This window comes from Bactrocera tryoni, chromosome 5, assembly GCF_016617805.1.
Source record: "Bactrocera tryoni isolate S06 chromosome 5, CSIRO_BtryS06_freeze2, whole genome shotgun sequence".
NCBI lineage: Eukaryota > Metazoa > Arthropoda > Insecta > Diptera > Tephritidae > Bactrocera > Bactrocera tryoni.
The window spans coordinates 27,008,060-27,296,417 of NC_052503.1; the positions used below are offsets into that span (position 1 = coordinate 27,008,060).

Sequence of the window (288,358 nt, forward strand, 5' to 3'; positions counted from 1 at the left end):
AAGGATGATGAGTGACTTGTAGAGTTTGGTTTTTATTCGCCCACTCAGTCGAAAGTAGAGGGATTCATCGCCTTTAAACAGATGTTTTTTTTGGCTACCCAGAGGATATTTGGTCTAAGACCGGAAGTCGTGAGCTGCTTGGGCCATATGTCAAAGAATTGAATTTGGCCACTCCCAAGTGATGCGCGCAGAGAACTTTCCTTACGATCGGTTCCACAGAAAGTTACTTCAAAATGTTAAGTGAAAGATATCTTTCCAGCGTTTTACCGAAATCATACTAGAAACTCACATTTTATAATCTACGAGATTAAGTCACGGCTACTGGAGTTTAGGAACAGCCTTGGAGTTTGGATTGTCTAAAGTGATACGTTCTCAGAAATCATTATGAACTTAGCAACTGTCAGCTTATCCGATTTCTGCGCTCAGTGGTTTACAAAATAAAAGCTGATCTAAAAGAAAATATTCCTGCCGATTCTCTTTTAACGCAACTGTAATAGACTCAGCCCTAAACCTGTTCAAATTTCAATTTTGAAAGTCATATCAGCTTCATACATAAAATGTAGAAAAGTCAATTTGTCCTACAAAAACACTTAAATTTTAGAGAATTTCCCAACATACATATGTAGCTCGATACATTTGATCGGTGTGTTCCAACTCCTATGGATTAGGGTAAACGGTTGATTCCCCAAAATGTCGGAGGATCACACTTAGATAGCTGAAAACAGGTCTTTTTGAAGCCAACTAAAAACTCTTGTAGTTTTTGCTTTTTAATTCTCCCTGATTTACAATAGTAAGACGAGAGATTTGGGAAGGCAGTGATACATTGATACGTTTAAATCCCATCCTTATGCAACTGGCATCGTACAATTTGCAATCTTAACGCATGTGTCCTGAACGGACTGTGTTCAGTTAGCATGGCTATAACTATTTAAAGATGAACTTTGATGAGAGCGAAGTGCTCACTAAATCTCTGTTGATTTACTCTGGATTAAAAGATACAATTGCATAAATAGTTACTAGTATCAGACCAAAGCTTGTTGAGGTCACCTCAGGAACGATTATATAGCAAGAAACCGGTGTAGTTTCTACCCTTTCCCATTCTGCAGCCAGTAAGACACAAGTGCCTGACTTAGCTAGCTCAATAACCTTGCAGTTTCCTGCATTTCCCCTGTGAGAGACATTTCTTCCCTAGTCTCGAGCATAGGGTCAGCCCGTTCAAGCCTAGTATCGCATTTTGTAACCGTCTAAAATATACGTTTTCCTGTTTGGAAATAAAACGAGGTCTTACGGAGTAAAATCTAGAGAATATGATGGATAGGGCAGCACTTAAAAGCTTAGTTGGAATAGTTCGTTTTTTGTGGGATGTCTATTGCATCAATTATTTCGCGGACATTTTCTCCTGTGATAAGACATCGAGACGTTCTTCATTGGTCTCGAGCACACGGTCAGCACGTTCAAGTATAGTATCGCATTCTGTAACCGTATGAAAATCTGGAGAATATGTTAGATGGCACAGCAGTTAGAATAGTCCGCTTTTTTTCGGAAGAACCGACATTTGAGCACGTTGAAACTCATTAAACCTATTTTGGATAGTTATCATCAAAAAATAAATTGTTAATAAGATAGTAATTTTATTACTAACAAGGCAAGGCCCCCAAATACAAATACTGAATTACTACGATATTGTTATTATACAATTAATTCTAACAATTCTAACACAAAAGTTGTCTAAAAATTGTAATGTTTTTAGCGACATATTCGAAGTTAAAAATAAACTGAAAACTACACTTTTCCTTTCAACAAAAAAATTAAAAGTATTTTAGGCGTAGGTGAAGGAAATCTTCTGTCAACTCCTTCACACATCCTTGAACTAATTTCACCTCATTTTCTCAAACAATTGAAAATCGATACAAAATGCGCATACGTAAATGTGTCACAAAATATGTAGACATTTCACTTTTGTACTAGATTCATAAGTTAAAAGGAATTGCTGAATGGTCAAAGGGTTAAACACTTTCTTTGAGGTCAACCTGGCATTCGACAAAAGTAAAAGTGAAACGAAAAATAAGAGCACTGTGACACTTTCCTAACTATCGTTTATTTCTTTAACTGTTTTTTCCGAAGTCTGCAGACATGCCTTTATGGACTGTTTTGAACAAAAGATCGGCTAGTCCAGTTTGCTTTGGAGAATTTACAAAAATAGAGCAGAAAATATTTTCGCGGAAAAAATTAAAAAGAAACGCAGCCGTTTTGCGTTTTTAACGGTGCCAAACACGTAAAACGGTAACTACGAAGAGTGTATACAATAAAAAAGGGTTAGCATTGTTTTTTCGACTTTTTCCTTGTGTTATTCTAATTTTGCTACATATTTAACAAACTACAAATTGAGCGCAAGATAGATACTCCGCATTGTAGTTGTCGGCCTTAAGGCCATTAAAAATGAGAGTAAATTGACGGCAATGTGCGCGTCAGCCATTTGATCTAGTTGCCACATACTCGCGCATGAAAGAGTATCTAAGAATTGTAACACTTTTGGGAAGGAGTAAATGCCGTTCAATGATGCCCCAGTGACATGACATTGATCACGCCTTCGTGGAAGTGTTTAGGCTACGGGTGACCTTCAAACACACACCTAGATACATACATATAAACGAGTATCGCTCCACACGAAACTAGAGCAATTGAATTTGAATATGCGAGAGAGGGCGAAAGTGTTCGCTGCTTCACGTGTATTTGACTTGTGGCATGACTGCTCTAACCGTGTCACCCCCGACATGCAATTGACATCGTTTAACGACGCCGGTTAGTCAAGTCGTCGTCGTGCAACCATCAGCATGCTGGCTGCTAGCTGACCACTTCGACCGCTTAATGGCTTCGCAACTTGTTGTGCCTAATTATGGTCAGCGCTGGTCTTAATCCTTTGCACAGCGCAACGCCCCAAATTAACCGACATCGGCCGAACAATGGTGCCGATGTGATTGGCCATTACGAATTCGTTACACTTTCGGCACCGTACAAAGGACGATCTGTCAAAGTAGAACAATCTTGCAGTCGGTTGAACGCACGTCGCATTGTGATACGCATCAGTTTGGCTAATCCTTTTTACGTGCGGGTCAGAATGTACATATGTATATGTAAGGAAATGTATGTGTCATGGTAGGTATGTTGTTTGACAAAGTAGGTTGTACGTTTATATCACCAATTAACTGGAAGTACTATTTGACCTATGCTGATGTAGTATGTATATACATATGTATATATTTAAATATCTTTATTCATCCACATAACTTTGTAGGTGCGTATATAATGTAAGTAATGTCCTAGACTTCTACAAAGACAATTTGTTTGTTTTCGAGGCGTACTGTTTGCATTGACCATCCTTATATTCGCGCACTAATCCGCGTATCCACGCGAGTTGGCCATTTGACGGGTTACGCCTGCTTATGTAGGAAAACCGTTCATAATTTCCCTGCTTGCCACATAACCTTCTGATATTTTGTTGTTTGTCATGCTGCCGAGTTCAGCGACTTTTTTACGACCATATGCGATACAAACGAACGTTGTTGTTGTTTCAGCGTGTGTTTTTTACCAACTGTAGTTGGTTGTTGCCTTTGTGACAGGCATTAGTGCGTAAGTTGACTCTCCACGACTCCTTCTAGTTTCCCACAAAAGTGCTGTTGTTGTTGTCTACGCATTTTTTAGCAAAAAACCAATTTATATTTTTGTATTCTTACAGTTTTTTCGCCTTTTCTTCAGCAAACCCATTGCGATTTGTGCGCACAGTGTGTCCTTTATGTATATATTGCGGTTATGCTTTAGGGTTCCACGCTTCATTTTTTCGCCTTTATTTTGATATAATCACTTTGGTTGTCAAATCAGTACCTACACAAAAAAAAAATATTTTTTTTTGTACCATTTTTTATAATATTCGGCATCTTTGCCCTGGTACCCGTTGTTCAGTGCAAAGAGTTCATTGCATTCTTTTTATGCTTTGTTATTACACATTTTTTTGGTATTTAGTTTTTTAGCCATTATTCAGCGTTGTGACCTTGCGAGTTTTTTAAGCCTTTCAACTGGCATTCGCGTCTAGTTAACTCTTTGAATAACCTCAAATTTTAACTCGTTTTGAGGCAAGATCACACTGTGACATTATAGCTCATCTACTTCTGCGAAATTTCGTGTGTTTTTTAACACTTCTTGTAATTTGCGGATTTTTGTAGGAGTTTTCGTTTTTTAACTTTCGAGTTAAAGCATTTAGGCAGGTTTTTGCAAACTAAGTTTTTTAGAAACTCGGCTATTTCTTGGTACCATTTTTTACACTTTTCCTTTTTCAATTGATTTATCCAGAATATTGCTCTTCAAATACAGCCTTGCACAGGAAAAGGTGGAAAATTGTCTTATTCGGTTTTTTTTTTATCTGCAATGAGTTGGGAAGGTATCATTCGTCTCTTGTCTGAAGGACGAATTTCATTCCTACATATATACATACATAGCAATACAGGAAAACCGACGCCGTCCTTGCTCTTTCTATAAATACGTTACAACCACTTCACAGTCAAAATGTGTAGGAACCATTGAAATGGGAGTTAACATTGGATAAAGCGGCGGCCGCTTATCTTTAGGTGAAACACTACATATCAGGATCAAATCGACTAATTTTTCTGGATCTCATCAGTTAAAAAAGGGCATCGCACCACCCATTTTTAGGTGAAATCCTCTATTTTAGGAACTCGACCAATTTTTGTGCAATAAATTATACTGATTTCCTTAAGTAAATTACAATTACAATAAATTATGCAATTACAACCGCGGCTTCTAGGCCTCTATAACACAATTTTAAATTTCACCTGGTCTTTTCACATTACATTATATGAATCAAACACCAATGAAGATATCTGAGCGTTTGCTTCCTTCCTGAACTTCTCATTTGAGTGGAATCTTTTTCCAGCGTGCCATTGTTTGAGTCTGGAGCAATTAAATATTCATTGAGGTGCCAAATCTGGCGAAGATAGTGGTAGAAGGATGTGTTTATTGCATTATTCTTTCACTTTATAAACCGTATTATAAGCTGAATTGATAAAAAAAATGAAGGACTCATTACGCATAAATTTGATTTTAAAAAATCGTAGACGATATAGCTGATGCATTCCTCTCAGATGCCAATAATATCAACTAACTTTCTCAATTTCTTTTTAGGGTCATTTAACATAGTTTTTTCCTCTGCTTTCCCAGTTAGGTACTGCTTCTAATACTCTCAAAGTAGTCTCCTGATTCGCTGAACTTTGTCAATGTCGTCGTATATCTCGTATAGTTCATCATTCCATTAACTGCGGTACTGCAAAGAACCATAAATCTTCCGCAGAACCTTTCTCTCGAAAACTCGTAATACCAACCCATCAGATGTTGTCATCGTCCATGCCTCTGCACCATATAGCAAATGGGAATGATTAGTGACTTGTAGAATTTGGTCTTCGAAGTTAGGACTGTCAATAGCGCCGTGGGAGCCAAGTCTCGAGTGCGACGACTGTTTGTTTGATGGCAGGAGATATTTCCTCTTGCCCTCGTTCACGACCAGACTCATTTGCTTCGCTTCTTCGTCCAACCGGGAGAAAGCAGAACTAACGGCGCGATTGTTATGGCCAATTATATCGATGTCATCGGAGTACGACAGCAGATGTACACTCTTGGAGAAGATTGTACCTTCTCTATTCAGCTCTTAAGCTCGAATTATTTTCTCCAGCAGTAGATTGAAGAAGTCGTACGATAGGGAATCGCCTTGTCTGAAACCTCGTTTGGTATTGAACGACCCTAAGAGGTACTTCGCGATCCTGACAGAGCTTTTGGTACTGCTTATCACCAGTTTACACAGCCGTATTAATTTTACTGAGATAAATAAACTAACCGATCGAAATCAAGTTCTTGTATGAAAACTGCAACACTTATTGTATAAAGTTCAATTAGATACTTTTTCTTGGTTTTTGGCAGGCAAATATTTTGAAAGCTAACCTCAAACATAGCGAGGCAAATGCAGCTGATATCTTTTCTACCATATACACATATGTAATAGTAAAAGTAGATTGGAGGGCCAAGTGTATTATTGTATTTATAGTAAGTACTATAATTTACTTACTCATAAAATATTTCATAAAATGACTTGAAGACAATCTCAAGAAAAACGTATAAATTCCAAAAAAACTGATATGAAAAAAACTTAACCTAAAAGCTCTTTCGTAACCACTTTTATTCAATAAAAACTCGACAGTGTTAGCTATATCAGCAATCACAATATAATTTAGATCGATTAAACACAAAATATAATGCCTTTGTTGCGAATAATGGGTGCCATTATGTTCAAAAAACCATCAAGCGGTCGTTTTATGAGTGTTATTCTAAAGAAAACCGAAAGGCGCGTGGCTGCAAACAAAAACATTTGTATTTAAATCTTAAAAATTCTTAAGCGTGGCATGAAAAAACCAAAAATTTGCCTAAAAAATAATTAGAATAAAGAATCAGAGCAATAAGTTCGGCACACCGCCACTGCGGCTGCGTCACGTTTGCCTGCTGGCTGCCATTTCTTACAAGTACATAGACATAAACATACACATACATATTTATTTATTTTAGGAATGCAAAAATTTCATTTTTATTTTTTGTTTTTGGACACCGTAAAATATGACATTCAGAAATTGTCTGTCACCTCGACTTTTATGGTCGCTAACAAACGATTTTATGAGCAGCGTGACGCAATATTTGTGCATAAAACGCCAAACAAGCATACATACATACATATACTATTATATTATGCTCTGGCTCATTTACTAAAGGTAAATGTTCGTTTTTTGTTATCTGACGGCCTAAGTGGTGCTGCAACGAAATTAGGTTTCCAGTGCAACATAGCATAATGACTTGGTCTTCTTGTTTGTATCAATGCAAATATTTCATAACTGTCTTTATATACATACATATGTATATATGTACTATATATGTCGGTATATCCATATGTATGTTTTTAATGTTTGTGGGTGCACGAGCGTGCTGCCAACAGGGCGTAGCAAACGTAAAAATTTCTGCTGCATTAAAATATAAATGCTTTTTTCCACTTCGACTGCTGTTTTGTGTAAATTTTTGCGGCTACCTTGCGTCCTTCATAATTTTGCAATACATGCCTGAGTTGAAAAGATGATATTATATGTTTATATATACATATTATATATGTATGAATGTTGGTTTGTATGCCACTGAACTAGCTATGTAACTATTAAGAACGGTTTTTAGAAATTTGAGTATGTTAAGATATTTTAATACACTTCGTTGAGATACAATTCCTTAGGATCAGAATCTAATAAGCTTCACTATATACGCCAGGCATGTGATATTTTCATATTTGGCTAAAAAAGTGGAAAAATTAGTAAAATTATCAATTTTATTACTCTTGAAGCCAGAAAATTTGTTCAGTACCAAAATCAAGATCATCAACTTATTTCGTTTCCCAACAATTTTATTGAGTTTGGGTCAAAACCTGTACATTTAAGTTTTTTAAGGTTAAAATAATTGTAAATGGTAATTAAAAAAAAGTTCTGATGGTCAGATCTTTGATTTTTGTTGAACTAAATGGTTATGATTCTTTCAAAATTAAGCGGTTACATGGATTTCCTCGGTTAAAAACAGTCTTTTTTCAACCATTTTTTTTTCTCATAAAAAAAAATGAAATATTTTATTAGATATTTTTTTGTTACAAACATACACTATTAACAAAGAAATTCTGAAATTTTTGGAAAGCAAGAAAAAACGTTAACTTCGGTTGCACCGAAGCTAAATACCCTTCACAGGTACTCCAGGTGCTTCTGTTATTAACTATGTGTTCAGTTTGTATGGCAGCTATATGCTATAGTTAACCGATCTGAACAATTTCTTCGGAGATTACATTGTTGCCTTAGAAAATAATATATCTATATTTAAAACTCGATCATTGCGAAGTCTGGTGACCCCTCGGAAAAAAGATGCGACCGCGTTGTCAGGATAACTCTTTACAAGATAACTTAAAATTAAAAAAATACGTGTTTTAGTTAAAATTTGATTTTTGGCAGACATTTAAAAAAAAATGAAAATTTCGCAATATCATTTGTTTCAAATAGTTGTTATAAAAAAAAAAAATCGTTCGTCCAAGTCTTTAAGAGTATTTCTCGAAAAATCTTTCAAAACCACGGTTTCGAGAAAAGCGAGTTTAAAGACTTAGTCTAGCTGACCTCGAGCGCACAAGTTGTCAAGGCTGTATTTCCGAAACTATTACTCGGATCAACTTGAAATTTTTGGACAATATTCTGAAGGTGTTGTAGAATTTTATATGTAAGTTAAAAAAAATCTATTTTTTAAAACTCATAAACCCATCTAACCTTTTTAGGTTAAAATAATTTTAATTGCTAATTATAACAAGTAAAGCAGGGCTAAGTTCGGGTGCAACCGTACATTTTATACTCTTGCAACTTGCAAGAATCAAAGCCAGGGAAATACTTTAACGTATAAAACGTTAACCAGAGGTTCGAAAGCTGTTTTATATATACATATATTCCATACATATAACGCTTATGCTGACAGACACATACGGTTTGTTAAAAAAACAGAAATCATTGTATATGGAATTTGGGGTAGTATTGATCCGATTTTATCTATATTTCCACTGCCACATACTATTAACCAGTCACATACCAAAAAGCCGTCATATAGGGCAAAGTCAGCCGGATATTCGAAAATCCTGTTATTTGTTATATAGGGGATAGGTCAAGTTTTCACTAAAATTTATCTATTTTTGGCACAAAGATACATTGTTATGAGAAAAACTCCCTGATTTTATTAAGGTGCCTGACATATTGGCCGATATATGCGGTAAAAAGTAACCCGGAAATTCGGAAAACTTTATATTAGGTGTATGGGGAATAAGGGAAATATTACCCCGATTCAACCCATTTTTGACATACAGACAAACCATTGTCAGTGAACACATTGACCAATATTTTCGATCAAAAGTCAACTATAGGTACTGGGGTCGAAATAATCGGTATCTCGGGGCTTGAATCTTTTTAGTTGGATTTGAACAATTTTTAATCATAAGACAGCATACACTAATGTTATTATTTGTGAAAAGTTTCATAGCGTTATATTATTTGCTTCTTGATTTTTGTACAGAAAAGTGAAAGAATCAATTGGAATTTGAAATTGTGTTATATGGGAAGTATACTCTAATTTCGCCCGTTTTCGCTCTGTGACATAGAAATATGAATACCACGTACAAAATTTTGTCGAAATCGGTCGGTCAAGTACCGAGATATGAGATTTCTCCAATATGTGGGCGGTTTATATGTTTTCGGTTAATGGCGATTTGTGGGCGTGGCAGTGGTCCGATTACGCCCATCTACGAACTCGAATTTTTTTTAATTACTAAGGAATACGCGTACCAAGTTTCATCAAGATATCTTAGTTTTTACTCAAGTTACAGCTTGCACGGATGGACGGACAGACAGTCAACCGATTTTCAACTTTTCTCGTCACCCTGATCATTTATATATATGTATATAACCCCATTTCTTTCTCGTTTAGTTTTAGGTGATACATACAACCGTTAGGTGAACAAAACTATAATACTCTGTAGCAACTGGTTGCAAGAGTATAAAAAGAGAAAAGTTCTGGTTGCCAGATGGTTATGATTTTATGAATATTTACATCATTTACAGTTCACAGTTGGCCAAGTCTTTCCAAGTTTAATATATAATTCAATCTTTGTTTGACAGACTACACCATCAGTCCCTTCTCCGGCATTCTATTAATTATTCGTTTTCGTTTCGCCAATTCTCCTGGAAAGAAAATTTTTGGAAATTTAATTAGTAACTAATAATGGGATATATGGTACACAAGTATGTTACAACATTTTACATTTTACACAATTTAAAAAGCTTTCTTCAATAAAAAAAAAACATTTTTTTGACGAAGTCTCGTGTCGACTTGGTGCGAAAAATCTGTAATATTTTAAGCTGCTCAAACTTTTGTAATTATAGAATACTCAGCTGTTGTCGTTGTCCGTCCAAGTCATAAATTTTACTTACGCAAAACCCCATATGGCAACAAAATTTACCAATTCTCTTCTCACTCATGAAGTAGTACAATACGTCGAGGAATTATCTCTCTCATAAATTAATTACATACATGTATACGTATTCTCCAATAAAATTTTTCCTGTCATCTCCACTTATTTTGTACTTCAAATTGGTAAAAAAATGCACTCTTTCAAAATTTGGCGAAAGAAGTCAGGCGCAAACAACATTTGCAGCCGAGCATGGGAAAGAAGACAAAAAGCTCTACTTAGAGTGTAATCAGCGACGTTTAACACTTTAAAATTGTATGCGGCGATTTAATGAGGCACAAAATGCTAAGGAAATATATATATTGGGGCCCACTTAGACTTTACGAGCATCAAAACGGAAATGCCTTAAGACATACATATCTAAAGATGTACGTACCTACTTACAGACACATTAATTTTTACACTACTCATTGCTTATTTGGCCCATCGAAAAGGTATAATCAGAGACAGGACATGTCTTTGGAGGCTCCACTTGCGCTTTGGGCGTTACACGTACACATGAACACTTACTAAGCTGTACCATATACGCGCAGTCGCAAAAAAAGGCTAAATAAAGAAACGAATAAGGGACGTCCGGGCCAATTACAGGAGAAGACGGTGTTAATTTGTTTGGCGTATGCAAACAGTGCCAATTACGGATTCGGTTGAAAAAAGAGCCCCGCGAATATCAATTAGATGCTTGTGTACGACAGGAGTATTAAAAGAAGTCTTCGATTCATATATTCTTTGCTCATTTTAGCCCTACTTCTTTAGCCCTTACCAAAGAATTATATTTGGAAGCAACAAGATAGTTAACCAGTTGAATTCAATAAGAGTGAGAGAGAGAAGACATTGCATTAAACTGGTTAATGAGTCTATGTAATTTATACCACCTTGTTATTCGATTCGACCTTTACTATTATATTTTCGTGGCACAAGGATTAAGAACGTCAATCAGAGTTTTGCGGCTCACGAATCTATTATGATCCACTTTCACATTTTAATAGACTTTTTTATAATATATACATATATCGGTTGAAAATAATTTTCGAAAAAATATATAGAACTTATAAACCGCTTAGAAACCAAGTACGTTTCTAAGCTGCCAAGTCCAGATGTTTGAAAAAAAAATTGTGAATAGCATGAGCCTATTCTAACACTGAGCAAATTTACGTGAAAACTAGGGTTTTTTTCAATTTAAGTCAAAGTAAGATGGAGAAAGATATTGTAAAGAATAAAAATACGAAACCAAGCACAGCTCAGTCGTACAAATTTTGAGATTAATCATTTAAAATATAGAAAAAGAACCAGCTAGACCTTACTTATTATTTTAATTGTGCCAACAACTCTTTTCCATACTGAAGAACCAAGAAAAGCTAATATATTAAATGCGGTGCGAAAAAGTGTAATATTACAAATAAATTTATTGAAAAAACCGCAAAGGTGGAAATATGCTGAGAAAAAAAAAACAAATACTTGTATGTAAGCAAAAACAATAGTGAAAACACAAACTATAAATAAAGTCAACTGTCGTTCCGATGCACGCGCTGCTAATTTGCATACAAATGTCATTCTCGTACTAATCACCTCAACGTGACTTTATGCAAATTCTGGCGTGCCGGTAATCGATCATTGATCGGCGTCAACACCGGTGCCGACACTCACGCCGATACGAGTACAAACGATTGCGGTGCATGAGAATGCGCAAGCGCATAAAATATGAGCGAAAATTTGCGTACGAATGAGACAAACAAATTTACAAGGGTGGGCACTAAAGTATTCGAATATTGAAAGAAAAGAAAAATGAATTTTATAGAAAACCCTTCTTCTTATGTTTAATTAGTAGTTTATAACAAACCAATTCTACTTTTTGTATAACTCGATCTCTTCTCTTCACTCCAGATCACTCTATTGCCAAATCCGGTCCTATATACTTGAGGAAGCCTGAAAAGAGCTCAAGTAAATAGTTTCCGATAACTCGAGTTAGTTGTGTTTTTATTACCAATACTTCAATTAAGTTTTGGTGGAGTCTTAAAATTCTAGTTTGAGTACACTACCAATATTATTGATGGAGAGTTATAGCCATTTTTAGTAGTTTCGTAACGAAATAAAATACAAAGAGTTTGTTCAGTAAGTTTATTACTTTCAGTAAAAATTAGCTTTCAAAAAATAAAAATTTCCAAACCTTTTGTTGAAGCTCAATCGCTGTTAGGAAAACACTCCCCAAACAGTATTACTGAATTCGGAACAGTCGATAGACCCTTGCTGGATAAAAATCTGGGTTGAGTAAAAATTTGGATTGGATAAAAATCCGTTTGCGTTCCAGTTACATTAACACAACTGCTGTTGGAGTTGGACATAAATTCTGCTTTTCAACCTGGAAAGAGCTGAGTCTACATTTATCTCTAGCTGGTAAACTGAAGTAAGGCACTTGAAAAATATTAAAGCCGACTTTCTTTAAGCTGGATCCTATATAGGAGGTTTCGAAGCAGTCTCATAATACAAGTTGCTTCAGTAAAGAGTTTCAGTACTTCACCGAACTTTTATGCAGTCTTAAGATAGTCTTAAATATTCTAGAAGAAATTATCAACGATGCCACCCACGCTTGTTAATATAATTATGTATATGTATGTATGTTTGTATATAAATATGAACACAGCTAAATGACAGTTAGATGCGCACGTCATTTTATAATTTTAAAATTACCCGTTACTCTATGCACTTCCCAAAGATGATTACTGAAAATTAATAAATTTGTTGAGGTGTTGACGTCTATCACCAAATTGATGGCATATGAGCAGCAGCAATTGTGCTGTAATGGCTGTGACGTTCATGGCTATAAGCGTGTCGTGAGATTGAATTCTTACCTAGAAAAGTGTAGTAGCATCGCGCTAAAACGATATACTTACATATACAAAAAATATTTTTTAATTAATACTTTTTAATCTTCAAAATGAAACCGTGCTATCTTTCAGTACAGTCTTATTAATCCTGGACGTCAATCCGACTAACAATCATCATGTTTTGCAAAGAGGGACAGGATTAAATATAGTTACCACCCATTTTCGAAGAGCGTTCTGAAGGAATTTCACTAAAATTTTAATATTATCAATGTTATGTAAGTATATCTTGAAAAACAAAAAACAAGAAGAAACGTTAACTTCGGTTACAGCGAACTTTGATCGGTCAATTTGTATGGCAGCTATGTCCTAGAGTGATTCGATCAGAACAATTTCTTCAGAGATGGTACCATAGCCATATGTATGCTGCTGTCCGTGCCGAGGACGAGTGCAAAATTTCAAATCGACATCTCAAAAACTTAGGTACTAGTTCCTAAATATACATACACGCGGAATCGGCTTGGCTCATCCACACACCTTATAGGGTCTCTGATGTTTCATTTTGGATGTTACAAACTTCGTGGCAAACTTAATATATCCTGTTTAGGGCATACAAACTATTACACACACGATAGCATATAGTATTCATGCTACCATAAGTGATGACCAAGAATCAATGATACTATGGGATCTGAAAGAAGCAACTGCTTGCCGGGTAGCTTGAGTATTGTGAGGACTTAGTTGGTCACAGAAGCCTAAAGGCACAGCGGCTTAATGCTCTTTATTTTGTGTGGGGAATATGGTGGATGAGACAACAGCATTTAGTCTAACCGATATGGCCGTAGCTGATGAGTTTTCATGTTGGAAAATCACTTTTTATTTTTCCAAAAGGGAACGTTTTCACTGCAAACCGTTGTCAGTAAATTCTTCTTCTTCTTAATTGGCGTAGACACCGCTTACGCGATTATAGCCGAGTTAACAACAGCGCGCCAGTCGTTTCTTCTTTTCGCTACGTGGCGCCAATTGGATATTCCAAGCGAAGCCAGGTCCTTCTCCACTTGATCCTTCCAACGGAGTGGAGGTCTTCCTCTTCCTCTGCTTCCCGGCGGGTACTGCGTCGAATACTTTCAGAGCTGGAGTGTTTTCATCCATCCGGACAATATGACCTAGCCAGCGTAGCCGCTGTCTTTTAATTCGCTGAACTATGTCGATGTCGTCGTATATCTCGTACAGCTCATCGTTCCATCGAATGCGGTATTCACCGTGGCCAACGCGCAAAGGACCATAAATCTTTCGCAGAACTTTTCTCTCGAAAACACGCAACGTCGACTCATCCGTTGTTGACATCGTCCAAGACTCTGCACCATATAGCAGGACGGGAATTATGAGTGACTTATAGAGTTTGGTTTTTGTTTTGTTTGTAAATTAGTTTGACATAATATAATACTGTCGCCATTTCACCTTTCTGTAAAAGATCGATGCAGATCACACATTGTTAAAGCTCAAAAGGCTTTCCGGCCTTTAGGACAGTACGATCTTCTTTGAAAAAGTTTCAGCCGAAATTCAAAAACTCTTCCTCATACCCCATATTTCAGGCAGAGTCTCCACATCGTGTGTGTTCCTTCGGTAGTGTTTTAATACGAGATCATAACTTTTATCACGTTATCCTTTGTGGTAGCAGTTTCAAGAATCAAACACTCCGAACTATATTGTCTTTTTTTAGTTTTTTCAAAATCCGCGAACACAATCTCCAAAGACATAACTAGAAACCCGATTCGGCTGAAATTTTCAAGTGTGGTACAAGGTAATCAATTTTTACTGGGATGGCGGCAGCATAGTACGGTGGGACTCTTATTGGACCCTCGTAAATTTTGGACAGATAGTTGAATGAGATGTTTTTAATATTTGAAAAGAATCACAGAGATCCCTACTAAGTCCATGTATGGTGAATATATGTATATCATACACAGTTAGCAAATGACTTTCCTGCTAGAGCTAAAGTCTTAAACACACAATTATTTTCTTCGCTTCTTTTAATACCCTTTGCAATTAGGCGGATCGATTGTTTTCACTGAAGTGAGTGCACATGCTGACACGCACACTCACAAGACTCAACTTCCTTAAGTTTCTGTTAAAAACTAATTTCAAAGCAGCTACTATGATTTCTTAGATAAATATTTACGCAGCGCATCCAGTCTCACTCCAGACGGTCAGACAAAATTGGCTTTAGTTCGGTCACTTGCTCGCTTGCCATTGCCACTTCGTCGTGCGAGCCAGCACACGTATTTCAGTGTTTACACAACTTTCAAGTCAAACCGCTTAAAAGACTCATGCAAATAGCCACTGCTGGAGGTGTTCTGAGGGCTCTGACACTTGTTCAAATATTTGACAGCGTCGCCTCTGTTGAAGTGTACGCGTGACAGACAAAGGAACGCACTGTGTGGATCGTGCAGATCGAACGAATGCCGTTGACACGGTAGCCATCACACTGCTTTTGTTTTCCTTACTTATTGTTATTATATTTTTATTATTTTTTATGGAATGTATTGCCGTCGATCCGCATTACTTATGTTTACCCAACTCAATAGCTGGGTGGGCTCTCACCGACTGTTTGCACTTGTTTCCTTTATTTACATTAATTTTTAAAGGATTTGCTCTTCGTAAGTATGGCAAGGATTTGGCGTTCGTTAATTGTTGTAGGTGATTCATCAGTTTATAAAGATGGTAGCTGATAAGTTAAGTATTCTATGTTGGAATCATTAGGACATTGGCGACAGTGACAACGAAATTTAGCAGCAGAATTAATCATGCTGAAAATTCGTCTGACACCAAATTAATGAGTATTTACTCGTATTTTATTTCTTCGAATGAAGTATCCTATTATGTGTTCAATTGAAGCGAAGAAATTGATTTATCATTTGTGAATGAGAACATGAATTGGAAAATTGAGATTTTTGGATTTAATTTTAAAAATAATTTAATTTTAGAAACATTCCAAAACGCGTTGAAAACAACAACAATACTTTGAAACTGATTTGGGTAACTGGGATCCTTTTGACCTAAATTGTATCGCAAGAGGTCTGGGGTGCTCTTCGCTTTCAGTAAGGTTTCCCTTTCCATAGTTGTAAGGTGCCTGTCTAGTCAGAGAAGTGAGGTTTAGAGTCTTAGCGGATACCAACTGTAGAAGCTGTTTGGAAGAAGTCGAGGTATCATACATATCACATATCAACACTTTCTTCTTGATTGTTCAGGCTTTGCGAGATCGAGGTTTAAACACCTGCGAACTCACTTTTTCAGACATCCCGGTGAGCTGGTGTGAATAGAAAAATGACGCCAAAGAGGGTTTGAATTGCCTTCAAAATGCTTTGTTGTCTTATAAGGTCTGATTGCAGGAGTTCTATTTTCTGGTTTTACAATTGTATGATCTTGAGGATCAGATATTAAAAGTAACCTAATGTGGTCTAAACTAGTTCGTTTCCGTATTCTTGAAGTCTTTAAACAAAAATTTATGAACAAGTCCTTTATTAATCTCAACTCTACGCTCGAAAGTCCTAATTGCTTAACGCGACTTATTTAGAAAAATAAAATAATTACACTACTTCTCGACCAGTAAAGTTTGGAGCAGAGAAGAAACTTATATTCAACTTGGTACAGAGTATTTCCCTCGATATCGGACAAGGTTAGTTTCTTTTCTGGTACTAACACTCCAACTGAGAGTATTCGACGCAGTACTCGCGGGGGGCATCAGAGGAAGAACTTCACTCGGTTGGAAAGACCATGTAGAGAATTGGCATCAAACAGCGAAAAAGAAGAACTACTAGCGCGCTGATGGAAACTCGTCTATAAGCCTTGTCTACGCTGATAAAGAAGGAGCAGACTAATACTTATCCTGCAATTCTTTCGATTTATTCCAATCTTGGTTTCTTTAAGAGTTGAAGACATGACCACACATATTCCGAATTCGCTCCAAATGCACTTAGGGGAACGGATTTATGTATATGTATATTTATTTTTTGTGTCTATGCCATAGTTTTGACTCAGCTTTGTTTGTGGAACTCTTTATTCCGAGATCTCTTAGAAAACTGATGAAAAAATTATTACACCGACTAAAGATTTTGGGTTTTCAATTGTAAAAATTAAGTGTTTTCGATACTGGGAACAAAAAATAAACATTGGCATTATGACCTTCCTATTACATGCGGACAACATATGGTTAAATGAAAAGGGTGATCCAGAAACGGAATTCGGGGATCCGGTGATGATAATAAAATGAAATGCCGTCCAGCTTTTACTAACGCAGATCGATCAAATCATAATAGTTTTGAAGGTTTTCCGTGGAACCGCTGATTGATGCATGGGAAGTGAGAGAACTTAGAAAATCGAAGAGAATAATTTTTGAGAGTAAATACCCCACAACTTCATTAAACAAAACAAAAGTTAACGCTTACACCCTATATTCTTACATTTAATATATATTCAACTGTACACATCCTTTTCCAGAAAAAAAACAACAACATGCCATCAAATTGTATACATCGCTTGAGCTACTATTCCAGAAGAACAAGCAACCGTCATTCCACATTAAATAAAAAAAAGGCACAGCAAAGTCAACACTGAGAAACTCAAAGTGGTGTGGACTCTTAACGGCTATGGGTTATGAAATCTTTGCACTGATTGAAGCGATACTCCTACTGACCGACCAACCAAACACAAATATACACACACACATAGGTATAGCTATGTTGACGTCCGAGCATCTTGTGACCACCAGAGAAGCTACTCAATACGGCTAGCTGTTGTTGTTGTTGCGACAGCAGTCAGTTTGTCAAACAAACAACAAGAACGTACAAACAAAGGCGAAAACGACAAAATCAACAAAATCAACATCACGAACACCGATTCCTGGAAATCTGAAGTCAAACGCAACCGCACGTGTTTGTATCAGTGTATGTGTGCGTGCGTTTGACTTGCAGGAGCCTGCACAAAGAGACGAGAAGCGAATGAAATTGACTGCGATTGGAGCCCTGGCACGCAAATAAGCCGTCAACCATTCAGAACGCAAATAAAACATTTACCAGTAGTCCAGCGGCTAACGTGGTAGGCTTCTAAGTAGTTATTAGAGTTGCCAACAAATGTGTTTTGGGCCGAATTCATTACAAAGATAAGCGGCGTCTCTTAGCAAGATCAAAATAGAAGAAATGGAATAGATCAGAATTTCTCAGGACTTAGGACCTTTTCTGTAAGGTTTCCCGAAGTCCAAAGTTGCCTTTAATGTAGTCGAAACCTGGACTGGATTCGGTAGAGGGCGTTCCTAACTAACGAACGGGCGGCTGGTCAGTTGTCTCCGAGCACCTGGAGAGTCAGGACAAACATTTTCGCGCGACTTGTTTCTGTGAGTGGTGCAAGCCAAAAATGCAACGTTCATTAGACCAAAGGTACACGATTAAATTTTGTGTGAAACTCGGTAAATCTGGGACAGATAAAATATAACAGACAGAGACGTTTGATATGACCAAGCAGGCTTAACCAGACTGGAAGAATGAGCAAATCCAAAGTGAAACCGATGCACCTTGTCTTTTTTGACATCAAATGCATCGTGCAGTTCCTTCTGGACAAACCGTCAACGCCAAGTTTTACGTGGGAGTCCTCAAGAGACTCAAACGAAGGGTCAATCGTGTCCGACAAGACATCGCAGCCGATTGGAAGGAAGAACTATCTAACCAACACCGGCATCCCAACGCTTCCGCAGCCGCCCTATAGCCCAGGTGTGGCCTTCCGGATTTTTTTTGTTTCCTTGCCCGAAAAGGCCGATGAAAGGCGATTCAAGCAGCATGCACCTCGGCTCTTAAGAATATTCCAGAGAAAGACTTCCGTGACGCCTTCAATGCTTGAAAATCGCGCTGGTAGCTCTGCATCGACGCAGAGGAGCTTATTTTGAAAGTTCTTAAAGAATTGTAACGATTGGTTCAATAAATTTTTTTAAATCGACTCAGTCCTATTACTTTCCGGACAATCCCTGTAAAAGGTTTCGTTATGAAGGAAGAGACGGCCAAAAACCTGTTCATAAAAAATAAAGAATCAGAGAATAACATTAGATTGGGAGGCCGAACTCCGCTACCTCCTTTGAGCTCTAGTTTGGACCTAGGAACATTCCGTGAGCTTAGCAAGTATTGGTTCTCTGAACTACTTGCTCTTAGGTTCAAATAGTCGTAATGACCTACCATTACATTACTACCTACCATTCTGACTGTACACAGTCCAATAGTCTCACATGTGGGGAGGCTGCATTTATAGTGTCTGAAGCGAATTACCAAAACTGTATGAAAAAAGACACGGTGGAATCATGTAAGCACTGAGTGAGATTGGAACATCTCGGCGGAGGCAGATTCGGCGAATGTTGCCAAGTTGCTGGCACTGATATTGGCCGCCATAACATATTTCGGTAACTTCTAAATTCTTCTTCGATCTATAACATATAGTGATACATATCTAGAAGTTCTATGAAGCTCAAAATATCAGAGTTCTCAGCTGTCCAAGTGGAATCCTATGTTAACTTTGGTGCTAAGATCATCCCTATAATCAAACCTAACCTACTACAGGTTAATACCTCAGTGAAATTATTTTATCACGAAATATCGATTTTGGTCTATGTTGGCAACTCATATTAAGTCCATACATACAAACAGGTCTAAATTAGTACAGCACGAGACGACTGTGTGATCGCGGTACTACACATGGCTTCATATCGGCTACAGGCACTGTTACTAAACACAAAAAAGGCATTCAACGAAAGTACGAGTGGTTTGAAAAGTAGACTAGGTTTGAAAAACGTATGCGGGACGCAACTGCAAATTGTTGGTCGCATGTTTGTTTGATGAATAACAACAGTCACGCATGACATGTGCCGGCTCTGCGCGTAACCCAACGATAACGAATAGAAGTTGGCGCAATACGAGTTGAAACACCAAACCACATAAAAGCCTAGAATGCACCAAAAGCGGGAGCAAGCGGTTGGGGCACGCGCAGACATTTCCGTCGATCGACATCTCCAGCCGCCAGACGAACCAACAGCCAAAGCACGCAAGCGCAGTGGTGCGCCATCAGTAACATCAGTAAAAGTGTTCATCTCTCTGGTCCACCGTTGGTCGTTATGTTGTACATTTTACACACAACTGCGTACTTATTTATGTGCATGCATCAGATCTCATTCATTGGCCCGCGCTAACTCCATTATTCGCACCTAAACGCGAACGCAGGCATTATTTGCCATTGGAAACACGAAACCGACTCGTTCTATTGGAATGAAGCTGCCTTTATTTCTTTTGAGAATAAATTCAGTATATTGACGATGAAGTCCTCCATTATGAAAAACTGCAATAGCAAAAAGTGATGCTGTATAAGCTTAAACCCATTGGATTGGAAATGAAATCCCCTGCACAGACACCCGCCTTTGTCTGCTTGACCAACCCCTTGTGGTCACGTAATTGCTCGATTAACATTATACCGGTGATTTGCATAGCAAAACAGCTGTACGCATAGGTACATATGCAAATCAATGGTGGTCAATTGTTATTGTAGCTGCCTAAAATCATAGCTTACCCGTTTGAAGGATGCTGGCGCTCTTTATCTGTACCGACAATGAATTTGTTGAATTTTTTGTGCAAAATTTGCGAGTTTTTGTCGCGAATTTTTTATGTTTTCATCATGATTAACTAACTGTCATTTAACCACCTGTGGTGCCTTTGTTGCATAACAAATCCATTAAACCGGTTAAGACTTGTGGAGTTGTGGCAGACACGGTTTCATGCCTCATTTATTTACCAACCGGATTTGTTGCAAATAACTGTGTCGCTTAATCGGATTCGGTGACCAGGTAACCTTTCAATTGTTTAATAAAATTAATTGTAATTAAAGAGTTAGCAATCTTGTATGACAAGAAGTTAATTGATAATATGGCATATGTTAGGCAATCCTTAGATTTTCAAATGGAAAAACGAATTATTTTTGCCTCAATCTCATATATTTATATATTATATATGTTTGTTTAAAATTGTTCTAATTTTTCAAGTTGATTCGAGCAATAGTTTCGGAGATACAGCCTTGAGAACGTGTGCGCTAAAGGCTAGTTAGGCTAAGTGCGCGGTCTTTAATTTCGTTTTTCTCAAAACTGTGTTTTTGAAGTCGGCTGGCAAGATTTCTCGAAACTACTCAACCGATCTACATGAAATTTTACACAGGTCTTTGAGATACAATTCTTAAAGACTTGGAAGAAAGATTTTTTTCGATTACAACTGTTTGAAAACAAAATGTCGCAAAATTTTCACTGAAATTTTAATTTTTTTGTAAAAATGTCTGCCAAAATCCAATTTTCAGTAATTTTTTGCTTCGTCCAAGTTGTAATTTTAAGTTTTGACTAAAACACTTTTTGTTTTACTTTAGATAATCCTGTAAGTAGTTATCCTGCCAACGCGAGTGCATCTTTTTCCGAGGGGTCACCGCAAAGGGCGTCGCAACGGCCGAGTTTAAAATATTTTTTTTCCAAAAATTTCAGAATTTCTTTTTTAATAATGTGTGTTTGTAATAATAAAAATTTACAATAAGATATTTAATTTTTTATATGAGAAAAAGAAAATTGTTGAGAAAATGCTGTTTTTTACCCAAGGAAATCCATGTGACCCCTTTAGAAGTAGATATATTCGTTCACTGGTTCCTTAGGTTGGGTTAGGTTAGTAGCCAGTAAATAGCGATACCTAAATATTAATATTGATCGAAGAGACTCTCAAAAGTCTATACGACGCTTCCACAAATTTGTTGAAGCGGTTGATATCTACTCTGCCTTATTTCCCAGATACGTCGAATGTATACTTGCGAGATGTTTCAATCTCAGCCATTCAAAAGCTTGTATCTATTCACCTCACCTTTTTCCATCCAATTTTTACGGTTAACGTCCGACGAAATTTTCAGCCTTACCGAATGCACTGCCTATTGGACAATGGCCTGTAAAAACTCCTAGATGAACCTTATACGCACTGAGAGATAGTAGTTCAGTGAATCTCCTGCTTTCTGCACTAGGGTGTTGCTAAGTTCACGCGAAATTCATCGCTATGCCCGAAAAAGTCAACGGATATTCAACTCGTTCCTTATGTGATGCAGTCGAGACAAGAACCTGATTTCGTCGGAATTGAAGTTTCCAATTATTCCACTATGACTAGCCATAAGGACGAGTCGGTGAATAAAGTAATTTTATGCTATTGATAGTGAGGACAGACACTTCTTAACTAGTATGTTTCCTTACTTTCAGTATATATTGTCAATGATAGGTATTGTTTGAGGGCCCTAGACGGGCCTAACCTTCATAGTATTTGCTTTGGTTTCACGTCCATTACAATGAATTCTTACTTTACCTTAAGGAAGTTGCAAATGCCTTCCAATTGCTGATAGATATTTCAAATAGTAATTTCTTTAGTTTCAAATTATTATATACTATTATCTATAAACTGTTCTCGACTGTTAAGAGCAACGATAACAAGTCTCCTAGTTTTGCGGAAGAAAATTATATCTAATATTTTGTCCGTTAACTTCAGTTGCACCGAAGCTAAATACCCTTCACAGGTTCATTTCTGTTAGTAACTATGTGTTCAGTTTGTATGGAAGCTATATGCTATAGTAATCCGTTCTGAACAATTTTTGTGCAGATTATATTGCTTCCTTAAGCAGTAATCCATGCCAAATTTCGTGAAGATACCACGTCAAATGCGAAAGTTTTCCATACATGCCCTTGATTCCGATCGTTCAGGTTGTATTACAGCTATATTTTATAGTGGTCCGACATCGGCAGTTCCGACAAATGAGCAGCTTCTTAAAGAGAAAATGACGTTTGAAAAATTTCAGAACGATATCTTAAAAACTGAGGGACTAGTTCGTATATATACAGACAGACGGACAGTCAGACGGACATGGCTAAATCGACTCAGCTCGACATACTGATCATTTATATATATACTTTATAGGGTCTCCGACGCTTCTTTCTGGGTGTTACAAACTTCGTGACAAACTTAATATACCCTGTTCAGGGTATAAAAATTTGTGGTCATACTAAAGTATCAAGAACCAAATTTAACACCAACAAAATAACGAAAAGCGCTTTTTTGCCAAATCTGGGATGTATCAGAAACTGACTATAAACCTGTCCGAGTCATTTGCGCCACACTTTTGTTTTTTAATTGTATTTCTTTATTTTCCGTTTTTTTTTAATTTTCTTTTAACCACATTCGATGACGTCTAACTTTCAATTTGCTAGTTTTGCAAACAATATTTGGCAATTGGCCATTGCCGAGCGTCTGCCCATAATTGGCGCGTTGGGTGTTTGTTTATTCGTTCGTTCACTCATCTGCATCACTTTTTGTTGGCCATTTTCTACTTTTTTGCCGCTTTTAGTTTTGTATTTTTTCGTTTTTTAATTTATTTTTGTACTTTTGTGTCTGCATTTTTTTAGTTTTAATTTTTTTGTTGTTCATATTTGTTTTTTTCTGCCGATTTACTTCAGTCACATGAGCATGACGAATCCATTTACGCGCATTGCCACAACGCCAACAACAGCAACAATCAGCGTATGCCGTCATAGCAGCCATAAAACAGTGGCCCCCAACAGCAGTGGCGGCGCGGCTAATTCCGCCGAGTGAGTCTGTTCCGCTAAATTGTTCGCGTGGCCTATAAATAAGTACGAATTAATGTATGTATGTATGTTTGGGAGGGTGTGTGAGAGGATGTGCTGAAATAAGTATGCATTTAACTAAAAATGAAAAAAAAATATAAAAAAATTGTATAAAAATTCGAAAAGTGGAATTAAAACAGCAGTTAAAGGCAACAACATTACAAGTATTGACAATTTCATGCGACTAATGAACATGGCAGACACGTGAAGCGATACAATGAAATGCCATCTTCACTCTTCGATTTCTTTATACACTAATACCCTTCACGATATTAAGAAAAAAAGGCGTTTCTCCGACACAGTGTCGATTGTTCGTGGAATCAGTTTAAACATCTTGAAAGTTAGAAATTTCGAAACTTTCAAAATTTATTGAAATAAAAAGACAACGATCTACATTTAAAAAACTTAGTTCAGTTCATGATGAAAAGCGTTGAACGCAATCATCAGCTCCGTCAAAATTGGGAGAATCTTCTGCGAACCTTTCGATACCAGACGAGGCTTTCGTGAGTGTGATTCTTTCTCATGCATCTTCTTCTATATACATTTTGCTGGAAAAAGTGATACGCGCTGCTAATCCAGACACTGATTCTGCACGCAGATGAGATTGACATCGTAGGCCCTTAAAACAGAGTCGTTAACGTAGCTTTTTGCAGGATAGAAAATGAAGCGAAAAAGGTTGGTATTATAGTGAGCAAGAGCAAGACAAAGTTACCTGGAGGTCACGCACAAAATTTCCTTGCAGCTACAAATTTGAAAAAGTGAAGCATTTTGTATATCTCGGCCTTAGCATCAATTCCACTTGGTGATCGAGCGCTGAATAACTCTTGAAAAGAGGTGCTACTTTGGGATCGCTATGAAAATGAGAAGAGGTTACCTCTCTCGATGAACAAAAATAGCGCAGAAACATGGACGATGACGAAGATAAGAAATCACTTGACGAACCTTTCTACAGAACTGTTCTGCGCAAGGTCTTTGAAGCCGCCTGCGTAAGCGTTGGATGTCGAAGAAGATGGTACCAGGAACTAAATGAGCTCTATGGCGAGACGGAGGGCATAAATAAACAAATCCAACGAACACGCGGGTTAGGCCATATCATTCGCATGGAAGAGGATGATCCAGCGAAAAGTTTTCTTCATTTAAAGCACATGGCTGAAGCATAGAAGCAAGACCGCTCACACTCACAATTAAAGGACCAAGTGCATAGCGACCTATCAGCACTGGGGATATATGTATGTAGAACTAGCGCGAAATCGCAAAGGATATAGGTAACTAGGGAAGTTTTGGGTTCTCGGTCCATATCAGCCCAAGGTTATGGTGCTAAAGAAGAAAAAGAAATATGTAATTAAGACAGATTTAAAAATTATATGAAATTATTACATATTTCTTCCGTTCTTCTCATTCTGGTTAATGGATTTTTTCTTTGTGATTAAAATCAGACAAAGTCTAAGCCCAGAACGGCTGCGAAGTGATAAATGAATGGACAAAAACTCAAAATCCGTTTCTTTACAAAAGACAACTTTTCATCACATAAAGTTTGGTTTCTAAATTGTCTTTACAAACTTTGTAACTTGCATTATCGTGTAGGGTATAAGCATAGACGGCGGCTGCAAATTATTATGTGAAGCGATTTGCTCGCATGTTTTTTGTGTCAACGAAATGACGCGACTCAATTTGATGTGATATAATTCGATTCGAGTCGTTTCGCGGAAACATGTTGTTTGTTTCGCACTGACGACATTAAATAATTGTCGAGGCGAACTCGAAAAGCGGCGGCTTTTGTTGAAAACGAAGAAATTAACGAAAGTATTTGTGCATGATGCATATAGGCGCGACGGCGCGCTAAAGTGGTTAAAGCGGCTTAAGGACGCGCATGAATACAACGCGTTCGCTTTTTTATTGTTTTTGTTTTTCTTTTTTCAATTTCACTTAAGCATTGTGCTCAACAAAAACGCAGACAGACAGAGAGCCCCAAGTGCAATTATTTATTTTATTTTTGTGGAAGCCACTACAATGCCAGGCCCTGCCGGCAGCCGCACACAGCACATAAGTCACCTGGATGCGCGTGCGCACAACACTTCGACACAACCTGCTGCCGTCACTGGAGCGACACAGATACAGGTTCTTCTCCCCCATTACCCCACTTTTGGCTCACGCGCTGCCGTCCGTTGACGACACAGAGAAGCTTATCGTGCGTGCAGTATGTCAGGCGGGCAATTGATGCGGCAATTCGTGGAAAAACAGAAAATATTGTGAATCGCCAGCAGCTGTTACAGCAACAAAAGCAAGAGCGTGAACGAATCAGCTTCGGATTAAGATTAAAATCGGCAGCCTCATGGCTGTTTTCGCTTTCTTATTACTTGGCCATTTACACGCAACGTGAGTACGCATTTCCGAACGACGTGAGTACGCATGCGCGTCGGCTGGTGGCTGTTGGCTGTTGGCTGGTGAGTGCAGCCGACTAGCACCCGTGGCTCCTGCAACGTGCGCGCAAACAAGTTTGCCAATTTTGTTTTGTGATGCGAGTGTGTGATTCGTGCGCCGACAGTAGGAGCGGTTTGGGGAGTTAAGGCGCGGCGTTTACAACTGTCTTGGCAGCCCTGATGTTGGTTTACTTGTATAATTGCAACTAAGTTTGAGTTTTTCTTGCTAGACGCTTGATTTCGCTTGCTGCACACACACATGTACATATTTCGTTAAGTGGCGGAACACCTGCTCGACTGGTAGTTGTAGTTATTGTTGTGACACGAAATCGTGACTTATCGTCAGCGCATTCAAAGGATTTTACTTAATTTTTAATTCCGGTGCGCGCGATTTGGAGGTCATCTGATGTTAGCCCCCCGGACAATCGGCCAGAATGTGCCCTTCAACTGTGCATCCAAACGTTTCTCCATAAATTCTTACTGCCACTTTGGCATCCGTTGGCGATTTGCCATCGCATCAGCCGACGGTTGCAAGCTTCAACGGCTTAGTTCGCAGTGTTGCAAGTGGTCTCGTTTGTTTTATTTTATTTGTTAATTTTCAAGTCCTCTTTACTTTGTTGTATGCGTAACACACACACGCACATAATCGGTAGAGTTATTTATAATCGCTGCATCTTAAAAAAGTTATCTCCGCTCGTTGTTGATGGCAGCCGATTCGCGCCCTAATGATGCTTAATTTGTGACGAGCCCCACTTTGTTGCTCCTTTTCCGCTCCACACATCGACAGGCGATTATCGTCATAAATTCGCTGTCATTTTTAACACCTTCCTCCCCGCATACAGCTTTGTAATCGTCACTACAATTCAATCTTATTAACAGCTCAGTCGAATTGGAGCCTCACGCTTGCTGCTTAGCGGCGGTGTCTTCTTCTTTTTCTACGGCCGCACGTGTGTCTGTCACGTAACATTGTTCGTAAAAAAGCCAATTACTCACTTTCGTATTTTCATTCAATTTTATTTACATACAACTCTCCTTTGGCAATAATATGAATTATTTCACGTATTTTTATCCACGGTGTAAGGTACGTAAGTTATACTAAGTGTGTTCGATTCACATTTTCTCTGATCGGTTTGTTTGAGTCTTACTCTCTGAAAGGGTTTACATTTGAGAGCATTAACAAAGGTTTGTTAGTTTAGTTTAATAAAAAGTAGTTGAAGAGACTTAGCCCGTTCTATTATATCTCTCTTTTATTATACCAGTCTAAGCGACTTATTCCAAAACTGCGTTCGATTCACCAATCTCCTTGCCAGGTGTATGTTCGGTTCACCACTCTCTTTTCTATAGATTTGACTTGCGAAAACCTGTGTACTGTTTCAAACGTTTTTATGTGAAGATTTATCCGAAAAATATAGGGTTTGTCCGGAAAGTAATAGAACTGACAAAGTTTTGAACTCAGACCGTCGACTAAGTATTTGTTTAATTGCTTAGAGGTTAAATTTATCAAAATGATGGAGCACATTCTTGAACATCCGCAAGGTGTGCTCGAAGATGGTCCCAAAAGTGCTCTCTGACGACCAGAAATTGCGGCGAGTGGAAGTGTGCCAAGAAAATTTGAACATGTGTGAAAGTCAACCCCAATTTTTGAATAATCACAAGTGATGAGTCATGTATCTTTGAGTATGATCCCGAGATTAAGAGGCAATCTTCCGAGCTTTTTGAGACGACAGAGGGGATCCAAGTAGTATGCACCTCGGCGCTCAAGGCTATTCCGGAGAATGTCTTCCGTGACGCCTTCAATGCTTGAAAATCGCGCTGGCAGCTCTGCATGGACGCAGAAGGAGCCTATTTTGAAAGTTTTTAAAGATTTGTGATGATTGGTTCTATATATATACTTTTAAATCGATTCAGTCCTATTACTTTCCGGACAAACCTTGTACACCGATAAGATCATCTTAAAACAGATCCCCACAGCTACCACAATCTCTATTTTATAAAATTATTAATAACTCTTCTGACTGAAATAATAAAAGTGGTAAATGGTGGTCTCTTCGTCGATACCCCCAACACGTATTCAGTTTGTCACCGAGTTTGTAACACGCGAGAACGTCGCAGACCCTGTCTGTCTGTATATATGCGAACTAGTCCCTTGGTTTTCAGATATCGATCTCAGAAAGGAAAGTGAAGTTACTTTCATTGAGCTGGTTTTCAGGACGCTGACTCTTAAATATAACCGAAAAGCTCTCAGAAAAGAACGTGAATAACGATATAGTGTTCATTCAATTGACCATATAGTGTATTTTGTCACTCTACCAACTTCCCACACATCTACTCCTCCAAGCTTCTACTTCTTTGACTTTTTAGTGGTAACTAAGGTGGCCAGTATCTGCACCACTTTTCGCCAAAGACTGAAATAAGCACGTGTGCTGTGAACTTCACAGCTAACCCTCAGAGTTTTGCCATCGTGTTCCCTGATCTTTAAACACAATACGCGTACCACTAACCCACACCGATACGAGAAAGCGCACGCATTCTCTTCCCAAATCCATTGACGTCATTGTGGAGCATTTTATTTGTCTTATTTTGCCTATCGCACATTAAATTTTGCACGAACATGGATATTTTTAGTTGGCTATTTTCGTATCAATTGTTAGCTGTTGTTATTGTACGCATACTGAGCTTTCCATATTTGTTTGGGCGATGCGCCAATGCCCAATTGAAGAATTCCACAGCTGTGATATCACATACACATAAATACACACCTCGCAACCATCCGACTGTGTAGTAACGTATATAAGTATGTACATATGGTAGAAAGCCTGCCCAATCGTGGTGCCGGCATGAATGAAGAGGATGGCTACGGCTCCCAGGAAGCGGTGTATTTTTACTTGCTCACATGTGTGAACTTGTTATTTTCAAATACACTTGTTTGTTAGGTCACAACAGCAAAAGCATTCCGCATCACCAACACCAACACCTGATCGCACGTCATCGGCGAGCAATTGAAGCCAAGTGGGGATTTGGTCATGATCCGCAAATATTGCATACAACGCCTCCGCACATAAACATTAAATGCTCGTCTTCTTTTTTGTTGAATTTATTTCATTTTTCATTCGCTTGCTGATGTCCGAATTCCTTCTGGTGGTGTTGGTGGTGATGTTGGTGGATAAATGATTTTGTTTACTTCATCGCTCAACGGATAGCATTAAGGAATTTGAATTACAAATAGAAATACGCACTGCTCAACTATTGTTAGGGAGGGACATTGATATAAGTAGATATTTAAGGGACTTGATTGGAATATCTTCGGAAGAGCAGGCTGAAGAAAGTTAAGCACGCAGTGAAGAAAATATAACAGCCGTAGCTCAAAGTGTACACGAATATCGTGGAGAATCGATTCGGCGCCATCCGTAGCAACTCGGACTAAGGTATGGAACGACTTGACGCATTCTACGTCGAGATCTTAAATTGAAACCGTACAAAATACAGCTTATGCAAGAACTGAAACTGTTTGACCTTCCCAAGCGACATCGCTTCGCCATATGCGCTTTTGAAATGTTCCAAGAATATCCGACGTTTTCGAGAAAAAATTTGTTCAGCTTGAGGTTCATTTCTCGCTCAATGGGTATGTAAATAAGCAAAATTTCCGAATTTGAGACAAAGAGCAAACTGAAGAGATTCAAGAGTTGCCATTTCATTTAGAAAAAGCAACGGTTTTGCCGATCTATATTCGGTCTATATTTCTTCAAAAATGATTCCGGTGAGTGGCGACCATTATCACGTCATGCCAATCGACTATTTGATACCTGAAATTGAAGCTCATGATCCCGGCGACATTTGATTTCAACAAGACGGCGTCACTTCCCACACATTGCATCAATCAATTGATTTATGGAGAGAACACTTCGCTGAGCAGATAATTTCACGTTTTGGGCCAGTCGATTGCCCTCCAAGATCGTGTGATATCACACCGTTAGACTAGGGATATGTAAAGTCTAAAGCTTATGTGGACAATTCCCCTTCAATTCAGGTTTTGCAGCAAATCATCAAGCGTGTCATTCGCCAGTTACCTGTGGAAGTGCTCGAAAGAGGCATCAAAAATTGAATTCAACGTTTGGATCATCTGAGACATAGTCACGCCAACATTTGAAGGAGATGGTTTACAAAAATAATGAACAAAAAAAGTTCTTTCGAATGATAATAACCATTTCCCATTAAATGTGAAGTTTCTATGTTTTTTCTTAAAAAAAAGTAGGGAACCTCGATTTAGTTTTATAGTAATAGACTTAAGTATCTCAAAGATTGTACATATATGTATAAATATAATATAATATATACCAGTATAATTAAGATGCGCCACTGCGAATTTGGCGATGACGCCTTCGCTTTTAATTTTATGGATTTTCAATATATCGTTTGTTTAGCTTTTCTTATTTTGCATAAACTTTTGTGTGGAACTATGTGTTGTTGTTCCGCCTCCCACTGTCTGGATCATCAAAATTGTGGTTGCGTGCCATTGATATGAGGTAACGCGTGCGATTATTACGTATTTCGCACATTTCGCATAAATGAATTTATTTTCGAAAGATGTTGTGTGTTTTTGCCAAATGTAGTGTTTCGTGTGAAGAAGTCCATTAGGGTGAGCTTTTGTTCTTTTGAAACCTCGGCTTCTATCAATGAGAGGAAGTTAACAATAAAGGCTTTATGAGAATTAAAAAAACAAGTGTTTCACTAATTCTTAATGAAAAGTTTGGCCCGGTGAGTACTTAATCACATCAACAGATGGCGCCACTGGCGTAAGAAAAATTTACTATTGTGTAGCACATTCTTGTGTGGGGTTACAATTAAAGTTTGGTCGGTAGATGATTCGATTATTATTTTGAAAGAAAATCGCGGATTGGAATCTAAAGGCGCTTGAAAAATTTTAGTTTACCGAGTTTAATCATAGTCGCATGTCGATTTTTTCTGTGTCTCCGTGCTGGTGGAATATCGTGACAAAAGTAATCAATATCGTATTGGCCGACCAGTTCACGAAAGTATGTGATCTAGTAGGAACCTTGAAAAACCATGTTGTTTGTATCATACATGAAATATTGGACAAGGGAAAATTTAACAATGAGACAATACAATGCAATGTTTATCACTGTTTAAGCGTTACTAAAAGTTTCCAAAGCCTAAGAAACAGTCGAAAGATGATACTTCATACTTATTCTTAATCTGGCACTCACATCTTCTTCTTCTTTATTGGCGTAAACACTGGCCGAGTTTACAACAACTGGCCAGTCGTTCTTTCCTTTTCGCTGTTTGGCGCCAATTGGAGATTTTGCAGAGGTTCACGCAAGTGAGGAAAGTTCTCTGAGCACCATTCACTTGGGTGTGGCCAGAAATGATTGTTTTCCCCAGCTCAAGCAGCTCACGACTTCCGATCTTAGACCAAGTATCCTCTAGAAAGCCAAAACACAACCGTTTGAAGTCGTGCTAAAGTGAGAAGGCGAAACATCCCTCCCCACGCTGGTGCGCTGGGTTTGTTTGGTTCCACCTTGATTTATTTATGAGGAATGCACCGTGACCTTTGGTCTATTGTGCCCTGCCTAAAAAACACATCCAATGAAACACCTACAATGCCAATTTTGATGCCGAATTGCAGTGAAATCTGCACAATTTGGCGAATGAATGAATGAAGAGCCGCTCTTTAATGGCAACGCACTGGACACATCTCCTCCAAAGCCACTTCCAAATTGTATAATTCGGAAACGAGCTGCTGCTTCCTAAAGGATGACTACTCCTCATAGAACTGAACTTCATCCAGTTTCGCAAAAACTGGTCTATGCGTAGCTCATTGACCTACTAGATTAAACTAACCTTACCTAACCAAAGCTTGAAAAAAGTCAATCGCTCTAAAGAAAGTTGAGTTAATTGAGGTTATCGCCCCTAAGGAGCTTCACATTACAAACACTCACAGAGAAATGAATTTTTGATTAAGAAAAAATCGTAAATTATTAAAACTTTTTTAATGATGCGTACATATGTATGTTCGTACTTAACGGGCCTCCTTCGTGTATAAAGATATAACTTTATAGTGATAAATTTTAGTAGGTGTATTGAAATTTTTACTTCAGGCCAAATTTTCGGAATAAGTGATCTAAGAGTCTTTACTGGATGAAAAGGATTCTGTGAAGATTTTAGTCCCAAAAATGTGAATATAAGCTTAGGCACATTTTGCTCCCGTATCGAATTCAGCAACTGCTATCTTGTGAAGAAATTAGTATAAAACAATTAGATATGCCCTGAAAATTATATTAACCGGTCTCCTAAAAGCAACATATTTTCTGAAAGGGTTGTTATTACTTTTATACATTTTCATACCCTGAACAGGGTATATTAAGTTTGTCACGAAGTTTGTAACACCCAGAAGGAAGCGTCGGAGACCCTATACAGTATATATATAAATGATCAGTATGTTGAGCTGAGTCGATTTAGCCATGTTCGTCTGTCTCTCCGTCTGTCTCTCCGTCTGTCTCTCCGTCTGTCTGTATATATACGAACTAGTCATTCAGTTTTTAATATATCGTTTTGAAATTTTGCCAACGTCATTTCTCTTCACGAAACTGCTAATTTGTCGGAACTGCCGATATCGGACCACTATAACATATAGCTGCCATACAAACTGAACGATCGGAATCAAGTTCTTGTATGGAAAACTTTTGCATTTGGCAATGTATCTTCACAAAAGTTGGCACAGGTTATTTTCTAGGGCAACAATGTAATCTCCGAAGAAATTGTTCAGATCGGCTTACTATAGTATATAGCTGGCATACAAACAGAACGATCGGAAAAAAGTTTTTGTATGGAAAACTTTTGCATTTGACAAGATATATTCACAAAATTTGGTATGGATTATTTTCTAAGGCAGCAATGTAATCTCCGAAAAAATTGTTCAGATCAGATTACTATAGCATATAGCTTCCATATAAACTGAACACATAGTTACTAAAAGAAATGCACCTGTGAAGGGTATATTAGCTTCGATGCAGCCGAAGTTAACGTTTTTTCTTGTTTTTTTTGACACGCGTATACATATGTATATATTATTTCCGAGAATTGCAATAAAGTCAACTGAGTTATCTTCGAACATGTGTTCTTTTATTTTGTTGTAATCAAAAAAACTCGCTAATATGAAACGCGTGCGAACCTCCGCACTGGAATAATTAACGTCAAGCAATAAACAAAAAACAACACACAGTTTTGCACACGCCATAAACAAAAACACCACAAACAAATAAAGCAAAAACCAAAACAAAAGCATGTATGGAGAAATGGGCGCAGATATTTACAGGTCGTGTGCTCTAAATAAAAAATAAATGAGTGCAAAAAATTAGTGCAACTATGCCGGGCAACCGCAAAAGCTGACCTTCGACCCGGCTAAAATAACCAAAATATCATCGCACGCCAGCGGGAGCAGAATCTGCGCGATCTCGGCAATGCAAAGAGCTAAGGAGACGCAAAAAAAAAAATCGAAACAAAAAAATCGCACGCGCTTACAAAAAATCACAAAAAGCAAACAAAATTGTAATGAAATTGGCATGCGAGCGGCAGCATTAGCATAAGCGCATGCAAAATATGCGAGGCGGTGCAAAAAAACTAATATATGCCTACAAAGCACCCGCATGAGGCTGCGCGACGCATTGCCGAGACCTTCCGAAAGGTAAGTGCTACAGCTCTGCGGGGTGGTCAGCGTTAATTTGGTAATTGCGTCTGACCTCATTGCTAGCGAGATATTCCAGGGAAAAAAAGTGATAATGAAAAAATTCTTGCACATACACACATACACATGTATTGTATTGCTATGCATGGCCTTGTTCTTTTTTTCCTGCTCTCATTCTTTTGGTCACTTCCTTGGAACGCCTCAAAACAACGCAATCTTTGTCTAAACGCTTCTTAGAGGCGTTACGTTGTATTGCGACGCGCCCGAAATCCATTTGACGGCATAAAGAGCGCAACAATTGCGTAGCGCTGAGAATGCCGGCGAATTCGAGCGTGACCTGAATGTCCTGAATTTTTTAACTATATGTCGGTCGGTGGTCAATAAAAACGAAGTCAAACCAAACAGGTCAGCGACAGGCTCTACGGAAAACTGTGACTTAATGTATTGTTTTTATATTACTGTTTGGTTGTTATTGTTGTTGTCTTCCTGCTGTTGCGTGGTGCATTGTGACCGCACACGCATTACATAATATGTGTAGCATTGAGCCGTTGTGTTGTTGTGCCTTCAGGAGTGACCTTTTTTTGTGCACTTATTGGTCGCAGGAATTTATCACGTGCAACATAGAGACACACACATACATAATTGTTGCCCAACCGCGCGGACAACAGCGTAAAAACAATGGCGCGCGTTCGTTCAGCGCGGCAATAATCCAATAATGGCTGGAACAGAGCAAACCAACAGAAAATGCTACAGTTCCAACTACAGTTACATACATACATACACACATATGCAGCTATGTATATGTATATTGTAAGTATGTTTAGTGTGCTGAAAAGTTACGTAATATTACGTGCAACATTGAAGTGGAAAATGCGGTGAAACGTGTCCTTGTCAACGCCTTGCAGGTAGCTCCAGTCGAACAAATGATTTGTGTGGATTTTTTCCACGTAACTTGTGACGTGCTGTTCGCTTGTGGCACAATATCGAATATGCCTATGATTGCACGCACTTACAATGATACATACATACTCAAACATACGTACATTCCTAGGCTTTAGCGAACGTCGCGATAGAAATCTTGAAATCTAAGGAAGCCCAAATGCGTTTTTAAGATAGTCATCGCCTCTTTAATTAGAAGGAACAGTTAAGGAGATTTCTTTTCTTCAAGTGTTTTTGTACAATTTATGTGAGTGTGATTATTTCCATACATGTATGTATGTATAAGAAGTATATCTGTTTGTGTGTACTATATGCTGAATATTTTATTCACTACCTGAATAAATCAGTTTAAGAGACACACGCATCCGCCAAGAGTTTTTTTTCATAAAAAATGCTATTAGTATTAAATAACCTCAAATACAAACACAGAAGTATACGTACATACATATAAATATATCTTCTTCTTCCGCGAGGTTATAGCCAATTGGAGATTTCAAGTGTAGCCATACCTTTCTCCACCTGGTCTTTCCAACAGAGTTGAAGTCTTCGTTTTCTTCAGCTTCCCCCGTCGGGTACTGCTTCGAATACTCACAGAGCCGCTGTCTCTTAATTCGCTGAAATATGTCAATGGCGTCGTATATCTCGTACAGCTCATCGTTCCATCGACTACGATATTCGCCGTTGCCAATGCGAAAAGAACCATATACTTAAATCTTCCGCGGAACCTTTCATTCGAAAACTCGTTACACCGACTCCATGCCTCTGCACCATATAGCAGGACGGGAATGATAACTGACTTGTAGAGTTTAGCTTTTGTTCTTCGAGAGAGGACTTTACTTTTCAATTGCCTACTCAGTCCAAAGTAGGACCCGTTAGCAAGAGTTATTCTGTGGATTTTGAGGCAGAAATTGTTGTTGATGTTAATGCTGGTCCCAAGATAGACGAAATTATCTACGACTTCGACGTTATAACTGTCAATAGTGACGTGGGGGCCAAGTCGCGAGTGGCCCTCGTTCACTGCCAGACCCACTTGCTTCGCTTACTTTTCCATCCTGGAGAAAGCAGAACTAACGACGCGGTTATTGAGGCAAATGATATCAATATCATCGCGTACGCAAGTAGCTGTACACGCTTATAGAAGATTATACCTTCTCTATTCAGCTCTGCAGCTCGAATTATTTTCTCCAAGAGTAGATTAAAGAAATCATATGATAAGGAGTCGCCTTGTCTGAAACCTCGGTTGGTATCGAACGGCTCGGAGGGGTTCTTCCCAATCCTGATGGAGCTTTTGGTATTACTCGACGTCAGTTTTCACAGTCGTGTTAATTTTGCGAGGATACCAAATTCAGACATAGCGGCATAAAGGCAGCTCCTTTTTGTGTTGTCTAAAACAGCTTTGAAATCTACGAAGAGGTGGTGGGTCGATCCTCTTTCCACGAGTCTTTTTCAAGATTTGGTGCATGGTGAATATCTATTCAGTTGGGCATATTCCAGACTTAAAGCCACATTGATAAGGTTCAATCAGTCTGTTGACGGTGGGCTTTAATCTGTCACGCAATGCGTTCGATAGAACCTTATAAGCGATATTGAGGAGACTTATCCCACGGTAGTTGGCGCAGATTGTGGAATCTCCTATTTTTTGGATTGAGCAGCGCACATTTAATTGGACCATATTCTACAAAGAAGCTGAAGTATGCTCCTCATCAGTGCTTTGCCGCCGTATTTGAATAGCTCGACCGGCAATCCACCGGTCCGCGCCGCTTTGTTGTTCTTCGGTCGGGTAATTGCTATTCGCACTTCTTCATGCTCGGTCAATGGAACGTGCGCTACATCGTCAACGATTGGGGAATAGCGTTCACCATCTCCTGGTGTTAGGCTTTAGCAACTTTAAAACATTGTGTGAACATACATACATAAGTTGGAGACATAAGCCTAGAGACTGTGAGTCATCATGGCGCATCCGTGCCTTTTTTGCTCCAACTATTATGTCGATGTCATTGATCTTTGTGAAAAAGCTAATGCAATATTTTGATGGAGGCGTAGTAAAGGATGACCGAATATGATATTTGTTTGCAGCAGCAGTTGAAGTCAGTTGAGGGATAATACTGCAGATTTTCTTGAAAGACGAATATTTTTTCGCATATTAACGTATAACTTAATAATAAATAATGAATTCTTCGGCAGACATGTCGAAATCATTAAATTGGTTTCAGCTTACTTCAAACCACAGTTTGTATATTAACGTCAAATCATTTACGAATAATTTTCAGTCTGGCAATACTTTTAATACCAATAGCAGTATCTAATTTTTACAGGTGAATAACACATTTGCTATTAAAACATAGAAACCTAACGGTTAACATATCCTGTCATACGCACTTTGAGACCCTTCACAGTGCGCCAACAGGCGTTGCTTACATCTTTCGGTGGCAAAATTATAGATTTTTTTGCACTCACATATAAACATATACACATGCATAGATGTAGTGGGCATATGAAAGAACTGCGAGCATCACTCAGTCACGCCTCTAGTACCCCGCCGCCAACGACATACAGGAAACGAATGTGTTTCCACTTTTTTGTTTTCGTCGCTACGAAATTTCCTGCTGTGCTCCAACGCATTCAAAAACCCACAATCCTACGGTACTTGCACTTTTTTTGCTTCTGTGATTTTTTTTCCTTCAAACGCCCGTGTCGAGTTTCAACTTTGCCGCTCAGTTGCGCCTGTTTTGAGTCCTTTTCGCTTCGTTGCTCACTTTTTATTTTCACATTTTTGCATTGCTTTATTTGTGTGCGCCTTCGGCAACAGATTTGTGTTGTGTTATCCTGCTGCGACACTTGCGGACGCCCGCTTCATGAGCTGAGTAGGCGTGTTGCTCTTGCGGCATGAGCTGTTTGTCGGCTGCTGTGCGCATGGATATTGCAAAATTATCTGCTTTCGGAAATACTTAATTAGACACATGAATACTTAAAAAGGGGCACATATATGCTTGCTCGTATGTGCATTCATATGTAAAAATTGCACATACATATATATGCAGTTAAATATGTGCGTGGATAATATATGGATTATAAGTATAGCGCCTTTGTCCCTCTCCTCTTTTGTCAGTTGGTTATACCAGTTTATCGTATTTATCCCAGTCTTGTGTTATAAAGAACCTTTTTGGAATACATGTATTCTCATGGATTTAGGACTCTGTTCATCGTGTCAGTTGATTATACCAGTTTATTATTTTTATACCAATAGTTTGTTCGATTCGCCATTATCCAAAGTATAAAAGATGATTCGAAGACAGCTAAAGTGCAACTGTTTAGAACCGCATACCCCTACGTGTAATCCATATTTTTTTTTGCAAATGCGAGTATATTAAAAATAAGAAAAAACGTTAAACTCGGTTGCATCGGAGCTATAATTATTTTCACCAATACAAAAGATCCCATACAAGAACTTGATTTTGATCGATGAGCTCATGGGTATATCTCAAATGTTTTAGAGTTTTAAATGTGCTAGGGGTTCTAAGCATGTCTGCCTCTGAAGTCTCCAAGTTAAGCATTTCTCGCCGTCGTACAAGGTAGCCGTTTGTTGTTTCTGGGCCAGAGAAGTCCGCTCAGATCTTGGGTTAAATTTAATTTGTTACAGCATTAGAAAATGATGGCTACTTATACATAGGTATTTTTTAACTAACATTAACAAACTTTGAAGTCATTAGAGTTTCAAGACTCTTACTTCTGCTCTCTATTAATTTCTGCGCCCAATTTTTAGATGTTATCAAGTATTGGTTATAAGTAAATTCTCTCATTAATTATTTTTATTATATTATTTATGCCAATTGATGTATTTCCATATTAACGTCACGTAGTAGCCCCTCCAGAGAAACATGAAAGGTATTGGGGATCGCATTCTTATGGAAAAACTTATCGGAAAATCCTTAAACTTCTCCTAAGCCCCGAGTATATGTTTATATAATATGCAAATTTATATCACGGGAAAGAGCTCGATGTCATGAAGGACAAAATCTAATCAAATAAGGTTTTAACACGTCAACAACCACAATAATTCCTGGATATAAAAGTAATATCAAACCCAAAACTCTGCATATACTAAGAAATTAAGATTAAATAGTTAACGAGAGATATCAAAAATGAGAGAGAATTTTGCGAGAAACTTTATTTAAGGTAATATTATGTAAAATTTTTCATGTTCACTACTTCCTCGATTAACTGCGGGTTACATTCGTACACATTGAATCGCATAATGTATCAATCTTTGGACACTTATTCTCGTACTTATATAACAAATACACTTTGACTGCTTTAATGACTTCCACCAACCGCCAGCAAATGTGACGGTGTTCATGCGCCTTTAAGTCCCCAGTCGGCTTCTGCTCCATTGACTTCATTCGCGTCGGTTGCGTGTCGTACTCAATTTCGAAGATGATGGCTGGATATTTGTTTTTTATGAGCACATTTCTTGTAGCAAATAATGTTGCTGAACTTTTATTTCTTTCTTTCCTTTCTTTGTCAAGATTTATTATTGTTTTTGTTCGTGCCGGTGGTATTATGGGTAAGTCGCAGGCGCGTGTCCGAGGTTTCGTGTAGGCCGATGCAGAAGCTGGCGAATGTTAAGTTTAATGTTTAACGTTTATGATAAAATAAAAACTTTTGGCGGCATTGACGGGAACACTTGAGTGCAAGCACCTTCATGATTTTTTATTGCGAATTGCTTGAACATGTGCATAAGTAATAGTTTTTGTGGTCTTCGTATGTTAGATTTCAAAGTATAAAGTAGCTTTTTCACAGCGATTGCACCTTTTAAACAATTTTGAATATTCGGGAGTGTATAGGAAAACGTAAATTTTCAATTGACAGCTTGAAAACCCACTCTCATCAGCACTTTTATCAGTAAATTCTAATAATATCAACTGAATTCTGTTAGTAATAAAACACTTAAAAAAAGAAAATCCCAAATCAAAATACCAAGCTTTTTCCTATTTAAGCCGAAAATGAAGATGTCTTGTATGGTCTCTCTGACCTGATCTAAAGCAAATCCCAAAAAAATCTATCCTTACTTTAGAGTACCAACACGATCTTCAGCTAGAATACTGCCACAGTTTCACGATATTTCATCTAAATTTTCTCAGGGAAATGTTCTTTAATGACATCACCTTCGATATTTTTGTTTACAATAGAAAATTGTGAATTTCATGTTTTGATAAAATATGGTTTTCGGTTGGAACCGTTAATGTAAAGCCTAACTCTTATACGGTTGCGATTCCTGGTCCTCAACAAAAACGTTGATTCGCAAACTGGAGTCTTTTGCAAACTCGTGTTTACGAAAAATCTTAAGGATCTGCTGCCATTGTATCAGCTAGATATGCAGCTACGAAGGGGATTGGCTGGGTCGGGTTACGTATGGTAGATGCTCACTTAAGAGACTAATTGGAATAGTCTAGACGATTTTGTATCAGTTCATGCGGCACAACAATGGTTCGCTCGTTTTCGTTCTGGAAATTTCGAAATTTCGATTTAACTGATGAAAGTTTTACACTGATGGAATAAGCTCTTTAGCGGAAAAATGACAAAATGGTACATATTTCTTAATTTATTTATTAGTATAAATATAAAAAAAGGGACTGAAGTTTGATTAGAAATACGAAACAACCTTTTCGACTACCCAATAAATGCCCAAGAATGTTCTTTCGAATTATAATAAACATTTCCCATTTAGTTCGAAGTTTTTGTGGTTTCTCTTTAAACAAGTAAGGATTTCGAAGTGGATCACTTTTTACTATGTATACATAAAGGCTCGATAGCTTTTATTTCAAATTTGTTCCAGCGGATAAGAACTGATGATACTAAATTTCTTCGTAACTGCAGCAGCACAAATAATGACAGAATATACTGTATAGTATATCGTATAGTATATATCTGGGGAAGTAGTTTGGGGTAAAGAAATTGATTTTTTAACTAGTCGCCCAACCACCCGATATAACATTTAGCTGGCATAATATTTCACTCACTTATGGAGTTTCAGATAGAAATAAACGTCTATTTTGACGACCTCGAAGCTTCGCACTGTCGAACCGGTGAGGGTATCGATGATTACAACAGTGCTTTATCATAGATAGAGATTATGTCGAAGAAAAATTTTTATTCAAAACCAAATTTCTTTCATTTGTAGGTCAAATACCTTTCAGCTCATGTAGTAATGCGCTTTTCTCATCCTTTAATTCGATTCATACTTCAACCCCACGATTTTTCAACGAACATTTACATTTTTTTTTTCGCTACATACAAGCAACTTCTTTTAACTTTTTTAATTCTAAATTTGTCCCACTGTGTGCGAATTTAAACCCGCCAGATGGCGCAATAGCCTAATTGGTTGCTGTCTCTGCTGATCTTGAGTGATTTGATACGATTGGTTTGATATGGAAGCATTAGTTACATATATGCGGAACAAGTTTTTACATATGCTATAGGAGTAGTATTCAGAAGGTTTAGCGATTTTGAATTTTATCAACAAATTTTTATTAAGCAATAAAACATTTAAATTGTACATACATATATCTGAAAAAAAAATCCTCCTCAAATAAAATAAAATTAAGTCAAAGTTTTTTCCGTCTTTCAACGTTTTTATACGGCTTTATATCCTGCCGCGAAGTTTGTAACACCCAGAAGGAAACGTCAGGGCCTCTTTAAAACAAATGGATGTAGATTTTAACAGCGTGATGAGCTGAGTCGATTTTCAGTCCGTCCCACTGTATATACTCGTACAAGACTCTCCGTTTTTTGAGATATCGCTCTGAAATTTTGCACAGGTCCTTTTCTCTCCAAGAAATTTGTCATTTGTCGAAATTGCCGATATCGGACAATATAGCATATAGCTACCATACAAACTAAGCGACCGGATTCAAGCTAAAGATCTCTTTATACCCTTCTGTGCTATAGAAAAAGCGCCTGTGACTAGTATTTTGGTTTCTCTCTCTTCCATGAAGAGTATTACGGCTTCTCGATGGCAACCTATCTGAACCCTCCCACCAGAATTAGATAACCGTTACAATAACAACGACAACAGTATATGGCTTCAGCGCATTTTGTTTTAATTATAATTTTTAATTTTCTAAAGGCTAAAAAAACTCGAATGATAATAATAAATATACTGATTTATTTACCAGTCTCTCTGCACTAATTTTGACTCCTTTTGGAAGACCATATTTTGTAGATAAACAAAAACAATAAAAGGCATGTAGTACATTTGGTGATACAACGATTGCTTTAAGTCTTCTTTATGCGGCAAAATTGTTCTTCTTTTGCCTTTTTGCTTCTTCATTTAACAAGGTAAATATAATAAAGAAAGAAGTGTTTGATAATTTCTTGTTATCCTCTATTTTAATACTTTTGTTGCAAACCCTTTTTTCTGCTAAGAAAAAGTAGACCTTCAAAGTCCTAATTAACGGTTGCCATTAATCAAAATGACGCGAGCATTATCTCACCTTCGTCTTGGCAATATGGTTAGCATAATTATGGGTTAGGCAAACACCATCCTGTCATGTACATTGCTATTCATATACACACATGTAGAACATATCCTGCAAAATTGCAGACAACTCAAATAAAGCAAACAAATACTTACAAATACAAGCAAATATTTATCTTTTTAGTTGAGACGAACACGCTCGAGATTGGCGGCAAGATGGCAACATTTGGCGTTTGCGCAAGACAGTGATTATCCAATAACAACAATCACATGCTTGCCTTATAATTTTGGTAATACGTAACATATGCATATGTTATCTACTAGTGTATTTGTATATATGTATATGTATGAATCGAACTGTCCATCAAAATTTGCTAAATTTGGCAAGCAAGCCAACACTTCAATGCTCATCACCTTGGCCACTTTTTTCACTTATTGGCTGTGGAAGACATCTAAAGTAGTGAAAAACATTGTTTAACTATTGTGGTAGAGTCCTTTTATTTTTAAGAATAAAGCTAGATTTACAAGTATATTTGAAAGCACCTCGGGACCTACGTAGAGTGATTTTAAGACTAAAATTTGGTGGGTTGAGGGTCCCAAAACAAAAATAATTTTAATTTATAAACAAATGTATTCGAACCAAAGCGAATCATACGCATGAATCCTACGATTTTCCCTGGTGCTCAGTGATCGTTTTACTTTGTGTGTTATAGTTCCCCCACCCGACATTAATAAATAACCGAATTCATGCAATATTATTAACACCCTTTATTTAGAAGATATTATGATAAGATTAGGAACACAGGTGAGAGAAAAACCCATTTAGACTTATTACAATATATAACTTCTGACCGCTAAAGACACTTCGTGGAATATAAAGGCATGTACTTCTATAAAGAAATCTTTGAGACGGTGACATATTACTTGAGATACTAGAAGAATCTTTAGTACTTATTTTTTTAAGTGATGTTGAGATTTGTTTCCAGATTTTAAGGATACCCTCGAAAGCGAAATGTTGGTTTTGATGAATACTACCATATTGAGAAGCCTTGGCTCGATTTTATTTCTTGTAAGTTCCGTTTAAATACTTACTCATATATCCGTCTGTCCTTGTTTAAACGGAGCTATCATTACATGTACTCTGCAATTTTGGGAATTGAGATACAACAGTGATCCGCAGATGAAACTTCGGTCCATAAATTTTTTTTTCATTAAGGGGTTACAAAAAATCAAAATTATTGTCTTATTATATTCTGCAACACCTCTAGAATATTGTCGCAAGTTTTCATTCTATTGTTGATCCGAGTAATAGTTTCGAAGATGTAACCTTGAGAACTTGTGTGCTCGAGGCTAGCTGGGCTAAGAGCGCCGTCTTTAATCTCGTTTTTCTCGGAACTGTGTTTTGAGGTCGCTTCTCAATTGATCTTCATAAAATTTTACACAGGTCTTTGAGATACAATTCTTAAAGACTTGGGCGAGGGTTTTTTTTTCGATTACAACTTTTTGAAAAAAATTGAAACTTTCATTTGTAAAAATGTCTGCCAAAAATCCAATTTTTAGTTTTTTTTTCGTCCAAGTTCTAAGTTAAGGTTTTAACGTTTAACGGTTTTTGCTTCCGCCGTTTTCCAATAGATGTCTCTAGGGTCAAGCACTGGTCGATTAAATCGATTAAATCGTTTTATATCGATCTTGGACATTTGTGTCAACATTAACCCAACAAAATATTTGTAGAGATCTGTTCGCATTCCAAACTTATTCTCAACTGAAAATGTCACTTTTTGAGCCGAATTCTCGATATTTGCGGGAAATTTTGCTTTCTTTTTTAGTTCCAAGAAAAGTGCGGCTGAGAACCCGTCCACGCTTTACTGAGGTTGACACATACGTAGATAATACTATTACTCTACTACTATCACCTATAAGATTTCTATTAGGTATTAAAAAATATAGAATTTTTATAAACCAACTTGTGTTAGTTTACAAAAAAATGGATCATAAAGCATTTCGTGTGTTAATTAAGCATTGCTTTTTGAGGGAATAAGGGAAAACACTTTTGGAACGTTTTTATACAATAAAGCCTTAAATTTACAAAAGAAACGGCGGAAGCAAAGTTGTAGACCTAATACAACACCATTTTTTCACTTTAGATGACCCTGTCAGGAGTTATCCTTAAAATGACTGAAAGATATCACTATTCGATATTTTTTCCCATAAATTTGCACTAGCCGTAAATACAAAGAGGGTCTAGTTATCGCTATATGAGAAGAGAAGGGTATTCTCTGAAGGTCCGTAAGGTGCTTTGAAGATTCTTATGCATCAACCTCGGAACGTACCTGATACTAATCCATTATTACCTGTTTTTGTCTATGGTAAATGAGTTTGATGTTGAAAAATGCGTCTTAAGAGAAGACTAAGAAAATCGATCGTTCTACGAGAGAGGCATTATGAAATTATATTACAAATGTTATTAATAAAATTTAAACAAAATTCTTTGCATTTAGGAGAAAAGCCGATCTTTGTAAGAAGCTCCAACATTGGCGATGTCAGTAGTTTTTTCCTTCACACAAGTCTCAATATTGCTTAAAAAATACTTGTTCTTTGATAGTAAGACCATATCTTTCAAATACAACCAGAAGAAGAAGAAGGTGCTTTGCAAGCAATAAATATCCATAAACATTTTATATCTAAAACGATTACGATGATCGCATGATCTTTTTAGTTTATACTTTATATATTCAGTAACATATGTATGTACATATATGTATGTATATCAAGATTTACATAATCATACATCATTATAATATGAGATGAGACATGAGACCCTGTATTTAAAATGCCGGTTCTGTTCGAGCAAAATTTTACTAAAAGCAATATCCTTCGATTCGGTACATCTCCGCTTTGTTAAAGCTTTGTTCTTTTATCAATCACTAATCTTTTTTATTTTAGATTTATACCAGTTATTTTTTCGGTTCCCAAATCAGAACCTAAAATACCAGGCCCATGAAATCTCTCCATTATACATTATATTAAAATTTATACATTAAAACGAGTTATTTTTTTTTAGTTTTTAAAAATTTTTCCAAGGTACCTATTGTAAATTTCTATTATCACATTCAAGACACTTAGTTGGCGAAAATTTAGGATAGCTCAGCTACTTATTCCTCGTGGACTTCTTTCATACATTTTTAGATCTATTTTATACGTTTGTAGATCATGAATTTGGTTCAGCTTCCTCAAACCTGCTTAGCTCCTTAATTCCTATAAATTACAGCTAACAATTAGGTCACAGCGCATTTACAAAGCGTACTACGTTAATTCGACATTAGTGTTATCCACTCCTCTATAGAATGATGATGCAATATCGTGTCGAACATTCCCCTATTAACTAGTCTAACATATCCTTTAAGGTTTTCGGCGTATACACATTGATGACAGAATCCCAGCCACAGTCCGCGAGCTGATGTGGCACGCCTGCATTCCAATCCAAACCGCAAACGAATTCCGTGTGATTCACATTCACCTCCATAGCATCCAAAGACTGATTGAAATCCCAAATTCTGTAAAATAAATTTCGTGAGTATTCTTAATCTCCTCCAATAATATTAAAAATTTAGGTGAGAAGATTGATTGATTACCTCGTTGTGAAATCGTAATTTGCCGTTGCTACCACCGTTGCCATGGTTGGGGAAAAGGCCACCCGTCGCACCGCAAATTCCCCGGAATACAATTGAAAGATGTGATGCCGCATGTTGCGCAAATCCCAAGCACGCACCAAACCGTCCGAACCACCAGTCATCAAAATGTTCCGATCAAAATGGCTCCAGTCACAAGCGAGTACTTCACCGTTGTGCGCCGCCTCGATGCTCATCAAGGGTTTACCTGAAAATTCAAGAGCGGAATTCCATAAGTTTAAGTTACCATCTGTACTTACGCTAGCGAAGAGATTAGCAATTAGCGGTGAGAACTTTGCGCAATAGATGAGGTCACTGTGTCCCGTGTAGGTGGCGATTGAGTTCTGGCGATGGCAATCCCACAATTTCATGGTACCATCCCAACTGGCGGACAGCAGTTGATGACAATTCCACTGTTCACCCCAGTTGATGCTGTATACCTCATTTTTGTGTTCCTGCAAGCAAATCAACGGTTGCTTGAGCGACTTCAATGTTGTCTCTGTTGCCGCTATGTCATTATCAAGGCCACCCCAAATTTGTAGAGAGCCATCGCCAGAAGCTGTTGCCGCTATATTATCTGCATATGGACACCAAGCCTATAAAATAAAGTAAAATAATGTCAGTCCAGTTCAGGTAGGTAAATATTCAATTGTTTATAGAGGCTTACCACATCGAAAAGTCCATCAGTCCACTCCATGCGTCCGAGTTCCATCAAGCCCTTACCACCTGCTGCAGGTAGCTCTAGGAGAAACAACGTACCGCCACCGGCCAAACCGTAGAGTTGACTTGTAGCCAATAGTAAATGATTTGGCTGGAATGGTGAGAAGCGTACGCTGTAGCCATGGCGATCGGGAGTCGAACACGACTGCATAGCTCAAGAGTGTTGTGTGTTGGATGGATTTGAAATCTGCAATCAATAAGGAAGATATATCTGTTAGAACTGATATAGTGCCTGAATCATATAATCCTAATGTATGCATGTATTTGGTTCTGTAGAAAAATTATTATATTATTTTCATTATTCTATATCGCAATTATTAAGCGGAAAACAACACTTTGTTCGTGTGTGCGTTCGTTAAGGAAATTTTATTTAATAAATACACCTTTGATGATCAGCTAAGACAAGCGCTAGTGATATAAGGGTGCTTGACCTTACTGTTCGCCTAAAAGTATACTACAATATTTTCGCAATATCAGCCGTAGATAAAGACCGATGAAACCGGAAGTCGATCAAACTGTTAGAAAAAGTTTTTTTGAGTTTTTTTCGTTAAGTGTATTTCGTTAATCTCTGAAGGAAGTGTCGAACAGTTTTTGCACCCAGAGAAGTAGATGTTATAAGTATACATATTATGCTTACTATGTGCACACAAATGCATTATATAAAAGAATATGCCTCTACGAATACCCAGTAAAGCAGAAAATACATGTTTTAGGATAACAAGAAATTCATACATACATTTTATGTATCTATCATAACTCTCAATAGTTCGGATAAATATATTATGAGGAAGAATATTTATAAGCAATATCAAATCAAATATTAAGTTATTCGCTGTTCAAGATGTTAAAGTTGTCAAAATTTTAGAATTTTTTTTTCAAAATCGTCTGTATGTTTGAGGTATGTATATAATCACCTATAAACTACTGGGACAACGGGTACAGCCAGACTATTTCCGTTAGTTATTTCTTCTTATAGTAAGAAGGTGGTTATAGATCTGTCTTCGTAAGGTCCTGGTGAGAACATTTATTCATAATTGAGGTACTTAAACTTATCCCTCTAATCTTGTCTCTAAATCTCCTCAAATTTCACATTTTCAAATACTACATATATCGGGTGATTTTTTAAGAGCTTGATAACTTTTTAAAAAAAAAAAACGCATAAAATTTGCAAAATCTCATCGGTTCTTTATTTGAAACGTTAGATTGGTTCATGACATTTACTTTTTGAAGATAATTTCATTTAAATGTTGACCGCGGCTGCGTCTTAGGTGGTCCATTCGGAAAGTCCAATTTTGGGCAACTTTTTCGAGCATTTCGGCCGGAATAGCCCGAATTTCTTCGGAAATGTTGTCTTCCAAAGCTGGAATAGTTGCTGGCTTATTTCTGTAGACTTTAGACCTGACGTAGCCCCACAAAAAATAGTCTAAAGGCGTTAAATCGCATGATCTTGGTGGCCAACTTACGGGTCCATTTCTTGAGATGAATTGTTCTCCGAAGTTTTCCCTCAAAATGGCCATAGAATCGCGAGCTGTGTGGCATGTAGCGCCATCTTGTTGAAACCACATGTCAACCAAGTTCAGTTCTTCCATTTTTGGCAACAAAAAGTTTGTTAGCATCGAACGATAGCGATCGCCATTCACCGTAACGTTGCGTCCAACAGCATCTTTGAAAAAATACGGTCCAATGATTCCACCAGCGTACAAACCACACCAAACAGTGCATTTTTCGGGATGCATTCTCCCGAGAGTATAATTCTTGTTCTTTTATCGATTCAAACAGTGTTAAATCGCCGCAATAACAGTCGTTGACCCGGGTCTATTTCGGGTGTTTTGAAAATTGAATCGAGAGTATACAAGTTTCGTTTGTGTAAGCTTTTTTGTTTACAGAGCAGGTTTCAAAACTTTGGTTTAGTGGGCAATAAAATAACGTGGGCGCCGTAGAATATTGATTCTTTCTATAAGTTATGGTTCTTTTATTCTACTATGGCTTCGGAATAAGTGAATATATCGAACAAAAGCAATGGAAAGTGGAAGCAACATTGGAATTCACATAAAAAGTTAAATGTAGAACGCAAAACAAAAATTACGTGGGACTAAAAGCAAACGCAGAAGTCACATGTTTCCGATTTGTACGGGAAAATGATGAAACCTCACGGCTTATATCAAGCAAAGTGATTTAAAAAGGTATTTATGTTATATTAAGAATATGTGTGTTTCAATGTAGATCCAGTAATATTAATTTTCACTGTCCCTAAGCGATATCCGATAATCGCCACATTTTTATCCCAAAACGTAGGCAATGTAATATAATACGAGGTGTGTTCAAAAAGTATAGCGACAGTTTTCTGACAGTTTTCTTCGATTGCAGGGGCGTGGTGCATCATGAGTTCTTGCCACAGGGAAGAACGGTCAATAAGTTTAATATTAAGAACAAAAATTGGCTTTTGCACCACGATAACGCCCCTGCTCACACATCGCTGCTTGTGCGCGACTTTTTGGCCAAAAACAACACACTAATGATGCCGCAGCCACCGTATTCCTCAGATCTGGCCCACTGTGGCTTTTTCTTGTTCCCTAAACTGAAGAGGCCCATGAAAGGACGACGTTAGTCTTCTCTTGACGAGATAAAGACGGCATCGAAGGAGGAGCTGAAGAAGATAACAAAAATGATTTTTTGAAGTGCTTCGAAGATTGGAAAAACCGCTGGCACAAGTGTATAATATCTTATGGGGATTACTTTGAAGGGGACAAAATAGATATTCATGAATAAATAAATAATTTTTGAAAAAACACAAAATTCCCGATACTTTTTGAACACACCTCGTATATCGATATCGTATGATGAGTTGACATAGAGTTGACCATATTTTCTTCACTTTCTTAATTATATACATAGGTGTTACTCCAAAACGGTGGGACCGATCGGTTTGACAAAACCATTTTTCAGTACCTCTGATGAGTAAATTTTTTGACTACAAACGAGTTTTTCCGGATCCTCATCACCCTCTTTCGGAGGTTTTCTGGAAGATCGGCTGCGGGATCAAGAGAATCCAAGATTTTTCAACATGAAAAGCCGATAGTTAGTTTTGCTTTTTCCAGACTGGATAACGAAGCGAAGCAAATGGTTCTGGTAGACAACGAGGGCAACTCGCGACTTGGCTCCCACGTTACTGTTGGCAAACATAACTTCGAAGTCGTAGATAATTTCGCCTATCTTGGAACCAGTATTAACAGCAACAACAGTGTCAGCCTTGAAATCCAACGCAGAATAACCCAGTTTTCGGACTGAGTAGGCAATCGAAAAGTAAAGTTCCCTCTCGACGATCAAAGACCAAACTCTATAAGTCACTCGTTATTCCCGTGCTATATGGGGCAGAGGCATGAATAATGACAACATCTGATGAGTCGACGTTACGAGTTTTTGAGAGAAAGGTCTGCGGAAGATTTGTGGTCCTTTGCGCATTGTACGAGTTATATGACGACATTGACATAGTTCAGCGAATTAAGAGAGGTCATGTCGTCCGAATGAATGAAAATGCTCCAGCTATGAGAGCATTCGACGCTGTACCCGCCGGGGGATGCAGAGGAAGACCTTCACTGAGTTGGAAATACCACAAAAGCACATTAAATTCTGTTAATTAAAACTATACTTTTAAGTGGATAGGACCCTTTAAGATCATCGTGCGAATATATTCTGGATTAAAGCTCCCTAAGGTAGTTCTTTGCATTTGTTTTTGGAAACCCTGATAGCTCTTATCAAATCATTCGTGGTAATGACATTTTTCTTGAGCTAATTGTGACTTATTCTTGAAATATCTCGTGTCAAAGCTCTGATGTGATGTTGAAATACTCTTTTTTCAAGACACACTTGGGAAACTTGTCGAACATCATGATAATACTCATAACATTGAGCAGTTCAAGAAGCCTAGCGGAATGGAAAACATATCAACAATTTTAGAGAAAAATAGAGATAATATTATATAATTTCAACTAATATGGCTTAAAGAAGGCATATTGATTACAAATTGTTAATTAACGGTCACCTGGGGTCCCATTATTGCACAGTAAGCATAATGTTATCTGAAGAGTTATGTACATACATATGTATAATCCACTCTGAATCCAAGTAGCACTAATTCCCACCAGCCAACGGCACTGTACACTGACCAACCGCATTACCTTTCAGGTTAGATAAGACGAAAGTGCAACCCACACAGTTGCTAACCTTGCTTGAGGTCGCAAAAAACTTAAATGTCACACAAAATGCAGCTGTTTACTTTGCCACTACTTACGTAGGCTAAAGAAATGAAAAGCGCGTCAAATACAACTGACTTCGATACACGAGACATACATTTAGGCGCACCACCGTTTCCAAACGCAATTCCGCAGTTGATATTCAAACAACGGCTTCTCAGGGCCAGCCGCTGGAATGTTAGCGTAGCCGTAATTAAAAGGCAGCGCATAACAACGTAGATGTAATGAGCAAATCCACTTAGTACAAAAATGGGCAACTAACAACAGCCCCCTACTTAAATATTGGGGATGAAAGGCAAAGGTATATAAGCAGGTGCACGCGGTCACAGTGGTCGCATTTCCCTTCAGACGCGCGCGAACATTACAAGAACCCCAAACCAAACAAATCATACAGTACTAGAAATACAAATTTAATTGACCAACCGTGAAAACGCAAGGATAACGGAAATTTTTTTGAATTGAACTACTAAGAGTTGCGAATTGAGAACTTAAGACAATGGTTGTATCAGTGAAAGTATTCAAGAAGGCCACACCCAATGGCAAAGTGACCTTCTATCTGGGACGTCGTGATTTCATTGATCACTTGGACTACTGTGATCCCGTGGACGGTGTTGTGGTCGTGGATCCGGATTATTTGAAAAATCGTCGTGTATACGGACAACTGGTCACCACCTATCGCTATGGCCGCGAAGAGGATGAGGTCATGGGTGTTAAATTCTCCAAGGAGCTCATATTATGCCGCGAACAAATCGTGCCGATGACAAATAGCAACATGGAAATGACACCGATGCAAGAGAAACTCGTACGCAAGCTAGGCAGCAATGCACATCCATTCACCTTCCACTTCCCACCCAATTCACCCAGCTCCGTGACACTGCAACAGGAGGGCGATGATATGGGCAAACCGCTTGGCATTGAATACAACATTCGTGCTTATGTTGCCGATTCGGAGGATGATCGTCAACACAAACGCAGCATGGTCAGTTTGGTGATCAAGAAGCTGCAGTATGCACCGCCAACACGCGGTCAGCGTTTGCCCAGCTCGTTGGTGAGCAAAGGTTTCACGTTCTCTAATGGCAAGATCAGCTTGGAAGTTACGCTGGATCGTGAGATTTACTATCATGGCGAGAAAGTGGCTGCCACCGTGCAGATCAGCAATAATTCGAAGAAATCCGTTAAAAATATTAAATGCTTCATAGTGCAACACACAGAGATCACCATGGTGAATGCGCAATTTAGCAAACATGTGGCACAGTTGGAGACTAAGGAGGGCTGCCCTATCACGCCGGGTGCGAATCTGTCGAAGACATTCTATTTAATTCCATTGGCAGCGAATAATAAGGATCGACATGGTGAGTAATGATTTGGCGGTTGAATAGTGATATTGTGTGGAATAACAGTGATGGTCTCTAAATCTAAAGCTTTATTATTTGTTGGTAGCTTTCATAATTAAAAAAACATTTCCCAAATTTTAGCGTAAGTTTACAAATTTTAGCCAAATTGTTATTTTTATACGAAAATTCCGTAATAAAAAAATATGATCTACATTTTGGGCAGTATTACAAATTTTAGCTAAATTATCTGCTTTGTTGGAAGCTTTCAGTAAAGCAGTGAATTGTATTGCCTACATTTTGGCGCAATATAAATTTTTTAGTCAAGTCACACACCTTAAATCCAGAAATCATTCACTAATTTTTTTGTTATATTGAAACTTAATCTCTCTTCACTTATTCAATTCAATTTTTCAAAGGTATTGCACTCGATGGCCACTTGAAGGACGAGGATGTGAACTTGGCCTCCTCAACGCTGGTGCAGGAGGGTAAATCCACCGGCGATGCCTGTGGTATTGTGATTTCATACTCGGTGCGTATTAAGCTGAACTGTGGTACCTTGGGTGGAGAAATGCAGACGGATGTGCCCTTCAAGCTGCTGCAGCCAGCACCGGGTAAGTCTAACAACAATAAAAAACACTAGCGATAGCACTATTAAAAAACACGAACACACGCTCCAGGTTCCGTCGAGAAGAAGCGCTCGAATGCCATGAAGAAAATGAAGTCGATCGAGCAGCACCGCGGTGTAAAAGGCTACTACCAGGATGACGATGACAATATTGTGTTTGAGGACTTTGCCAAAATGCGCATGAATAATGTTAATATGGATGATTAGGCGTTGCAGTAAGTAATAAAATGTTGCACGTGTGTTTGTGGCAAATGCCACGCTGGTTTCGGTTACCCTCGCACGAGTTTGCCACGAGGGCGTATGTGATATTTCTAAACGTAATTGTAATTGGAAAGTATATTAACTGTGAACGTAATTTGTTGCAACAACAACAACAGCAGTCATTTCGACATCGCATCTCATCAGCAGCGGGGCTTAAACTAAATAACTTAATAATATTTAAATTATTGTTATTGTAAACATTTTTTGTTATTTTGTTTTTGTTTTCCATTTTTATGTATTTGTGTGTGTATGCGTAGCAATAATCCAAATCGTTTACACACACAAATACCCATATGGTGCAATTACATATTTATGCACTAATGTTAAGCAATAAAAAAATTAAAATAAATTGTGAAATTTGAAGAAAAACTTGTTCAGTGGTCGACTTACTTGTTAGAGCACACAACACTTGGGTTTTTAGTAGTTAGAACTACTGTTTATTATTTTTTAATTTTTGTTTATGATTTTTAAATATTTGAAAAATAATTTTTAACTTTTTAAAAAATAATTTTTGAATATTTAAAAAATTTTAAATTTTTAAAAATAATTTTTAAATATTTCAAAAGATATTTTTAAATTTTTCTAAAATAATTTTTAAATATTTCAAAAATAATTTTTAAATTTTTCAAAAATAATTTTCAAATCTTTCAAAATATTTTTTAAATATTTAAAAAAATATTTTTAAACTCTAGAAAAATATTTTTTAAGCGTATTTGAAGCTTTTCGTTGACCGTGTGGACTATTTTGTAGCTCCGTTCGGCGTGTTGCAAGTTTCAAATGCGACTGTTGCATGTGTGGCAAGGTCAGCAGTAAAGCCAACTAACTGCGATGTGACACACTGCAAATGTGTATGTGTATGTACATGCATATACTCATCTACTATGTAAATAATGGTTGGACACAGGGTTGCTTAAGGGTAGAAGTGCCTAGCAATTATCTATTTATTAGTGAAACTTAAAAGTACAAACACATATTTATTTGTAGTATACATACATACATATATCTAAACATAATTACTTACCTCTATATGTACATACATATCTTCTACACACTACTTCATATACGGAACTCAACAATAGCTTGCCACCCTTATGACCCACTTCCGCAATACGCACTTCTTTTTATGCAAACAATCAGCGACATAACCTCAACCAATCAGCGCTCAGCGGCGTGTCAACAACCCTTTCGCTTGTAGGCATTTCATTGGCGGTTGAGCTGTTACTGCCGAAAGCACACGAAGTTTGCATATTGATACGAAACTGACCCGCTGGCCTAACGGTCATAATTTCCTTGAGTATGTAAGTGCATATGTTTGTATATACTTGTCTGCAATATCCTTACAATATTTATCTACTTAAAGGTAGCCATAATTGTTGGCCTTTGAAATTCATTGAAAAATTCGAGTACGTTACTTATGCAAATCAGCTCTGCTCGAATTCTTATTTGTTTATTGTCTTTTCGAAACACAAACCAGTTCCTTGCCAAAAAATTCGCAGCTGTTTTGGAGTTCGCAAAATATCCACTCCACACCCAGTTGGCAAGGTCATACTTTGAATAGTTAGAGTTTAACTGTGAAAGGTGTTGTTGGTGATGTTGGCAGTGCTTATTCGTAAAGTTCCGTTATGCTCTGAAAGCTTTGATTTTTCTGTTTAAAAGTGTTGAGTATTTTTAGAGTGTTAATCCACGATTTTTGATTGTAATTGTGTTGAAGGCATTGGATGTGCTCTACAAATACGAATGAACATACTACATACAAATTATATTATATAGTTGAGTATAGCCAAAAGTTTGGACTCTCTGCGTCATAGACTTCGTGAATAGTAAAGAGTTGTTGTTGAAAAAAAAAAATAGTAACTTCAGTGTGCTTGGCATATGTACATATGTATGTATGTAAGAGTCAAATGTCAGGGGTATCGCGGTACCTTTCGAACCATTTTTATTTTTATATAACTTCCGAACAGAACAGTGAAAATAAAAATATTAGCAAAGAATAATTATTAAATAAAAACTAATTTATTATTATTAATTAAATATTTAATAAAAAAATTTTTGCATAATAAAAGTCAAATAACAGTTGATTATAAAAGGTGATCCATTTCGAGATTTCCTACATTAAAAAAAAAAAAACACTGGAACTTCAAACCAAATGGGGAATATTTATTATCATTCACATGTTGGCCGCGGCTACGTCTCAGAAGGTCTATTCGTTCAGTCCAATTTTCGATGACTCGTTCGAGCATTTCGACTGGTAACTGGCGAATGACAGCCGTGATGTTTTGCTCCAAGACCTGAATCGAAGCGGGATTATCTGCTTAGACTATAGACTTAACATATCCCCACAGAAAAATGTTTAACGGTGGGATATCATACGATATTGTTGACCCATCGACCGGCCTAAAACGAGAAATTATCTGCTCACCGAAGTGTTCTCTCAATTAATCGATTGATTGATGCGATGTGTGGGACGTTTTATTAAAGCCAATTGTCGCCGAGATCACGAGCTTCAATTTTAAGCATGAAATATTCGGCTATCATGGCGGGATAACGGTCGCCAGTGACAGTTATGTTCTCACCGGCATCATTTTTGGACCAGTGATTCCATCCGGTGATTCCATCGGCCCACAAATCTTGTATATCTTCAGGTTGCTCTTCGTCCCGAATGCGGCAATTTTGCTGTTTACATACCCATGGAACCAGAAATTTACCTCATCGCTAAAAAAAATTTGCAAGGAAACGTCTTGGAACTTTTCAAGAGCCCATAGAGCGAAGGGATGTCGCTTGGAAAAGTCGAGCGGCTTCAGTTTTTGTACAGACTGTATTTGATACGCTTTCTCTTTACCTCCACGGTCTACGTGTGCACTCTCAGGTACGGCTGCTATATTTTCTTCACTACATGTAGTCTATTCGGTCAAATATTATCCAATAATGAATGTTGGATCGCAAGATGGGCTAAGGTTAGAGTTTTTTTTTAACTATTTTTTTCAATCCCCTCAAGAAATTTTCTTGGAAATACTCTAAAAAAAATCCCTGAAAATTTGAGCCCTTAATATTAACATTAAGGACTGCACCAAGGCATGTAACAATGTTCCATTGAAAATACACGACAATCGTGACTTTTTATCTTTAAATTTCTATAGCTCAGAGGCATTTTATGGCATCGCTTTGACTTTAGACACGTATTCCTCAGAATTGAACACTCTACAAAAGTGCCCATTGCAATAAAGTCGAAACTCACACCGGCGAGGTAGTACGGTGACCTGATTTTTCCACGAAATACGCATTTTTTTATATATCTCGTAAATGACAAGAGCTATAGAAAAATGTGAATGACAAATTTGTAGGAAATTTTATTTGCTACAAAACTGATCCGAGGTCAAAATCGCTATCATTAATACTCCTCGAGATCTTCGGCTTTTTAAGTAGGGCTTTATGGAATTTTCATAGATGGTATGTAATAAAAAATCTATGAAAATTCCATACGTTCTTACAAAATTTGGATTTGGAATACAGACCGAAAATTGTATTGAAAAATTTAAACGAATCTGCTTTCAAGTCTTTTAAATACTTTTAGTTTAGTCACGTGATCAAAAATATAGGAAGAAACAACTACTTTTGAATAAGTCATATAATAGCGGTTGATTGTGCTTCCGTGTACTCTGGCAGTGAAATCTTTGCAATAAAATCATCGTTTTCCTATATGATTATATGATTCCTAAAAGATTTTTTAATATTGAAATGCGACTAATCATCAGAATCGATTACCTTCTGAAGTTTTATGTTATTATTCAGGATTCAATTAGCGTGCTTTAAGAAAAAACCGAAGTGAATTGGAAAGATGTTGAGATTTTAAATAGCCTTCTATTCACATGAAGAGATCAACCCTTTAAATCGTCTCTCGATCTTCATCTTGGCTTTGAAAGGTCAGTTTGAATACGTTATAGTGGCGCGATCTAAAGAACTCGATTTTGATAAGCCAGTTTGTATGGCAGCTCTATGCTGAAGTGGTCCGGTCTCGGCGGTTCTAACAAATGAGCAGTTACAGACTTGGAGAAAAGGACGTGTGCGAAGGTTCAGACCGTTACATCAAAAACTTAGAGACTAGTGTGCGTATATACTGACAGACCTGTATGGCTAAACCGGCTCTCACTCTTCAGGCTTGTCATTTATGGTACATGTATATTTTATGGTTTATCCAATGACTAAGATCATGATCTCCTTAATGTGAACAGGTCCACGCTTAGTGGGAATGTGGTATAAGCATATCTGTTAATATATGTAATAAGGTATAATGCAGGCGTATTTATAAAAGTACCGACTACTAAAAAGAAGCTCGAGAATATATACATTTGTAATAATATCTTTCTATTTATGCCTTAATTTTCACTCACTCCTCAATTCAATGCAGTGCAGTTATTATAATCTTATATTTTCTATTGCACAATCATCGTGAATTTTGATTGGAATCTGTCGTCAATGACTTGCTCTTTTCCATTTTCTTTTTCAAATTCAAAGACGTTGAATACGTCATCAGTCATTTCACACTCCGCTGAATTGTGCCAAGAAAAGCTGTCTGTGTGTACATATATTATCGTGGAGAAATGACAGAAATCGGTTTAGATGTTAGTGGTGCGCTGTGCCACGGTTAAGTGGTCCTCTATGGCATTCAGAAAACTTCCGCTTCAAAGGGTTTGATTACACAGCACCACGGTGGCTATAAATGCGACTGTCAACCAGATTTCAGCATTGTGAGCTTTCATACGCCGTCCATGGTTAAAGATTTTCAAGTTGGGAACGAAGAAATTTCGCAGATACAAGTAGTTCAAATCTAGAAAGCGAAAAGTGTTTAACTTTAAACATGTTGTATATTATAATTTTAACCTTACAACTGTTGAGTGCCCATTGTGGCGCTCAATACTCGCACGCACGCCGCGATCCACACATCCGTCTTTCGGGTACTAACAACACCAATGATCAATTGCATCTCAGCGATCCAATTGCGACACTCAATGCAACGGCTCTCTACGGTCAGTTGCCGACATATGGTTACAGTCAACCAAAATACGCGCCGTCACTGCGTACCACGCCGCCTGATGTGGCCAAATATCGTAATCTCGGTAACTACTTCCAAGTTATTCCGCCGAATACGCAACTAACAATGTTGGAACCGCCTGTCGCCACCGCCAAGCGAGAACTTAAGCAGCACTCGGAGTATTTAACGCCGTTTTCATTTAGTCATCGTGTATTACACTTGGGGAACAAACACACACAGGACTTGCGCCCGCGACGCTACACGAATTCGAGCTACAATGCTGACCTTTCACAAAACGATTTGAAAGATTCAAATACCCTCCGCGCTATTGACAAAGCTTTGCCGATAGTCTTAACCGCTAGAAGAACACAGCGAGTACCGCAAGAGAATGTGCATAATTTGCAGGATCAAAGAGAGCATCCTAAAATAATTCAGCAGACGCAATCTTTTCAGTAAGTATTTACTACTATTTAAAGTTTTTGATATAAATTTAAAAGAATTTTTAAAATTTCGCGATTTCGGAAATATTCTGCTGATATACTACTGTGGGAAAAAATAATAAGATAATTTAAATAATTAAATTTTAATAATTAAATTTCGCAAAAATCGACGCTTAATAGTCAGCGGTCTTTCTGGCATCGTTGGAATGCCAGAAGGGTCAGTGAAAACCATTTTGAAAGATGATTTGGGCCTAAGAAAAGCAAGAGCACGATTTGTCCAAAATCACTCAATTTTTTTCTAAAAAGAGCGTCATGTTAACGTCTTTGAAACAATGCCTTTCGACTATCAGGATGTCTGTCATGTTATTATTGGCGACGAGTCTTGGATATGTGCTTACGATCCGGAACAAGACGATCAATCGGCCGAATATCGTGGCAAAGGTGAGCCGAAGCCAGAAAAATCACGTCAAAGTTGGTCAAACATCAAGACTATGTTGACAGTTGTTTTCGATTATCGAGGTGAGCTGCACAACGAATTCATTCCGACTAGCCAAACTGTCAATAAGGAATCCTATTTAAGTGTAATGCGCCGCTTGCGCGTCTATTCGTAAAAAGAGGCTAGAACTATGGGCCGACAACTCTTGTTTTTTGCATCGTCGCATACTACATTGATTCTTCAAAAGGTTTTCGCCAAATTTGCAACCAAGGTTGGACGTGTTTTTATGAGCTTGGCGATTGTCCTTTGTTAAAGTCTTACACTTCGTAGCTTGTTCGTGAATTCTGGGCAAAAAACAATACTTTAACAATGTCCGTGCCTCAATATTCGCCAGACATGGTGATGGCCTATAAACGAAAACAAAAAGAACCATAAAGGGCCGTCGTTTCACAAGGTAGATGAATTTCGCTGTAAGTTCTAAAAGCTATCCTAAAACTTGAGTTTAAGAAGCGCTGCGACATTTTTAAGGAGCGCTGGCATAAGTCCATAATTTCGAATGGTGAATATTTTAAAGTCGGCAACAATAATTTAGACGAATGAATAAATTTTTTTTTCAAAGACACTTCATATATTTAGGGTTTTCACAAGTCTCATAAAGTTATAAGTTATAACAATTCGAAAACATAGCATTGAGAATTGTAAATGTGTAAACTCATTTTTGTATGAAATCCAACAACAATTTTTTAAACAAGTGTAAAAATTTATAATTTTACGATTTTACGATGCTTTTGAACGGGTTGTGAGTACCCCAATTGTGTTTGCAGTGTGATTCCGTGAGCCCAACTTGTATGTAAATTACTATAAATATCATTTATACATTTTGGTCAACAATTGGAATATTTTTCTAAAAGATCGTATTTATACCCATTACTATTTTATAATAAAATTAAAATTTAATCAAAAAGTTATCGTCATATCTTGCAAAATTGGTACCAGAAATATATATTATTTAAATATTCTTAATTTTTTCGAAAATTGCTCACCATCCCAATGAAAGAAAACTAAAGGTCCACAACTGGAGCTAACTAGGCATTAATAAATTTTCGGAATTGAAATTGTCCCAAAACTAAACTCTTTACTAAACAATTTTTATTGCTATGCTTTTAACCTCGGTTATTATTTTTATTGTCTCTTAGTGATATATACATGCGATTTAAGAATCCACAACAACAGAGTTTCGGGCATGTCGAATTTCAACCACAAAAACGCTTTGAGAAACGTTTCGAATCGCTAAACAACAACAACAACGGCAATCGTCATCGCGGCGAGGTGAGTACGAGTGATTCACTTTTGGGCTGAATTGCTTAAATAATCACAACCTTATATGCAATATGCAAACGCATTTCAAGCGTGACTTGAGCAAATGCAAATTTTCTCTACGCATGCGCACAAAGCGCATCCAAGCACTTAACGTGAATACTGAATGAAATATCACATATTTTATTGCAGATCGTATGGGCTGATGCGACGGGCGGTTACGGTGAGCACCATTGGGATTTGACGCAAGGAAAACTACGTTGAGGCGCCACCGAAACGTGACTTTACGCAATTCTTAAGTATTTATGCTAACAGAATTAGAAGGTAACATTCAGAAAAGATTCCATTTGATATGCAAATATGATTTAATGAGTGTTAGTGTATCAGAATATGTGTATATATTAATAAAAAGAGAAAGAGAGAGTGAGAGAAATGGAAACAGAAAATGCAATACAATGCAAAAACAAAAATAAAAAATTATCTTCAAGAATTGCATGCTTCATTTGCATTAGAATGTTGGATAGTTGGGCGCCTATGAAAGAAGCGCTTACAACCAAAAATGCAGCCGAGTTCGAGAGTAGGGGTAAGTAGTGCAGTTAAAGGTGTAGCTGTAAATTACTATGGCTACAGAGTTTCTATTTATTTACAGTTTGTTTCTCACGCCAAAAGTGGTCAGTCAAGTTTTGCGATGATAAAAGGTCAGTTCGGGTGGATAGATGGGCGATCGTTCAGTCGGTTGGTCTATTGGTATGACGGTCTGTCACGGCGCGCCAAGTAAACGTGGTATCTAGGACATTCACCGATAGGAAAACCAGTTCTAGAAGATGATTATAAATCTTCTAAGGTGATGCGGCATTAATTTTGTTACGAGGACGACGGTCATACTTATGTAGTACTGCAATGGCTATGCAAATGAGGCCAAGCTAAAGCTAGTCCAGACACAAGCAGCGCTTATCTTAGGGGTTGCACGCGCTGCTCAGCTATCATTACAAGAGTAGGTTACCTGTGCACAAGTTATTGTAACTTCTGTAACAAGAAATGTTGTAATGTCTTGGACGCTTTGGTTTTATGTCCTTGCAACAGGGGTGGTTGTCCTTTTGTGCGTCGCCGCTGTCCGCGTAGCATTTGCATAAAGCAAAAACAACAATTGATACTATGAATAGCCCAGTTTGATGTGTGTAGGTATATTCATATGTTTCTGTATAGGTTAGATACTTTCGTCCAGCTGTGCGAGCTTGCTGCTTACCGGTCTTAATCCTACCGCAGGACATTGTCCGACTAAATTATTCAAAACAAATTTTCCGGTTGATTGCCGCTTTGACATTTGTCCATCGAATCAATAATATTTTGTTTGCTGATTTCTACGCTTCACTCATATTACTAGACATATGCGCGCATGCGCTTGCTTCAGCGGTATGTCCTTATACTCTAACGCAGTCTAGAAGTTCATTCGCTCACCTACTCGGCTTCATTAATGCTCACTGTATGTGTGCCTTTGCTTAGCAGCTACCAAAGTAGCCTTTGGCCAGAACCGGTTTCTAGCTTCTAGCGTAGCTTTTGTGGGAAGTGACCCTCGCGCCGTAGCACATTGATAAGACAGTGCAATGGAAACCCTTTTCTTAATGTTTTACGTGTGAGATGTTATGTACATATGTATCTTTGATGGCACACATATGTATGTGTCCTTTTACAGCGACAGCGTCAGCTCGAAAGGACATTCCAGCGCGTTGTATGTGTACATTTCGTTTGATTACTGTTATTGTTGTTGATTATTCTCCTGGCGCTCGGACTTAATTTATGCGTTGAGAAATTTCGTGTGTGTTGTCTTGTCTTCCCTTGCCTTGTCTATCCATGCCGTGTCTGGTCCGAACCGGTTTGACCGGTCCAGCTTGAGTTGGTGACCATGTTTAACAGGCGAGTATATTATGTGCCTTGTGCATCAAGGATCGCGGTTTCGGGTGAACGGTTGATTTGACAATACGTATGTACGTCGGTATGCGCGTTTGTTGACATCAAATAGTCATGCATATGACTAAACATAGTGTGAGAACTTTTCCGCGATCTTTGTATTTTGATACTCACTCATCTTCCCCGGATCTGCGCTGCTCGAAGGCCAAAGACTTACCTAATTGACCGACTTATCAACTTACGTGCATGTTCTTCTTCTTTGCATTTTGCGTTTAATTAACTTGCAGAAAGTTGATAGTTGCGAATGATAATTTGAAACTACTAGAGTCTTACGACTCTGTTTATGTATTCGAAATGAAAATAAGCCACTTCTGAATCAAAATAAGCCACTTTACTAAGAACGGTATTGGATATCGTTAAACACAAATACTCTAGCTCTAGGTGTAATAGAGCTTAGAATCTCGGACACTTAAGGGAGTATTCCACTTGTATCAAGTGTTTAGTTCCCAAAAACATAGTCTTGAAGAATATTTTCGGAAGTTGTTTCAAACCCTTAAATTCATTTTAAACCTGCTTTCTATGTGGCTAACTCGTTCAAGCTAAGAAGTATTCAGAAGAACTAATATCATCTTCTTCTTTTTTATAGGCTCTATCACACTTTAATTGGTTTTGATTACATCCAAAGCTGAATTGTGTATACTTTTTACAAGCGCACTTCAATTTGAAGTCGCAAACTCAGGTTCTTCTTAACGTTTACTCATTCGAAAGGCCTAGGCTTTACTTCTTTCAGTTTCCTTAGGCAGATATCGTATGGAATAACATTTAAACTGCTCATTAGGAGTGGATACGTAGTTTTGTCTCCGGCCATTCTCCGACTCCGAAGCTAACATATTCTGCAATTTTTTATTATACTAACCGAGAGTCAAAATTGCCAAAAACTTTAATACGAAAGCACTGATATGAATGAAATATAATGTATATGAAAATTATAATAATATAACTCTCCCTCTCCTTTCCATCAAGCTTTAGTTAGCATCAAGTCTCCTACGAATTATGTGGATGCTGAAATATATTTAGCTCCAATTCAGGAATTTCAAAGAGTACACTCGTATGGCATTTTTCAAGCGCTATAGAAAACCTGTAAGAAAGCTTGACGAGATCTTATGACTGAGTTCTGGAAAATACCCAAATTACAGAACAATCATTTTCTTTTCATTTTTTCTCTTGAATAAAGTAATTTTTATACTCTCGCATGATAAAGTGTTAATCGAGATTTGATTATCCGTCATTTACATATTTTTCAAATACCGTATTTGTGTAAAGTTTTATTCCGCTATCATCCTTGGTTCCTAATGTATGTATATATTATACAGAGAAGGCATCAGATGAAATTCAAAATAGCGTTATATTGCAAGAAGGCGTGGTTGTGAATCGATTTCACCCATATTTCGTACAGGTCATCAGGGTGTTAAGAAGATATTATATACTGAATTTCATTGAAATCGGTCTAGTAGTTCCTGAGATATGGTTTTTGGTCCATAAGTGAGCGACGCCACGCCCATTTTCAATTTTAAAAAAAAGCCTGGGTGCAGCTTCCTTCTGCCATTTTTTCCGTAAAATTTAGTGTTTCTGACGTTTTTTGTTAGTCGGTTAACGCAATTTTAGTGATTTTCAACATAACCTTTGTATGAGAGGTGGGCGTGGTTATTATCCGATTTCTTCCATTTTTAAACTGTATATGGAAATGCCTGAAGGAAATGACTCTATAGAGTTTGGTTGACATAGCTATAGTAGTTTCCGAGATATGTACAAAAAACTTAGTAGGGGGCAGGGCCACGCCCACTTTTCCAAAAAAATTACGTCCAAATATGCCCCACCCTAATGCAATCATTTGTGTCAAATTTCACTTTAATATCTTTATTTATGGCTTAGTTATGACACTTTATAGGTTTTCGGTTTTCGCCATTTTGTGGGCGTGGCAGTGGGCCGATTTTGCCCATTTTCGAACTCAAGTTTCATCATGATATCTCAATTTTTACTCAAGGACAGACGGACGGAGGGACAGACAGACATCCGGATTTCAACTCTACTAGTCACCCTGATCACTTTGGTATATATAACCCTATATCTGACTCTTTTAGTTTTAGGACTTACAAACAACCGTTATGTGAACAAAACTATAATACTCTCGTTAGCAACATTGTTGCGAGAGTATAAAAAAGTGACATACAAGAAATGCGACCGCAGTTGATACGAGTAGATAAAACATGTAAGATCTATCAATCTACGCTGCCAACTGAGGGATAAATCTCAAAACCATATGTCTCTATTCAATATACGCATTTAGATGAAAATAACTTCAGATATTTTATATCATTAAAGTGTCGCACATTTGCTCTAAGGTGAATATTTCAATTCTAACTTCAAAATTGTGGATGGTTCCGTCTTAATACTGTGGTCAGTATTAATTAGAATAGCAATTTAAGGCAATAAATCCAACTGAATGCATCATTCAAAAGTGTCCTCTCTCGGTGAACAGAGATCACACGCTATTTATGGGTTCGGAGGCCGCCTAGAGGCAGAGGACAGAGGAGTAATTTCAAACGAAACGGAGCAGGATATACATATACCCAAGCAAGCAGTATCAATTCGGCGGCTTTCTCTAGAACTTATTACAACTTAAAGAAGTAAAGAAGGTAAAATAATGGAAATCGTCGAGTCCGACCGCTATGTGAGGACTATTTCGATTGCCCAGAAGCCAAACAATACACATAAGGCTGAATACAAGAAGAATATAGAAGTGTGGGTGCCACACGAGTTTACGAACGAATAACTTTTTGATCGAATTTCCATCTGCACTCATCTAGCTCCAGTACATTGATAAAGTACAATATGCTGCTGGGTGCTAACGAAGGGATATGGTCCCTATTTAGGAACATAGATACATAACTTTAACTTTCGTCTGCAGACTGCTGTGCAGTTAAATAGCAGGTGTTCTGGTGCTTCAGGCTCCCTGTCACAGAACCGGCAATTTAAGCAAGAAGTTAGGCCCATGTTGTTTAAGTGCTTCTTCAGCTTGCAATGGCCAGTGTAATATGCGACCCTAGAGAGATTGATTGCATATTTAAACCTGCTGAGATTATAACCCCCCATTAGGAACTTGGCATGCCGCATGCCATGTAGTTGTTGCCAAAACCTCTCTCTGCCTACTGCTTCTTCTTTGCGTAGCAGCTCCTTCAGTAAAGGGTTCAGTGCCTACCATGTTAGTGAATGCTGCGGAGCGGACGAGCTCATCAGCCAGTTCCTCCCGGCTATACCTTTGTAACCGAGCATACAGATAAGGTTCACTTGATTACATTCCGCTTGGCTATTCAGCCGTTCTCTACATTCCTGCACCAGTAGCGATTTGATCTCATAAGAGGAGATTCCTTTAAGTTTCGCTTGACTATCGCTAAGTATGGTTGGAGATTTATCTCTATGCAGCCGCTTATGGCAAAGAGCTCTGCTTAAAAAATGTTCGGAAAACTTCCCATAGAGGTAAGATTGGTGCGTGGTGCTGCCCTTGGTGGTGCCTTGGTGGTTCCCTCCAACGTTTTCGAGTCGTCAGAATATTGAATGTACTATCCCTAAGCAGTAGCTCGAGAGTGGAATCATTCCATTCTGTCTTGCAGCCAAGGGTAACCTTGAACTTCTTGGTGAAGTTCACTCTTTTGGCATTGTACCACTTAACTCTTTCATCCGCTGGGATGGAGATTACCTTACCTCTGCCACGCCCTTCTGCTGTTATTTGTAGCAGTGTGTGCTTGGCTACCTAACCGATCACCAGATGAAGTGGTGTGAACTCAAGCATGGATCACTTATGACAACATCTACTGAAAACGGTCGTGATCGAATTCTAGTAAGCCGGCGCCAAATGTGGCCTAGCTAGGATTGACGTTCGGTAAGGTTTCTCTCTATATTTGGTGGATTTGGCTGGAACAATCTATTACGAACACACTTTTAATTCGGATCTGTACAAATAAATACAATTAGACCGTCTGAATTTAGCAATCGAACAGAAGTGTCCAACTTTGGGAATTGCAGATAACCACAGCCCACACACATCGATAGTGATTCGCCATAAGCTTCGGGAACTTGGTTGGTAGGTTCTTATACATCCACATCCTCATAGTCCGGCCCTGGCACCAAATGATTACTACACGTTCCTGCCTAATGTGAATGATTTTGGTGGTGAAAAAATCGTCTCAAGAGAAGCCTGTGAAAAGTGACGGTCGCAGTATTTTGTGAATAGTGACAAGGGCTTCCATGACCGTGATATTAGGAAATTACCTTGACATGGAAATGGGATCTTTCTAAGTTTCTAAATAAAACCGATCAGTATCTTTATCTCAGATAAAAGTTGAACCCACCACTTTTCACATAACATTCCCGATCATTTCATGTTTTTTAATTTAATTTATTTCGATTAAAAAATTCTATATGCACTTAAATTAAAATTTCATACAATCCATAAAATGTTTCGAACAAAGGATGATTTAAATAAAGTGTAACCTATGATGAAAATGAAAATAAGTGTTATTATGCACACAACGCACGCAACGCGCGGACATCGCATACGGTTCTAGACCACAATATAGTAAGTCAAAGTGGACTACCAAAAATCGACTCTATCCATGAGCTACGCTTAACTCACACAGCGGCACGCTTAAGTACATCTACTGCTGGTATTGCTGATGGTACTGTGGCTGTTGCTGATGATATTGCTGCGATGGTTTCAGCGCATAATCTTGCGATTTGTGAGTTTGACGCACCAATGGTTGTGGGGCAGGCGTGGGTATCTTCACAACAATATCGGTGGGTTCACGAATAACTTCGGCCTTGAAACCTTCTTTAGGATCGGCTGTGTATTTAACGGTACGTATGAAACCATCCGAATCGACCACCGAATAGCTGCCTTTGATCACCGAACCGTCGCGTATCTCCTTGCGATTTTGATAGTTGGTGAATTCATCGTCTTTAACGTCGAAACCGAATTGGTAGGAAGAGTTTTGCTGTAAGACGAAACGAAAAGAAAAAAACGTTATCATTAAATCTTCGAATAAATTGAAAGCACAAAAAAATGGATAAATAAATATAGACCATATTGGGATATGTTAATTTCTGTTTAATGACCCAAAAAACGCACCGTCGGCTGTCGCCTAATGGGCGCATGCGCTTGCACATAATTAATGTGTAGGCAGTGAAAATTGCACGCGCTGTGCGTGCACCATTTCAAAAGTGTCCCAGTCTGGTGGAGTTGAGAAATCGGCGCGTACCCACCCAACGTTGGATTGCATCATTAGACGCACACAGCGCATGCGCCACAACAACAACACACACACGCACATAGCGTATTGTATTGCATTTGCATTGCGCGCTTAACTGGGCTAACGGTAACAACGTGGGCCTGCAGCATTCACCGACAACGACACCGTCACCGCGGTGCTGGCTGCAATGCTCGCCACACCGGCTGGATGGTCGAGTGTAAGATTGGCTGGCGAGCACACTGCCGCCACCCGCCACCCCCCGCTACGTGCACACGGCTGGGTGTTATGGATTACCTGTGCGCACATTCGGATAGTGCGATGTGTGGCGCAAATACATACAAATGTTGCGTACGATTTCAAAAGCACCAGTCTCATTTCATATGTACGTTCACTAGTGAAAGTGTTGTAACGGTAACAAAATCGAGATGCCGCGCACATACTCCGGCCGCCGGCGGTGCAATATAATTTTCAGCAACACTACGAATATTCGTACGAGTTACGCAAGTAGATTGGTATTTATTGCAAGAGTCACGAGGTGACGCTGCCACTGCTGCATACCAATCATCTGCGCATGCGCGCTTAATATTTTTGTCTGCTGTGGAGCGCAAGCATGAATTGTCTGTCTTTTGTGCTAATAATTCAGCTAGTTACAATATTTGGTCGAGATTTGATTATATGTAATTACTGGTATGTTAATTGTTGGAGGAAGCTATACAGACTCCGGAATGTTTAACAAGTTTTACGAGCAACATTTTGGCTTAGAAATACTCCTAGCATTTTATCATATTTTTTCTATAACTCTGTAAATATTGCTTCGAATAAGACTCATCACTATCGTATTAGAATTTACTGGGGCTTTAGGCGTTCTCTTGACGTTTACTGATTCAACCAAATCGGTTTCTTCATTTTATTTTTTAACCCGCGGGGAAGAGGTCTTGTCCACGGATTTTAGAGTAGAGTAAGAAAAGCAGAAGCAATATCGATCGGTGATGGATTATTGTTTTTGTATAAAATTCACGTAATGAAATTAATGAACCCTTGATGCTAAATATGGTGACTTTCCTCCTTCGGTGCCGACTGCCAAAAAATTGTTTATTAAATGTCAAACTCATCACATTTCGATTTTCGATGAGTTACTGCTCTCAGGTGACACGAAAACGACTACCATGGATGAGTCCCATTCCCACGACAGTCGGATCCACGTAACCGGAACGGAACCAGACTTTTATCCGGCCAAGGACTGTCAACTCGGCAGAAATGTGCCGCTACAACAACAACACGTGATAAAAGTCCATGGTCCCGTATTGACAGACCGCGGCATGAACGAGTACGAGATACTTGGGACAAGAGGCATCCCAAAAGATGGCATAGACTATATATTTCATGAAATTTTGGGTATCTGGAACAGTGAGACCTTTCACCGTTTGACGCCGTTTAAGCGCAATCAGAAAGAGTTTCTGCGTGACTTCTTCATTATTGACAAAGTATGAATCCAATGCACATCAGTGATCCACGATTTCGAAGAAAGGAATTGGTCAAAGTTTTCTGGGACTTACAAGTTATACTCTACATCCACTAAGTGTAGAGGAGCTCAAAAGTTTACAGCGACACTGAATTGCTGAAAATCGGTTCGATTGGTTCGATTGCGGTTCTGCTGTCCCATCCACCATATTCTTCAAATTTAGAGTCGACTTCAAACGACTTCTCTTTGCTTCTAAACAAGAATAATTCACTTGCCGGGCAGATTTTTGAGTCGTTCGAGGATTACTGAGGAGTTTACCGTCGTTACAAAAACTGACTATGCAGACCTCTACAAAATATATTTTTATATATTTTTCAAACGGGTTAAATTAGTTGAGGCAACGCTGAGTCAAATACTTTGAGCTTAAAAGAGCGTTGATAAAAATTGACCTTTTCCAAATTTTTTGTTTTTATTTTGTAGGCTAAATACTTTGTGAACCACCCTCATAGTCACACATTGAAAAGTCACTCGTCTGTAGCCGTCACCAACGAAGCGCTTAAATATCAACAACAATTCAGCACAAGTTTCCACTTTAAATTTAATATTTTTTTTTATTTTTTACAAAAAACGTAAAATGTTTACTAAATTGTTTTGAGTCGCCTTGAATTGGCATTGAGTGGTAGTTAATTACAAAAAAAAATTTCATTACAAACAAAAACAACAAAGCGCCATGCATTCGCGGGTTTACACGCCAGCAATTGTCGGCGCTATGCAAAGAGTGCGCATAAATCTTGGCCTGTGTTGCAAGTTTGCGATGCCACAACAGCGCACACCCACAATCTCTGATTGCGGCAGAACAAGCATAAAAATACAATGCCAGCGCCGGGTTCAGAACGCCCCGCAGTCAATTACAACGGAGCTATAAATAAGTCAAGAAAGGTCAAATTGCCGCGATGAAACGCCAACGCTATTTACATATATACATGCCTATATACACACCAATACATGGACATCTAAACACAGATACAGAGATAATGCATATAATAATGAAAAGATCTGGCCCATTGCATTAACTGATACGATGTTTTATTGGGGCAAAAGTGGGTTAAGGTAGTTGCTAAGCCGCTCTCGCACAAAACACGCTCACGCTCAATGCATCAGCGCCTAACAATTATCCATTATTGACAATAATACCGTTGACTCTTTACATTTGTACCCTGAACAGCATAAATTAAGTTTGTAGCACCCAGCTGAGTCGATTTACCCCAGCAGTTTTTGAGATATCGATTTGAAATTTGACAGACAACTTTTCTTTCCAAGAAGCTACTCATTTGTCGGAACCGCCGATATCGGAGAACTGGGCTGAGTCAATTTACCCTAGCAGTTTTTGAGATATCGGTTCATTTATGAAAACCGCCGTTATCGGATAACTATAGGATATAGCTATCATATGGACTGACCGAATAAACTCAAGTCCTTGGATGGATAACCTTTTTATTTGTTAACGTACCTTCACAAAAATTGGTATAAATTATTGTCCAAGGCAAGGCTACAGTCCGAACATATTATACGTAGAGTTCGAACCCCTAACTATCATACAAACTGACCGATCAAAATCAAAATGAAGATTCTGTTATACCCTTTCATGCTTTTAGAAAAGCAACTATGTAGGGTATTATAGCCTCGGTGCCGCCAAAGTAAACTTTTTTCTTTTACTTTTTTATTAATTTTCAACTATTTTTTGTCTTTTCCTTTCTACGCCGTCTTGGGTTTGGCCGGAGAATGGCCTGAATGCCCACTACTTATATACATACATACACCTTTTAATAGTAAAAATAACTTCAACAGACCAATAGACCAGACAACAACAAAAGCAACAAAAAATTGGCCTGCATTACAACAGGAATTCAAAGGAACGGAACTTTGAGTGTTTGGCGTGCTGGATTTAGAATGTCTAGCGTTTGGTGTTGTGCAAAGCAGCAGCAATGTTGTCAAGCAAGTTTCGATTTCAACCCAAAAATAATTGAATTTAAAGCACGTTGGCAGAAGTGAAGCAAAAAAGGAAACAACAACAAAAAGCGAATGAATGAAATCACTTACTGTCATATACTACATGCAACAACAATTGTTTTTAACGAGTAAAAGGAGGCTAATTGTGATTTGCCGTTGTAGGCGATGTATTGCTGCGATATCAGAATGCACATACATACGAGTACATGCAGATACACACAAACTGCTTCACCAGACACCAACATAGTACATAGATGTGTCTGCGAAACTATTAAGGCGTTGAGGGCAATGACTGTTTAAAATACTAACTTATTATGTTTTAATTATAGCTCCAACGGTAGTATTGCAATCGTCAAAAGTCGTAAAACAAATTAACGAGAGTTTTAATTAAATAGCATAACAGTAAAAAATTAAAAACAAAAGCGTGATTGTTTTGGGTTAATTATGAGCGGTTGATTGCCATGCCGGTAGCAGTTTGAGTTTTTGTACATATGTACATATATACTATATGTCCGCATTCTTAAGCAATCCGGGTTAGAATTGTTTTATTTATATTTAATACGTAAATTATTTATTTATGCCACTTTTATTATTTTTTTTTTGCATTAGAACCATTTTTCATACTGAACATCTGATCTGATCTGGTGATCTGTAAAAGACTTAATTTTCTGATATTTTTCTAACCGGTTTATGTGTTTCAAGTGGAGGTATACGAAAACATAATATTTCTTAAGTGGATTAGGTTAGGTTGGATGGCAGTTATATACATATGTAGTCCAACTGTGATGCTTTATAAAAGAAGCACTTCTGTTTTCGAACTTATAAATTGGCAAAACGCTTAGTAGCCAATACAAATTAACATAGACGTTTAATTTCCACTCCCGCCAGTTCGGTGGGATGTCTGAAGGTATGCGCTCCCAAGTATTTCAGTCTTGACCTCCCAAACGCGGGACATTCAAGAAGCATGAGATGAGTCCACCTCATCTTCTTCCATACAGGTTCTGCAAATGGCGTCTGGTAAGATTTTCAACCTTACAGCATGGACATCAATGGCAATGGCCTATTAAAAGTCCCACAACTAGGGAGAGGCGAGTCTTATTGAGGGCAGAGAGATCACTAAATCTTTTGCCATCGATTTTGGGTCAAAGGGCTTTTGCGACATCGCATGTATCGATGATGGCCCAGTGCTGGTCAAGCTTCCTTCAAGCCCAGCTATGTAGTAATAGAATACAAGAGGATACGGGCACACCGACCCGCTCCCATTTTACCGATAGCGGTTCTAGGATACCTTTCCTTGCCAGCTCATCAGCTTTGCAATTTCATTCCGCTATGGTCCGGCATCGATACCAGTCTTATCACAAAGACACTCGATGCTATTGATAGCGCGGTTAGGCACTCGTCGAGCACCCTGAACGCACTGTAAGTGAGCTCAAGGCTAGTATCGCCGGTCTGCTATCTGAGTGAATGGTCACTTCTCTGAAGGAGGCTGCACCGCGGAGCTGTAAATCTACTGCTGCCTTAATGCCTACAACCTCGGCTTGGAAGACACTCCAATAGCTAGGAAGTCTGAAGCTGGAGTTGATTAGAGAGCTCCTGACAGTAAACCCCTTCACCAACCTTCCAAAAAGCTTTGACCCATTCGTAAAGAAACTCACAGCCACTCTCTTCCAACGACTTCTTTCCACCCACGTCTCCCTCGTCGGTATATGGGCAGAGAAGGAGCCGCCAGGGTTCGGTTTGGCGGCCCCATGATCGAAGTGATACGATATGAAGTCAAAGTGTGTGAGAATTTTTGAGTGTTCAGTTATGTGTTCTTTAAAGAACCCAGATTTTGAGTCCGATAGCCACTTGCTACAGACTTTCCGACTAGCGTTAAGTGCCATAGTTGGAGTGAACCTTAGTGCACAACATATGCTAATGAACGCCGCCCGTTGAACGCTCTCGAGTTTCTTTGCAAGTGTGGTCTCTTTTGGGTTTAAGAATTATCAATTTAGGAGGATCATTGTTAAAATTTTATAGATAAGAATATATAAATCCCTAATATATTTTTGAGCTTTTTAATTTTTTTTTTTAATTTTTAAGGGTTGTTATAAAGTTGAAATTAAAAAAAAAAACCGTTAGTAGCCGATTATTTTTCAATAAGGATATTCACCATAATTGAAAATTAGCCAAAACCCCTCATTAGACATCATTCGGTTGGTCATAGTAAAATTTCGTTAAGTTGAATAATAAAAGCATCTGAATAAATTAAGATTATCGCGATCTTCTATACGAGCCTCTAAATTTAGAATATTAAGAGCTCAAATTTTCAGCGATTTTTTTGAGGATTTACGAAAAAAAAAATCTAACAGTTAAACATAAACTTTTCATCAGATGCAACTACCTGAGTCATAGCTTTCACACTTCCTGTCTACTGAGGCTATTCTTTAAAATTTCCTGTAATTCTGGTTCACCTATCAAACGAGATGTTTTGCTAATCTTTGAAAATATTATTGACTGAATTACAACTTTTACTTTTTTCAAATTTTTTAAACAGACACACACACACACACATGCATGCATATGTAAATCAATATGTGAGTAATTATAAGTGCTGATTTCCGCATTGGAAACTGAATAATGTGTGTTGCACAAAACAAAGATATCAAACAAACAAGAAAACCGCAAAACCAACCAACCAACCAAGTTGCAACAAGAGTAGGCGCAACGGCCAATTCCATTGTCCATATGTATTTCTCAGCAGCTCCATGCCACCGTACAAGTCAAACGAGTCGTATCAATGCAATAGCCAGTTGCATGGCAACTTGAAGTTTGGCGAAATGAGTTAATGACCTTAAACGCTATGCTTTTAAGCAGATGAACGCGCCACACGCAAATGGATGCATGTATGTATGTGTGTATGAATTTTGATGGGATGGCTCATAAATATGAGCAGCTTTTTTCAAACCAAACTCATTGCCAACGATCGTCACAACAACAAATACACATGAGAGCAGCCACGCTATTAGCAAAAAATAAATATCATTCGGTGCCGCCCACCACCCGCAGCTTGTGATTAGTTGATGCATGCACACACATGCATTCATACACATATGTACATTCATACACATACATGCTTATGCCGTGAATGCGAGTGCATAATTGAAAAGTGATTAATTCGCCGTTAACGGGCGAGCTACTCGTTTGGGCAATTGCGCATAACGACCAATGGCCAATGCTACTGCACAGTTAACTTCGTTTGAACGCGTGCAGCGGTCGCATGTGCTCGATCCGATGCGCCAGCCAACGAAGATTATGCACAAATGTCTATCAATGTAGAGAAAATAGAATATAATGTATCTGTTGGTAGATGGCCATAATATAAATTATTATTTTAATAAGCTTTGCCATCCATTTCGAAAAACCTTTTGAGTGAGTTGGGAGTGAAGTTTTTGAAAAAAGTTTTGGAAAAGTATTTAAAACGTTCTTTTGTTCTATTTAAAAACTAAACTTCAAAATGGGGTAACAGACAAAAATGAAAATTAGTCAAAATATGCCTTATGATTAATTAAAAGTTAAGTTGCCTTTAATAGCTTTTGAAATAATTTAATATATACAATTATAATAATTTTGCCATAGGACTCTGAAGTCTTTTCCACGTTAGAATTATATTCAGCGATTTGATATTTACTGTTTAAAAGCGATGATATTTCTTCGCAAAGGTTTTCTCATTATTTTTTAGATTGAGTTTTACACTTTTAAAGAAAAGTACGAAAAATTCAATATACTATTATGCAAATACAGTTATTTCAAATTTTCATTTCATCTCAAAAAAGTTTATACTAAGGTCATTTTATTTATTTAGGTACTTTTGCAGAAACACAGAAAACTTTAGATTCTGGATTTCAGGGATTGCGTTGATTTTTGAAAATATTTCGAGTTTTAATTCGACTAAATTGAAATCTAATCAAAATCTGCTATCGTTTGGCAAAATTTTGTAAAGGAAATAGCAGAAGAGCATTTGAATTTTTACACAAATTTTGAGATTAAATATTTTTCCTTTCAATTTTGTTATTTAATCAACCTTTTCCAAAGGATTTCATCCTACTGTGATTTGTTAGAAAAATTATCGACTCTAGTCTAAATTGATTTCTATATTTATGTATATTTTTTTTCTATATTTTTAAAATATGAAAATAAACAATTAGGGTAAGATAAATGAAGAGATGTAACAAACCCCGAATATGCCAAAAGGTGATGCTGATTTTAGCGAGGATTATCTGCAGATGTCTTCCAAAGCAACATTCTCTACTCTCTCTACTCAGCATAGTGTAAGTTCAGTAATATATTTTTTAAAAGTTCTGCAAAAAAAATGGCTAGTGTCTGATATTTCTAAAAAATAACTATCGACGGCTTTATGTTTTATTTATTTTCATTGAAAAAGTTGGAACCAAGTGCTGTTTCCATCGAATTTTTCAATCGGATCATATAGTCTCTACTATAAGGCTTACTAGTAAAATACCAGAGCAAATGACTTCAAGCCAGAAGCCGTAAAAATTGGAATTCCTAGACGGACATAAATATTCAAAGCCTACACCGGGTCAATAATATTCGTTTAATAAAAATCATTTTAAAATTAGATAGCTGATTAACATTTTTCAGTCCTAACAAAATAAAAATTATATTTAAACTTTTAAATAATCTTTACCGAAATCTCACAAATTCTTTAATTTTAACAAAATTAAAAAAAAAAAATTATTTGAAATATAAAATCTATATCGAAAACTCATAAATTATAGAGTTACAGTTAAAAAAAAAATAAAAATTTTAAATGCAAAATCTTTATAGACATCTCAATCAAAAATCCCCTCGCGACTTGTTAAACTTAATCACACTTTAAATGCTTTAAGTGTCAGAAACAGTGATTAAAATGCAGTAATTTAAATGCTCATTGCGGCAATTGGTGTGTGATGAATTGGAATTACAGCAATTATTTATGCATATGTTGTTGTTGTTACAGCATTTGTCATTGCTAGTGCCGGTGCTTAAAGACACTTGAAGGTATTGCGCTGATCATATTGTGTAACTACACATTTACTCAATGAAATTTAAGCTGCGCTATGTATATACATATGTATTTGTATGTACAATGTACACAAAGTCTGATCAAATAGTTTCAGCAATTTTTTTCAGTTTTGGATTTTGCTTTGAAAAGTTTAATTGGCAATTTCGTCGAACATTTTACTTACATCATCGTATTCCTCCTCCTCGGGTTGTTGTTGTGGACGTTGTGCCTGCAATTTAGCCTTCTGTGGCTGGTACTGAGGCTGCGAGTGACGTGGTGGACTAACGGCTTGTGGCTGTGGACGATACTGCTGCGGCTGGTATTGCACCTAAAAGGCAGACAATAAAATATATGAGTGATTAAGTAAAGGGAGACTCGGGCTTGGCGTTTTTCTTTGCACAATTTAAGCTTTTAGTTGTATTGTGTTTTGGCACGAAGTTTGCAACACGCAGTAGGAAACCTCGAAGAATCTATAATATATACTAAATATATGTATACATATGTATATATATAAATGATAAGCCCGACGATCTAAGTCGATATACCCATATCCGTCTTTATGTAGGGGAACTAGTTCTTCAGTTTTTGAGATATCGATCTGCAATTTTTCCTAGATTCTTTTCTTCACAAGAAGTTGCTTATTTGTCGAAACTCTGGCTATCGGTCCACTATAGCATAGGACTGCCATACAAACTGTACGTTCAAAATCAAGTTCTTCTTTGGAAAACTGTTTCGTCGAACATTTGTCTACGTGAAATTTGGTTTAGATTATTATCCAAGGCTACACTCTAATTTCAGTACAAATTGTTCTGATCAGATTGTCATAGCATACAGCTGTCATAGAAAATGATCTATCCAAATCGAGTCCTTGTATGAAAAACTTTATTATTTGACAAAAGAACTTCATCAAATTTTATATTTACTATTTCTCAAAGCAACGATACAATCTTCGAACAAATTGTTCAGATAGGACGAACACATCATATAGCTGCCATACAAACTGATCGATAAAAATCGAATCCTTCTGTGGAAAACTTTTTTATTTGAAAGATATCTTCAAGAAATTCAAGCAACGTTACAATCTCCGGTGAAATTCTTCAGATCGTGTCACTATAGCATATAGCTGACATACAAACTGACCGATCAAAATTAAGTTCTTGAACAAAACCTATTCATTTGTGAAGGGTACTGTAGCTTCGGAACAAATGTAGTTAATTTTTTTTTCGTTTTCATTTAATTTAATATAATTTTATTTTAATTTAATTTAATTTATTTTATTTTATTTGATTTTATTACATTTTCTTTTAATTTGATTTATTTTCTTTCTTAATTTCTTTTAATTTTTCATAAATTCATTATTTAATTTTTTTTTCATAGATAAATTTTCAATGTGTCCTCACCTGTTGCGGCTGATAATCGCGCACCGAAGGCGCTACATAACCGCCAGACTGGTGTTGTTGCTGTTGCTGTGCCTGTATCTGTTCGCGCACGGTATCCTTCAGGCGATACTGGACCTGTTGTCCTTGTCCCACGTACTGTTGTGATTGCTCGGAATTTTGTTCGTAAATTGGCGTAGCATCGCCGCTTTGTTGCTGATGTTGTTGCTGTTGCAATTGCTGATAGTATTGACGCAGGTAAGCGGGATCAACATTCTGTTGTTGCGCTCGCACTAACACAATGACACACAAAAGGGCGAGTAAACGCAGTGTAGAACTCATTTTAATTTTGGGAATTTAACTGGATTTTTGAACTGATAGTTTTCGCGTTCTTCTTCGTTGATAATTCTAATGCACACACTGCCACAACAACAATAATAACAGCAATTATAATGAAAGCACAGAAAAACTCAAACTTTAGTTGTTATATTTGCACACCCAACCGCTACTCGTTCGTCCTCGTAGGTACCAAAAAAGTATCTGCAACCCGCCGAGCGTCCAAAGCGTCTTTTATATGCGCCCAACAAGCCACGGCAACTTATCTACTCTTTTTCTGCTTATTTGGTTGCTAGCTTTTTAGCTTTTTGTTGCTTGCTTCTTGTTTTAATTTGGCTTTTCGTTTTTCTTTTGCTGCGTTTGTTGCTGCTACAGGCTGCTGGCGAGCGCGTGTACTTGTCGTTAACGATGGCTTCGGTATTAGCATTGCGCGCAACCGGCTCCGGCCCACAACACCATCGCACAATACCATTCGTTTCGGTTAGTTGCGTGCTCGTTTGGTTTTCACTTTCGTTGGGAGCGAGACCGACGCTAACGCTGACGCTGATGTTATTCCCCCACCGCAAGTGACGTCATTGGTGTAAGATCACTTTCGATTGGCTTGGACCGCGATCTCTTGGCGCTCTCGGCTTATGCTTAAATACATTTATGTGAGCTACGTTTCGCTGCGAACTGGCTCTTGCGCTCCACTTACATACTTATGCGCAGACGCGCGCTCGCACCTACAACATTTTACCTCGTTCGAGCGCCAACTCGCTCCATTTGCGGTAATTGTGTGGTTGCCGTGGTTTTCTTGCCGATTTTGTAATAGATATTGGATTTGTACTGCATTTTCTGCGCCGCAATTGAGTTTATGCTGTGATGCTCTTTCCACATGCAACATTTTGGCGTGAGCATAAGTAAGCGTGCGACCGCGAAATCCGAATTGCGGACAATGTTGCTACGTAAAAGGCGCATTTCTATTGCAGCTTCGGCATTTTCAAGCGCCGTTCGTTGCCAATGATTTACCGCTACAGCTTTTCATTTCCGAATTCATTATATCATTTTTCATATCTTTACCAGCATTTCCATATATCTGCTCTTATTGTCTGCTGCTTGATTGTTGCAAGCCGTGGAAGTTTGTTATAAAAGCTGCATCACATTACATTTTTTGTTTTATTATTTGGTTATTCAGCATTCCAGTTTACTGACAAACCAGAGCAACGTGTTTGTCTATCTTTCAAGTCAGCTGTTTTACTTTCAATTGTCTTTACTATTATAAGTGGTGAGGTATATAGTTGGGGGCGGCTTATACTGCTTTGATATCGTATACCATCAGTAACTCTAAATCGCTCAATTTAGTAATGTAGAGATTGTATACCGCTCTATTGTTAAAGCTTTGTCGCTACACAGGATATGAACGGATTTGGCTTGCAGATCAGGGTTTCACTAGGCCAAACTAGTAGCCTAATACATAAAGCTAGAAATTCGACCAAACCTATCTATGTGGTGCGGCTGGAGGTTATTCGAGATAACAAAGGTTGAACTGGTTTAAAATTGCCTACGAGTTGGCTTTTCGAAAATAACTAAAAACTTCTAAGCCATCGACAGCAATATTTCGGCAGAAGCAACTGTAAGCCTGCGTTCACACATGGACATTTTTGTCGCCAGACTAGTATTTTGTAAGCAAAGGGGTTACAAGGAACGACAAATGGACCGTGCTGCTAACGTTCGGGTGAGACGCCTTGCGTTCTTGTTCGTAATAGTTAACTTTTTTTTTTTGTTTCAATATCTTTTTTTTATTTATTGAATCTGCTTTTTGTTTTAAAGCCTAACAATAAGTTATAAAATCTTAAATCTAATTAAAAACTAGACACGCTCAAGCAAATGATTGAGCTGTTTTGGTGATACATTGCTCCTTAGTACGCGGGCATATCTCTTCTTTTAAGGCGTGTTTGATTGCAGGAATGTACCAAAGCTTTAGCCAAAGGGTTTGGGTGATCACGGAGTTTAGATATATATTTCAATTTGCTGTCTTCTACTTCTTTCTTTACCATAGAAATACCAAGGTCTTTATGGATATTTTCATTACGCATGTACCATGGCGAACACGTGATTGATCTAAGCATTTTTTGATTGGAACCTTTGTATTATGTCTATATTAGTTGCACAGGTCGTACCCCACAGTTGAATTCCATACATCCAAATCGGCTTTATGACCGCTTTATATAAAAGCACTTTGTTGTCTAGGCTAAGTTTGGAGTTTATATTTAATAATTAATTTAACTTTGCAGCTCTTATCTTCATGCAAGTTATTTTACTCGCTATGTGTTTTCTCCACGTAAGTCTTCTATCGAGGTGAATACCAAGATAAGTTACTTCATTCGCTTGGGGTACTAAAATATTATTAATTTTTACTTCCGGACACATTTTTGGTCTAAGCGAAAATGTAACATGCTTACACTTTTGTTCATTAACTTTTATACGCCAGTTGGCTAGCCATTCTTCGACAGACCTTAAGTGCTCGGCTAGTATTCTTGATGCTATTATGTGGCATTTGTTACGGCTCACTAAAGCTGTGTCATCCGCAAAAGTTGAAGTCAATATATTATTAGCTGTTGGAAGATCTGCTGTATATATGATGTATAGTGTTGGAGCCTAAAACACTGCCCTGGGGTACGCCAGCCCTTATCTGTCTTTCATCAGATATGAAATCTCCCACTTTTACCATAAATTTTCTATTTTTTAAATAAGACTCCAATATTTTATACAATTCTGAAGGTAGGATATTTTTAATCTTATATAAAAGGCCCTCATGCCATACCTTATCAAACGCCTGAGCCACGTCTAGGAATATAGCTGAACAGTACTCTCTGTGCTCAAATGCTTTTCTTATTTCGTTAGTAATTCTATTTACTTGCTCTATCGTGCTATGTTTTTCACGAAACCCGAATTGGTGCGTTGGTATTATATTATTTTCGTGGAGGAAAGGAGACATCTTTGATAGCAACATTCTTTTTTAAATATTTTAGAAAGACAGGATAGAAGACTGATTGGTCAGTATGAAGACGACTGTGTTAAGTCTTTCCCAGGTTTGTCTATCAAGATAATCTGCGACTTTTTCCATGAATTAGGATAGTGTCCGAGATTAAGAATTGCATTGAAGAGCAAAGAGAGCACTTCTACGGCAATATTTGGTAACTCAATTAGCATTTTTGGTGTAATATTGTCATATCCTGGTGACTTTTTTGGGTTAAGTTCTTTTATTATTCTAGTAACTTCAGAAGTAGAAGTCCTAATAGACACATGCGACTCGTTTGCGGTATTAGGCAAGGTTGGCAACTCAAAGTTGTTCTTTGGGGAATTGGGTTGAAATACCTTTTCTAGGTGATTTGCAAAGCAATTTGTTTTATCCCCATCACTACGTGCCCAATTACCATTCAACTGTCTTAGAGGCATGTTGGAAACTACTGGTGGCTTGAAAGATTTTTGGGCTTTCCAAAGGGAGTTTTGCTTACTAGAATTTGGACACAATTTTTTTATATAATTTTCAGTGTTGTGTTCTTCTTCATGTTTAAGCGCTTTTTTTAACTTTCGTACAGCAGATTTCAGTTGAAGCAGAGTTTTGTCCAAACTGGAGAAAGCACATCTAACAGCGCGGTTGTTATGGCCAATGATATCAATATCGACGGCTTAGCCAGCAGCTTTGCACCTTCATAGAAGATTGTACCTTCTCTATTCAAATCTACAACTCGAACTATTTTCTCCAGGAATAGATTGAAGAAGTCGCACGAAAGGGAGTCGCCTTGTCTGAAACCTCGTTTGGAATTGAACGGCTCAGAGGGGTCATACCCGATCCTATAGAGCTTTTAGTATTGCTCATTGTCAGTAATATAATAATAAATAACTTATGCAAGATACGTAAATGAAAAATTCAAGAATAAGACAATGTGACATGAGAGGAAAAAAGACATCGCAGATAGCAAGCGACAAGAGAGTCCGTGTATAAACCAAGCTTTACAGACCCAAAGGGGTTATATTGCCGGTCTCGTAGAAACGGCTATTGTAGGAATGGGAGGCATCTGTAAGCCGAGACATCAGCTTGTCTACAATTTTTCTTGTAGAATTATCCGGTAAATTTTACTTATGAAATTTTAAATTTTATCACATGTTATATGAACATACATTATTATTCTCACTGCTTCAATAGGTTTGGCATTTATTAAGTCACTCTTTCGTAAACGCTTCATTAATCTCCAAAATTCTTGGATCTATTAAGAGTCTCATACATTTTTTGTCTTCAGCTTTAGTTCTTCGATAACCCAACAAAAAGTAATACTATAGCTATCCAAGGAGAACACTTCTGTAATTTAAGTTTGTGCTATATGAGATCTTATTGGCTTCTGTGGTCGATAGTGCACGCGCCTGCTGTCAGCTTTGAGTATGAGGAGATCTTCGCTCGAAGGACGATAGGTAATCGAGAGCAGTTCTGTTTAAGTTTATCACCAATGTTCGTGGAAATATCAAAATAGAAAAATGAAAAGGAAAACTTATATTTATATACGAGGTGCGCTAGATAATTCAATTACTTTTAGAATGACCACAAGCAGCAAAAATACGTTTTATTTTTTGCTCGGATTCCTTGAAGTGATATTCGTTCAACATTTTCTTTTCGAATACGATATTTTCTGAAGGTCTGAAAGGTCTGTTATTCTATGGCATTTTCTTAATTCAAAATTTTTTAATACCATTCCCCAATTTTGGGAGGAGTAAGTAATCATATAAGTTTAAATGTGAAAATTTATGAATAGTGTATATAGTACCATCTCTTCAAAATGAAGCCGGATTAGTGTAAATGGAGCACTCAACTCAAATCGAGGAAAATATGTTGCCTAGGTTGGTCCATTTTTTATGTTTGTGTAAAGCTTGATCTCCATATATCAAGTAGAATGCATTTGACAGTAGTTTGCTTACGACGCAAAACGTTTTTCTGGCAATATTTTCCGTGGAAAAAGTGAAACGAGAGTTTCCTTGAAATTTCAGGTTTCCAATTTAATCACGGCTCCGAAATCTTTGAAAATGTTGCAGAGGTATTTTTTCGAACACAAGTACTTGAGTTACAAAACAGTATTAAGTGAATGTCGTGAAGTCGTCGAAATACTTGTATCGCCTCATGCCAGTTGTCCACCCACCTCTGTTAATGACGATAACATCGAAAAAGTTAAAGAAACAGCGCTTGAAAATCGTCGTGTTTACATCAACGATCCTATAGGTCGATTCAAACTGTTTTGGCTAATGTTACGGGTATGATCAATGCTAGACTTCTATCAAAAGACCTGAATCTGTGATGAGAGGCGGGGTTTATAAATATGACGCCGAAACTGTATGTATGAGAAATTGGGCTCAATACGAGACAATATTGAAGTCGAAGTCTTTATTAAAATACGATAACAATTATTTTTTTTAGACCGTATGCAGTCAAGTTCGATCAAACACTAAGTTCACGCATATGGAATCCTTGGTATAGTTCACAAATTATTTGTTTAGTAACTCAATAGCATTATCTTATAAATTCTTTTTTAAAGAGTTTATATAATCCGAAAATAAATGTTTTTAAGATGTCTCTAAACGGCTTTCAAGGAAAAAATATACTTTGACAGACGTATCCTCAGTCGGAATAAGGATAGAAATGTAATGGATCCAATTTGTGCCATGGGCAATCCTAACCTCTAAAGTTATGATTGAATGATTATTTTTACAGAAAATAAAAAATGGATTAAGAAATAATTTAATTAAAAAAAAATTAAATAAATAAGTTAATAATTTAGTAAAATTTTTCAGAAGTGATTTTGTAATTCATTAACTTATCAAAATGCCCTCGTAGTTGTATTGGCTGAAAAACTAATCTTGTAAGCGATTTCTGTATTTTTTAATGCCTCATCTTATTACATTCATACGCCATTCAGCAACGCTTATTTCTTTCTTTTTTCCGCAAGTCATTGCTGCTTTAAATGCCAAATGATGAATAGGCATACCGAGGGGCTGGTGACTCCGCCAATTTGGTTAGTGCAATCGCTCTTCGTCATGAAAGATATTGAGAGCAAGGGCGTCAATAAAATACAAATTAAAAAGTACTTTATTCAGTATTATGCACTTTTAAGTAAGTAGACGATTGCCTCTTCGTGTCCACATACATATGTATCTATATGTATGTACGATGTCTAAATACTTTTAAATTAGATACAAAAATGGTTATATGTGAATCTCAAAGCTGATTGCAACAGTGCAAATAAACACAAAAAGTACTTACACGACACTAATATGTAAGAGATTTATTGAAGTGCACAATGACTTTTGGTGACTATCATTGCATCCTAAAAACCACATTAAACCACTAAGCAATACGAATTCAAGCAATGAACCCACAATCTACAGAAAGTGGTTGATGTGTCTGTGTTGATATGTTTGTACTAGAAACACCCCTATAGGGAAGTTTTACTTTGCCTGCCAGGTGTGTATTTTTTTGTCTTTGAAAAGGGTTAGAAGTCTTTCTTTTACCTCTCTTAATTACTAAAAGGTCCCACACTGATTTGTTGCCATATTAAAAATAATATAAAAACTACCCCAAACAAAAAAAAAAGATTAACAAAGCTATGATACCCTTCATAGGCACATTTCATATAGAAATATAAGGGCATGAATTGAATTTGATCGGTCAATGTGCTTGGCAGAAATATGCTATGTCCGGTGGTCTGGTTTCGACAATTCCGAAAAGTGAGCAGTTTCTTGAAGAGAAAAGGACAAGTGCAAATTTCAGATCTCAAAAACTGTGAGACTATTTTGCGTATATGTAGACGGACAGACAAACAGACTGAAGAACATGACTAAACCGGCTCATCACGCTGATCATATATTCATTAATTTATATACTTTATAGGGTTCCTTTTAGTTCTAGGTTTTACAAACATCATGGCAAACTTCTGAGATCTTAAGCCATATATTTTAAATATATTCAGCATTGAGTTACTCAAGTTACGTTCTAAATGAGCATAGAGCTTTAATAAACCTGCGGTTGTAATGAAATGTTAAGACCGTGGTTTTAAAACTCTTAATGCTTTTAGTGAGCTTTGTAGTTTCTTTTACCAAAAATTTTATTATGTTTCCAAAAATGAATATCATCAGCTTTCCAAGCGAAGATTCCAAAACTTTTATGGCTTTACATGCAGCAATATTGATAATAATCAAAAGTTGTAACTGTCTTCTCAAAATCCTAACACGTTAAGGCAGCCTAATTTTCCTAAATTACTTTGAAACTAAAAGAATTGAGGCTATTTGTGTTTCAGCACAGTAGTTTATGAAGAAGAACAGTCTGATAAAAATAAAAACTGTCAATCTCTCGTCTATTACAATCAGAGCTAATATACGGTATAAGTTTCGAGAGCTATCGTGTCAATTATTCGTTACCGGCTGGTCTGTGGAAGAACAGCATGACGAGCTCGGTCGATTTAGCCATGCTCGTCCATCAGTATATAAATGAACTGGTTCCTGAGTCTTTGAGATATCGATTTGATATTTTCGATTCATTCTTTTCTTACCAAGGACTTGGTCATTTGTCGGAACGGCCGATATCAGACTACATACTGTAGCATAAAGCTGTAATATAAACTGAGTGATACTCGTAAGAATAAAGTGCGTGTATAGAAAACTTTTTCAATTGAGAAGCTAGTATATTCAGGAAATTTGACATTGATTATTGTCCAAGGCAGTGCTTTAACCTCTGAAAAAAATGTTGAGATCAAGTCATTATAGCAAATAGCTGTCATACAAACTGGCCGAACAAAGTTCTTGTAAGGAATCTTTTGCATTTGTGAAGGGTATTATAGCTTCGGTGCAAACGAAGTTAACGCTTTTTCTGGTTTTATATATGTAAATGTCGTTATATATGTCTGCTAGACATATGAATGAATGTTTGTGATTGATCTTAACATTCACATTTCACTTCAAAATTTAACTCACGCACAAAAATGTTCAACTTCACGTAGACAATAGTTTGAATACATATACATATACTTGCCTTAATAGAGATACCGGTAATTATGTACTTAGCGTAATAAATCGATATGTACGAGTATCGAAGTATATAAGGGTCACATTTCTTCTTTTATTTACGGTCTTTTCTATTGGCACGTGCTTGGATTAAGTAATTGTTCGAAAGATATAGGAGCTTGGCAACTGTAATGGCAATTGAAATTGGAGCGCGACACAATTTGACCGTGTACGTATTTAATTGCCGGAACGATTATGTACTCAAACCTTTATCTACACATTTGCATAATATGTAACAAGTTGTAGGGCACAGATAAGCTTATTATTATATATCTTAAAAATCGAACAATGGAGCCTTGCCTTTTGATGGCTATTTGCATAAAGATTACTGTCGTAAAAGCAAAAAATGAGATAAGGTAAAGATATGAACCAAAATATTAATAATTTGGAGCTTTCTGCATGTTTAACCAAGCATCACCTTCTTGAAAAGTGATACATCCGATAATATTCAGTAAATAAAACATCAGAGAAGTTTTGGCCCGTCTGTGAAGAGACAGTACAGTTGACAACTTTGATCCTCGGCATAACCATGCAGAAGCTCAAAGCAGCTGATAGTAGACATCTTAAAATACCGTTTGGATCAAAATATGATGAAAGGTTGGTCATGAAAAGGCTATCGTTGTGATCAATCCCGCACCTGCTCAAAACACAAAAGGGGTAACCGTGAAACCACTTCACAGCGATATTTGACCCTGTTAAAATGCAATCCGAAGAAGGTCTTGTGTCACTTCATAACCGTCGACGAATTATGAGTCCGCTAATACACAACAAAGAAAAGTCAAATCAATGGATAATGGACGGATCTGCTCAAATGAACTTGAAGACTGCTCTAAAGGTCGGAAAGATGATGGTCGTCGTTTTCTGCGACTCACAAAGCGTTGTCCTTGTACGTGCACCTTTTTCTTCTTCACGAAGTAGTCACTAGCCGAGAAGAAAGTTTAGTCGAATACGGATGGTACAACAGCGCGCTAGTTGTTTTTCCGTTTCGCTGTTTGCCGCCAATTGGAGATTCCAAGTGTAGCCAGGTCTTTCTCTACCTGGTCTTTCCCGTCGTGCACTGTGTCGTATACTTTCAGAGCTGGAGTGTTTTCATCCATTCAGATGAATGAACTAGTCAATGTTGCCGCTGTCTTTTAATTCGATTAACTGTATCAATGTCGTCGTATATTATAGCTCATTGTTCCATCGACTGTAGTATTCGCCGTTGCCAATGCGCAAAGGAAAATAAATCTTCCACAGAACCTTTCTCTCGAAAACTCGTCACGTCGACTCATCAGATGCTGTCATCGTCCATGTTTCTACACCATATAGCCGGACGGGAATAATTAGTGACTTATAGAGTTTGGTCTTTGTCGAGAGAGGACTTTACTGCCCAATTGCCTACTCAGTCTGAAGTAGCACTTGTTGACAAGAGTTATTCTGCTTTGAATTTCGAGGCTGACGTTGCTGTTGGTGTTAATGCTAGTTCCGAGATAGACGATATTATCTACGACTTCGAAGTTGTGACTGTCAACAGTAACGTGGGAGACAAGTCACGAGTGCGACGACTGTTTGCTTGATGACAGGAGATATTTCGTCTCGGCCTCGTTCCCAACCAGACCCATACGCATCGCTTCCTTATTCAATCTGGAGAAAGCAAAACTTACGGCGGGGTTGTCGAGGCCGATAATATCACCGACGTACGTCAGCCTGGAAGATGGAGCCATGTGTAGAAATACGCGCAAGTGAAGAACGTTCTCTGAGCGTCATTCACATACGGTTCAAGCAGCTCACGACTTCCGGTCTTAGACCAAGTAACCTCTGGGTAACCATGCTTAAATGAGAAGCCGAATCATCTCTCACCAGTGTTGTGCGCTGGGTTTGGAAACCGCCACGTAAAAACACCCCCAATGAAAAGTTCAAAACTTTGCAGAGCTCAAGAAAAAATGTTTATCAGACAAAATTAAGTAAAAATATCGTTAGGCCAAGTTCTTCTCGCCGAAAGGAAAATGTCCATTCTTTCCACAATAACCGGTTAAGGATTTCTATTATGAGCTTGCTGAAATCAATCCATATACTGAGCTGCAGCATATTCCTTTGTGCCGTATTTAATACCCACTGCGCTTGGCTTTAAATAAACCCATATTGAACTGTAATACCCGAATTTCCAACAACTTTAGCGTTCGACAGCAACAGAGGCGGGCTAATTAGCTCACCAGCGTTGTTTATAATCATAGAAATGTGCATGTATGTATACGTGAACTTTTTCCACAATGCATTACAGCGCCTGAGGGAGTGTATGGCGGCCAAACTGCTGTTATCTAATAAGCTCCGTGATTTATTGGCGTGTGTTGCCTGTCTATCTGTCTGTCTGTTTGTCCGTCTCGAGTGTCTATTTTAAATTTGAGCTTCCCTAACCCCTACTATTTATAATTATTTTACTTAACTTGAAATTTAGCTTTCATGCCACTCATTTTGGTTAGCTGTTTTTCACCTCTTTCGGCTGGTTCATGCTGTGCCCAAATTAAATTTCACAGAGCTTTTTCCATGCATGCGAATCGAACGACTATTGTTTATAGTTTTGCTTGAATAATCAGCACTTTTTTCCCCACTTTTCCTTTTGTACATATGTAGGCATGTCTTTTTGGGCTACTTTATTTATGTAAATGTAAAGTGTGGAGGCTTACGTGTTTTGCTCGTAAAACTCAACATCGTAAAAAAATGTAATGTATGTTCGCTTATGGTTTATATGAAAGCCATTTACTAATTTCTTTTACTTTTCTTAGTAAACCACTTTATTTGGCTAAATTACACACCTGCAAGGGTACTTTCGGTGTAAACCTGCCAGGGAAGTCAAATGACTCTATAAATTTACGTTATGGCAAAGAAAAAATAAGTTTTGCTTATGCTTCGAACAGTAGCTGTAGACATCAGGTGGTATCGGTGAACTAATATAATTAATATAACATATGTACATATATTCACTGGAGTCTCTTTTTTATGCTACTCACTTACGTCATATATTAAATTATATCTTAAGAAATTTCGCCTTGAACTTTTCGTAGCATTAGCTTCCGTTTCTGATTTACATATCTACTAAATTTGACCCGTCGTGAAGGTCGTGAAGTCATTGAAAACTTGCCTCATGCGAGTCGCTTCCTCTAACTACCTCTATTAGTTAATAACGACAACATCGAAATTAGAGAGATAGCAGAAGAACATCTCCTATGTATCGACTCAACACTTTCGTTTAATATTTTGGGTATGAAGCGCATCTATCCTAAACTCGTACCAAAAGACTTGAATTTTTTGCAAAAACCACGTGTAGTAGATGCCGCAAAAGAGATGCTTGGCAACGTTGCTGAGAACCCTACGTTTATAAATGATCATTCGATGAAGCAATAAAGACCATCACAGCCCAAGCTTATAAAAAGGTATGGGAAGTGGGATTATTTGTTGACACCTTGAACAGGGTATATTAAGTTTGTCACGAAGTTTGTAACACCCAGAAGGAAGCGTCGGAGACCCTATAAAGTATATATATAAATGATCAGTATGTCGATTTAGCCATGTCCGTCTGTCTGTATGTCTGTCCGTCCCTCAGTTTTTAAGATATCGTTTTGAAATTTTGCCAACGTCATTTTCTCTTCAAGAAGCTGCTCATTTGTCGGAACTGCCGATTTCGGACCACTATAACATATAGCTACCATACAAACTGATCGATCGGAATCAAGTTCTCGTATGGAAAAATTTCACATTTGACAAGATATATTCATTAAATTTGGAACAGATTATTTTCTAAGGCAACAATGTAATTTCGAAGAAATTGTTCAGATCGGCCAACTATAGCATATAGCTGCCACACAATCTGAACGTCCGGAATCAAGTTCTTGTATGGAAAACTTTCACATTTGACGTGGTATCTTCCCGAAATTTGGCATGGTCTACTGTTAAAGGTAACAATATAATCTCCAAAAAATTGTTCAGAACGGATTACTATAGCATATAGTTTCCATGCAAACTGAACACATAGTTACTAACAGAAATGCACCTGAGGAGGGTATTTAGCTTCGGTGCAACCGAAGTTAACGTTTTTTCTTGTTTTTTGTTTTTTTTTTTTGGCTCAGAAGCCTTTTTAGGGCGTACATATTAAAATAAGTGTAAATAATTTCTTTTGGCAGTCCGGGTCAAATTTGATCACCTTTGTATTTATTGTATATATGACATCAGTTATAAAATCTTCTTCGTTATTTATTTTTATAAAGATAATATAATATAAAACATTTCAATTAAATATTTTTTTTAATTTAGCCTTGAGTTTACACCTGTCTTTATACCAAGATCTAGTACCTTGAAAAATATATATGATTGGTTCAACGTAACCTCACTAACAGCAGTCTAGCGTATTAAATTACAAGATCTTGGTGGTTAATTGAGAGATCAATGTTTCGTCCACCATAAATTCATCCCGACAAAGTTATTGTTGGAACTATACGCTTTGTGCTTTGTTACACCGAACTCTTTGGCATTTAGATGATTGATATTGATTTCGCGAATAATTTTTCATCTTTAATACAGAAAGTATGTACCAATAATGCATTTAGTAATGCAGAACACCGACTCTTTTTTACCTAAATATCCTTTAAGTAGTAATACATATATACCACCAAGGTTTACTGCCTTAACTGGTTTTGGTATTCGGCTGTATCGTAATGAATCATATTATTTCGTTTAAGGTTAAGAAAGGACCCGGCTACATCCCCGTATTGAACATAGGGTCCTGAAAGTTCCGATATCATTCATGTGAGAGCAATCTCAAATTCTCTAATGTGCAGTAATAAGTTTTTTATGATCCTTTCCACAACACAATTCCATTAAAATACTGCTCAACGTTGTTAAAGCATTAGTATCCGATCCTCACGCCTATGTAATTCCATATATACATTTTTTCGTCATAAATGTTTTCATAAGTTGGTTCTAAAAATTTTTAGTCCCTTCAGAACGACTGATAAGTTTTACGAAACGCATTTGAATAAAAGGAAATAAGGAAGAGCTAAGATAGGGTTCAACCGAAAAATTTTTACCTTCACAAGATGCAGAGAAAATATCTTCAGGTATTCACAAAACCTTTACTGTGTATAAAAAAATATTGCGGGAGTATAAAAATTCATCAACATATATATTCAGCATTGCTTTCAATAGAAAGCGTCGATTATTCTTAGAAAAAGTTTATAGAAAATGGGTCTATGGGTTGTTACGGAGCACCCTTAACCATCAATTTACATCGTTTGCATGCCATACTCATAAACCCATGTCTCATGGGCAGTTATAATGCTCTCCATGAATGCGAAATTCGCACGATCTAGCATGTCCAAAGTTTACGCTACCCTCTTTGAAAAAAAATTAAGCTTTATAGGGATGAGTCGTGCAAGAACGCGTTTCATACCCAAAATATCCATCAAAATTATTCCAACGGACTCGCGAGAGATGTCGAGCTCTCTGACCATCTCTCTAACACTTGTTTGACGATTTTCCAGCAGCATATCCTTCACTTTTTAATATTGTTTTTCATTGAAGATGTTGAAGCTCGTACGGAACGTGGCATGACTTCAACGATCTCTCAAACGTCTTTGAAGGTTTTGTACCACTCGTAGGCTTGTGTTTTTCGTAAAACTGAATCACCGTAAGCCTTTCTCAACACTCGCAACAATTTCGCACACGAAATTTGGTTAGAAATACAAAATTCGAGACAAATTCTTTGTTCGATATTTTTATCCGTCGTAAAAATCGCAACGCACTACTGAGGTGGGCAAACTAGTACAAAGATCGAACTCATATTTGGCGTGGTGATAAAGGACAGTCCTATGAATTTAGCAAAATACATTTTTTTGAAATATCTTTTAACCGGGGAATTTAATTTCAATTTCCGGGTGCTTTTTTGTCACAATGTACCACTACTAAAATATCTACATTCTAATACAAGAATATCGAGATAGGCTGAACGCTACTTTATAGTCCAGTCATTATAGTAAGTTCACTGGAAATAAAGGTATACCCTACCATATGTAGGTTTTGAGATAACTTTAGGGTGTCAAGTATCAAGTATTTACAGACATATAAATGGGTATATAGAATTCCGAGATTCTTACCTAATTTAAGCTTAAATGACTGGACTATTTAAAATTTTCTAGTCTGACTTAGAAGTCTAGTCTGGAGATCGAAAGCTTGCCTTGTCAACTAATATTCGTTTTATATGTCAAGCTAATTTTTACATTTTGGATAATTATTATAAATTCAAGGTTTGATATTTAGTACAAAAGTGATAAAAAAATATAATGAGTTCCACATCAATTTCTTTTCTAACGATTTCTAACTTTAACAACAAACAACAATATAGAAATTCTCCAGTCCAATGAGTTTTTATTTTTATTTTATTAGCACTATATTTTATAAATGATTTCGTAAATTTACGGTTAAGTTTAATTCTTGCAAATTGCAGTGAAATGAAAAATTCACGCACAAGAAGTCATCGCTACGAAATTAGATGACGATGACTGACCAAATCGGTCTCGTGAATTCTCCATTTCCATAGACTAGAAACACTCGATTTTTTTGAAATTTACCATGCTAAAGTTTTAATAAAATACATTCTTCAATAAAGTTAGTATTTCATTTAAATTTACGCAGATATTAAAAAGTTCACCGATTTTGAGTTTTTTGTTATTATTTTTATTTTAAATAATTTTGAATCGCCTAATACACTTATTACATTTCTTTTTTATACTTTTGTTTTTTCAATTTTTTAACTTATTAATTTGTGCACAAATTTCGGTTTTGTATAATTCGTATTATTTTTATATTATAAAACTTATATTTTGCAATTGTTGGAACCTTGCTATGTGCATTCCTGACGGTTTTGTTAATGTTAGATAATTTACTTGTATATGATTATAATGTTATAATATTAAGTATACGAATATTCACTTATTTATTTTTGCTTGGATGTACTGAAAAACATTTTCGATATATTTGAATCATTTTACATTGTTTTTTTTTTTAAGTCTACCGTTATTTAAGTTGTTCTTTATTGTTTGTGTGTGTTGTTTTGTTGTTTCGGATACATCGTTGGGCTAACTCGTATTTGAAACATTTTTTTAGACATTTATAGAACTTAGTATTCCGACGCACCCAATACACTGTACATCAAGCGATTGAAGGATGAACTCTGGCGGATGGAGTCATCGTGTGTGTTTACCACCTGGAAATGAAGGAATTGGTGAAAATAATTAACTAAAAATTTTGAAAAATATATGTAAGGCATTTAATTATGTATGTTTTTTATACATCCTTGTAGAAAAATTTGGAACTTTATGGACAAAAATATTTTTTAAAGCAATGAATAATTCGATGCTGTGGAAATAAGTCATTAAAGTTATTCAAGGAGTTCCTGAAATCTATGCTACAGATTGAATAATACTATAGAAAGGAAACTAGAACAATTCATTTCAGATCACTGAAACTCAGAATATTGACGAAACCGTCATTGGAACTATAATTGGTTCCAAAAATATTTACGATTATCATAAGTTCCTCAATTATCTACTACAGATTGAATAACTCTGGGAAGGAAAGATCCCTAATTTCTAAAATTTCAAGTAATATCCCTTGCAGACGATAAGATTTCAAGACTTTCACTTAAAGAAATCGCCGTTGCAATTTTCAGACGTTCAGTTAGGATAAAATTATATAATCTGAGTTCAAGATTCTGTTCTTTAGAAAGCTTCTGAGGTATCTAAGTGTCTCTGGGAAAGGATATTATCGTCTCTTGTAGACATTAGAATCTCAATTAATTAGTTTAAAAAACATTTAAGATTGTCATCTTAAAGTCGAAATCTTCTATCAAATTCTACGATTCCTTCCTCAATTTCAGTTTTTCAAAATAATCTATTTCATACCCATAATTGGTGATTCTGAGCGTCCTTACGTTGCACATACCACACAGTTGCATAAAATTTGTATAGAATAATCGAAGTCTGGATTCACCAATCTGTTCATTAGAAAGCTCTTGACGTATCTAAGTATGGATATTAATATCCCTTGCAGACAATAGGATCTCAAGACGCACACTTAAAGAAATCGCCGTTGGAACTTTTTTATTGGCTCAAAAAATATATACGATTATCATCTCAATCATGACCTTTCCTGATGTTGTGATCTGTTCTTTAGAAAACTCCTGAAGTATTTAAGTGTCTCTGGGAAACAAAATTTTCTAATTTTTTCTCTTTCTCTCTAAGTTCATTTTCTAGAACCCATGTCTCAGTCGGAATTTGTTTTAAGAGCTTGCTCGGTGCTAATGACGCTTTATGCACCAATTTAGGGTTGTTAGTGTGTAGACGAAGAAAGTTTCTCATAAAATGAAAGATCTCTCAAAATAGTAATAACTATTTTTCGATGATAGTAAAAGATTGAAAATACAAAGGAGTTGTAATGAAATTGTCAATCGAAGCAGGAAATACGCATATAATAGAATATCGGGTCTTTATTTATGAAATCCTCTCAGGACTGTAGTATAGAGATTTTAATTTTAGATTTCAATAAAGTTCGAAGAACATTTTCATCAGAAAATTCGGTTATCTTAAAACAAGAGCATTGTTGGAAAAATTGTCCTCCTCGTTTCCTCCAAATCTGGTATGTGTGTGGCTTATTGGCCTACCAGTTTAACCTAACCTATACATAAATATTATCAAATGAGAGACTTTTGCTCGGTTCTTCGTTTTTGCTATCAAAAGAAATTGTTGGTTCCAATTATTGCCACAAGGATGAGGTATAAAATAAAATATAATTATGAGACTACTTACATTGTACGCCGTGGGGGGAACGAGCGTTGAGCTGGGTTTCTGAAATACCGTTCAAAATAATAATAGTTAATAAAAAGTTGCAGATTTTGAAATACTTATACTTAAGTTGAAGTGATCTTGTGATAAAAAATTAATATGCTTTTTAAGACAATCGATACAAGAGGTGTGTTCGTTATAGGATATGTAGTGAGCTTCAGTATAAGTTTTTTGCTTTATGTGCTCAACAAACAAGAGAAACTGAGAGCGTAATTTGACAATAAAGAAGAATTTGACAATTACTGCAGAGAGCAGTTGACAATTGACTATTGGTAGTGCTGGCAGAGCCATTTGACATCCACTACCAAGTGACTACACTGATCATCCTATAACGAACAGACCCGATAAAGCTTACAAATTGTTATTTATAAATGTTATTTGTTAAGCTAGAATAATTTATCATTTATTTTAATACGAAATAATTTGATGATTTTATGTACACAGATGAGAACTAATACGCTTAAATGGATAATTTGTTTGACAGCTGCATTGGTTACTTTCAGATTAAAGTTTGTTTAAATTTAGATTAAAGTTAGAACTACTATAGATTTGAAAAAAAGAGATTTCAAAATTTTCTTCGCCAAAAAGTCTCGAGTAAAAACTCGGCAAAGACAATAATTTTCACAAAATGTTTTATGACTACACATACGATTACAAAATAAAACGAAAGTGGGATAGCTGGTGATTGAGAAATGATGCGATGCAGCGATTTGAGCCTGCGAGCGAGAGAGCTGTCAAAAATGCTGTACACAACGACGCATGCGTTAAACGCTAATGTAATGAAGAGTACTTAAAATAACATATTAAACATTTACATATGAAAATAATTAATGATAATTAATGCGATGAAAACAAGATTTTTATTTTTCGATTTGCTGACCACTCGGCAAGTCAGTAATGCAACACGCAAAGAGAGCCACTTAGATATTTTTCCAAGCGTGCGTGAGTCTCACAAGTAAACGAAGCTTTTCTCATTGATTTTTTGAGTACTTTCTTTTTGAGATCGTTTTTGTGAGTTTTTTTAGTTTTCTTTTTTTTTGATTTTTTAGTTTTATTTTTTTTAGTTTTATTTTTTTTTTTTAATTTTTTTGTGAACTTTTTTTTTAGACGACCACGTGCATGCGTATGTGCGTATGATAACGGTGCATATCAATGATCGATGATTGATCAGTGATCGATATTCGATGATCGATGATCGATGAACGCAAGCAGCAAGTCATTACGACCTTACCTTTCCTGGAACCAATCGGTTTGGTTGGAAGACCTTTGGCTGTACCGGCACTGTCACTTCCTGTGGTGGGGCATAACCATTGCCATAGCCCTCCTCCTGTATGGCTCTATAAGTTTCGCTCTTCGATGGATCGAAATGAAGAGTCTTCTTATAACTGTACAACGTTGTGGTGCATAAATATATAGTTTGTTTATATTTTTAACATTTTTGAACATTTTTTTTTAATTATTTAATTTTTTTTATATTTCCATTTTGACGTTTTCCATTATGCCATTACATTGTGGTAATTATGTAATCGATATGCAATTTGTTTTGTGTTTCAATTGTGCATATTGCAAGTATACCATGCCACAGTATCGATGGCGTCCGTGGTTGATAGGTGTCATGTGCGGACGAACAATGACACAGTTCAACGATTTTTTTGAAAGTTTTTTTTCAACATTTTTTTCGGTGTATCGTAGCGGTTTTTAATTGTCACAGTTTATTGCGGATTTCGAAATAGTTAGTTTAGTTGTTGTTGTTGTTGTCGTTTTTTACAGTTTTTAGTTTCAAATATGTTTTGTATAACAATAATAACAATATCGTTTTTTTTTTTTGGGGTTTTTGGTGTGGGTTTAAGTTCAGCCCCAATCAAATCGTTTCGAATTCATTTCGCATTTAGTTTTTGAATATTCAATATACATCGATTTAATATAATATATATGTATACATATATATTTTTTTTTTAGTTTTTGACATTGCAGTTGCGTTGAGAATTTGTGTATGTGTTTGTGTGAGAGAGAGAAAGAAAAAAACAGGATGTGCACAATACGTTAGAATTAATAGTCATTAAAATTTTGCAAACAAATTAATATTTTGTGTCTATTATAATTTGTTTAAAAAATGAATTTAGTATGTATGTATGTGAGAATGTGGGTAATTTGTATGCGTAAACGTGCGCAGTGTTCAAATGCTTGAATATGCAACTACATATGTATGTATGTAACTATGCGTATGCCTGTAAAACTGATTATGTAACGTCAGCGACATGAGCATGTATATATATAAATGAAATATATATGTATTTATGTATTTACATATGCAGCAGCAAACTCTTAAGTACTAAATTGTAACTCAGTTCAGGCAAAGCATGGCAAAAATCGGTTAGTAGAACAATTCTAATAGCATTACCGTTATTTCATTTCAGTTCTTCTAGCTTAAAAATTTTAATTTGAAAATAGACACTAGCTATTTCATAACTGTATGATGTTGGTTGTAGATATGTATGTATGGACATATGTGACTTTTTTTGTTGTAAGTAAGTGCTCAAGCCTTGCTCTCTGCTCTGCAAAGCAGTTAACCAATGGGAAAGCACCGGATTATTAATATTTAATAATTTGGGTAATCAAAAGTAGTGCAGAATTTTTAAACAGGGAACTTTTGGTGGGAGTTAGGAGTGAAAAGCAGGGTTGCAAATATTAATTAACATTTGAATTTTTTTTAATAACGAAAATCTTAACTAAGAATAATTATGAAACTTCTAATCGCAAATACCCGTTCGAAAAATACATTAAAATATATATTTTTTTAAACCCAAAAATTATATTAAAATTTAAATTTGTATTTCCAAGTAATTGGAAAATAAACAAAAATGTATTCTCAAATAATTGAAAAATAAATGAAAAATGTAACTCCATATTTTTAATTAACAATTGAAATAAGAAATTGTTTTAGAATATAAATTTTTTCGCAAAAATCTTAGTTAAAAATAATTTTTAAATACCGAAATGAAAAATAAAAAAATACATATTTTTAAGCCCAAAATTACATGAAAATTTAAAAAATTTGAAAAATAATAAAATTGTTTTTCGATATTTTTAATTAATAAAAAGAAGATATTGTTCTAGAATTTTAATTTTCCGCGATTGCGAACTTCGAGTTCTTCCATCATGCTTGTCTTTTGAAAAAGTAAGTTTTTCTTTTTTTCATCTCTTCTCATTACAGCTTTAAAATGATAACCTTTTTTTTAATTTGTTGCACCAATTTTTCGTTACTTTTTTTTTTACCCAAGATATTTTTTTGTTATTTAACATATTTTTAATTTTTAATTCCAAAATTTTTAAATTTTTAATCTCGAAATTGAAAATTTAATTGTTAATGTGATTTTACAATTTTTAATTCTGTTTTGGGAATAAAAAATTAATATCTTACTGTTTATAGAAATTTTTTAAATTAAAAAATTTGCAACCCTGATTAAAAGAGATAGGTAGGAATGTTGGAAAAAAATTCAAAAAAAAAAAATTTTTGTACTAGAATTTAATTTTTGGTGTAATTAAAAATATGAAATTTAATAAAAGAAAAAAAAATAAAATAATTTATTGTCAGAATTCATGATCTATGCCACAATAACCAATTGAAAAAACTATGCAAGGTGCCATAACCTTAATTCAAATTTATTTTTAGGTTATTGTGTTAAAATTTGCTAAATATGGTGCTTATGAAGGTATGAATGAATATCACAGGCCAATTGAAAATTGCAAACACTCTTTTTACAACAAAAAAAACATAAATTCAATGTAGAAAGGAGTATCAATTACAACAATTTGGTTTATGCGCTACTTCTTTCAAGTATTGTGCTGAACTTTAAAAAAAAAAATATTCTTGATTTTCAAATATGAGAAATCGCAATTTGATCATATTGAAGTTTCATTATCATTATTGTGCTTATATGTTATGTCTAGTCTTTCTTCATTTGGTGGGGGGTATACGTTTGTTCTTTTTTCGCTAAGTAATTCTCTTTTATTTTTGGTTTTAAAATTTTTGTATATTTTGTAGTTGTTGCTGTTGTTGTAGGCGTTGCTGTTGTTCTTGCTGTTCTTTCAGTTCTCTAAGTTTTTGTTGCTCCAGTATTTTTCGTTTATGTTCCAGGAAAGATAGATCGATGAAAATTCTAATATTAATTGTGCAGCTTTGTCCTTTTTTCACAAAATATTAATACATTTTGTTTTTAATTAATATTATAAATGCTACTTAACACAATTAGTTGTGTAATAGTAGTAATGCCTTCAGTGAAAGGTACTTACTATTTCAATATTTCTTTATATGATTAATTAAAATTTTGTAAGTGTGGTTTTTAAATTTATATTATATTTTTGGAACCCTACTTCCTCTATCACAGTGTCCTAACCTCAAGTCATAAATTATATTATTTTTTTAAAGTGCGTTAAAAGAAAAATCTAGTAGAGTTGAAATATGTTCTATAAAATGTATAAAAAACTACAGTGGCTTCAGAAATTGTCTTCACACAAGCACAATTAAGGTTTAAGGACCACTAGCACAAAGTAATAATAAACTAACGGCATGCTGTAAATGATTTTAATGAACAAATTCTGATCTTTTAACTTTATCACTTAATAATTTCCAATAAATTAAGAAATATTTCAGTTTTAAGGCTTAAATTTTGAAATACTATAGTCTAACTGTTTAGCTTATTGATTGTTAGTCATCGCTCTGCCGTTGAATACGCCAGATTTGGCTTACTGTGACTTTTTTCTGTTTTCGAAACAAAAAAAATCTGCTTTGAGACACGCGCCATGAATTCTTTGACTCAATATTTAAAAATCGCCACAAAAAAAAAATATCGATTCGGTTTGCGCGTATATAAATAGGTCTTCTAATGATCCCCTCTTTATGCGAAACAACCGATCTTCAAATATGTTATCAAAGTTTCTGGTTTCTCAAATAAATTTCAAATCGTATAAAATTAAAGAAGATATATTTGTGAAAAAAAAAATTCTTTTATCGAATGTAATCTTTTTTATGTAATTTAGAAAAAAAGTCATGAAATAATAAATGAATAAATAAAATTGCACAAATACGTACTCACAACAACAGAATCAATAACATTAAAAAATACTGGGAATAAAGCAAACATAACACACACTCGAAAACTTCTACTACTAGAAGCTAAACTTCTGAAAGAAAATAATAAAATAACCATCAAAAGCACTACCAAACAACTTTTCAAAAGCGTTAAGTTTTGAATGAAGATTTTTAAATCAACTAATGAATTACCAAAAATGGATTTTATGGTAATGACTAGTTGAAAATATGCAGTGACTTTTGTGAACTACTGTTTGATTGATTTTTGGGTCGATCGAACTGATTGACTGGCTGACTGATTGTCGGTTTGATTTGTAAAATTTACTTTTACCGGTCAAGTTTGGTCGGCATTGGGCGATGCAAAGGACTACTCCTTATGCGCGGACTTTCAGTACTGGCACTACAACAATAATAATTATAATTTTTTATAACATAGTCATTGAAATGCAAGAATCTAAACACAAACATACATACATACGTACAAGTTAGATTCATAAAAATATTATTTATACAAACTAATACTTGATATTGATGTTAAAGTGTTTTTGTATATTCCCTAGTTTGTAAAAAAAAAATATTTGTAATATTACAAAATAAAAACTAATAAGAGAAGCACACTGTAACACATAAATTTAAGCCTTTTAATACTGATCTAACAAAGCTGCTTATTTACCATAAATAAATAATAGAAGGATAAACTGAAGCAATACTCAAGGTATTAAATGGAAAAAAATTTGCAGGATAAGCCAAAATTGTTTTCTAATATCTAATTCAGTTATTGAGTTTTTGGAAATAATAATTTGAACGAATAATGGCAATGTACATTTTTTGTAGATGGCCATCCAAGTTAACCGCTATATTTTCAAAAATTTTGTTTTTTAAATATTGCATCTTATTTTTATAAGATAATATAAGGCAAAATACTGCACACATTTGTGTATATTTTCAAAAACTAAAAACATTCTGCACAGAAAGTGTATTTAAAATACAATAATGAAAGCATAAGCAGAACAATATTCCTTTTGCTAAGCGTGTAATGCTGGAAAATGTTCGAGCGTATCAAAATTTCAAATTACAAACATCTACAACTACATTTACTTATTTACATATATATTTATAAAATAAAGGCAGATATATTCCGTGAAGTATTCGAAACTTAAATAACCATTTTGTTGCATATTTATGAATCAAACCCGTTTCTACTACTTGTAACTTTTGTATGCAAGTATTTGTGTAATATAATAATAATTTAACGGTCACTTATTCGTTTTAAAACAACCACTTATTTATATCGGATGTTTGCTTCAAATTAAACGCTAGCAAACGAATTATTTAAAAATTAATTCTTGCAGTTGTCAAAATACTCATCTGAATCGGATGTCATAAAATAAAGGGAGATGCCAATTTACCGGATGTCAAAGATTTACATAAATATTTTATTATAATTGAAGTTCCGATTACTCCTTTTTTATAAAATATATGTTTAGTTAATTTTTTTGCAAAGACCTTAATAATGTATAAAAAAATTAATTGTAATTGGTTATATACAACTACTTAATTCGTTATTTTGACTTCAGCTCGTTATTTAAAAAAAAGCAATATGTGTAGCAATTTGTTCTTGTTTCTAAAAAGCTAGTTTTTTCGTTACTACTAAATACATATGTATATTCTAGTATGAATGCTAACATTCTTTTGTGTAATAGATAATATGTATAAGGAGAAAATAATCGATACTTACGGAACTGTTTGTCTGATGGTACTCTCAATGTTGCTGTCTGAGTACAGGCCAATGGGAGAGTTGAATTGTTTGTGGAATACCTGTAATATAGGTGATTAAAGAATAAGTACAGCGAATAACTGAAAGAACTTAAACACAAATGACACAATCCATATATGTATGTTTTCAAATATAGAATTTTTGTAGACATACCCTGCCAGAATCGGCATCCTGACCAACGACCTTGTGCAACATGGTGTCAGCGACGCGTTGCTTCATCACACTGTCATGAAAATCGTGGCCGCGGTTAGCGCGCACAGCCGGATTTGGGTGATACCTCAAGTAAGATTCTGTGGTTGGGGCATCCTTCTTGACCTTGGCACCGGGAAGTACCAATGGAGTTGTTCGGTAGGGCTATGAAAAATAAGAAATATATAAATAAATTATAAAATTATTAATTAATAAAAAAATCGCATTAAACAATTTACTTTGAAGGTACGTAAATTAATTGTGAAGACATTTAGAGAGTTCAGAGCAAAATGTAAAGGCACTGCAAATAAGCATTCAGGATTGTATTTAATACGCAGGCATATGTATGCATATTTATATACACATAGCTTAAAAAAACGAATTTCAAAATACTCATATTGGAAGACTTATATAAAAGCTCACAGAATATTTTTAATAATTCTAGAAATATTATTCTCAGAACATTTTTATACATATGTATGTATGTATATACATCCGCACACATACACTAGATACTTCCTTTGTATATACATATGTGTGTATATAGTACTATTCGGCTCTCCTATCTCAATTTGCCTCCTACAACCATTAATACTCTCTCTACATTCCTTTATATATAAACATTTGCTTCTCATTTTATATTTATAATATCTTACGTAATGCTAACAGACTACAGATTTCATTTTAGTTTTGGAAGAACACTAGTAGAGAAAATTTATATTGTACATGCTATTGGTTCAAATATCATTAAGGCAAAGAGGTAGGACAGTAAAATACATATTTATTTCCGTAAGATATAACCATTTTTACAAAACATGTACACCCTGTGCGGAGTGAAATGGCAACCACAGTGGCAGCTGTATTATATGACAGCTGTCATTGAGTTTCGTGTTTGGCGCCCAACAATTTATTGCTTGATTACTTGTTCAGCATTTTTTATTATAATTATTGAGAGAAAAGAATAAAAGTGATTGTTTTTAATATAAAATTGTTTTGTAAAATTATTTTTCAAATATGACCACTGTTCGTCGATCGACAAGACTAAGCAGTGTTGGTAGATCAACACCTACACCGTCAGCTGGAAGCATACAAACACCATCACGGCGATCAGAAGTTTGGCGTAGACGCCAAACAAAGCATTGTACAACAAGTGACGAGGAAGAAGAAAGCACTTTGAGCAAATCCCCAACGTTAGCAGAAATAGATAAAGAAAATACTAAAACTACCAACATTATGAGTAAAGCGAAAGGTAAAGCACAGGCAAAAGTGAAAGAATTAAACGATGTTCAGGAACCTAAAACACCACGTCGGGTAAAAGCAGTACGTACTTCAACATCTTGCAGAACAACGCCACAAGCAAAAAAAAGGGGTAATCAAGAGCAAAATAATCAAAGTGAAGACGAACGTGATGTAGAAGACTCTGGACAAAATGTATCTCCACCAAAGTTAGCACGTTGGAAGCACAAAACTGAGTTGATCAGCCCTTCCAGATTAATTGATAGATTAAGTATTGACGAACGTAAGCAAATAGACAGTGATGAAGAAGATCATCACACGCCCACAAAAAGAGAAAAAGAAGAAACACAGGTAACACCTACACGTAACAAATATCAAAGTGCACGACGTGTGCTAAATAGTGCAGAAACGCAACATTTACCGGGACGCGAGCAACAGCTGCAAGAGTTAAGAGATTTTTTTCAAGAGCATTTAGAGGAACAACGTTCCGGTAGTTTGTATGTTTCAGGTCAACCAGGTACTGGCAAAACTGCTTGTCTTTCATTGCTTTTAAGGTCGTCTGAGTTGTCAAAACAATTACAATGTGTTTACATAAATTGTACGTCAATTGCTAGTATAAATGGTGTCTATAAGAAGCTATGTACCGAGCTCAAGTTACATCCTGCTGGACGAACTGAACGAGATTATCAAGCAGCTGTACAGCAACACTTACGTACAGCCCGTCGTATGTTACTTATTGTTTTAGATGAAATCGATCAACTCTGCAGTACAAAACAATCAGTGCTTTACACTATTTTCGAGTGGCCTTCATTACCAGGAGCGCGGCTCCTTTTGGTGGGCATAGCTAATAGTCTTGACCTCACCGAACGCACTTTGATGCGTCTAAATGCCCGTTGTGAACTAAAGCCACAGCATATGCATTTTCCACCATACACCAAGCAACAAATTGTCGAAATATTTCGAGCACGCCTAGAAGAAGCTGGTGTGCTGGAAGTTTTTCCCCCTGTTACATTGCAACTCTTAGCAGCTAAAGTCAGTGCTGTGAGTGGAGATGTACGGCGTGCATTGGATATTGGCAGAAGAGTAGCCGAAATAGCGGAGCAACAAATGAAGTTAGGACAGAAAAAAATTAATCTTGATAGTTTGGCTTTGGGAGAGAATGATGCTGAAAATACTGAAGAAGGTGAACTGAAATCAACAAAATTATTTATAAAGGTTTACTAACTGTTGTTTTCTTTGCAGTTGTTTTAAAACCTGTACAAGTGACACAAGTCGCTGAGGTGTTAAATAAAGTCTATGGTGTTTCACAGAATTTACAAGAAGACATAGAAGACTCGTTTCCACTGCAACAAAAGATTGTGTTATGCAGCTTAATGTTGATGCTACGAAAAGAACGTAATAAAGACATAACTATAGGACGATTGCACGAGGTCTATCGACGTGTATGTGTTAAACGTAACATACACGCTTTGGATCAAGCAGAATTTGCCGGACTAGTTGACTTAATTGAGACACGTGGCATACTACGAATCATGCGTAAGAAAGAACCACGCCTATGCAAAGTAGTGCTACAATGGGACGAAGAAGAAGTGAATGGCGCTTTGAGGGACAAACAGTTGATTGCTTCAATATTGGACGACACCGCTTGCCTAGGAAATAAATAGCAACTTACTTACTCTAAATGGTGGTGTATAATCAAATCAAAATAAGACCCTATTATTTATTGAAAACAACTTTAAATCAAATTAATTTTAATAAGCCTTGTTACGCAATGTTTTATTCATTAAAATAAAAAAAAAAATCATATTGATCATACAGTTCACAGTGCATACATTTTGTAGGTTAAGTTTTTTCAAAAACGCCGACGAAAGAAATGGATGTGAAATGTTGTGTGACTAATTAAAGTTAATTCAGCTCAAAATTATCGAAAGCTTACAATCTTTGTTTATATGCACATACAAAATTATATATGTATATACATATCTCTTTTGAATCGGCAACAAACTAAATAGTTTTTAGTTTTCTAAACGAAAATGTACAGTGCACCTATAAACCATGGCATTTGTTTGTGTTTGTGCAGTTGGCGACATTCGTTTGTTCTTGACAATTTAAAGGTGTATATTGTTTTTAAAATATCGTCGCAATTTCTCTGTGTATTAAGGGGGAAGAGTGCAGTAAAATGTGCAAGCATAAATAGTATATATTTGGATTCCTTCGTAAATATACTTTGACCATGAAAATGTACGTTTACAAATATGTATGCTTTTATTCGTTGTTGATGTAATTAATTTTAGATTTTACACAATATATTTAAAAATTGCGAAACAAAAATAGATTCGATCGAAAAATAAAAACGCTTCAGCGTTAGTTTTTAGTGGTGATTTTTCAAACCACCGAAAAACAATGAACAATAAGAGCTTAAATGCATATGTTGACATTTAAACATATTTCAATAACAAAAAAGCGAGAGCAATCAAATAATCTTGAAAAATAATTTGCACACGAAATTTGTGAAAAAGTGAAAATGGACGTGACGAAGCAGGTGTGGTCTAATTAAATTTGTTTACTGCAAATGGTGTCGATATATATATGTGTACTCATGTTTGTAAATACATGAAAAAGTTTGAATGTAAAGCAATATCTATTATTTATATTAATAAGTGATTATTCATAACTGCAGAAACTTTCTTTATTTTCGAGAATACTGTCGTCTTTTATATGTCCTCCAAGCATCGTTTACAAAATTATATTATCGAATTTGTCTTGTACTTGTTGAAAGTAAAATTGAAATGTGCATAAATACATGATATAAAAATTTTCCGCTCCCATAAATATACGTCTATTTACTCAATTCGCCTAAATCTCAGATTAATCACTTTAATTTAGAGAGAAAATATAATTTGTGCCTGAAAAGTCTGCTACTTTGTTTATGGCTTTGTAAAAGCAAATATTTCAAACAAATACATACGTACATACATTGTGCTATATACAAAATACTATACAGGATGTGCACGCATACATTTGCATAGTCAGGCTTTAGTGAGTCCTAAAAGTCAAAATGATAATGCGAGAATAAATTTATTTTACAACAAATGTTTATAGGCGTGGTGTTCCAAATACAAACATGTACTATGCCTATATGTGTGTGTCTGTTGCTGCTACCCAACCACAGCGAAAGTATAAATTGTAGCAGTAATAATGTATCCGACAGACTTTAATGTTAATTTTCATTTTCGTACAGCTATTTTTTCATTTTTTATTTCAAATAATTTTTTTTGTCAGTTCGCTAACGAGTTGCCTGCGCTTCCTCAGCTTTCTAAAAATAATTCAGATATATATTTCAAAGGCGTACTTTTGCGCTACTATTGATCCGATACATTGGCAAAATTGTTGAATTTTCAAAATATCACAAATTTTCATCTCATTTAACTACGTGTTGTTTGCATACATTTGGTTTTTGTTTTTTCTTTCTTTTGAGTTTGCTGATTTTTTCTCTTTTCAGGATGGAGAACGTACAGACGTACAAATGTTGGGCATATATTTCATGTAGGAATTTGAGTTAGAATATTCTAGAGACCAGCAGTATGCGCATGTGGGAGCTTTGTTTACAAAGTGTATTTAATTTTGCTGTTTTTGTGTTTTTGAAATGCGCAAAAATGTATTTATAATAAATAAACATATAAAAGTCGGGAGATCTTTGGCATGTTAGCGGTTGGAAATCGTCCATAATATACAGTTATGTAGATTGATATGATATAAGTATAAGACTGTGTTGGTACATTACTTATGTATGTATAGGTGTATGTAAAAATTATAATATATATATAAAAATATTATACTAGTATATGAATATATATGTATGTATCTATGTATTTGAGCTTATACATCGTTGGCATATTCTAGCGGATATGAAAGACATTATTGAGCTTTAAATATTGAAAAATAATGTTATTTAATAAGTTGTATTTAAAATTTTGAAATTCTTAAAAAAAATATCTAAAATTAGCGTTATATTTTTTTAAGTTTGTTTAAATATGATATGAATTGTTAACTATGAAATATGTATGTTTATCAACAATTTTTTTAAATTTTAAATAAAGTTGGTTCGAAAGTGTCACGTATTTACTTGCATAGCTGTACTTGAATACATATTAATTACTATGTATGAAGTTCAATGATAAATTAATTCTTGATTAATGTAGTAATGTTAAAATTTAACTAATTTGTAACCAAATTTTTTAAACAAAATAATCATATTTTGAAAAAAATATTTTCAACTGTAAAATTAACTGTTATTGTTAAATTAATTATTGATTATTGTAGTAATGTTAAAATTTCACTATTTGTTACCAAATTTTTTAAACAAAATAGTCATATTTCGAAAAAAATATTTTCAACTGCAAAATTAACTGTCGTTGCTCAGTCTATTTATAACATTACATTACATAGCACCTTATAATAAATTTTAAATTTCACTAATTTGTAACCAAAATTTCTTTTAGAAAATAATCATATTTTGAAAAAAAAAATATTTTCAACTGCAAAATTAACTGTTATTGTTCAGTCTATTTATAACGCTATGAAATACCTTATTATAATTTTTAAATTCCACTAACTTGTCACCATCTTTTTTTAAACAAAATAAACATACTTTGAACAAAAAAAATATTTTTTTAGTTAACCGTTATTTCAGCCCCCTTACTATGTATGCATGTACGTAAGCATGTACATATGTATGTAAGTTAGAAAAATTTATAATTTCGCGTTTAGTTGCGTTGGCTTACTTGGTATTGAATGCATTCATTCAGGTCCGGTTGGGCCCTATAGTAGTGTGGGGTTCCGTTTTTGAATTGGACGTATTCCATTTTTCTCTGTGGTTTTGTGTGTTTTGTATGTGTGCAACTTTAAATTTAATTTGTCAACGCCCTTATTTTGCGTGGAAAAAGTAGAAAAACAAAAAACAAAACGAATAATATAGAAACAATTGTGACAATTATATAACAAAATTAACACTATTCAACGTCACTAGTATTTGTAGTTCTATTTAGAGTTCTTTTTGTTGGTCTACGAAATTAAGTTAAATACAAATTTAAGAAATATTTAACAATTAAACAATTAATTAAAAGAAATCGACCAACTTTTCCGTTGAATTCTGTTAAATTTTGAAGAAAATGTCGTTTTCACTTGCTCGTCAATTCGTACTCGTAGTTTAGAGATCGTTTGGAATTTTGTTAATTTCTTTTGTTTTCTTTGCTTGTGTTCACTACTTAAACTTCTAAGGATTTGATCTGAATTTTTCAATATTCCGAAAGCAACTGAATTTTAATTTTTCACAAATTGGCGATGTTTTCCACATCTGTCTGAATTTTCAAATATTTAATCCACATATTGTATATACAAATATGTATTTGTGTATGTATATGTTATAGATATGTGTGGCCGAATTCACATAGGCTAGCAACAACAATAACAATACCAGCAAATATTCAGAAAAATTTGAATTTTAATATTGGCGCGCCATATAATGAAGCTTCCTAAAGGAGAAGAGAGCCTATACATGTGTATATGTGTTTGTGGCCTTTAACGGCCGAACAATTGTGTACAGCCACACAAATTAGCTCATCTCGTACATTCCATTGGCCGCAGCCAGACGGTCATTTGAACTCTTATATGTTTATACACACATTTGCATATATACATATATATTTACTTATTTCATACATTTGTACATACATACATACATATAAATAAGTGTGTTTGTGTGCAGTGGGAGCTGTAGAGAACAAACCCAAGTGGCTTGCTCCGCCAGAGAGCACTTTCCTATGAATATAGTAAGCCGCGAGCATTTATTTCATTTCAAAATTATTTTCTATAATACCGTTATGTGCTATTTGGCGCAAAAAAAATTAATGAAAAGCAATAAACTTGGACTTGTGTACGGCATATTTAGCAACACCCACACGCTTTTTTGCCAAGGCAGCTATTGCGCGGGGGGCGGCAGGCAGCTGTGGCCAACTGTGTGGCACTGAACAATTTCGAAAATTTGGAAAATAAAAATATATTTCACGCCTTCGAGACGTTTATACTTGGACCCAATGCGAAAATTTTCGAGATATGTACATGAAAATTGTTGGACGTGAGCTTTGAACGCATTTGTGTGCGTGTATAAGTGCGTAAATACGTTTTTTGTTGGTGGCTAGAATTTCAGAATTTTCGAGATCTTAAAATAGAGTGAGGCGAATTTTCAGCATTACGACAGTACGACCGCGTTCGCCTAGTTTTCTGACGCCCACACAAATTTGGTTGTACGAAAGGTATCAGCACACGCAGGTTTTCGAGATCTCAAACGCGCGAGTGCTGAAATTTTTTGGCCACATAACATGTTACTAGTATATATGTATATACATATGTACAAATGCACAGGTGTATGTATATAAAGTGTTTTTGAGTCACTAGCGGCCACTCTATTTTTGTTTGCAAATTTATTATATTACACAAAGACAACCTGGTTTTCGAGATCTTAAGTATTTGATGGTGAAATTTTGTATAATTATATAAATAGTTTTTGAATCACCACCAATCACGATGCTATTTTTAATTTCTAAAAGCAACGAGTGTGTTGGAACTGAGCAGAATTCTTTGTGGAATTAGATCAAATATTATAATTTTAATTGATTTCGTAATTAAATAATTGTATTTATTTTTAACGCTCAAAGAAGTTTAAGCTCATTTTTCTCTGAGTGCAGCTTAGATACTGAATCATGGCGACCTCTGTTTATGGAATCTTAATCTGAATATATCCTCAATTTCCCACGAAGTTAGTAACACCGAACATGAGAAGTTGGAGACCTTATAATGTATGTATATAAGATCTGTTATCATATATCTACAAATGACCAGCGTGACGGGCTGAGACAATTACAAGATATCCTTATGTCCACCTGTCTGCATATATATGAAACAATCCCTCAGTTTTTAAAATATCGATCTGAAATTGGACGTCCTTTTCTCCTTAAGAAGTTGTTCATTTGTTCATTGTCTTTGAAGAGTTTATATGCCATACAAACTGACCGATAAAAGTCAAGTTCTTGCATGGAAAACTTTTTTATTTGACAATATTTATTCACGAAGTTTAGCATTGATTATTGTTCAATACAACCCCTCAATCTCTGAGCATATTGTTCAGATGAGTTATCTTCACAAAGCTTTACATACATACCTAGATTATTATCGAACACAACCCTATAATCTTCGAACAAATTGTTTAGATCAAACCCGTGTTGCATATAGCTGCCATACAAAGTAAGCGATCAAAATCGAAATAGAGATTTAATTTTTTTAATAGGGTTTTCAATAGGGACGCAACAAAAGTAGGTCTATAGGGACAGCAAAAGACGCCATATTTTTTCCTGATCTTTTGACATTTCTCTTTAGTAAGATTTGCCATTTCATCATGGAAGATATACGATTCAACAATGAATAGAAATTATTAAAACTTTCTACCGGAATGACTCCGAATTTTAAGACCACTACGTCCAATTTATGGTCAGATCAACAATTGAGCGTCCAGGGGGAAACTTTGAATCCACAGACACAGTACAACAAAGAAGTGCCCGTAGTGTCGAGAATATTGCTGCGGCTAGCGCATCAATTGAGGAAGATCCAAATCAGTCTCTCACACGTCGTTCTCAAGAGTTGAGCATCCCTGTTAGGCCGTACTTCTTCCGTGATAATCAAGACTGGCACGTTTCTGTGAATTACGCTTAATGATAAACTAATATTTTTGGCCCGAATTGGATAATATGAAATTGGACAATATGTGGTTCCAACAGGACGGCGCCACAAGTCACACAGCGAATGTCACAATCGATTTATTGAAAACCAAGTTTGGTGAACGTGTTATTTCACGTAATGAAGTAGTCAGTTGGCCGTCTCGATCGTTCAATTTGAGGCCGTTAGACTATTTTCTGAGGGGCTACATCAAGTGTTTGGTCTTTGCGAACAAGCCAGCGACGGTTGATGAACCTCGTACGAATATCGAAAGTAAAATTGCAGCAGTATCGGCCGATTTATGCTTGAAAACCGTCGAGAAATGGGTTCAGCGTTTGGACTTTTGCAAGCGTGGCCGTGGTGGGCATGCAAAGAAATCAAATTATTTACATAATGACATCGAATATTCTTTCACAGGAATAAAGAATGAATAAACCGTTTTTATTTTATTTAAACACATATATGAAAAGCATCTTTGAAGGGTTTATAGCTTCGGTGCAGTTGAAGTTAACGTTTCTTTTTTTTCATTTCTAACAATGAAAATATCGCCAAGAAAGGTTCTTCAAAAACATTTTTGAAAATATGTTCTAGTGTCCTCAGAATTTGTCCAGGAATAAAATCACTAGCGTCTGAAAATACATTTTGAACTTTTTTAACTTCTTCTTTGAACTAAATTCACTGGAGTAATACTCTAAAAGGGGGTTGACAAAAAAATCTTTCTTATATGAGATGACATAAGCTTCGAAATATTATTGTGGATCTTGATCTTATTTATCTACAGATTTAAAATAGTTTATATTAGAAATTAATATTTTTTTGATTTTCTATATTAGTATCCTTCGCATTGTAGTATTTAATATAAAAGCTCAGAAAATATACAACTTAAAAATATATTTTTTTAAATTTTATTAATATTCTAATATTTCTGCATAAAATTATTTTTATTTTTTTTCTGTTAAATTTCAGATTATTATTTTTTTTTTATTAAAAATATTTCTTTGTTTATGTTATAAAAAAAAGATATTGAATATCATGTTCTTAAATCTTAAGTTGAATAAACCAATTAATTGCAAAAATGCAAGCCTGCATGCATGAATATGTTTATATTAGCTTTTAATGCATATGTATGTATATGTATTTATCAGTTCAAACGGTGTCAACATTAATTTAATGTCCAATTTCCATTTGGCTCGGTTGCTCTTTGTTTTCCACAGAAGATTTAACTTGTTTTCAATGACCAATTCCAACCTCATTTAAGTAAATATGTGCAAAAGCTGTTTTATGCGTAAATAAATATTATACATACAAAATATAAACGCATACAAATCAATATATGAATATACATATATACATACATAAGATTTTATATAAGCCAAATAATTATGTCAAAATAATACATATGTAAATATATACATATGTATATACTTACTATATGAGCCATATATACACCTGCATCATACAAAAAATTTAAATACATCTATACGTAAATGCCTACATTTTATATACATATGTACAAGTATGTTTATATTTGATTTGTATATATGTACATATGTATGTAAATCGCAATCACGTATGTATCTGCTCTTATTATGATTGAGCGCACCCCACCTACAATCTCATAAATAAATAAACAAACAAAACAATAAAAGAAATCACACACACATACACCAACCAAATTGCTAACAGCAAAAAGCATGAGCAATGAACGTTCAACATGTGTGCTGTAAACACCTTGAAGTGCTAAAATTACACCGTCACATAAACTGTCCTTGAAAATTTTCTTGAATCATCATCAACCCGCAAACATCATCATTAGCTACAACATCACTGCCGCCGAGGGAATTTGTACTTGTTGTTATTTTCAAATTTGTGAAAGTTGCAGCAATGGCAGAAAGTAAGAAAGGGGTTTGTTTGACAGAGCTCAGCAAGTTGCAGATCACTCATACGCCGTGTCGCACACAACTGCAGTATCAAACATGCAACCATAAACTCATGCATACACACATATGTATGCATATCGTGTGTATGAATATTTATAAAATCATTAATTTGACCCACTGTCCGCCCCATGGCACTCGCTTTTGAATCGAACACACTGCCAATGAACATTATCATTGCCTTCATAATTATCATAAGCAGCTGCGCGTTATTACGGATGTCAATGTCAGAAAGGTATTTCGAATGGACAGGCAGGCAAATGTACGCACATACATACATACGGCCGTATGGCTTGCATATGCACTACAAAGTTTTGTTTGTTGTTTTTGTTGGCTGCCACTTTTGCAGTTGGCTTTCGTTTGGCCTGTGTACGTCATAGCCTCTTCTCGACGATATTGGCTTTATTTTCGTTGTGCATATGCTATTAGTTTGTACTATTAATAAATACTGAAAGTAAATTTTCGAAAACCAACAACAAAAACAAATTTTTGAAAGACGCCCTTCAGCGCAGGCGACCTTTTCTTCGAAGTTCATGCTCTCACTTAGGGATTAAATGTACAAGATGACGACTAGCCTTCAACGAAAACACGAAGCACAATAACTTATTGAGAATACATATGTACATAAACACATAAAAACATACACTAATATTACAACATGTTATGGCTGCCTCGGCACTAACAATTGTTACATTTGATCAGAAATATTCTTTTGTGGAAAGTGTTGGCCCTTAAAGCTTTGGCAGATGTTTGGTTATGCTTCTCCTCCCATTCATTGTTTATTTAAAGCATTTGAACTAATGTTGCCGAACCAAGGCAGCGTTCTCCATGTAAAAATCACCTCCGCATAGCTATTGGCTTTTAGAAAAATAATATTACGATTTTTGTTAGAAACTGGGCCTGATTTGGGTTGCTGTGTCTTACCACTACATCACCGCAGCGTTTTAACATTAAGTTTAAGTGAGGATACAATTCTAGAAATTACTCTTCAGCCAAACTAAAATTAGTTTCATTCTACTCCAATTCAATGGCATTTAAAATATCCAATTATTGGAAGAAAAGCTTCTGAATAAAACTACCTCAGGGAGCGATACTTGTGTATCACTTTGGAGTTTCCTTAGGGAGTTCTTTTACCAAGCTTGTGCCTGAATATATTATATTTGGCTTATCTATACTAATAAAGGGTTTTTCAGTAGGGACGTTATAAAACTATGTACCTAGACCGATTGGGACAGCAAACGACGCCATACTTTTTCAAGTTATTTTGACATTTCTCTTCACTACCATTTTATCATGGATCCACTACCGAGTCGAAATAATTAAAATTTACTACCGAAACTCAGAGTCAGCGGCCTCAACTTTAAGAGCACTACACCCAATTTAAGGGCGTCATAATCGTCCTGTCAGATCAATAATTGAGCGTCAAGTGGAAAAATTTGAATTCACAAGCACTGTACAAAATTTTTCCGTGCCAGTGAGACAACGAAGTATCTGAAGTGTCGAGAATATTGCTGCCGCTAGTGTATCAATTAAAGAAGACCTAAATCAGTCTCTCCACGGACGATTCGTATGTTCGTGAATTGGGCTGAGCAACAACTTGATAATGATCCGGATTTTCATCGAAAAATCATCTTCAGCGATGAGGCTCATTTCTGGCTGAATGGCGTCGCTAATAAGCAAAATATGCGTTATTGGTCAGGCAGCAATCTACACGTACTTCATGAGTCAGCATTGCATCCCGAAAAAATACGGTTTTGCGCGGTTTATGGGCCGGCGGTGTCATTGAGTCGAACTTCTTCCGTGACGATCAAGACCGGCACGTTACTGTGAATGGGAATCGTTACAACTCAATGATAACTGAATATTTTTGGCCCGATTGCATGATATGGGCTTGTACAACAGGACGGTGCCACAAGCCACACAGCGAATGTCACAAAGGATTTATTGAAAACCAAGCTTGGTGAATCTGTTATATGACGAAACTGAGAACACGGCCCTAAACCGCACTTACCCCCTTAATATATTCTATTCAGTGTAGAACACGCACTCTAATTACCTATTTAACCAAAGGTTAATTAAAACCTTTTTTACAAAAGTCCGATTCAATTTTTCTTTTTTTCAAGTGCTTCCATCAAAGACCCTTGAGCTTAATAAGACATTCATCGTATTATTATTTTTTAAAATCAAGGGGTATATTATTTATTTATAACCAATAAACGTACATAAATGTTTTCAAAAGCCAATAGAAAATTTCAAGGCTTCGGATTGCCGTTGAAATATTAGAAACGCTAATTGAAGTCAGCTAAAGTGCAAAGCCATTTTTGACATCGCATTATTCGCAAAGATGATTCGAATCGAATTTTTAGATATTAAAAGATTTCAAAATAGCGCCTACATAATACTTCTATATACGTATAAATACATACGCATTTTAAAAAATCGTATTTAATACTAAACACTTGTATGAAAAAATAATTTAAAAACCACATTATTTTTATTAAGTCCGGAAAAATGTTAAAAGAAAATATATGCAACAAATAATTTTCATAGATTCAAATGCGTTAGGATTCAAAAAAAATATTTGCAGTCATCTTAAACATGCTGTACTTCAGACATAGCTGAAAATGTAGTTTTCGAAAATTTATTGCATACTTTTAGGCGCAGTAATAGTGATTTTACTTCCTAAGTATGAAAAATGTTTTACTTATTTAAGTAAAAACTACGCTTTTTTGTATTTTTCAAAATGATAATATCGCTCAGTTTCATATTTGAATGGCTTTAAACCAAAAATAATTTATTTTCGCACTCGTCTTTTCTAAGCAATTAGCAAAATTACTTCATTTGTTAGCAAATTTCAAATAAATGTAACAACAACAATATTACTAATGCAGCGAAAGCAGTGTTAGAAGCGTTTGGCAGCATAGCGGTTTTTATTGACTCACTTGATTCACAATGGCCGCTTGTTCCTCGGCGACGTCTTGCTGGTGATCGCGTGTTGGCATTGGGCTGAAGCAGCCGCCCTGTGGCTGTGGCAACGGTGGTACATAGCCGCCCGAGGCGTTCAGTTTCGGAAATACTGTTTGCGGCAATGAATCAACAGGCAGTTGTAGAGCGCGCTCATATTGGCCGGGTCCTGGCAAGAATGGTGAGGGTCCTCTGCGCGAATGAGAGAGAAATTAAAACTGAAACTATATATACGAATATGTGCATGAGAAAGTGTCTACTTGCCTATGTGGCACATTGGCATTGGTTAAATCTGGACTAATGCTGTTCACTGGTGAGGGGCCTAGCCCAGCTTTGTACGGATCGCTGCCAAGTCCTTGTGTGTATGCGATTTTACTGTCACGATGTACGACGATTTTAATTTCATTGCCTGCATTGCGGAATAAGGTCTCGGCGTCAGCGTGGCTTACGTCACGTGCGTCATAGTCACGTATCTTGGCGATAATGTCGCCGCGCAGCACTTCTCCGTAGGCGGGACTGCCGACTTGAACCTGTTGTATAAAAAAAACATACAATTTTCATTGAACTTTGGACTTATTTGCTTTGCTTGCCGAAGCAAGTGCATAAAAGAAAAATTGCTCAAAATTGTTTCAATAAAATATTTGTTTATTACGAATATATATAAAATACTATAGAATTATAATGAATACACACAGAAAATTTCATATCGTCCTGGTGAATATTTTTTTTGAAGTTACATGCAAATTTAAAACAGCCCTTCAGAGTGCTTGGAAGTTCAAGGCCAAACTTTAAACGCGTTTTTCTCAAAATGGTGTTCTTAAAGTCGGTGACCAAAATTACTCGAAAACGACTAAGGCGATTAGTCTCAACACGAGCTTCTTAATATATAGTTTTTAGTAAATAAAAGAAGATTTTTTCTCGCCGATAAATATTTTTTTATAAACAGTTTAAGACCGAAATTTTGGCCGAAACTCGATTTTTTTTAAAGAACCGCCATTTTGTCACAAATTTTCTGTTGCTTATTCCTTCGATTTAATTACTAGATGTAACATTACTTAAAGGAAGTCTGTTTGATTTTTCAATTATAGCAGGATCCTCTATGTAGTAGATGTAGTGGTCAACACAAAACGTCATTTTTGAGAGGAGCTCTCGCAGATTAGCTGTAGCTCCTTTTCAAATAAATATTTTTCCTAATTCTAAGTATTTTAACAGTTAAAAGATACCATAATATGTGTACAAATTTTTTAAACAATAAACTTAAAAGTATTTGTCGGCCTTCTAACTGTATATAACCCCTTAAGCCATTCTGCAAGATATTTTCTTTTGCATTTGGCCAAAAATAAAGATTTGATTAGTCCTTCGATCATAACCTGTATTCGTCTGTTGTAATAAGTTTTTTTTTATTTTGGATATAATATAATTTTAAGTAGAAAAATCTTCTTCACCGCCAGACACCTCTTCTTGGAGATTATCTTTTGAACAGTTACGGGTTTGAGGGGATCCAAACCTTTTCAAAACTAATTGCCGATTATTCATTAATACATTGAATCTTGTATATGTAAATTTTTTATGTATTTAATTAATATCCTATTCAAAAAAATGCACTGAAAACGTATTTTTTCTGAGTTGTAAGTGGATACGAGTATAACCCCTGTCGTAAAAAACTCATTTTTGGTAATGTTATGCAAAACTTTATAAACTTGTCATAGGTCTTGTTGATGTCTTTTCCTTCGGAAATTTAATAGGTAAATGTGTATTTCTCCGCGCGAATACTTCACTTTCGGACCTAGAAAAAAAATTAAGAAAGCCAAATCTGGCGATTTTGTATGAAATATCCTCGAACGGTATATGAATAATTAAGTATCGTTAAATTTGATACAAATATAAGAAAAAACGTTAACTTCGGCTGCACTGAAGCTGATTACCCTTCACAGGTGCATTTTTTTAGTAACTATGTGTTCACTTTATATGGAAGCTATATGCTATAGTAATCCGATCTGAACAATTTTTTCGGAGATTATATTATTACTTTAAGCAGTAATCCATGTCAAATTTCGTGAAGATACCTCGTCAAATGAGAAAATCTTCCATACAAACCCTTGATTCCGATCGTTCGGATTGTATGGCAGCTATTTGCTATAGTAAGCCGATCTGAACAATTTCTTCGGAGATTACATTGTTGCTTTAGAAAACAATCTTTACCAAATTTCGTGAACATATCTTGTCAAATGCAAAAGGTTTATGTATAAAAACTTTTTGGCAGCTATATGTTATAGTGGTACGATATCGGCAGTTCCGACAAATGAGCAGCTTCTTGAAGAGAAAACGACGTTTGCAAAATTTCAAAATGATATCTTAAAACTGAGGGACTAGTTCGTATATATACAGACAGACGAACGGACGGGCAGACAGACAGACGAACATGACAAAAGCGACTCAGCTCAACATACTGATCATTTATATACATATATACTTTATAGGGTCTCCGACGCTTCCTTTTGAGTGTTACAAACTTCGTGACAAACTTAATACTATACCCTGTTCAGGGTATAAATGCGGAGAAGCCTTCCCCATTAACTCCAATAAATGATTATCGCTCTTCGGGATGTCTTCACCATACACCAGTTTTTCCAACAGGAATGATATGATTTCTTAGTGTCGTTTCGGCCATTTTTAATTTTTCATGATCTATAAGTTTTTTTCATTATATTCAGTAATGTTTACAATTTCATCATGGAAAGAAAAACGCTTACAAATTATTAAATTTTATTATCAAAATGATCGTTTTTTGACTATACATAATTGGGGTACCCACAACTTGTCATAAAGCATCGTAAAATCATAAATTTTTACAAAATAAATAATAAAAATTAAAATTAAAAAAATGTAAAAAATTTGTTGTTGGATTGCATGCTAAAATAAATTTACGCAAATACAACTCTGAAAGCTATGTTTTCGGATTGTTATAACTTATAACTTTATGAGACTATGTGAAACACCTAAATATACAAATTTTGAGCCTGCACTTTGTTTACATAATGTTCAAATATCAATAAGACAAAGAACCGCTCGAAGTAATGAAAATATTGCTGTCGCTCAGGAAAGTGTTGCTAAAGACCGCAATTTGTTCAATTCAAAGAGGTTTTCAGGAATTGGGACTGTCTCAAACCAAAACCTGACGGATTTTGATAAAAGATTTGGGCGTGCATCTGTATAAAATTGTTCTCATTCAAGAACCGAAGCCATTAGACCACTTTAAACGTCGTGAGTTTGCCTTGGAACAACTTGAAAACGATAACGATTTTTTTTAAGAAAATCATCTTCTCCGGCTCACTTTCATTTGAGTGGTGCGATAAATAAAAAAAATTGTCAATTCCAGTGCGAAGAAAATCTACAAATTATTAATAAACAACCATTACGTTCACCTAAGTTGACAGTTTGGTGTGGTTTCGAACTTCTTTCGTAGTGAAGCTCGTGACACCGCTTGAGAGCAAAATCATTTCAAATTCGCTTAAGATAATAATACGAGTAAAATAAATCACAGCCCATTCACCAAGTTCGCCGAAGGTAGGAAGGAGCAGAAGGTCCTTCCATACAACAATTAACATCTGGCAAGATATTTACACTCATCGCAAGTAAGCAATTAAGATTAGAGAGCGTTTAGTCACTGCGGCGAGATGAAGCTTGCTCACAGCCAATCGTTCACAGGAAGGCAAAATGTCCATAATATCGCTCAGTAGCAACAATTATTACAAAGCCTAGAAATATTTCAATCCCTGGAAATATTTCAAAACCTTCTAATTCTTCAAAACATGATGTTCTGTTGCACCAAAAATTATCGCTGCCTTACTTATTTTCCCTCAGATTACTTAATTGTAAACATTTGATTACAATTTGGCACATAATTATCCAAAGCATTTTCGACGCTTTTTTGGTGTGAAATATCCTCTTGTTTAGACACACATCCATACAGAATTATTAGCATTACGTTGTATAAACTGTTTTCGCAAATACGTCTGCTTTCGTCACATAAATTACATTTAATGGTGACCGAAATTCGCTCATAAATGTTTCTGTCTTGTCAAATGTGAAATATTATTGTGTTTTTTGGGGCTCATTAAGCAGAGCGAGGACGCAGCCTTCGATATTTCGATCTTTTTTCGATTGATTGACTCTGCGAAACGCGCAAACATGTGTAATTGACTTTGATTTATGCAAATATTTTTCGAAAACTGATTTTATTAATTTTCCACTAGCACACAAAGCTCTAAAATGTTTGCTGAAAGTGCTACTTACGGTTTTAGTACAAATTTATTGTTGATACTAAAATAAATATTAATACAATATCTATGTTCGGAAACCGTTTGGAAAATATTTTCTTGAAATAAAAATAATTTCCTCCCACATATATTTTAATACAAACGATTTCATAAATGAAAGGGGTAAACTTGAGTTCGAGAGAAGCGAACATTATCAACTTTCGAAATTTGCAAGAAAAAGGCAGTGCTAAATAAATATATATTGAAATTAATACTTAATTTTAATTAGTTAGCTCACTTATGACTAAAATATGAACCACAAGACATTTCACTTAATTTACCATATCGGATATGAGGCTGATTATATAGGTATTTGGGACGTAATCCATCATATCTCGATTGAAGTGGATAATGCAGGTAGGAACAGATGCTATCCTTTCAACCATTTTAATTACCAACTAACATTGAGTTGTATCTTCGAAAAAACTATAAATTTGTTATTTTATTTGAAAAATACTGGCCCGATTTTGAAGCCTTATAGAATCTGCCATATAAGCTTCACAGAAAAATGTTATACACCATTGTAATGAGAGAAAAATGAAGATATGGACATTATATTTGGCTATCTTAGGAACACTATAACTAATATTGATTCGGAAATGCGAAGGCCAATATTTTAAATTTCGAAGCCAAAAAGAAAACAATTTATAAAAGAACATAAACAACTTTAAAAGAATAAGAAAAATGCGTATGCGAAATCATTGCGAATGTTGGAAAAGTCTTATGATGATTCAGTTTTATCAAAACCAGAAGCCTATGAGTGGTACAAAGCCTTCAAAGACAGTCGGGAGATAGTTAAAGCCATGGACGACCATTTATTTACCTCTTCAACTGATAGAAATATAAAAAATAGACGGTTATGGTGCTTGGGAATCGTCAGGCAAGTTGTGGAGAGCTGACAAGAGATCATCTCATCGAATTGATTTTGGTGGATATTTTGAGTATGAAACACTTCCCGATAAAGCTGTTTTTTCTTCAAACAAGGCAACAATCGAAATGGAGGGAAAAAACGAGCCGAACCCAAAAAAAAAAACACACCAAAGCCACTCAAAAATCAAGGTGATGCTCACTGTTTTTTCGATATTCGTGATATGGTGCAACATGAAATTGTTTCGGAGGGACAGATGGTCAACATGAAGTTCTATTTGGCCATATTGAGACGATTGCGTGAGAACATCTCTCGAAAGCGGCTGAAATTGTGTGAAAACATTTTATGGATTAACAATTTCTGGGTACTTTTTTGTCACAAAGCGTTTGATATAATATTTACTAGAGCACTACTCAAATATCACGATTTTAAGGTCAACATATGCTGATATCAAAGGCTCTCTTAGATTGTAATTATTTTCCGAGATTTTTTAAAAGTGTTTGCTTTTTATTAATAGTATTTCTTCAATTAATAAATCGAGGAACTTTTTATAACTTAATGTACACTTGACAGTAAGCGTTGTCTTAGTTGAATAATGGAAAAAATATTTCTCTGACCAATACGTCGTAGACTCGAAGCTTTTGGAGAGGTCAGTTCGGCACTTAAAACTTTCAACGAGTTTGTATCGCAACTGTATTTTTCACCTCGGAAGACCATGCTCTCGGAAACTATCAACTTATTCACCTGAAATTTTAACTGTAGCTTCACAGTAATATTATATGTATATGATATTAATTATGATATTTAGTTATTATTTCAACTTTTTATATCCTAAACGAAGTCTGTCCGTCCGTCTGTCTGTCTTCCCGTTTGTTTATACGAACTAAACTACGTTTTTGCAAACTAGTTCCTTAGTCTTCAAGATATAAATCTGAAAATTTGCACTTGTGCTTCTCTCCTCAAGTAGTTGCTCGTTTGTCGGTACCGCCGAAATTGGACCACTTTAGCATAAAGCTGCCACATAAACTGATTGATCAAAATCAAATCCTTACACGGAAAGCATTTTGATGTGACAAAATATCTACACGAACTTTGGCATAGAATATTTTTCAAGGCAACGCCCTAGCTTCCTACATATAGTTTACATGGGACGACTTTAGCATATAGCTTTAATTCAAACCGACCGATCAAAATCAAGTTCTTGTATGGAACCTTTGTTTGTGAAGGATATTAACAATTTATTTTACAAAGTAAGGCCTTTTTAGCGACCTACACTAGCTTAGCGAGCTTTTCATTTCCAAACATATGAGTTAAAGAAGTTGAAACTTTGCTGATTTTTCTATTACTACCTATCGGATCTGACTGTGCACCCAAGACTAGTCGATGTAAAGTCTTTTTAGCGATATGCACTAGCTTAACTGTCGGTCGGTTCTAGCCTTAAAGCTGTGCGAGGCACCATTGGTAAATTTGTTGAAGGAAAAATAGCCAAACAATTTTTTCTATGGAAACGACATAATCGAACTGTTCTATGAAGTGCTTATTTACTTTGTCAAAAATTTCTGAATTTCCCCGAACAAAAGCAAAATTAATGAAATTTTTGTTATTAAAAAACTCACTGCATTAACGATGCGCGCAATTTACTTCGGAATTGAATAATGGTGCCAATTAATATGTATGTATGTATGTACATCAAGACACATAAGATCATTTATATATTTTATTTGTGCACTTAAGACAGAAAATTAAATGAAATAAAGTGGGAAATCGCAAACATATTTATTTTGAACTTGCGAACGTTTTCCCACTACGCGCCTCCTTTACACCCCTTACGCTGCATACACACACACATACATATGTATGTAAATTCTTGCAGTTTACAAAAATATTATTGCTTGTTGTTGTTTACTGTTTGCAACTTGTTTTGATTTCACATTTCTTTGTTTGTTTGCCACGCACACATACAGCTCTGCCGTCTGCAGAATGCAATGGCAATGATAAAGGCAGCCAAAGACACAAGCCACAATTTGGCAATCGGCAGCCAAAACATTCGAGGTTCTTCATTTTATATATACTTTTGCCTCTTTTATTTTATTTATTTTTTCTTGATATTTATTTTCAATGAATCGCGTAGCAAGCATATGAACGTCCTTTTTTGTTGCAACGACACACTAAACAAAATCGTGATCTTAAGATCATATTACATAATTATCGCATGAGAGAAAAATTTCCACTGAATTTTTATTTGCGATACTTTCATTTGCGTGCTTAGTCTTATGATTACCCTGGTTATGATGAGCGGTGTATCCAGATCATTGCCACCGACGAGACGTATACCCCAGGGCGTGTCGGGGCCATCACGTCGCAGCACAACAGTGAATTCATGCAATTTCGGGCTCATTGCCTGCCACGAAAAGCACACGGCAAATATATGCGGTTAAAAAACAACAATGAACACTCGGGGGACTCGCGCACAAAGGACACTTTTTGGAGACTTTTTCTCTCAACAGCGGTCAAGACCTCTAAAAAAAAGTACGAAAAGTCACAGCGCGTTGGTGAACTCGCGAACACAATGCAGGCCAGTGGTCTGTAAATGGCAACGTCTTATCGCTGCACAATTTTTCGAAAAGCAATGATGATGACGACGACGACAAATGGACGATATGCGATCTATTGTCGCGCGGGACAAGACAACGACAACGTTCTGCTTCGGTACGATCGGTGGCACTGTGACTACGTTGCAACAAAACGTTTATACACTGAAAATTCGCAGACGATTTGATCGCGCTGAAAGTTGCTCAAGCACTAAATTTAAAAGCGGCAAACAAACATCGCATCGAATTTGCGGCGGAAGCCGAAATGCTTTTATGTCTTATTTTCCTCGACGTTTTTGTGATCATACATCAAACCCCTGCTTGATTAACCCCGCTGCTGCCGGCAGCGCAGTAGCTGTGGAGGGGGTCGGCGCGCTAGTGTTTCCTCTTTGAGGAAAATCTGTGCTTTCTTTGACTTTTGTTTACAAATTTTATGCCTTCGATGGACTTTGTGGATTTTTATTGTGTACACAGTTACAGATTTTACTCGCTAATTTTTGTGTGTTTTTTTTTTGGCGATAAAATCATAAAAAATGGGAACTCAAATAAATTTGTAAATAAAAAAAAATTAAATGCGAAGCAGAAACTAAAACGGATATGAATAACAGAGTATAAACGAATTTATAAGATTTGTAAATTTAGTATATTTACTTACTCATATGTACTTACAACATACAGGGTGTTCCATATTTTATGTCATCTTGTAAACATTGAATAACTGTGTCATTTACAAGCCGATTAAGATATTTAGACACGTTTTCTAAACCTCAAATCGATACAATTACAATCGCTTTAATTCTAACCATGAATCCGAGCAGTGAAATCAAGGAACGCTAGGATGCTATATGTATACAGTTACTCTTTTCCTTTTATGGCGACCGTCCAAAATTGGTTTAACGAGTCTCAACATAGTCTCATGTCGACCAGATTGTCCAGGTGTCTCGTGGAGGATGAGGGAGACTGCGTTAGTGAAAAAGGCGACCGCACAACTTTCTTTCATTTCCAAACATACAAAGAAGTTGAAGCTTCACTGTTTTTTTATTACTAAGTACCTATCGGATCTGACCCAAGACTAGTGAAAAGACGTCTAAACTCCATATTCCTGCCCTGAAGTTACTACGTGGTTAGACTGGTTTGTTAGTTTCGTAAAATTCAGACCAGCTCACCAAACTTTGGTAAACTATTTGTGCAGTCGTAAAATTTTTTGGCTCAAGTTAAAGCTTAAGAGTTCTAGGGATTCATGCGGAAAGATTAAACATTTAACCGCATGTCACTTGCGTCAGTTGCTTGGAAGATGAAATAAAATAATCTCAACACTTCCTTCTCGAATGTCCCGCCGGGTCAAAGCTAAAACACCTCGAATCTCATACTTTTAGACATTCAGGTGAAATTGTGGAAGTAGGTATAAAGCACCAAAGAAGGGTCCAGAGTCAACACGTACGTACACAGCCCCGCAGCAATCAAGGCATTAACCTCGTATTGCATATCGGCCTGAAGTGTCTTGGGAAGCAGGGTAGCAGTGGAAAGTGTTACCAGATGTAAGTATCTTCACTTCTACTGGGTGCCAGGCCCCAAAGGTATCAAGGGCAATGAATGTGTGAACAAGATTACCAAGAATGGTGTACGGCTAACTTCCGAAAATGTGATCAACATTGGGAAACCCGTGCATTGTCCATACGACGATCTCGACAGAAGCGTGGTTAAGAAAATCAAAACCCGATGGAACGAGCTACTTGGGTACAAAACTGCAAAAGTCATGTACAAGACGGTAGAACGGAAGTACACAAATTATCAAAAAACAAAATCCTATTGGCGCTCGATAAAAGAGACTGTAGGAACAAGATGGGAATACTAACTGGTCACTGTCTGGCGGCGATACACACCCACAAGATGGGGCTGACAGATCGAGGAGACTGCAGCAAATGCCAAGAGCAGGGCACCAGGGAAACAATGGAGAATGTCTTGTACACTTGTCCTGCATTAGCAAGACTACGCTTTAAGCATCTGGGGTCCCCACAGTATGATACACTGGAGGACGTATCGACAGGGAGTCTGTTAAATTTCGCGTCAAGCGCAGGCCTTCGAAATGATGACTACTACTCTTGGACTTAGCAAGTGAACTCCATCGCAAAGTACCAAACTGATCTAAGCGTGGCTTATTGTCCTAACATATTAACCAAATTTAACCTAAGCAGGTTGCTGATAGGTTCAAGCCGATCGGTTGATGGCTGATATTCAACTGCAGGAGTTTTAAATGTGACTTCGTAAACTATACATAGCAGTCTAAGTGCTATCGCACATCATCTTAAGGAATCAGCCATCTAACCTAACCCAACCTATCGGATCGCTCTCATAACTAATAGCTCCTCATAGATATTTAGTATTTATACGGCGCCAAAAAATGTTGGCGCACCCTGTATAATCCTATATAATTGTGTGTATGTACATATGTGTTTACACAGGTAAGTGCAATTTAATTTCCTGGTCGGCCCGCAGCTACTTATACGACACGATCTTTAGTAAACTAAAGATGTGTGCACACGGTGCAGCCGCTACACCCCATGAGGGGGCACAAAATGTCTGGCGCACGCCAAAATTTGCAATGTTTTGGGAAAAATATCAAACAAAGAACAATAGAGCTCGATGCAACAACAATACACACCACCAGCGTGGGCCTGCAACGCTCTACAAATATAAATACATACATACATTTTTACATACAAAAATCACGTTGGGTAATTTCACTTCGACAGAAGCAACATGCGCAAAATATTTATATGGAAAGTCGTTAAATTTTATTTGTGGACTTATAAAATGTCCAACAACTATATTACAAAGTTCAGAATTAAATGCTTCGAAATGAAAAGTGTTTGCTATAATTTGGCCGCAATGCCTGCACTAAAGCGGTTTTTATGTTGAAATATATACAGACAAATTTATGCGTATTTGAGGTATAATTCAAGGTCGTTTTAAAAAGCCTAAATAAACAAACGTGTACTATACGCAGCAGGCTAATTAAATCTGCTCATACATTTGCTCACGAGCGACTCACTGCAAGGAGGTGTTCACATGTACGTGCCACGCATGTACTTGAAGGCGTCTTACTTAATGAAATATTGGTAATTACATAAGTTTGTAATGAGATTAATATTTAAACGTTTTTTATATACTTTTTTCAATGGTTGTTGTTTTTGCAGTGCACCAATTTTTTGCAGCAGTCCACACTTGTTCAATATTTTAATAACTTACAAGTGGGTCAAACAAATAATTTAATTCTGCAGAAAAAGCCAAAAATTAAATTGATAGAATGCGCACAAGTGGGTGGATAGATGAAAGAGCAAACAAAATTTATATTTTTAAATGGCATAAAGAATCAGTTTGCAAATGGGTGGTGCGAAGAGTCCTTAAGAAGCGAAAAAGCAATATGTTCATTATTTTTTATAGAAATGTATGTCATTTTGAGAACTAGCCTTACCTTTTAACACAATTTTTTCATAGTTTTAATTCACTGTTACACTCCTATTAAAAATTGTCTGCTTAAACCAAAGTTCAATACTTCAACATACGTATTGAAAAATAGTGTTGATCACCAAGCAATTATGTCCATCAAGTTAGATTATGAACAGACACGCTTATACGATTGTGACATTTTATATTTCGGAATTAGAAAACAAATAGGCATACATAATAATCATCGAAAATCGCTTTATTGTTTTTCAAAATATTTTCCGTTGAGATCTATAAACGACCAATTGTCGGAGCTTTTTTACACCTCTGACTGAGGTATTTCCAAAACATGCATTCTGAACGAATCAACCGCCTCTTCAGGTGTCAAAAACATGTTGACCTCTTGAGTTATATTATATATGTAAATGTACATGAATAAAAAAAGCCAATCGGTACCAAGTTTAGACTATACCGTGGATGACCTATCCAATCGGTGTCATGACGATGTCAGTTTAAGCACAGCATCAATAGATTTCTGAACAACAACTGATTTCGCTAGAGCTTCAGCTTCAATTCGTTTTGGAGTAATCTACGTCTTCGATTGAGTTCACCGTACACTGGTTTTGATGGAGCTTCATCGCTGATTTATGAAATTTCTTTACTTTTTATAAGAGTAACTCGTATTGCGTTCCAGGTCACTTAACCCGAAATCACGAATAACGTACTTGGGGCAAATTTTTTCTCAAACATTTACTGACTGACCTAAAACTGAACTGTTTTAACTTTCAACATGGTTATTAGCGTGGGTCAAGAAAACTAAAATAACGATTTTATGTATTAAATATCTCTGCAAGGCGCGATTTCTCACATCATTTTATAGGGTGATCCATTTCGAGGTTCCCTACATTTTCAAAGAACATTTTTTTACCTTTAATTTTTGGAAGATTATCTCTCTCAAAAATTGGCCGCTGGGTACGTCTCAGATTGCCATCCGTTGAGGAATGACACGCACAAAACATACAGCAAAATATGCAAGGCCTGAATCGAAGCGACATTGTCCGCATAGACCTTAGACTTTAGATATCTCCACAGGAAAAGGTCTAACGGGGTGATATCACACGATCTTTGAGCAAAAATCGACCAGCCCAAAATGTGAAATTATCTGCTCACCGAAGTGTTCGCTCAATAAACCCATTGATTGAGGCGATATGTAGGAAACGGCGCCGTCTTGTTAAAACCAAATGTCGCCGAGATCACGAGCTTCAATTTCAGACATCAAAAAGACGGTTATCATGGCGCGATAATGGTCGACGGTTACATTCTCACCGGCATCATCTTTGAAGAAATATGGATCGATGATTCCACCGGCCCACAACTCACACCAAACTGTTGTTTTTTTGCATGAAATGACAGCTCTTGAATCTCTTCAGGTTGCTCTTCGTCCAAAATTCGGCAATTTTGCTTGTTTAATACCCATTGAGCGAGAAATTACCCTCATCACTGAACAAAATTTGGCTCAAAAACGTTGGAACTTCTTGGAACTTTTCAAGAGCCCATAAGCCGAAGCAATGTCACTTGGGAAGATCGAGCGGCTTTGGTTCTTGCAGGTTTTCAATTTAAGATCTCGATGTAAAATGCGTTAAGTCGTTACATACGACAGTTCGAGTTGCTGCGAACGGAACCGAATCGACTCACCACGGTTTTCGTGTACACTCTCAACTTCGGCTGCTATATTTTCTTCTCTGCGTGTTGGCTTTTCAAACTTTAAAAATTCCCGCGACAAAATTATTATTCTCAAAATTTTTTTATTTTTATTGTAAAAATTGCAAATTGCAAATTTCAAATCAATGTTTAATCGCCTAATTGAGATAATCAAACTTTGTCGCAGAAATTTTTAAAGTATGAAAAGTGGTCTTTCAGAATATGTGATGGTTATTTTTGAGAAACGAAAATTAGTTGGTGAAATTTTAGTTTGAATGAAAAAACGAAAACTCCTATGTACAATGTATGGGAACCTAAAACGAAAACCCCCCTGACCCCTTAGAGTTAAGCTACAGCGCCTGGCTTGAGGGAGGATTTATTGTTTGTCAATCACTAACATTTGAGGGGTAAGAGTTGAAAAAAAAAAAATTTTTGAAGCAATCTCTAATGTATATAGTGTAGAGTCCTACTATCCGGATCAGCTAAAACCTCGGCCCTCTATCCGGAAGAATAGGGCGAAATCCGGACTAACAAAGATACATATCATAAATATGTGTTATGAAAAAATATTTATAACATTCTGTTTGTTTATTATAACAAATAATACACATGTTCCAAAAAAAACAAAAAAAACTTAAACCAATAAAGCATAAAAGCGAATGTAGTGAATAATAAACATGTGATCCGGATTAGAGAATACGGATAGAGAATGTCGGTCCGAATTACAAGGGACATAATAGAAATTTTGAATTTTTTAACCCTGTCCGGATTACAGTGGAATCCGGATTAGGCCATGTCCGGATTAGCGGGCCTCTACTGTACAATTCATAAAGAGTCTGACGATTATAGTCAATGCCGTTGTTTATCAGGAATTAATGCAAACATGTGAAGAAAATGTGCCTGACATTTTGTGGATGTGATCAATTTTAACCTGGACTGGCGATATGAAAAAATTTGCGTGAGAGTATTATTTGCTAAGGCAAAACAAAAAGCGTATTGCGTAAGAGTTTAGTTGAACTCACTGCATAACTATTATTCTGTGAGCAATAAACAAAAGTTATCAAAAACTCTTATCTTCAAAAAAAAAAATCATATATATCCGACCCTTCCTTAATTACGGTTTTTGTTAGTCAAAAATATGCAATAACAGTTATTTTCCGTTCCTGTTTTTTATATAAATTATACATTTATTGCAACTACTACATATTATATGATAATATTGTATATTAGTTAACCAAAATGTCCAACAGGGCGTATACTTATCGTACTCATTGCACTTATCAACATCAAAACATATACATACATATGTACATAAGTACATGCACATGAGGAAGTATACAGGAAAAATTTGGTCCAATTGGAAAATAGTATACGGAATTAGACCCGGTTACAAACCGAGTCAGTATGACGTTGCATTGGACCATGTCGAAATTTAGAATCGTCTTTTTCCTGATGCTGTCAGAATATGCATATATGCACGCACATGTACAGTTATGTGCAATACAATATCTAAACGCTAAAGACTTTCAACGAATTTTAATGCAATTAAATCTAGTTGTGCTTATTTTTATTTCTGTGCCACTGGACCAACAACAATGCACTTAGTGGCTGAGAAGCCGTCTACGTAAAGCAACTATAAATACTGTAATTGAAAAACAAATTACAGAGAGAAAAACTAAATCAAGTGCGAAACGACACGATAAAGCTGCCAATCGGCAAAAAGACGAATTCGATTGCAAATCCCAAATGCAAACTTCTACAAGCAATGCAGTGGTTTATGCAAATATATACATGTATGTTCATGCAAATACATGTATGTATGTACAAATATGCCGCTTGCATTCCGATGCATTCGCGGCGACCTAAATCTTCTCGAATTCAACTCAGCTGACTAATAACCCATTTTATATTTACTTTTGGCCAATTGTTTATCTCACGTTTATCGGCACACACACTTACATACATACGTCTGTGGGTATTTATTTTTATGCGTCTACAAATAAACACAGGTGTGTGTATAGTCACTGTTTTTATTTTAATTTAAAGTACTCGCTAATTTGCCATTTTTTATTTGCTAAACGAACATGCCACTCGTAAAGTCGCCAAATCCGCCGAGCTGAATGGCTTTACTTTTGGTTAGAAAACAAAGTACATACATACATATTTATTTTTGGACTAAAGCTGAGTGGAATTGTATGTTGTCGCAGGATTAAAAATAAAAACAAATGTGTTAAAAAATACGATTTAAAATTAATTGCTGTTAATCAGCCAGAAAATTTACATACACAGCTAACATAGCCATACACATACAATTACCGTATTGTTATACTAAGCAACGAAGCAAACATACTTGTATATATGTACATACATATATACATATAATGCTATACCAAGTGACTACGAAGTGATTCAAATACGAGTACAATATATATTACGAGCAGTTTGAATGCCAAAGATAATTTTTATTTCCAATAGAATATCTGCAGTCCTCAATCGAATAATGAAATAGACTAAGCTACTGACTAAATCAGACACTAGGCTGTTGGCATTATTTGTTGATGAGCGTTCACTGTTAAAAACAAGAAAAATTATTAACTTCGGCTGCACAAAAACTGTAATACCCTTCACATGTTATTAGGGTATAAAATGGTTTTTATCTTGATTTTGATATGTCAGCTTCTTTGGCAGCTACTTACTAAGTATTATGGTCTTATCAGAAAAATTTACTCAAATATTATAGCGAATCTTTTGGGCAATATTATGGCTTCGGGAAGTTAATCCCTTAAAAAAGACATTAACAGTTTAATACAATAACTGGATTTCAATCGGTCAATTTTTATTCCAGCTATATCCTTTATTGGTTCAATATGACGGTTTCGACAAATGAGCAGTTTCTTGGGGATAACAGGACGAGTACAAAATTTCTGATCGGTATTTCAAAAATGGAGGAACTGGTGCACGTACATATGTACAGACGGAAAGACAGACAGATAGAAAGAAAGACGGATATGATTAAATCGACTCAGCACGTCACACTGATCTCTGATATACAAACATACTTTATATACATATACACTTTATGGTATCTCCGAAGCTTCCTTCTGGGTATTACAATTTCGTGACAAATTGAATATACTTGTACGCTGTTCGGAATATAAAAACCATCAATTTTTTACCCTCCTGTACAGTTTTTCCTTAGATAGTGGAATCTAAGCAGCACAAACGAGCTTAAATTTAAATATAATTAAGGACTGTCATATAGTTTTGAATATTTTATAATACAACAACAACACAATCATTGACCGGGTTAATGACAGACACATAGAGCTGTAGTATATACTCCCAACTGACCTCTTCTTCACCATTTTGAACTATTTAGCTCATCTAAACTAGCAATCTTTGAGAGCTTTTTTGAAAAAAGTATTTTATCCACGTTTTATGGTCCCAATAAAATTATATATACATATGTATACATTATCAACCTGACGAGCTGAGTCGAATCAGTCATGTCCGTCTGTCTGTATATACGCGAACTAGTCCCTCAGTCTTTGAGATATCGATCTGAAATTTTGCACACATCTTTTTCTCACCACAAAGCTGCTTATTTGTCAGATATCTCAAATAGTTTTTGAGTTACAGCCTTCTAAAGTTCAGCTGCTCGATTCAATAAGTTCGAACAATTTATCTTTAAAAGCGTTTTTATACCATTTTGTCAATTTTTTATTTATTTCGACCGGACAATAGCTTCTTAAATGGAATTTTTTAGGCTTCATTTATATACATACAATGAAGGACTGTAAGTTCAAGGTCAATACTTTATATGGCCTTTGTGGTAACCATTTTTGATAACTTATAGCACTATTTCCGAAACTCAGAGCGTCGTTTTGGACAAATAAGGAAAAATCGGTAGATATATGTATATATATGTATATAAATATATCTTTCTATATATGTATTCAGTAAGTAAATAATCTTATATACAAAAATTAAACGCTATTTCGTTATGTGACCACATAACGTCAGAACCGCAGCAGGGAAAGATGTGAAAATATACACAGGTATTTCTTTAGTCCTGCAGAAGGACATACAATGGAACCAAAAAGCACACGGAAATTGTAATTAAATTCCGTGAGTAAATGATATTAAAAAAAATGTAGTTTGCCAAGTTGGTAGGACCGTCCTTAATTACTTTGCCAAATATGAGCGCGATCTGTCAACCCGTTTGTTTACAGCAGCCGCTTAAGCTGGTACACCTCTGTAGTGCGTTGGGATTTTTACAATGGATCACAATATCGAACAAAGAATTTGTTTCAAATTTTGTGTTTCTAACCAAATTTCGTGTGCGGAATCGTTGCGAATGTTGAAAAGGCTTAAGGTGATTCAGTTTTATCAAAGACACAACCCTACGAGTAGTACAAAGCCTTCAAAGACGGTCGAGAGATAGAGACATGCCTCATTCTGGACGACCTCTTCAACTGATGAAAATATTAAAAAGGTAAAGGATATGGTGTTTAAAAATAGTCAGGCAACTGTTAGAGTGAAGGGAAAAGAATACGACATTTCTGGTGAGTATCTTCGATTGCTTTTGGTAAATATTTTGGGTATAAAACGCATTCTTGCTCGACTCGTCCCGATAAAGCTTATTTTTTTCGAAAAGAGTCCCTTGGACATGCTTGATCCTGCGAATTCCGATTGCACATTCATGGAGAACATTATAACTGCCGATAAGAAATGCCATGCAACCAAGTCAACAATGATCCGAATGGAAGGGAAAAAACGATCCAAACCAAAAAACCCACACCAAAGCCGCTCAAAAATCAAGGTTATGTTTATTGTTTTCTGCGATATTTATGGTTTGATGCATCACGAATTTGTTCCGGAGGGACCGACGGTCAGTAAGGAGGTCGTATTGAGCGTCCATCGAAAACGACAGGAATTGTGGAAGAACAATTCATGGATTTCACACAATGATAATACACCATCTCATCGAGCAACGATTGTGACCGAATTTAAAGCCAAAAACGCAACGAAACCCATAAATCAACCACGGTATTCACCAGACTTGGTTCCGTCTGATTTTTTCTTGTTCCCCAAACTGAAACTGCCGCTCAGCAGAATCCGTTTTCAATCGATCGAACAGATAAAACAAAATTCGCTGACGAAGCTGCAGGCAATCCCAAAAAGTGTTTTTGAAAAGTTTGTCGAAAACTGCAAAAATCGTTGGCTTAAGTGTATTACATCTGGTGGAGATTACTTTGAAGGCGACAAATTAAATATTGATGAATAATTAATTATTTTGCGTTTTATTTACAATTTTAGGGTATATTTTTTTTGGACTATTCCCTCAGTGATTTATGAAGTCAATAAAAAAGGTAAATTGCCAATTTAACTATTCCATTAAATTATTATCACGATTAATGATGTCCTTGACACCAAAACGCGAGTGGAGCCGCGTGCTTAGGTTATTAATTCAATAAAAATGAACTTTGTTACTAACAGACCGCTGGAAATTATCAACAAACTGAAAGCAATAAATACTACCGCATAATTAGCTCTCCTCTTCTGTGCTATTTTAAAATTTTTATTTTATATTTATATACATACATACACACACATACATATATGGATGAATAACTTCTTGATTTATAATGTCCTTGCACTTTTTAAATTTAAATATTTCGTAAGAAGGATTACTAACCGAAATTTTCATAGAAGAACAAACCGTAAAGCAACAAAAGCACAAGACAACGTAGCACATATGTATATGTAAGTATACATACGTATATGTGTAAACATATGTATTTAAAACAGAAATATACACATTAATAGACGGATGTAGGGTCTTTGGCTTGCTGATAAACTGACCCTGATGATTTGTTATGAAATTGTTGCGGCTGACGCGCCTATCGGATGTCCAATAGGTAAACACACGAATTTGGGTTATGGCACAGCAGAGCAAACCCAGTATGAAGTTATATATGTATGTATATAGTAGTAAATAAGCGCTACAGTTAACTCACCTTGGATGCCCGAACTGGAACTGTAGCTGATAACGTGGAATTCACTGTGGGTGGATCATCTTTGAAATGCACATGCTTTTTAACACTATTCCGACGACTGGTGCTGGAGATGAGTGAACTTTTCCTCCGACCACCGGCACCGGCGTAACGTTCGAAGATCTCCTCGTCGTGTATATAATCCGGCACGCGCCAAAATGCAGGACGTTTATATGTTGTGCTCATTTCACTAGTGACTGGCCAAAAAACAAAACGCTGACCAGACGCCTGCCTCACCTTCACTACCAACCGACACAGTGGCAACGAAATGAGATTTTGTAAACAAAATTTCAACAATTCTACTCATTGCGAGCGAATTTTAGGAAAAAATAACTTAATTTGAGAAATTGGAAAAGATCGCGCAAAAGCAGTACAATTATTATGAGTAAATATGTGGCGTATATTAAATGATCTCTATTGGTTTGTTCATACTATGTGCGTATGTTTGCATTGAAAGAGAAAATCAAACAAATTTATATTATTTCGCACACGCTACAGTAATGAATATTAAATTGTGTGTATGTGTGTGTGTGTCTGTTTGTGGGGGCGCACAGATTTATGAATATTGGTATTATATTAAGGCTAATATGGCTGCTTTGATTTCGCACTCATGTGCACATGTATGCATGTATGCATGTATGTGTGAGCATATCCACAAGCAACTTATATTAATTTATTTGACTGATTCAACAAAATGAGTAAAACAGGGAATAATGATCCAGCAGCTGTTTGCTCATTACCAACAAACACGTTGATATGTATGTATGTGCGTCGATGGAGCTACTTTCGAGTTGCTGTTGTTGTAGCGAGGCTACTTTCAAGTGAAATATACAGCCAGTACTGCCATCATCGCGGCCGTCATCGGCACTTGTGCCTTCATTCCTCACATGCCAATTTTATATAAAATTCTTCATAAGTTGTCAGTGACCTTTGTTGAAGGTACACTTGTGGCATGTGTCTCGATATTTCCTTCCGTTGTTATTTTGCCGACTTGATATTTTGCTGCACAGTGCTTGTGTAATGTTTGAAGTACTCAAAATTACATGAAAGTAATATATACATAAACATATATGCATATTTACCGTTAACAATCTTTTATTCAGCAATAAATAAATTCAGTTGTATTTGTATATATATTTCCTTGTAAACCAGCACATCAATAGCGTATAATACTATTTAATTAAATCAACGAACATTAAATATCATGGAAATTATTTTTAATTGCTTTTATTGTGTAGCAAGCCACTAAAGTTACCTAAGCATAACAGTATGTACAAGCAACTGCGAGCATTCATCCGCCCGTTACTTTTTAAATTTTTGCAATTGTGGTGCCGATAATTTGACTTTGCCCGGTATATTTCGCGCCAAAGCTTCTTCCTTGATGCTTTTTAGCAAATCCTTTTCACGTGTGCCGCAATTTTTATCCTTGGAGAACATGGTTAAGGCAGTTTTAGCAGCACGTCCACGTTTACCCGTGCCTGGTGTGAGCTTGACGCGAAACCTGCAAGTATTGTATAAATTTGGTATAGTTTAGGTTTAGTTAAGAGGTTGAAGTACATATAATTGATCATAAAGATCATAAAGACCCTCATAAATCGACAAAACACTTTGAGCCTATCACAAATTTGTTCAGGCGGCTAATGTCAGTTTCGGCTATATCACTTGGGTGGCCGAAGGTAAGAGGCCGAGTCTTGGTCAGGCTGGAAAGTGGAGCAGAAAGTATCATCCATACAACTTTGACAACTAGCGTTCGACAATATTTTTAGCCTTACCGCATGAATGCCTATTAGACAATGCTCAGCAAGATCTGCTAGGATTTCGATAGTATGAACTTTGCTAAGTAGTTCAGTAGATAATCCTACTCTAGGCCTAAAGGATCTCGCAGTCGCACAGGATCTGGTCATCGCCTGCGTCTGACAAGCACGCGAAGTTCATAGTTCCAGTGTTAGAACGCAAGTTGAAGACAGAGATCCTACTTATTCTCACGTATGTGGAACAAGCGTGCCTTCTTTGACTAGCTCAACGACTTTGCTGTTACGTGAAATTTTTACTGAGGACAGACCTTCCTCGAATAAATTTTGAGTGCGTAGTAAGCGAGTTCAGCGCTATTATTGACACTCTGCTTCGTAGTTGAACTTCGGAGCAGAACGTCTACAGCACTTAACAGCAGCCACTTCTGCCTGAAAAAACATTACAGTGGTCTGGTAAGCCAAGGCTATGCTTGACGGAAAGCTCCTCAATTCCCACGACAGCCGGTTCTACGCACCGGAATTGACTCGGATTTCATCCGACCAAGGGCTGTTCTTTCGGCGATCTAACCCCGTTTGGATCGGTAAGTGTTAAGTGTTACGGAAAGCTCCTTACTGCAACTGCTCCTCCAACCTTCCCTCCTAGATTTGACTCCCTCGTGAAAAAGCTCATTACGTCTCTTACCCGCGCCCCCGTCGGTATGTGAGCACGAAATATGTTATAGACTAATAAAATAAGGCAAATTCTTACTTGTAATTTTGCAATGCTTGATATGGCGCCACCACTGGGATGACGAACAATAACTCGTCGCCTTCAAGCGGCTGTCCGGTAAGCGCATCTAACATGGCCACATCGGCACCTGCAGGCATATCGTCGTCATCCACCTCGACTGCACCTTGGGAAAGTTCTTCTTTGCGCGCAAAATTTCGCCTTTCCTTTTGTGTGTTCTGCATGTTCAGCTCTTCTTCGGCCTTCTTTTTAGCTAAATCAATTTTATCTTTACCAGCGGAATTCAATAACCTCATACGTAGTTCTCGTTCCTCCTCATCTTGATCCTTATATTTGGCTTTCATCTTCTTTAGTTTACCACGCTGTCCACGCTTCATATTGGAATTCTTTGAGTCTTTTTCTTCGGCATTTTGTAGCTGTTGTCTTAATTCTTGTTGAGTTTTACGTTCTTTTTCCTCTTTCCGCTTTTTAGCGTTTTGTTGTTGTTTTTTACGTGGTGCCGCTGCCGGTATTATTGTTGCTTCTTCTTCCTCTTGCTTTACAATGGCTTTGCCGGTGGTTTTCGCATGTTCAGCATTTTCGGTGGTCGATTCCACAACAGAATCGGTACGTACAGTTATGCGTCCAGTGTCGTGTTCAATTTTTACTTGAGTATCTGGAAAGTTGGTTGAGTCTTCCGATGAATCTGTATCTTCAGCGTTTTCATCGACAGTCTCCAGTTGTTTTGCTTTCAAATCTTCTTGCGATTTTTCACTCTGTTCAGGCTCTTCATCCAAATTTATTTCTACATCTTCATTTAGTCCCAACTCTTTCAAGCGCTGTTCTTGCTCCTCCAGTTCATGTTGTTCCTCCTCGAAAGTACGCAATTTTCGCTCGCCACGATGTCGCTCCACAAAACTGTCCTCCAATTTGAAGAGCAGACTTAATCCCATTATCAAGTGGCAGGATGGCAGAAAATTCTTTTTGCCACGTATCATGAAACTGCCAGTACCTAGATATTCACCAGAGGGCGCCGTCTTAGTGACTTGATCACTACGCACCCAGTACGCGTTAGTCACTACCTTGGCATCCCAAGCTACACTGTATGATATAGCCATCGTGCCAGCTTCTAATAATGTCTTTGGCGGCACCTCAGCGCCGGTTGGATTCCGAATGACAACACTTGAGGCACCTTGAATTTCAGCGTGCACGTAAATGTCTGTGGGTCTCATGTAACTGCAAGCAAGCGTAATTTATACTTATACTTATGTTTAAATTTAAAAAAAATAATAAAAATAGTTTACCGTTTCACAATCAGTTCGTTTTGTTGTGCGTCTCTGCCACCAATGACTAAATAATTTTCAGAGCTAATAAACCAATAAAACTTTTCAAACCAGTAGACTTTGCGCGCTTTCGAAATTGTGGATATTATGCGCACTTCTTTTAATGTTTGCTGCGTCTTGCGTTCGGCTGATTTCAAGGCTTTGTTCGAAGCATCGATTGTTTTCTGTTCTTTCTTCGCGGCGTAGCGTTTTAGATCGTAATACTTTCTTGCATTTGCCCAAGCTGATAGCGCCAAATCCACATCGACCACCAGCGTTGGTAAACCATCAGCGCCGTCCTCATTATTATCGGCATCATCGGAGTCGCCTTCCTCATTTTTATAAGGATCTGAGAGTCGCAATGAAATATGATTAATTTCTAATTTCAGTTTTGTGATTGCCCCAGCTATGGGATCATCATCAGCTTGCGCCTCTTTGACCACTTTTTCAATGTCCGGCCATGACATTTGAGATGCAATGAGCGATTGAACAGCGGCTATTGCGTGTTCAACTAACTCTTGATTACAGGTTATAAGTTCGGCTTTTTGTTTATCAACTTCTTGAGATTTGGTTAAATTGTCAAGACGCTTTGCGTGATCATTCTTAACGTTGGACAACTTTTTCAAAGCTTCTCGTTCTTGTTGTAAAGTTTTCAGATCGATTTTTTGCGCTTCCTGTGTGGAATAAAACTCATCCACAGCCAACATGAATGTTGCAAATTCTGCTCGTGGTTGTCCTTCAAACTGTGCAAACGGATAGGAATGGTACTCGATATTTTGATAAAAATCCTCTTTGGCGGCTTCGGCGGTAGTTGCAGGTTTCTCCTCGCGTTTTTGTATAACAAAACCTTTCGACACAGATAAGCGACCTTCAGCAAATATCCGAGTAGCTTCCTAAAAAAAATTATGTATACAGACAAATTTCAAACTATTATATAATATAAGTTACCTGTATTGCTTGAACCAACGTGGGTAAATCAGTATTAATATCAAAATTCCGCATGTTCATTGATTTGCCTTCCCTTTTCTTTTGCTTACGCGATTTTTTACCACCACCACCACTTTCAGCTTGTTGTGTTGTAGTTTCTTCTTCTGCGGCCGTACTTGGATCTTCTTTCTTTTCTATTATACAATTATCTAGTTTATATTTATGTAGTACATGATCTATCACAGCCGGTCCAAAATCCACTTTTGGCATTAGCAAACGTCGCAAATTGTCACCGGGTTTTGCTGTTTCTATCAAAGTGCGCACATCATTCGCTGTTAAGTCAACAGCTTGTTCTTTCGCACGATTTGAAGGATATTTTTCACGAACTGCAAATCGTACTTCTTCACCTTCATAATGTGGTCGCAGAATATACAAAATTGTAAATTCATGGTCAGTGAGTATAATATTGCCCCTATCGTAAAGCTCAACAATAACATGGTATGCAGCTTCGCTAGTACCAAATTGCAAATCAATTATACGATCCATGCCTAGTTGTTCCAACTTTTCCAAACGTTTGTTTTTTAGATGTTTTCTCAGTTTCATACTGAAGCCCGAAGGCGCGACGTTCTTTGGCCATTCAAAAGCTGTTGTGTGAAATCGTATGCCAGACTCAATTAAGAGCACTGTTTTGCTTTCGCCTCCTTGAAATCGTATCAAATATGTTTTGTTGTCGATGTCATAGATTTGATTTACGCGTTGTCCAACCAAGCTTTAAGCAACGAAAATTAATACATACATATATGATTCATACAAGTTTATCTAAAACTTACTTCTGCAACTCGGTGACACCACAAACTATATCATATGTATTAAAGCGTGTTTTCATTGCTTTAATTTCGTTTTTTGTGTTTCAGAATGATTTGAGAATATAAGTAAGTTTAGAATAAAATAATAAATTCTGATAAATTCCTTGCAAATATCAACTGACACGTTTCCTGGTGTCGTTGCTCAGCTGATTCCTATCAATATGGTAATGCCAGCTGGTTAATTTTAAACATAACAGCTCACAAATCTTTTAAAACTTTTATTATAAGAAATTTTTCTTATTATTGTAAATATAACTATTTCCATTCAAAATAATGTAGCGGGCGCAGTATTATTACGGTTATTGTATATAGAGATATACACAAATGACGCTTAAAATATCCGCCCTACAAGATCTAATAGGGTATTGTCTATGAAAATTGCACCACAGGGTGACCTGAAAGTTTATGTGATTTTTTGATGTGGCCACATTTCCTACATTTCTTTTAAGCGAAATTCGCGGAATATGTGTTTTGGTTCCTAATTCGTCAGCTGTGTGCTATGACATCTGGAGCAAAATCTGTAAATAATTATAACAAAACGTCTCATCAAAACAACGCCTCCCCCTATAGGAAATATAAGTGAAAGTTTACAGTTTTTTAATAAACATAAAAACATAATTTATTGTCAATGTTTAAGGCACGGTAAGCTCCATAGATATAAATATGTTATCAAACCGTTATAAAACTGACTAAATTTATTCTAAAAGTGTTAAAGAATTTGAGGAAGCACTAGAAGGTCCCGATATTGACATAAATGCACTGCGAAACCTTTGTTTTTATGGTAAGCTTAAAACTAAATACATACATAATTTAACAAACGAAGTAATGAATTTCTTATATATAGGAATACCTGACATAGGTAGTTTCAGAACAACTTGTTGGAAAATACTTCTCGGCTACCTAGGACCTAAACGGAGCACATGGACTGAAACGCTTACCAAAAAACGAGCATTATATCGTCAATTCATAGAAGAATTAGTACTACCACCTGGTCTGAATGGAAACGACAATCAAGATAATACAAATACTGGACTTAATGATCACCCTTTAAGTGAGGGGCCTGAAAGCGCTTGGAACACATTCTTCCAAGACAATGAATTCCTCTTGCAAATCGACAAAGATGTTCGACGTTTATGTCCAGATATATCGTTTTTCCAACAAGCAACTGAATACCCTTGTGACATTGTGGTGCATAGCAAAGGGGAACGAAGATTGCATCAACGTGTTGTCCCCACTATGTTGAGCTCAGCGAATGTAGAACGCAAAGGCTTAGGAATTACAAAGGTAAGGGGCATATCCATAATCGCACAAATAAATGTATAGTTTATGTAAAGAACAAACGAAAAACTAATGTAAAACACGTTTATATTTTGTCATGCTTTCCCTTCTTACAATAAGTAGCAGGTAATTTCAAACTAATACGTATATCACTTCATATTGTAGTTTTTACCACAGTACGTTTTGACTAATACTTTCCAAACTTATAGATAAATCTTATAACAAAGCGTTCTAATGAAAATTACGTGGCAATGGAGGAAGGACTGGAAGCACATTGGGAAGTAGTGCAGCGCATACTCTTCCTTTATGCAAAACTAAATCCAGGGCAGGGCTATGTCCAAGGCATGAATGAGATTGTTGGTCCAATATATTATATTATGGCCTCTGATCCTGATCTGGAATACCGAAGTGAGTGTAATTTTATTTTTGTCTTTTATAGTTTTTCTTACTTCACAGAAAAACAATTTATTTGTTATTCTTTAGAATACGCTGAAGCCGATTGTTTTTTCTGCTTTACCGCATTGATGAGTGAAATACGTGATTTTTTTATAAAAACCCTCGACGATTCTGAAGGCGGTATAAAATTTATGATGGCAAAACTAGCTAATATGCTTAAAGAAAAAGATCCCGAAGTCTATAATAAATTAAAAGAACAAGAACTGCATCCACAATACTATAGTTTTAGGTAATTATTTTTCTAATAACAGTTATAATTTAAACAATGCTTTCAGAAATTATCTGATCTTACTTAAACACTATATTTTAGATGGATAACGCTACTGTTATCACAAGAATTTCCATTACCCGATGTGGTGCGCATATGGGATTCTGTTTTCTCCGACGAGCGCCGTTTCGAATTCCTAATAAGAATATGTTGTTCAATGATTTTGTAAGTTATTTTTTGTTCATTACATTTACACACCACACCAACTATTATCATAGCGTTTATGGCTTTATACTATCAAATCCTTCATTTGTTCTCAATCATTTGACATTTCATTGCTGGTATTAACATTTACATGGATGAATTTTTGATTAAAAAAAATTGTTTTCCGCAATAATTTCAGAATACAACGAGAACTCATACTTCAAAATGATTTTGCATCAAATGTAAAATTATTGCAAAATTATCCGCCTATTGATATCAACATAGTGTTGTCGCACGCCGTATCTTTAAATGGATAATACAGATTGTAATTAATTTGTAAAAGAAAAACAAAACAAATATTATACACATCCCAAGCCAATTTTTACACGCCATTCTTATAAGGCAAACACTAGTTATAACCTAAAAAATACATTTTTTTAGCTCTTAAGAATCTTCATTTATAATTTATATACTCGGATTTATAGTAGCTATGCTATATGTATATGAAATAACTCAAATCCTTTTACTCGAAATGTTCATTTAATATAAATAAATATTTATCTTTTTAATATATTTTTTACCCAATGAACAACTTACAAATAATTTTCATGTTTCACTTAAACCGTTATATTTACATGCAAGTCAGAAACAACGCCTGTTTTCGTTTTTTTTTTTTTTTTTTTTTTTTTGAAGACAGAGTTTTAATAAATAAATAAAAAAAATACTGTAAATATAGATCAGCGATTCATTTTGTAAAATTTTGAATTTCCCTGATTTCGTAGCGATCTCCAGGAGATTTTTCTATCGCAAATCCGAATGCCAAAAGACAAAAAAAAAACTATATATGAATACAGGTAATGATCGAAGGACTATTCAAATTTTGGATTTTTAACAAATGGTGTGTTCTAAGTTATTTTTTTTATAAAATTTGCACTTCCGAGTTGCTTAAAAAATCGAAATTACAATATTATCAAAAATTTTATTCTTTCTATTTGACAATAATATTTAGGTCGTGTGAAAATTTCCAGTCGATCGCCGTAGTGTGTTCGAAGAACTTTCTCTTAACGCCTCTGAGAACAGCGTTTCTCTGAAAATCAAATGATAGACCCCGAGCCCCAATATTATGAATATGATTTCGAATTTGAAAATTAAAAATAATATTAAAAACATTCCATTGTTCGATATCTTTTATACAAAATATATTCTGGGACCGTGCCCTATATTTATTCACTAAAAGTTATTGTTAGCAGACATATTTGAACAGTTAATTTGCATTTGCTATTTACGAATTACGGTACGAATACGCGTTACAATACACACATCAATTTTTGAAAAATAATATATATCACTCATCCGTTCTCAGGCTGTCTTCATGGCTTAGTTTTGTTGTCACCTACTTTTTGACGTTCAATTTTGGCGCTGTATCTTTGCATATGGTCTGTGCTATGAACTCTATCAAAGTGCGTGTGGGCCTACCGGCCATACCTTTGCGTATATACTCGAAAGCCTTACCATTGGTCACCATGACGTTAGTGGCATCCTGAAATCGTATGAGAAATGTGTATAGTGACTAAAAAATTAATTAGTACCCATAAGTTCTTACGATATGCATCCACTGACCACATGGCACAAACTCTCTCAAGAAAGCAGCCGCTTTACATGGGCGTCCACCACGTCCCAATCCATAGTTCTGCACGTCGCTTGAGCCACCTGATGTTACTTGCTTAGTATAGAAATTCCATAATGGGAAACGCCATACTCGGTCACCAGTATGCATGCTGGCATGTTTGATTTGTTGCCAAAGAATTTCCGAGTTAGTGAAGACGCCGCAAGCAGCTTCATCCAAAGCGTTACGCATCATACCCGAAGTAGTACCAATATCCACAATAAACTTGGGGCAAAAATTTTGCGCGTACAAGAGCGCATCGGCTAACACTAGCACATCCTCATGATCTGTACCCTGAACTTTAATATGTTTGCCATTCATAGCTTTGGTAATGTCACCGGGTCGGAACGAATTACAGCCCATAACGTTTTCGCAAAGTGGAATCAAACCACGTATGTTTACCTATTACCAATCAAAAACAATAAACAAAATTCATGGTCTAGTCAAAATCCAGGTAATTACAGGTTTTTACTTACCGGTAAACGTAAACCCGCAATCGCTCTACATGCAGCCACTACCACAGCCGCTCCCGTCATGTCGCCACGCATATGAAATAATTCCTGTAGTTTCTTCAAACAGAGACCACCACAGTCATAAGTGATACCTTGTCCTACCAAAACTATTGGACGCTCCTCGGCCGAGGTACCGTAGTAGCTCAGCTCTAGAAAAATTGGTGGCTCACAAGAGGCCTTACCCACCGATAAGAAAGCGTGCATAGATTGAGATTCGGCCCAGCCCTCCACCTTCACCTCGACATTTACACCCGACTTACATAGCACTTCGACAACTGTTTGTGCAAAAGCGGTGGGTGTGAGCAAGTTGGACGGCATTTCTTGTAACTGTCGGGTTAGATTTTGCGCAGCGGCCTTTTGTAAACCGATTCGCCAGCCTTCAATATCACAAAGCTCATCTTTGTGCGTGTATAAATCGATTGCCGGAACGACTATACGGCGCTTGATTTCTCTTAGTTCTTGATAGGCCCATATACCTAGAGCAGCACCCTCGGCAGCCGATTCGGCATGACCACAGTTCTCAACTTCAATCTTTTCAGTATCAAGATACGCTAACTCCATAGCCGCTTTAGCCACAGATCTACGTATCGCCTCCTTTTGTTCATCGAGCACTTCATACGAATTATAGCCTAAACATTCCTTACCTAAACCCACAACGGCCACAGCTGAGTAGTAGGGTACTTTTTCTGGTTCAACAGCGAATAAAATACGCGCTTCACCACGCTTCGGCATCGGTCCCGACATGCGCAATACCTCCAGTAGACGGCCAGCTGTCTTTTGTACATTATACCGCCAGGCAGACGGCGTCAAGATACCCGCATCTGTCTTATCGTCCTCGTCGGCATAGACGCCCAAAATTAAACCGCGTGACGGTGGATCGGCACATATTTCGGTTTGCTGCAATTGCAACAATTGATTTATAGCCGGCGAGACGTACGTACGTAGCTGCGGCAGGATGCGGCTAACTGATTTAAATACATTGCCGAATGATTTGGGACGCAGTAGACCAAACATTGTGATCGGCTTGAGTATACAGATAAAAAAAAATCCTATTAAATATAATCGCGAATATTTTTATTAAATAGATTTACATATATTTTTAAGCAAGAAAATTTTATTTAAAAAAAATTCTACAAATAAATTTTCTCTATGTATAGTCGATTGGAAATATTTCGGGTTACTGGCTGGTAAAGTATTACATCGTTTCAAAAAGAAGTACATTTGTATGTTAAAGAAGCCGTTGTAAACATAAAGTGTGCTGGATGGCATCGGTATGCTACTGTATTCGCGACTGCGTGCAGCTTATACAATTTTAACCCTAATCTAACATTTCTTTTGAAAGCTAAACGTTCCAAATTTGACAAGATAAGCATGTAATCTTTGGAGAAAATACTGTTCACACAATTTTAGGTTTGAAAACGAAGCTTCAAAAGTGTCAAAGCTTGCCTTTATGATCCATAAAACGAGCTACTTCGATATTGACATTTCCTTCATTTGTACTCGTAAAAACATTGTAACCAATCACCAATCAATCGAAAATTAGGTTAAAATCTTATTACTATTTTATTATTTAAGGTTCTCAGGTATGAAGTGTAAGGTAAAATTAACAAAACTCACTGAATCCCGCTGGAGTTGATCGTAACCCTTTATAATCGAACATCTCAGTAAGATTTATTTATAAAAATTGTAGCTATTCATACGATCTGTGAGAGTATTAATACTTCCACTTCAACAAACAGTCTAACATTATTTCAGTTTCACTCCGTTGTTGTTACAGCTGCCGAAAACATCCCTTAAGTAATTTCGAGTAATGCTGCCGAGTCTTAGCTGGATAAAAATCCGGTTCCCTTACTGTTACTTAGACGCGAATGTCGTGGAAGCAGACCTTCGCTAACCCTCTCCCTTCCAATCATGTGGTACTTCTTTCTTACATTTAAGACCAATCCTAAATTTTAGGTTTAACAGCCCACTACAAATGTATGTATGTTTCTATGTTTGTTAGAAGGTTGTTAACGAAACTCGATCGAGAAAGAAGGCGTCAAAGTCGGTTTAACGATGACACTCGAAAACTACTCAAACCGCAAGATCAGCAAAAACTTAAAAATTTATATAAACTTTAAGAGATTACATGGGTTAACGGGTTCCCAAAAATCGGTTATCATATTAAATTCTACAACACCTCTAGAATATTGGCCTAAATTTTCAAGTTGATCCGAGTGATAATTTCGGAGATACAGCCTTGAGAGCTTATGCGTTACCTACGGCTAGCTAGGCTAAGTGCGCCGTCTTTAAACGCGTTTTTCTCAAAACTGTGCTTTTGAAGTCTGTTGGCAAGATTTCTCGAGAACTACTCAACCGATCCTTGTGAAATTACACAGGTCTTTAAGGTACAATTCTTAAAGACTTGGACAAAGCATTTGTTTTATTACAACTATTTGAAAAAAAAAAAATGTCCCGAAATTTAAATTTTTTTGTAAAAATGTCTGCAGAAATCTAATTTTCAGTTTTTTTCTGCGTCCAAGTTCTAAGTTAAGTTTTTAACTAAAACATGTATTTTTCACTTTAGATGGTTCTGCCAACGCGGCCGCATCTTTTTCCGAAGGGTCACCGCAAATGGCGTCGCAATGGCCGAGTTTAAAATATTTTTTTCCAAAAATACGAATTACTGTAACAATAAAAAATTGTAATAAAATATTTTATATGAGAAAAAAAAATGTTGAAGAAAGGCTGTTTTTTACCCGAGGAAACCCATGTAACCCCTTAACCGAATAAAATCGTTTCGCCGATAGGTTTAAAGCATCAATCGTGGTAACTGACAATAAATTTTATAACGAAAGCTTCTTAACATAACTGAAAGGACTAGTCCCGTATGGCTAGAACGAACTATATATGTATATATATATATATACATATATGTATATCCTTAAGTGTAATATAACAAAAAAAAAACAGTTTTTATGTTTTAAAATACATATCGTATTACAATGTATACTACCATTTCTATAACAAAATTGCGTTCTTTGAATATAAATTATATGATAATGGTATTAGAAGTCTCTGACAGAAGTAGCATTGTTTAACGAAACGATATAGCTCCAGAAGCTTGCCGCGCTTTCGTAGTCTCACGATCGCCTACTTCTTTTGCTTCAATTTTGGTTCCGTATCCTTACAAATTGTCTGGGCAATAAATTCAATCAATGTGCGTGTGGGCCTGCCCGCCATACCTTTGCGTATGTACTCAAAAGCTTTACCATTGGTTACCATGACGTTAGTGGCATCCTGAAAAATTTAGATATATACTAAAGTCTTACTTAATTATGCGATTTTCTTACGATATGTATCCATTGTCCACACGGTACAAATTCTCTCAAGAAAGCAGCTGCTTTGCATGGACGTCCACCACGAGCAATACCATAATTTTGCACATCGGTCGCTCCGCCCGCTCTTACACACTTCGAATAGTACTCCCACAAGGGAAAACGCCACACTCGGTCACCAGTATGCATGCTGGCATGTTTGATTTGTTGCCAGAGAATTTCCGAGTTAGTGAAGACGCCGCAAGCAGCTTCATCCAAAGCGTTACGCATCATACCCGAAGTAGTGCCAATATCCACAATAAACTTGGGGCAAAAATTTTGCGCGTACAAGAGCGCATCGGCTAACACTAGGACGTCCTCATGATTTGTACCCTGAATTTCGATATATTTTCCATTCATAGTTTTAGTGCAATCGCCGGGACGGAAGGAGTTGCAACCAATTACATTTTCACATAGTGGTATCAAACCTCGTATATTCACCTGGCATTGTCAAAATTTCATAATAAAAGTAAAATTAGTTATCGAGCATTACTTACCGGTAAACGTAGACCCGCAATCGCTCTACATGCAGCCACTACCACAGCCGCACCCGTCATGTCGCCACGCATATGCACTAATTCCTGTAACTCCTTTAAGCAAAGACCACCGCTGTCATAGGTGATGCCTTGTCCCACCAAAACTATTGGACGCTCCTCGGCCGATGTACCGTAGTAGCTCAGCTCTAGAAAAATTGGTGGCTCACAAGAGGCCTTACCCACCGACAAGAAAGCGTGCATTGACTGTGACACCGCCCAACCTTCCACTTTCACCTCGACATTTACACCCGACTTGCAAAGCACTTCGACTACAGTTTGTGCAAAAGCGGTGGGCGTCAGCATATTGGAAGGCATTTCTTGTAGTTGCCTGGTAAGATTTTGTGCCGCCGCCTTTTGCAAACCAATTCGCCAACCTTCAATATCACAAATCTCATCCTTGTGCGTGTACAAATCTATGGTGGGTATGCTAATGCGTTTCTTAGGATCCTTTAACTCCTGATACGCCCATATGCCCAGTGCAGCACCCTCGGCAGCCGATTCAGCGTGACCACAATTTTCAATTTCAATGCTGTAAGTGTCGAGATAAGCCAGCTCCATACAAGCATTTGCCACCGATCTTCGTATCGCTTCCTTTTGTTCGTCAACTACTTCGTATGAATTATAGCCTAAACATTCCTTACCTAAACCCACAATGGCGACAGCTGAGTAGTAGGGTATCTTCTCCGGTTCGATTGCAAATAAAATACGCGTTTCGCCGCGCTTCGGCATAGGGCCCGATTTGCGCAGCACATCCAACATGCGACCGCCAGTTTTTTGCACATTGTAGCGCCAGGCAGACGGTGTCAAGATACCAGTGTCGTATTTGTTCTCCTCATCGGCGTAGACACCCAAAATTAGGCCACGCGTAGGCGGGTCTGCACATATCTCTGTTTGTTGCAACTGGAGCGTCTGATTTACCATTGGCGAGGTGTACGTACGGAGCTGAGGCAGTATGCGGTTTATAGTTTTGGCAACATTGCCCAACGATTTGGAACGTAAAAGACTAAACATGTTGATTAACTTCTGTGTGTGCAGTTGGGATAAAATCGTATTAAATATAATCGCGAATTATTTTTATAAAAATGGATTTCTGTTTTTTAAGCAAGAAAATCGTACGTTAAAAATGCTACAAATAAATTTTCTCTATGTGTAGTCGATTGGAAATATTTCATTTTACTGGCTAGTAAAATATTATTTTAACTGAAAGGATTTTATATGAAGTATTGGAAGCTTTCTGAGCTATAAAGTGTAGAAATTAGGAGAGAGATAAGTTCTATAACTAATACTGTATTTAAGTTACGAAGAATTACGGAATATTACGGAAAGAGCTTCGCATACGTTCGCTATCTCAAAGTTTTTTCGGCTTTTTTATGAGAATTTAATAGATAATGCATTATTATAAGATGAATTATACACAGCACTATTTAAGAATGATAGCGTCAAGATTGCGAACTCAGCGCCATATATAATACTAAAATTTCTGTAGTAATTGTCAACAAGCCATAACTACTTAGACGGGCTTAAATCGGTTATTCTTCCAGAACAACAGACCATTGATTTAGTACAAAGCTCGTTAGTTTTCACAACGTTATTTTTAATAAGTCCGATAACTGCTTAGCCTCGTAGACAACTGCTGTAAATATCTCAAGTGAATCTTATTTCTTTTGTTCACATATGGACCGAGCGTGTTGGCAGATAAAAATAAACAAGAAAAAATCGTTAACTTCGGTTATAACGAAGCTATAATAATCTTCACAAAGACGAAAAATCCCTTACAATAACTTGATTCGATCGCTCAATTTGTATGGCAAGTATATGTTATAGTGATCCGATCTGAACAATTTTTTCAAAGATCGCGCCAATGATGGCAATTATCCACCTACAACTTCCTGCAGATATCTCACCAAATGAGAAAAATTTTCAGACAGGCACTTGATTCCGATCGCTAAATTTGTAGGGCAGCTATATGTTCGATATGGGCTGTTCCATAAAATGAGCAGCTTTTTGTTGAGAAAAGTTAGACTGCAAAATTCCAGATCGATATTTCCAAAACTGAAGAACTAGTTCATGTATGGTAAGTCTTAATCGACTCAGCTCGTTGTGCTGATCATTTATATATACTTTAAACAGTCTCCGACGTTCAGAGTATAAAAAAGCTATGTCGGCCTTAATCTTGTTTTTTGAAAGTAGAATCGCGCAGTAGAATTAAACAGCCCTTAGATGCTGTACTATATCCGGTACTTCTCTTCTGATGATGAACTTAAATTGGTCGATGTCGAAAGTCGTTTTTTGAGGAGTCACGTTCAAATGCCTTGAAATCGGCTACCATGGAAGATCACGTGGCACAAAATCATGGTTCTGTATATAGGAAGACTGCGGTAATCATATAAAGCATGAAAAATGATATATTGGACATGAGTAAGCTCACACAAAAACGAAAACTGTTAAACTGGACTATACCGGCCGAATCCACTTCGAAGGTGCCAAAGACTGCCGTATTATTGGCTACTGGTATTGAACGAGAGCAAGACGAAATATCTCCTGTCAACAAACACAGAGTCGTCGCATTCGCATGGCTCTCACGTCACTGTTAACAGTCATAACTGCGAAGTCGTAGATAATTTCGTCTATCTTAGAACCGGCATTAACACCAACAACAACGTCAGCCTCGAAATCCAACGCAGTATTACTCTTGACAACAAATGTTACTTTGGAATAGGTAATTGAGAAGTAAAGTCCTCTCTCGACGAACAAAGACCAAACAACGTGTCTCTCATTATCTCCGTCCTGCTATGTGGTGTAGTGGCCTGGACAATGACAACATCTGATGAGTCGGCGTTACGAGTTTTCGAGAAATTGGAATTTTATGGTCCATTACCATTGGCCACGGTGAATACCGCATTCGATGGAACGATGAGCTGTACGAGATATACGACGTCATTGGCATAGTTCAGTGAGTTAAAAGACAGCAGCTACGCTGACTAGGTCTTGTCGTCCGAATGGATGAAAACACTCCAGCTCTGAGAGTATTCAATGCAGTACCCGCCGGGGAAAGCAGAGGAAGAGGAAGGCCTCTACTCCGTTGGAAAGACCAAGTGGAGAAGGACAACTACACAATTCGAATCACCAATTGGCGCCAAACAACGAAAAGAAAAAAAGGCTGTTGTAAACTCGGCTATAACCGCTTAAACGGAAAGGAGAAAGACAAAACCGTCATAGGGCTATACTACGCGGGATTATGGGCTTATTCGACGTTGAACTATGTCAATTAGTGAGTGTTTGGCTGTTGTTTGTAAACGAAAAAAAAAAAAAACAAATTTCGCTGAAAACGCTGAAGGGCATCATAGCTGAGGCTTATCACAAATGTGTAAAAATTTGATATAGCGTTGCCATGCATATTTTTTGAAGGCGGTGATTAAGATTTCTATTAAAAACACAATTTTTTTTAACTATTTTTTTGTCATTGCCCATCACTTTCCCTTCACTTCAGATGGTATATAAACATTTCCTAACGTTCATGACGTCACAGCTATCAAAAGCGGTAACTTACAAAACTTCTCAATCTTAATTCCTCCGCCGCCAAGTACAAATGACGACATTAATGATTTGTTAGCCATTCGAAGAACCATTAACGGTCGACCTTAAATTGCCTTCCAACACAAAATAAAGTGAACGCTTAAAATGTCTGGAAATAATTGTTGTCTATATATTTATCATTTATCTTTTTGTTTACTAAAAGTACAGAGAATACTAGATATTTTTTGAATATACAGATTTAATTTATTATAGAGTTGTTGTTGTTGCCTTTTATGACTTTTTAATATTTTCTTTTATAATATTGTAAATATTCAATGATTTCTCAAAAAGATTTGCACGAAAAACACTTTCCTCACCGCTACATATTACTAGAATTATTTGTTTGTATTTTTTATTTTCTTTCAGTTATTTGTTTTTATTAAAAAAGCATTTATGGCAAAACTTGCCCATTGTTCGCATCCACCAAATATTTTATTAGTAACCACAGCATATGCAATTTTGAGTATTTGTTTATATGTATGTATGTTTCTTATACAACTTCGTTTTAAATATCTTTTTTTAAGGTAAATTTATTTATTTGTTATTATTTTCATTTTTGCAGTTTTTGTATTTCTCAAGTACAAATACGAGTACATATGTATGTATGTAGTTAGTTAGTTTTATGTATGTAAATATAATAATTATTTATGTAGTTGCCATATTTGACTAATTTTCTAATAAATACTGTACGAGTAAATGGCAATTTTATATATGTATTAGTAATTCAGTTATTGAAATAAAACATTATTTTCCTTTAAACTTATGCTACAACTATTTTTTCTGTTTTTCTGTTACTTTTTTCACACACTAACAATCTTTAATAAATATTAATTATGCAATAAATTGTTTATTGTTCTTATAAAGATTTCACAGTTATTCATGTTCAAATTACACTCGTGTATGCACGTCTACACACCATGTACAAATATTTGTTGTTTCTGGGTTACATATACATATTTACAGGGTCATACTAATAAATATTACTCTATAATTGATATTTATTATGAATATGTGTTTAGGTATGTGTGTGTAAACTTGCATACAAAAATGTCAAATTTGTTTCAAAGTCTAGAACAGTATTTAAGCTAAAAAAAAGAGAATTTCTTCCATAGACAGCATGTAAGCAAGCTTCTTTATTTTAAGTATTAAAATCTCATTTCTTTTTCCCTTCTTAAAAATTAGTTAGTTTCGGAAATTTATTAGAATAGTAAGTCTTTTAATTTTGAAAAAAATATATAGTATATAATGTTACAATAACACTAGAGCGTAAGTACAAAATCCGTTAGAGCTCATTCATGAAACGTACGTGAGCGTTATGAGCAAATTACTACACGAGTGTTTTGTGTGTTGAGCAACAGTAGCGCTCATGAGTGAGCAAAATTGAGCAGTTGCTAATTTTGTAGAAGATTTTTTTTAATTGCAAAAACAAAATTAATTAATATTAGAATATATAATAATATAGACAAACAGAAAGCAAACGCTTAGTCATATAACAAATTTTATTTTTAAGGGGTTAAGCCAGTCTAAGATTTCCAAAAAATATAATTTTGTTTTGGCTTAAATTACACTTTAGAATTCTAAATTGATCATTCAACTCTTAGAATATTATCGAAGGGTTCAGGTAAGTCAACCTCAGCACGCAAACTATTGTAATATAATTTTATTTTATTTTTTGTAATATTTTTATATATAAGGTTGTCAAATATCTCCGCTTTTTTGCTCTTTATTCAATGCTTTATAAAAAGTTTTATACGAATTATCCGTAGTAATCGAATTTAGTTCAAATATGCGCCGTTTCGTTCGATTATCTCTTTCCATCTAGATGGCAACTTCAAAATACCGCCCTCGTAGCAGCCCCCGTCCTTATTTGCGAAGAACTGGGACAGCCACTTTTCACAAGCCTCTTTTGAGTTCAACTTTACACCAACAAGGGTGTTCGCCATGGACAGGTGATAATCACTATGTCCGGGCGTATATGGTGGATGTGATAAAACCTCCAATCCGAGCTCCCGTAGCTTCTGACGAGTCATCAACGAAGTAAGTGGTCTAGCGTTGTTCTGGTGGAACACTACACCCTGCCTCTTTGCCAATTCTAGACGCTTCTGGTCGATCGCCTGTTTCAAGTGGTTCAGTTGTTCGCAGTAGATGGTAGAATTAAGCGTCTGCCCATATGGGAGCAGCTCATAGTGGTTGATTCCCTTCCAATCCCACCAAACACACAACTAAACCTTCCAGGCCGTCAATCCCGGCTTGGGCACTGTTTGGGACGATTCATCAGCCTTCGACGTATGTGATCCATTTTTCGTCGCCAGTCACCATCCGCTTCAAAATTGGGTCGAGTTCGTTCCGTTTCAGCAGCATATCGCAGACGTTGATTCGGTCCAGTAGGTTTTTTTGCGTCAAATCATGCGGCACCCAAGCATCAAGCTTTTTTGTGTATCCAGCCTTCTGCAGATTGTTTAAAATGATTTGGTGACTAACTCCCATCTTCTGGGCGATGTCACGATATGCCACATGCCAGTCTAACCCGATGTTTTCCATGATTTCTTCTGGCAGCTGGCTTATCCGTGGTGTCGTTTTCACACGCTCTGAATCGTCGAAACCATTCCTCCGCAGTTCGAAGTGATAGAGTGCCATCCCCCAAAACACCATTGATCTCACGGAACGTTTTTCCAGCGGAAAACTTTAAAATAGCGCGAATTTCGGCGTTAGTGAACTCCATGTTTACATGTCTATAACTGCTGAACGTAATATCCAAACTAATCATGCATAGCGTGGTTTTGTAGGTTATGTCAAGACCTTTCAAAGATGTATAGTATTACCTGATACGAGCTCTGTAGCGCTTTATACATAGCCGCGAAATTCAAAAGACAAAAAGGCGGAAGGTGGATGACAACCTAATATAATATAACGGGTTTTTCAACAGGAAAAATTTTCGCTGCAAATTAAAGCGCTGGGGACAGCAAACGACGCCATATCTTTTCCGCTCTTTTGACATTTCTCCTCAATAAGGTTTGCCATTTCAGCATGGAAAGATATACGATACGATCCAACAACTAGTCAAAATTATTAAAATTTACTACCAAAATTCGGAGTCAACGGTCTCAACTCTAAGAGCGCTACGTCCAATATATGGTCGTCATAATCGTCCTGACAGATCAACAATTAAGCGACTAGTGGAAAAATTTGAATCCACGGATACAGTGCAAAATGTTCCCGTGCCAGTAAAGCAAAGAGTGCCCGTAATGTCGAGAATATTGTTGCCGCAAGCTCATCAATTAAGGAAAAGCTAAATCTGTCTCTCACACGTCACAAGCGCTGGGCATCTCTGTGACTTCGTTGTGGCGAATTTTGTGAAAAGATCTTGGTCTACATCCATACGAGATAAAATTGACGCAAGAACTGAAGCCACTTAAGTACCAGAATCGTTGTATGATCGTAAATTTGGGCTGAGCAACAACTTGAAAATGATCCGGATTTTCATCGAAAAATTCTCTTCAGCGATGAGGCTCATTGCTGGCTGAATGGCTTCGTCAATAGGCAAAATATGTGTTATTGGTCAGGCAGCAATCCACACGTACTTCATGAGCCACCATTGCATCCAGAAAAATTACAGTTTGGTGCGGTTTATGGGCCGGTGCCGTATTTCTTTCGTGATGATCAAGACCGGCACATTACTGTGAAAGGAAATCACTACCGCTCAATGACAACCGAATATTTTTGGCCCGAATTGGTTGATGTGGACTTGGACAATATGTGGTTCCAATTGGATGAAAAAAACCAAGTATGGTGAACGTGTTGTCTTACGAAATGGCCCAGTCAATTGGCCGCTTTGGTCGTGCGATTTGACGCCGTTAGACTATTACCTGGAGAGCTACGTTAAGTCTACTGTCTATGCCAACAAACCAGCGACGATTGATAAACTTCGTACGAATATGGAACGTGAAATTGCAGCAGTATGGGCCAATTTATGCTTGTAAATCGTCGAAATTTGGGGGAAATCAGCGTCTGGACTTCTCACGCTTGTCCGTGGTGGTCATGCTAAAGAAATCGAGTTCCATACATAATAGCATCAAATATACTTGCACAGCTATAAAGAATTTCGTTGATATCCCAAACCATTTTTTCTTTTTTAGCGCTCTTATTGAAAATACCGTTATAATATGTATACTGAGTAAATTATTATTTTCCTGAACCCTGAATAAATTGTTGACTTCTCTCTAGACTGGCCTAAGCCCTTAAGACACATTGAAAAGTTAGCAGCAACAGTCTTGTAATATCAATTTTAGTTTTAAATTTTATTGGTGCATGATATACCGTAATAATTGCTTGTTATAAAGTTTTGACGCTTTAGAGATGCTAAGCAAAAAAACACGTTTTTCTTTTTTTTTTGTTGTTTTTGTTCCTCTGCTGTCACATCTTCAATGTGCCTTTTACTTTTTAATACATTACTCTTTCCACATACAATTTAACTTGCAGTAACAAATTTCCAGTTAAAAAGGGGTTAAAGGGTGTGTGTGTAGAAAATATTTAAAATATTTTTTATTTTTTACATGTAATTTTGATTTTGTTGCAACAAATGCACGTATTTAACATGCTAAGTTGTTCTAGGTTGCCTTCGTTATATATAGTACATACAGACATACGAGTTTGGATATGTTAAAGTTCCTGAACCACTTTATAAAGGAATCTGCAATGGGTACAAATTAACGTGGTAGTTCATTTTAAGTTTTATTTTTGTTTTCTAATTTAAAACTTTTGTGGTTAGTTGTACTTCGAGTTCAAAGTTAAAACTTTTGTTGGGCTTGCTATTGGATATGTTTGATGCGACATCTGCTACGATGGTGGGTCTTGTGTGTGGTATAGTACCGTCGTTAACTATGTGCAGCAAGTAGTAACTACTTCTATTGAGTATGTTTGCCAATAGATATGTACATATGTATGTATGTATATGTATGGGTCAGTACCGATGTATCATATGTTCATAAAGTAACTGGAAGGGCAGCTAAAGTAGTATGAATTAAAAAATGCAACGTCATCACCCAACTTGAGAGTCAGCATTCATTATATTCGAGCGAATATACCACGTCAGCACGCAATGAAGAAAATATAGCAGTCACATTTTACGTCGAGATCTTAAATTGAAAGCGTAAAAAATATAGCTTGTGCAAAATCTGACCTTCTCAAGCGACATCGCTTCGCGCTATGACCCCTTGAAAAATTCCAAGAAGATCCGAGATTTTCGAGCCAAATTTTGTTTAGCGATGAGACCCATTTCTGGCTCAATAAGTATGTAAACAAGCAAAATTGCCGCATTTAGCACGAAAAGCTACTTTAGAGCTCAAGAACTACCATTTCATCCAGAAAAACAACGGTTTGGTGGAATCATCGGTTCATATTTCTTCAAAAATGATGCCGGTGAGAACGTAACCTTAAATGACGATCGTTGTCATGACTATTTGATGCCTAAAATTGAAGCTCTTGATCTCGGCGACATTTGGTTTCAACAAGACTGCGCCACTTCCCACATATGGCATCAATCAATGGATTTATTTCGAGAACCCTTCAGTGAGTAGATAATTTCACGTTTTGGGCCGATCAATTGGCCACCAAGATCGCGTGATATCACACCGTCTGAATTTTTCCTGTGGAGATATGCAAAGTCTAAAGCCTATGCAAAATAGCACTTGTGACATAGCCTGTTACTAGTCGAAATGCTGGAACGAGTCATCGAAGATTGGACTTAATGATAAGCCATCTGTGACGTAGCCGCGGCCAACATTTAGAAGAGGTAATCTTCAAATAATTAACGCCAAAGAATGTACTTTTGAATGATCATAAACAGTTCCCATTAAATTTGAAGTATCTGTGGAAGTAGGGAAACTCGAAATGGATCATTTTTTATATACATACATGTACTTATTTATTAAAATTATTTGAGTATAAATAAGAGAACCTTTACTGGTTTCTATCCAAAAATTCTGTTATGTAGTACTTTTTGAACATACATATGAAAGTTTACTTACATACTCGTACATACATATCTACAAGTCTGCAATAAAAACTGCACTAATTTGCAACTGAGTCGTAAAATAAAACAGCACAAATACATCTTAGTCAAGAGAATTCTGCAAAAAGTTAAACGATCGTAGTGCTGCTGAATAAATAACACAGCTCGTTTGCAAAATAATTCATTTTTATCTTTGTTATTTTTCATGAGTACAATCTGTCAAACGTCTATCCGGAAATTAATTACGAAATAGTTTTACTTTTGCAATCGGGCCCAAAACACTAAATTCCAAATATTATGATATTTTTTTAAACCTGAATTTGCACTTTAAAATATTTCAGATATTCATTGAAATGACATCGAATCACATTTCCCTCTTAAGTAATTATCTCGAGTGAATTTTTGTTAGTTTCACGCGATGAGCACGAGTCGATTTAACCATGTTCGCCTGCCTGCCCATATTTGTATATACGCGAACGACCCTCAATTCCTTTTCTCTAGAAAAAAGTTCTCATCTGTCGGAATCGTCCATATTTTTTATTTGATAAGATATCTCCATAAAATTCGACATATAATATTACCTTACGCAACGCTGTAATCTCCAAATAAATTAGAGATCGAACGACTTTAGGATATAGCTGCCATTTCAACTGGCCGATGAAAATCAAAATAAAGGGGTTTTAAACTTTTGTATGCTTTAAAAAATGAACCTGTGCTAACTTTTAACGTTATTCGAAAAATGTTCTAAAATAGGCTCTAGAGTGCTCTTAGGTTTATGTGAAACTTTTTTCTGGTAGAAATATTGAGTAGTCGAAAAAGTCTTTTCGTATTTTGTCAATAGATGTCGTTGCAGTCGTATATCCGCAGTGTTACCAATCACATTGTGTCATACCATATAGTAATGGAAAGATTAGATTTTAAGCTTCATTCGGGGAAGTTGAAAAAAAGTTACAGCCGTTCAAAAATGAGTCAAAATAATGAAGAAATTCGCTATATTTTCAAATTTTTGTATAAAAAAGGAAAGAATGCCACGCAAGCCACCAATGAAATTTGTGAAGTTTACGGAGACGATGCTGTACCAATTCGTGTAGCACAACAATGGTTCGCTCGCTTCCGTTCTAGAAATTTCGATTTAAACTGATGAAAGTTTTACACTGATGGAATAATGTCTCTAGCGGAAAAATGGCAAAGAGTGGTCGATCAAAATGGTACATATTCATTTATTTATTTATTATTATGAAAAAATATGATAAAATTTAAACCGAAATACGAAAATAATTTTTCGACTACCTAAGATATATACTCCAATGTTTCAAAATGTTAGATTCGGTATTGGTACTGAGGTTAAATTAAGTTTCAATACAGTTAATATTTTTTTATTTAAAGTTTCCCCGGAGCAATGAGATTTATTATAAGTTTGAACCATCGCAACTCTTCTTTGGAGTTTATTTATATTTAAAATATCTTAAAAACAGATTGAAATATAAAATTTATAACCTAAATATTAAAGCAGTATTTTCAAGGCATCGAAATAAATAGTAATAACTAACTAAAACTTACTTACTCTCATTACTTCCTGAAAGAGTGTTCGACAACTCTCTCTCTCTTTCTCTAGTTACTCTCATTACTTCCGAATAGATTGTTCGACAAATGTACTCGAGGTGTCGATTAGGGATTCGAAATAGGTTTACTGTACATATACAACAACAAATATGTTTATAAAGAACTATTTACAAGCAGTTTTAAAAACAAGTTCTACTCGAGTTGTCCTAGAGTTATACATATTTCAACATATATACGTATGTACCTTAGGGTGGTCCTTAAAAGCTCAAAACAAGAATTTCTTCAGTCTCACCGCCTCAAACATAAAAGTAAACAAATAAGTTTCCCTACTGCTAGTGGCCGTTAAGGAATGCCGCACAGGGGTCAGGTGTTATAGTTTTAGATGGAGACAAAGAAATTGAGTTTTACTTTGAACGGAACAAAAAATGTATGTGGTTTCTTCGGCACACATAAGTATGTACTTACATATATAGTAGTTTATAGTTGAGGTTTGGGAAAATATAAATTAGCTGCTGAGTGTTAAACACCACCCTCATGTACATAACTATATCTCTTAATACATCGTAGTATTTTCACTTTTTTGTTATTTTTTCTTTTAGGTATTTTGGTTGCGTAATTTCATAACAATTTTATAGACTTTGAATAAGTGCAACAAATGACAGGCACATTTTTAGAGTATATTGTAATTGTTTTTGTTGCTTTGGACTGTAGTTTTGTTACAGTACACATACAAATGTACAGATTTATTGAGTTATAAGACAGTTAATTTTACTTTTGTTTTTTGTTTTCTTGTTAAAAATTGCACTTTACACACATACTACTGCATAGAGATCAGAGAATAAGCGGTCTGCTATTGACTTTCTTTATTATTTTTCTTTGGTACTAGGCATTCCTTTGCGTACTTAAAGAGCTTATAAGCGAACATTCATACAAATTTGCTAGCTACTTAAATAAAATGTTAGCCTTTGGCACATTATTGCACACAACAACGCAAATCATTTCGAATAGCACAATTAAATTTAATACTTTCTCGGTTTTTAAACGCCACTAAATGGCATGGATCGCCGCTTGCTACCTCTTCCTCTCTTTCTCTATTCAACTCCATCTCTTTTTATGTTCTTCTAAATACTGGCAAGTACATTCGTTGTTGGTATGTGTGCAACAAATTAAATTCTATACTCACTCAAGTAATTGCATTTCGAACTAAAGAAATACACATACGATATCTGTTTCGGCCTCCCACGTAGTGCAGGTACACCCTGATGCATATACTTGTACATAGGTATGTGTATGTAATTTTAATATGACTGCAACTCACCGTTGTTCGATCACAGTATTGTAGTTACCGTAAATGACGCACCGTCCGCATTGACACCCTTCTCGGTTTGCACTTTCGTCGTGAAACTTTCTACGCTCGGCGCTTTACTCAAATCAATTGGCGGTATATCCTCATCATAGTCCTCCTCGAGCTCCTGCTCCACCTGCTCCTCACCATCCGATTGTTCGACAGTCTGTTTCTTCTCCGCCGTTGTCGCATTCACCATGGGTGCATGAAAGTAGTGTGGCTGCTTTTTGGACGATGACGGCCCCGGCATATAGATAATACCATCATCGGTGTCATCATCATCATCGGTGGTGTTGTGTACGGCATTGAGATTGGCATGCCGTTGCTGTGACGTGCTACCGTTAATGTTGTAACCGGTGTAGCCGCCATAGCCCGACTCACTCTGATATGGATTCGATTTGATGTGTGCATTACGACAGCTGCCACCACAATTATGATGACTCTCCGCATCGCCACCGTTTGCGCCGTAGCATTGGCCGCGGTGCACGGAGCCCACGTCGGTGCCGTGTCGCTGTAATGAATGTCCCACAGCGCCGTGTTGCCCACTACCCGAGTGGGCAACTGATTGCTATATGTGTGAGTGTGAACGTGCTATGGATAAGGAGTAGGGACTGATGTCCTTCTGGATGCGCATTGTGTCGTAAATGGGAAACTCACAGCACAGGATGAATTTCAATGCGCTCGGCACTTCCACATACACCGATGGCGGTATGGGTATTAACGGTGATGTGGACGCTTTGTATTTACGATATTCCAGTTGGCTATTTTTCCAAGGCGCACGTGTTCGTGTGTTTGAAAAGAAAAAGCGGTAAACATGTAAGCAATGAATTAATTGGCTCATAAACTATCAGTATTTGCTCTTCAATTATTTACTTACTCTTTATATTTCTCATCGGCCGAACGCTCACGCAACGGTATGCCGGAGAGGAAGAGTATAATGAAAGTGGTGAAGATGGGTGAAGCGATAGCGACCCATTCGTGACCGGTGATAACATTTAATGAAATGGCAAAAATACCCCACCAGATCACAACCTCGCCGAAGTAATTGGGATGACGCGATAGACTCCACAGACCTGAAATATGTACATACATTACGGTTAATTTAATAAGATGAAGCTCTACAGCGCAGCACAAGTGAAAACATATACATATGTATGTATACACATTGACCCATAAGTATATTGTCCATATGTGGATTTAAGGAAATTAATACGGAATTGTGATAAAATCACGGACTCAATGTCAAGCTCACATACATTCGTACAAGCATAATGCATAATTGGAATGTCGCCCTTGGCATGAGCATATGAAAGGAAGTGGTCAGGGAATACAGAAATGAGTTGAATTTCACCGAACAGGCATAAAACAAGTATGTGAGATTTCAGAAAAATACAAATTAATTATGAACAATTTGTGAATGCGGTGTATTGGAAAGACTTCGGGGAAATGCAGCAATACTATTGAGGAAAAAAATTTAATTCAGATTATTTTTGCATACAAGGTCAACCAGCATTGAAATTTTAAGTCTCACGAAGCATTTTTAACAAGCTTTTCCTCTCTTAACGTCTCTTTAGGATACTAACTCCCCAATCTCGAAATATATTATACATACATATATATTTATTTAGTAAAATAATCCTATTATTTTGCATTAAATTGAAGGCTTTTTTTAGCATAGTTAGAATTATCCGATTAAGGTGAAATATGCATCGTATTTTAGATAATTTATTGTATTTTTGAAGGTAATTTTTTAATGCCACTGTCAATAAACTATTATCCATATTAGCAAAAAACTGAGACAATCGATTTTCATAAGCTTCTCTTGGCGTGAATTTCCCACCAACACAATCATTCGCTATTGACTGAAGTAGATAGTAATCACTTGATGCCAAATACAAACTATAAGATAGATTCATAATAACCTCCCTACTAAACTTTCGGAGCTGCTGGCGTGTCACTACCTATGAGTAGGTCCTGGCGTTGTCCACTTCTATTGGTCAAAGTATGCCGCTTTTAAACGATTGCTTACTTCAGACGGTTCAATTGCTGATAGTCTAGGCCCGAATTGAAAGTTTGGGAATATCTCATAGTAGATGAATTCCTGTCACTCCCACCTATTACATAGTAAACTCTTCTTGACAGCCAATCTAGTGCAAACAAGATGGTCAAACTCAACAATTTCTATTATTTTATCGATATTTCCGTTTAATGGTCGTTAAGTGTTGATTGATTTTTGACAGCAAAATTACCGAAACGGAATCGACGAAAGGAAAATGAAATGTTGTCTTGTCAGTTTTATAGTAATTCAAATGTTTATCGAGATTTCAATCCCAAGTTTCATATTTTAACGCTTTAAGGGGTCAGTAGGGTAATCTGGCCTGTTTTTTAACATTTTCTTTTTTCATACAATTTTTATTCTACAATAGAATTTTTTCACATATCTTGAAGCATACCGTGGAGTGTATAAACAAATTGTTTCGGAATTTTTTGATGACATCTGTCGGAGAAATGACTGGGCGAATCAGATGCGTTTTTTCACGGACACGATTTCTCATATTTGGATCATGTGAAACACAAAAACCCAATTTATTCTTAAAAAGTATGTGAATGGTTATCGTGCCTACTAGAATCATGAAAAAATGTTGATAAATAAAAAAGTAATTAACTTTTTTGTTTAATTTATTCCCATGTTTACATTTCATTTTACATAAATTTTATTATAACATTGTCCATAAATTATAAAAAATATAAGGACGATAGCCAGGCGTTTTGTGAATATTAAAAAAAAATTAAGCAAATCGGTTGAGTAGTTCGACCGGAATCATGTCCGCCAAATTAAAAAAGTGTGTTTTGAGAAAAACGCGTTTAAAGTTTGAGGTGTGCACTCCGAGCGGTATTATTATTTCTGGGCCTTTTTTGAAACCTTCCAATGGTAAAGTGGGTTTCTACATTAATTCTAAGGGTATAAGGATAGAAAATGAAAAAAAAAAACAAATTTGAAAAAATATTACCCTACTGACCCCTTAACTTGATCAATCAGACATAGTTTTATTACTTAGGCATGTGCATTATAACTCCGCTGGACCTGGATTCAAACACAGTTTCTGAACAACAACAAAACATGCTTTCAATAGTTATCGCTTCTTAGTAGCCAACGTCAAAATTTTGAGTGGATTTCTGCCCTAAAATAGTTTTTAATAATATTTATCATCTGCTATATTCTGCTATATGCTTCTGAGATCCTGCTTTTTCTAATGACAAGTCATATAGTAAACAGAGGAGCGGTTCAGTCAAACTTTTATCAATGATAGTCCACAAGATAGTCTCTCTATGAAACTCATACAACTATGCCGACTTATTTGATACCCAAACCATTCGGAAAATTATCCTGAAGGATTTACACCAGGACAACGTAGACGTTTTTTTTGTGAAGGATTAAAGTGAACAAACTGATTAGATCTTTAAGTTCGGCTTAAGTCCTAGAAAATCTACAACTGATCAGTTATTCGCCAAATCTTGGAAAAGACCCGTGAAAAGAGAGTAGAGACACACCACCTCTTCGTCGAATTAAAGCTGCTTTTGACAGCACGAAAAAGGAGCTGCCTTTATGTCGAGATGTCTGAATTTGGTATCCTCGTAAAACTAATACAGCTGTGTAAGCTGACGTTGAGCAATACCAAAAGCTCCGTCAGGATCGGGAAAGACCTCTCCGAGCGGTTCGTTACCAAACGTGATTTCAGGTAAGGCAACTCCCTAACATGAGACTTTTTTAATCTACTGCTGGAGAAAATAATTCGAGCTGCAGAGCAGAATCGAGAAGGCACAATCTTTTATTAGAATGTACAGCTGTCGGCGTATGCCAATGATATTGAGATCGTTGGCCTCAACGTCCGCGCCTTTAGCTCTGCTTTCTTCAGACTAGATAAGGAAGCGAAGCAAATGGGTCTGGCAGTGAACGAGGATCATCAAACAAACAGTCGTCGCACTCGCGATTTGGCTCCCACGGCACTGTTGACAGTCACAAGTTCGAAGTCGTAGATAATTTCGTCTATCTTGGAACCAGTACCAACACCAACAACAACTTTTCAAGAGAAAGGAAGATTTATGAACTTGATCTGTAGGAGATATGCGACTACATTGACTAAGTTTATTAAGAGACAGTCATGTGGTCGGGTCGAATGGACGAAAACACTCCAGCTCTGAAAGTATTCGCCACAGTACCCTACAGGGGAAGCAGAGGAAGAGGAAGACCTCCACTCTGCTGTAAAGATCAGGTAGAGAAGTACCTGGCTACACTTAACATCTTTCCGCCAAACAGCAAAAAGGAAGAACGATTGCCGCGCTGTTGTAAGCTTGGCTATAGCCGCATAAGCGGTGTCTATGCCAATAAAGAAGAAGAAGACGGTGAAGCCGAGCTATGAATTCTTCATTTTGATTATACTTTTTACTCTTGATTATACTACTTTTTGGCGGATTAGAGTAAATAAATGGTCTATAATGATAAACCAGCAAGCTTTGTTTTCCTCTAAGTTACAGAATGTTCAATTGGTTTGGAATTTATAAGAAATTGGTGGTGATTGAAGTTCTCACTTTAATGAAACCTTCAAATCCATTGGGCTCATTATAGAAATACTGAAAGAAAGCTGGACCTATATCTATGGTGATATATGATTCCACCGTTTAACGATCAGACACATTTTGAGGTATATTAAGATCTACCGCAATTTCATTGTTGACTTTAGAGATAAATTCCCTACATTTTAAATTTGTTAAGCCTCGACCTGGTGGTCTACGGAGAAGCTACTATGTATTTTCATTACTTAAATTTGAAAACAAATAAGAGAAATTACTTAGTGTACTATTGCATTATTGACTTTCTTGGTTTCTTGTTTTGAATTGTGTTTAAGTATATGTAAATATTTATATATAAGAATTAAATCACTTACCATCATTACAAAATTTTCCTTGATTTGCTGGATCCTGTCGAAAAGAGAACTTCTGCAAATCCGCATAAGTTTCGGCCAGCAATCCCACAATGAACATTCCCGTGCCAGTGGAATCCAATGTGGTCATAGTCTTGGGAGCATTTGGCTGTGAATGACGAGGCGAGTTAATAATTATCACTGGTAAGGAGACCACATAAACCCAAACGGCCTGTAAAGAGTGAGATTAAAAAAAAAATATATAAAAAATCAGCTTTTGCATAATTCATCATTCAAGGATAATAAATAATAATAAATGGTATTTCCGCTAAATAAAATTAAAAAACATACAAAAAGAAAAACCTTCTCTATCTTATACAGCTATATGTACAGCTGATTGAAGTTACACGCATAAATCATTAATAAATTACGAAGCCAACAAGGCTTTTTGCCATACGAAGCAATAAGTCGAATTTTCCTAAAAACATTTTGTCCATGATTTTTGGATTATTTATAGACCTCTCATTATATTTACATGTACATACATATGTTCGTTTGTGTGTAATGACATTGCAAACTGTTTGCGTGCGTGGTCATTCGTTAAATTTCCTCTTGACAGCGGCGTGTGGACATATTCCCACATTGACAGGGAAATGGAAGGTTATGAATATTAATGGTAAACGCGGAAAATTATAAGCCAAACTACGCACGTCATAAGCAATAAAATCAATGACTATTTTCCATTAAAATCACTATCCATTAGAGCCACTGAGTACTGAATATAAAATAATTACACCGTTATAATTGTTTAAAAACAAATCAAAGTCGCGAGAATACAAGGTTGAAACGATGGGAATGCTAAAGTAAAGCATATTAGTTTTAAAATTTTTGATATAATTATTTAAGTAAGATTGTACATACATTAGGTTTAAGAGGTTACATGGGCTTCCTCGGGTAAAAAACAGCCTTTTTTCAACAATTTTTTTTCGTAAAAAAATGAAATATTTTATTAGAATTTTTTATTGTTACAAACATACACTATTAACAAAGAAATTCTGAAATTTTTGGAAAACAATATTTTAAACTCGGCCATTCCGAAGCCATTTTCGGTAGCTCCTCGGAAAAAAGATGCGCCCGCGTTGGCAGGATCATATAAAGTGAAAAAATAGAGCACAAGTTCTTAAGGTTGTATCTCCAAAACTATTGCTCGGATCAACTTGAAAATTTAGAACAACATTCTAGAGGTATTGTAGAATTTAATATCATAAAAGAATTTAATTTTTTGAAATCAAGTCGACCGAAAGAACGTTAAACCCTATACTTTCCAGAACTATTCCGTTTATTGGTTGAATTTTACAAATTTGCCGTGCATACTTTTTTATACCCCGAATAGAGTATGTTTGTAAAAAGTAGAAGAAACTTCGAATACCATATTAAATATATATGCATATGTATAACATCATCCGATGTCAACAACGGATGAGTCGGCGTTGCGAGTTTTCGAGAGAAAAGTTCTGCGAAAGATTTATGGTCCTTTGCGCGTTGGCCACGGCGAATACCGCATTCGATGGAACGATGAGCTGTACGAGATATACGACGACATCGACATAGTTCAGCGAATTAAAAGACAGCGGCTACGCTGGCTAGGTCATGTTATCCGGATGGACGAAAACACTCCAGCTCTGAAAGTATTCGACGCAGCACCCGCCGGGGGAAGCAGAGGAAGAGGAAGACCTCCACTCCGTTGGAAGGACCAAGTGGAGAAGGAGCTGGCTTCGCTTGGAATATCCAATTGGCGCCACGTAGCGAAAAGAAGAAACGACTGGCGCGCTGTTGTTAACTCGGCTATAATCGCGTAAGCGGTGTTTACGCCAATTAAGAAGAAGAAGATGTATAAATGATCAGTTTGACGATCTGAGTTGATTTAGTCATGCCCGTTTGTCTGGATATGTGCGATCTAGCTCTTCAGTTTTTGATATATCGATCTGAAAATTACCACTCTTCCTTTTCTCCACAAGAAGCTGCTCCTTTGTCAGAACCATCGATAATGGACCATAATAGTATATATCTGCCAAACAAAATCAACTTCTTGTAAGGAAACTTTTTTATTTGAATACAGGGTTTGTCCGCCGAGTAATAGGACTGATTTTCTTCCGACGCGACTGGACTTTGGAGCGTGCGTGTACCGACTGGATTCGGTAGAGGGCGTTCCTAGCTAACGAACGAGCGGTTGGTCAGTTGTCTCCGAGCACCAGCAGAGTCAGTACAAACATTTTCGCGCTTCGTGCTTCTGTGAGTGGTGCAAGGCGAAAATGCAGCGTTCGTTAGAGCAGAAGTACGCGATTAAATTCTGTGTGAAATTCGGTTAATCTGCGGCTGAGACGTTTCATATGATTAAGCAGGCTTACCCAGATGATACAAAGAGAAAATCTACCGAGTGACACACGCCGGCGTCTCCACGCACAAAAAAGGGAAGAATGAGCAAATCCAAAGTGAAAGCGATGATCATTGTCTTTTATAACAGCTAATTAATTCCGGAGAATGCCTTCCGTGATGCCTTCAATTCTTGTAAATCGCGCTGGCAGCGCTGCATCGACGCAGAAGGAGCCTATTTTGAAAGTTTTTAAAGAATTGTAACGATTAGTTCAATAAACTTTTTTAAATCGACTCAGTCCTATTACTTTCGGACAAACCCTACATATATGTATATATATATATGTTTTCACGAAAATTTCCTTGAATTATTGTCCACAACAACGCTAAAGTTTCTAATAAAAATGTTCAAATCGGACTACATAGTCAAAATCAAGTTCTGGTAAGGAAACTTTTTATTTGTGAAACTTCGTTGCCATCAAGGTTGAGTTTTTTCTTTTTTAATTTAAATTTACAGAATTATGAAGCACATTCTCAAAATATAAAAAATGTCTTGGGCGAAATTTGTTTCAATTTTTGGTAAAAGCATTGTAAACAGGGTAGCACCAAGCAAAGTTCTTGAATAAATTTGGACTCTGAGTAGCTAATTATCTTTTTAGAGTGCCGGGATTGCCATTGACTTTCGTTATTACATAAATAAACGTCAATGAACATGAACTTTAATTTGATATAAGGGAAACCTCCCCAACAAGCGAGGTTAAGCCATCTAGGAATATCTGACTTAGAGCATTTAAGGTTTAGGATTAAGACTTTGACTGCATTATAAAGGTCTGGTGAAAAGAAATTCATTATTTTCCTAATATGTATATGTCTATAGTACTCTATATGTCGCGTCGTATAATTTATACTAATAACACTTCGCAGGCAGTTTTTGATTACTCGTCTTAGCATTACTTGAGCTCCGACCATGGTCACAAACAAATAGAAAATACGCCATTTTTTACAGTTTTTATCGACAAAAGAAATCGTCGAGTCTCATCATCATATACGCGTTATTTCCATTGCCCAGGAGCTGAACATTAACAAATAACCGTTGGGAAACTCGATGTATTCAAGCGAAAAAATCCTGGTCGAATCCCGGTGAACAGTCGCAAACGGTGGCTAAGGCTGTGTTAACTCCAGGTGCTTGGTTAGAAGGTGCTTATGCATTTACCTTTTAGTATGAACCTAGCATCAATCAATTGCTACCTGCTACTTTCTATGGTTACGAGTGATGTTCTTAGAGGTCTGTGGCATTTGAAGAGTCCTGATTACAAATTTGAGTTAAATATTTTCCTTCACTTCCCACTATTTTTGTCATTTTAGTAAATGGTGGTATTTTTACCCGTACATCCCTACAACCAAAAATCCTGTTTTACTAGGATTTTCGGTTATAGCAACTCAAAATTAGAAAGAACCCACCTCTACCATCACAAAATGGCAGTAAATTAATGTAATCAGCATAAAAGCTTCCTACCCACCCTAGCTTTTGAGTACTGACTTGGCTTCTCTATAGCAATATATGTATGCAGATATACTTTCAAATAATCGAATATAATTATCCACAGACATACATCTGTGCATATGTATAAATAAAACCGCATAATGGTACGTTTAACCGTAAATCGCTCTCCAATCAATCTCATTGCTTTGTCCGCATTTCATTGGATTTCAAATCATTTGTGGCTTGACGTGTTCAATTGAAGTAATCAATTTTTGTTCGTGAAGGTTAAAAATAAAAACAAATTGACATAAGTATATCACGCTCTAACTATTTGCTTATTGTCAGCTATAAATATGTATTTGTCAATTATTATTGTTAGTAAGAAATAGTTTGGAAATACTAAAGATTCTTTCATGCCGCTGTACTCACTTGAAACGTCCAGAAAACAGCGTATCTGATTATGTTGCGTCTTGTGTCTTCGAACTGTTTATCGCGACCCAATTTGATTATGCGATACAGCAGATATCCAGAAAGACGTGCACCCCAGAGACAAACGAATAGCGTAACCATAAGTTGTCGACTGTCGTACGCCTGAAAATAAAACAAAGTTTTGGAAAAAATTCATAATAATTGTAAGAATGACTGGTATGCATTTTTTAAGTATTACATAAAAATTAATTTTTTTAAATGAACAAAAACACATGTTTAGGCTCAATTCGGATCCACTTGCCGATACCAGAGGCCTAGAAACACTGAATATGGTCTACATGGACTTCCTAGTAAAGGAATTCCGGGCTCCTTTTGTTTCATAATTGAAAATTCTCCGGGCATAAACATGAATCGAAAAAGGAGATTGTTAAAGCCACAGAGACCTAATTTTCAGGTCCTCAGAAAGCGTATTTCGTTAGGAGGATACAATGAGAAGAAATAGAAAAATCACCATAAAACTAAGTAGTTATCGGACCATTTAGAGAGTGACCTTTTGAATTTGAATGATCCTTAAGGGGCTACAACAAATTCTTGTATTGTCTTATTAAATTTTAAAACACCTCTAGAAAATTTTCCTAAATTTTCAATTTCAAGTGCGCCGTCTTTAAAAGCGTTTTCTCGAAACTGTGTTTTTGTGATCGATTGGCAAGATTTCTCAAGAATTACTCAACAGAAATCTCTTCATGAAATTTTACACCTGTCTTTGAGATACAATTCTTAAAGACTTGGACGAAGGAAATGTCGCGAAGTTTTCGTCCAAGTTTTAACTTACGATTTTAACTAAAACATATTATTTTTCCATTTTAGATGACCCTGCCAACGCGCATCTTTTTCCGAGGGGTCACCGGAAATGGTGTCGCAATGGCCGAGTTTAAAATATTTTTTCAAAAAATTTCAAAATTTATTTATTAGCAATGTATGTTTGTAACAATAAAAAACTCTAATAAAACATATATTTAATTTTTTATATGAGAAAAAATTTTTGAAAAAATGTTGTTTATTACCTGGGTTTCCCTTAAGACAAATATTATGAAAATATACTGATCATAGTTGTTGTTTCTTAAGTTAACTTTAACCACATATATTTTTCACTATAAGTAAGATTTTATGAAAGTCATACATTTGTCATTTGGGTAGTATTATGCATTTTTATTTATCGAAATACACTATATCTTTTATTAGCTCCCCATGCACCGATATACTATATGTAGGATCTAAATCCTTCCGAATCTGACCTGCGCATATGACTTTATATAGTAGATACCCTAATAAAATAGGATAAATAACTGTAAGATAATTTGGAATCTGCATTGTCTAACAAAGATTGCCGACGCCTGAGATTGACCTTGTTATGGTGCCATCCTATCATTTTTCATAAAACCCATCAGCTGATAAAAAGCGGATTGTAATTCGTAAAACACAAATGACAAGAGGAGCTCGTGCGAAGGATAAACGTCACTCATATGTACCAAAAAGGTACTTACATATTTATATACTTATACTTATGCAATAAAAAGGCACATAATGAGTGAAGTACAATAATAAGGTGAATTACTGATAACAAATCGTGTGGAAATGTAATTGTGAATATCATAAATATATTTGTACTCATTGGTCGAGCATAAAACAATTTATATACAAGTATAAGCAAGCCGAATGTTCACTCCAATAGCGTGAGCAATCATAAAGGCCGCTTTGGACACGTGCTCCCGGTGTTGTTTCCAAGCAGATATATTTAGTAAATGTAGGCCTTGCACCAAGTTGTATGTCAATTGTACTCGTACAGGCACGCCAAATGGCAACCCACACCAATATTCGTCTCTCCTTTGGTTAAAACAAATTACGGTTATGGATGCCGACGTAAATTGTATTGTGTTCTGCCATTTGCGGCAATTTCCTACACTTTTTATTCGACAAATGCACACTTTAACGGCAAAATCAAAGACAAATAAAATAAAGGGTGACGTTATACAACAAATTTTACTATCTATATATATGTAAAACAAAACTTATTGCTCGATATATCTTTGCTGTACCCAATACTACGGAATGCATTATTTTATATTTTTTATGGAATCAATAAAAAAAACGCAAACTGTTGACTCGGTACTTCGTAAAGGACAAGGCCACTTTTATCATGCCATTAAACGGTGTACCCTTTATAAAGAAATTGCGAAAGCAATTGCATTAATATAGCAACACGTACAGACCGAAGTTGGGCCGCAAATGGAAGAATTTAACACTCACTTACACACATAAGTAATAAATATACAAATGTACTTACATAAATACATTTGTATGTTTACATTGCATGCGCAGCGCAACCGCAACCAAGACCATTACCGAGACAGACTTATTTTAAAATAAGAATTGTACGTCACGAATATGTACGTTCACGTAGAGACTCGTGGGAAAACAGACAGGTGTACACAATCTGAAGTTATAGCTGAGCAAAAGCAAACGTAAAATTAAAAATAAAACTTCCTAATTTCTCCACCTCCGATGAGACAATACACCATATCAAATGTTGAAGTAACAAGTAACTGAATCAGAGGATGAACTAGTAAGTGAAGTGGCGATAAACTAGTTCTCAGCTTACACCAGCAAACTTTAATCTATTTGAAATTTCGGGTTCGGAGTAGTTGCGAATATTGAAAAGGCTTACGGTGCTTCAAAAACACATGCCTACGAGTGGTACAAAGCCTTCAAAGACAGTTGAGAGATCGATGAAGACATACCTCGTTCTAAACGACTTTCGACCTCTTCAACTAAACTAAAGATAATACGGGAAGGATATGGTGCTTAAAAATCATCAGGCAAGTGCTAGAGAGATCGACGTCTCCAGCGAGTCCGTTCGAATGGTTTTCATGACTATTTTGGCTATGAAACTTGCTTTTCTTGCTCTTCTCATCCTGATAAAACTGAGTTTTTTTTCAAAAAGAGTGATTGTGACCGAATTTAAAGCCAAAAAAGCAAAGAATGCCATCGATCATGGTTTTTTCTTATTCCGCAAAATGAAACTACCGCTAAGTGAATCCCGTTTTCAGTCGATCGAAGAGATAAACCAAAATTCGCTGAAGGAGGTGAAGATCATCCCAAAAAGTGCTTATGAAAAGTGTTTCGAGGACTGGAAAAATCGTTGGCTTATTTGGAACAAAATAAATGTTGATGAATAATCAAATATTTTGCTTTTAATATACAATTTCTGGGTAATTTTTGTCACAATGTATAACGGACTGTTAGAAAGTACTTAAAGCGCAATGAATCAATAACTTAATGTGCCAGAGACATTAAATATTACACGCCACATGGTATGACAGGGTTTTAATAGAGCCGAAAAAATTGCACGATTGTGATGCCCAGAACTACAAGTTATGAATCAAAAGGATAGACAATATGCCTAGAGCCTGTTACAAATTTATTGAGGCAGTTAATATCAATTCTAGAAAATTAGCCGGGTTCGTAGAAAGTATGATGACCTAAGTGATCTCAAGGCCTATATAATAGCTCTTCTGTCAGAGGGGTTGCTTACCTCCCTAACAGAAGTCTGCTTAAAAGACACTACTGTAGTCTGGCAGTCTGAAAAAAGAGTTGATTGAGATCTCAAGACAGAAGACTCGTACGAAGAGTCTAGTTGTTTTGCAAGTGTGGCTTTATCGTACGTCTCCACCAGCCAAATACACCATAGAACCGCATTGGCTTAATTGAAAGTTCGTAAAACCAAAGTACAATTTTTGGTGAGACACCCCATCGCTTCTCAAAATCTCTTTTACAACGATATAAGGTAACTACTATGTTCATCACCCTCTCTCTTCAACATTGGGCTTCCATGATAGCTTTTTATCAAGGATAAGGTCCATGTACTTCTCCTTTTTGACAAGCTGAAATCGGGAGCGGGAGGTGCATGTGAGAGTTTATAAAATCCTGCAAATAAAACCAGTTTAGTTTTATTTGGAATTACAGTTAAGCCGCTTCTTTCCGTACAACTAGCTACTACATTCTGTTAACTCGTAATCTAGGAATTTTCTTTTATCAATAAGAGAAACAACATCATCTGCGTAGCTATAACCGGACAGCTTCGTCGCTCGACATCTTTCAGTAGGTTATTTCCAATAGGATTCAGAGTAACGTAGACAGAACTGCACCTGCAGGTGCCTCTATCGACTTTTCATATTGCCCTGGTACTGTCTAAATCTGCCATGAGAACCCTGTCGTAAAGAAGACTCTATATGGTCTGGTTGTGCTGGTTTATAAAAACATTTTAGTTATTGATTTTTTGCTAAAACTTTTAACTGAATTGAAATGTTTCAACACTTACGCCTCCATTGAAGAAAAAATCATTGCGATAGGAAAACATTTTACAACATTAACACTAAATCACCAAACCCCTATAGAGTACGATACAAACACCATTAGCATTAGAAACCCAGTAAAATGGTAGTGTTCGGCATATGGTATAGAATTAAAAACATTTTGGCTCACAGCTTGCTGTCAATATCCGTTTGCATTCAAGAATTCGGAAACAAGCACTACAACGGAAGCATGTTTATACCCGAACACGATGTTGAGCAAAGTTGTTGTAGAAGTAGGAGGCAACATGTGCTGCCATTAGTTCACTAGAAACTTGTCTACTCATAGCCAATCGATGGAACCACAGGGTAAGAGAGCAATTTATTTACATAAATATTTATAGACATATAAAGTAACTGGAATAGACCTCGAAGTCAGTTTTATTTACATAAATTGCTAGAAATAAATCTTACATACAAAACAAACTTGCTGAGCAATGCTAACTAGCTACAACCACTGACCTTTCTTAAGGTTCTCCAACACTTGCGAACATGTGATATTGTACTTAGCATTAGAGAACAAGGCATGTGTATAAACAGGGAAATTACCACAATATTTTACAAATATTCTAACACAATACCTAAATACATTTTCGGCATGCTAACAAAGCCATTAAGCCCTTAAAAAGCAACAAGCACAAGGTGCCTTTAAAACCTTCCGCAGTAAATCAAATGAAATTCGCAACAATATTAGAGAATTTAGTAGACTAAAAGTTAAACAAATTTTCGTTTGCGAATTTGTCGTGGCTACCCGGCCGGTTGGAAGGCCACGGCCCTGACATTGACGAAGGAAACTGTGGCACTAGAGAGACCTTGAACAAGTGTTTAATTGCCATTTGAGTCAGCGTTGCGAATCGTTGCAATTATGCATTGTTAGTGACATCAAAATATGCCCACTTCCTGAATGTACCAAGTTCACACCAGCCACTTACGCTTACACACACCTACACATGCATATGTATATGCGCTTACACACAACCACAATGAGAGGCATAAAGGCGTACCTGGTGACAAAGAATGCACCAAACGCCCCAAACATTGTATTGACAACTTAGAACTAAGCTTGCAACTATTTACTGCGTGCATTTATGTGTATGTGTGTGCATTGATTAACGAGCGTTTTGTTTGAGGAATATTCGTTGTTGCGCATATAACGATTTCCTCAGAGGGTCAAAGGCAAAGCGTCACTGACAAGCTAACATTGAGGGCTTAAGAGTTTATAGACTATGCCTGGATGCAAAAAATTATATATACACAAACGTATATATGTACATATGTCTTATGTACATCATGTGCACTTTCGTCATATGTAGGCGCATACAGGTAGACTTACATATGTACATGCATCACTTTGAGTGCAGATAAAAACTGTCAGCTCTCTTGACACAAGAGACATCCTCGAAATGCAACTGAGCATACATTACGCCTTCTCTTGGTGACATCCATAACCACAACTAGGCACAAGTTTCAAAGGCTACTTGAAATGTGATGAAGATGTTTGTCGTGCATTGTAAGGGGCTTGTATCCGGAAATCAGCCAAGTCTCATAACTAACTAACTCAGATAAGTTGTTTACCCAATAAACATTTTATTAGGTGATTGGAGAAGGGTTTCAGTGAGTGGAATGCAAATACTGTGGAAGATTTGACGATTAGATTGGAGAAAATATTTGTTGGTTTTTGATTTTAATTAGGACTCAAATCACCGATTCGCTGGCTGCTAGTGAAGCAATCAATCCACTCGACCTCGCCAGTTGCAAGACATCGCAAGGAAAATATATGCATACACCTTCAGACCTCACAAATCAGATCTCAGCAAACTCTAGGTAGAGTTGAACCCGGACTGGTCTAAAGATTTTTTTCTATATGTGTTTGCCTGCTATTTGTTTACGTTTATCTCACAATTCTTACCATGGAAAAAAAATTATCAACGAATTTCTTTGAAATGTTGTGTTTCCAATTGATTCATGCTTACGGAATCCTAGAGAATGTGACTGAAGTTTTCTGGGGAGTCTACTTGATCCTTAACACAAGTATTTGAATGCAAGTTGAATGCACCAAGAGCTACTCTATCACGAGAGTGGAGTACCCCAATGTTCAGTGTTAGGCCCACTATTATGGAGCCCATATATGACGGGGAGCTAAGAAGACAGCGGAGAAGATGCGGACGACCTCATGATGGTAGCAGTGGCCAAACAATCAGTTGACCTAAGAAATAAATGCAATGAGTGCTTAAATAGTCTAAGCCAATGGTGCTCTTCTATGAGTCTGGCGGAGCGAAGAACTGAACAGATAAGCTACCTTCCTGGTGCTGAAGAGGAACGAATAGCTGAAGTAGTGTGTGGGAGTAATATTGGATTCCAAAGTAAAATTTAAAGAACACCTTGCATATTCTTCCAGTAAAGCAAACAAAATTTATAATGCTCTGTCGAGAAAGATGACCAATAGAGGCTGTGTGTGTTCCAGCCGGCCATTCTTAATAGCGAAAGCAATGAGCTCCGTAATTTTGTATGCAGAACCAGTATAGATACACGCAATGAATATAAATGCGTATGCTAAACAAATAATTGCAGTGCATAGACTTTCTGCAATTCGAGTAATAAATGATTTCCGGACTATTACAACTGACGCTGCTGAAGTATTAGTCAGTATGTCACCCATTGACATACTGGGGGATGAACTCGTGCAATTATATCAGCTATCAGCGCCTAAAGCAGTACAGGAACAAATACAACAAAATGTGGCAGGAGCGGTGGAATTACTCATCCAAAGGATGGAGTTGCTCAAGCCGGACATCCACTCGTGGATAGACAGACGACATGGGGACCTGGATTTCCATATGACCCAAATACTTTGTGGACATGGGTGCTTTAAAAGCCACCTTTTCAGATTCCACATGACATTAGTCTCGAACATGTATTTTTTTATTGCCCTCTTTTTTCAAATACAATAGAAAAAGTGAAAACCACACTCGGTGGTAGTTTTACGGTTGGTAATCTAACGACATTCATATGTCAGTGGACTGATAAATGGAAAGCTGTTACCGAAGCATCAACATTCATAATGACAAAATTGAGACTTTTTCAACGGATTAAGTGTTCCTCAGTCTGCACAATAGAGGAGACTTAAATGTCCTGTCCCTCCCATGAAGTAATAGTTAGCCGGTGGTTCCGTGGGAGAGACTTAAGTTGGTAGTAGGCTAGGTTTAGCGAATTACAGTCCCACACTGCGGTTTTCGATGCTTCCCTCTACTATAAAAAAGTATTTGTATACACAAAGCATTTAGTGAAGATCGTGAAATCATCCACAATTGCCTCATGTGAGTCGTCCTTCCACCTCTGTTTATAGACGATAACATCGAAAAAGTTAAAAAAAACATCTTGAAAATCGTCGTATTGGCAGCAGAGAAATAGCAATGGATCTTAACATCACTTATGGATCAACTCAACAAATTTTAATGAATGTTTTGTATATGAAGAGTGTCAAGGCTATACTCTTATCAAAAGACCTGAAACTTTTACAATACCGACGTTGAGTAGAGGTCGCGAAACTGTCCAGCAATCTATCTGATATGTCGATCAGTACTATAAATCAGAGAAGAAATCTCCAAACACATTCCGCTTTCTCTTGTATGACCCTACAAACAATAGCGGCAATTTTTTAAGCTCAATTAACTGCAGTCTACTGTTCTAAAAAACGCCCTCAACCTAACCATTAATAAGCCTCTGTAGGTATGTCTGCGCAGTCATTGAACTAATCCAATTATCAACCGTTTACTGTTTAGGCTATTACAAAGAAACGTTGTGCGAACAATGCAAAAACAACTCTACAACCTAAACAAAATAATTACGGCTTATTGATGCTGAAAATTAGACTATCAAATTAGTTTTGTTAAAGTTTCGCTTTACTGTGTTTGTGAGAAAAAAGGCTTAACTGACAAATATATGCTAGATTGAAGCACTTTAATTTTAAGCACTTGGTTTTTAAAGCATTGCCAGTAGTCTTCAATTGGAAACACTGTTAACGTTAACATTAATAAAATGTGGACAGAAATTTCAAAAATTCGATAAATATAAAGTTTAGTTTGAAAACCCAAACTAATGTTCAAAACCATTTCAAATTTAAAACGTCCTCGCTTAAATGTCTGACGGATATACTCGGCCTTGATATAGTAATAGTAAAATTTATAAAAAAGTATTACAACTTGGTTTTGAAATGTCAAATTTTAACTGGTTTTCGGACTCATCTATTTTAAACATAAACCAATAATCAAGAAGTATAGCCATTTAAAAAAATAAAAAGGAAAGTGACTTTATATGGTTTTATTTAGATAATTTTATAGCAAAGATGTATCAACAGTATTAAACATGTTTGCATCGACCATTCATTTGGTTCAAAATAATCGATAAAATTCAAAAAGTATTTTCTGTCATAAAAATGCTTGCTGGGTGTTTATCTTATCGTACGTGGCACATGTATTGGATTAGAATATACAAATTGTTTGTGTATATATAGTAGATATACTAAAGGTACATACATATGTATATAGTAAGATGTGTATCAAATTTTCCAAATACAATATCCTAGCTACTGAATGTATTGTACTTGAAAATATCTTTGAAGATTATAAGAGGAAAATCGCATCGTTAACGGATTGCTCCTTAAATGGATTATCGCATGTTGAAGCTATCAAGCATACAAGTACGAATTTTAAACGTTTGGGTGAGCTTCTTGTTCGTGGCATGACATTAAGCGACAAATGGTAGATCCAACAAGTTGTAATAAACTTCCAAACTATATAGTCCGGGTTCCACGGAGCGTCAAATTCAGTTCGGGGAACAAGAAAAATTCACACGGATAGTATTCACTGCGTTTTTGGCTTTAAATTCGGTCGTATTATTTTTGAAGAAAAAAATCAGCTTTATCTTCTTTATCTTCATCTTTTTATATACAGAAAAATCATTCGAACGAACTCGCGAGAGATGTCGAGCTCTCTTACCATCTCTCTAAAACTTACGATTTTCAAGCACCACATCCCTCACGTTTTTAATATTTTCATCAGTTCAAGAGTTCGGGGAATGTAATTACGATTACGGAGTGCTTTTTTGTCTTAATGTATATCTCACTAGAAAGCTGAGAAAAAATCGCAGACAATAGATTGCCGAGTTATTTTTATATTGAAATTTTATTGAGTCGAAATAAAAAATACGTGTCCAATATTTTACCTCAAAAAACACAATAAAAGTGTTTTGTACGAACAAGTTTTTGAATCTTGATTTCGGATGGAATGATGCATATATACTATAAATCAAATATACTTATTCTTATAGATATATGCATAAATAAATAATTTAGTTATCAACACTCACCTTTGATGGTCTGTCAATTTGCCCCAGAAAGAAGGTAAGCAGCGATATTATAATAAAATTAACACCACCGGCGAAATCCGTCAGCTTGTCCATTTGCAAAATGGAGTTAATCAGGAAAAATAAAATCTGCATGCTGACCGTGACAATCGCACTGATTGCGTAATGGTCATAATCTAATATATTGATGGCCATTTTTATGACAACAAAGTTTCATTAAAAAACTAAACACTATTTCTTGCATAACAACAACGTCGCTTCGTCCCTCTGATCACTTGTACTTTTCACTTGGCATTCATTTGTTGCAATGCTTCTCAGGTACGAATTTATTTTTAATTTTTGTACGATAGTGGTTACTCATCTCTTCATAAATATTACTTTACACTACTACATATTTACAGCGTGGCGTTGAATTTGGAAATAAAATTAAAAGTTCGTTAGTCTATATTTAGTTTTACATGTTTGGTACTCGCTTGCAGCCGTTGCTGTAACACATGCGACTAAATTTTAACGGTTTCCGTATATTCTGAAAATTATACATGCATATTTATTAGGGTGCCAAGCCAGGCGCTGTAGCTTAACTCTAAGGGGTTGCTATTTTTTTTTAGGTTGCCATACATTTAACATAGGAATTTTCGTTTTTTCATTCAAACTAAAATTTCTACAACTAATTTTCGTTTTTCAAAAATAACCATCACATATTCAGAAAGTTCACTTTTGAAACTTTGAAGTTTGATTATCTCAATTAGGCGATTAAACATAGTGATTTGAAATTTGAAATTTTTTCAATAAAAATAAAAAAAGTTTCTGAGAATAATAATTTTCAAAAAATCGAGTTCTTTTTTGTCATCTTAAATTCTGCAACACCTCTAAAATATTGCCCTAAATTTTCAAGTTGATCCGTGTACTAGTTTTGGAGCTAGCCTTGAGAACTTTTGCGCTCGAATCTAGCTAGGCTAAGTGCGCCGTCTTTAAATGCGTTTTTCTCGAAACTGTGGTTTTGAAGTCGGTTGGCAAGATTTCTCGAGAACTTTTTAACCGATCTTCATGAAATTTTACACAGGTCCATGAGATACAATTCTTAAAAACTTGAACGAATGATTTTTTTTTTTCGATTACAACTATTTGAAAAAAAATATGTCGTGAAATTTTCACTAAAATTTTAATTTTTTTGTAAAAAATTCTGCCAAAAATCCAATTTTCAATTTTTTTTCCTTTGTACAAGTTTTAAGTTACTAACTAAAACTTAAAACGTGTACGAAGGAAAAAAACTGAAAAACATGTATTTTTTCACTTTAGATGATCTTATAAGGAGTTATGCTGCCAAACCGAGCGCATCTTTTTTCCGAAGGGTCACCGTAACTGGCGTCGCAATGGTCGAGTTTAAAATATTTTTTTCCAAAATTTCAGTTACACTATGTTTTAATAGTGTATGTTTGTAACAATTAAAAATTGTAATAAAATATTTCATATTTTATATGAGAAAAAATTTGCTGAAAAATGGCCCGAGGAAACCCATGTAACCACTTAAATTGTTCTAAAACAACGAAATTACTGTGTAAACGAACCAATAATTAAATTGAAATATATGTGCAAGATAACATTCTTTTTAGGCAAAGCTGTATATTCTCCCACCATAAATTATAAAATTATACAAATTAATTATATATAAATAAATTAAATTTTGTTCGACAGTTTTGCCTTCACATAATCTTGATGCTAATTTTTCACGTTGAGAGCAAATACCTTTTTATACCCCGCAATCTACCTAATGGATAATTATTTCTAAATAAGTACACGACTGTCGAATAAGTAACTGATATCATGTGCTAAACGAAATAAAATATCGAATCGCGTAATCTGTAAATTTAACTCACACTGCGCTCGGAATTTTGTAAAATTAACAACAGTGCCGAACTTGATTAGATATTCTAAAACAAAAATAACCCTTATATATTTAATTTCTCTTTTTATCGCACTTATGTATCTATATTTATGAAGTGCTTGTTTATGTTCTTCATTAATATTTAGTACAATGGTATTTCTTTTTTTCGTTCTATTTTCGTTCACAATGTTTCATTTTCCATAAAAAAAGGTTGTTATTTACCATCGTATTTGTTTTCGTGGCCACAACAAGTCAAGGCCACTATTGACTCCTTACAAAAGCCATTAGTGCGATGTTATAAATCAGCGGAGTTATCGGAATACTTTTCTATTTTTCGAAATAACATCACATACTTATCCTAATATACAAACATGCCGTAGTGCCACTTTTGAGGTTAGCTTAAAAGCACACTTTGCTGACAGCTGACAAGTAATTAGATATGCGTGTTTGTGCATTTGCTTGCGCTGTGGAATATTCTCAAAAGCAGCTTCCACGAATAGGAAATAACACTTCTGCATGTGTATGCTATCATTTTTCACTCTCGCTAGTTTGGCTTGCACATATGTACATGTATATATATGCACATATATTTGTATGGTATACGTTTGTGGGAACTCATGTCCGCATGCTGACTAATGTCAGTCATGTCAAACGATTCTGTTTATGGTTTGAAGAACATTCACACCGGATATGTTTTCGGAAAGAAATAACAAAAAAATTGCACATTTTTACGGGTGTGTATGAGGTGATAGAAAAGTATTTTCGAGGAAAATATTGGATTATCTGTATAGAAGCAGGTAAATATGCGCAGAAAAGGAAAGTGCAAGCTTAAAATTATACTGCTTTGATAATAAAGCAGATTTATACAAGCAAAATCTTTCATACAATTATAGTGGACAAATCTAAGATGCGAATTTCTTCACTTAAAACAAGATTTCAGATTTATGGCATACATTTTAAGACAATTGTACATAAAAGTACCTAATAACTTAATTTTTGAACTGCATTTTTGAACTATAGTTTTTATTTTCGAAACTATATTTTTTTGAAGAAAAAAAAACCGAAACTGATGCATGAAAGTCGCGCATATACTGCATTTTATGGCTTCAAATCTTCCTTCGATACAAAGATGCCGTTGCTGCCTTTATTTCAAGATATGATATACGAGCTATTCAAACACGAAGCCGAAGAACTGATAAGGAGCATGCAACACCTTCTTTGCAGAATATGGTAGGACGAAAGCATGTCAGCATGTCACAAACAGGGGAGACCTTTATGCCGCGATGTCTGAATTATCCGTGTAAAACTAATACGGCTATATAAACTGACGTTGAGTAATACATAAAGCTCCGTAAGGATCGAGATGGATCTCTTTGAGCCGTTCGATATCAAACGAGGTTTCAGACAAGGCGACTCCCTATCGTGTGGCTTCTTCTATCTACTGCTGGAGAAAATTATTCGAGCTGCAGAGCTTAATCGAGCAGGTAAAATCTTCTATAAGAGTGTACAGCTGCTGGCGTATGCCGATGATATGTTATCATTGGCCTCAACAACCACGCCGTTAGCTCTGCTTTTTCCATAATGGATAACGAAGCGAAGCAAATGAGTCTGATAGTGAACAAGGGCAAGATGAAATATCTCCTGTCATCAAACAAACAGTCCTCGCGCACGCGATTTGGCTCCCACATCACTATTGACAGTCATAATTTCGAAGTCGTAGATAATTTCGTCTATCTTGGAAGCAGCATTGACACCGCCAACAGCGTCAGCCTGGAGATCCAACACCGAATAACTCTACTTTGGACTGTGTAGGCAATTGAGAAGTAAAATCTCGACTAACAATGATCAAACTCTAGAAGTCACTGCTATATATTGCCTGTCCTGCTATATATTGCAGAAGCATGGTTGATGACAACATCTGATGTGACGACATTGCGAGTTTTCGAGCGAAACTTTCTGCGGATGATTTATGGTCCATTGCGCATTGGCAACGTCGAATACTGTTGTCGATGGAACGATAAGCTCTATGAGATATACGACGATATTTACATAGTTCAGCGAATTAAGAGACAGCGGCTACGTTGGCTGGTCATGTCATCCGAATGAATGAAAATACTCTAGTTCTGAGAGTATTTAAGGGCCTGACTACATTTGGAATTGGCGTCAAACAGCGAAAAAGAACGACTGGTGCGCTGTTGTAAACTCGGCTATATAACCTTGTAAGCAGTACATACGCCAGTAAAGAAGAAGCATACAACCCATAACGAGTCTAACATTTATTCGATTTATTCACTACGGAAAGTTCTGTGAAGACATCGAATGTACAAAAATCAGAGGAGAATAAAAAAGATCTTATTCAAAAATGTATTGGATCTAACTAAAATACACATGGATTCCATTCTGGCTAAGAAATAGTAAGAATTTTTAAGCTAGCTGGAATATATTTGAATTTCAGGAAACATTTTACTCTCTCAATTTGCGAAACTTTACCAACCGGACAATCAGTATCTGACAAACCTTACAAAATACTTTCGTGGCTATCTAGGATCTTATAACATTAAGCTCTATGGTGAAAAATCAAACTTTTCACGAATGAAATATGTAATCTAAACGTCCACAAACTCCCACTAAGAGCTTATGATATATAATAAAATAATTCCAAAAATGCAAAACCATTATTTTTAATGCAAAAATTTTAAAATTATAAAGTTTAGCTGAGAACAACACAAAGTCATGGCAGAAGAATGCAATTTTAAATCGTTTCCAATGTTTTGTGTTGCATTGTTTGCCGTCATCGCGCCAACACAATCGCACATTTAGCTTATTTCCACTTTAACTTGTGTACAAATAAATCCACTTTCTGCTTTATTTATATACTATGTACATAGGCATTTATGCGTTGTACATATGTATAAGTTTTATTGTGTGACACAAAGGCATAAACAAGGGCAAGTGGCCAAGCGTCAAACGGTGGTATGCTGCAGAAATGCAGCTCCGCAATATTATGTGGCATTCAAATAAGCACCCACGCAATTGAAAACCTACCGAGTACATGCTTATTTTATAGTTAAAAAACATTGCAATATTTGTACATATGTATTATATATTTATGCTTATGCAAGTATGTACGAGCACGCATGCCCTGCAGGGAGGTCAGTAGGTGCAACGCTTTTAAATGTAATATACTTTTAGACACGAAGTTGACAAAGTGATCAAAATAAAATGGATTTGAGTTAAAAGAGTAAAAAAGACTACAATTTTTACATTAATAAGACATCAACAACAATCACATTAGCTTAGAGTTGTTTAGTGGGAAGTTTGTGGTTTCAAAACCCGGCCAAAATATTATCTAAAGTTAAAGTAACAATAAAAAGGAACAGCATTAATCATTTGAGTATATCTCTGTTATGAAAAAACGACTGGCATTCCTATAACATCAGTATGAGTATGGGTAGTCGAAAAAGTCTTTTCGTATTTCTAATCAAACTTCATTTCTGATTTTTTTATATTTATAATGAACTTTAGTGAATCAAATATATACCATTTTGGTCTACCACTTTTTGCCAATTTCCTCTAGATACATTATTCCATCAGTGTAAAACTTTTCTAGTTTCTCGACGAAAAACTGCGATAGGTAATTTTCACAGGCTTCTCTTGAAGCCAACTTTACTCCATTAAGGAAGTTCTGCATTGACCGAAACAAATGATAGTCCGATGGTGCAATGTCACGGCTATATGGTGGATGCATCAAAGCATCCCAGCCAAGTTCTCCCTGTTTTAGCCGAGTCACCAAAGATGTGTGTGGTCTAACGTTGTCCTGATGTAAGGCGAAGGCCTTTCTGTTGATCAGTTAAGGACATTTTTTTTCGATTGTTTGCTTCAATCTTATCAGTTGTTGACAGTGAAATGTAGAATCAATCGTTCCACCAGGCAGGAGCAGCTCATAGTGGATGATTCCTTTTCAATCCCACCAAACACTAAGCATAACCTTTCACTTGCGACCATTTTTTGAGCTTCACCACGCTTGGACCATGATTTTTTTCGCACATTATTGTCGTTTTTAATGCAGTTTTGGTCTCCTGTTACCATTCGCTTCAGAAATGGTTCGTTTTTATTTCGTTTCAGCAAAGAATCGCAGATTTTCACAGACAATTCAGGTGGTACCCATACATCGAGCTTCTTTTTGTAGCCAGCCGTTTTTAAATGGTTTAAAACCGTTTGATGATGAATGTTAAGTTCCTTAGCGATGCCATGGCTGCTTATGTGACGGTCCTGGCCAATTTTTTCTATAATTTCATCGACTTTTTCAACGATAAATCGGCCAGAGCGATATAGGACTGCAACGACATCTATTGACAAAGTACGACTACCCAATATAAGCCATTTTTATCGTCTCTTCTGCCAAAGCTAACGTGCATAAAATTCAAAATGTTACCGAAATGTTAACTTCAAACTCATTTCCACCTTCATCAGTGCTCTTTAAAATTTTGCTGCTCCCTGCGCATTTTTGTCGACTTAACAACGTTTTTCCTTCAGGCCACGTTATATCATAGTTATAAGCATAATTTAGTTCAAACGTTGCTATTTCTTCGCATGACAGCTTTCTACTTTGATGCTTTGTTGGTGTTTTTTTTTTTACTTAATTTGATTTCAACCATAAATATTCTGCACAAATCCTATTAAAAGTAGTGTGCGTATTTGCCTGCGCTTTTATGCATGTTCCGCCAGCGCTAACGTTCAATGACGCCTTGACCTTGGATACCGCGCCATACGTCGCACCGCCCACTACACACAGTCTCCTCAACTTTGTAGTGCGTGCAAAAAACTTGAAATAAATATGCATGCAATGGTGGCATTAATGCAATTTTGACATTAAAGCGTATGCAACGTAAGCATTGCACAATGTCGTGCATCATGACGTATGAGTAACCAACTCCATATAAAATGAGTAACGTACAAGTGTGTGGTCTACAGGGCGTGTGAGTAACTAAGTTTGCAGTGCATTCAATGTATCCAACGTTGATGTGTATGTGTGCAGCAATCACTTAGCCGAGCAATGTATTTATTGACACTCGACACTCACTTCACCGCCAATTGGCACGCGTTTTTTGCTTGTGCGCTTAAGTGGCCTTTGAGTGATGTCCTTTCGGATAAGTGGAGTTCGGAATGACGTGGCAATATTAATAATCAATTGCATAGAAAAGTGAGATTTATTTACGAAAGCAGGAAAAAATTGAATGTCTTCACAAAATATCCTTCAAATGCAAATTAAATGCCTTCCATTTTGAAATTATTATTATTTACTTTTTACAACTGTTCATCACCCTTCAAAAATTTTGTTACACTTTTATCTATCATTTTCTGTGTATTTGCTTTTCCGTCAGTGCAGAGCATATTTAAAAGGCATTCCACAGGTGTGTCTCTTCACTTTGGGTCAGTGCCAAAAATATATAATATTTGCATTTTTCGAACAATTTGACTTTAGACACAGTAAAAGTTCACTTCCTGTGGCCACTATTTAAACACAAAAAGCAAATTGTGCACTCGAACAAATAAATGCCATACAAATTATTCAGAGCTATTTTTTTTTTATTTAAATGCCATAAATAAATAATACGAAGTGTACATTTACAATAACTGTTTCTGGAAAATTTTTCAGGGTATATTTATATAAAACATTTATATAAATGATTAACCAGACCAGTTCATTTAGCCATGCCCATCTGTCCGTTTATATTGGGTAGTCGGAAAAGTCTTTTCGTATTTTGTCAATAGATGTCGTTGCAGTCGTATATCTCCAGTGCTACAATCACATTGTCTCACACTATATAGTGTTGGAAAAGTGAGATTTTAAGCTCCATTTCAAAATTAAATTCGAGGAAGTTGAAAAAAAGTTACAGCTGTTCGAAAATGAGTGAAAACAATGAAGAAATTCGCTATATTTTGAACTTTTTTTTTTTTAAAGGGAAGAATGCAACGCAAGCGACCAATGAAATTTGTGAAGTTTACGGAGACGATTGTGTATCAGTTCCTGTAGCACAACAATGGTTCGCTCGCTTCCGTTCTGGAAATTTCGATTAAACTGATGAAAGCTTTACATTGTGGAATAATTTCTCTAGCGGAAAAATGCCAGAAAGTGGTCGACTGAAATGGTACATATTTGCTTATTTATTTATTGTTATAAATAAAATATAAGTTGAAGGTTGATCTGGAATACGAAAAGACTTTTTCGGGTTTTTGAGATTTTTATCAGAATTTTCGATCACGCTATTTTCTCACCAAGAAGCTGCTTATTTGGCGGAACCAACTATATCGAACTACTATAGCAAACTGGTCTATCAAAATCAAGTCCGTGAATTTTTTTAATTTATTAGATATCTACACGAAATTTTTCATAAGTTATTGTCCAAGACAACGGTACAATCAATTGATCAAATCAGTCCACTGTAACATATAGCTCCCATATAAACTAATCGATAAAACTCAAGTTCTTGTATGGGAACTTTTATTATATGTAAAGAGTATTATATCTAATTAAGGGACAACTTAACTTTTCTGAAGGCAAAAAGCTCACTTGCGATTATTTTTGGAACAACGAACGAACGCACAGATATCAATAATTTTTAACCGTTCGCCATTTTCAATAGTAGCCTGCAAGAGAACAGCTGAGCTCCGACCTGCTCCCACTCCAAAGAACCCGAGGCAAGGTGCACTTCCGTGTCAGTTCATCAGCTTTGCAGTTACGTATACCTGTCATAACTTAATCAAACTAGTCCTAATCAGAAGTAACTAATATGCTGTTGAAATCCTTAACCACCTTCGAGTGCATAGTCATTGTGTTCAAGATTAGTATTGCCGCTCTACTATTGGAATAGATAATCAGATTCCTTAAGGAAGCTGAGCTCTAGAGTTTTAGACAAATCGGTTATTTGATGGCAGAAATCTCAGCAATAGACAGCAAACCTCATGCTGCTCGAGTTTATTTTCTAGCGCTTAATTGGTTTAATTGTGGTCTCTAGAACAACAATAGTATTCTCGATAAGAGACGCCGCCTTACCCCAATTTCTCCTCTACATTTCTTCTTTATTGGCGTAGCTTTACTTGGGAGTGGCCAGAAACGAGGAGAATGAAGTCATTTGTTGAAATTCACGCAAGTGGGGAAAGTTACCTGAGCGCCAATCACTTGGGAGTGGCCAGAAACGATTACTTTACATACGGCTTAAGTAGCTCACGACTTCGGGTCTTAGACCAAGTATCCTCTGGGTAGTCAAAGGCATCCTTTTGAAGGCGAGCTTAAGTGAGAAGGCGAACCATCTCTCCCCAAGGTTGTGCGCCGGGTTTGGGACCCGGATAAGTAACCACCTTTTTTGTCCTCTCCAAGAACTTATTATCTAAGTAATTATTTCACTTTTACAGCAGATTTAAGGCGAACGTATCCGATCCGCGACTGTGGGACTTTATATCTCTTAGGGTTTATGCCAAGGCTATGTTTAGCCGCTCGGTTTTTTATGATGCCGAGATAAGACTGAGTTAGCTCATACTTGGTACTCAGCCCTTTCCCTTTGTTAATGACAATCACCCGACTCTCCTCGTAAGTCGAGTTACCATAATCCCTAACTCTCCCTTGTGACATGCGCCACTCCACACAGCTACGATCATTCTGTCCCAGAGAAGACTGAAAATTAAATGCTTGAGATTTGATTCAGGGCCATATCTTTTAAGAGCTATTACGACCGCTTCCGGCAAAACATTATTCAGCGTTCCACCGATACCTACGAAGGTGGTTTACGGTAAAAAAAGAGGAAAAAAAAACCGTATTTGATGCGAATGATTCCCTCTGTTTTTGAGATATCGATCTGAAACTTTGCACCCGCAAATGTCTCTTCAAAAAGCTGCTTATTTGTCGGAACAGTCGATATCGGACCACTATAGCATATAACTGTCATCCAGGAAAAGCTCTTGTTGAAAAACTCTTTCTTTTTACAAATTTTCTTCACGAAATTTGGCATAAATTATTCTCCAAGGCAACGCTACAATCTTCGAACAAAACTGCATAGATTGGACCACGATAGCATATCGCTGCCACCGTCTGAAGTCAAGATAAATATCTTTTTGTGTAATTTTAAGCATTAGAATGGCACGCGTGAAGGCTATTAAGCTGAAGTACAACCGAAGTTGACGTTTTTCTTGTTTTTTAATGTATTTCTAACATCTATTAGTTTTATCAAAAGAAAAAATACAAAACTACTAATATATTCAAAACGGAAACTAAAAGTTATTTTTTAGCAGAAAATTTACAAATAATTTATTTCGTAAACTTTATGGCACCCTTATGTTAACATGCCAATAATTATGTCTACCAACTAGCGTTCTGTTTAGGTTTACTCATACACACCCTAAATACACCCACAACCTAGACATTGTAATGTTAAATCAATTGTTTAAGCGATGATACGCAAATGACAATGTTTCTTCTGGAAAAAGACCATTCACATAAATGCCGGCCTACAATACACCCAAAACACATACACATAAATACTTTGCAACACATTTATTTAGCACTTAACACTCGTACAATTATTCTGAGTGGTCACAAGTGTCTTTGAATATTGTCTGCCTCAATCATTTCCACCCGAACAGGTGTTTTGCCGCTTCTTTTGTGCATGTGTACATATGTATGTGTATATATGTGCGTAACTGTATATAAAGCATTTCCGCTAGACATATTTATGCATATCCGACAAGCTGAGTTGGCGGTTGTCATCGGCCAGAGGGTGAACACCTGAGCGCTGCTGCTTATTTTAAATATCTCTTCTAAATTTCAACGTTTTGCGCACATACATATAAAACGCTTACACAGCCACATGTGCGCATCCATATACACATTATTGCAATATATGTGTGTATACATATATTATTGTATAACTGTATGTTTGTATATAGCTGAGAAATGTAATACAGAAAAGTCAACACTTGCCAGTCAATTCACACATTCCCACTGTTGGGCGCGTTTTTGACCCAAACGCTTTGTTTTTGTTTGCACTGACAGTCGCTGGCGCGAATGTATGTATTTGTGTATCTAGAAAGTTGTTGGAACTTTTATTTATATTCGCGCCTGCATTTTGCTACTGCATCTTACATATGTATGTATGTATGTATGTACTATATGCTTGTGTGTGGGTGTGTGTGTACATCTAATATTGTATAATATTTGTAAAAGTGTAAAAGCAATGTGCTAGTCTTCACTTCTCACGTTTTCAAGGATACTCTCTGAAGTGAATTAAAAAATTTTTACTTTTACTTATAAAATCTATGCCACACTGCATATTCAAGGTGAACACATATATACATACATATGTATACACATACTGACACGCACCCATACATTTATATATATACATATATATATATGTATGTAGGTATGTATAAACGGATGTACGCAAATTCAATAGAATAAATACTGACAACAATAATAACATGTTACAATATCCCACCGAATGCCAGCAACTTTATGTTACACACTTTTATTTCATTACATTTTTCCACACCGCGCCTATAACTATGCTACTTCACATAACCGTGCACTTGTTTACTCCACACAGTGCTTCTAAAAATTGAGGTACTTTCGAAACAGCTTCAAAGCACAAAAAAATTAATTCTTATTGCGTTATAAAAGTAATTAAGCAATTATTTTAGTAATCAACGGCCGTATTTGATATTCGCACGGATGCACCCATTGAAAGCGTTATTCACATGGATGTTGGGTCTTTTATTTCGTCTACACTGAAGCTGCGAACGTCTTGGAGCAAACTGACTTGTTGTCGCGCAGCGAGTAGATTAGTTTGGTTGGTAGTTGCCGATTCTTAAAAGCTTTCAATTTGAGCTTTTCAAAAGTTTAACGCTTTTTGTGCTCTCACTCTCTTTCACCGGTAAAGTGGTAATGACATGTACAGTAAACGCTGTAAATGGTGCTGGATTGCCGTTGAAGTAATTCACTAAGCCAAAGTCATCGTATATCCTCAAAAATTTTATGAAGTTTGTTAGAGGCAATTTTAAACAAATCCTTCTCATCCCTCCGTTTTCAATTTCATTTGTCTTAAATGATTGGATAATATCTCAAAAATGTTGTGTCTAAATTTTAGTGTTCCAAACTTTAAAACGTTTCCCCCACAACTCCCGTTTTCAGAGTCGGTACTCTTCATAACATCAAAACTACTGATCGTTTTGAAATTTTGAATATTATTTTTATACAGGTAACGCTATACGAAGTAACGCTGGAGAAATTTTCAAATGCATATATATTTTTCTTTTATAATAATAAGTTAAACGATTTTTCTCCAAAAAATTGCTTTTTATCCTACAAAGTGCTCTGAAATAGGGAAAAATTTTGAATTAATGACGAATTTAATTGAAATTGACAATTAACATATAATTTGTACACATTTTTTCGACCACAGTGTATATTCAAAACCTTTAAAATTTGACATTTCACACTTTTATTGCCCGGTGGTTTGTTTTCATTTTTTGTTTTGACATTTTGCTGTTCACATTACTCAATAGGACGGTATTTTTCAAGCATTCATATTAATTCTCTGATTTTACTGGGTCAAAGTGCTTTATCTATTCAGTGGCGAGGCCACAGGTGATATCTTCCGCATGAATCCATTCAAGTAGGACGAGGTTCAATCAAAATAAAGGGATGACCCTTGCGCTACGCCTTTTGCGCCGACCGGCTTATCTCTCCCAAAGTAGTTCATTTACACTGCAGCGGCAACAGTATGCCACCCCCCTAGCCATAGTCATACGGAAACGAAGGTAAGCTACTATAATTTACACCACTACGTATACTTCACACATTATTAAGTGAAATATAACAAATTTTAATTATTTAATCATATTTTTGTAGTGGTGCAACGGAGAAACGCGCTGTCGAAAAGAAATCACAACTCCCACCCATCGTTCCACCTAAAATATATTCAACAGAACCAAAGCATGAAACAGCTAAAAGTGATGACTCGGATGATGCACAGAGTTGGTCTAAATGGCCACCACCCGCAAAGGATGACAAAAAATTATCTTCCCAAAGGCTGTCAAGAGAAAACGTCGAGGGCTATATGTTTAAACATTTTTTTGACTATATCAAAAACTATGAAAAATTGTTGGAGAAAAACTTTCCCTCAGCCATGAAATTATATCGCACTTATGTTGACGGCGTAATGGATTTTTACAACGATATGAAATCTTACCTAAAGGTAGCGCGCATTGTGAATAACTCACCAATGGGACTGAAAGCGCTCAATCGTAAAGAACTTGAGCTCTACATGCAAATGCCACGCGATATGATGAAAGTTGCGCCTGCGTTAATTGTCGTGGCACTGCCGCTGGTCGGTTACGTGGCGATGCCGTTAATGTAGGTATATTGTAAGAATAACACACTGTCATACTTTCTTAATTTTCCATTTAGTTTCGCGTATCCACAGCTATTCTTATGTTCGCATTTTTGGACCCTACAACAACGGGCAGAGTTCCAGCAAGCGATATTGCAAAGGCGGCTGAAAAATAATAAATCTGTTTTCAGAATTCTACAATCGAAATTAAAGGACACCAAGAAACACGAAAGTCACCAAGAACTGCAACAAATACTGGGCATGTTGGGAAGCGGCTTTCATCCCAGTGTCGAGTCATTGCTCAGAGTCAAAGACATTTTTGCGCAACCGCCATACGATCTGCTCTCTCTAAGTAGGAAACAAGTTGTGAGTAGTTTTTATATACCGTTTTGGAACACATTTATTACAATATTGTTGTAATTATTTTGTTTTTGTAGAAATTGTTGTGTCAACTGCATGGGGTCCCAACGCCTTTGTTCAAACGTTATCACCTTGCGGAGCATGCGTTTCTGGTACATAACATGGATTTAGCTATTGTACGCGAAGGACATGTTCATAACATGCATCCGGATGGTATTAGACGTTCTTGCTATATACGTGGGCTCAATCCCAGCAATCTTAGCCATGAAGAAATGATAGCATGGCTACGGAATTGGATAAAAATTTCCACATCACTTGAAGAGCAACATATTAGCATGTTCCTGTACCTGCCAGTGCTATTAGGCTATAACCATCCAAATAATTGGCACTTAATTTATGACAAGAGTTAGATGGTTAAATAAAAGCGAACGATCGTAATTCAAGACGCACTTGAAGATAAAGAAAAAAGATTGAAAGGAAAGAACTACCACATATCGAAGTGCCAGGAAAGAAGCTTTCTTATCATTATTTTAAGTTTATTTTATTGTTCATATACATCAAATGATTCGTATTTTGTTACGAATTATATTAGTACATATATTAGCTCCATTTTTTTGTTAAAAATTTAGTACCCACCTTTTTTCATAATAAATATGAATACTGCACTGTTTAACTAATTTGTTTTCAACTACAATCCATTTAGCATCGCATAGTTTTGTTGTTGTAACGGCAGAATCATTCTGAAACAATTTCGAGGCATGGTGCCGCGATGACAGTCCTTGGCCAGATAGAAATCCGAGTCCGTTCCGTTTACTTAGACCCGACTGTCATATGAAGGGCTTTAATTATAATCGTGTTCCATTTCACGTAAACACGTTTCGTTAGTAAAACACACTTAAAACTGTTCCTACTTAACTTCAATACTACGAAATAAGACTCCACATTTCTTTATTCCTATAAAATAACTTTATTTTCCTCCGAAAAGTAGTCAACTAGTACACGAGCATACTAAGCTGAAAAGTTAAAAGACGGTGTTTACTTTTTAGCAGCACCCTTCTTCACACCTTGCGCCTTCAATTCACGGATACGTTCGCGCTTGTCCTTCTTCAATTTACGCTCTGTACCGTCAGACTTGGTACGCTTCTTCAGTGTGTTGAAGGCAATGGTGAGCAACTTGTTACGTTGACGCTTGGCATAACGCAGCTTGAAACGATCGAAATCATTCAAATGAGAGCGCTAAAAACAAAAAAGAAAGAAAACTTTTTAAACAAAATACGAATAATTTAACACTTAAATTATAAGTCATATTTTTCAGAAAATAAATAATATAGCTTCATATATGTATCAGCCGGCAATTCCTATCAAGAACTTTCATTATCATCATGTTAAGGTTGTAAATACTTTTTGAACACAAAAGATAACCGTTAATTAATTGAAATTTACCTTGCAAATATTCTGTGATCTTGACGACCATGGGCTAGCCTTCCATTGGGCTTTCATGTCGCTGTCCTTCCATGCTTTGCGTACAATACGTGTGGGGGCAGTGAAGGGGAACTTGATGCGGTATTTGGTCAGATGTAGATTATTCAATCTGTATTCCTGACGTGGTACACCGGTCAAGGGACCATCAACAAGCACCTATAAGTTGCAATTGTTTTTTTTTTTAATTGTATAAACATATCAGAAGATAATATAGTGTTTATTCGACATTGAACTGAGGGTATGTTTCAGTTATGGTTGTAAATAGCTTCAGTTATGTATCAGTTGGCACTTCCTATCGTGAACCGTATCATCACTTGCATACCCTTTGTACAATATCGAACATGCATTCACATTCACTTACGCGTGTTTGATCAATAACGTCAACAATGGCGACTAGGCGGCCCTTCAAGGGACCCGCCGAGCATTTGGCAATGCGGCCAGTCTGTACAAACCTCTGGAAAGGCTGTAAATAGATAAATGAAGTATTAGTAAATCATTAAGTTGGCTCTGCTCCACGTTTCAATATGACAGTTCCAAGTGGTACCACCACCACGTGAAGTCGTTTCGCAATTGCAAATTTATCACATAAAAAACTTCAACAATAAAAGTAAATTAATGGGAATCTTTGTACACTAAGAAGTCATGCACCATTATATGATTGTTCACATTTTATTTACACTTTTATTAAAACATTAAATGAGGAGAGAAATTATGATGTCTCCTTACCATGGTTAACCGGAAAGAAAGAAACTTGGTTGCGGTTCTACAAATAAGACAGATTCAACATGGATTCTTACATTGAACCGTAACTGCTGAAAGAAGAAAGAGTGATGACATTTCAGAGTTGTCATTTGACATATTTGCAAAACTGGGAAACACTTATTTATCAAATAAATTCATACAGGTGGGAACATTCATTTGTCAGAAACGTCAAAATTTATTTAGTATTTTGTGTTATTCTCGTGAAAAAGTCCATTTGTATATTTAATATTAAATGTATTGAAGATAATTCATGTTTTTAATATGCCTCAATTAAAGGGTAAAGCGGATAGTTCAACCTCGAGAACTATCCATATTAATCCACATTTTAACAAACAAATTCATCCAATAGCGAATTGCGCAGCAAATGCAGTAATAAGCAAAACAATGTCATCAGGTGCTCACATCAACCCACTGTTTTTGGGTGTTTATAGACCACCAGCAATACATATGAATCCAAACTTCTTCAATAGTAAACTCATTGAACAACAAAGACTGCAATTAAATTATGGCGAAGAACGCTCCGAAAAAGTGAAGTCAGTGACCAAAAATACTCCGATTAAAACAAATTTACCAAAAAATTTGCTTTTTCATGGTGAAATTATTGACTTATGCGATGAATCTGACCAGGAAGTGGAAAAAGCAACTTTAAACACTAAATCAAGTATATTACCAGTAAGTAAAGACACAAAACAAAAAATTATAACCAAATCACGCACTAAAATTGTTCGAGAGCCAGCGGTAATTACAACAACAAAAGTTATGCCTGCGCCATCACCTCTCATACGTTTAAGTAGTAAAAAATTAGTAAGAAGAACGCATACGTCTCCAGCTGTTACTTTATTACGTAATATAACCCCCGCCTCCCCCAAAAGCACACATGGAAAGTACAAACTAGATCGACGGCCAGGTTTGCCTTTAGTAGCAACGTCAGGTGTGAAACTAAAACGGAAAAGTTTTGTGGCACGCTATGCTTTGCAGCGCTCCACTTCGGAAACAAAAAATGCCATAACGTAAGTTTATATAAATTTTCATAACAATCGTTTATTATATGTGTTTTTACGTATATTTCAGTTCCTCTAAGCTGCGATCACTGCCTGTCAACAAAAAATTGCAAATGCTTAATATAAATGGTGTGTTGTACCGATCCACCCGCAATAAATTACAAAGAAAAGACTCTAGCAATGCGTCAAATCAATTGTCACCAGCTAGAGTATCGTCTCTAAGCGTAAAAACTAATACCATTAAAAACATTATTCAAAAACCCATCAAAACGGCAAACGAGCGTGTGCTATTTGTTCATGGTACAAAATTTGTTTTAGATAAGAATGGTTTCAAACTAACCCGTATTGCACCTACTACCAAGGATAGCGTAATGGGTACGCCAGAGCCTACAATACCCGCTCAAAGGCAGCGCCAGCGTATAGACATTGGTGGTTTAACCTACATAGCTTCCACAACGCAAAACGTTTTCGTGCGGACGCGCAACCATTTGGCCTTGGCACATCTGAATACGGCGAAGAACCGTAGCCTGCAGTTACTCACGCGTCGTTTCGTCAAAACCAATGTACCATGTGCGATTTTCCAACGCATAGGCAAATGTATAGCGCACGAAAGAGGGAAGTGCAACAAAGTGCATGATAAGAACCAAGTTACTATTTGCCCAAGGTTTGTATTTTTTCCTTTTTGACTATAAATTTTAACATGCCTAACTTATAATTTTATTATAGATTTCTACGTAGTGAATGCCACAACTCAGATTGTTTACTTTCACATAATGTTTCGCTTGCCAAAATGCCAGTTTGTAAATTCTTTCTACAGGGTGTTTGCGTGCGCCCAGACTGTCCATATCTACATAAAAAGCTTAGCGTAAACGCAGAAATTTGCCAGGATTTCCTACGGGGTTATTGCAAGTTAGCGGAGCAGGTAAAAGACAGACAAATTGTATGTTTTGTTTAATAATCAAGCGTAAAAATTATTTTCCAATTAGTGCAACAAACGTCATGAATTCTTGTGCCCTGAATACGAGCGTAAAGGTAGCTGTGACTTATCGAGTTGTGTGTACTGTAAGAATCGCAAACGAAAACTTTTAAATGAGCCAATAAAGCAGCAAAATAAACAAGTGAACACTGCTGCAGCAAAAGAAGTTGCTGTTCAAGGCACACAAGATAATTTGGGCGCAGCAAAGCGTTATTTCATTGACAAATGTCTAAATGCAAATGCAACAACAACATGTGATATAAAGGAAAAGGATGAGAGTGCTGAAAAGCAAGAGATTGACACATGTTCGGAAGAACTAGACTCTGATACTGAAATGCCTTCAGCACCTGTGCGCCCCAAAGTCGGCGCGTTGCCTGCCTTCATACCGCTCTTGTAGAAATTAAAAATAAATGATCAAACTACTAAAAAGCTGGGAAGTTATTAAAATTTTGCTCTTTTACAAGCAAGTAACTGTGAATTAAAACTTAAATGCCAACATCGCCGATATTCAAGGGTTCATATTTTAATTTTTTGTCTTTTAAAATGTAACTGAGTTATCAATAAAGAAAAACGATGTAAAATATAAAAACTCGGAGTTTCTGGTGCCGACAGCTTTTATGCGTGCCGATATAGAATATAAACAATTTGTGTTGTTTTCAAATATTGCGTATCATAATATCAATAAGGTATTTATTTGAGTGATTATAATTTTTACTATTATTATATTTATTTAATTGTTAGTAAATACTCAGCGTGTTTGTATATCAAATTAGTCTGGGAATGCTTAGACATATATGTATATGTATGTATATATATATTTATATAGCATATGCAGTACACAAAATCCAAAGATTATAAAGTTTCTAAAGCGTTACATTTCCTTTTACACTGTCAACAGCTAAATGGTTTTTCGATTGTAGTTTTTAGTTTTTTGCGTACATTTCTTCTTACAACTAGAAAATATGTGGGTTTAGGTAACAAGTAGAAAGTTTTCATGTTGCTAAGTTGGTGGTATGAGGTTGCACTAATTACATTTTGTCTAATAAAAATTATAATAATAATAGTAAAGATTATATTAGACTTGATTTGCGTATGTTGGTATGTATGTATGTATTTGAATGAATTTAAACACCCTGCTTGATATGAGCATAAACTTTTTGTATAAATAAATGACTTGGATCATTACGCACGTCTAGTAACAACTAACCGCGGAGGGGCCCATTTGTTTTTTTGTTGTAGAAAATGAACATATTAATTAATATAAATAAAGAAAATCGTCAACTAAGAATTTGTTAGACTTGAATGCAAACTATTAGATAAGCATTTTTTAATTAACACCAAAGACCCGTTAACAATTTCAGTTAAGTTCAAAAACAAATCACATTAAAATATTTGAGAAATTAATCAAAGAAATAAAATCGCGAAATTCTTTATCTCATAAGAAAATAATCAATATTTCGTCTAATCATGCTTATAAAAAAATATAAATAGGTTAATATAGAATATGTTCAATATATGAAGGAAATATAATATTGAGAATTAATTTAATGATGAATTATGATGTAATGAAATTTACGCACATAGATTTTGTGAACAACTGTTAACTATATTATGGATATTTTATTAAAAATAAGCTTTACTTTTCAAAAAATTATTAAGATGGTAGATCACGAAGTACGCAAACGTGAGAAAATGTAAATTCTAAAATAATATGTTTCTTAATTATAACCTTGGGCTCACATTTTTTTATTTTTTAAATCGGTATTTAGGAATAGAATATAAAAATATATGTTTAATCTGATTTTCAGGATTAAAAATTTTATTTAATTAAAATTAACGGGTTACAAAATAAAAAAAAAAGTTTAATTCGCGCATTATTTGCAACCCTAAATAAATTAATATAAAACATTTCTTACTTTTTAATCATAAGAAATTTGTAAATATTTTTTGATCGTTATTAATGAAATCATACTATAAATTTATGTAAAATTATAAAGGACAATTGAGAATCAATGAAATTAAGTTATAATTTTCGAACTTAAATGTTAGTGCAGAAAGTACACTAATAATTTATTAACATTCATGTATCCATTATTAGCTTTTTCTATAACTTTTTTGACATCTTTGTAATTAGCGTACGATATGTAGGTATGTAGGAAAAGCATGATAACAAATCAATGCATATATTATATATATGGAAATACATAAGCGTTAGCACATCATTGGACGTGCATATGTAAAATGTTACATATTGGTATGATTTACATTATTTATGCTACAAAAACCAAAAACCACAAGGTACATACACAATAACTTTCAGCCGGCTTTCCATCGTACAGCTTGGCACCAAAACAAATTATCGTTGCACGGACTTTGGGTGCTTTCTTTTTGTTCAGTACAGTTACATACAAGTCTACAAAATATTCGATGTACATATTTTTTTACCTACATATATGATTAATTATGAATAATTTCTTTCGTGTAGTTAAATCTTTCATTTCTCCTTAACGGTAAACACATTTTTTTATAGAATATTAACATAAGCCTTTGTAAACGAGTTGATACACTTACATATACATACACATACAATTTATACTATCCTACCGAGTGCAATAATTATTGCTTTTCATTTATGAGAGTATCATCTCTAAAGTATGTGAAATGAGGAGAGCCAAGCGAATAAATGCGAAAATATCACAATACTACATACTAAACAAATTTGAGATCCCGAACTTTACAAGAAAACAATTAAAGGAAAAACCCATCGCTGTATGCGATATGCGAGTAATGGAGTGAAAGAGTTTTAGTTCATAGCGCGAGAAGTGCGTAAATATAAATTATAAAAACTGTATGCCAGATACAGATAAATGGAACATAAATTTAAAATATTTAAAAAGGCGCATAAGGAATGCATCAACTAATGCAAGAGGTGCGTAGAAACTTCGCTGTGTTCTTTTTCTGCTTTTGAATTTTTTGCCTATTGCACTAATTGTGATTTGCCAGCCAAGTACATAGCTTTGGCGGGAATGCAAGCCAAGTGTAAGCACTTTTTTTAGTTATGTCGCGCATCATACTGTTTGACCTTCTCCGGTATGGCAGCTTTCTCCACAATCACGTGCTTGGCGAGTTCATCCAAAGATTTCACATACACCAATTTGCGCCAGAACTTTGCGCTGTAAGCAAAATATTATTTAATAAAAATTAAAAAAGGGAAACTTGCTTGCGTTTACCTAACAAAGGGACGAGTCATCCATACTATAGATTTAATCCAGAATGTTGGATGTACTAAATACATGTTTTTCAGACTTTTTCTTAAACGGCGATCTAGAAGCTGATAGCATCTGCAAAAATAACAAAAAATTAATAAACACATTAACTTTCTATTACTCGAGTTGCGTACTTTTTTAACCACGGAAATGGCGGCACATTGCGTCGACTAGTGCCACCATGCAAGTAGATAAGCACATAGTCCTCCGTTACTAATTGTTCCAATGTTTTAACCACATACAGAAATAGATTATCCATTACGTAGTTATAATCAGCACGCGAACGATCCGGCAGATGACAGGCACAAAAAATGACAATAGCATTGTGGCCGCCAGCCTGCAAGTAACCACCATGTGAGAGCACACGTTTATATGGTTCGATCACGCGCATATCTATTTCTCTGGTACGACCATCGGGTAATGTAATCTTTTGCCAATTTCTTGAGTCACGTCTCTCTTCAGCTGCCGAATATTGCGGCAATTGGTCGGATGCACCTTCTATGTTGCTCGTTAACGCCATCGATTGCAAATGTGGTGTTGGGGTAACTGCTTCGGGATAATCGTCTTCATCATCTATACAACCGGCGACGCCGCCATCGTCACTATCATCATCTAAACCGTCAATTAATGAACTCGATGGGCTTAATGAAGCCAAATTATGTTCAATGTCCTCATCATCGTCAAAACTGTGATTTGAAATTGAATCCAGTGATGAGATGTCATCACCACCATTACCACCATTTGTATTGGATTTTCTAATACGACGAGTATTTTTATGCAATTCATTACCCACAGTGGGTAAGAGTGCCACCGTTTGAAAGTTGGCCTCAACTGTAGCGTGATACTGTGATACGTCTGCTTCAGATTCGCTACTCAAGAGATCAGGACTATGGGCACGTAAATAAGCTAGCTTATTGTGCGCTGGAGCAGGTGCGTTAGCAATACCGCGTGTATTATTTAAAGCATTTCGTTCAATTATTGTACTAGCCTGAAGAGGCGACTGCACATGTTCGTATTGCGGCACCACATCGGGGAAATTGATGCGCTTGACATCATTATTCATCGTCACCGAATTCGCCGAGCTGTGTTCATTCTCGGAACACGTGGGCGACATTAATGGATGACTCTCGGTAATGGTACGTGCAATATTTTGTCGCTGTGGTATTAGCTCCAACGATAACGCGTCTGGTCGTACCAATCTGTTATCCAGATTCGATGTAACTTTATTTACCATATCAACATTCACCTCCTTCATTGTGCTATTCGATACAACAGTTGTATCTTTTATGAGTACTTGGTGTATATTGTGATTGCTGTGAGTTGGCGATTGTGAGGCATCAGGATCATCATCTTCTCCCAGTGGCGATACACCTGCTGAGCCTTGTGAAGTTGTTGCATCTGATATATCCATTTTGCTGTCCGTTAATGGACTCTCCATTTGCAAACTAGTTGTGTGTAAATAAAGGGAATTAATTAGAAGAGCAATGTTTTCATTTTAAATTTTTAATCGATTAATCAGCGTTTTTATGTTCTGCTGCTTTTCATGCACACTTTTACATATGTTATAAACACATTTTTAATTTCCGCTTAAGCTGTGTTAGCGCTCACCTCATCTCACTTGTTAAAGCTCAATTACTTTTGCTTTTATTGTGCTATTAAAATATAATAAACAATTTTAAAGAAGTTTGGTTTTCCCTTTGAACTACTATTTTCACTGAATAAAAATAAATAAAGAAAAACATTTACATTTCATCAGTCATCGAAAACTATTACCATATTGCCAGATGTCCATATATCTGCACTTTTGAACTAAAATATATATTTTATGAAACTTTTCTTTAGATAAACACAACCAATTTAATAAATTATTTTATTTAAGAGATGTTAATTATAAGTAAAGTTTTAATTATTAAAATTTGCATTGTGACAAACTTGTCACAAACATATTCGACATTTTCATTCAGCATATTATCAATTAAATAATTAAAGAAAGCTGTGCCTTACATTTATAAAATTACAGAATAGAAATTGTAATGAATTGAAATTGTATGGTGCTAACAATTTTTTTACACTTAAACAGAAAAGTTGAACTCTCCAAAAATTTCTTTAGCAAATGTTTATTTTACTATATTTATATTTTTATTCGTTTGCAACATCAAAGTAATTTCAATAAGATCAACCCAACGAATAAAAATATTTTATTTCTAGCTGTTGTAATCCTTCCTACGTAATATAAAATTTGGAAAAAGTATTGACTTATTAACAAACTTTAATGCAATACAACACATATGTATATAGGAAATTGTTTTAATTAAAATAATGTGCTGTAAACGTAACCTTAGTAGTGCGCGTTGAATGGCAGCACTGATTTCTGTCAAAATAAGTTTGATTGAATTGTCAAATTCCACTTTTCAGAATTCTGTGCTGCTTGTTGACAAAAGAAAATTTAATACTGTAAAAAATAATACTTGTAAAAGAATTTAAATCCTAGTAGGCTTACCGTTTTCGAATCAGTGGTCGCCATGGATACAAATGCAACGCCTACCAAGACTAGTGCTCAAAAAACTAAAGAAAAAACAAGTTTGTCTGCGCCTACTACGACTGCAACAACAACAACATCAAATCAAATTTCAACAACAGGGACGCCATTGCAGAATTTACCAATTGAACTGCAGAATGACCAAAAACGTAGAAGGTAAGCGTTTCAATAGACATCTAATACATAATATAATTATTTTCCGTTCATAGCTCGTCTCGCTCAATCAAGCGGAAACGTTTTGACGACGAAATTGTAGAATACAGCATTGGATTTCCGCAGTCGCGAGGTGAACCAAAAGTCGGACGACAGCGCACAACTTCCCAGACTTCTGCACAAACACAATCTTTATCAACAGCAGTTCTACAAGCACCTACGCCTGCTAACAGCAATCTTGAGGTTTCTACTTTTATTAGAGAGACACCAACGTCGACATCTGCACCAAACACAAACAACGGAAATATTTCTTTAGCTGGAGCATCTACTCCACTGCCGCCAGTTCACCCGACGACTACAGTTAAACAAACTTCACCTTCAATGGAACGTGCACTAGCTGCACATGTCACGGACAAAAGACGTCCACCACGTTCCAATAACAAGAAATCTAAGAAAACCGGTCGTCCTCCAAGTCAGATTACTACGAAAGATTTAGGACGTTGGAAGCCAATTGACGATTTAGCGCTAATTATTGGCATACAACAAACGAATGACTTGCGTATGGTACATCGAGGCGTTAAATTCTCGTGCAAGTTCACTTTACAGGAATTACAATCTCGTTGGTTTTCTTTGCTATATGAGCCCGCGATTTCGCGTATCGCAGTTGCTGCTATGCGAAATCTACATCCCGAGCTTGTGGAGTCAGTTCAAAGTAAGGCACTTTTCAGTGTGCAAGAAGAAGAACTATTGGGAACTATAAAGAGTGTAAGTAGAAGAGATTTATACCATTAAATATGGTGTTGACTAAAGTTAAATTCTTTATAGACTGATAGCCCAAAACTGGAGCAGTTCCAGGATTTACTTGAAAAGAATGCCTCCCTTTTCTATAGCGCACGGACAGCTAAATCATTGCAGAATCATTGGCAAATGATGAAACAATATCAATTACTGCCAGATCAGGTGGTCAAGCCGCTACATATGAGCGATCAACCACTAAGTTTCTCCGATGCTGAGGATCTTATTCTGGACGCCGAACTGAATGATCAACGTGATGAAGCGCTGGAGATTGAGTTAGCGTTGACAGACCGTCAAAATAAACGTGAAATTCGTCTGTTGGAAAATGAATTAAGCCGTTGGAATGTTTTAGTGGACTCGGTCACAGGCGTCGCGCCACCAGAATTTGATGGTCAAACGCTAGCCGTGCTTAGGGGTCGCTTGGTGCGTTATTTAATGCGTTCGAAGGAGATCACTTTTGGTCGCTTTGTTGAGGACTCGCACGTAGATATCGATCTGTCTTTGGAGGGACCCGCATGTAAAATCTCACGACGTCAGGGCACAATTAAACTGCGCAGCAATGGTGATTTTTTCATTGCTAATGAAGGTAAACGACCTCTTTTCATTGATGGTGTGCCCTTGTTGACTGGAAATAAGACGCGACTCGCTAACAACTGTGTGGTCGAGGTAAATTGTAAATAGTGAATATTTTTCTTTTTAAACTTAATTTATGTGCTTCCAGATATGCAGCTTACGATTCGTGTTTTTGGTGAACTATGAGCTTATTAATGCTATAAGGCATGAGAGCGCGAAGACCACGGCCTCACTAAACTAGTGTTTAGCACATTTTTGAGCAGTTATTCATAAGATTACTATGTAATTTTCCCCTTTTGTGAATTCTAAATACACAACATATTTACCACTTTACTTAAGCTCTGTATATTTGTGTTGCGCTTAGTTTTATTTGAATTGGCATACCATGCTTAACCTCTAAATTTCTTGAAAAGTGGATGCACCGATCCTGCATTGCGCCTGCGCTGCTCATAGTAGATGGCGTCGTCACCGCCAGACATTGAACTAAGTCCGCCAGCACGTTTAGATGCTGCGCCACCGCTAGGCCGATAACCGGGCTCACCCGGCACTTTTTCATCCTCGCAATCCAGATCTGAGGCGGACAATACTTGCTGCAAAAGTTGTGATTGTTCTTCGCGTGTTTTATACATCAGATCCGGATCAGTATCCATGCCACTCAGATGTGTAATCACTTTATAACTGTAGCCTTGATTAACCAAGAATCTTTGACGCTTGCGTGAGTAACTCATTTCCATGGTGTCCTGCGAGACGAGTGTGTAGAAGAAGGCGTTGTATTCCTCTGCAATTGCGCCCTTCTTTGCACGCAAAATACGTCCAAGACGTTGAGCTTCCTGACGACGCGAACCACCATGTGAGGATATCTGAATCAAAACGTTAGCCTCGGGCAGATCAAAACTTGTATCCGCCACTTTCGACACGAAAATTGTGTTTACCTAAGGGCGTACAAAATTGAAATGAGGATAACTTGTTCATTTATATACATACATATATTTACTTTAATAATAATTTTACCTTTTGATTGAATTTGAAGTTCTGCAAAATCTGTATTCGCTCATTTTGTGAGGTAGGACCATAAATGAACGGTTTATTCATCTTTATAGCATAGTGTTTCAGCGCAAACACATTATCCGAGAACACAATAGTCTTGTCACCGCGCTTTTCATGATATTTTATTAGGAACTGACAACTACGAAACTTCGATGGATTCATCACATAGAGCAACATTTTCTTCGATGTTTTTGTTGTTAGATATTCGCGATAAAATTCTGGTGACATAGGACACCACACCTCAGCGCACTGTACCCTGGCAATGTAGCCCTTCTTTTGTAATTCTAACCAATTCGCTTCGTACAGTTTCGGCCCAATAAGAAAATTCAAATCGGCGATTTTATCATCCTCACGCAAAAGCGTAGCTGTCAGACCCAATTTACAATGGGATTGTACAATTGTCAACACACGTCGGAACATTTTCGCCGGTATGGTGTGTACTTCATCGAGCACCATAATACCCCATTCCTGCTCTTGTAACCAGCGCATAGTTTGTTCTGCTTCCCATGAACGCTTCTGTGTATGCGTAATCATGGAATAAGTGGTCACTAGTATACCACAACCCATAGGCTTGTCTTTAGCTTCAGATGTAAAACGACAAATCATACTGTCATCGGCTGTGGACCACATTTTAAATTGCTGTTTCCATTGTTCGACCGAAACACCACTGTTGCATAGCACTAGAGCGCGTTTGCGCACAGTGCAACAGGCTGTCACACCAACAAGTGATTTGCCAGCGCCGCAAGGCAACACAATCACACCGGATCTGGCACGGCCATTGCCAAACATTTTACGCAAACTTTTCTCTTGATATGGACGCAGCACCGCAGCTGGCTTCAAATCTATATTTATATCGGGATTATGTGTATCGTTGCGAAAGTCATATTCAGCTAGTAAGGGATGTTCAATTTCAATGCAGCGTTTCTGTATGACTTCGATTTTTTCTTGATTCACTTCAAAGGACACGGTTTTTAAATTGGCCTCATCCTCGTCTTCTTCTTCGTTGTCAATTTTGTCGTAGAAGTTTGTAATATCTTCTGGTACAGCAGGAGTGCCATCAGGATTTGTTGTAGCTGCTGTTCCGGCAGCAGTAGCAGCATTGGGATCATTGTCAGTTGTCGATGTGGTGGCTGCGGTTTCACCTGGTGGTAATTTCGTGCCAAATTGTGTGATGGCTTTACCTTCTAATGTGCCTTGTATAAAACCTTCGCCTTCTTCGCGTTTTAAACGACATTGTTGAATTACTGGATCTTTCAAAAGCTTTTGTAATATATCGGGATGTGGTGATTCAATGAAATACCTACATTAAATCTTTTAATAGTCTCACGTTATTTGTTAGCTCCAATTAATATGAACATACCTGTTGTGTTTCAGCACCAATTTCACTTTTCCATAGGATAATGTACATAGTTTAATAAACTCAATAATACCTTCCGGAATTGATGTCTTGCTCAAACGTTTGAGGTATTCAATTATATCATGTGTTTGTAATCCCACTGACACCGCTGCATATAAACTGTAAGCTGTTAATTTATATTCATGTATATGTTCTGGCCGACAGACAGGCTCAGAAATGGCTATTAGAAAGTCATGTGCATGTTTATAAACTGGCGAAAACGATTCCAAAAACACATGCCCATTTGGCGCAACCCACAATGGTCGATTTGTATGATCAGGCTTCAGTTCCATTTGTGCACGATAATCCTTGGCTCCATACTCGTCCGTCATAATGCCATCATCGTTTGTTTCGACATTTTTAGAAGCAGCCACTGGCACTCCGTCTAACTCCGTAACACCGTCAGAAGGCAAAGAATCCCCATCTTCTACCAATTGCGTGAAAGCTTCATCTTCAGCACGACGTTTCTTCCCTGAAAATTAGGCATTAAAAATATAAAAAACAATACAATCCTCCACTTACCAAATTTATCTCCGGTAAATCTGTCCTTTCTTGATTTCTTTGGTGGGCCCATTACTTTAAGTTTTGTAGAAATTTCACAACAAACACTATTCTAATTGAAGTTTTGTTCGTTCAGACATATTTTTAATATTTTCTTGGCAATCATAATCAAAACAGATTAAGAGTTACCAGATTATTTTATTAGAGGACTTATTGGTATTCACAATAATTACTTGTGGGCTGTTTATCATTTAAAAAGGTCTCACGCGCAGCCAGCCCTAACGATATTCATTATAGTAACTTAATTGTGCTATAACCATAAACAGCTGATATTTTCATTCGTAGTTTATGTTTTAATTTCGAAAATGCCAAATAAAGTAAATAAAAGCTCCATGCTAAATGGGAAAACCACCACAATTAAAAGTGGTGAATTTAAAATAAATTGTGGCATCCTTATGAAATTAGGTTTAAAATATTGGCAACCACTGAATGCTGCTGTCAAAGTGGTACGGATGTTGTGAGCTTATATAAAAAAAGTACAAAATGTAATTAAAATTTATAGCCGAAATAAATCAAAGAATATATGATTGTTTTGTCGATTTATTATATCGAAAGTATATATTCTACTTTAAGCAGCAAAAAGATGATAGGAGAAAGTGTATAATTAAGATTTATAAGCTTTAATTGATTCCAAACTATAATCGAATACTACATATACTTTGTTGTGCATAATTGTATTGATTTTCTAATGGCACGTTGTAAATGATGGACTTCTGGGTGCACTGGGAATGACTGTTATCTACCGCTGGTGTTATGAAGAATAGTTAAAAAGAAATGATACACAAATATGAATAAATATATTTACATTAAATATAATATAAATAAGTGCATGTATGTATGTACAAGTAATTGTGGCAAATGTGGAGGTGGAACAACTTTGTTCTGGATGCAAAAATTAAATACTTAAACATATACATATGTATGTAAACATACAAGTATTCAAAGCGACAATTAGAATAAGAAATCCGAATTGATATAATATATAAAATGTATTGCATATAACAGAGAAATATGCACATATATATGCTATTCGCTTGTTCCTCACTCAATGGATTGCCTTGATTGAATTAATGATTAGTTTAATTTATATCTTTATCAAATGCACAAAGAGAAAATGGAATTATGGATATAAATTACAAAAAAGCGATGAATTTAAACGTCGTGTAACGTTAAATCAGACTTCACAAATATAAAACTGAAATATTAATAATGCAGGAATGCAATAGTGAAGAGCGCGTTGAAAGCGCCAACTCTAGTCCTCGCTTACCCCACAAACACTTATCTATTTTGGGATTTTTGACAAAGCGTTCCAGTAAAATAGAGCCACATCCAAGAGATGGTGATTCAAAGAAACATGACAAATCAACGGACCATTTGCGTCCATCATCCGCATGTGGGCATTACCATGATAACACTAGTCATGATGTGACCTTCGCCAAGTGTTCAGCTGACCGTCAACGCTCACCTGTTTCGCCGCAAAAACAAAATGGTCTAAAAAATAATAGTGATGCCTCAACAACCAAGAGTAAAACGCTACCAGCTCATGGCAATTATCTAGGACAAACATACAACAATAATGCTCTAAACTCCAATTCATATGCGCGTAGGCGTAGCACTGATGGCTCACAAAGCGATAGTGGCGCTGCTGAAGTGGTGCTGCGAAAGACAGTTAAATATCGTTCCCCGAATCATAATCGTTTCAGCCACCAATTTAGTTTATGTTGCAAAGCTGAAAAGAAACCCATGACACCGCCAGTAACAGTGCGTTACAACTCAATACCAGATCCAGCCAATACAACGCTCAAACGTGATAGTCAAACGTTATGTTGGAGTTTTATAGATAACACATCGGTTTCCCTACAGTCATCCGATGAAAATTCGTCCATGCAATTGCCAAAAGGTGATGCAAATTTGACAAATAAAATTGCCAGAGTGAATTTAACCGAATGTTCCAGTGCACCAGAATCTCCAGTTACGGCTAAGGTGATGTTTACCTCTTCACATAGCAGTCCGTCAAATGTATCACTAAAAAGTGGTCAAAGTGAACAAGTGCCAACACATAATAATGATGGCGCACATTGTAGCGGTCCAATACGTCCATTAGCAGTTTCGGCTTGTCGTTCACGACTACGACTGAAGCTATATCCACCAGGCAAGGAGTTACCAACGTTGGAGCCCAAATTAAACGATGCGCCAGCCAACAACATAAAACGGGCAACAACACCACAACACATGTCTTCGCCAAATATTGCTATCCAGCCAGATATAGCGAGAGAATTGGAAACACACGAAGCACAAAATATGCGTTTCAGTTCGCATGAAAATATACAGATGCAACGATTGCAATCTAGTCAAGTAGGCTTAGCACGGCGTGCGCTGCTGAGTGCTCAAGTGCTAAGCTTAATACCCACGGATAAAGCACGAGAAAGGTAAACAACACATTAATACTATTTTAAATAAAATATTTAACACATGAATTGTTTATAATTTTGCTTTTGTAATCAAATTTCAACAGAAGTTTCATGGAGGGACACATGGGATCTTCAGCACTGCTGGGACCTGCGGAACTGGACCGCATTTTGCCAAATAAAGAAATTACAATATTCGTGGGCACGTGGAATATGAATGGGCAAAATCCACCAAAGTAATAGAAATAATAAAAAAAAATAAAAATTTTAAATTACATGTCATTTGCATAGTTTTCACGCACAATTTTTAATTTCAGGCAAATGAATGACTTTGTACTGCCATTAACTGTGGAGCATGTGCCCGACGTGGTCGCTATGGGCACACAAGAATCCAGTCCCGATCGTTTCGAATGGGAAGTGACAATACAAGAGACCCTAGGACCATCGCACGTACTTTTCTATTCAACTAACTTAGGCACACTGCATTTGGCTATTTACATGCGTCGAGATCTTATTTGGTATTGCTCAGCGCCAGAGGATGCCTCCTTTTCTGTGCGTACCGGCACTGCTTTTCGTACGAAAGGCGCCGTCGCTATATCCTTTTGTATCTTCGGTACATCAATGCTATTTGTTACATCACACTTGACAGCTCATCAGCAGAAAGTCAAAGAACGCGTGTCCGATGTGAAACGCATTATACATGCGCTTGATTTGCCAAAAAATTTAAATTTACGTCATAAAAATAAGGATGTAACACAGAATTTCGATAATGTCTTTTGGTGTGGTGACCTCAATTTTCGTCTTGGCGAACCGCGTGAAAAACTTTTGGAATGGATTCAAAATACAAAATTTCCACTACCCTCACACTTGCCACACGGCTATATGCATACCGATCAATTATCATCAGTTTTGGCAGACGGCGCTGCTTTTCGTGGTTTTATGGAAGCGAATATAACATTTCCGCCAACATATAAGGTATGTCTTAATAGCTTTGAAATTTAATGAAAATTGTATGCAAACTTTATGTTTTTTTTTGCTTGTTAATTTTAGTATGATCCTGGCACTCAACATTTCGATACGTCATCCAAACAACGCGCTCCCGCATATACCGATCGCATTCTCTATAAGTACAGACAGTCACAGGGTTTGGGCATACGTCGTGGCAGTACGATTGCGTCAGGTGTAAACGCTCCACAGCCATATGTGCAGTGTTTGCTGTATGATTCTGTGCCATCTATAACAACTTCGGATCACAAACCGGTGTGGGCATTGTTCAAAACACAGATTCGCGCGGGCACCGATTCGTAAGTTTCATTTTTTTTTGTCAAATTTTATTATTCATTATCGCTTGAACAGGGTATAATAAGTTTGCCTCGAAGTTTAAAACACTTAGAAGGAAGCGTAGTAGACCCCACTTATATTATTATGTACTTTTTATACTAATTTGTACACATTCGTTTTGCAGTATTCCATTGGCGGCTGGTCTATTCCATCGTGATATTTATTTGGAGGGCATGAAAAGACGCTTAAATAATCAATATTCAGGTTCATCTGCAGTATGTGCTATACAATAATTTGCTTTAAGATTGGAGGCTTTAAAATGTGCATATAAATACTCAAATACCACAGAATGAAATACTCGGTTGCAATATATTTAAGTTATTCAAGTGAAAAAGATATAAATAAGCTCGAGCTGCTAAGTGTCAGTGACTAGTCATTTAAACCAAATAATATCTATAATTATATAACCATAGTAAATAAGTAGAAAATTAGCGAAAAAATCTAAATTAAGTACATTAACAAAGACATTGAATCAACTGAAATGACAACCAAAGCACTAAGTAATGCACAAATGTACACTTGCCTTAACTATAAAATAACGCTGTTTCCTATTCAATTGTTTTGTTAAACAAAAAAAAATATTATAGAACGTAAAATAAGATGACCGAGTGTTTTGTGTTTAAAATAATTTTTATTATATAAAAAATTTTAAATATTCGGAATTTTTAAGGTTTAAAATAACTACTAAAGTACTGGTGGCAACCCCATGCAGCAGTCTGTAAACAAAAAACGTGCTTTTGTAGTTGTGTGTTCATAATGCTTAGTAATAACGGTACCTTTTGAAATGCTACATACTCATTTTCATATAGAAAATATTTAGGTACATAGTTTAAAGAATTAAAATTGCCCGCTGAACTTTGACAGCTAAGGCATAATAGCATAAAATTTATACATTTACATATACTAACATCAAACATTTATACAACTATAACAAAAAATAATACAATACTCAAATATGATATTTAATTTATTCAAACAAGTAATTATAATACTCAAAAATCAAAAGTTAATGCTAATTTTATAACGAAGCTTTTAAAAGCTAACAGCCGTGCAACTCATTTAACATTCTAGTCAATTCATTCAATAATTTTAGTTGTGTTACAAATGTTTACAATAAAATAAATGACTTATGAGGCGTTCAGACAGCCACTTAATTGAGTCAGTTAGCAAGTTTTCTCTATATAAATTTGACTCAATTAAGTGGCTGACTGCAGTTTTTATAACATAATTATTTTACTAAGTCAAATAAAATATAAAATTATCAATTATTATATTGTAACAATTAGTGAAAACGAAGTGCTTTATGAAACAATGCTTTGTTGCCTATTATTATTACTATATACATACATATATGTATATGTATATGCTTAGTCGTAATATAAGCATAAAATACGCTAACAGTAAATCTCAAAAACTAAAACCAAAGACATGTTTCAACAAGAATATTTAAAAAAAATGGCTTTAAAATTATTTGTTAAACTCATATTTTATATTTATGAAACTATTTATATATGCTTTGCAATAATTGTTATATTTATTTATTTGTTGTTTAAAAAGAGATTGTTAATTTTTTTTGTGTTATCTAGGATCACTATGTTATATACAGATGATTGTGATTTTTACTCTAATTTTTAACGCTTTTAATAAACTTTCATAAAACATTTATTTAATTGCGTGTTTACTTGAAAAAGGCTTCCGCTCTCTCAAAAATCATAACGGCATCGGTAACGGCGTCCTAAAAATCCTTGTCGCCCTAAGCAACATCATAAACGCCATGATGCGCTTCCAATATTTTCCCCCGTCTGGAAAGCCGCTACAGTCGTCTTTCTTCCCAAAACCGGGTAAAACCCTAAGCGACCCGGTAAAACATCGCCTCATCAGCTTACTTTGCACCCTCACCTAAAGTAGCTGAAAGCATAATTACCTTCCAGTTGGAGAAATTTGTTACGGAAGAGAAAATTCTTCCTGACTTCTAACATGGGTTTCGGAAGACACGGTACCGCGTGCCAACTACTACGGGTCGCCGAATTTGCGGCTAAGAACCTCAAATGCAAGCAATCATTCGAGCGGGCCTGGCATAATGGGCTCATTTATAAGCTCATAAAGCAAAACTTCCAACAATACTTAATCGGCTTAGTCTATTCCTCCTTGTCTAACCGGAAAACCACTGGTCGAGTGAATAGTGAGCTCTCCGAAACTCACCCGATCACGGTCGGAGTCCCCCAAGGCCTCAAACTCTCCTCAGTTTTGTTCAGAAGTTACTGTTACTTCCAAGAGAGGAAAAAACACATTCGTCCTCAATAAAATTATCTCCTTCGTTTTCGCGATCGCGACAACCGCTAAAGATCTTGGTAAATAGGTTCTCCACCAAATAGAGGCCCTCCTCGAAATACCTCGGTCTTGTCTTCGACAGGCGGCTAACCTGGACGAAACAAATCTAAGCAGTTCGAGATAAAGCCAACGGCGCCTTCAGCTAACTGAATCCCTTTTTTTACATACAAAAGTGTTTCCCCAAGCACCAAGAAACGAGCATTCAAAGCCATCATTTGAAGCATATGTTCCTACGTCATTCCTATTTGGGGTTCTGCCTCCCCCGGCAACTGTCGAAGCTTCAAGCGACATATATGCGTCTACTAAGATCAGCTCTGAACTTCCCATGGTATGTTAGAAACAATCAGAGGAAACCAATCTCCTCTTCATCCAATTAGCAATCTATTATGCTGCAAATCTCCGAGCGTCAGTAGCGTTCAAAGAAAAGCGATCGCGAAGGCCATGCATCCTGACAAACCTTTCCGTTCCCATCTAAATAACAATTCATGCTTCGCTTTTTAGCGTCAGATTCCCTTGAGTGAAAAATGTTCAAACAGATGGCAACCTTTTAGCTTTATTTTCCTTCAAAACCAGCGACTATGATATTTAACAACTCACGAGCCCAATCACGCTTCAGCATCATGGCATCAATTCATCTTAACTCCACTCGATATAACGGGAGACACAAATTTTGCCTATTTACCGCCATGTCAATGTCAAAATCAACCACGATATTAGAACCCTATTTCGAGGCAATAACTTGAGGCTTCAAGAAACAAATTAATGCTTCCCTCTTTGAGCGACTATGATCAAAATTATATTGATAGGTGACTGTAAGAGATCCTCAAATATATCCTCATCCTTCTCATATGTCTCTCCAAGTTGTTATCCAGTTGTCCACTAACCGTCAAAGCGGCAATTCTTTTGAACACCTACACCACTTTCATGAAAGTAAACCGATATTCTAAAGCACAAGCGGACTAAATTACTGGACACCTCGATATCTATAACAGCATCCTGTCCAATCCGACCAAACACCATATGATTATGAAATTTGAGTTAGAAATCATCGCAAAGTCTAAGAAGTGTGGGACCCTGACATATCAAATATATGTCCTGCGTGCAATGAATTCCTGCACTATCCTAACCATTCTTTTGCTGCCCAAAGAAACCCACTTATCTAAAACACCTCTTATTATGGTCCGACCCCATCGAAACTGCATGTTTCCTGAGCTTAAAGTAAGATGACTTCAATGAAAACCTGAACCTTACCACCCAAGCAGGGTTTAGACAACCGCTACAACAACCGGTTGACGATAATAATAGGAACGTGCTTAAGGAAGAACTATGCCCTTAAATTGCTCAGCTACAGAACTTGGTGCAAATAAAAAGTAAATTTGCTAGGGCTTTAAAGTCCTACGATAAGCCTTGAGCTTAAAAGGAAGAAGGGACAACTGCGCTCACATTGGACATTCTACTCACAAAGCGATAGCGCAACTAATATATACTTCGCCAAATTTTTTTAACTAACATACGTACACACAAGCATACAAAGAGCCATATTTTAGCGAAAAGTCGGCATGTGCTTGTGGCAGTCCGTTGCATTTCAATTCGCGAATCCTTGTCATTGCTTTCAAAAATGATTTTGGTCAAATGGTAACGCACTGCAAGTCTGCAGAACTGTTGGCGCAGTGAGAGTAAAATATTTATAACCGCAAATGGAAACGCCAAAGCGGATTGGGGGGCACCAGCAATATGAACAGCGACGGTAATATCAACGAAAATGAAGTGGGCGTTGAGTTTAGTGGGCATGTGGGGGCTATGTGGGCATTATGTGTGGTTAAAATGACGTATGTTTGTATGTATGTATCTGACTATAAACCATAAACAGTTATCGGTAGCATGTGTGTGAAGCAACAATTACAAATGGTTTGGCGCAGTTAGTGCAATAAAAATGCGACCGAGCCGCACTTGTGTACCGACATACATACACACCTACAGTCATGTAAGTAGTTACATAGTTGCTGGCAAGTCCGCAATCAAAAGAACGAGTGGCAGCAGATTGCCATGGCAATAAATTGCGAAGGTGGCGCTGGTGGCGTTCGACGAAGCCGTATGTTGTAGCCACCAACTGCTGCACCAGCCGAGCCAAGCCAAGCCAAAGTTGAAATTGGTCAAAAGTTTAAAATATCTGGCCCTCACTCTTTGTATGCGCACACAGTAAACATTTGCGGGTGTATGTGTGTGAGTTTGCACTTTTATTCGTAGGGACTAAGCAGAAAGTTCGATGCGGATAGGGGCGTATATTAGCCATTTCGCCATTTAAGTACGTCCACTTATGTTTCTGCACACATAACCCCAAATTTGCCACTCATACACACACATGCGAATGAACAGACTTTCCGATATGTGTACATATGTTTGTACTATCAGTGTACGAGGCTGGTCCACCATTTTTAAGCCTCAATATTTAGCGTTTCCGTACGTTGGCTCCACTATCACAAGGTAACTTTACTATCATACAGTATCATACGTTTTTGTTGTTGTAATGTATATTTAGATTATGTGTAGTAGGTTCACGTAGATAGCTTCTGTCAAGTTTTCAATCAAATCAGACTCCTGGCTTTGTTGTGACTATAAATCGGCGATCCCGTAGATTTTAGAAAAATGGAAAAAGTGCTCCGTGATTCGATTTTTTTTGAAGGGAAATCGAGTAGTGAAATTAAACTAGGTTTGTTGACATAACCTGGATCTTCTTTAAGGCACCAGACATCAAGGAAACAAAACTTTGTTCTCCATCCGGCGAAAAAGCTCTGAAGAAAGAGAAGACTGTCCTATCTGCCGGAAAGATGATGGCTACCGTTTTGCGGGATTCAACTGCTGCTCCATCCACAGAATGTTGCCGAATTTGGAACCGAATAATGAGGTTATCACCGCCTTGCAGACCTATTTTGAAGATCTCCTCTTTTTTATTGGCGTAGACACCGCTTACGCAGTTATAGCTGAGTTTACAATAGTGCGCCAGTCGTTCTTCCTTTTCGCGGTTTGGCGCCGATTGGAGTTTCTAAGTGTAGCCAGGCCACCTCGTCTTTCCAACGGAATATAAGTCCTCCTCTTCCTCTGCTTCCTCCGGCGGGTACTGCGTCGAATATGTTCAGAGCTGGAGTATTTTCGTCCATTTGGACCTAGACCTAGCCAGCGCTGCTGTCTCATAATTCGTTGGATTAATAGTGGTTCCGAGATAGACGAAGTTAAGACTGTCAACAGGGACGTGGCAGCCAAGTCGCGAGTGCGACGACTGTTTGTTTAATAACAGGAGATATTTCGTCTTGCCCTCGTTCACTACCAGTCCTATTTGCTTCGCTTCTTTATCCAGTCTGGAGAAAGCAGAACTCGGGTGTTGAGGCTAATGATACAGTCTTATAGAATATTGTGCCTGCTCAATTAAACTTGAAGATCTCCAGAAAACGTATTTTTCAGATAGCTTAATCTAGTTGGAGCATATCTGGGTAAAGTGTATTAAGCTCATATTGCGCAATAACCCGTCACTTTTTCAAAATTTTCGATTGTCATCGGAGGTTAAATATTTATCGAATCGTCTTTGTACTATATACATATCTATATGTATGTATGTATATGTGCATGCATTTACACATTTCCATGAAAAATAGCGATATGTGAAATTTTCTTGTTACAGACGTTGTTGTTGTTTTCTGGTGTGTTGCCACTTTTTGTTCCACATTGGTTGGCCACGGGCCACATACTTTCGACCAACTACCCACTGCTCAGTCGATTGGCATGCGAACTTTACTTATTTGTGCTTCAGTTCCGCACTCATGTTCCCATTGTGGAGCGGCTCGGCTCGGTTGCATCAGTCAGGCATTTGGTGGTAAACAATTGAAGTTGCTCATTTTTTGCTGTAACAATTGTTTTTATTGCTCCTTCACAAAGGCACAAACTCTCTTTTGGCAACAACCACTTGAAATATTTATTTGTTTGGCTTGTTGCCAAGACGTCCCATCTGAAAGCGTACCATAAATTTACATAGATAAGTATGGACTTAGATGTATGTATGTACTTATGTTTTTATTCGGCTGCGAGTGTTGGCAAGAGGTTGTGTTGGCGAGCATTGCTCATTTGCACGTTTTCGGCTCTGTGTGGGTGTCATGGCTAACGCACATGCATATAACGGTAAGTATGTATGTATATATTTGCGTTATGAGAACTTTATTTAGACTTAAATTCACGACTGTGATTTGTCAAAAAATATGCAGTTATCCGTTTTTAGCTATGAACTGAGAATAAAATCTAAGCTTAGCTGTCTAAATTCGTGGTACAAATTGAATCGACCAAACAACTGGTATAAATGATGATCCTATGATTGGTATAATAGAATAGTGACTTAAAAGCAAAAACGCAAGCTAATCGCTGTTGTCGTCGTCGTTGTGGATTTCTCTTCCGAAAAGGGGTTAGAGATCAATCATAGCAAGCATAAAAGACGGATGAAATAATAAGCGGTTATACCAGTTAAATGAAATGTCCGCATATTATAATTTATTAAACTTAACTTAATAAATTTGATGCTGCTTTCAAATGCAAATTTTTTTCAAATCGGTACAAGGACCAATAGAGCGATCATTATGTTTTACGAGCTTTTATAAATTACCAATTGACCTAACTTAAACCGAGTGATGAGGGAGAGTAAAAACGGAAGAGGAGGTAGAAATTGAGTTTACTGATCCACACATTTATGATCAAAGCTGATTAATTAGTTTGAGCCAAGATACCCAGTCCAGTGTAGAGGGTTAAAATTTATTCATGCGTAGCTGTAATGGATCGGACTAAGAAGTCTCATCGTTTGCCTATAAGCCGATTTATATCTCTATTTCTAAAATAATAAAGTATTTCGCCGATATTGGATCACTATAGCCTCCAGCTGTCATAGAAATGACCGATTAAAATCAAGTTCTTGTATAGAAAACTATTTTATTTGACAAATTATCTTTACAAAATTTGGAATAGATTATTGCCCAAGGTAACACTACAATATTCGAAGACCCGAAGATCGAACCAAAGTTAATACGGCTGTGTAAAATAACTTTGTGTAACACCAAAAGCACAGACAGGATCGAGAAGGATCTCTCCGAGCCGTTCGATACCAAGCGAGGACTCAGACAAGGATACTGTGACTTCTACAAGCTATGGATGTCGAAAATAATACGAGTCAGGAGTTGAATGGGGAAGGTAAATTTTTTTTATATTTTTTTTTGCCGGCATACGCCGATGATATTGATATCATTCGCCTCGACAACCGCACTGCTTGTTCTGCATTCTCTAGACTGAATAATGAAGAGAAACGTGTGGGAATGGTTGGAAACGAGGAAATGACGAAAGATCTCCAACCATCAAACAAACGGTCATTGCATTCGCGAGTTGACCCACACGTCACTGACTGTCATAATACATATGTACGTAACACGTCGATAATTTCGTCTATCCTGGAACTAGTATCAACACCAACAAAACATATCAGCCTTGAAATCCAACGAAGAATCGTTCCTGACAACAGGTACTAATTTGAACAAGCAATTAAAAAGTAAAATTCTCTCTCGATGAATGAAGACCAAATTCTACAAGTTCCTCATTATTCCTGTCCTATTCCCGTTATAGCGCGGAGGCATGGGCAATCACATCATCTGATGAACCGGCCTTAAAAGTGTTCGAGAGAAAAGTTTTGAGTAAGATTTATGGTTATTTCGGTTCAGTATCCGTCGGTGAAAGCAGAGAAAGAGGAAGAATTCCACTTCGCTGGAGAAATCAAATGGAGAAGGACCTGGCCGGACTTGGTATCTCGAATTGTCGCCAAATAGCGAAGAGAAGAAACGATTGGCGTACTGCTGTAACTCGGCTATAATCGTGTAAGCGATGTCTACGGTAGTAAAGGAGAAGAAGAACGTTAATTTGACCGAAAATCTGATCTCTTTTTTTAGATAGTTCAGGGTTATTTTCTTCATAATCTCTGAATTATTCCCCTTCCCGTTGCACATTTTGCAATAAAAATCAAAGTGTAAATTCAAAAGTGTAGCTATTTTGTTGTTCACAGCTGTACTGTATGTTCAAAATATTTATATGTTCATATGTTGTTGAGATATGCAGAATTCTTCTGTAGAAAAAAATTTAACACAAAGAGTTTTCTCGCAACTACTTTATGAGATACGCTTATGTGTTGTTTGTTGTTGGTATTGTTGGTGTTACTTTCCACATTAATAACTTTTGCTCAGTCGTACGTGTTAATGTGACTTTATAACATTTTTCCTTAAAGTTCCGTCTATTCCGCGGCACAGTGAAACGAGTAACCTATTTTAATACCAAAAATACTAATAGGAAATAAAGTAAAGCTGTTATGATACAATTTGGACGGAACACGGGTACTTCGGAAAGTAAGTAGCGGCAAATTTAAAGCTGGCTTCCTTTAGTTTTGCTTTGGATACTAGTGGTGAACAATCTTTTGAAGGAACGTTGCTTTCCCGTGGAGGGTGTAGCTCTTCTGGCAAAAGTAAAATTCTTAAACACCGTTTTTGATCTTAAGGGTATCTTAAAGTGGCAAACAGGTGGGCAGATAAAAATGGGATAGTCATAAATCCCAGTAAAACTGAGCCAGTTTTATTAATTTTCTCGTTGTTAGGCTGTATTCTTCAACCATTGGACAGGATGAGGTACTTAGGGTTTATCCTTGATAGGAACAGGATGACAGGTCTCAAGGAAACCAAACCACGTGAGGAAGGCATCGGGCGCCTTGTAATTATGAAGAGGAGCGAAAAAATCTCCAGCCTATGAAAACTGGGAAGTAGAGGTACTTTTTTCAAAGCTGTTATGTTACTTTTGTTCAGTACGGCATTTCATCATGGAAAGTCTTATGACAAATCGTTCAATTTTATTACGAAAATTCGCTTCGCTCAACTTATGGTCAACATAATCCTCCTACTGAGCATACTAGTCCCAACACCATCATCCAGCTTGAGACCCAGCATTCATTATTGGATAATATTCCATCGAATAGACCACGCCCAGCACGCCATGAAGAAAATATAGTAGCCCCAGCTGAGAGTGTACACGAAGACCGTGAAGAGTCGATTTAGCGCCGTTCGCAGCAACTCCGACTGACGTATGGAACGACTTAACGCATTTTACGTCGTGATCTTAAATTGAATTCGTACAAAATACAGCTTGTGCAAAAACAGAAGTTGCTTGACCTTCCCAAGCGACATTGCTTCGTTCTATGGGCTTTTGAAAAGCTCCGACGTTTTCGAGCAACTTGAAAAGATTCAAGAGCTCCCTTTTCATCCAAAAAAAAATAACGGTTTAATGTGGTTTGTGGTCCATATTTCTTCAAAAATGATGCAGGTGAGAACGCAAGCATCAATGGCGACCGTTATCGTTATCTAAGCGATAATCTTTCAAAAATAATACCATTCCCCATTAAATTTTATGATTCTGTTTTTATCTTTAAAAAATTAGGGAACCTCGAAATCACTTTTTATATGACCGACAGTTCCCGAGGAGCCAAAGTTGAAGCAGTGAGGGCCCATATGGTTCAACGCATGATACTTCAGAAGCAATTTGCTGAGACGATTTTCACTCGCGATTTTCCAAGACCACGGCATCTATTTTTAGATCAAGCAAAATCAGAACCGTTCTTTTACACACAAAAGTTTCGCTTACAAAAATATATAGGCAATTCAATATGGCACCCTGTTTCGGTCTCCCGCTTTTACGCGAGACAAAATCACCAAAATAAATAAAAGAATAAGACATTCGAATTTTCAAGCATTTGCATGAGCAGTTTCCAAGACAACTGCTGCTTGGGCTGTAGGCAATAGTTGTTGTTGTCGTCATTTTATTTAATTTTTATTTTCCACTTGCTTTTTCTTTTCGCTCGAACACGACTCAAAGTATAAAATAAATATAAAAATAAAAATTCGTAAGAAATAAAAAATGTAAATGCCAAGCAGCGAGTGGCTGAAGCAAGACGTTGACGATATCCTTTTGGTCTTGTCGTAAGTAAGTAAGTAAAATGCAAAGTACCACTTGTGAATTTCGCTTTGAAGTACTTGAGCATTGCCCCCGATCCGCTTGCCGGGGCCAAACCCCAGTAGCTCTTGTGAATTCAGGCGAATGTGACTATGTTTTGGCGCTTTTTTCTTCCTCTTCCTTTTCTTCTTGGATTGTATCGTATAGCAGTGGGTGGCTAGGTGTGGGGATGTGAGGTAGTGAGAGGGTGTGAGTGTGTTCTACATAATACGCCGCCACTGTCATCTATTGTGTTGCCGACGAAGCGTGCGCCATCCACCAGCAGCAGCTACAACCATGACTAAGTCCTTGCTATTGTGCGAATAATACTCGCACTCGCACTCGCATTCGCATAAGCAGTTTTTCGCGACTCAAGCCTGCGCGTGAAATGTAATAAAAACATTTTTATGAAATTTTTAGCTCAAATGTTTTTCTTTTGATTGTATTTTTTTGGTTATCGCATTACTTTCTTCTATGTGCCATACATACATACATACAGGCGTAACTACTTACTGAGCAGTGGCTTTGTATGGGCGTAGAGCTACTCACAGCGCAAATCGCTAGGAGACGGCGGTTTTAGTTTCCACATAAAGGCAGCATTGTAATAATACGCGCAGATTTACATATATTTACGAGAGTGGACCAATAAATATATAATCTACAAAAGCGAAACGCAAATTTTGAAAAAAATAGCGGCTTATATCTTAGCATAGCCTCCTTTTAGCTGGATAAACTTGACTCAAAGGCTCTCCAATTTCACTATCACATCTGAAATGGTTTCTGGATTTCGGTGAAGTAGACTTCTATGGAGGCAATAACTGCCTCATTCGAATTTCTGTTCGGCGAGTTTTTTTCAAATCCAACTGAAGCATACTGCTTATGGGGTAGCAGTTCGTGCCATAGTTCGAACAAATTTGTAGTGGCGGTGCGGTGGTGTTAGCCTTGTTGCGGGTTTCTTTGCTAAATAGAGCTGTTTTTTCGGTGACTAAACATCATGTCAGACGAGTTATTCCGCATAGTAGAACTTTGTGACCGTTTTGTTCTTCTCTATCTAATTGGTACTGATCACATCTCGTGAATCCCAGAAAACGGTAGTGATCACCTTTCCGGTCGATTCAAGCTTCATCGAAGATCATAAAACCACGAAAAAATTCTTGAATCACACATATTTTTAATCATCGCTCTGTCAATATGAGATCATAGATAAATAGACAAATACATATTGAGGCTTGCACAGAGACCTAAGGTCTATTGTGCTCTCCGCTCTGTCACAACTATGCACTTAGGCCCAGCAGACTGATAAGTTCCAGTGAGGGAAAAGTTTCTGTTGAGGAAAATTGATAACTATTCGGTTATATAGATCCAAGGATCTTGATTCTGCGTATAGAGACTGCTGTGAAGTATAGCATCAGGTGCTCGGGAGTTTATATGCCGTAGAACCGTCAGTTAAATAGGTGCTTCCTGAGCCTACAGTCTAAAATGCTACCCGGGCCAGAATTTGTCTCTCGGGAGGTTGAATACGCTTTTAAACATAGTCAAGTTAAACTATCCATTAGTTACTTTGCCAGACGCACCACCACCACCAGCACCGATGCCTTTCGACATTTTCGGACCGTCTATGTACCATTATATAGTGGTTTCCCTTAGTAGGGAGTTTTACGGGACAAGATGTACAAGATCGTGAACTTTCGTGAAACTTTTTCGGGACACCTGTGCGTGGAACACCAAATACACAACCATTGAAACCCATTAAACCAAGATCACACACTATCAGAGCGCTCTTTGATTTCACAGCGTCATCATCTGATCAGATTTCCCTTCCGATAATATGAATCCAATAGTAACCGATTTTAATCTTTTTCCATTTTTCCATTTTTTTATTTTTGTGGTCCCGACCACGCACGGAAACAACAAGGAACTCGATTTGGCTCACAGTTTCAGAGTAATATACCCGACAACGAACTACACGATAGTAAATACGATAGTGGTTCTACCGGCTGTCGAAGCTAAGTAATTATCAGACGGCCCTTGTACGAGTGTGCGTCTCATTCTCATTCTCTTTATATTTTTATTTTTTTTTGCTATTTTTTTGGCATGCGTTGCATAGAAAGCAGCAAGTATTTATAATTATGTATCTTCATTTGTTTATTTGAAAACATTTTCACGCCAAGTTTATTGCAACGAGTTGAAGGAATACGAGAAATGCAGCAATGAATACAAAGATGTCCAGAAAAATGCAAATAACCGCCGGAAAGGGAAGAAACGCGTGTAACTTAAAAATAACAAAAAATTTAACTTGCGGTAAATATGAAAAGAATACCTGGCGTACCATTTTCTTTTGTGCCGTTACTTCCTTATATGTTAGTTTGTGTGTTAGAATGCGTCTTAGTGGTTTAGATGGTGTTATTATTGCAGTGCACAAGCCGGCGTTAGAGCTATTTTAATTCAGCGATATTATGATTCCAAGCCAATTCGCAGATTTGCCGAGTTTTTCATGAACAAATATACACATACATATCTACATATATAACCATTTATATTGCAAATTTCTGTCAGAAAAAAGTGATAGAGGACGTAGCTATTAATTTATTTGCATGATGCTGTGTTAGCAGCATCTGCATTTAGATTCAAATAAATTTCTGAATTTTCGGACTTTATATAATCAGATCTACCTACCTCGAAACGTTACAATCAGAACACCAGTCGTTTCTTCTTTTCGCTGTTAGGTGCCAAATTCCAAGTGTAACCAGGTCCTTCTCCGCCCAGTCTTTCCTACGGAGTGAGGGTCTTTCTCTTCCTCTGCTTCCCCCGACGGGTCCTGCATCGAATACTCTCATAGTTGGAGTGTTTTCATTGATTCGGAGGGCATGACCTAACCAGCGTAGCCGCTGTCTCTTAATTCGTTGAATTATGTCAATGTCGTCGCATATCTCGTACAGCTCATCGTTCCATCGACTGCGGTATTCGTCGTTGCTAATGCGCAAAGGACCATACATCTTAAGCAGAAGCTCGTAACGCCGACTCATCAGATGTTGTCATCGACCATGCTACTGCACCATATAGCAGGACGGGCATGATGAGTGACTTGTAGAATTTGGTCTTTGTTCGTCGATAGAGGACTTTAATTCTCAATTGCCTACTCAGTCCGAAGTAACAACTGTTGAAAAGAGATATTCTGCTTTAAAATTCGAGGCTGACATTGTTGTTGGTCTTAATAGTGGTTCCAAGATAGACGAAATTATCTCCGACTTCGAAGTTATGACGTTCACAACCAGTCCCATACGTTTCGCTTTCTTATCCAGTTTGGAGAAAGCCGAAATAACGGCGCAGTTGTTATGACGGATTGTATCGATGTCATCGGTGTACGCAAGGAATTGTACTCTCTTATATAAGATTCCCTATCTCTCTCTTCTGCTGGTATTATTTTCCCCACCATTAAAGAAGTCACACGAAAGAGAGTCTTTTGTCTGAAACCTAATTTTACGGGGATACCAAATTCAGACGTAAAGGTATAAAGGCAGCTCTCTTTCGTGTTGTCAAAAACAGCTTTGAAATCGAAAAGCTCGGCAGGCAATCCATCGGCCCCGTCGGTTAGTTGTTCTTCAGACGGGTAATTGCTTCGAACTTCTTCATGGTCGGGCAATGGAATGTCCGATCCATCATCATCTATTGGGGAACCTGGTTCATCATCTCCTGGTGTTATGCTTTCACTGCCATTCAGCAGACTGGAGAATTTTTCCCTCCATAATTTTAGTATGCTCTGGGCATCAGTCACTATATGACGTTTAGGGGTTCCACAAGAGTACATTTCAGTTTTGCAACCCTCTGTTAGTCGCCGTATCTATTCATAGAATTTTCGAACATCACTCCTGTCGGTCAGCTTCTCCAACTCTTCACGCATTTCAGCCTCTTTTTTTTTGTCTGCATATGCACCTCACTTTCCTCTTCAACTCACGGTATCTCTCCCACCCCACTCGTGTTGGACCACTTGAGGGAGCAATCGGCCCCTTTGTTCTTATAACGCCAGGACACAGAAGCTCCAAGAGCTGGGTTGTGAAGTTCTAATGCATTTATCTTATAGTCTGAACCTGGCCCTATGCGATTACTACCTGTTTATGTCTATAGAGAATGATTTTGATCGTGAAAAATATCGGCATCAAGAGAAACTTATGAAAAATGTCTATCGTATTTTTTGCCAGTATTTAAAATAATAATTATTATATAACATTGCTAAAAGGAAACTTTCAATATAATGCAAAAATAATGGATTTATTTTTATTAGATGTTAAATATTTGTAGATTCTTCGAAATATTTTATGCACCCTAAATTTATTCTAACGAGACTTCCTACATTTCTGACTTGTAGGTTTTGCTTATTGTTGTTTTTGCTGTAACAAAAATATTTTCCAACTAACGACTTTCAGTCATTAGTTATTTATATTGGCCGTTGACTGGTTGCCAGGTCGTATACGTAACATTTGATTATTACTTGTATAGCGTAGTTTGAAATTAAACTTATCTAAAGAAGCCAACAGAGTTTGCTCTGGTAAACAAATATTAAGATTTTTATACTTTAAATGTTTTTCCTTTTATTAAATATATGTCTTTACTTATTTACTTCAGCATTTTCTTAGGAAAAACTAAAAATGTATGGTTAAGGAATATGTAGTCTTATATTAATTTCTCTTTTCTAGTAAAAAATGTAGCTCTTTGAGTTTTATACCAGTTCTTTGTTTGATTCGACACTTATCAACAATTTGACGGATCAAAAATAGTTGGAAAGACTTATGCAAACATTTTTAATTCCCTCATTACTATAAATATATATAAAGCACATGTTTACATAAATCTTGATTTCACAGTTTAAACAGTTCACAGAGTAGCAAATGTCTTTAACTGAAATTAAAGTCTCCTCGTAGCGCTGCAGATGACAAACACATGCGTATTTGCCAGCTTTAAAATTAAGTTCGAATGCAAATTGACTTTGCTGCTGCTACTGCCGGTGCTGACGCTGCTGGCATGTTGCACGAACCACTCTAATAGCTGCGCAACGGTTGATTATATCGTCCTTAGATATTACCAATACGAGAGCGTTTCGCAATAGCGGCAACATCAATAGCAAACGGCAAGACGCTCAACATCGACATCACCATCGCCATCGCTATCGACATTTGGACGAGAATTCATAAATGCTAATTTCAACACGTTACACTATTGCAAATATGAATATTTACATGCGCTGGCAAACACCAATATGTTCTTGTACGTGCAACCATCTACTCGTAAGTGCGCAAACACGCACACCCACACTTGTGTATACACTTATGTAAGTGGATATGCGCATATCAATGCTCAGTATTTAGTAATGCCTACGTTGGCGTCAACGAAGTGAACCCAAATGCTTCAGCAACACAGCAGAAACATGTGGCAACAATGGCTGTAGGAAATTTTTTTTAATAGAAATTGAATTTTAGGTGATTTTTACTAAAACGACGGACTTGGTCTTGATCATTAAGTTTGTATTTCAGCTTTTACTAGAGTGATGCGATATCTGTGATTGTAACAAAAAAATGATTTATTGAGGAAAAAACGGTCTGCAAAATTTCAGACCAATACCTCAAACACTCAGGCGCGCAGACTTACAGACGCACTTGGCTTAATAGTCTCAGTTCGTCACTCTGATCATATGTATAACATAGTATGTTTATATTTTGAAAGGTCTTCGGCGTTTCCTTCTGGATCTTACAAGCTTCGTGGAAAGCTTGATAAACCTAAATGATGTTGGAAGATGGATGGAGGGGAATGCCCGACGATGGGAATTTAAGTGTTCTTTGCCCAATACACAAAAAGGGGATACCATAATCTGCGCCAACTACCGTGGGATAAGCCTCCTCAACATCGCAAATAAGGTTGTATTGAGCGTACTGTGTGAAAGATTAAAGCCCACGGTCAACAAATTGATTGCACCTTATGAGTGTGGCTTTAGACCTAGAAAATCTACTATCGACTATATTTTCTCCAGGCCACAAAACTTGGAAAAGGGACCCGTAAAAGGTAGATCTACACACACCACCTCTTCGTCGATTTTAAAGCCGCCTTCGACACCACGAAAAGAAACTGCTTCTATGCCGCTATTTCTGAAATTGGTATCCCCGAAAAACTGTTACGGCTGAGTAAACTGACGTTGAGTAATATCAAAAGCTCCATCAGAATCGGAAATGACCTTTACGAGCAGTTCGATACCAATCGAGGTTTTAGACAAGCAGACTCCCTATCGTGTGACATCTTCAATCAATTGCTGGAGAAAATAATATAAGCTGCAGAGCTAAATAGAAAAGGTACAATCTTTCATAAGAGTGATCAGCTTCTGGCGTACGCCAATGATATCATTGGCCTCAACAACTGCGGCGTTAGTTTTGCTTTCTCCAGACTGTATAAGGAAGCGAAACGTATAGGTCTGCTTCTGAATTACGGCAAGGCGAAATATCTCTTGTCATCAAACAAACAGTCGTCGCACTTGCGACTTGGCTCCCATGTCAGCCTAGAAATCTAATGCAGGATAACTCTTGCCAAAAGATGGTACTTCGGAATGAGTAGGCAATGGAGAAATAAAGTCCTGTCTCGACTAATAAAGACCAAACTCTACATGCTATATGGTGCAGAGTAATGAACGATAGCAACATCTGATGAGTCGGCGTTACGAGTTTTCGAAAAAAGGTTCTGCGGAAGATTTGTGGTGCTTTTCATATCTCTCCCTCATAAATCACTTGCAATCAAAATTTGCGAATATAACCAGGCCACATTTTTATTTGTTTTTGTAGTTATTATTAAATAAAAATAAAAATAAAATTATTCGACACTATTTCCTACTAACCACACTACAGACCACACATACATATGTATATGTTGCTGCTGCAAGCACATGCCAGGCAAGTCGTAAGGCAATGAAAGCATCTCACTTCATGTATTCACAAAATCCTTGAAACAATTTCAAATGAAGCTATCAAGGATTTCACTTAGAATCCACCAGCACTTTGGCGCCATCGTCCGGCACAACTTTGCATTCAATTCGACGCATTCTGGTATGAATGAGGTGTTTGTGCTCTAAGCGTTTCGTACAAGAGTTTCAACATACTTGCTTACAGACTTTCGCCTATATACATGCATACACACATATCTATATAGTTACTTATAAGCGCAAGCCAGCCATCAAGTGCGTGTGCATATGTTGCCGATTTGAAGCTTTCAAGCCGCCTATCCTTGTGTATAATTGGTTTTGGTTGCGTAAAATGCAATGTTTAAAGAGTCGAGGTATCATTAAGAGCGTTCAGTTCTACGTCCAATACTTATAGCCATCGTAAATGTTCGATATTATGCCGAATTTATTATCCTTATATGTTAAAGTGAAGTCCAAGTCATGAAGCTATGGGTATACATTGTTTTAAGCAGCTAAAGTTTAAGTCTTTTATTGATTTTGGAACAAACTATTTTCTTACAAACTGGGCCTCTTAAGTGTTTTCCTCGTTATGTTTCCATCTTTCATATCTCTTGTGAATTCTAAAACTTCCTCAAGAGCGTTGATTTTTATACAAGAAAGTCAAAAATAGCGCAGAGTTCTTATTTAACCTAAGTCGCTCAAAATCAAATCGAGTCAAGAAGGTGGAGTTGGGTTTCTGTAAGGACCAGCTGTAGAAGAGTAAACAGCAAAAGAACAGGCGGATTTTAACTTCAATTGGATTATACTCGTATTAAGATGAAAATGTCTTTTATTACTAGCTGACTAAGGCGGCCTTCCATTAAAAGAAGAAGTTACTTACATGTAGTACATTTTCACAGAGAGCTACTGCCAATTTTCGTCGAATCGGAATCGATAATTTTGTTTTAACCGGCTTAAGAAGAAGATTTTAGAAATATGAAGATAGAAAAATATTAATCCGTAATACGAGTCTTGTTCTCGGAAGGGAAATTCGCCGAGTGGTGTCGTGTGGGCATGGCTTATGAAACCCTGGTGTCTCGGAAATGGCTCCTAGGAAGGATACTGTGACAAAAGTTGACATTTTCGTATTGATAAATAATAGCTGCGACTTACATTAGAAATCCGAAAGCTGTCGGCGCTATAGATGCTGCGTTTGTTTACTTCGTACAACCGAGCGATCACTTCAAGGCTACTTGACGTTGTGTAAACGTAATTTGAAAGAGTTTCTGTGTTGTTTTGTGATCGTTGACGAAACATTAATCCACTGATATCCCTGAAGATTACGGAAAAGTTGAAAAAGTGGGACGCTTTCGAACCTGCTCGAAAAATGGGCGAAGACTGTCCTATCAACTGAAAAGGGGATTGCCATCGTGTTCTGAGATTCTCATTTAGCCGGAGAAGTGCAAGCCGATTGCAGAGTTCTAATATGCAGAATTATTGAATCGATTCGTGGCTAAATTACAACACTAACAAGATAATGCACTATTATGGTACGAACCAATCCAGAGCTTCCTGCAAATACGGTGGCGGAAAAATTGGAGTTAAATGATAAGGTTATCGCTATCAGACCAACCTGCTTTGAAGATGTTGGAATATAAAACAAAATTCCTCTCTCGATGAACCAAGACCATATTCTACAAGTCACTCATCATTCTCGTCCTGCTATATGGTGCAGGGGCATGAACGATGGCAACATCTGATGAGTCGGCGACTACGCAGGCTAGGTCATGTCTGAAAGTATTCAACGCAGTACCCGCCGATGGAAGCAGAGGTAGAGGAAGACCTCCACTCTGTTGACCAGGTGGAGAAGGACCTGGCTACATTTGGAATCTCCAAGCTATGAAAAGGAAGAACGACTGACTCGTGTTGTAAACTCGGACATAATCACGCAACCGGTGTCTACACCAATAAAGAAGAAGAACTTACCAATGAAGAAGTTCAAGTCGAAAATGCCAAATTGATCTTATAATCATAGTATTTAACTGCCAACAAAAAGCAAAACAGTGCGGCCTTATGTTCGAATAAAATTTTATTGACAATTCACCAATAAATACCCGATAGCTTATCGCTGTTTGTTAAACTATTTGCATAATTTCTACAATGTGAGAAACAGTTAATGTCAAAGTGCATAATATTAAACGCATTAAGAGAATGCTGCTTAATCTAGTTTGAATTTTGTATGCGGATAAGCCAAATGGCAACACAATCTATTGAAATGTATTCAAATATTTTCCGTAGTGACGTAGAGCATAATTCGTTTTTTATCGGCAATTGCAAGCCGCAAATACTTTACACGCAGGCACACTCAACAATGAAAGGATTCGCTAAAATTTTACAGCCACTTGTTGCAACGCCAACAAATGCCTCATTGTTTCCGACTTAAGCTTTTGAAAAGCAATGACTTTTGACTGCTTCCAACTGACTTCGCCGAACGCATTATTTCGAGCATAATGGCTGTGAATTTGTGTGCATGTAGGTAAGTCGTCCTTTTGAATTGGCATTGTTTTATTTAATAGCGATTAAAGGGTCTTTGTATGGCTGTTGTTACATCGTAATACGAATCAGCAAATTTGGTGGGGATTTGCAGAGGAAAAAGTTTAGATATAAGTAGATCATAGAATTAACATTTAAGGTGCCCAATTGTAGAAATTTAACATATAATATTCTATCTAAAAAATAGGTCGTTTGGGATATAAGAGAAAGACTTTGTTCAGAATCTTATCCTATTTTATTCTTAAAAATCTATGTCGTCTCCCTCAAAGTAATTCCCCTTAGACACTACAGACTTGCGCTAACGTTTTTTACAATCTTCGAAACAGTTGATAAAGTCAACTACCAAAAAAACCTTCAATGCGCGTAGCGTTTCATCTTTATTGTCTTCAATTGACTCAAAACGGTTTCCCCAGAGCGGTCGTTTGTGTTTGGTGAATAGCCAAAAGTCACCCGGAGCTAAATCGGGCGAACACTGTGGTTGCGGCACGATATTTGTTGCAAAATTGGCTTAAAACTTACGAAGAATCATTGCAGTATGCAACGGTGCATTTTTATGGTGTAAAAACCAAGAGATGTCGGCTCATGATTTTGGTCGAATACCTTTATGTAAACGATGCATAACACTCCTATAATATCCCTTGTTGACCGTTTGGCCAATCGGAAGAAATTCGGAATGCACCACATCTCGATAATGGAAGAAAACTGTTATTGATTTTTGACCTGCTTCGACGTGGTTTTTTCGGCTTGGGATCACCTTTTATATTCGATATTTGGCCAATTGATCGTATGTTTCCGAGTCGTAAGCATGATTCCAAGACTCATCGCCAGTAAAAATATGTTTCGTCAAATCCTAGTAGTCGGCAATAATTGTTTCACAGACATTAACGCGAAGCTGTATTTCGAAAAAATTGAGTGATTTTGGAACCAATCGTGGTTTTACTTTTTTAGGCCCAAATGATCTTCAAAATGGTTTTCACTGATCCTTCCGATATTCCAACTATGCCAGTAAGTGCGATTTTCAAGCACCAATTCCCTTATTTTATTGACGTGATGATCATCAGTTGATGTTGGTGGCTGTCCTGGATTTGGTTCGTTGTCAACGTGTTCTCGACTCTCTTTGAATAACTTGTACCAATCAAGCACACTTGCTTGCGACAAACAATTATCACTGAAAGCCTTTTCCAACATTCTGAATGTTTCGGCATCAGCACAAAACATTTAATGGAACTTATTTGTTAAATAATTTCATTCATCGTAAAAATCGCCGAATGCGCTTTGTGTACTTCTGAAAGATAAGCGCAGATGTCACTTACAGTCATACCTTGATCCGGCCTGGACTTGATCCTGATTGAATGAAAACTACCCAACTGAAACTATAATATTCTCAAGCATTATTATTTCAATGCAAATTTCTAAAAATTTGGAAAAATGTTCTTTGTTAGAGCTTTTCATGCGATAATGTCAAAGCTCTGAGAAATTCTGAAATAATTCGCAAGCTGTTCGGTGATGACATTTTTTCGCAATCTTTTTTACATATTCAGAACAAATTACGTTGGAAAATTTTTCTTACTACTAATTGAGACTACAAAAATCAAATTTACAGAATTTCATAATTTCGCTTTCAGCTATGGACAGAAGTCCCTTGTTAGTTGCACTTCATTCCCATATTCATAATCCAGACCACTGTGTCGCAAGCCAAACTATGGGGCTTGGGTGGGACCACTAGAGATGGATTTCTCATATTGATAAAAGCTCAGAAGAAGGTTGGGGGAGAGCCTTCAAACGGAATCTGCTAGGTTCCGTCACCCCCACATCGTTGCTCAAGAACAGTTTCTTAGTACCAAGACTTCTTCCAGATAGGTGTAGATTCACTTAGATAGCTGATACGCAATACTGAAACCAAACAAAGCTCATTGAACTACCAGCTCTTTAATAGCAATTAATGCGGTAAGGGAAAATATTTTATCGGACTTCAATTGTTGAAGTTGTCTTGAAGAAGATGAGGTAAATTCATTTCAAAATTTACAGCTCAATGTTTAAAACAAGTGACCTTCCGTCACCAGTTTTGTCTTTCGACTGTCCATGACGGAGATCAAGCCCATAAGCTTCAAAAGTTAAACCAAATTAAGTGCGAACTGAACATCCGTGTAGATTTGTTAAGTTCTTTTCTAAATATTAGACTACTTTTTTGTAGTTTGTGAATTAGTATTGATACTGAACTTAAACAAAAAATTATGTTCTGAAAGGTTATCTGTTAATTTATGCCACTTTTTAACATCGTTTGCATTTCCCTTGAAAGAGGTGAAGTCCTAAAGTAGAAGTCAGAGTGAAATACTCATACTGGCTCCTAAATCTCGTTCTTCTGCGCACTCACAAAGGCCAGTGTTCATCTTGCATTGACATATTATTGCTCGTAACTCTTTTTAATAGTGGTGAAATTGATGCTTACTTTTCCGTACAGACAATATACAAGTATGTACATTTATATGCACTTACAAACAGCCATATATCATATGTGCCTCTAAATGGTGGTTGCATAAGCAGCGGCAAGAATTCACTCACAAATGACACGTGCGTTACTTGCACAACTTTGTTTTTCATCTGCAGGTGGCTGCCGAACAAATGAAAAAAAATCTCTACCCTTCAATCTCTATTCCAAAAGCGAGATAGTGAATGTAGGTTCGAATGAAGTGGTTACCGGATACCGGGTATCGAAAACGTAACAGTAATTGGTAATTAGTTCATTGCATGATATGTAAAACTAAGAGTCGTTTTTTGAACAGTTTTTGAACAAGATAAAATTTTGTATCTCTCAAAAGAGATCATGGAAAACCCTATGAAATAAATGGCTATATAAAAGACCGATGTATTGAGCTGAGTATATACGCGAATTAGTCCCTCCATTTTGGTTATATGTATCGATCTGATATTTTGCATACACCATAGTTTTTCTCCCCGATTAGCTGCTCATTTGTAGCGACCGCTGATATTGGATCACTATATTACGAATTGTTCGATCAAAATCATGTCCTTATTTGGAAAAAAATTTCATTTTGCGGATGTCTGCAAGAAATTGTCATACATTGTTTTCTAAGGCACGGTTACAGTCTCCGAAAATATTCGGATCGGACGGCTATAGTACATTGCATGTAACCAGAAGTTGTCCAGCTCGTATTTAATATGTTTTGTTATTTAGAAATGTTATCCAAATGAATATAAACTCTGGGGATCTGTAAAAGTTCTACTGGTGGTAGAAAGTCAAGACCGAAGTTTGTATAGAAAATTAATGGAAGTGGCTGAATTTGACTAGAATCACGAATACAAATGACTCGAATAACTAAGAAGAATAAGGTATATTTTGCCTTGGGCTTTAATATAATCAATAATATATCACTGGGCCACTATTGGTCATATTGCTAATGAGAACGTATTTATGATTACTGTTTTTTTGTTTAATTTTTCACAAATGTTTCTAGCATTCCAACTGGTTAGTCTTAATTCCTTCATCAGCATAAAACATTGACTTGATAGACCCACACAGTATATTTCGTGATAATATTCGATAACCAATAGAACATTTTAAAGAAGGAATATTTTCACACGTTGCCAGGCTTGTTGTACCGTCTTGCTAACAGTACTTAACCGGTTGCTATAACGTGGATAACCAAAAGGTCGATTACCATTTGAGAGTTGTAAAGAAAGATGTACCAAGAATAGCTTTGGTATGGAAACCTAGACGAAGAAGCCTCTACCGCATTGTTCGCATTCTAAAATTTTAAACATTAGAATGACTGGTCCACAGTGGCGTAGCTACAACTTCGGGCTCCCGGGGCTAAGGATGTTCTGCCGCCCCCCTTTATCCACCTACCTACAAGTTTCATGAGGTGGTTCGAACAAAAGTGAATTTTTACAAAATACCTTCGATATTAAGTATATAAAATTTAGGAACTAAAAGCCACGCAAATTCTGAAGTTACACAATTCTCTCAATACGGTTTTTGAGAAAATTGATAGTAAATTTACAAGACATCTTATTAAAAGCTATGGAAAAAACCCATTTTCTCCCTATATCTTGTACACTTTTGACACAATTTGCAGGAATTTTGCACTGCTGGTCCATTACGGTACAACAACGATCAAAAAACATGACTACTCATATATCCAACACCCGAGTACCAAATACAAAAGTACGCACCACCAAAGCACATCACCTATTTATATGCTCGTTACACGTGGCCTTTACAACTCGGCAGTATTGCAGCGAAGCCAGTGCCACAAGCGTGATGTGCATTTAAATGCGCCGATAAAATGGTAATTAATTGCGTAATTTACACATTCACGACGAGCAACTGAATACATCAAGCGTCCGCCATCCATCCATGCCGGCGACAAAGGGGGCGTAGCTGATCGGACAGCAAACAAGGCGAAAACAGCAAAGTGCAGAGAAAAATATAGCACAAAGAAAACAAGTTGACAAAGGCAAAACCAGAAATTGTGCTTTTTTGTAAGCACCGAAAAGGTCGAGCTGCCACTCGGTGCCGAAGGAAGGATGACAGTGCAATGCCACTATACACACATATACTGCATTGGACCATGGTCCAGCCCGCACGTGATGCGTGATGCCGGAAAAAATGCATAAAAATACGAGTAAACAAGTGTTGAATTTGTGGTGGGGTGCGAAGGGTTTGCGGTTGCGTAACTTTCTTCCTACTTTTTCATGCGATTTTTTCCATTTGTTTGTGTGCATTCACTTGCCACTTGCGCACTTTGTTTGCACTGCTGCCACACGACAATGTGCGAGTGTATGCGTGTTGTTGTTAAATTTTAGCTGTTCGCTTTTAGTATCCTTGGCACTGTTCAAAATTGATTAATGATCTGTGCAAAGGATGTTACGCCTTGTTCACAACTACGACCACCACTATTTTATGCAACATTATTGTTGTTGTTGCTTCATGCACAAATAAGGTTATGTGACACGCAGTGCGCTCGGGGTAAGCGTGATGACGAATTCGAGGGAGGCTCGCTGCCTGTTTGGCTGGCGTGTAATCGGCAAATCACTGAAAACCGCCACGGCTGAGCGACAAATAAAACGGTACTAGGAAGTGAAATTTGTGTTGTCTCTAACAATGGCATTCGTTTTATGGCCTATCTGCTAAGCACCTTTGAAGATTTGGGCGCAATCTTGTTACCATCCTCAGATAATCGCCGTCGAGGTCGAGGTACAAACAATTACCGACTGTGGCTAATGTGACACATATTGCAACAAATGGCGGGTGGGGCGGTTGGCCTGTAAATGTGCGCCAGTGGGTGTGGTTTACTGGGGCGACAAGCTTGCAACAATAATTGTTTTTTTACACACCTTTATATGTTTATATAAGTATGTATATTTGTTATATGTTAGACTGAACAGGGTATATTAAGTTTGCCAGAATTTTTGTAAAACCCTAAAGGAAACATCGGAGTCCCTAAAATATATATAAATAAATGATCAAGGTGACTAATTGAGTCGATTTAGCCATGTTTTTGAGACATCGATCGGAAATTTTACCACGTAATTTTTTCACATAGAGCCCCACAAAGCTTTTTTCATTTACGTAGATACGTTGACGAAAGTTTGAAATTAAAGTATCTGTAGTTTAAGCGATGAGAAAGCGACGATTAATCTGATTTTCGATTCTATTCTCATAGGTGATCTTTAGTTTCTAGCGAGTTCATTGTTATCCCTCAAATACTAGAGCGGGTTGATTTTTTTCTATAAAATCGCATAAGCGGAAAATATTCCACGATTCATTCTGAACAGGTTTGCCAAAAGATTTATGGATCGGTCTCGAGTGAGCGATTTTTAACACGAAGCTTAAAGCATCTGAATAATCGGTTGTATGGAAGATATGTGATATAGTTGTCGGATCTGACCGATTTCGACAAATGATCAATAGAATATCAAAATGCACCACCTAAAAAACCTCGCCTTAAAAATCGCTGCTTCGAAACCGGTTTTAGACCCATAGTTCTTTGATCTAAGTTATTTAGAAAAATCAGTAGAATAATTCCCGTATATGCAATTTTCTATTTTTTTGACTCCCTATAAATCAACTCGCTCTATTAAGCATTGCTCATTCTTCGTAGTAGCCATTTCAATTTCAACAACGGAGGAAGTCGCAGGATGTTGGTTTTTCTCTATTTCACGATCTCCAGTGGATTCATAAAGCACCTAACCCTTATGTGAGCACCCGGGTACCCGGGTGTCCACCACCACACTCTTCTGATAGTAATTAGGTGAAACAATTTTTTTTCGAACTGAGCTTCCGGATCCTTGCGATCTAACTTCCAACAGAGCTATTTCAGTATTTAAAATTGAAAAAAAAAAATTTATGAAGTTGAAAAATATGTTTGAAATTAGGTAACTCGCGGGGAGCCCCCGGGTACCCACTATATGAAAAACAATGCAATCATCTGTAAATGAGATTCAATACTGATAAATGTTTCAACTAGATAACTTGGGATAATAAATAAATAATTGCATGAATTGGCAACATAAATTTATTAAATCTTCATTAATTTTTCAGCATAATCAGGACATATTTCTTTCGATATAGAGTGTTCATTGCATACAGGCCTCTTGCAATTGATACAATTTTCTCGAGTTTTTCTTCGCCTTCGCCTTGTTTGTCAGTTGGTAGCAGACGTGACAAGAACCAGTGACTTTTTTCCTAACAGAGCTGTCGCGAGGCTCAATTTCTTGTTCAGGAACAGTGACAGGGGTGAGCGAAAATCCGAGCACGCTTTTGATAAGAATAACAGCTTTGTTTTTTTCCGGACATATGAACAAAGCACAGCAGAATGTTCGTGAAATCTGAGGAGAGAAGAGAATTTAGGTATAGATTTATTTCCAGCCATTTGTGTGGGTATATAAGGCTTATTCTTCTTCAATGGACCAGTGATTGTCAATTTCCATGAGAGCCAGTGTTTAGCAAGAGGCAAAATCGTAAAATAATTCCTTTCACTTCCTTGAATGGAGTTGCAAGTTCTTTTACGACTCTCTCTCCTTGATTTCTTCTCGAACATTGGCAGTTTTTCCTGTGTAAAGAATTCCCGACAAGGGATATGCGCTTTCGGCATTGCAAATACACCAAATTTTTGTGTCGTATTTAGCGGATTTCGAAGGAATGTACTGTGTGAATTTTGTGTTCCCACGATAAGGATAAAACTGATCATCGATTTTTAAATTTTCTGTAGGTTTGTAAACTTTACCCAAATTTGCATTGAACATTGTCCATAAATCGCGTATAGGAGCAGCTTTATCATTTTCTGTACGTGCTTGGCGTGTGTTGGTATCATCAAAACGAATATAACGCAAAAGCGATCGAAGTCTGTTGAAACCCATCGCCGCACGATAAAGAGGATACGAGTTACTCTTCCACAGATCGATAGTATGATTCGTTTTCGAATTATTGACGCCAGATCAAATCAGAATCCCAATGAACGCATACATTTCTTGCACAGTTACCGAAGGCCACGCTCTATTCGAGTTAGGATTTTGCGCGTTATGATCTTTATAGACGCTTAAAGCTTTCTGGTTAGTATAGCGAATAATAAAATCAACTTTCAACAGAGATTATAGTCTTAAATATATCTCCTATGGACAATGTTTCTATAGATCTAGCAGGGCCACTTTTCTGTCGCAAAATATTGTGAGAAGCAGTTTGTCGAATTTCAGGCGGCTTCTTACAACAAACAGTTTTGTCTTTCGCAACGTATTCATCGGCATTTTCTGTACCTGCTTCTTCCGCTCTCGTCGATACACCTGCAGCTGTGTCGTCTCCTTTACTCTCTTCTGACTCACTGGTCATGGTATTTTATTATAGTGGTAGGTACTCGGGTACCCTGGGTGCTCATTAACGTGGCTAAAACTGGGTGCTCACATAAGGGTTAAAAGTATATTGACATGAAAGTAACCTACGGACGCGGCAATGGTCTCCTTATTTGACTAAAATTTCTGCTCGGTGAAAGACTTTGTCAAGTTTGAAACAACAAAAGTCGTACGGCGCTAAATCAAGTTAATCAAGTGATGGATGTTGGGTGAGTTAACACTTCGTCGTCTAGTTCGCCCAATTTGGCTGTGGACGACGAATGTGTGAGCTCGAGCGATGTCATGGTGAAATATCACTTTTTTCTTCACCAAATAATAACGTTAAACCAGTAATTCGGCAGAGCAGAGTATTGTAATCGTTTTGTTCTTCTCCAAGTAGTTGATCACACTTTCTGAATCCCAGAAAACGGTAGCAGTTACCTTTCCGGTGGTATCAGTCATGCCTAAAGCTTACTTATGCACTTTTTGATATGTTATTCTTTTTTAAAGCATCTTCGCATGTAGATATATCCAAAAACATCGAAAGAAGATGTCTACAAGCGATCTTTTATTTCACTAAAATTTCCCTTCTAAAAACAAAGCTCGAATCAATGACCGATACTGAACGCTTTTCATTTTTTCAAAATCACCGCCTTTCACACGCGGTAATATAAAATTATGAGTCCGATTGCCCTCTCTGTCCGATAGGAAAGATATAGTGCCAATCGTAGCCCTGAAAATCGGCTCGATATTTCCACAACCCTGTGTATTCGGCATAGAGTCAACCATTCACTATAACTGCATAAATTGCGTGCTGTGAATTTCAAAATAATAATTGATTCGGAATACATCGGGCTAAGATATTTTTGCAACAATGGCATAACACCAACTCAACTGTTTGTTTCCTGGACCCAAAAAGTCTATCAAAAGTCGTGCCATTTTCAAGGTAATTTGATAATGCTACTTTTAAAGGCAGGTGGAATCGATCCCTTCCTGTAAGGCGATATTGAAATGATTAACTGTCAATCCCAAAAATACATAGCAAAACTTTTCTGATGGTCAATCCTGGCTTGGCCACCTTTCGATCTTTTAAGTGGCCCACTTTTCTGATTTAGGAGTGAATTGATTTTATTGCGATACGCCAAATGTCTCATCAAAATAATCATTTGTGCTTAGTAAACGCTTGTCTGTCTGAAGTAGAATCTTACTGGTATCTTTGGAATATCGAAAGCATAAGTGAAAACCATTTTGAAAGAGCATTTGGGCCTAAGAAAAGTGAAAGCACGATTGGTTCCAAAATAACAAATTTTTTTCGAAAAAAATGAGCGATGATTCTTGGGTCTATGCTTACGATCCGGAAACAGACGATCAATAGGCTGAATATCGTGTCAATGGTGAGCCGAAGCCGAGAAGACCACATCAAACCAGGTCAAAAGTCAAGGTTATGTTGAAAGTTTTCTTTTATTATCGAGGTGAGGTGTACTCCGAATTCCTTCCGACCGACCAAACTGTCAACAATAAATACTATTTGCGTGTTATGCGTTCTTTGCGCGAAGCCATTCATAAAAAGACCGGAATTATGAGCCGACAACTCTTGGTTTTTGCACGACGATAAAGCACCGTCGCATATTGCATTGATCCCACGGGAGTTTTGTGCAAATTTTTTACCAACATCGTGCCACAAGCAAGTTGTTTGAAAAACAAGAAATTAATTAGAATGCGTGTTTAAGACTATTAAACAGACTATAGTTGTCCTTCAGCATACTCAAAAAACTAAGTTAGTTTTTAAAGCCTATGCCAACTCAATGCAATTTGTTGTTGTACTTGCTTTCCCTACATACACATATTTACCTTTAGCTTTGACACACAAGAGTGCACCCACATACACACACACACTGTCCTCAGCAAGCACATATTTTCCAGTTCAAACACAAGTGTTGCCATTGTTACAATTCATGCGATGAGGAATTTTTCTGCAGTTGCTGTTGTTGTATGTCACACAATACAGAATATCGAGCATTATATAACGACACTCATTCAAACAACAGTTGTCGCCTGCGAACAATGCATGACAAATTTTGATTTTCTGCGCATTTAATCAATTCGAATCATCTCATCCATTTCAGCTATTTTATTCATTCACTGCGCTCCGCCTGCTTACACCCAACCAACCAACCAACCCAACAACCAAGCAAACACTCAAGCAGCCGCGCACCGAGCTAACCAACCATCCTTAGTCAGCACAGTCTGTTGCAGTGGAAGGCACATACACACACACATACACACTCTCTCAATATTGTCAAATGTGACTAATTTCATGCTCGCGTCAGCGCGTACTTTCATCCAGCACTGATCTGTTTAGTTAGTCGAGATGAGTAGCGAGGTTGTGCGGTATGTGGCGTGGCAAGAGCGTGTGTCCCGGGGAGGGAAGATGTTGTGCAGAGGAGTGGTTGTTATACGGCCTTTGTCAACTGTGCGGAACACATTCCTTACCTGCACCTGCAGCACACAGCCATCCAGACATAACAAGGCAGTGTCAATGGCTCAAACGGAACGGAACATTAGATGACACGCGTGATTATCTGGGGAGTTTTGTCAATCGGAATCTATTTGCATGCAGATACATAGTACAATAGTAAATTTATGTAATTTGCAAGAAAACAGATCTTCTAACTAGAAATGGCGGACTAAGAATGACGAAGTGAAAAAAGAATATCACCTAACGGAGAATAGTTAAATTAACTATCAAAATACCATAAATGGAATTCAGGAAGTGTGTCTTCCTCAGACGTTCCTCTGTTCGTACAATCGGTAACTGGAAGACGAAGTAAGATCTTCATGAAATTCATATCTTCCTTGGTACCTTCAGGAGTTTGATATTGTAGATGGGGGGAATTGCCATGCTCACAAACCGGCGGCAAACAGACCAGAGTCAGTTCAAAAATACACATGTCCAACAATATAACTTGTTAGCCAATTAAGCTCCGTAGCTCAAATTACACACATCTTGTAGATAAGCAGTATTAGTGCTCTTTAAAAATTTATCGAAAATTTACTCTTTCAGTTCCTCCATATACTAAAAATTTATCTGCCATAAGCTTCCAGAAGAGAGGCTGCAGCAAAGCTATAATACCATTCACAGGTGAAATCCTTATTTCATGAAAGGATATAAAATACGTTTACTTTGATCATTCTGATCCAAACAGACGGACATGGCTCAACTGACTTAGTTCATCACGTTGACCATTTATTTATACGCATAACTCTGGTTCTGCCTGGTTTTCATTTAACACGATTTGGAAATAAAATCATATATCTTCCGCAGAATCTTTCTTTTGAAAACTCTTAACGCCGACTCATCAGAAGTTGTCCATGCCTCTGCACTATCTAGCAGGATGAAGATGATGAGTGACTTATAGAGTTTGGATCAAAATGGGGGTCTCTCACCAGAGGCTGCTTTTTTTCTTTCATTGGCGGAGTGTGTTTTACGTGGCAGGCCACAAGCCCAGCGCCCAACTTGGTCTTGAGCCAAATGTAAAAGAAACGTTTCTGACCATTCCCAAGTGAATGGCGCTCAGAGATCTTTTCTTACTTACTTGAACTTCTACACATAACTCAATCCACACATAATCTCCATCCTTACGATTTTTAGTCGTTTCAAAACAGGGAACCTGTCTACCTTCTCTTTATTTTACAATTGATAACCCATCACTAGAAAAGATAACGAGAGAGAATTCAGCGTCCTGAGAAAACTATCAAGTGACACTTTCTTCTGAGAATAGACGCATGACCTAAATGCGATTGATATATTAATGAGCTTCTGTTAGAACCTTGCATAATGTGATTTCGGGTTAAAAAATACGAAATCGACTCTTGTCTAATCCACACACACGACACACAGTATAACGACTTCCATCCCGCGGCTTGATTATATTACATTCTGATGTGGGATACGAGAAATTAAGTGAAAATGTTTGTCTTGGAATAATATGACTGAAAGAGTTGATATCGATTCACGTGAGGATTTACGTGAGGATTCCAAGAAATGGATTGGAACTGGATGAAAAATTGATCTATTATGGCAACCCTAAATGTAAAAAATAATGTGAAACCTGGTCAATCAAAAAAATTAACGGCATAGCCGGATATCCATGACGCCAAGATAATGCTATGTGGAATCGGAAGAGCGTGCTGTATTGTTATCTTCGAAAACCAGGTAAACCGATAGATGGAGAACACTATTGACAACTTCTCAAATACAACCGAACGATTGCCGAAAAACTCTTGGAATTCGTGACTAAACACCAGGCAATAATTTTCCATTATGAGCTTGCCCTTTCCAACTACAATTTGGTTCGGTCAATGAAGAACGATCTCATTGAAATGTAGGTCACATCAAAGCAATGAATCCATAATTGGCTCGATTCATTCTTGGCCGCGAAGCCGGCGCAGTTCTTTAGAAATGGAATTCATAAATTGGCGGAAAGATGAGGAATACTTGAAGAATCGTTTTGTACACGTTTTTCTTAAACAATCGTTAAAATTTTGAACGCTTTAGAAATAGACCCATTCTCAGTAGTATATGTAGTGCAAAAATGGTTCGCGATCGGTATAGGTCTAGCTTATATGTTTCCTTTTATTTTATATTCCTCATATGTTTCCTTTTTTGGATGGCATTCGGTTTAGCAAAAATGGTTCTTACTGATTTTCCGATACTCCAAAGATGCCAGTAAGATCTCTGACTGTTAATCAACGATCGAGCACCAATTGCTTTATACTAAACACTAATGATTATTTTGATGTGACAGATGTCATTGACAGCCCAACCTTAAAAAATATTTCGAAGAATGGATTTTCGCGCGAAATTTAAATTAAAAAGTCTTACTATTTTTTGCTCACAGTAGTAATTCATTTCACTGCTGAGTAATCACTAGTACGCAGATTCTTTTGTTGGATGTGGACCATACCTACATCCAACATTGAGCTGTAAAATTGTAAAACATCGCAATAACTGAATACATAAATAAATAAAATTTATTTTCAACAATTTTGTTTTGTTTTTTATTCTTATGCATTTTACGCTACTACTCGCTACTAATCGGTATTGGTATCGTTATAAACGTGAGTACCGTTTCATTTTTGATTTTGCTATTTTGCTTACGCTCTTGTGTTTTTATAAAATCATATTATTGTTTATTTTACTTTCACTAACGTTGAATTATACATACATAGGTATATTTATTTATACACAACTATCACGACTAAAATGTATAATATCAACTAATATTTTATTCATATGAACCCTACCACCATCTCTAAGGCTCAACCAAGTCTTTGGAACAACCATTATAGGCCAGTTCCTCCGGCCGAAAGTAGGAGTTCTGCATGCTGTAGAGCCGATCAATGGGATTCACCATGGGCGATTGCGTCAGCGGTCCCATCAGCTGTTGAAATGTGGAGTAGCTCAGGCCAAGTACGGTGCTCAGAAAAGGCTCGTTCGTTTTGTTGCAGTTTTCTAAATAAATTCAATTAATGAATTTAATATTAAGAGACGAGAAGCTTTGCAAAATTTTTAAATATAAAAAATAATTTCAATAGAATTAAGTAATAAAAAAATTGTTAGCAAAGATATAAGCGCCGGAATAAAATCTAATTTTTTTTTGGGAATGATTTCAAGAGCTTTTAGTTTGAATCAGATATAGATTACTCTATGCTCATAGGAAACAAGACGGGAAATGAAAAATTAACTGTCGAAAGTAACCATTCATAGATGGTTTCCATAGTGCTGTTACGAATACCGAAGACGTTTTACCTCTTGGGTGTTTTAAAGAATGTGTGACGGACGAAAGCAAAAAAAAAACGTTTACTTTGTCTGTATCGAAGCACTACAGCTTCCAAGATGTATTTTGTGCGGAGAGTAAAGCATGGCCTTTGGACAATAATCTATGCTAAACTATATGAAGATATCTTGTCAAATAAAAAAGTTGTCCATATATGAACTTAAGTTTAATCGGTCAGTTTGTGACCCGATAATGGCGTTGGCGACAAATGTGAAACTTCTTGCGTAACATTGAGAAACTAGATTTTGTGTTACCAGATAGATCTGTCTTATCTTCTACTCAGATTTTCTCTTCCGTATCGGATATCCAGTGATCTTATGGTTTAATTTTTAGATCTCAAGAGCGGGTCGCTAGAAAGATATCTTCAACACCGCCTTTGAGACAGTGCAAAATATCTCAGATTAAAGACTTGAAGTGACCTGAGGTTTTGTGATCAATTAAGTAACTTTTCAATTAGAAAGAATATATGTAGCTGAAGTTTATTAAGAACGAAACTTCATATTTAAAAAATTTTACTTGAGGGCAAATTTTCAAAAATATTGTTCCAAGTAACAAGATTGATTATAAGATTACTAGATCAGCTGTCTTCTCCTTCATTCAATCTTATACTCTCTTGAAGGAAAGAAGTACGAACTAATAAGTTAATTTTAAAAGATTTTACCACATGGTGACTTAAGTTTTTCCTCATATAATCAGATGTGATTTGGAAAAAATTATTTGAATTCGCCTTCTGGTTTCATTTTGGCCATCTGGTTATTGTTATAACGGGTACATAATTGTCGTTAGGATGGTAAGGATTAGATATGTTGTCATCGAAGTCATGCAACGGAAGGCCTAGAAAATGTATGGTTTCGACGGGGTCGGACCAGAGGGAAAAGGGTGTCAGATGAGTAGGGTTAGCAGGCCAAAAGACATATGTTTGATATTCTGGATAAGTAGAAGTTTAACCTGCTACAGTATCCAGAACGAAGCTCGCGGCAACTCGACCTCTTCGTTTGCAATGGGTGAGAAGGAATCGGTGAAGGTGTTAATGACAACACTCTGAATAGCGGTCAGTGTATGTCGGAAGTTAGTTGCGTCTGAAGTTTGGTCGGCGTATTATTTTATGCCATTGACGTAGTTGAGGTGGTTCCGGTCCCAGCAAGTGACTGCAGGGATGATTTTTACGAAAGCACCACAGCAGGAACTGATAGGAGAGGAGTTCATTATGCTATTTAACTGAGACTCACTATATAGGTGTTCGACGGAAGACATCAAAAGCCATATTGACGTAGCCCGGAGTGCACTGCATCGACCATATTGGTGCGGTGGTTGTTAAGGACCGACCGGCCGATTGCCTTATATGTTGGCAACAACGTTTCTTTATCCTTTCCCCATGTGCTGCCGGCTAGCGACTTGATGAATTTGTTCTCTGTATTTGGCGATAATCGCGGTCGTATGCGGAGTGAAGGTTCACAGGCTGTCAAGAGTCACATCTAAAATTTTAGGGTTATTGTCAGTTGGAATCTTTGCGCCATTGACTGTAATATTAAGGTCAAGTCTGTACTCCTTCGTCCAGTTTGTGAATATTTCGCTGCGGATTTATTAGGGGAGAGTGTTAAGTTCTGTGCAACGAGGAAGTGAGAAAGGTCGAAAAGATAGCCGTTTTGGCCATCTTCGATCATAGCGGTTGCCGATTTTAATATTTGAACTTAAGGACTACCTTTTACCGGTGAAATATCATGTGCTAAAAAATTTTAGTTTGCTTTCTATAAGCATTAGTTGTATGCCGAGGAATCAAGAGAAATTTTCAAACAGAAATTCATGATTTGATAGGAGATGGATAAAAAGTTTAACCGGAAATTTGGTTATAAAGATAAATATTTTATTATGATACCCTTTAACATATAAAATATCAATTTTTGACAGGGTTCTTTTAACCAGTTTAATGCAATTTTCTACCTTTTCAAAATTAATCATTTAAAGAACAGGGTTGCCAAAATTGTATAAATAAGCAAAAATTAAATATAGCATAACTCAGTTGGCAAATTAAACTCATCAGTGATTAAAAGCAGATTCTTCGTTTTTTGAATATCCACTCTTCTCAACCGTCCGCCGCTATTTTTTTCAAATTTAATCAATTTAAATTGTATAATGAGACAATATTGTTGGCTAATATTTTTAATTTTTTCCACATTTATCTTATGCTCCACGGCTTTTGCATCTTTTGCACTTTACACTTGAGCATAAGTACGCACTACATAGTAGTAGAGAGCAGTCGCTGAGCGGCGCAGAGGGGCCAAGGCAGGACTCTTACCTCTTTTGATCATTGTTAGCAACGCACCTTTATTGGTTTCCATGCAATTAAATGACGTATTCTCGTTTTCGTCTTTGATGGAGCGCATTTTTATACCGCCATCCGCACAAGAGGCGCCAACACCACCACCGCCGCCGCCACCTACCCCGCCACTGCTGCCGCAGGCGGAAAACGGTGACTCTAGCAGCGACTCGCAGTCACTATGCGCCTCGTCTTTAATCTTCGCCAAATTGCTGTTGTCCGATTCTTGAGAATCCTGTGAGTCGCTCGCACCCTTCGTGTGCTCTTGCTTGGCTTTCTTTTGTATTTTTTTCACTTTGGCGCGTTGATTTTGAAACCAAACCTGAGGATTAAATAAATGAGGACTTAACGTTTGGTAATGAAAATTTTCAGTATGTTTACAGTACTTCTTAGCGATTGCGCTCACAAGCATATCATGTGTATGTGAGTGTACAAACCTGCACAATTCTTAAACTTAAACCAGTCTCCTTTGCCAAGTTCTCTCTCACTTTACGACAGGGTTTCGGTGACAGTTCAAAGGATGCCTTGAAGGCGCGCCTTTGCTGTGTGTTCAGTATGGTGCGTGGTCGTTTAGGTCCACGTCTTCCATCCAATTTGGGTGCAAACAAGTCATCGCCGTAGAAATCTATTTTTATGAAAGAGTATTTTAGTATTGATTTAAAATGAGAGTTGTGGTAATGCTAAAAAGGCTTGAGGTGGGGATGTAGGTTGAAACTTAGTCTCGATTCGGTTATATTTTCCATTATTTGTACATTACAACGCATGTTACGTAGGATACCTACCGTATCCTTGCAGCATTTCGACTTCTTTTTCATAGTCCAATCGGCAGAATAGTTGACCCTGCTTCACCACGTACTGTTCACCCTTCTTCAAGAGTCCACCGCATACGACGCACGCAAAGCACTTTAAATGGAAAACACTGTCGAATGTTCGCATGACCAGCTCATCGCAAGCGATGCGGTGACCACAGCTGAGGCAGCGATTGCGTAGAAATTGTCTATTGAAAATGAGATATCGTATTTTTTACACAATGACACATATGCATTGTGCAAAATGAAATAACACTGTTATTAGCGCTTATGTTTTTCAACTATTTATTAAAGAATAATTGTAAAAATATAAATTTGTTATAATAAATTAACAGATACTCTCAGCATGAATGACTGGAGAAATCCCATTTTGTTTCGAATATTTTTATGGTTAACTCACTGGAACTTTCTTCACTTTCGTTTATACAAGGCAGAATATGCTTTGGAAATATTTTTGGTTCAAACAGATTTACCATCATAATCACAGGGTTAATGTTGAATGAATAGTTTGTTTAGATAAAACAAAAATGATCATAAGTTGAAAAAACGTCAATCATTTACTTGTAAGGCAGTGTGAAATAAGATTTCATTGGTAGGTTGTAGGAAGATGGCAGCTTCTTTTAGCATCTCATTTCTAACAATTCCCTTGTTTTAAGAAGGCATGTGGATTTTGAGAAATCATAAAGTGCCTCTTTCCACTCTTTTGCTTCTAACGGGTAATCTAAGTAGAGGTACTTTTACCATTTCATCATCCGCAGCTGAGAGTGTTCAATAACAACCAGGACTGACGTCTCATTTTACGTCGAAATTTTAAATTTAAGTCGTACTAAATACGAAGAGCAACCTGAAAATATTCAAGAGCTGCCATTTCATCCAGAAAATTCAACGGCTTAGTGTGGTTTGTGGGCCGGAGGAATCATCGAACCATATTTCTTCAAAAATGATGCCAGTGTTTTAACGTAACCGTGTTTCTGTGTTTTTTTTTTAAGTAGGAAACCTCGAAATGGACCACCCTACAGTTTATTGAGTGGAAATCACTTTTATAGTTTTGAAAAAAAAAATACAACCTTACGTTGTTTCGAATGGTTGAATGGGATCAAATATTTCTCTGAAGAGCAAAGCTTTTTCTATTTCAAACATTAATGGGTTATATCCGCTTGGATATTTATTATTTTAAAAGTACATAAAATTGAGAATAATCTCCGAAAATTTGAAGCTAATCCGATTCGAATGAAAACTTGAAACTCGAAACGCTTTTTCAGAATTGCAGTTGAAAATATCTCCAAAATGGTTGAACTGATCGGTTTGATATTTTCACAGGACCTATATGTTTGTAGGAAATTATCGCGGAAAGAAGATTTTTGACAATAATTTCGATTTTAAGCCACTATAAAGTGCAAATTTATTCACAAAAACCGACTTTTTTAGGAATCCGTCGTTTGGTCAAAACATAAATTTTCCTTCGATTATTAGTTAAACTTATCAATGTACAGTGTTAATAATTTTTGTTTATTTTTTTCTTCAGTAACTTATTCGGCTTATAGTAATTATGAAATCACTTTAACTTTCTGACACCCAGTTGTAATGGTAACGGTTTCATAAAAAATCAGAAATTGTTTATAGCTCGATTACTACAACTTTTCACTCAAATTTCAATAATTTTCTCTTTCGCACAAATTTGAGCAATTTTTATTAAGTGAACCAAACATATCTATATCGGAAAAAATTCTTGTCCAGCTTTAATTTGTAAATAAGAGTGGCTACAATTTAAATTCTGAATCAGCGGTGTTAGATACATTCATTAGGAAAAAGATTTTATTTCATTGCCCAGTTGTTGAAAATTGAACTTCTTGAGTGCACCTGCTTGTTTTGGCTCAAAAGCTGCATATTTTGAAGGTGATAATAATGGTTTGTATTAAAATACGTGACAATATTGTTTTTATTTTATTATATTTTATTTTTTTGTTTTTATATTTTTTAGTTATTTTTTTAATTTTTTTTGGTTTTGTTTTTTATTTTTTATTTTTTTTTGGTTTTGTTTTTTATTTTTTATTTTTTGTTTTTTATTTTTTGTTTATTTTTTGTTTTGTCATTCCGGGTTAAATTTGATTAGATGGCATTACTTGCTTCAGTTGTATTCATTTTTTATGCTCTCAACATGACATTACGTATACGCAGTGTTAACCTTCAGTCTATGTATTTGGCATAGTTTCATGTTACTCTTTTCAGGTTAATCAAAATATTATGAGCCAAATAAAATATTATGAAATACTTTTGGAATAATAAAAAAATATTAAATTGTTCTTATTTTAATTGATTATTTTGTATTATTATTTCGAGATTAAGATAAAAATACATACGATAATAACGCAAAATAAGTATTAATAAAAAATATTTAGATGCTTATAGGTATATTAGACCGTTCCATAACAAAAAACTGTTTCAATAGTCCTAGCACTCCATGGCTCAACCGCCAATCACCAGTTAACCATATCAAATATTAGTTTTAATGATGATATGGGTCAAAATTTAAGTGTAATATTTTCGACAATAGTGGTATCGATAGTGTTGAAAATTTTTGGGCAAATTATTTTTTAATAGCTGTTTTTATATTTTATTGGTCTACAACTTTGCTTCCGCCGTTTTTTTTTTTGTAAATTTAAGGCTTTATGGTATAAAAACGGTTACAAAAATGTTATTCAAAATATTGGCCGTCGCTAGCTACTACTTTTGACCACCTTTCTGGCAGCATCCAATTTTTGACTTCTTCATAAAAACTGAAGTGCTCGTTAGCTAGACCGTGTGCCATCGATCGGAACAAGTGGTAGTCAGATGGCGCAACGTCTGGAAAATACGGCGGGTGGGGTAAGATCTCCCATTTCAGCATCTCCACATATTTTTTGACCACCTTTGCGACGTGAGGCCGAGCATTGTCATGCTGGAGAATGACTTTATCGTGTCTTTCCACGTACTGTGGCCGTTTTTCTTTTAGTGCTCGGCTCAAAAGCATCAATTGCGTTCGGTATCGGTCTCCTGTGATGGTTTCACTTGGCTTTAGCAGCTCATAATATATTACCCCCAGCTGGTCCCACAAAATGCAGAACATGACCTTGGCGCCGTGAATGTTCGGTTTTGCCATCGACGAGGAGGCATGTCCAGGCTTTCCCCATGACTTTCTTCGCTTAGGATTATCGTAGTGGACCCGTTTTTCGCCGCCAGTTACAATGCGATGTAAAAATCCATTTCGGTTGTGCCTTTGAAGTAGCTGTTCACATGCAAAGAAGCGCCGTTCGACATCTCTTGGTTTCAAGTCGTAAGGAACCCAGTTTCCTTGTTTCTGAATCATCCCCATGGTTTTGAGGCGTTTTGATACGGCTTGCTGTGTCACCTGCAACGATTCGGCCAATTCCTCTTGGTCGAGTAATGCTTCCAATTCAGCATCTTCGAAAATCTTCTCCTTTCCACCACCATGCCGGTCTTCGACTTCATAATCACCATTCTTAAAACGTTGAAACCATTCGCGACATGTTCTTTCACTTAGGCCAGCCTCACCGTACGTATCCGAAAGCATTCGATGAGCCTTAGCCGCAATTTTCTCGGAATTAAAAAAGAAAAGCAAAATTTCCCGCAAATGTCGAGAATTCGGCTCAAAAAGTGACATTTTCAGTTGACAATAAGCTTGGGATGCAAACAGATCTCTACAAATATTTGGGTTAATTTTGACACAAATGTCCAAGATCGACATAAAATGGTTTAATCGACCAGTGTTTGACGCTAGAGACATCTATTGGAAAACGGCGGAAGCAAACCTATATGACCGTCCATCAATATCTTCTTAATTTTTTCCAGTATACTTTTTCTAATTTGTTTTGTTTTTAGATAACTGGAAATTATTTTTCTCTCCATAATGTGTTTTAAGAGGTTACATAGTTTACGGGTTCAAAAAATTGATTTTCTAACTTTCTTATTAAATTCTACAAAACAATTTTCAGTTTTGTTTACTTCGTCTAAGTTCTAAGTTAAGGTTTTAACTAAAACACGCGTCTTTTACTTTAAATGATCCTGTAAGGAGTTATCCAGTCAACGTGGGCGCATCGTTTCTACGAGAGGTTGCCGGAAATGGCGTTGCAATGGCCGAGTTGAAAAGATTTTTTTCCAAATAATTCAGAATTTCTTTGCTAATAGTGAAGTTTGTAGCAATAAAAAATTGTAATCAAATATTTATTGTTTATATGAGAAAAATTGTTGAAAAAAGGCTATTTCTTACCCAAAAAAATGTTTTATAGCTTGACTTTTGAGCGTTTTAAAAATGAATGGAAAAACTTATTCTTGCAGACACCCTAATAATTACATAACTGTTTACCTGCTTTGATTGAATGAAATTTTCTGTGAAAAAAGTGGTTTTAAAATAATAATTTTCCAAAAGTGGAGTAAACAAGACACAAAGAACTCAATGAAATGATTATATTTATATGTATAGTATATATAAAAATTTCGCGTAGTGGTGTATACAGATATGTATATAGTAGATATATGCTATTGGTCATGTGCAAATATTTACCTTTCATAGTCGATGCGACAATAGAGCTTGCCATCGCGCGCATAACAGGAGTGCACCAAGTGCAGCGCACAAGTGGCGCACTTGAGGCAGCCCTCGTGAAATGAAGTGTCCACGACACGCATTATATAACGATCACAAATTGGCTGACAACAATAGGCACACTGCGTTCCCCCAGCTGCTGCTGCTGCCGGGTCTGACGTCAAGGCTGTACGACAAGCGGCGGCGGATGCTGACGATGACAATGGCGGCAAGTGCAATGACAATGACAAAGGCAATGCCACCGGCAGTCCGAGCACAGCAGCTGCGGCGGCCGTTGAGAGCGCGTCACATTTGTTGCCATTTCGCAGCGCTGAGGGCGGCATGGGGGGCGTTGGACAAGGCGAGTGGTCGTCATGCGCGAATTGTCCATGCGAATGCGTGCCGAAATGCAATTGTAAATGCTGAAGTTGTTGCTGCTGTTGTTTGGGTTGCAACGTTGCGCAGTTTTCCGCCGCGTGACGCTGTATGGCAAGGAACATGTTGTTGTTGTTGTTGGCGTGGTTGTTCGTATTGTCATTGTTGCCATTCAGGCAATTAGTCAGGTTACTATTACCGTTGTGGTCAATACAATTGTTGTTATTGTTGTTGTTTGTGGAGTACATGGCAGCCATGGTGCAGCCGTCGTTGCTGACGATGCCAATACCACCGATACTCTCATTGTTGCCAACAACATTCATATTGAAATCGGCCAATGCTTGCCGCTCGCTGCCATACAAAGAGGGGTGCAAGGGGTGTGGGGCGTTAGGGGAGCAAGTGGAAGGTGGTCGACCAGGTCCTGGACCGGTGACTGGTACATGCAGTGCCATTTGCTGCTGCTGTTGCGAATGTAATTGTTGTTGTTGTTGTGCATCTAGCCTTTGTCCAAGACTGCTGGCATTGCTCGCCTTCATATTGACACTGTTGTAGCATTTGTTATCATTGCCGGCATTGCTATTATTTTTGTGGCCACTGCAATTTCCTATGACATTTGTATAAAACGATGTCGCTGCTGTTGCGGCGGCGGCCGCTGCCGATGCGGTTGGTGTTGTCGGATTTCCGTTTATTTCACCGCAGGCCACTCCGTTGACACCACCGCCACACAACACCTCGCGGGTGGTGGGCACTGTAGCGCCAATTGTCATCGCTGAAGCACCGGCCACGCCCCCCATCTCCGCCGTCAATGCTGTAGCGGCTACCATGGATGCTGGCACTGTTGTCGCTGTGTTGCTGCTTGTTGTGGGCAGCGGTTTGGTGGCATCGTGCGTAGCTCCAATGCCGGTGCCGTTGTCACTTGTTGTCGAGCCGGAAGTTGTTGTTGCTTTCAATGCTGTAGCCAGTGTTGTTAACATTCTTTGACTTCCGCTCATCATCATGCTTGCGGATTGCTGTTGTGTCGACGTTTGCTGTTGTTGTTGTGATGCTTGTTGTTGTTGCTGTGACGCTAATTGTTGTTGCAGTGACGCTTGCTGTTGTTGATGTGATCTTTGCTGTTGTTGCTGTACTCTTTGTTGCTGTGATGTTTGTTGTTGTTGCTGTGCTGCTTGCTGCTGTTGAAGTGATGTATGTTGTTGTTGCTGTAGTGGCGTATGACACTTGAGGCCCAATGGTACTACAGTTCACAAATACGAATAAATACAGTTACATATCGATGTGCGTGAGTGCGCGCTTATGTGTGTCTGTGTGTGTGCGTTGGCAAGAAAAACATTTCAGCAATTTTTATTTGAGCCTCGTAAATTCCATTAAACTGTACATACATATGTACATAGGTATGTTGTTGTAAATGTCAGCCATACTATTTAGCCGACAACGCTCGCTCTCGGCCAGCCAACAATTGAATGACCACAATTACAAATTTCGCATTCGCTTGCGACACCATTGTTTCACCAGCCCTAGTCCTATGCGGTCATGCCATGGACTTGTTTACAAATTGGGTCCACAACAGCTGACCAACAAAATCCCAGCCGCAGCGAGTACTCGGCGGCCGGCGGGCGTAGTGAACGATCTGTTGGCGAAGGGTAGGGCCGTGGGGGGTATGAGAATTGAACTGGAGTGAATTTGTGGTTTTGCAATTATGAAAATAACTGTAATGCGGATATGTAAACTGCTCACAAAGTACTCAACTAAATTTTTCAGCTGGAAACCGCCGCATGCATAGTTTTTGCCTGCCAGTTGACACTGACAGTTATTTTGGTTGAAATCGCTGAGTGGGCATGCGTATGTGTGTATGTGTTTGTTTGGGATTTCTATCTCAATTTATGCCACATATTTATTTGCCAACATTTAAGGGCAGCAGATTGCTCAATTGCTGCAACAGTTGCGGTTTAATTATGAATTTTTGTAAATGCTTTTACACATATGTATGTATATACATATTTATTACATATGTATATATCGTTATATGTGTTTGCTTAATGCAAATGTGGTCCATATAAATTTTCCAGCAAATTATTTCACCTAAAGCTTACTTTATTAACAAGTTTGGTTGGTCACTGTTGTGGCAATATGTTGCAAGCAATTATTATTACCAAGAGAATACACTAGATTGGTCTGTACTTAATGTTCTTAAGGCTACCTACTTTATAGTTATTTTGTTTGGAAAGCGAAGAAATAAGTTCTTAATTCTATTAAATTAAAAATTATACAACCCAGGACACTTAAAAAAACGAATCAAACGGCTTCACTATAAAACTACTAGTCGAGTCTAAAAACAGCAAATTTAATTTATCTTCCCCAATGAACTGTTTTCGGATCTACAACTCTTCTCAAAGCATTTGTGATTATAATAGAGTCATTTACGTTTGCGTTGGTTTTTGGAGAATGGAGCCATGTGTAAAAGTTCACGAAAGTGAGCAAAGTTCTCTAAACGCCATTCACTAAGGCGTGGCCAGAAACGATTCTTTACATATGGCTCAAGCAGCTAACGACTTCTGGTCTTAGACCAAGTAGCCTCTGAATAGCGAGAAACATTGAAGGCGAGCTTAAGTGAGAAGGCGAATCATCCTCTCCAAGGTTGTGCACTGGGTTTGGGACCCGCCACGTAAAAAAACGCCACCAATGAAAAGCACACAACAGCCTCGGATGAAGGGGCCCCCATTTTGATGGCGAACCCTGCAAACATGTTAACGAATACGATTTAAGGGCACGCTCCTGAAATGTTCGGTTCCTTAATTGGGAAGGTGCCGCTGCTCAGCTGGGTGTTGTCCTCGTTAGAGTAAAGGCTGACATAACCGACATCCAAAAAATGCAGTAGACAGGACAAGGATTTAGACGAGTAGGTCCTTATCACATTTACTACAGTGGCCATTTAAAGGAGCGCAAATTCGATGTGGGACTCGTGGTGGGAGAGAGACACCGTCGCCGAATACTGTACATTTACCCCGATGGATGAACGTCCAGCCACAATCCACAGCAAAGCGAAGTTCTTCAACACGCTGATTTGCGCGTACACCCCGACGGAAGAGAAGGACAATGTGACAATAGACGCTTTCTATGAGCGCTTGGAGCGCACCTATGAGAGCTGCTCCCGCCACGATGTCAAAATCGTGCTTGGTGACTTTAACATCAGGGTGCTCAAAGATAGTATTTTCGGCTTTGGTCGGTAAATTCAGCTTCCATGATGAAACATCCCCAAATTGGTTGAGGCTGATCGACTTCGCCGGGGCCCGAAATATGGTTATCCGTAGGACTAGATTCCAACGTAAGAAAATAAATTAAGCTACCTGGCTGCCTCCGGATCGAACAGCCAGCAACCGGATCAATCATGTTCTAATAGTCTGAAGACACGTGTCCAGTGTTTTAGTTGTGCGTGCGCTCCGAAGCTCATAGGCTCTGACCACTATCTTGTTGCAGCCAAGATACGTACCCGCCTGCGGGCAGCAAAAACGCAAGTCAACAAATCGTCGACGTCGAGAAGCTGCAACCACAATAGACAGCCGAACGATTTTCAATTCGACTCGCACTCCTGCTCTCGGAAGGCATTCGTCAGCAACTCGGTATAAGTGAACTATGGGGCGGCATTTTGAGTTCCATACGTATAGCCGGAGCATTCTCTTGTAGAACTCCCAAAGGCGATCTAGTAACTAATGCCCAGAGCGTACTAAAATTATGGAGGAAACACTTCTCCAGCCTGCTGAATGGCAGCGAGAGAATAATACTAGGAGATGTTGAAAGACAATTCATCAGCTTCTTTGTAGAAGAAAGCATGCCCGACGATTGAAATTTAAGTGTGCTCTGTCCAATCCGTGGGAGAAGCCCCGCAGAATGGGTGCTCAAAGCTGAACCGAGCGTAAATTCATGTGTAGCGTAAATAGGAAAATGCTCGGCTCGTCTTTAAGCATTCCACTCTGCGGGCACATTTATGTTACTTAAGCGGAATCGGAAAAAGCTTCTATGTGGTTTCGTGAGTACCGACATACACTAGAGACCAGGGACAGTCGAAACAGTGGACTTTATCGACGAACCTGCTTCGATGAAGGCGAGAATTATTCTATCGGTACTTATAAGAACTCATCTAAATCGACTATCTATGTGAGGCAAAATGGTCACTGAACGTATACCAAATAATTGAGCAGATTCGGTGTGGCTAAAAGTGCTGCTCCAAAATGTTAACGACGCAGCTGTCATCCGCCGTCGTCAGGGCCAAATTGGTCGAATTAGGTACGATCTTCCGCGCCTTTCGCCTTATTCTTAAAATTTGGTCCGATTTGACTTTTGTTTCAAAAGTTTATAAATTCACTCGCTGGCAGAAATTTAAGTGAAATTTTCAACACAGCGCCATACTTTGTAGACTTTCATAAGCGCATTTTTCAGACAGGTTAAAGGAGTTGTAGCGTCGTTGGGTCAAGTGTAACGAGTTAAAAAGAGATTAAGATGTTGGATTTCACATTCTAATATTGTGATGATTTTCCAGAGAAGCTGCAAATCTAGGCAATTGAGTCAAATGGTCAAATAGAGTTTTAAACAGGGTCATTCTAGTATTGAGTTTTTAAACCAACTCTCGATATATGATATTAAACGATTATTGCTTGATTCTTGGGCTCGTATTGTTATTACAGATCGCATGCTTTGGACGTGACTTTTTCTTCTTAAATGGCGTTGACATCACTTACGTGTTTATAGCCGAGTTTACAACAGCGCGTCAGTCGCATTTCGCTTTCGCGAATACTCTCAGAGCTCAGACCTCGTCAACGTAGCCGCTGTCTCTTAATTTATCGTTTCATCGAATGCGGTATTCGCCGTTGCCAATGCGTAACCTTTGGGCGTGACTGGCTACTGAATTTCCCAGAATATTTCCTATATATTTATACCCTGAACAGGGTATATTAAGTTTGTCACGAAGTTTGTAACACCCAGAAGGAAGGGTCGGAGACCCTATAAAGTATATACATAAATGATCAGTATGTTGAGCTGAGTCGATTTAGCCATGTCCGTCTGTCTGTCCGTCTGTCTGTATATATATGAACTAGTCCCTCAGTTTTCAAGATATCGTTTTGAAATTCTGCAAACGTCATTTTCTCTTCAAGAAGCTGCTCATGTGTAGGAACTGCCGATATCGGACCACTATAACATATAGCTGCCACATAAACTGAACGATCGGAATCAAGGGCTTGTATGGAAAACTTTCACATTTGACAATGTATCTTCACGAAATTTGGCATAGATTATTTTCTAAGACAACAATGCAATATCCGAAGAAATTGCTCAGATCGATTAGAATTACTGCTTAAGGTAACAATATAATCTCCAAAAAAATTGTTCAGAACGAATTACTATAGCATATAGCTTCCATACAAAGTGAACACATAGTTACTAACAGAAATGCACCTGTGAAGGGTATTTAGCTTCGGTGCAACCGAAGTCAACGTTTTTTTTTGTTTATTTTAACATCAGAACCAGACTTAGTCATGGATTTTACACGAAAAAGTTTAATTAAATTATAGTTTAATGTTCTAGAAATCCGGAGGCTGAGATTTTCATGGACCAAATGATAGGGAAATTTAAAATTTTTCACTGATTTTTATTAACATAAGCTTAGGCTAATGACATACTATATGTAGTATTTTTGCCTGCTGAGATAACTTAACTACTATTTACTATTTCAAGCGGTTCAGTGACTGCATGCGTTGAAATGACAGGTGAATGTGAGTAGGGATTAATGAGAAAAGCGAAGAATAGAAATAATGCTATAGTAAAATGAAAGAAAATTAGTAAGAATCAAAGACAGATTGACTAGCTTAATTCTTGTATGAAATTTTCATATACTTCTACGCCGCTGTGTAATGCGATTAGCTGCCTGCTGGTGGCATTCATAACACACATGTCAATATTTAGCACAACAACTGCACACACACCTGACAAAAGGGATATACATGTGCGCGCATACGAAAGGATATCCGAAAGTATTTAGTGGAAGCTTGACTCAAACTAGGTAAATATATTGACAGATTTCTTATCCGTGACGCTGCTTGCAACAACGGGATTTACACTTGTTTTCCTTATGCTCTACGAACGAAATAAAGCGAATCCTTTATGCCGCTGTTTACCAGAGCGCTACCACTACTTGTGAGTATGTGTATGTGCCGGTGACTGGAGGCAGCATTTGAATAGACACAAATGCTTAGCATATGGTTTTCGGAAACCACCGACTTCCACCCTCAGTCTGGTGCGGCTGTTTTTGTTGCGTGCACTGCTTGTTTTTGTTGTTTTGTGATTATAATTAAATTATAAAAGAATTTAAGTCACTCAGTCAAATATGAAGGCGAAACGCCCTTTCATTTCGGCTAAATGCCGATCGGATATACCGAATTTGTACGTAAATGAGTCAACAAAAGGAAATAAATGATTGTGAATATGTGTGCGTGTGCTTGTGTAAGTGTATGAGTGTTTGTAAATATGTATTGAAGGGAGGTTGGCAAGCGATTCAAAGGTGAAGGCTGTGCGTCTACAAAGTCCTTCATCCCCAATTTGGGCCAGCGTCGGCACGTCAGCTTTATATGTGTGTCTGTATGTTTATATTTCTATGTACATATATGTATGTATGTGTGTATTTCAGGCGCTTTACAACAAAGGGCCGCACATATGCAATAACTTTGTTATTATTGTTTTTGTTATTATTATACGGTGGCAAGCTGTTGCTTTAATCCGATTTCATCGCTCAAACAAAAGGCAAAGACATTATTTCAGTGCACTTTTTGACTTATCGTCTCTTTAAAGGGGCTAACGGTAAACAATACGCATCGATTACAAAACTACAACAACTACATACGGTAGGAAAAACTACTCGTATTCATCTGCTGACCTTTGAAACTGCCAAGTTGTATGTTTCTTCCTGCTGCAGGGGGAGGTGTGAAATTATATTCAAAGCTATCAAATTATCTTAAAGTGATAACATTTGATCTTAATATTGTAGTTGTTGTTGTGATTGCGTACAAATATTCATGTTGAATACTCTGTATATAAATACGTATGTGCATATGTATGTATAAATTTTGTACAGCATGTTAAATTGAGAGCTGCTTTGAGTTCAAGCTGAGAGTTTTGTCAAATAGCGTTTTGTTTAAAATGTGTTAATTTCTTATAGAATTTAAAAGTGCTGCAAAAATTGTATGGAACATAAGCTTTTAGGCTTCAATATGTAACTGAAAATTATTGCTTCTAAAAGGTGAAATAAGAGTCTTCTGGAAAATTTGATAAAATTTTATATTAATAGGTATTAATAAAGATTGACAGAGATAAAATTTAAATTTGATGACATGCTGTTGATGATGTCTCAAAAAAGAGACTGCGAGCGTTATTAAAGTATTGAGTCTATATTAAAAGCAACACATGTAGAATCACGCACATGATGTTATTAACAGCTTACGTAAATGAATAGAAATTAATAGAAATTAAGTATAATAAAATCATCTCTCATACAGCCGCTTAGGTGATAGTTATAGTATTGCTTATATTAAAAGTGACCATTTTAATTATTATGAAGAATAAAAAAAATAATCCCACTTGGATTTATAATGCAGGAACATTTTGATACTTCAATGCATCCGTAATTCATCGAAATTATCTTTAAAAATCGACAAAACGCTTTAAGTCAGCTACAAATTTGTTGAGGCGGTTAATAGCAATTCCAGCTGACGGATGATCTAAGTAAAGTCACTTTTTCAATAACCTTATTTTAACAGATCACGCGTGAATCGTGACAACCTGTCATGTTATTTTTGTTTAGCATTTTGCAGCATTTCATCATGGAAAGACTTATGACTGGACAACTTTTAACGTTTACGTTCTGTAAAGAATGTGTTTCGCGCGCTGCTCTCAACTCATGGTTAATACAGTGGCGGATTAAGGGGGGGCGGGGGTAAATGGGGAACATTTCGAGAAGATTGGATGGTTTCAAGTTAGCCTCATACTATGTTATGTCGACTTCATTTCTGCTGGACTTGCATAAGGAAAGATTTTACAACGTTTTTGGATGCCTTTTGTTGAGATGTCAAAAAATTATGCTGTAGAAGATAGTGCGTTTGATGATTCCGAAGTAGAAGATGAAACTACTATGTCTGCTATGACTGTTAAGGAACACACCCAAACTGACGAAGAGTCTTCTCTCACTGGAGTTGCCCTTCGACGAATCGTTCATGAAGAAATAAAAAAATTAATCTTATTTTGAAATTATGCACGTCTATCGGAACAGTTATGGTTGATGGTCAAAGCCCTGACAAAAATTAGTAACTAGAAAAATAAGGAAACAGCGGGTGCAAACTTGAATTTATAATTGAGATTTTTCGCCTATGTAATATTCCATCTTTAACTCATTCACTCAGCGGGTTTCTACAAAAAGAATCGATCGATCTGGCAAAGGCATCAAATATGATAGATACGCTACGCTGTTCCGAAACTGAAGACAAAAAGCTGAGGAACATTTTCGATCCCTTAGTTCAGGCACGAAAAAATGGGGTTAGATCTGAAAGTTGATGAAGAAAAAGCAAGCATCTGCGGCCGAAAAACAAAATGCGAAAATTTCTGCTTGGGAACTTGCGAAGAATATTAAGGGTCTCAGTGTACATTCCTCTGTTGGATACAATAAGCGAAGATTTGAAAATGCGCTCTTCTAGAGAAGTATTTGGTGGATTTCAACTGAGTTTGCTGCTTACAGAAAAGTATGTGCTTTGAAAACTAAGGAAATTGAAAATCTTATTGACTGCTTGATATATAGATTCAAATGCTTTTGGGATAATGACAACGTCGTGCGACGTTTGAAGCTCAAAGTTGTACTTGATCACTGGGAGTGCCATTGTGGGCAGAAGGAAAAGTCAAGAGACAACAAGTTACCGACTACTGCATTGGCAAAGTTAACGAACTGTGATGTAGACTTATACCGCATATTCTTCTTCACATATTCTGCACATTTCCTCTGACGAATGCGAGCTCTGAACAGAGCGTTCAACACTATGCCGCATGAAAACTTGTCTGAGGACGAACATGTCGAAGATAGATTGATCGCCCTGGCTTTGCTGCATAAACAAAATCTTTTCTATAGCATTCGCTATCAAAAAAGACAAATTGAATATGCCGACTAACATTTTCCACAATAGTACAAGGCCATAAGGCCTGAAGATGAAAATGAAGGATTCGAAGGGCAACCAACTAATTCAGTTTCAAGTAAAAATGCTCACATTGGCGACATCATTAGAACCGATTGTTGCGTTAACCATATAATCGCTTTTGCTTGATTTCCGGCATTAGAGATATATACGCCAATGAAGTCGAAGGGTTTTTGCATGAAAACTGGGTAAAAACCATTCGCCACACTCTCATAAACTCCAAAATAACGTAGATATTAAACAGCAAGCGAGTCATAATACCAAAATCACAAAATAAAGGAGGAAGAACTGAACTGAATTTAGTAGTATCACTATCTCTATCTCTACTAGGTCGGTTGTCCCTCCGCTTCTTCTGTGATTATCGCCCGCTAGCACAATAAATACACGAAACACTTGCCGTTCACACGACAGTCGGGGTAACCGGGACGGACCCAGATTTTTATATGACCAAGGACTGTCAACTCGGCAGAATTCCGTCGCTTCAACAGCAACGAGCTTAATCTCAACAGATAAATTTTGAGGCAACTGCTGGTGGCTCATTACCAGTATTCAAAAAACTATACTTATTTGCAAATAGCTGGAAGACGGCAATATAGAGACCAATAAGTAAAGAGATCTAGTGCATTTCTGTAGCCATGTGCTTTCACATTGTTGGCAATATTATTGATATTGTTTATATTTTCCAAGAGTTACCGCTAGTTAAAGGCGGACCACAGCCACAATAATATGGTCAAAGTTAAAGGAACGCTCCTGCCATTTTATTTAACCCAGCGGGTTACCGTGAATATACCCCAAAACTATTTGGACAACTTTTTGGGGCATTTCAACCACGCAACTGAATTAATAACACACAACTCACTCGTTTTTGAGAAATTTCGTCCAATTTTATTTTCTTTTTTATGCTCTATGAAAATACCGTTACTTCCATAAACTTCAAATTGCCGGCGGTTCTATGAAATTGTCTCTATATAAATAACCGTCGGTGTTCTTTAATTTCTAGCCAACGCAGACTTCGCACACACACACATACATTTATAACTGAACAAGTGCACTGGTTGCTTTCCTTGAAGAAAGTTGAAAAATACTCACACGTGGCAACTTGTATGGGATGCTGTTCGTCAATCATTGCCGAGTAATTTTATTGTGGAGCAAATCATTAATATTTTTTCGTTTCGATATTTTTTTGTATTTCAATTTTGGCACTTTCACTACATTGAATTTGAAAACTGAAAATGTTGAGCTTGCGAGCGCATCTTTTATTACTTTATTTTCTAAATAAATATAAGGATATTTGTAAATTGACTAGTTTCGAAAATTTCAACACTGGCTTGACACTTGAACGTTAGGCGGACGATCCGTATTATTTGTTGACTTACAAAACGCTATGCTTGAATGACTATGGATCTCTGATATTGCGGGCGTTCGGAGAAAAATGCGCTTTTGCATTATTTAGCCGTCCAAGCAGCGCTGGTTTTGCATGCCAAAACGCCAGAGGGATATTTTCTCTATGACAAAATGCAGGGGAAAGCCGCTGTTATTTGCTTTATGTAATGCATTGCACAAAGGAAAGCAAGCAAAGTTGCAAATATATGTATATAAATATAAAGGCAAACATATATATAAACATATCTTTATATATGTACATGTGTATGTGTGCAAGCTGTAGTGACTTTCCCGGAGAGCGCCGCCATTGCCGGTTGAAATGTATTACATTGAACGCCATATTTTCCCGACAACGCTCGCATTGTGCGCTCGTGATGTGCGCGTCCAGTGCGCAGCTCAGCGTCTAACAGTCATTCAGGCGTTCTATGGCCAGCCATCTTTCCAGTCGCATGCAAATATACATATACAGACAAACAATCGCTTATACGCAGCGCTGTTGAAATTTCCCTCGCGTGTGTGCTAAGTGCAATGCAAATGCTCCAGGCGGAGCACGCGCATGCGTTGGACCAATCGCGGCTCGCGTATGTACAAGTCAAGAAAATGGGAGCACTGCCTTGGCAGGCGCATGTACCCGCACATTTGTGGGGGTATGTGTGTGTGTGTGTGCTGCTGCTGTATTGTGTCCTTCCGACAATAACAAAAGCAACAAAGTGCCATGCGAAAGCGAAATAAGGGAGCACAAAGCAAATGTCGTTGTCGGAAATGCAAGTAAGAAGGAAAAAAATAAAAAAAGAAGAAAACCAACAACGTCGTAAACATTGTTATTGGTTTCGCTTTAATACACCCCCAAAAAGTTGCACACCCGTTAACTGAGTTGTGTCTTTGGCGCTGTGTTTTTGTAGTTTTTATTTCCTTTATGATATTTTTTTGTTTTTTTTTCTTTTTTTTCTGATTTTTGTGATATTTCCTTTCCTCTGTTTATTTTTTCGCTTCTTCTTTTTTGTTTTTGTTTTATCTTTATTTCTTTTATTTTTTATTTTTCTTGATTTTCATACTTTTCTGCGATTTTTCCAACGCAAGTCACCGCTCAAAGTAGCTGCAAAGTAGTTGTAAAAATACGCCCACTTATAAGCTTCTTATAAGATTGTTCTCCAACATTTAACGGCACTTTAGACAACGGAAAAATTGCAAACTTGCTGTCTTCGTTGCTTTCGGCGACGCTTTAAAGGCGCTGATGCAGCGTTTATATGTGAAAAAGGCAGCGCGATTTAAGCCGCTCAACTGCAAGCATTAAAGATAAATATGCTTTGCTGTTGTTGTGGACATTCATCAACGCGCGTTGTGCTACTTAAATAGTGAGGTGTGTGCGTGCGCGTCGAGAATTGTGTAACATGGCATGCTGAAAAGGCGAAAATAGCTAAGAAACCACTCGGCCGCACAGCCGCCATTGGCAGCGACGAACATATATACAAACACACATGCACATACATACAATGTGGTACATATAACTACATATGTACATATATAAAGCAGTGTTTTAACTCGTCCTCGTTAATTCATAGCCTCATTTAAGCAGCACCTTGTTGTTGTAGTAGTATTTTTTGTTACGTTGGTGTTGTTGTTGTGAACAGCTGATTGTATTGTTAATGAATTAAAGCATCGTTTATACTCGTCAGCTATGTAGCTGATGTCGTGTGTACATAAGTTTGTCGTTGCCGCCGTTGAAGCTCAGCCTTAGTCGGCCTTAGTTGGCTTCAGTTGGCTTCAGTTGGCCTCAGTCTCGACTGTGGTGTATTCTCGTAATTCTTTCACTTGAGCACTTAAAGTTGATCAGTTGCCGATGCGGAAAATGTGCGCTTGTTGTTGCTGTTGCAGGAGATTTTCACCTTCTTTCAGCTAAAACACACGCACACACATACACAGATATAGTTGTATATTTACACTTGCCCCAGTATGTGTGTGTATGCTTGTATTTATGAGATTATGATTGTAGATATTTGCGCTCTCTTCCGGACGAGTTGTAGCGCTGCCACATTGCTTTCTTCACCCAACCGTCCGTCCGTCCGTCCATTCGACTATTCGACCAAACGACCACGTGCCATTGACTGGCTACCACTGGCGACGGTCCCGACTGCTCTACTCCTCCACCTGCTACACGCTGCTGGCCCGCTGTGTGCCGCTGCATCCCGCTGTTACCTATGAGGAGCGTCTAACGCCAGTCTGGCAGCATTTTGTGTAAAATTCCTTGCGTGCTTCTTCGCGGCGCTCTTAATGCGGGTGGCGACGCAGGAAGGTTGGCAGTCTCCGCCGTGCGATGAAGATGCAATAGGTATGTAGGTGTTACGTAGCCCCACTCACACACCCTCACATATATACTCGAGAGATGCTCGTGTGCTTACGTAACGGTAGTTGTGCTCATTCAAATTTCTGCTTAAATTAGAGTAATAGGTTTTCGAGCAGCCATGTATGTATGTATTTGTATAGAAGAGTATATATGTATATCTATGTGTGTACTTATATTTATGTATATTGTGTTCTGAGGTGCCGAAAGTAATATTCGTTCGTGCTTTGTTGTGATTAAGACAATTGAAGTGATAATTGAGTGAAAGTCTCGACAACACACTTCTCTCTTCGCATTGTTTTTCATTTCGTCTATTTTCACAGATTTCAGATATTTATGTGCACGAAATTTGAAATATTGTTTCGTGTGAATTGTACTGGAATTCGCACCTTGTAGGTATGTATGTATGTGAACACGAAATTGATTAATATTGTTGAAAAATTAGGCCAACATGGATTTTCTTTAGATTTCCCACCCTAAAGTTAATTTTTCAAGCTTTTTAGTTTCAATGGAGAGAGGTATTGAGAGAGTAAGGCTGTCAATAGAATATAGAAGGATACTTGTTTACTTCTAAAAATACTATACTAAAATTTTTAATTAATATCTTAAATATTCTTTAAGTTACAAGCTTATAAACTAAAGCCACTCAGTTTAAACAGCTCTAGCAGTAATATCTTTGAGGGAGGTTTCTACCTTGTTGACCCGAAAACATGCTGTTTTTTCGAGAATATTTTTCTCGGAAAGCATAATAGATAAAATAAATGTTTTTGCAGTTGTCGGAAAAAATGTACCAATCAATGGAAGTCCAGCGTAAGTAAATAAAATCCAAGACGCAAACGAAAAATCGCTTACGCGGTTATAGGCGAGTTTACAGAACCGCGCCAGTCGTTCTTCCTTTACGCTATTTGGCGCCAATTGGACATTCCAAGTGTAACCAGGTCCTTCTTCATCTGGTCTTTAAAACGGACTGAAGCTCTTCCTCTTCCTCTGCTTCCCCATGCGGGTACTGCGTCGAGTTCTCTCAGAGTTGGAGTGTTCTCATCCATGCGTACGACATGACGTAGCCAGGGCAGGCGCTGTCTCTTAATTCGCTAAACTAAATCAATGCCGTCATATTTCTCGTACAGCTCATCGTTACATCGAGTGCGGCGTTCGCCATAAATCTTCCGCAGAACTCTCGAAAACTCGTAACGCCGACTCTTCAGATGTTGTCATCGTCCATGCATCTGCATTATATAGCAGGATATGGATGATGAGTGACTTGTAGAATTTGGTCTTTGTTCGCCGAGAGGGGACTTTACTTCTCAATTGTTTACTCAGTCCGAAGTGGCAATTATTCTGCGTTGGATTTCGAGGCTGACGCTGTTGTTGGTGTTAATACTGGTTCAAAGATAGACAAAATCATCTACGACTTCGAAGTTATGACTGTCAACAGTCACGTGACAGCCAAGTCGCAAATGTGACGACTGTTTGTCTGATGACAGGAGATATTTCGATTTGCCCTCGTTCACTGCTAGACACATTTGCTTCGTTACTTTGTTCAACCTGTTGGTTGTTATGGCTAATGATATCGATGTCATTGGTGTACGCCAGCAGTTGTGCAATGTTACAATCACACGTGCGGGATGGGATGGATACCGACAGTTGAAGAGGGAAGCGAGGAGCATTTGCAGACTTAAAAAGAGAAATGCGGAAATGCGTGAGCGTGCGTGTGAGCACGAAGAGATTGACAAGCTGGCCAACAGAGATAAAGCTCGAAAATTCTATGAAAAGATACGCCGACTAGTAGAAGAACCGGAACATAATCTTGTAGAATCCCCAGTCAAAAGTTCCACCAACTAAAAAAACGTGGTTTTAAGAAAAACGCCTCGGCGGATCAGCGCGGTTGATACCGCTCCACCAAGCGGCTGATAACTCTTATTTTAATAGATCAGCCCGAAATTTGGCCAAATTTAGTTTGTTTTTACGATTGTAGGTCAATGATCCATACATGATAGACAGGCCGAGAAGTTCACATCGTTTTATAGAGAAGCCTATTTGTGTTAAAATTCTATTTTGCTGTTTAACAAAGGGGTATTCGAAAGCGTTAGCGTTCTTCCAAGCTAGCAGAAAAATATTAACAATTTTCAGCCGAAAAAATACGATCCGTTTCGGTTATGTCGATCCGTTTACCGTAATATTGATATACATACATATGTACCAAATATAATTATTGTTCTATGTTTTGTATTTTTCCATAAAATCGACCCCGACTCGGCAACTACCTTTTAAATTTTATTGCTAAATTTATTTCCAATGACCATTTTTTTGCGGCCCGAGAACAAGAAAAAGTCGCCGACGGCTAAATCCAAAGAATATTATTTGACTGGTAATGGTCCATTTCAACTTCCCGGAAACCGATTCGATAAGAATTTACAATTAGTACAACTTTATTATGTTTTTGTATTATGAAGTTTGATCTCCATACGACAATTGCGTCGTGTTTGGCAGCTGTTGGTTTGCGATACGAAAAGGTTTTATTTTTATCATTAAAAAAATATTAAATGATTTTTTTGAAAATTTGTAATGGAATCGTTGAAAATGTTGCTGTGAAGGTCGTGAAGTCATCGTAAAGTCATGCGAATCGTCCATCCACCTCGTTAGCTAGGATGCATCGACTCAACAAATTGTTTTCGGATTTTTACTTTGAAGCGTGTCCTGTGTGTCCGTGTGCCCTAGACCAGAATCATTTGCAAAACGGACGTCGAGTAAAGGTAGTAAATGAGACGCTTGACATCGTAACTAAAATGCATGATTATTTGTGACTAGACGTGAGTTTAGACTTTGAAACTGTCCAACTATCTAGCGAATGGTCCTCTTCAAAACTGAGTCGAAACTGAAACCACGCCAAAGTCGGTCAAAATTCAATATGATGTTCATCGTTTTCTTCGGTTACCGTTCACCATGAATTATATCTACAGGATCAAATGGTCAATGAGGAATACTACTTGTCAGTTTTCGTCGAGAAGGACGGTGTTCGGTAGTAGAAAATTTATGGATTTTTCACCACGACAACGAGCTCACACATTCCAGCGCGATTGTGACTGACTTTTTGGCCAAATACGTAACGAGAGTCATTGCCGTATTCGTCAGATTTGGCTAGCTGTGACATTTTTAATTGTTTTTGAAACTGCAAAATCCTCTTTAGGGAAGGCACCACGAGTCCATTGAAGTCATTAAAAGTCATTTGTTGAAGAGGGGAGTAGAGTTTCTTATTAACGTCTTAAATAAATGCATAGTAATCTTAAGAATATTGTGTTTAAATTTCTAGTCCATTATAACAAAATTGACGAAGCTACGAGAATTTTTCTTAACGGCCTTCCCAGCCCACGCTTATAACAAGCGAATGGAAAATTTTATTAAACTAAGGCATATTTCGAAGGCAATAATCAATATTTATTTCCATTTTTTTTTGTTCTGTCAGTCCGGGTCAAATTCGATCAGATAGTACGATTGTAGTACATTGTGTATTGAGGAATGGTTCTATTAATCTAAGTTGATGGTTTATCTTACATTTGTAATAATTGTTTTGAAAATAAGCATAATAAAAAAGCTCTGAATTGCTTTTTATACAAATGAAAGGAGTAAATATGCTTGGAAAGCTTTACATTTCTTGATGTGTCATCATGACAGCTAAACAAGACTACAAACAGTGCAAAGTAAATAATGAAGGCTCGCATACAAATCCGCTAATAATCACAGCGCTTAACGGTAGTTCAACGAATCAATAGCAAGACTATCTATGTATAATATATTTAAGAATCGAGTCAAACAGCATGAAGCCGAAGGCATTTAAGCTGAAAGAGCGCAAATGAAAGCTGTTGAGCCAACAACTGACAACTGAAAAGTAAGTAAGAGCAACGAAAAGTGGACAATAAGTCCACAAACCAGAAAAAAAAAGAAAGATTAACGTTGCGGGCTGCGGAGTGGGTCCACGCTTAAGTGTTTGCCAAAAGTCTACTTTCATACAGAAAGTACTTTGCGCATTTTGCATGCTCGCCTGCATTCCCCTGCGGTGGCGGCAAATGTGTGCGTGTGTTGTATATGGCATATTGATAAAAGTGTATGTAAATGTATATTTGTATGTAAATATACATATATACATATGTGTGTGAAGATGTATGTATGTGTGAAATGCGACCAAGCGAAAAGCCAAAACTCAGCAATTCTCGAACACATTCACCTCATTCTGGAACTCAATCAGCCAGCGAGTGCGCAACAACAACAACAAGGATAAAAACAACAACAAAAACAGCTGTCAACATTCAATCATGGTTTTATGTGTATGTATGTATGTGTGTGTGCCGCAACTGCTGACTTCATATATGCTTACAAATGTACATACATACATATATACCGTTATACTTATGTATATTCATATACGTATGTATATACGCAGCTTTGCTGGTGTACACATACCGGCACATGCTTACATCCTATCATCAGTTGAACTCAGCAAGTCATCAACGCGGAAAGCTTAAAGATTATGAGCACCAGGTCCGGAAGTGATGCATTGGCCCAGCGTGGCATCAGAAATGCCAACACCAACACCATGCCACCAACACTTTCCTCAAACGTCCCCGCCGCCAGCCGCACGGACACACACACACATACATGCATATACACACACATAGTTGCCACCTGCCGCAGCCGCAACCTCCGGCATCGACACAATATGGTGGACTTGTAGCATTCATTTGACTCGAACGCCCCCGAATGTGTTTTCACAGCCGCGCCACACATACATACATATATGTATATGCTTTATAAATACAATATGCATGTGTGCGTGTGTTTGTGTTGGTGTGTGGGAGCGTCATTGGGCGCGCTGTGTGCGGTGTTTTGTTGATGTTACGAAGCAATAACGACAGCCGTTGAAACACTGTCAACGCTAAGAAAAGCAAATCAACGGCAAAAGAAACGTTGTACAACAACACAAATATGGCGTTTGGCAAAGTGACGATGACGACGACCACAGTGCCAATGAACAGCAGCACAGTGCTGCCACGCTGTTGCTTTTGTCGCAAGTCGAGTTGCTCCCATCGTCATCATCATTGCAGTGTTTGCTTTGGCTTTTGCTGTTGCTGTTGTTGTTGTTGCTGTCGCTGTCGTTGCGGCTAAGCCACCTCCTGTGGCGTTTGTTAAATCCTTCTTAACTCAGTGCTCGTGCGGCTTAAATGCTCATTTTGTTGTTATTTCAACAAACGAAAAATTACGACCATGTAAATTTGAGGGATGCTGTCGGTTCAGCCATATGCCCCCGCTTTGCACATGGTGTATATACATACATATGTACATATATACCTACATACACACGGTAATAAAATCCTTGAAGTTTCAAAGGACGTCAACATTTCATTGCATTGCGCTGCCCGAGGCATTTCGGCAGTTGAAAGCTTTAAGGGATTTTTCGATGATTGAAATGGTTAGGCGACAAAGCTTTGTGATCAGCGAAAAGTTACACAGTTAAAAAGTCGAAAAAGTTGGTATCGTTAGGTTAGGATTGGATACAATTTTTCAGAACTCAAGCTTCGCTAGATTCTCCATTATTTTAACCCTTTGGGATTTATGGATACTCGCTTTTTTCTAAGTAAGAAGCAGCTTATTTTTTGAACCTGTCGATATTGGTCCATTATACGATATAGTCATATGTCATATTGATATAGTCATATGTCATATCGATCTAGTCATATATATCATCGATCCGAACTTAGTTTTTCAGATTATGTACATACAAGAACTTGTATAAAGAAATTTGATCGATAAGATATATGACTATGAAGATCCAAAGATCTTCAAGAAACGCTCGACCGATAATTACAAAATTTTTACTGTTCAAAGCTTTGTATTCGCATAAAATATGTTTTACAGCCTCTACTTCTTCTACTTTCTGAGAGCTTCTCAAGTAACCATATTAATTTCTTTTTTTGGGTAGTTTTATTGTATTGTGAAGCCTACTTTGACTAGTTCAACTGCTTCACAGAATATGACTATGTCCTGGAATCCATTGTATGTTTATCCTAAACTGGGATTTTATCTAAGGATGATCCACTAAGAGATCAAGTTATTTCTGCATTGCTTTTGATGAAAGAGACTTTAGTGAATTCAAAGCCACTTGGCTATCTGTGTATATATTATAATTATATTCCTTGTTGTGAATACATTCCTTAAAACAAGAAAGCTTTCTTTAATTGCTGTGATCTTCTTTTGTAAGGTACTGCAGTAGTTTGATGGACGGAAGATGATTCTGGTATCCAATTTTGCTGAAAAGACACCATCTTCCACTCGGTTATCTAGTTCAGAGATATAAAGAAAGGTATGAAAACAATAACGATTTTTTTCTACAGAGTTTTGACATATGGAGTCACCTTTACTTTCTGATATATTTAACAGAAGTGATGGAAAAATTTATCACTTATATATTTTGTTCAGAGGACAAGAGTTATCGTTTTAGAGAGTTAGAGTTTTTACGAATAGCCTCGCGCAAACATCGCATAATACCCAAATAGTATTGCTTTTCTCAAAATGGGTTTCACTGATCCTTCCGATATTCCAATATTGATCAACAGTTGATGAAAAAACAATATTTCAACTAATGGGTTTTTACGCGAAAATTTAAATTAAAGAGTCTTACTATATTTTGCCCACAGTAGTATTTCATACATTTCCCAATAAATAGAATAATGCGAATGATTTTCTTATCTTTAAGTAATTTAATTGAAATTGAATAATTTCTCTAAATTAATAACTTCGAAGGCACGAAATGTTCATTTGTTTTCCAATGTTAAAGCAAATAATCTTTTCAATTATTGTTGGGAATCTAAAATTTAAGTGATATCAAATATTTATTTATGCAAATATATTAAAAAGGTATTCAAATTCCATGGTTTGCCTTTATTTCACACTTTTAAGTGTCTCCATTTTTATTTGTTTACGAAGTGTTGGTGTGAGGCAAGAAGCTAAGACTCTTTTATATTACGTCTTAACGTCTTAAGGACATCATAATTGAATATTTAAATGGATAGGATATTGGTTGTTAATATTCAATTGCTATTGAGACGTAAGATTTCTTAATGACAAATTTTTAATTGGATGGCTTCATAATCTATTAAAGAATAATGGTTAAATGAATGGCATGGCTCTGTGTATATGTATTATGCAATTACTATACATACTATATAATTTTTCATAAAAATTTCAAGAAGAAATGAAAAAAAAAATCAAATGACACAATTCACAAGGAGGTGTGAAACGATTTTTATAATCATTGATTTGTGGAGTTCGGTTAAGTTTCTAAATTTAAAATATGATTGGAGCTTAGAAATAGCAATGACTCGGTAATGATATCTTAGTTTGTATTCAAATTATGGGTATTAACCCGGTTCATACACGCATATTTTGTCGCCCAAAAAGGTTTCTTTAGGTGAGCGGACGAGTATGCAAGACGAAGGGACCTAAATCCACTAGCGGTTGTGCTTCATGAGACGAAGGCACACACTTCCTATGCCTCACGCCATCTTCACAAACCGTTCGTATGATATATTCTCGGCCGAGTTGTTAATTTGGAGGATATAGTTTTGGCTGTCATCGTCTTTGCTTGAGTTCGTAAACTTCATCACCCTTCAAACTTCCGTCGGCACATCAGTATTTTTGTTTCCAGAGAAGCAACAAAGCATCTTCTAGGTTTACCTTCGAGGTATGAGAAACTTTGTCTTCAGTAACTACGGTCCACTATTTCGGCTCCGTTCCACAGGTCTTCGCAATCGCTTCCTTTACCCATAGCAGTGAGAGGTCATCCCCCTACATTTTAATATCTTGACCCCGTTGAGCCAGTGCGGACCATAAAAAGTTGCCATAGGCGTGCTCGGTCTCCATCCAGTTTATGGAAGAGCGAGTCAAATAGTCTTATTTCCATCGCTTTTAATTTCTCTTCTGTGATTTGTTCAAGGGGGTTGCTTCGGTCGTTGAGTACTACGATTAGATGCCTCTTGGCTATCTCGGATCCGAGGATGTGAATTGCGGCCTGGATGAGTGATATTTCCTGCCTTCTTCCATTCTTGCTGTAGCCTAAGCCAACTTTTCCTTTTCCTCCTTCGTCCGGTCGGACTTGCAGCAAAGCCTCTCGTGGCTTGTTGCACTTTTGCTTTCAACCCTACCTTACTAGGTTTAGCCCTCGACCTAGTCTTTAATGCCGGAATAGCAGCTTTGGTATCTACCGGAGAGCGCAGCAGAGCTTCCTTTTCCATTTTGTTTACGCTTTTAACGCTCTCCGGGTCTGAGTCTTCACATAGTGTAGCACCTCTACGCTGCAAAGCGGGGTTGGCAGTAGTACTGCAACTACTGTGAACTGTTCTCTTCATAGCAGAGGTGTGGCCGCTGGTATAATAGTAAGTAAATCCCTGTGTCTGCCAGTGATAGTAGAAACTTCTCCCACCGGCATTTGGGCTGATATCCCAGACCGCTTTCCATCTTTTTGGTCCCCCAAGTTGAGTTTATCTACCGGGGAACCTCTAGCCGTGTTGTACCTACCGCCAGGTACCTAATTACGAATGCTTGATATATACAAATGCTTCCTAACATATTCAGAGGTTCTTTAAAAATATTCAATATTCATATGCAAGTCTTTCTTGGACTTAAAGTTAAAAACAAAATCAAAACCTTAGTCAAATAGAACCCTCTCACTTATCCACTGCTCTATCATAGTTATCTTTGTTATAAGCGAATAGAAAGATTCTGCAATGAAACGTTTTTACAAAAGTTTCAGCCAAAAGAAAAAAAATTGTAAAACTTTGAAAAGAGGGTGAACTTCGAATAAAATGTGCGCATGTTGAGAAATTCTTCAAATTCTTCGCTTACATATTATTCAGTCTTGTTTATGGTGCACGTAAAGCGCACACAACCTACCCACTATTCCACCCTCGAACCAAAACGAAAATCGAAAATAAATCCACGTACACACATAAAGCGCAATGTCGTTCCTTGTGAATGAGAGCAAACTTGCCATTGCTGAGGCGAACCCTATTTCGAACATTTTCGGGGTTGAACATTTTTTATGGCCAATTTAAGCAGCAATTACATTCAATTTGAAAATCGACGCTTAAACGGTTGCAGCATTTAGCCTTAGTAGTTTAAATCGATAGCAGATTGTTTAACGGGACACGGGGATTTTACACACATTTAAAGTGAAAGGATAGGGTGGATGTGTGTGTCTACAATTTCGTTTTGATTTTTGACGAGGTCAACAAAGTTTCGTTTCACTTCGAAACTGAGACACTTATCCAGATGTTGAGTACATACACGGTTAGTTATACATATGTATGTATTTAGGTAGATAGACAAGGATAATCCTAAGTGGGTATGGATTTTCTGATAAATTTTTGAATATTTGTCCCTGCAGCAGGTTATTTAGATTTCAACAGATTCACCAACATGTTGGCATTTAATTTTCTGAGGCATTGATGACCATATCAGATGTTGAAAGACTTTTGAAGCCTTCTGTTATGTTTCAAATAAACTCTAGCACCTGGGCAGCACCTGTGGTTTGAAAAGTTTTAAAAACTGGGCGCCGCCGCGACCCCTAATGTTTATATCTCCCAAGCCATATATACATACATAACCTAATTTTTCAAAAGACAAATTACTTCAATAGCTCTTGCGACAGAGTGAAAATAAATGAAATCGGATGATAACCACACCCACTATCCATATAATGGTTTTAGTAAATACAACCAAAAGTGCGATAAATGAATAATTAAATGCTTCAGAGACATTTTAGTTTACATCCAAGACGGTAAAAGAGGGTTTTTTAGGAGCCGGTACCTAAATTAAACGATGAGCATGGCGTCGCCCATATTTAGGTGAAATCACATACATATCTCCGGACATACTTGTACTCCACCGTTATTAATTAAATTTTTTGTAGAGGATTATTTTCACATTTCCAAGTTACATCGCGAAATGGACTGGGACATGGTCGTAATGGGACAGCAACCACGCCCACTTCACATATAATGCAACTTTCAATTCTATCCGATTTTTTTACTTTCCATCATACAAATCAAGCAACAATTAATATATCGGCCTAAAACTTGGCAAAAATAATGTCTTTGAGGTGTGCCACCTTATGACCAAAATTTAGTCCAAGTCGGGCCAAAACTATTCAAGCCTCCAAATACCGAAAATGTGTCCGACAGTTCCTGTTGCGAAGTTTTGACTGACAATATCAGTCAGCCTGCCAGATATGTTTTGGAAATTTTGAAAGAAATTACTCCGGCTTTGATTCTTGCAAGTTGCGAGAGTATGAAATATTCGGTTACACCCGAACTTAGCTTTTCCTTCTTGTTTCTATTTTTATAATTTTTGCAAAATTACTGAATTGACGCGACCTAAACCAAAAGTGGGCTATTTATTGAAATCACCTTATGCTCGATTCTCGAGCCACAATGACCCGCAGCAGCGTTACGAGTTAAGATACAGTTAGATTACACTAAGATTTAGTTTTTCAAGTATTTTTCGCCCTAAGCTGATAAAAATATCAATTTAATGCCTTCGATTATACGATTAAAGGTGAATCCCAAATCGAAAATACTTTAATAGATATACATACATGTACATATGTATATGTATATATAGTATAATATATAAATATGTGCAAGTCCATAAAAACGTTTTACGCACTCACATAAACTTATATGTGCAAAGCTGCGCATAAATCCCCCCTTTAATCACCCCGTTCGCAGTCGATGTGCGCTTTGGATTTATGCCCTCATTTGATTCCCACATTTAGGATCCCATTAAAGATTCCCATAACAGCTCGTTCATATGCACTTATAGCCTCATATTGAGCCTGTAAATGCGATCGTTTTATTTATTTATCTTCCATTTTATTATGACGAATCAAAAAGTAAGTGCAGTCGGTGCGCTGCAGTTCCAAAGGCGCCGCGCGGCAGCGTGAAGCTGCGACTTTGGGCTTAAGGCCGACTGGCTCGTTCACTCTTTATTTGTTTGGATGATGGTTTTGTCTGTATATGTGTGTGTTTGTGATTATAGATAAACACGTAAATATTTTGACAAGTCAAAGCTAAGTCGATAAAGTTCTTTATTGAAGACATTACTCTTTTTATGCGTATCTTATTTGAGGTTATGTGCTTTGCTGTATGTATGTATGTAGAAGTGTCATATATGCAAGGAAAAGTGTGTGATTATGAGCTCCGATGATCAATGAAAGAGGCGAAATAAAAAGGTAATTATGTAAACATTTCTTATGAGTGTTGTTGTATGCGCTTAAGAAAATAAGTGGCTTGCTCGTATGTAAAGAAAATAAGCATTTCACTGATGCATTTGGTCATGAAAGAAGACAACAAATAACTAATGCTTAGTCTTAAAAAAATTAAAACTTAACAGTATCATATTCCATGAGAATATACATATATGTAAATATGTACATATGTAAGAACTTTTGAGAACCTTTTCTTCTTTTATTATGTCATCATTTTAAGGAGCACCTGTGGGCGAAAAATTACCTAAAATTTTTCGTGGCCCGCGCTCTAATATGTTTAAAGTACATATCTCCCGGACCACTAAAGCTATAATAACTAAATTTGCCCAATGCTAATATATAAGAATTCCTACCGACAGTATGAAAATGGATGAAATCGGATGATAACCCCGCGACGGTTATTGTTAAAAGCTACTAAAAGCGCAATAAATCAATAACCAAATAACTAAATACGCCAGAAAAATTAAATTTTACCACCGTAATGGTATTAGAGGGCGTTAATGAGGTCAGGGTAAAATTACACAATGGGCGTGGCACCGCCCACTTTTAGGTGAAATAGACCTGGCCGATTTGACCACATTTGGTGAGTGACATACCCCTTGCATTTTTATGTTACAGTATGAAAATGGTCGAAATTGGACTACAGCAACACCTACTTTCCATATAACACAAATTTAATTTCCTTTGAAACTTTCAGTTTTCAGTATACAAATGAAGAATCAATTAATATATCAAAATTTCCCAAATACAATCAAAATTGTTCAAACCCCTAGGTACTGCATATGTGAACCCGTGCTTATACTTAACTTTTTTCGATATCAATGTGTCAGATATGTAAGTAATTGAAAAATAGAGAGAACCCTTTCCTGTTAGTAGTATGTCTGTGTGTTACAAGTGGATTTGATCTGGTCAATACTGCCTTTAGCTGCCATATACCTAATAAGTTTTCGAACTTCCGGGTGACTGTATACCGCATATATTGGCGTGAGTTACCTTAGAATAAATAAAATTACATATAACTAACAATCCTTATGTACCTGAAGGTACTTCCATGGCTTTGATTCTTGCAAGAGTATGAAATCTTAGGTTATACCCGAACTTTGCTCGTCTTTACTTGTTATAAGTATATGTATTAACTTTTTAGGTTCTCCGTCGTTTCCCTCTGAAAGTTACAGACGTCGCGACAAACTTAATGTACTCTGTACAGGGTATGAAAGAGTGGGTTCCAGAAAATACAAGTCGCGAATGAGTTTTGCAAGATTTTAATTTAGCCAACCCATTAGCTGCAAGAAATTGGAAATATTCCAATGTTTCAGTTAGTTTTAGGGTTTCTTTTATATTCTGGAATAGTATCGGTGCTAACCAATTACATCCAAATCCAACAGAATCAAATAAGAAAAGTGAAATACGTAAAAATCAAAAAAAAGTCGTTCGAAAAGTGCTTAAACAAATTTTGAAGTTGAGTTGCCACCTGTTAGAGGAAAAAAAAATGTGTTAAATGTTATAAATGTAGCGAGCTTAAGTACTTTCTTCAGAAAGAATTCACAAGTATTTTAATTAAGTCTTTTTGTGGAGAAGAGTTGCCACTGAACGATAAAATGTTAACAGAGAAATATATGCATGTTTTGGGCAGAGTTACCGCTCAATGAAAAATATGCGAAATATTACAAACAAATTTCAGCGAGAAATGGCACCTTCAAAGACCACGTCCAGCACGCAGTGGAAAAAATAAAGCAGCTGCAGCTGAAAGCGAACACGAAGATCGTGGAGAGTGCAACGACTTGGCGCATTATACATCGAGATCTTAATTTGAAAGTGTACAAAATACAGCTTGTGCGAGAAATAAAGTTGCTCGACCGTACTACGCGACATCGCTTCGCTCTACAGGCTCTTGAAAAGTTCCAAAAAGATCCGACGTTTTCGAGCCAAATTTTGTTCAGCGATGAGACCCTTATCCGGTTCAATTGGTATATAAACAAGCAAAATTGCCGCATTTGGGACGTAGAGCATCCTGAAGAGATTCAAGACCTGCCATTTCATCCGACAAAAACAACGGTTTGGTGTGGTTTATGGGCTGGTGGAATCATCGGTTCATATTTCTTCAAAAATGATGCCGGTGAGAACATAACCATCAATGCCTGCCGTTATCTCGACATGATAAGCGACTATTTGATGCCTGAAATTGAACCTGGTGATCTCGGCGACATTTGGTTTCAACAAGATGATGCCTCTTCCTACTTTTCCCATCAAAGAATGGATTTATTAAGAGAACACTTAGTTGAATAGATAATTTCACGTTTTGGGCGGTCGATTGGCCACCAAGATCGTTGATATAACATCGTTAGACATTTTCTTCTGGAAATAGGTAAAGTCTTAAGTCTATGTAGACAACCCTGCTTCAATTCAGGTCTTGGAGTAAAACATCACGCATGCCATTCACTAGTTACTTGTCGAAATGCTCAAACGAGTCTTAAAAAATTGTACTCAATGGATGGACCATCTGGGAAATAGCCACGACCAACATTTGAAAAAGGTAATCTTCAAAAAATAAATGGCAAATAATTTTCTTTCGAATTATAATAAACATTCTCCCATTAAATTTGAAGTTTCTGTGTATTTTCATTAAAAGGAACCTCGAAATGGATTTATTTTTGCTATTACCATTGAAAAAAATATTATTTATTTAAAGTTATAAAATAGGTTTCAAATAGATAGAGCTTAAAGGTGTTTCATGAAAATTATTTGAGCAAACGTTAAATTAGTCTTAATGTGAAACGGAGTTGCCACTTTTCACAAAATAAAAAGAAAAACTGAAAATATGTTAATTATGAGTTGCCATTGGAAGCCAAAAGAGTGACTGCTGTATCTGCTATTATAAATATATTAAAGATAATCACCTTTAAATACATATAATATATGCACCCACAATAAACAGTTACATATGTAAGTATGTATTGCATGCATATGTAATTCCGCACACATTTATTTTTATGCTTATGTCCGATTGCAACAAAGCCTTTTAAATAAATCGGTGCAAATTGAAACTGCGGGATAAATATGGTCGACCCTTCGCCATAACCTTCAATGACAACAATTTGTAACGCACACAAGGTTGCTCATGTTTATGTGTATGTATGCAAGTATGCGCTCGTAATTTTTTTTTGCTTTTTATGGTTGTTTGTGTGCTCGTAATGTCTGCCATCGACAGCAAATGTAGAATGCATACATTTTTACAGCTTATTTGCGCCTTGAAAAAGTACAAAACTTTATTGTTTCGCGTAAAGAGATGTTGTTTGTTGTAGTATCTTGCCATGTCCCCAATCTGACCATTTAAGACTACCCGGCAGCCGCGCAGCGTCTAAGCAAGCACAAATGCCCTTTTCATAGTGTATGTGTGCGTGGTAATGCCTGTGTGAGTGTGTGGGGGGGAGCGCGCCATCAGGCCATCTCGTAAATGCTTATTCGCATAGCACCCATGGCGCGGACAATTTTATTTTTGTGGAATTTCATCACGTTCTTTATGTTGTGACCACGTGACGCCAAGTCGCTTTTACTCTCCGCCTTTGCTCGCTTTGCTCTATATGCTATTTTTTGTTCTTTTTTTTTGCTTCTAATTCCTTGCTTGCTGTTTGCCACTTGCCAGCCAACGACGTCAGCGTTGAATTTCTCCATTGTTTTTTTTTTTTCTCACACCCTTTCTTGGTTTAGCTTACAGTTTGGTTGTGTTCCTTCGAAAAGTCAAGGAAGAAGTCACACCTGCTGATGAACTGGCGTGGCCCTGTGGGGGTTACTGGGCAGCGTTTAGACTGACAGGTCGTATATATCAATGCACCTATGGTTGTGTGTATGTATGTATAAAAGACCTGAGATTTGTTAGAAATAAGTAAAGCATAAAAATCACAATTGTTTTCTTACTTTTTTGCCGGTTTTAGTGATTTAAGTCTTAAAAGGTTGTTAAAGGTTAGGCGATAAATAGAGTATGCTGTACTGAAAGTAACACCAAAAAACATTGTTGAACATTACATATTGTTTTACATACATACATAACATTAACAGTTACAAGATTGAATTAGATAACAGAAGAAACGAAGTTCATTTCAAAAGTAATCTTACAATAATTTGTGGATTACATATGCATGCATGTGAAAGGGTCAAAGTAAAGGTCAATAGCCTAAAATATTCCATTTCCAGGTTCTCTACTTTATTAAAGAAAAAACATAGAAACTTCAAACTTGTTTGAATGTTTATTATAATTTGAAAGAAAATTATTTGGCATTTACTTTTTGAAGATTACCTCTTTCAAATGTTGATCGCGCCCACGTCTCAGATGGTCCATCCGTTGAGTTCAATTTTCTATAACTCGTTCGAGCATTTCGACTGGTAACTGGCGAAAGACTAGCGTGATATTTTGCTTCAAGGCCTGAAACGAAGCGGGATTGTCCGCATAGACTTTAGACTTTACATATCGCCGCAGGAAAAAGTCTAAGGGTGTTATATCAACGATCCGGGTGGTCAATCAACCGGCCAAGAACGTAAAATTATCTGCTCAACTAAGTGTTCTCTCAATAAATCGATTGATTGATGCGATGAGTGGGAAGTGGCGCCATCTTGTTGAAACCAAATGTCGCCGAGATCACGAGGTTCAATTTCAGGCATCAAATAGTCGGATATCATGACAAGATAACGGCAGGCATTGATGGTTACGTTTTCACCGACATCATTTTTGAAGAAATGTATACCAATGATTCCACCAGCTCACAAACCACTCCCAACCGTTGTTTTTGTCGGATGAAATGACAGCTTTTGAATCTCTTCAGTTGGCTCTTCGACCCAAATGCGACAATTTCGCTTGTTAACATACTCATTTAGTCAGTAATGGGGCTCATCGCTGAACAAAATTGTACTCGAGAAAGTCGGATCTTTTTGAAACTTTTCAAGAGTCCATAGAGCGAAGCAATATCGCTTGGAAAGGTCGAGTGGCTTCAGTTCTTGCTCAAGCTGCAATTTGCACGCTTTTAATTTAAGTTCTCGACGTAAAATGCGGCAAGTCGTTGCATATATCAGTGCGAGTTGCTGCGAACGGCGTCGAAACGACTCTCACGGTCACTCTCAGCTAGGGCTGCGTGCAGGACATGGTCTATTCGATCGAATATTATCCAATAATAAATGCTGGGTCTTAGGATGGGTGATGGTGTTGCGAATACGAGTAGTACGCTCAGTAGGCCGATTATGTTCACCATAAGTTGAGCGAATTTTGCGAAACACATTCTTTACTGAACGTGAATTTTCGTAATAAAGTAAAACGATTTGTAAATGCTGTTCAGGCGTAAGTCTTTCCATGATGATATGCCTGAACAAAAATAACATGACAGCATGACATGAAGTACGTGTGATCTGTCAAAAAAAAGCTCTTGAAAAAAGTACTTATACTTGGATCACCCGTTATTAGGGTCTTTCGTTTAAGACTTTTTTATTTCTTCACAGACACATGGAAATTTTTTGTTTTATGGTGAAAAAGAAATTTCCGGCAACTTTTAGCGCCTAATTTCGACTTAAAGTATAGTACTACCTTTTTGATTCTTTACGTTTTTCTCATTGTATGGTGCGCAACTCAGTTTTCGCTGTTTTTTTTTCAAAGAAAATGCGATTTTACTAGTTCCCATCGACAACTTTCACAACTTTCCCAACTTTCTTTCTAACAAAGCTTCTTCATCTTGTGATGTCATCCAAGAATCAAGCCATTTTTCGATGTGATCCTGTGAGTAGAACTGCTTCTGAGCCATGTGTCAACGAACAGAACAAATAATAATCGGATGAGGCAATAACTGGGAAATATTGATCTTCCTTCATACGGAAAGCTGTTAATATCGAAATTGCCGTCTTTGAAACAACGAAATCAATTACGGCTCATTTTTCCACTTATGGCAGTATCTCCGTAAACTTTTTGGAGCTTCCGATGTGCTTCAGCTGCTGATTTAACACGTTGTGGATATATCAAAAGCGGTCACCACTAACTGCTGGAATCATCCATTGACAAACAGCGGGATCTAATGATAACACATTTTTTCAGAAGCTCTCCTGGTAATTGGCTACAGGATCAAAGGAATTCAAATAAAACACCTCTTAAAAAAAAACCAGAAACCGCATTTTTTCTGGCATGCAAGTGGATATATGTAAATCCTTAAGGCCGCAGCATGCAACAAATATGGGCTATAATGACTTAGAGTAAAATAAAAACACTGAAACCGAGTTTTCTATAATGTCCAGAATCGTTCCTTCTATGATTGGTGATATATAATTTAAAATTTATATGCACACTGTAGACGGTTAAGTTGTCCTGTACATTTATTAAATTTCGTTTAAATCTATATCCATATCCTAACCTATACTAAATTGTAAGGTATAATACATATTTGTAGCTACTGTTGCAGGAGTCAGACTAAGAAAATTTTTATTTCATTTTTTAGTTCCATCTTAATTAAATATTGGTAATTTTAAAAATAAAATAAAATTAAATTAAATTAAATAAAATTATTATGATTTCATAAAAAAGTTAATAATAATGTTCTTTTGACTCACCCGTTGAGTTTCGTAGCATACATTTTGGGTGCAGTCGATCTGAAAACTGAGAAATAGTAGAAAACTATTAGAAAGAATTTTGTAAAAGTATATACATATATCATATTTTCAAAAAGAATAAGTATTTTAAATAAAAATGACGTAATGCCAAGTTCGGGTGTGGCCGAACATTATATATTTTCGCCATTCGTTGGAACCAAAGTCATGAAAAAACTATCATATGTATGTGAGAAAAATTTCATAATTTAAAATTTGCATATGAACTCAACACCTCTTACTAGACAAATTTATAATTCAATCAGAATCCACCAGAAGGACGCAAATTGTAATATTTGGTTTATTGAGGACCGATTTCATAAACACCTGGCTCCAAAGCTACAAAGCAATAATGTCTATTCTGAGCTATTGAAACACGTCGGCGAAGAACTGACACGATTGGAACCTAAGTGCGCTCTGGTCAATCCACAAAAAGGGGATTCCACAATGTGCGCCAATTACAGCGGAATATGCTTCCTTAATATCGCATATAAGGTCTTATCGAGTATAGTGTGTGAAATGCTGAAGGCAACCGTCAACACATTGATTGGACTTTATCAGTTTGGCTTTAGACCTGGAAAATGTACAATGGTGTAGATTTTCACAATGCACAAAACTTGGAAAAGACCTGTGAAAGGAAGACTGATACTGATACACACCAGCTTTACCGAAAGCAGCTGCCTTTATGCCGCTATGTCTGAACTTGGTATACCCGTAAAGCTAATACGGCTGTGTAAGCTGACATAGAGAAACACCGAAAGCTCCGTCAGGATCAAAAAGAACCTCTCCGAGGCGTTCAATACCAAGCGAAGTTTCAGAAATGTTTAATCTGAATAACATTTCTCAGAAATTTAACGTTTTATTCGGAACAAAGTCAACTAGAAGGACGAAAAGCACAAATATTCTAAAACATATCTACTTTTGGTGTTATTCACATACTTGAGAACATATTTTAATATAATTCTACTAATATAACTACCTAGCTGAAGCCAAGTGAAAGGGTTCAGCGGCTCTCTACGATGTGCACAACGTGAGCTCTAAGAACCAGTCCAGCGGCAGCTCTTGAACTAGATGAAAGCTGTTCGGGAAAATTGGTTTCAGAAAAATTTACATATAGAATCTACGGGCATATGTCAGTGAGTAACGGGGGTTTAACAAGCATCGACAACACGACCCCCTTTTCAAAAAAAGTTCCCATTTTAACATTTATCTATATGGCTTGAAAATGAAAGACGGAGTTGGTGCGGCGATATACCGTTCACAGTTAGGCATGAAGCATCTTTTAAGATGCCACATTACTGCAGAGTGGGAAAGTATTGGGAAAGTCGAGGTTAGGCATCAGCAGGCTTCTTCAGTGTAAACATCGACGTAGACAGCTAAGCAGCACTCTACTGTCTCGATTCACATATCGACCAACAGTTTCTTGTGAAGTCGAGCAGCAGTGAAAAGTGTCGTCAGTAACAAGCGACTTCACTTCTACTGGATGCCAGGTCAAAAAGGTAACGATGGCAAGGATATAGTGGACGAGATTATGTATAAAGAGTGGTGTCATTCAATAAGGTGGCATAGAAGGTTGAAATTCATGGAATCAGATATCGGGTTCCAAACTGCAAAAGGCCTTTGCAAAGCAGTAGAAGAAAAATACAAAAAGTTCCTGTTCACTCTTGATAGAAAAGACTGTAGAAAAATGATTGGAATACTCATTGTTTAGTTCAAAGTAAGTCATGTGTGAGGTGAATGTTGTTGTTTGCTGTTGTCGCTCAGCTTGAAGCTTGAAAAAAAAATATCTAAATAATTTTATATGTTGTTGCAATTGCATTACATTCGGCGCAAAATCACAAATTCAACAACTTAAAGTCGGACTAAAGTTGTTTTATGAGTTCAAACGCTCTATCTAACCTCCACTTCTGTCATTCGAACCATTCATGCAACAAAAAAAAAAACAAAAATATGCACAAGTGTTCCGCAAAAAAAATCGTAAGTCAGAAATTAAACACTAACTTCCTTCGTGCCACGACTGAAAGGAACTGCGTGTCATGTCCTTGCCTTCGCTTCACTCTGGCGTCAGCTGGCGATGAAGCAGTGCATTTTTATGCGCGTACAACAGACCCATCCACAAACGTGCCGTCAATAGGCAGCCACACCAGGGGTACAACACCCCAGCGACCCACAATCGGACCAGAAACGGCAGCAGCAGCACCTTGTCATGTTCAATCCGGTGAACTTAAGCTGTGCTGAGTGTACGTTGGTGTGGGTATACGACTTTTTCTTGCTCAAACACAAACACAAACACGCACACACATATATTTGGTAGCATATTCGATCGAATTGAATACCTTCTGTGACATAATTTGCCACACGCACGCATGGCGGTGTGAGTAATTTTTTGTTGTTGCTGTCTTCGTGGGTGTCTTTGGCTGATCTGGTCCACAATGTGTCAGCATTGGAAGTTTGAGATTTGTGCCACGTTCGCCAACGTGCCGAATTGCGCCCGAGCACTAGTTCGCGGCCATAATTTCTTTTTTCAACGTTGCCAGCCGGCTGATATTAGAAGGTCTAAGGACTATTATTACACTTAGTCGCACACACACACTACATGTACATATGTAAGTATATATGTATGTCGTTGCACAGGACATTACGATTTTTTCCACGTTGTTGTCATTATTTTGTTCACGCGCTCTCCTTCGGCAATTCACTTCGGTGTTTCGGTTTCGGTAACATCTTGCAGAGCTTAATGAGTCCAAATGTGTGGGAGTGCGTGTGCGTGTATTGGCGCAGCATTTGGTTATTTGTATTTGTCAATTGGCAATTGCTTAATCAACCAAATAAAAAAAGAACTGCGTTGAACTAAGCTAATATTAGCATAAATGCCGTTAACTAAGTTTATAAAATCAATTCGCATGCAAATGAAGCTCATTGAAAGCGCGTACGCCGTCGCAATTTGAATTTAAATAGCCAATACCTGCTTTGTAGTGTTTCAGCAGTATTCTAATATAAAATACGAATGATACAACTTAGAAAAATAAGCATACCTACTTCATATTTTATTAATTAGCGTCTTTTTTTAGCTATGTCATAGCGAAATCGCTGGAAACTGCCAAAGCTGATGTGCCCGCAAAAGGTGGCACACCTGTTCCATTTACATTGAAGTGGGAATGGACCTGAACTTTTGTAGTTCTCCCGCCTTCTAGCAGTAAACTCATGCTTCTCGCGTCAGCTTGCCAGGTCTTGATCGGCGACCAGCTCCTGTACGACTGCGAGTTGCTTTTGTCCTAAAGTATAACGGAGGAGTTTTACTGAAATACTTGCAAGATTAATCTTGCCGCAATCGTGAAGGTTTATACATCTCGGCAGTTGAATTTTCGATGAACAAGAAAGGCACCGAAACTATTAACAATATTAGTTGCCTCAACAAATTGGTGATAGGCTCTAAGCACTTTGTCGAATAAAGAAGATCTTTATGATCTATATATAGGAGTTTTAGGTATCACAGCGAACCGGTATTCTGAGTGGTTGAAGCGAGAGACTAGAGTAATACTACAGCGGAAGTTATGCACATTTATCCAGCAGTGAAGATAAAGTCAACCAGAATAATGAAAATCATATGTTAGGTACATATCATATTTGGGAGTTAGGGGAAGTAAGGAAATGATTGTATTCATTTTGAACACCGCAAAAGAAACAGAACTGTTAAAAAAACAACAAACAATTGATATTTTTCAAAAGTTATATTTTTTTATTCAAAGTAGTTTCCTTGTGCTTCGATGCAGCGTTTAGCCCGGTCAATTAGCATTTCAAATGATTGTTTAAGGTCATTTTTCGGAATGTTCTTGAGAATATCGGTCGTCGCCTTTTGGATAGCTGAAATGTCTTGAAACCAGTGTCCTTTCATGGGCAAATGAAGTTTTCCAAATAGGTACAAATCACAGGGTGCCAGATCAGGTGAGTTGGGTGAGTGATTAATGGTTAATATGTAGTTTTTTGTCAAAAAATCTGTGACAAGCGTCGACCGATGACACGGCGCATTATCG

At 36.9% G+C, this 288,358-nt stretch overlaps 19 protein-coding genes across 31 annotated transcripts; 8 read left to right on the forward strand and 11 right to left on the reverse strand.

The window, feature by feature from the left end:
• Positions 1 to 45,030: 45,030 nt before the first annotated feature.
• On the reverse strand, positions 45,031 to 46,745 carry LOC120778107 (peroxisomal targeting signal 2 receptor). Its single transcript, XM_040109810.1, has 3 exons — positions 46,542 to 46,745; positions 45,839 to 46,470; positions 45,031 to 45,760 (listed from the first exon to the last, which is right to left on the reverse strand). The coding sequence occupies exons 1-3, from the start codon at positions 46,743 to 46,745 to the stop codon at positions 45,589 to 45,591; spliced, it is 1,008 nt and encodes a 335-aa protein (XP_039965744.1). The 3' UTR covers positions 45,031 to 45,588.
• Positions 46,746 to 51,174: 4,429 nt separating this feature from the next.
• Positions 51,175 to 53,302, forward strand: LOC120778230 (phosrestin-1). The gene is made up of 3 exons (XM_040109988.1): positions 51,175 to 52,199; positions 52,598 to 52,792; positions 52,859 to 53,302. Exons 1-3 carry the CDS (start codon positions 51,344 to 51,346, stop codon positions 53,011 to 53,013), a joined length of 1,206 nt encoding a protein of 401 aa, XP_039965922.1. The 5' UTR covers positions 51,175 to 51,343; the 3' UTR covers positions 53,014 to 53,302.
• Positions 53,303 to 57,922: 4,620 nt separating this feature from the next.
• LOC120776990 lies at positions 57,923 to 60,553 on the forward strand. The gene is made up of 3 exons (XM_040108090.1): positions 57,923 to 58,548; positions 60,169 to 60,301; positions 60,482 to 60,553. The coding sequence occupies exons 1-3, from the start codon at positions 57,923 to 57,925 to the stop codon at positions 60,551 to 60,553; spliced, it is 831 nt and encodes a 276-aa protein (XP_039964024.1).
• Positions 60,554 to 66,822: 6,269 nt separating this feature from the next.
• Positions 66,823 to 77,737, reverse strand: LOC120778872 (putative mediator of RNA polymerase II transcription subunit 26). Its single transcript, XM_040110917.1, has 3 exons — positions 77,420 to 77,737; positions 76,204 to 76,347; positions 66,823 to 67,248 (listed from the first exon to the last, which is right to left on the reverse strand). The coding sequence occupies exons 1-3, from the start codon at positions 77,735 to 77,737 to the stop codon at positions 66,913 to 66,915; spliced, it is 798 nt and encodes a 265-aa protein (XP_039966851.1). The 3' UTR covers positions 66,823 to 66,912.
• A 14,452-nt stretch (positions 77,738 to 92,189) lies between these two features.
• LOC120776596 (LIM domain-binding protein 3) lies at positions 92,190 to 134,835 on the reverse strand. Of its 12 annotated transcripts, none has more exons than XM_040107369.1 (9): positions 134,601 to 134,822; positions 115,919 to 116,184; positions 115,633 to 115,846; positions 101,712 to 101,912; positions 101,520 to 101,599; positions 100,113 to 100,181; positions 95,921 to 96,074; positions 94,654 to 94,692; positions 92,190 to 93,053 (listed from the first exon to the last, which is right to left on the reverse strand). In XM_040107369.1, the coding sequence occupies exons 1-9, from the start codon at positions 134,820 to 134,822 to the stop codon at positions 92,967 to 92,969; spliced, it is 1,332 nt and encodes a 443-aa protein (XP_039963303.1). In that variant the 3' UTR covers positions 92,190 to 92,966. The 12 variants fall into 12 exon arrangements, with proteins under 12 accessions (XP_039963303.1, XP_039963305.1, XP_039963304.1 ...); XM_040107371.1 differs by lacking the exon at positions 134,601 to 134,822 and adding an exon at positions 123,123 to 123,635; XM_040107370.1 differs by lacking the exon at positions 100,113 to 100,181 and having other exon boundaries at positions 134,601 to 134,835.
• Positions 102,674 to 106,253, forward strand: LOC120776595 (cell division control protein 6 homolog). The gene is made up of 2 exons (XM_040107368.1): positions 102,674 to 104,166; positions 104,226 to 106,253. Exons 1-2 carry the CDS (start codon positions 102,762 to 102,764, stop codon positions 104,645 to 104,647), a joined length of 1,827 nt encoding a protein of 608 aa, XP_039963302.1. The 5' UTR covers positions 102,674 to 102,761; the 3' UTR covers positions 104,648 to 106,253.
• A 915-nt stretch (positions 134,836 to 135,750) lies between the features above and the next one.
• Positions 135,751 to 140,228, reverse strand: LOC120777464 (nuclear export mediator factor NEMF homolog). The gene is made up of 5 exons (XM_040108788.1): positions 140,173 to 140,228; positions 139,364 to 140,111; positions 138,398 to 139,308; positions 137,136 to 138,329; positions 135,751 to 136,137 (listed from the first exon to the last, which is right to left on the reverse strand). The coding sequence occupies exons 1-5, from the start codon at positions 140,226 to 140,228 to the stop codon at positions 135,939 to 135,941; spliced, it is 3,108 nt and encodes a 1,035-aa protein (XP_039964722.1). The 3' UTR covers positions 135,751 to 135,938.
• A 482-nt stretch (positions 140,229 to 140,710) lies between these two features.
• LOC120778850 (TBC1 domain family member 13) lies at positions 140,711 to 142,899 on the forward strand. Of its 2 annotated transcripts, XM_040110876.1 has the most exons (8): positions 140,711 to 140,850; positions 140,916 to 140,989; positions 141,053 to 141,492; positions 141,610 to 141,612; positions 141,696 to 141,894; positions 141,970 to 142,171; positions 142,253 to 142,375; positions 142,554 to 142,899. In XM_040110876.1, the coding sequence occupies exons 1-8, from the start codon at positions 140,837 to 140,839 to the stop codon at positions 142,669 to 142,671; spliced, it is 1,173 nt and encodes a 390-aa protein (XP_039966810.1). In that variant the 5' UTR covers positions 140,711 to 140,836; the 3' UTR covers positions 142,672 to 142,899. The 2 variants fall into 2 exon arrangements, with proteins under 2 accessions (XP_039966810.1, XP_039966811.1); XM_040110877.1 differs by lacking the exon at positions 141,610 to 141,612 and having other exon boundaries at positions 140,712 to 140,850.
• Positions 142,900 to 143,551: 652 nt separating this feature from the next.
• LOC120779005 (cytosol aminopeptidase) lies at positions 143,552 to 145,546 on the reverse strand. The gene is made up of 3 exons (XM_040111124.1): positions 144,497 to 145,546; positions 143,958 to 144,422; positions 143,552 to 143,894 (listed from the first exon to the last, which is right to left on the reverse strand). Exons 1-3 carry the CDS (start codon positions 145,544 to 145,546, stop codon positions 143,748 to 143,750), a joined length of 1,662 nt encoding a protein of 553 aa, XP_039967058.1. The 3' UTR covers positions 143,552 to 143,747.
• Positions 145,547 to 147,534: 1,988 nt separating this feature from the next.
• Positions 147,535 to 149,435, reverse strand: LOC120777608 (cytosol aminopeptidase-like). Its single transcript, XM_040109057.1, has 3 exons — positions 148,386 to 149,435; positions 147,865 to 148,329; positions 147,535 to 147,811 (listed from the first exon to the last, which is right to left on the reverse strand). Exons 1-3 carry the CDS (start codon positions 149,433 to 149,435, stop codon positions 147,665 to 147,667), a joined length of 1,662 nt encoding a protein of 553 aa, XP_039964991.1. The 3' UTR covers positions 147,535 to 147,664.
• Positions 149,436 to 159,234: 9,799 nt separating this feature from the next.
• LOC120778492 lies at positions 159,235 to 191,574 on the reverse strand. Its single transcript, XM_040110318.1, has 6 exons — positions 191,249 to 191,574; positions 179,902 to 180,424; positions 170,126 to 170,287; positions 165,865 to 166,072; positions 161,796 to 161,991; positions 159,235 to 161,679 (listed from the first exon to the last, which is right to left on the reverse strand). The coding sequence occupies exons 2-6, from the start codon at positions 180,091 to 180,093 to the stop codon at positions 161,487 to 161,489; spliced, it is 951 nt and encodes a 316-aa protein (XP_039966252.1). The 5' UTR covers positions 180,094 to 180,424; positions 191,249 to 191,574; the 3' UTR covers positions 159,235 to 161,486.
• A 908-nt stretch (positions 191,575 to 192,482) lies between these two features.
• On the forward strand, positions 192,483 to 194,203 carry LOC120777688 (LETM1 domain-containing protein 1). The gene is made up of 4 exons (XM_040109162.1): positions 192,483 to 192,598; positions 192,690 to 193,193; positions 193,248 to 193,536; positions 193,608 to 194,203. Exons 1-4 carry the CDS (start codon positions 192,483 to 192,485, stop codon positions 193,938 to 193,940), a joined length of 1,242 nt encoding a protein of 413 aa, XP_039965096.1. The 3' UTR covers positions 193,941 to 194,203.
• A 270-nt stretch (positions 194,204 to 194,473) lies between these two features.
• LOC120777689 (60S ribosomal protein L14) lies at positions 194,474 to 195,505 on the reverse strand (the record flags this gene model as incomplete). Its single annotated transcript, XM_040109163.1, has 3 exons — positions 194,474 to 194,766; positions 194,974 to 195,168; positions 195,374 to 195,505. Coding segments are annotated over 3 exons (528 nt in total), but the record flags the coding sequence as incomplete, so codon positions are not given.
• Positions 195,506 to 195,959: 454 nt separating this feature from the next.
• LOC120777878 (zinc finger CCCH domain-containing protein 3) lies at positions 195,960 to 198,340 on the forward strand. Its single transcript, XM_040109437.1, has 4 exons — positions 195,960 to 196,784; positions 196,846 to 197,439; positions 197,502 to 197,697; positions 197,762 to 198,340. The coding sequence occupies exons 1-4, from the start codon at positions 196,036 to 196,038 to the stop codon at positions 198,146 to 198,148; spliced, it is 1,926 nt and encodes a 641-aa protein (XP_039965371.1). The 5' UTR covers positions 195,960 to 196,035; the 3' UTR covers positions 198,149 to 198,340.
• A 1,440-nt stretch (positions 198,341 to 199,780) lies between these two features.
• LOC120778023 lies at positions 199,781 to 202,745 on the reverse strand. The gene is made up of 4 exons (XM_040109696.1): positions 202,626 to 202,745; positions 201,152 to 202,462; positions 200,982 to 201,092; positions 199,781 to 200,924 (listed from the first exon to the last, which is right to left on the reverse strand). Exons 1-4 carry the CDS (start codon positions 202,628 to 202,630, stop codon positions 200,804 to 200,806), a joined length of 1,548 nt encoding a protein of 515 aa, XP_039965630.1. The 5' UTR covers positions 202,631 to 202,745; the 3' UTR covers positions 199,781 to 200,803.
• Positions 202,746 to 203,427: 682 nt separating this feature from the next.
• On the forward strand, positions 203,428 to 205,410 carry LOC120777102 (microspherule protein 1). The gene is made up of 4 exons (XM_040108238.1): positions 203,428 to 203,712; positions 203,766 to 204,474; positions 204,535 to 205,170; positions 205,226 to 205,410. Exons 1-4 carry the CDS (start codon positions 203,540 to 203,542, stop codon positions 205,316 to 205,318), a joined length of 1,611 nt encoding a protein of 536 aa, XP_039964172.1. The 5' UTR covers positions 203,428 to 203,539; the 3' UTR covers positions 205,319 to 205,410.
• LOC120777101 (general transcription and DNA repair factor IIH helicase subunit XPB) lies at positions 205,399 to 208,170 on the reverse strand. Its single transcript, XM_040108237.1, has 4 exons — positions 208,043 to 208,170; positions 207,485 to 207,992; positions 206,089 to 207,424; positions 205,399 to 206,009 (listed from the first exon to the last, which is right to left on the reverse strand). The coding sequence occupies exons 1-4, from the start codon at positions 208,092 to 208,094 to the stop codon at positions 205,467 to 205,469; spliced, it is 2,439 nt and encodes an 812-aa protein (XP_039964171.1). The 5' UTR covers positions 208,095 to 208,170; the 3' UTR covers positions 205,399 to 205,466.
• Positions 208,171 to 208,526: 356 nt separating this feature from the next.
• On the forward strand, positions 208,527 to 212,706 carry LOC120777721 (inositol polyphosphate 5-phosphatase E). The gene is made up of 5 exons (XM_040109211.1): positions 208,527 to 210,510; positions 210,597 to 210,725; positions 210,807 to 211,464; positions 211,540 to 211,793; positions 211,955 to 212,706. The coding sequence occupies exons 1-5, from the start codon at positions 209,291 to 209,293 to the stop codon at positions 212,061 to 212,063; spliced, it is 2,370 nt and encodes a 789-aa protein (XP_039965145.1). The 5' UTR covers positions 208,527 to 209,290; the 3' UTR covers positions 212,064 to 212,706.
• Positions 212,707 to 244,560: 31,854 nt separating this feature from the next.
• LOC120778547 lies at positions 244,561 to 254,527 on the reverse strand. The gene is made up of 5 exons (XM_040110396.1): positions 253,055 to 254,527; positions 248,467 to 248,681; positions 248,122 to 248,309; positions 247,691 to 248,006; positions 244,561 to 245,042 (listed from the first exon to the last, which is right to left on the reverse strand). The coding sequence occupies exons 1-5, from the start codon at positions 254,443 to 254,445 to the stop codon at positions 244,843 to 244,845; spliced, it is 2,310 nt and encodes a 769-aa protein (XP_039966330.1). The 5' UTR covers positions 254,446 to 254,527; the 3' UTR covers positions 244,561 to 244,842.
• Positions 254,528 to 288,358: the final 33,831 nt, after the last annotated feature.

Bases quoted from the DNA above. Each gene is read 5' to 3' on its own strand.
- LOC120778107 (XM_040109810.1), bottom strand. From the start codon at position 46,745: ATGCAGTCGTGTTCGACTCCCGATCGCCATGGCTACAGCGTACGCTTC. The intron at 46,471-46,541 runs GTAAGCCTCTAT...TTTATTTTATAG, and splicing joins CTGATGGACTTTTCGATGTG to GCTTGGTGTCCATATGCAGA. The intron at 45,761-45,838 runs GTAATCAATCAA...TTTATTTTACAG, and splicing joins AATTACGATTTCACAACGAG to AATTTGGGATTTCAATCAGT.
- LOC120778230 (XM_040109988.1), top strand. From the start codon at position 51,344: ATGGTTGTATCAGTGAAAGTATTCAAGAAGGCCACACCCAATGGCAAA. The intron at 52,200-52,597 runs GTGAGTAATGAT...AATTTTTCAAAG, and splicing joins GAATAATAAGGATCGACATG to GTATTGCACTCGATGGCCAC. The intron at 52,793-52,858 runs GTAAGTCTAACA...CACACGCTCCAG, and splicing joins GCTGCTGCAGCCAGCACCGG to GTTCCGTCGAGAAGAAGCGC.
- LOC120776990 (XM_040108090.1), top strand. From the start codon at position 57,923: ATGTTGTATATTATAATTTTAACCTTACAACTGTTGAGTGCCCATTGT. The intron at 58,549-60,168 runs GTAAGTATTTAC...ATTGTCTCTTAG, and splicing joins CAGCAGACGCAATCTTTTCA to TGATATATACATGCGATTTA. The intron at 60,302-60,481 runs GTGAGTACGAGT...ATTTTATTGCAG, and splicing joins GCAATCGTCATCGCGGCGAG to ATCGTATGGGCTGATGCGAC.
- LOC120778872 (XM_040110917.1), bottom strand. From the start codon at position 77,737: ATGAGTTCTACACTGCGTTTACTCGCCCTTTTGTGTGTCATTGTGTTA. The intron at 76,348-77,419 runs GTGAGGACACAT...TCTGCCTTTTAG, and splicing joins GCGATTATCAGCCGCAACAG to GTGCAATACCAGCCGCAGCA. The intron at 67,249-76,203 runs GTAAGTAAAATG...TTCGTCTTACAG, and splicing joins AGGAGGAGGAATACGATGAT to CAAAACTCTTCCTACCAATT.
- LOC120776595 (XM_040107368.1), top strand. From the start codon at position 102,762: ATGACCACTGTTCGTCGATCGACAAGACTAAGCAGTGTTGGTAGATCA. The intron at 104,167-104,225 runs GTGAACTGAAAT...TTTTCTTTGCAG, and splicing joins TGCTGAAAATACTGAAGAAG to TTGTTTTAAAACCTGTACAA.
- LOC120776596 (XM_040107369.1), bottom strand. From the start codon at position 134,822: ATGAGCACAACATATAAACGTCCTGCATTTTGGCGCGTGCCGGATTAT. The intron at 96,075-100,112 runs GTAAAAGTAAAT...AACGTTGTACAG, and splicing joins ATGCCGACCAAACTTGACCG to TTATAAGAAGACTCTTCATT. The intron at 93,054-94,653 runs GTAAGTAGTCTC...CTTCATTTCCAG, and splicing joins TTCCCCCCACGGCGTACAAT to GTGGTAAACACACACGATGA.
- LOC120777464 (XM_040108788.1), bottom strand. From the start codon at position 140,228: ATGAAAACACGCTTTAATACATATGATATAGTTTGTGGTGTCACCGAG. The intron at 138,330-138,397 runs GTAAACTATTTT...GCTTGCTTGCAG, and splicing joins AACGAACTGATTGTGAAACG to TTACATGAGACCCACAGACA. The intron at 136,138-137,135 runs GTAAGAATTTGC...CAATACTTGCAG, and splicing joins CAAGCATTGCAAAATTACAA to GTTTCGCGTCAAGCTCACAC.
- LOC120778850 (XM_040110876.1), top strand. The intron at 140,990-141,052 runs GTAAGCTTAAAA...TCTTATATATAG, and splicing joins GCGAAACCTTTGTTTTTATG to GAATACCTGACATAGGTAGT. The intron at 142,172-142,252 runs GTAATTATTTTT...ACTATATTTTAG, and splicing joins CCACAATACTATAGTTTTAG to ATGGATAACGCTACTGTTAT.
- LOC120779005 (XM_040111124.1), bottom strand. From the start codon at position 145,546: ATGTTTGGTCTACTGCGTCCCAAATCATTCGGCAATGTATTTAAATCA. The intron at 144,423-144,496 runs GTAAGTAAAAAC...GATTGGTAATAG, and splicing joins TTGCGGGTTTACGTTTACCG to GTAAACATACGTGGTTTGAT. The intron at 143,895-143,957 runs GTAAGAACTTAT...ATACGATTTCAG, and splicing joins GTGGTCAGTGGATGCATATC to GATGCCACTAACGTCATGGT.
- LOC120777608 (XM_040109057.1), bottom strand. From the start codon at position 149,435: ATGTTTAGTCTTTTACGTTCCAAATCGTTGGGCAATGTTGCCAAAACT. The intron at 148,330-148,385 runs GTAAGTAATGCT...TGACAATGCCAG, and splicing joins TTGCGGGTCTACGTTTACCG to GTGAATATACGAGGTTTGAT. The intron at 147,812-147,864 runs GTAAGAAAATCG...TAAATTTTTCAG, and splicing joins GTGGACAATGGATACATATC to GATGCCACTAACGTCATGGT.
- LOC120778492 (XM_040110318.1), bottom strand. From the start codon at position 180,093: ATGGCCATCAATATATTAGATTATGACCATTACGCAATCAGTGCGATT. The intron at 170,288-179,901 runs GTGAGTGTTGAT...TTTTATTTTCAG, and splicing joins AAATTGACAGACCATCAAAG to GCGTACGACAGTCGACAACT. The intron at 166,073-170,125 runs GTGAGTACAGCG...CACTCTTTACAG, and splicing joins CTGTTTTCTGGACGTTTCAA to GCCGTTTGGGTTTATGTGGT.
- LOC120777688 (XM_040109162.1), top strand. From the start codon at position 192,483: ATGACCCTTGCGCTACGCCTTTTGCGCCGACCGGCTTATCTCTCCCAA. The intron at 192,599-192,689 runs GTAAGCTACTAT...ATATTTTTGTAG, and splicing joins ATAGTCATACGGAAACGAAG to TGGTGCAACGGAGAAACGCG. The intron at 193,194-193,247 runs GTAGGTATATTG...TTTTCCATTTAG, and splicing joins TACGTGGCGATGCCGTTAAT to TTTCGCGTATCCACAGCTAT.
- LOC120777878 (XM_040109437.1), top strand. From the start codon at position 196,036: ATGCCTCAATTAAAGGGTAAAGCGGATAGTTCAACCTCGAGAACTATC. The intron at 196,785-196,845 runs GTAAGTTTATAT...CGTATATTTCAG, and splicing joins GAAACAAAAAATGCCATAAC to TTCCTCTAAGCTGCGATCAC. The intron at 197,698-197,761 runs GTAAAAGACAGA...TTTTCCAATTAG, and splicing joins ATTGCAAGTTAGCGGAGCAG to TGCAACAAACGTCATGAATT.
- LOC120778023 (XM_040109696.1), bottom strand. The intron at 201,093-201,151 runs GTACGCAACTCG...TTATTTTTGCAG, and splicing joins CCATTTCCGTGGTTAAAAAA to ATGCTATCAGCTTCTAGATC. The intron at 200,925-200,981 runs GTAAACGCAAGC...TTTTGCTTACAG, and splicing joins ATGACTCGTCCCTTTGTTAG to CGCAAAGTTCTGGCGCAAAT.
- LOC120777102 (XM_040108238.1), top strand. From the start codon at position 203,540: ATGGATACAAATGCAACGCCTACCAAGACTAGTGCTCAAAAAACTAAA. The intron at 204,475-204,534 runs GTAAGTAGAAGA...AATTCTTTATAG, and splicing joins TATTGGGAACTATAAAGAGT to ACTGATAGCCCAAAACTGGA. The intron at 205,171-205,225 runs GTAAATTGTAAA...ATGTGCTTCCAG, and splicing joins CTAACAACTGTGTGGTCGAG to ATATGCAGCTTACGATTCGT.
- LOC120777101 (XM_040108237.1), bottom strand. From the start codon at position 208,094: ATGGGCCCACCAAAGAAATCAAGAAAGGACAGATTTACCGGAGATAAA. The intron at 207,993-208,042 runs GTAAGTGGAGGA...CCTAATTTTCAG, and splicing joins ATTTACCGGAGATAAATTTG to GGAAGAAACGTCGTGCTGAA. The intron at 207,425-207,484 runs GTATGTTCATAT...GATTTAATGTAG, and splicing joins TTGGTGCTGAAACACAACAG to GTATTTCATTGAATCACCAC.
- LOC120777721 (XM_040109211.1), top strand. From the start codon at position 209,291: ATGCAGGAATGCAATAGTGAAGAGCGCGTTGAAAGCGCCAACTCTAGT. The intron at 210,511-210,596 runs GTAAACAACACA...AAATTTCAACAG, and splicing joins ACGGATAAAGCACGAGAAAG to AAGTTTCATGGAGGGACACA. The intron at 210,726-210,806 runs GTAATAGAAATA...TTTTAATTTCAG, and splicing joins AATGGGCAAAATCCACCAAA to GCAAATGAATGACTTTGTAC.
- LOC120778547 (XM_040110396.1), bottom strand. From the start codon at position 254,445: ATGATGATGAGCGGAAGTCAAAGAATGTTAACAACACTGGCTACAGCA. The intron at 248,682-253,054 runs GTAAATATTTGC...CATTTTCAATAG, and splicing joins TGTCGCATCGACTATGAAAG to ACAATTTCTACGCAATCGCT. The intron at 248,310-248,466 runs GTAGGTATCCTA...TCATAAAAATAG, and splicing joins CGAAATGCTGCAAGGATACG to ATTTCTACGGCGATGACTTG.